The 229,753-nt window shown below is 37.3% G+C and overlaps 3 protein-coding genes and 1 long non-coding RNA gene across 28 annotated transcripts; 3 read left to right on the top strand and 1 right to left on the bottom strand.

Annotated features, from left to right (window-relative positions):
• Positions 1-6,139: 6,139 nt before the first annotated feature.
• Positions 6,140-17,675, top strand: QNG1 (Q-nucleotide N-glycosylase 1). 2 transcript variants are annotated; one of them, XM_008541104.2, is made up of 5 exons: positions 6,140-6,890; positions 7,417-7,676; positions 12,569-12,764; positions 14,755-14,876; positions 16,860-17,675. In XM_008541104.2, the coding sequence occupies exons 1-5, from the start codon at positions 6,554-6,556 to the stop codon at positions 16,956-16,958; spliced, it is 1,014 nt and encodes a 337-aa protein (XP_008539326.2). In that variant the 5' UTR covers positions 6,140-6,553; the 3' UTR covers positions 16,959-17,675. The 2 variants fall into 2 exon arrangements, with proteins under 2 accessions (XP_008539326.2, XP_008539325.2); XM_008541103.2 differs by lacking the exon at positions 14,755-14,876.
• A 12,180-nt stretch (positions 17,676-29,855) lies between these two features.
• Positions 29,856-121,253, top strand: KIF27 (kinesin family member 27). Of its 7 annotated transcripts, XM_070590773.1 has the most exons (18): positions 29,856-30,054; positions 34,632-35,012; positions 49,915-50,115; positions 53,873-54,831; positions 60,119-60,262; positions 66,992-67,198; positions 76,371-76,540; positions 77,029-77,144; positions 78,429-78,584; positions 81,669-81,874; positions 85,215-85,412; positions 93,195-93,308; positions 95,499-95,675; positions 101,555-101,770; positions 105,857-106,063; positions 107,251-107,449; positions 109,291-109,455; positions 117,978-121,253. In XM_070590773.1, exons 2-18 carry the CDS (start codon positions 34,715-34,717, stop codon positions 118,460-118,462), a joined length of 4,218 nt encoding a protein of 1,405 aa, XP_070446874.1. In that variant the 5' UTR covers positions 29,856-30,054; positions 34,632-34,714; the 3' UTR covers positions 118,463-121,253. The 7 variants fall into 7 exon arrangements, with proteins under 7 accessions (XP_070446874.1, XP_070446877.1, XP_070446875.1 ...); XM_070590774.1 differs by lacking the exon at positions 60,119-60,262 and having other exon boundaries at positions 29,861-30,054; XM_070590778.1 differs by lacking the exon at positions 53,873-54,831 and having other exon boundaries at positions 29,865-30,054.
• Positions 91,289-139,940, bottom strand: LOC139078777 (uncharacterized). 8 transcript variants are annotated; one of them, XR_011531885.1, is made up of 7 exons: positions 139,144-139,247; positions 136,429-136,540; positions 122,866-122,898; positions 117,928-118,055; positions 117,620-117,794; positions 101,766-102,065; positions 91,289-92,340 (listed from the first exon to the last, which is right to left on the bottom strand). It is a non-coding gene; the product is annotated as an uncharacterized lncRNA (long non-coding RNA). The 8 variants fall into 8 exon arrangements; XR_011531888.1 differs by lacking the exons at positions 136,429-136,540; positions 139,144-139,247 and adding an exon at positions 124,650-124,807; XR_011531887.1 differs by lacking the exons at positions 91,289-92,340; positions 139,144-139,247 and adding an exon at positions 139,804-139,940 and having other exon boundaries at positions 97,192-102,065.
• GKAP1 (G kinase anchoring protein 1) lies at positions 138,922-227,875 on the top strand. 11 transcript variants are annotated; one of them, XM_070590833.1, is made up of 14 exons: positions 138,922-139,380; positions 139,830-139,856; positions 147,087-147,339; positions 149,756-149,899; positions 160,608-160,685; positions 163,528-163,651; positions 164,141-164,284; positions 166,187-166,209; positions 198,543-198,695; positions 218,005-218,106; positions 221,554-221,617; positions 224,631-224,701; positions 225,222-225,299; positions 227,550-227,875. In XM_070590833.1, the coding sequence occupies exons 3-14, from the start codon at positions 147,130-147,132 to the stop codon at positions 227,595-227,597; spliced, it is 1,239 nt and encodes a 412-aa protein (XP_070446934.1). In that variant the 5' UTR covers positions 138,922-139,380; positions 139,830-139,856; positions 147,087-147,129; the 3' UTR covers positions 227,598-227,875. The 11 variants fall into 11 exon arrangements, with proteins under 11 accessions (XP_070446934.1, XP_070446937.1, XP_070446939.1 ...); XM_070590836.1 differs by lacking the exon at positions 164,141-164,284; XM_070590838.1 differs by lacking the exon at positions 198,543-198,695.
• Positions 227,876-229,753: the final 1,878 nt, after the last annotated feature.

The raw sequence follows: 229,753 nt of genomic DNA, 5'->3' as shown, positions 1-229,753 counted from the left end.
ACATTAGCAACAATTGTGGCTCCCATCCTTCCCATCTTTTTCTTTTCTTTCTTTCTTTCTTTCTTTCTTTCTTTCTTTTTTTTTTTTTTTTGCTGAGGAAGATTCACCCTGAGCTAACATCTGCTGCCAATGTGCCAGACACTACCACAGCATGGCCACTGACAGACAAGTGGTGTAGGTCTGCACCTGGGAACCAAACCCAGGCTGTGGAAGCACAGTGCACCAACTTAACCACTAGGCCACCAGGGCTGGCCCTACTCCCCATCTTTTTAAGCTGCTTCACAAAAGAAGTTCTCTGCTTTACTTTTGCTGTCCTTTCACTGGGTAGAAGAGAAGGTTGGTTGGTTGGTTCTTTATTTTATAGTTATGCCATTTGGAACTAAAAGTCCCTGTTAAACTCCCTTATCCTTTGTTCACTTGACTGTTCTTTTTATAGTGTTTGACCAATGATGCTGTGAGTTCCAGAAGATATTTGCTGAAGAGTCTTTTCCCCTATTGTTTATCCATTGTCAATATTTTATGTTGATTATGTGAAGGACATAAAAATCCTAAAACATCTAAAAAAAGAGAGAGAGAGAGAGATAGGAGAGAGAATCTCCTCCTTCTCCCTCCCACAAACTGCTCCAAGGCACAGTTTCTCCATATGGTTTGTCCAGAGACTTCCCCAATGACTGAACACTCCTACCTGCTGACTAGCTGTGTCTCTTCAAGGCTCACCATGCAGCAGTGACGAGCAGAATACATTACCTCTCCTTGTATTACTTGCCATCTGAAACTTCTCTTTTCCTTTCCCTCACTGAGTTGATGCCCTCAGACTGCACCTCACAGATAAAACATCAGCACTTAATCCCTGCCTCGGGTTCTATTCAAGATAAATATTCCTTTGTATCTGTTTAATTTAGTTTTAAATAAACAGGTTTTTTTAAAGCGGGTTTTTACATTTATTATTGTTATATATCCCCTACTTACCCCCCATTTTTGCACTACAATCTGAGTGATCTATTGCCAACTGGCACCAATTCTCCAAATCAAAGTGTGCAAGAGAAACACACTGGTGTGATCCTCTTTAACAGAAGATACACCAGGCAATCTGTGTACAGAAGGGCTGCTGCTCTTCTTCCATGTATCTGAATTTCAGTTCTGGAAACTTCTTCGGCCTGTCTTTGGGCAGTGCAACAACCCCTTGCTTGATGATTTCCAGGACCCATTCACTGACAGCTTAGCTCCAGCTTGTAGCAACCTTGAGCTAAAGAAGGTGCTTACCAGATCAATATTTTGCATTACCTCCTGGAATGAAGGGTGAGTTTGAAATTGTTCAAAGACATCTCATTTGTAAAGCAGTGCATATACCAAGTTTGGATTGTGGTGAAGAGAATTTGTCAGGCAGGAACTGATGATCCGTAACATCATTCAAATCACTTCTTCAATGACATTTAAGTCTTGTGCGTAATCTGGTAAAGGAACATCGTTGGAACTCAGCAAACCTCTCAAGGTTTGTGTGGCTTGTTCTAGAACTTTGTTGGGTTTTTTAGACAGCAAGGAAAACAAATATATTATCAGTTTATTATAGAAGGATATAACTCAGCCAGAGGGAAGAGATGTATAGGGCAAGGTATGTGGGAAGTGGCACAGAGCATCCACGCTCTCTGAGCATGCCACCCTCCCCAAAACTCTATTTGTTCACTAATGTGGAAGCTCTGTACTATTTTTCATAATACTTAGTTCCTTCTCCTAAGCAGGAAATACTAATTTCACTAGTTAAAAGCAAACTATGGTTCAAAAAATTGTAACTGGTTTTTAACTGTAATTATAATGTTAATGATGTATAATGGAAACAATATATTTATTCCATTATAACTAAATACTTTTCACCGGAAAGAGTCCATTCTGCCCCTAAGCCACAGCCTGTGGATGGGACATTTTACACTCAATAAGAAGAGAGTAGAAAGAGAAAGGGTCTCTAATGGTACTGAGAAAACTAGGATAATATAATGCCCTACGAGCCAAGAGTGAATTTCAAGGAAGTGGTCAATCTTAAACGCTAAATATGGATAAATCAAGGGGAAAAGGAACAGAGAAAAATTATACAGTAGTGAGCCATATCTCTTTTCTGCTAAGCCTTCTTGTGGCTTTGGGAAAATCAGGGGAAATGAAAACAATTGAGATGTCCTACCTTCACAAGATCCATTCTACTTCTCTGCTTATCTCCTGCATATATGAGAAACTACGGCCTCCTCTCTAGCAATGTCTATTGTCCATTCATTGCTCTAGACAACTTGTGCAACTTTTCCTCGAGAATACCTCTTAACCCACTATTCCTTTAAGTATCTGCCATAGCCTATCATGACAGAAAATAGCAGATGTAGCGATGACTGCTGCCAATGCTTGACATTTAATTTAGCTATTTAGAATGATAGTTCTCTTAATGATCAGAATAATCTAACTTAGATGCTGTTCAGGAGGGGGAAAGTGATAAGGACACATCGCTGATCATGTCTCCCTCCTTTGTTAACTTTTACTTTATTTTATTTTTTAAAGATTTTATTTTTTTCCTTTTTCTCCCCAAAGCCCTCCGGTACATAGGTGTATAGTCTTAGTTGTGGGTCCTTCCAGCTGTGGCCTGTGGGACGCTGCCTCAGTGTGGTCTGATGAGCAGTGCCATGTCCGTGCCCAGGATTCGAACCGACGAAACACTGGGCCACCTGCAGCGGAGCGCCCAAACTTAACCACTCGGCCACGGGGCCAGCCCCCAACTTTTATTTGTATTTATTTATTTTCAAAGATTTTATTTTTCCTTTTTTTCACCAAAGCCCCCCAGTACATAGTTGTATATCCTTAGTTGTGAGTGCCTATGTGGGATGCCGCCTCAGCATGGCCTGAGGAGTGGTGCCTTGTCTGCGCCCAGGATCCGAACTGGCAAAACCCTGGGCCATTGAAGCGGAGCGTGCACGAACTCAACCACTCCGCCACAGGGTGGCTGGCCCCTGTTAACTTTTTTATTTTTTTATTTTTTTATTTCTTGAGGAAGATTAGCCCTGAGCTAACTGCTGCCAATCCTCTTTTTGCTGAAGACTGGCCCTGAGCTAACATCTGTGCCCATCTTCCTCTACTTTATATGTGGGATGCCTACCACAGCATGGCTTGCCAAGTGGTGCCATGTCCGCACCTGGGATCTGAACCAGCGAACCCCGGGCCTCCAGAGTGGAACGTGTGCACTTAACCGCTGTGCCACTGGGCCAGCCCCCACTGTTAACTTTTAAAATGCAAACTTAGGGACTATTTAGAGGTCATCTTGATCTTCAAAAGCCTATACCTATAGAGTAGAGCTGGCAAAGGTTTTCAAGAGAAACATACCCAGCTGGCATGTTCCTTTAGCCCTCTGTTCCTTTACTTTCCTTCTCCTTTCTGTGGACAAAATGCCTATAAGGGTAGAGCCATCTTACAACCGTAAAGACAAAAGCCACATGCTAGGGATAGCGAGTCAGAAAGCGAGGAGCCTAGTTCCTTGCTGACATTCTCAAATAGCTGTACCAACCCTGGTGTGCCTACTTCTGGACTTATTATATGAGAAAAACAATCCTCCTTTTGTTTAGTCACTACAGTCTCATTTTCTGTTGCTGGAAGCACAATCCAGACGTTTGATAGCCTTCCCCACTAGACCATAAGATGTCAGACACCATGTCTGTATTTGCTACCTGCATAAGATAGGAAGCTCTCATAGCAAGTAATAGAGAACCCAACTCAAAACTGCTTTCAACTACAAGGAAGTTTATTTTGTTTTCCTTAAGGATTGGCACCTGAGCTAACAACTGTTGCCAATCTTCTTTTTTTTCCTTCTCCCCAAAGCCCCCCAGTACATAGTTGTATATTCCAGTTGTGAGTGCCTCTGGTTGCAGCATGTGGGACGCTGCCTCAGCATGGCCTGATGAGCAGTGCCATGTCTGCGCCTGGGATCCAAACTGGCAAAACTCCATGTCCCCGAAGCAGAGCCCACGAACTTAACCACTTGGCCAGGGGCCAGCGGCCCCCATAAAGTAGTTTACCAGCTCACATAACTAGAGATGAAAAAGTAGGACAGACTTAAGAGTTGATGTAAGCCTGTTACTCCAGCTCCATTTCTCTGCTATTCTTTTGATCCCCCCCATGTGCTGACTTCATGCTCAGGTTGTCATCAACTTCAAGCCTCATATCCAAGCTCAACCATGTCCAGAGGGAGTGTGAATCACTTCTGCAATTTCTCCTGGAAAACCTTATCTGGAAGCATCCTGCAAACGTACTCTTGCAACACACTGAGGTGAACTAGGAAGTATGCGTGATCCTAACAAAGTCCCTGGTAAGAGGGTGATATTACACTTAGGCCAGTCGAGACCACCCTTAAAGCTGAGGATGCTGCGCTATGCCAACTGTGGTTAAGAGGGAGGCATTCCTGAACAAGATCAGGGTTCTGTTTGGAAGGAAGAAGGAAGGGAAGGAAGTTGAATAAGTAAAGAACTCACTTTTTGTATTCCCAGCATCTTGTAGACACACTTAAAAAAAACCAAAAAACCTCCCCCACCCACAGTTTATGCTTTATCTCAAGGTAAGGACCTTGAGAGAAAGAAGCATGTTTTATTCATATGTACTACTTTTTTTTTTTTTAAAGATTGGTACGTGAGCTAACAATTGTTGCCAATCTTTTTTTTTTTTTTTTTTTGCTTTTTCTCCTCAAATCTCCCCAGTACATAGTTGTATGTTGTAGTTGTGGGTCCTTCTAGTTGTGGCATGTGGGATGCCTCCTCAGCACGGCCTGATGAGCAGTGCCATGTCCATGCCCAAGATCCAAACCTGCGAAACCTTGGGCCACCAAAGCAGAGCGCCTGAACTTAACCACTCAGCCACAGGGTCAGCCCTTATATGTACTACTCCTAACGTCTAATTCAGTATCTTGAACATAGTAAGAATTCAGATTGTTGAGTTTTTTTCTGTCAACAAGCCTCAGTGAGAGAGACAATGGCCTAAATTATTTAACCTCCTGGATTCTTTTGAAGATTGTTAGATTTTCTCGCTAATCCATTTCTTTGACTCTCAGGACTTAGAGCTGCTGGGGTAGACAGGGACAATCCCAAAGCAACAGACTTACATTTATTTAATAACTGTATTAATGTACTAATGACTTTTTCTGGAAAAGCAAATCATAGTGGAATCCTTAAAGTTCCTTTTTCTTAACAAAACGAAGAAACTGGAGGGATGAAGATGTTTTGCTTCTCTAGGGTCATAGCTGTCAAAAGTTCCACATCCTCCCAAATTCCAAGATTCTTTATCTCAATAACCAAAGATGACTGATTATTTTCAAGTTGATTTTCAAAGATACGAACGTTTTATATCTATGCAGATTGAAGTCTCGGAAGGAGAAAAAAATACACGCTTCTATACTAAAATTTCATCACCAGGAAAATCTGGATCAACACTAAATTGACTCCTTTATGTTTCTCTTCATCCTATTAAAAAGTTTTTTTTTTTTTAAGTTTGAGGTTGTGATACTTATTTCCTCCATTGATGGCTCCTCAGCAGGCCCACTGATAGAATCACTACTTGACGACCAGAATAGTTGGTATTGGTGAGTTGGCTCGTAGAAAGTGCACTAAACTTGTGGATTGATAAAGTTTCGAGTCTCAGTTCAACTATTGCTGTGACCACGGCGAAACAATGACCCAATCAGCTTCACTTGCAAAACGGGGACTGCAACCGCCGCTTTTCTCATGACCGGGACTAAATAAGATTCGGTACTTAAGCACAATTCCAGGCACACAATGTTAATTTAACAATTTATTACTTTTCTCAACCGTTTCTCCAAACGTTCCAACTAATCGTTAATATCCATTCGGCCTCCAAACGGGCCAGGAATTGAGCAAAAGGAAGAGGCCTGCCTGGGGGATGGGGGTGGGGGACCGCTGCCCCGCGTCGCAGTCTGGGGGTGGCTCGGACCCTTGCACCAACACCGGCGGCCATAATGCTCGTCACGGCCCGGGGACACCGGGGCAAGGCGTTGCCGAGGGCGTCTAGCCCAGTCTTCGCCCCGGGGTAGACGAAAGGGGCGGGAGCCGTGAGGGCAACGCCGTACACCAGCCGGAGTCACGCACGCCAGGCCCCGCGCAGGCCCACTTGCCCGAAAGGAGGGTGGGAACACCAACAAAATGGCGCAGCCGCACGGTTCAGGGTGGACAACTCCCGGCCGCGCGCGCCGCAGCCTTCCAGGCAGTTTCCTGACCTTCGGAACCGGAAACGGGTCCCGGGCGCGCGTGGGTGGGGCCGCCTTCCCGGAAGCGCCTGCGCCTGGGTCCGGCGCGCGGCTCCCGGTCCGCGCCGCTCGCTGTGTGGCGGTGCTGTGGCCGGGGGCCCGGCGTCGGGCCCCGCTCTGGGCTCGCGGTGCCGCCCTGGGAGGCGGGCCCTGTGAGGGCAGCAGTCCCACGGCGGGCAGGGCGGGAGCCGGCCCTTGCCCCGCCTGGAGAGGGAAGAGAGTTTGGCCAGCTCGCGGGCCAAAGCGTCGTTCCCGGTCCCAAAGGGGAGGGGCGGGATGGACGGGCTCCTGACTCCCAGGGAGTCCGCAAAATTCGTTGCGGAAAACAGCCGAGATGTGTTCATTGATGGCGGAGGCGTGCGGAGGGTGGCCGAGCTGCTGCTCGCCAAGGCCTCGGGGCCCGAGCTGCGCGTGGGAGCCTGGAAGGCCCTCCACGAGCTGAACCCCAGGGCGGCCGATGAGGCCGCGGTCAACTGGGTGTTTGTGATAGACACGCTCAACTTCTCCTTCTGGTCGGAGCATGACGAGCACAAATGTCTGGTGGGTTACAGGGGGAGCACGTACAGTGGGTACTGGTCCCTGTGCGCCGCGGTCAACAGAGCCCTCGACGAAGGTTGGTGCTCCTTCTCCGGGTCGGACCCAACAGCCTTTGTGGTTTCAGTTTACTGGGAGGGTGCCGAGGAGCGGGCTGGGAGATGGAACAGTGTGTTAATAAGGTGAACTTGAACTTCTTCGTTGTCAGTCCCTCTGCTTGAGATAAAGATATGAGAAAAGGCTGGTATTAAATCTTTATTCAGTGGGAAATATCCTGATATTTATCATCATCGCAGCTAAGTAGAAAACTCAGTTTTCTAAAGAACGCCACTTTGATGACATCTGAAGAACAAAGGGACAGGTATTATAACACATTTTACACAGGCAAAATACATCGGATGTAGTATGGCAGTTGTTAGAAATGAGTGAATAGGTACAAACAGCAAATAGAAAGTGAGGGGTCTGCTTCTGATTTTTTATTATCCATCCACCTGTAGTGTATTCCTCTAACATTTAGTTGGTTTCATGTTAATTGTATTTACAACAGACAAGGGTCTAATGGATATAAAAGTACGACACTGTTTGCATTTTCTTTTCTCCCTAAGGGATACCAATAACGAGTGCTTCGTACTATGCCACCGTGACCCTCGATCAGGTCCGGCATGTCCTCCGTTCTGACACGGACATTCCCATGCCTTTGATAGAAGAGAGGCATCGGATTCTCAACGAAACCGGGAAAATTCTGCTTGAAAAGTTTGAAGGTTCTTTTCTTAATTGTGTCCGAAAAAGTGACAAAAGTGCACAGAAGTTACTGAACCTGATAGTTGAAAGCTTTCCTTCTTACAGAGATGTGACTCAGTTTGAGGTGAGTTGCTTCTGTCAGAGATTTTAGGATTCTAAAATCCTATGTCTTCTCATAGTTAACTCTTTTCCTTCCAGAACCTCTTTTGAGAATAAAAACTTAAATTTTGAAGTTCGTTCCTTATGGACAATAACAAAATTAAGCAGTGTTTCAAAGACATTGCTTCTCTTATGTTTTGTCGTTTTTCCTTTGTCCTTTAAAAATGTCTCAAACCTAAAGAAACAATGGACCTTCAACGTGATGTTGTCTCTTAGGGATAATGAGGTCCTTTCAGTGCTTCAAAAAATTTACTTCACTGGATGAAAATCAGAATACTGATTATACTAAGTTCTCTCTAACAAAAAGTATTTTTTGCAAAGTTCTAATGTGTATATACTATGTTGTCTTTTTCATGCACAGGGTACTTTAACAGTATTATTTGTTTTATGGTACAGGAAAAATTTAAATAGATGTGCTTTTAAAATGGTGAACATTGTGTATACCCTCCCTGTGTACACTTGGATTTTGTTTTTGTAAAATTCTTTTGGAATCCATTATCACTATGTATTTTAACTGTGAAGTGGAATTGAAAGCAACTTCGCGGGAATGACATGGTATAAATCTATTGAATAAGTTAATACTTATGTCAAATTGAAATTTTAAAGCTACACTTTTATAATCAATTCAACAACTAAAATTACTAATAATATTGTTTAAATTGCTCTTTAAGATTTACAGGATATTTGCACATACACTTTCGTTTGATCCACAGATCAGCTCTATGGGGCCCAAGGACAAGGAGCATTATTGTCCTGTCTACAGACTGGGAACCAAAGTCTAAAAGAAAGGTTAACTAGTTTATCTTAGGTCATTTAGTCAGGAAATAGCTTGCTTTTCCATCCTACCATAAAGTAAGAAATGCCTGATTATGTATGTTAAGAGTCTTTTCATTGCAAGTGACAGACACAAAACTAGAAAAAACTTAAGCAGAAAGAAGAATTTTTGGATGCATATTGGGGGTAGGAACATCCAGGGTCAAGGACTTGGTGCCATCAGGATTCAGTCTCTCCTCTGCTTCTGTTGGCTCCATTTTTGTCCTACTGCCAGACCAACTTTCTCCATGAAGGATAAAAGTTCTGTGAATTTTGCATCTGGTGTACTGCTTCAGACACCAGAGAGAGAGAGAGGGAGACATTCTTTCTCAGTTCCTATTGTAAAACTGGGCAAGGACTGACTGAACTGGCATGGATTATGACCAGTAAGTGTGGCTGCTGCAGGTGTGGATGGGGCTGAGGCAGCTCCTAAAAAAGAGGCCCTAGGCCACTGCTGAACTTCATTCTGTTCTGACTAACCATTTTGCTAATGCAGAGGTTCCTTTGAGATTTATCTTTATCTTCAAAGTATGTCATTTCAGCCTTGTTTCTCAAGAAATTATGGATCAAGTTCCTTGGTCCGTCATTCAGGCCATCTAAATATATTAAATAGTCTGTAAAAGAAATCAAACTGCCATTAATGTGACGAAGAATCCATGTATTCCAGAATCAACACGGTTGAAATTAAATTTAATGTGACTTCAGGATGAAATGAATTCGGGACACCGGGCTCTTTATTTACTTTCAAGTTGTCCTGACTTTTTGTTTTTCTGGAAGAAAGGAGTGCAGTTGTTTTAGATAATAATATTGATTAAGCATTTTATGAACTTCTATTTTATTTACAGCACAGTGCTTTTGATTTGCTTTGCTAAAAATTTCAATTTTTAAAAACTGATACCGGGATATAGATTAATCTTGAGGCTCATGCATTTTAAAATGAAAATTAGTACCCGAACCATTTCCCATCAGTACTGTACTCATTTCTAAAATACATTCTTATGGAAAAAATCTCCAAAATGTAACAAAAATCATACTTAAGAATTTTGACACTTTCTTAAAGGAGTATTACATTTTTTTCATTTATTTCTCCATAAGATTATCATTAGTGTTACCCAAAAGCAGTGTATTTTTGTAACTCCTGTGATTCCTGACATAACACTGAGCATATAGTGGGTGCTCACTTAACACTTTGATTAGTCAATTTACTGTTATGTTTGCATAATTTACTGTTATCTTTGTGTATTCATTTAAAAGATACACAATTAAAGCACTTCATGCAATTCCAAATCTGGAGGATTTCTAAAGAACTTTTGGGACTGCTTTTGAAATTCAGGAAGTGTTAAAATCAAATATATCTTTTTATCCATATTTTAAAATTGTCTTAATTCCAAAAGTAAAACATATTAGTTATATAATTTGGAAAGTACAGAGAAGCAGTCTCTATTGTACCAAGAGGTAACCACTGTTCAGAATTTGGTCTTTTTCTGTATGTGTGAGTGTGTATACCCATGGCCAGGGGAGAATTAGGATCAGGCTATGTAATATGTTTTAAAATTTAACATATTATGAACATCTTTCTATGTCAATAAAAATTCTTTCATAGCACAGTTTCTTTTCACAGTACCATTTTTACTGGCTTTACACTATTCCACTGCATAGATGTACAATCCCATGACTATTTGCCCAAACTATTTTACCACAATAATTGTGTTTGATATGCAGTTTTATTTATTTATTTATTTATTTTTGAGGAAGATTAGCCCTGAGCTAACTGCTGCCAATCCTCCTCTTCTTGCTGAGGAAGACTGGCCCTGAGCTAACATCCATGCCCATCTTCCTCTACTTTATATATGGGACGCCTACCACAGCATAGTGTGCCAAGCAGTGCCCTGTCTGCACCCAGGATCTGAACCGGCGAACCCCAGGCCGCCGAGAAGCAGAACGTGCGCACTTAACCGCTGTGCCACTGGCCCAGCCCCTGTGACTCTGATTTAGAATATATAGTAACTATGTAAAAATCCTGATTAATAAATTAGCTTCCTTAGACTATCATCTTTACTCTGACAGAGTGATAAATATACATGGAAAACAGGAGCTTCTTTGATATTTTAATCACTAACATTTTATGTACTCTTAAGCATTTGTAATTCTTGCCCTTTCTAGTTTGTTCATGATAAATTTGTTGAAGAAAATCAACTCGTGGTCATAGAGTTTTTTCACTGATGATTATTTTTTTAATGGTACTATTTTGAAAATGTTTTACTCATAAAGCAATATTATGGAACATATAGGAAATTGTTATTTTAGGATTTCCTGGTATTTTTGGTGATATCAGTTAATATTTTAGAGACATAGAATTTGATTACTAAAATCATTTGATTACTAACATCATATCAGTTTAAGACAATGTTTTATAGATGATTTGAATTTATTTTTAGATTCCTCACTTAAATCTTACTATTTTTTTTAGTTTTGAGGGTATTATAATCTAATCTTTATGATATACTAGTTGGCTATCATGGAAACAGTGGTCAGGATGTGACAATTTATGTTTTGTTAGATGCTAACATTTTTGTATATCTCTGGTTCCTAGATTTTTCTGTTTATGCCTCTTGTTAAACATGGGAGATAATAGTTTCTATCATAGTAAACATTGTGATGTAATAATTGTGTTTGATATACCGTTTTATTTTGTAAATTAAGATTTATGTCTTGCTGTTGAATAAACTAGACGAATTAGAAACTAGTTATCATATATAAGTTCAGTTTATGTAGAGGAACAGTTGTCAAGTTGTCATATTTTGATAGGTTTGGGAGTATAGGTTATTCCCAAATGATGTAAGGATACTTCTGAATGATTTGTTCCCCCAGCACTTCATTTAATTTACAGACTTAACATCATGTCAAAAAATGAGCATATGTCTTTGCCCTGGAAAACAAGATACTGAATTTCTTAATGGTAGCCTTAGAAAATTTAATTTACTTAGTAAAAGGAGGTCTGGGTTGATTGCAATAGGTATTCCTTAAAGTTAAGCAATATTAGTTTATTTCTTCTTAGGACAGAGTATCTTTGGAGGTTTTTTAGTAAGTAAAGGAATCTATATTATCATCTTAAGGAATTTTTGTATGGAACCTTTCCTTGAAGAATTTAATTTCATTTTTAATTTAATTATTTGTCATTTATCAAAACATTCTCTGAGGTGGTCAAGATAAATTTTGGGAGCCTGTAATGCTGATTATTCTCACTTAGCAAACAGTTACAAGAGATGATTTGAGGTTATTACTGTTGGTTTAGGACTTGGAGTATATTGTAATTGTCTGGTTTTTCTATAGTCTGTGCTGATCTGCGTTTGTAATTTTATAGAGAATTTTTGAGTTAAATTATAACCCACTATCTTATAATGCTTTTTTCCATGCATAAATATAATCCATAGTTTATTTTGTTATATGACTTTGTTATATTGACTTTGACCATTTCTAAAAATGGTAGACTGGATAAATTCTGGCTGTTGATCAATTGTGTGTTCATCTCTGAAGTAAGTTAATCATTACTAAAAGGAAACAGTTAAATGAATATTGTGATTCTCCCTCAGAGATGAGTTTAGGGATGATTATTTTCCTCTTTATACTCTTCTGTATTTTATACAATTAACGTGAGTTATGTTGCAATCAGAAAATATATATTTTTTAAATTAAGAAACTTTCTAAAGAAATACTATCTAGCTATTAAAAATAAGCAGGTAGATTACAGTGACACAGAAATATGTATATGAAGTAATGCCATTGAAAAAGAACACTAAATAGTACCATGATTACGTACATTGTAATTTAGTGCCTTGAAGAATATAGGAAGTAAATTTAGAATGATAGAGATAATTTAATATTTATCAGACTTCCTCCTTTTTTTACTGTAAAAGTTCTATAAATTCTTACCCACAGAGTAAGATTATTCTTGAAAAATGTTTTCAACGTGTGTCTTTTTTAAATAGCATACTTAAAGCTTTCAGATACCTAAGTAACATTTATATTCTCTTCATTCATCAGGGGAAAAGAATTTCCTTTTACAAACGGGCCCAAATCCTTGTAGCAGATACATGGAGCGTATTAGAGGGAAAAGGAGACGGCTGCTTTAAAGACATCTCCAGTATTACTATGTTTGCTGACTATAGATTACCTCAGGTTCTTGTTCACCTGGGAGCCCTGAAATATTCTGATGCGCTACTAGAGAAACTTCTCAAAGGTTTGCCAGCTTTATTAAGACATTCTTTATCATACTGTGACTTGTTGAGTCTCTGTCTAATTTCTTTCACAAAAGCTCCTTTCTTTAAAAGAAAGCCCTGTTTATTGTTAAAAGGACATGTCAAGAAAAATCCAAGGGCAATTAAAATACAGGCAAAATTGCTTTTTGTTGTTTACACTGTAGAATGTGGATATTGTGGGAAATTGCACTATTTGGACATGATAATTTCAGAGCCTCGTAATAAAATGAAACCTAAATTTACGTTACATGAAAGTGTGCAACACTAAGAATTCATCAGGTGTAGTATTGAAGAGCGTTGGTTAAGCTGAAGAGCACACTGCATGGTGAAATAGAAAGTGGGCTGAGAGCTGGGTAAGATGTACTGGATTTTGAGACAGGAGATTCCAAGATCTGCTGCTGGGTTATCTTGCTCAAATTGCTCACTGTTCTAGGTTTATTTATTTACCGTTAATGGATTTGATTATTGACTCTTAAGAGTGGGAGCCTTATTATAATATATGAGTATAGATAATTATGTTTGTGTGAAAATTAGCTTTTTGTTTTTTAAACTTTTCTGTGTATAAGAAAAATAATTGTATAATTTTCATGTTAATATCTCTCTTTGGGTGCAGTATTTTCAGCTACTTTTTTCTTTATAATTTCAAAGAAAGTAGTTTTTATGACTGAATAATTTTCTCTTGTGAAATAGATTTCAATCACCCAAAATAAGAATAACACAATATAAAGGTACCATTATTCCTCTGGTTGCTTCTACTAGGTTTTTATGCTGCCTTGGGCAATCCGTTTTGTCCTTCTGTTTCCTTATTTGAAAAGTAACAAGCTATTTTATGTCATAATGCTCATGTTCTGGGTCATTAATTGTTGGATACCTTTAAATGGAACAACATCTAGCAGTCGGGGCATTGACGCACAGCCGTGCTCAGCTGATTTTTTTTTTGCCGTTGTATACACTGTTCATTCCTGTCTCTAAACATTCCCTTGCCTGGTTTCCCTACCCAAGTTTTCTTTTTTTCAATTCAAATCTTACATATCCACAAAAGCTTAGTTAGCTCTGCCACATAGCTTTTCCCAACTCTTCGTGAGTTATCCATCTCCTTCTCTTGAATTTTTATAGCACCCAACTGTCTCTGCTACTGTGAGAAAAACCCTGGTGAGAAGAGATCATTCAGCATAGTTGAGTCGAGTTGTCTGGATTTTTTTCTGCTATCTGTTTCAACTCCAGAGGCTCTTTCCCAAATGTCCCGCTGCAGCTGTTACTGCCTCCATTATGTTCAGCTTCTGAAAGGATACTCTGCGATCCTTAGCTAGTTTGACATAGGGTGAACAAATTTCTTTGCCCCTTAGTTTATTTAAGCAAAGTTGGATTTTTTTCCCCCAAAAAGTACTTTACTAGCAAACTAGAGGAGAAACAGAAACTATAAATATGAAGGAGCACACACAAGTATAGTACACTGATTTTTAAAAACTACCTTAAGTGAAATCTAGAACCAGGTGGCTTGACTACATGAGGTGGAAGCTTCCTTAACTGGCCTCCAATGACACTTCTTCCAAACCTGAGGATGTGCTGCACTTACATTCCCTTTCCTCTTCCCGTCTTCTGGAATCTCCAGGACAGCTCTTGGAAGGCCTACCCAGACTTCTGTCCATTTTATCTTTAACCCATCTCTTTACCAAAGGCATATTTTTTAGCCAGTTATAAAGACTGACAATGCAATCTGGCTACATTTAGATTCTTCCCTGTGATTCTAGGGCCGGCTTTCAGGCCTCATACATTGACCATGTTACCCTCCCGGACTCTAACCTATGTTTGTCAGTCCTCTCAGATAGTTTCATTCTTTTTCTGTTTCAAAGTCCATGTCCTATCCCATACTGTGAGTTGCTGTATTACTTACTTTATTAGGTTCCTAAGGCCAAGATAACAAGTTACCACAAATGGATGGCTTAAAATAGAAATTTATTCACTTAACAGCTTTCAGAAGTCTGAAATCAAGGTGTTGCAGGGCCATGCTCCCTCTGAAGACTTGGGAAGAAGCCTTCCTTGCCTCTTCTAGTTTCTGGTGGCTCCCAGCAGTCCTTGGCGTTCCTGGGCTTGTAGGTGCATCACTCCAACCATGGGGGCCTTCCCTGTGTGTCTCCTCTGTCTCTTTTTCTTATGAGGACTCCAGTCATGGCATTTAAGGGCCACCCTAATCCAGTATGACCTCATCTTAACTTAATTATATCTGCAAAGACCCTATTTACAAATAAGGCCACATTCACAGGTACCAGAAGTTAGGACTCGAATGTATCTTTTTGGGGGACAGAAGTCACTACAGTTATTTATTGCTCTGTAAAAAATTATGCTAAAATTTAGTAACTTAAAACAACAGACATTTATTATCTCACAGTTTCTGTGAGTTAGGAATCTGGGTGCTGCATAACTGGGTACCTCTGGCTCGAGGTTGCAGTCAAGCTGTCAGCTGGGGCAGTGGTCTCATCTAATGGCTCTACTTGTGTATCTGCCTCCAAGTCACTGTCATGGTTGATTTGGCAGTTCTGGCAAGTTTACAGTCAAGTTTGGAGGAATTGATTAACAAGAGAACTGAAGAGGAAGGGGTGGATTTGTATGCCAGCTCCTGGGCAAAGTAAGGAAATGGAGGGTACAGCTCGTGTCTGTTCTTCTCCCTGCCCCAGCGACCAGTGCCTCAGCCCTGGGGAGACATGGATAGAGGGGACATAAGTAACACTACTCAAGATCTCAGATAACAGAGTGGAACCCAGTGGCGCTGGGCATTTTCCCTATATCTCAATGGATGACAGGGCCTGTTGGGTACTGTGAAGCTCTGTGCAAGGGTACAGATTGGTGGTCAGAGGTCAGATATAGCCTGCACATGTGTTTTGTTTGGCTTGAAGAGTGCTTTAAGCAATTTTTATTTATTGATTGATTGATTTTGAGGAAGATTAGCCCTGAGCTAACATCTGCCGCCAATTCTCCTCTTTTTGCTGAGGAACACTGGCCCTGAGCTAACATCCATGCCCATCTTCCTCTTCGTTATATGTGGGATGCTTACCACAGCATGGCTGCCAAGCAGTGCCATGTCTGCCCCCGGGATCCAAACTGGCAAACCCCGGGCCGCCGAAGTGGAACGTGCACACTTAACTGCTGCACCACCAGGCCAGCCCCAGCAATTTTTAATTAGTTGTCAACAATTGACAATTAAGAGGTTTCACATGAAAATCAAACTTTCTGACTTCTCATGTAAAAATAGAGAAATATTGAAACATTAGGTCTACCTTTAGACAGGGCAGCACATGCTCTCCAGTTCACCACAGTTTGCATCTGGCTGCTGCATTCACTTACTCTGTCTGCCTGATCCTTATAGGCAGTTGAGTTGATGAGCCCAACTCTAGTGTCTGTGGCAAAGCACAGCCAGGGCCCACCCTGCAGGATCAGATATACCCTGGAGATGGACGCTGAATAGACCGCAGGTCCTATGGGAGCTCTCAGCTCCATATTCAGGTAGAACTGACTAAAGGATCCTGAATCTAAAGAATGATCATGGTTTTCCTTGCTCAAGTAAGTAGCTTTGATTTCTCAGGTTCTCTTTGATGCACCTAGGGTTTACCCAAGACAGTGTTCAGTTCTCGATGAGGAAGGGAGGTGGTATTTATTTGGCTCCGTAGGAGTCCTCCAAATTTTGCAATAATTTTTTTTTCCTGGCATCAAACCCAATTTTAAATCTTTTCTGTTCAATAATTTAATAATCTTGCTGTCATGTTTTAAAATTTATGGTTACCCCACATTCATTTAGCATATATTTATTGCAGAGCTAGTATGTGCAAGGTACTATGCTAGGTCCTAGGAATACTGAGACAAAGAAGCCAGACATGGTTCTTATCCTTGTGGAACTTAACTTACAGTTTTGAATTAATGTCTGAGTTTAGAGATGGTTACATTACTGAAAATAAAGTCTGAGGTTTACAGTTTTAAAATGAGCACTATTTAAATACTGTGTTTTGTTCCACAGTAAAGTTCTGAGTAGATTTTATGTTGTTGACTCTTAGTGCTTCTTGCTCTGTTTTTCCCCCTTGCAGGAGAAATGCTCTCATATGGGAATAGGCAAGAAGTGGAGATCAGAGGCTGTTCACTTTGGTGTGTTGAGCTGGTCCGGGATTGTCTTCTGGAGCTTATGAAGAAAAAGGGTGAAAAAACTAGTGGAGAGATCAATTCCATTCTTCTGGATTATTACTTATGGGACTATGCCCGTGATCACAGGGAAGATATGAAAGGAATTCCATTTCATCGCACACGTTGCATATATTATTGACTCAAAGTGTAAACTGATCCAAAGAAAACTCCTTGCATTTTTATATCCCATAATCATTTGTACAATTTTGCTTTGCTATTCAAAGAAGGTGGTAGAGGTTACAGCAATAAGAAAATTGAATACCCAATCTCACTTAAAAAATTTTCCTAACGTATCACTCTGTATACACAACTTTTTCTTTGGTCTGCTTGTTTAATTTTGCCTATATTTTTCTTTTCTGTGGTCACATGACAGAAATAGTGAAGGAACTTTAATGCTTTCTTCAAATCTCAGATTCTTAAAATTAATCATGCCTTATAATGTGATTAATCTTAAGTGGTAATATTTCATCCATTCAATTGATCTCTTTTCTCAAGGTGTAGTAGTTTTCTATATATCTTAATCATTTGATATGGGGGGGTCTTTGCTGTATGAATGCTGCTGCTGTTGTAAAAATGAATCTTGACAGCTTATTTTAAACTTTTTATTGGTAATGACAGTGGATTTTTTTACATATGATTTTCAGTTTAGGATATCTGTCTAGTATTTTTTTTTAGAGTAACTATATTGGAATTGAATAAAGATTTTTAAAACTTTTCTTAAACCTGGAATGGATTATTTCATTAAAATGGAGTTTACCACATATAACTTTTAAAGGTTTACAATGCATTTGATTATTTACTTTATATTGCAGAACTCTCATTTCCCACCTTCACCCCCACCTTCCTTCTAAGGTAATCTTTTTTTCAGACATAGGGACTTTAGTTTTTGTTTTGTGTTTTAGGTATCTACTTTGTCAGCTCACTGTGAATCAGAAAAAGACGTCCTTTCCCCAAGCACTTTACTGCCATCTGCTGGAAATTTGTCGTAATAACCTTACAAATGACAATGACTCTGAATGGGGTCCCCCTGGAATTGTGCCCTGCACAGCTTGTGCCACCATGAGTAGTGGTTCTGTATCTATCCCTCCCCTAGTGATCAGGGGAAGGTGGTCCCGTCCCTAGTTCCAGAGGAGGACTTGAGTTAATATGAATGGTTTCTTATTCATGATAATCCTATCCTCTGCCTCTGATTGCTTTAGTAGTGGGCATAGAGTCTAGTTCTGGCCAGTGACACTGGAGGGGACGTCTGCAGGGAGGCTTCTGGGAAGAGATTTCTTCACTTTTAGGAAAGATAGGAGAAGGTCCGTTGTCTTGCTCTGAGCAGTGTTCTAAAAGTGACGCTGGAAGCTGTAGTAGCCGTTGTGTGGAGCCAGAGCCCGCCACACCTGCCCTGCCTGCGCCAGTCCTAGCTGTGGACTTCACTCCTGAGATGATGAACATGTTACCTTATTGCCATCATTTTGAGTGTTTTCTGTAACTTGTAGTAGAAAGTTTCATAACTAAGAATTTCCAATTTAACTCACTTTCTCAAGGATCCAGGAAGCAGAAGCTAAAACGGTCACCTGGACCTCAGGCTTTGCTGCCTCCTCCTCCTGCCACCCTCCCACTCCTCTCCCTCTCCTCCCTACTCCTGTTCATTTTCTCCCTCTTCCTCTCTTTTCCCTCTTTCCGCCTTTCCCCCCTCCTCTCCTTTCTCCCCTTCCTCCTCTAGGCTCAGCCAGCTCTGGGCTTCCTGCTTCCCCCCAGTTTACTTCTCCATCATGTAAAAGACAGGGAAGGCAGTCCAGAGCTGTATGGTTCTTGTGTCCAAGACCCAGCTGTCTTTTCTCATGCCACTGAGCAGAGCCTGGACTCGTGATTCAAGATGTCCACATTCTTATCTGGGCAGCAGGATTGAAGAAGCGATGCAGTTGAGGAGTGCAAGGTTGACAGGCTCCAGCAGCTACCATATGCATTTTTGCTATCATTTCACTGATAAGGACTTAAGTCATATGACCACAAATAACCACCATAGAGGCCAGGAAAGTAGTCTCTATTCTGGGCATCGGGTACCAGCTAAACTATGGAAGGAGTATGGATGGATATTGGGAAACAGTAAGTTTTCACCACCATGCATGGATTTTATAATTTCATACCTGATACAGACTAAGAATTTAAATAACATTTCACCAGTGGTTTCACCATTGATGATCATTTTCCAGATGTGTTATTTTATTAGGGATTGCAAAATGGTAATATTCTAATTCTAATGTTCTTAGTTTTGTGGCCCTTGTGCAGGAATAATTCTCTCTGTGGATTTCAGGGTAGTCTGGGGAATATAATGAACAGGGAGTCAGCTCCTGAAGTTCCAGATGAGAATGTAGAAATAGGATCTGGAAAGTTTTTTTGGTTATGTTGATTCATTCTGCATACTCTCTTAAAGACAATTAACGAAAACGTGCACAGCTCCTGGAGTCCCTTGATCACAGGCCTCCATCCAGAGAAATCCTTCATTTACTGTCGATAAGCCAGTTCCCTAGCAGAGATTAAACATTAATTCTAATTCCTTGGTGACTCAGTTTCCTTTAATGCATTTTGCTTTGTAACAAACTCAAAAACATTTTGGCTTTTTTTTTTTTTTTACATATTTCATTAATTCTTCTTCAGTGGCCACCTGATGATTTGCCTCCCTCTACAAACTCTAGTAATTTAGCCACAGGACCATGTCAGTATCCTCCAAGCGAAGTAAACAGGTTGGGCTAATTCTTGTTGCAGCATAGGGCATCTCTGCAAGAGGATGATTTAGGGGAGGGTCTGGGGAAGCAGGGTTCTCTCTAGATTGGATGCTGTCAAAAACAGGAGCAATTCTACCGCTGGCTGTCTCATAAATCTTATCTATAAGGAGGGCAGGCTAGAGCAAGTGAAAAGCTGAAATTGGTAAAGAAGCAGCAGTCACTCACTTTGGCCAAGATAGAAGGATATTTGGTACTATGTGTGTGGTACAGTAGCCTTGCTTTTGTCTGTGCTTAGACAAAATTATCAAGTGGCCTTATTTTTTGTCTAGCTTTGCCGTAATCTGTAAGTAACCTTGTCTGATGTTGGTATTCTGTGAGATTATGTTCAACAGGAGAATAACATGGCACAGCTGTGAGTGCCGGGCCAGCTCTTGTCAGGGGCTGATTTTGTTCCTTTCTCAACCTGTAATTCCCCCTAATTAGCACTAAAGAAATTAATAGATTTCATTCAGTTCAATTCAGAAATCATTTATCGAGCTCTTTCAATCTGCCTCCTCCCCTGAAGCTGAATGAGTAATGGCTTAATAACCCAGTTGAGGAGGTACAGGTTTAATGAGCACAGTATGTGATCTAGGATCAGCCCCAAGACAACCACACCTTCCTTTTCCTTATGTCTCTAACCCGTTTCTCTCAGTGTGCTTAGATCACTTTTTCCTTTTTTTTAATTTCAGTTTTTGATTCTCAGCTCTTTGGTGAATGCTCTTGTCAAAGAGAAAACCTGAACAAGTAAGGAAATTGGTCTTATTCAGTCTCTTGCAATATGAAGATCCAGAGGTCCAGAGGTCAGAGTCTCTTGGCAGAGTGGTGTTGCCCCGGTCTCTCATAGGGAGGAGTAGACAAGTTACAGGTGGGGGGATTTACAGGTGGGGTTGTTTTGCCATCAGGAGCAGTCTCAGCCAGCTCACTGAACTAGAAATGTTTATCTCTGTAGCTAGTTTCAGGTGGACAAACAGTTCTAATCTCAGCTAATCATTCACGAGACAGAGAGTGAGGAACAGGAGAGTCTGTATCTGGCCTTGTCAGCAGGTTTAGGCAAAAGAGGAAAGATTTGTGTTTGGCCTTGTCAAGGGTAAACAAGGGAGACATGAGAAAGAGTCAACAGATTAGTCTTATCTAAGTCACATACAGAATGGTGGTCCTTTTGGGTAAACCGTTTCCCAGAACAAAAAAGGGTGGGCAATTTCAGAAAACAAAAGGTTTGAGGAATTTCTTAATGTCACTGTTTTCTAAGAGTACAAGGTCAGGTAGAGTTCAGCAGTGTCACCATCAACCCTTTCTCGTTTGTGCATTGGTTGAGAAAAAAGTAGGCTGCCACGACCCAGGCAACTTTTTTTTTTTTTTTTTTTTTTTTGCTAAGGAAGATTTGCCTTGAGCTAATATCTGTGCCAGTCTTCCTCTATTTTGTATGTGGGTCACTGCCACAGCATGGCCACCAACATGTGGTATAGGCTTGTGCCCAGGAACCAATCCTGAGCACACTGAACTTAACCACTAGGCCACAGGGCTGGCTCCCCAAGCAAAATTTTTACTTGTTTATTCATTTTATTTGTTGCCAAACCATGGGAGGTAATGACCCTCAAAGTAAGGAAGTCCAGAATTGTGAGTTCTCCACAGTGTAAAATGTTCAGTCTCACGATCCAAGGGTCTATGCTCTCCTAGGAGAATCACTACATGCTCACTTGCCTCGGTTCTGTCATTAACATTTGAACAAATCAGTTAGAATTTCTATGCCTGTTTAATTTACATATGTAACGGGATCATCTGACTCTGATTTTCTAGTTCTGATTCCAGTTTTCTTTTTGTATCATTTTACAGGATGTATACATATCTCAAATTATTTATAGGATGAGATTGCAGTAGTTAATCTTATGTGTCAGCCTGGCTAGGCTATGGTGCCCAGTTGTTTCGTCAAACATCAGTCTAGATGTTGCTGTAAAGATATTTTTTGATGCGGGCTCAGCGAGCTGAGGAGTCAAAAGAAAGATTTCAGGGCCGGCCCCGTGGTGCAGCGGTTAAGTTCACACATTCGGCTTCTCGACGGCCCCGGGTTCACTGGTTCGGATCCCGGGTGCAAACATAGCACCACTTGGCTAAAAGCCATGCTGTGGTAGGCGTCCAACATATAAAGTAGAGGAAGATGGGCATGGATGTTAGCTCAGGGCCAGGCTTCCTCAGCAAAAAGAGGAGGATTGGCAGTAGTTAGCTCAGGGATAATCTTCCTCAACAAAAAAGAGAAAGATTTCTTGGACTCTCAAAGTCTGGTAGTAGTGCTCCTTTATTCAGAGAATAGCATGGAGGAGCATGGGGACAGGACCCATGGGCAGTGAAGAGCTGCAAACACAGGTTGAGGGTAGGGCTAAATTTATAAGGCATAGGTATGTGAGTTACCATCTTTACAAGATGAAGGAAAGGTTATGTAAAAAAGTCATTAAAATGGTATCAGTGTAGGTAGGGTCTGGTTATTGGGTGGTTCTACAACTTTAGATAAGAATCAGATGGATCAGGTCGGGACGTCCTGTGCTTCTTGGAGGATGATATAGATCAGTGTGTAGGCCAGGACGCCTTGGGCTTTTCTCCCCCGGGGCAGGTTTGATCCTCATCATTTTTTAGATATGATTAACATTTACAATCAATAGACTTGAGTAAAGCAGTTACACTCCATAACATGAGTGGGCCTCATCCAATCAGCTGAAGGCCTTAAGAGTAAAGATTGAGGTCTGCAGAAGAAGAAACATCCAAGCTTCAAGACTGAAACATAGGGGCTGGCCTGGTGGTGCAGCGGTTAAGTTCACATGTTCTTTGGCAGCCCGGGGTTTGCCGGTTCAGATCCCAGGTGTGGACATGGCACTGCTTGGCCCGCCATGCTGCGGCAGACGTCTCACATATAAAATGGAGGAAGATGGTGTAGGGGAGGAAGACATTTCCTCTACCTGCTCTGGGTCCTTCTGGCCGGAGAATGAATTAAATTCACATGAGACAGAATAGCAGGAGAAAATTAAACAAAGCTTTATAACATGTATACATGGGAGAGGTCAGGCAAGCTGAGCAACTGCCAAAATGGCTGAAGCCCCCACCTTAAGTATGATCTCAGCTAATGACAAAGGAGGATGTTGGGGGTGGGGGGAGTCAGTTACAGGAGGTTACCAGAAACAGGAATAAGATTATTATGCAGATTTAAATCTTTGCCTTTGGCATTGATTAAGAGTTTCTAGAGAGAAGGTCATCCCCTTTCTTCTTCCTGGTACAGAGAGGGAGGCACCTTTACAGATAGAGATTTCCTTTACAATGTAAATGTCTCCTAACAAAGGGCAAGAAAGTTCCACCCCTCAGAGCCTCCTTCCCTGTCCCAGTTTATCAAAAGCAATCAGCCTCAAATAATCCTCATGCCAAAGAGACATATCTTGGAGTGGCCAAGACCAGTCCCCGACAATGGGCACAGATGTGAGCTCAGGGCCAGTCTTCTTCAGCAAAAAGAGGAGGATTGGCAGCAGATGGTAGCTCAGGGCTAATCTTCCTCAAAAAAAAAAAAAAAAAAAAGACTGAAACATAGAAACCCTGCTTGAGTTTCCTACTTGCTGGCCTGACCTGCAGATTTTAGACTCAAAACTATAACATCCACTCTTACCTGAATTTCCAATTTCCTTAAAATAAATCTTTTTCTCTCTCTAGGTGGATGGATGGATAGATAGATATAGATTATAGGTCTATATCTATATTTATATCTCTATATATTCTATTGGTTCTGTTTTCTCTGGAGAACCCTAATGCAGGTATGAATAAATAATATGGCAAAATATCTTTTGCCTAACTCGGGGATATTGAATAAAAAATAAATATATGGTGGGACTAAATAACTTGTAAGATTTCTTTCAGGTATAAAATTAGCTAACTAAGGCAATTGGAAGTTTGGAGAAATAGATTATTGTGGCATTCAGCTAAGTTTCTCTTTTTCCCATATACTACATTCCTTCTTTTCTTTTTCCTTTCTGTTTTGATTTCTCCCATTGTGTCATAGATAGTCTAGTTTTAAGTGAAAGAAACCAGACTGAAACTAGCATAATGAAAAACGAAATGTAATCATCAAAAGAAAAAAAGATAAGTCCAAGGAAAGAGCTGGCCTTAGCCATGCCTAGTTATGGTCCAGGGATTAAAATGCACAAAGACCACATCTTGTATTTCTTTTTGCTCTGTTGGAAGAGACGACTCTAATAGCTAGTGATTCCAGCCAATAGAGTGCAAATCTTTGCCAACAGCCCAAGGAAAAATCTGGGGCTTGGCTGATGAGCCTGGTGAGTCCCAGATCCTGTCCCCCTACCTGTCCCATCCCCGCCTCCTGCCCCCTCCCCGGTGACCTGGGACAAGGGCCAAGTGATTGACTGGCCTACCAGATGGAGCAGGGGCATTCTTGAAGAAATAGAGGAGGTCTGCTTATAGAAAGGAAAAGAAATGGTAGGCAGCCAAAACTACCTTTTCTTCTACACCTATGTGTGGTCAGAATTCTTCAGCAGGTGGAGATCATTTCAAGCTGGGAACTGTTGAAGAAGAGCTGGGAAAAAAGTAAGGCTACATTCGAGTTGGTCCAAGGAAAGAACTAATCCAATTTCCTATCAGGAGATAGGAAAACCTATTAACTCTCTCCCTTCCTTCACCATTCCTATTTCGACATTCTCAGGACGGACTAAGGGTTGGTTTGCATGTGAATTAATCAGTATTCCTTGGGTGCAGGAAAGGAATTCAGTTATTAAGCCTCAATAACTTTGACGAAACCTGAGTTAAAATGAAAAGAAACAATAGGTCACAACGGTATTTAATAAGTCTGGAAATACTTGCTTTGAGGAGTGAAAATGGTATTTGGAAAGCAAGTAAAAAGTTAAAAAATCTATGAGTTCATAATCACACACACACACTCAACTGGAAAAAGAGAAACCGTATTGGTCGACTCTGGAGTTTGGTGGGGACCAATTCAGCATTCTCATAATTGATAAATAAAAGGGGAAAAAATCAAATATGTATCCCACCATTCCTGTACTAAGTGCATTTCAGGATAACCCAATGAGGCAAGGCTCTTTATAGAACAATTCCACCTACTAAATGCAAGAAAGGAATATTAGAATTAGAACTTTATTGTTTTCGAATCCCTAATGATATAATAGATCTGGAAAATGATTATCAATGACTGTTAAAACCATTAGGTAAAATGTTGATGGGGAACTTTTTTAATCGATGGATTATGCTGAGAATATCTGAACTTGCTAATAATCTTAAAATCATGAAAACTGGGATATACAGACATTATGTGCCTCCTCTTGTATTGCAATAGGAAGTATACAGCCCCGTCTGTGAATTATTCTTGGCAGAAAAATTGAACCTAAATCTAATCAAGAATCTAGATCTAACTACTAGTTTACAGGAAATGTAGGAAATAAGAGGAGCAAGTTAAATGACAACACAAAGACGCGACCACCAAATCTAGAATGTGAAACATTCTAAACGACACATGGGACAATTTCTTCAACAAATAAATGATTTAAAAAAAGGGTGGGGAATGGCGTGGATGTGGAAAATTGAAATGCTTGTGCACTGTTGGTGGGAAGGTAAACATGGTGCAGCCACCATGGAAAACAGTATGGTAGTCCCTCACTTAATTAAAAAGAGGATTACCATATGATCTAGCAATTCCACATTTGGGTATATACCCAAAAGAATTGAAAGCAAGATCTTGAAGAGATATTTGCACATCCTTGTTCACAGCAGCATTAATCACAAGAGCCAAAAGTTGGAAGCAACCCAAGTGCCCAATGACATATGAATGGATAAACAAAATGTGGTATATCAATACAATGGAATATTAGTCTTAAAAGGAATGAAATTGTGACACATGTTATAATGTGGGTAAATTTTGAGGACATCATGTTAAGTGAAGTAAGCTACTTATATGAGGTACCCAGAGTAGTCAAATTCATAGAGACAGAAAGTAGAAGGGTGGTTGTCAGGTTCTGGGGAAAGGGACGAATTGGGAACGGTTGTTTAACGGGTATAGAGTTTCAGGTTTGCAAGATAAAAAGAGTTCTGGAGATTGGTTGCACAACAATGTGAATGCACTTAACATGACTGAACTGCATACTTAAAAATGGTTAAGATGATAAATTTTGTGTTATGCATATTTTACCACAGTTTTCAAAAAGGTGAAGGGTTAAAAGATTAAAAAGGATTACGAGGATTAAAAGAGAATGAAGGGACATATTGACCAGAAGCTACATGTGGAGCATGTCTGGATCCTGACTTGAGCAAAAAAAGTGTTAGAGAGAGAGAGAGGTGCATTGTGTAGAAAGCTATAGCTCAGCTCAGCCTCTGGGGAGGCAGTGTTGACTTTGTCATTGACACATACAGGCTTCTGTCTTGCCTCTGTCAGTTAGCAACCATGTAGCCTTGAGCAAATTACTTGTTTTCTGATTGTTTTTTTTTTTCGTTTCCATAAACATTTGCTGAATCTCTGCGATGAGCCTAAAATTTACTGTGTATTAACGAGTGACTATGCTCAACAATGGGGACATGAAAATAAGTAATATATGGTCTCTGCTGATGCGGGAGAATAAAATGTGAGGCAAGAAATAGCAGGGATAAGTCTGGAAATGTAGGCAAAAAGTAGATTATGGAAGGCCTTGTATCCCATGTAAAGATGATGGGACTTTATCATAAAGAGCCTTTTTTTTTTTTTTTTAAAGATTGGCGCCTGAGCTAACAACTGTTGCCAATCTTCTTTTTTTTTTTTTTCTGCTTTATCTTCCCCAACCCGCCCCCCACCGTACATAGCTGTATATCTCAGTTGCAGGTCATTCTAGCTGTGGGATGTGGGATGCCGCCTCAACGTGGCCTCATGAGCAGTGCCATGTTCGCGTCCAGGATCTGAACCCTGGGCTGCCTGCAGCGGACGGAGCATGCGAACTTAACCACTCCGCCACGGAGCCAGCCCATAAAGAGCCATTTTATCTTTATCATAAAGAGCTATGAAGTTCTTTTAAAAATTTGTCTTTCATGTTTATAAAATTAATGTATTTATAAATTAAAAAAATTTAAATACAATCCCAATAAACAAATATCAATGGAACTTTCTTCCAGAAATTGTCAAACTAATTCAAAAGTTCTAGAAGAGAAATGCTGAGAATAGTCAAAAAAAGTTAGAACAATGAGGACTGGCTTGCCCTATCAGCAAAATATCCCAGAAAACTATGGTAATTAAAGCAGTATGGTATTGGTACAGGAATAAATAAATTGATCGATGCAAAAGAGTAGAGGCCCCCTCAACTAAACTCATGAGTATATAGGAGTATGTCCTATTTCATTGATTCTAAGACATATTTTTCTCACATTTCACTTCAAGTTATATGAGCTGAAATATATTTTCTTATTAAAGATAATCTGACTTTGAGTTTCCATTACTTGTAATATGAAGTGCTCTAATGATAAACTTTTCAACATAGTCTTCTTTCCTTTTTTTCTTAAGTAATCTAGAGTTGGTTTCTGTTCCTTGGGACCAAGATCCTAATTGTTTCAACTATGAAAATGACCTTTGGGGCCCACCTGGTGGCACAGTGGTTAAGTGCGCACGTTCTGCTTCGGCAGCCCTGGGTTCGCCAGTCCAGATCCCGGGTGCAGTCATGGCACTGTTCCGCAAGCCATGCTGTGGTAGGCGTCCCACATATAAAGTAGAGGAAGATGGGTACAGATGTGAGCTCAGGGCCAGTCTTCCTCAGCAAAAAGAGGAGGATTGGCAGCAGATGTTAGCTCAGGGCTAATCTTCCTCAAAAAAAAGAGAAAAGAAAAGGACCTTTAATCCGGTGTTGATGGTGGTTATCATTTTGGTGAATTTTGTTGAATGTTTTTACTATCTTGTGTTTTTCTATGTGAGAGAATTGAGAAAATTATCATCATTCTAGCTACCTAATAATTTTTGAATACTTACTGTTCTTTGTGCTTTACAATTATTTCCTTCTTCAAACCTCACAACGATTTCTATGCCAATTCTTCAGGTGAGAAAAATAGATACTATTTTATATCCTTAATTTGTAAGCATTTTCCTATACAAATTTTTGTAAACATGAATTTCAATGAGTACATAATATTCTCTTTTATAAATGTAACAGGTTAATTTATCAGTCCCTTTCATTGAACATATATGTAACTTCCAGGTTTTTGCTATTACAAATAATACCATAATGAACTTCCTTGAACATGATTCTTTATCCATATCCGTATCTTCTTAGGAGAGATGACAAGAGTTGGGATTATGCACAAAATTTTCTGTCTCACTGAATGCTTGCTGGTATTACTTCATGAAAAGTTGTTGCCAACTTGGTAGGTGAAAATGGTTTATTTTAATTTGAATTGCTTGGTTTATTAGTGAAATAAAACATCACTGATGTGCAAGCCAGACTTCAGCTTTCTTCTAATCTTCTGCCTTCTAGGTCCACATGGTCGATCTCTGGTTTTGTCCAGCACCAGATTGGACTTGGGGATGGGCATATCTTTAAGTTTCTACAAACAATCCTCTGTCACAGATGCTTCAGTTAGCAATGTAGACTTTACTGAAGATTTTGCAGGGGAGAGAGAGGAAGGCGTACACACTGCACACCTCCCTACATACATCCTAAAGATCCCCATTACCCAATTCCCTTTTACCTGGAATTCTCATCATATACCCACTCCCTCCTCTCTGATACAGCGTCTTCCCGACACCTTTCCCTTCCTCCATCTTCCTCATTCCTTTTCAAGAGCAGTTAAATAATTCTTCTCTTGGTCTCGTATGAGCAACAATAGCCTCTTCTCTGAAGCCTAGGTACCAACAAAATCAAACCTAGGAGGCTTAGCTTCCACCTGGGTGTTGGCAAGCAATGCATCCTCTCAGCAAAACTGTCTCCCCTATGTGGATTTCTCATTCCAGCTGCTAAGAAGTAATATTCTCCATGATGTTACAGAAACGTTATAGGCAAAGGACAGATTTGTGGTCAGACTTGTGTCCTAGATAGATCATCACAGTAGGTGTGGAGGATGGATTTGTCAGAGCAAGATTGGAGACAAAGGAAAAATCACAGGTTCTTGCCCTGCCAAATGGTGGGAGTGCAGGCTGCTCCTCTCAGCACCCTCTCTGTGCTGTCATTCAATTGCTTTGCTTCAGTCTACAGAAACACAGAAGGAGATCATTCAGCCTCTTGCCCAATCACAAGGCTGGTTTCCCCTTGGTGCTGCTCTCCCAGGCTCTCCAGGTCACTCTTAGAGCCTCGTTTGACTGAGGAGGGAAGCCTCTTACTTGTGAACCCTCTATCCCCGAGTCCGCAAGGCCCAAGACCTCATCTCTCCCTTAGCACCCCTAAGTTCCTTTTATAAACACGTTAAAAGGATACAGGGCTGGAGTTGGAATGGCATTAGCTCTGTTCTGCTGTAAATCCTGGGGGCCAGTGGGAGGGGGCAACAATGACTTGTGTGCTCCTCACAAGTGGGGAACTTAAGTGACCCCTTCTCTTCACCTTTGGATTCAGGACAGCAATTTGGGTGAAACAGGAAATGTCCCATTCCAATCCTGTTATGCATTTGCTGACCTCCTTTGCAAACGTGTGGCCTCCTGAGACCTGCTGCAGAGACTTCCCCGGAATTCTCACACCCAAATTGTTACTGTTATTCATTGAGGTTTCGTCAGCAGGCCAGCCTGACCTACCAATTTACCATCACGCCAGGCAAATTTTTTTTGAGTTCTAAAAATGCAACATAATTAACAAATTCATATCTTTGGGGATTTTTAAAATTAAAAATATTCAATTTAATAACTAAGCAGTTATTAAATTCATCTTCACTCCTAAGTTTCATAAGAGAAGAAACACTTCTTGAAGATGCTTAGATTGTGCTACCCACATGTCCATCAACTGATGAATGGATAAATAAAATGTGGTACGTCCATACAATGTAATATTATTCAGTCATAAAAAAGAATAAATTGTACTGATACATGCTACCGCAGACAGTTACTTTGGCTCGGCACTCTCATAGGGTTCCCTGGGCGTTGGTTTTGTAACGACGCTTAGGGGAGGAGCCCCCGGCGGCGGGCGCCCGGCTCCTCGGCGACGGGGCGGGGCGGGGCGGGGCGTGCCCGGGGGCGGGGCCGGGCCAGCACGTCCAGCCGGGAGGGGGCGCGTCGGTGGCGGGCTTCGCGCGTTGCCGGGAGATCCCGAGACAACAAAAGGCGCGGGCGGCGGCGGCGGCGGCGGCGCGGCTAAGGGAAGCCGAGGAGTCCTGTGCTGCGTTCGCCGCCGGAGGCCGGGGCTTTCTCGAGCCAGTCAGTGAATGGCGGGCGCGTCGGGAGCGGGGCGACACCCACTTGTCCTCCCGCCGGCTGCGACCGTGACCCCGGCCAGCCGTTGGGAGGGGGGCCGTCGGCCGGGGAGTCAGGGTCTCCGCGGTGTGGGTTTGGGGGCGCTTGGGGCGCCGGCCAGGCCGAGGGGGGTGTCTGAGGGGGCCTGGGGTGGGTGCTGGGACCCCCGCCGAGTGGCCGGCGGAGCTCGGGTCTCCCTTGAGGTGGAAGGGCCGGAGGAACAGGAGGCGTGGGACCGCTGGGCTGCATCCCGCTGCCTCGGGTCCTGTGTCCTCCTCGGGTTCCCGCTTCCGGCTGCGGGTTTGAAGGGGGCTGGGAGGGCCGACCCGCGGCGGGGGTTTCGTTTTGTGGCCAGCCTCCTTTTCCCTGGCGGATGTTGAAACTTTGGTACTTTCTAAGCGCTGTGGGAGTCCGAAAGCCGCTCCCTCAGAGGCAGGTGATAATTGAGAAAGAAAGGGTGCCCAGATTATTTTTGAAACACCTTTTAAATAGCACTTCGTCCCCTCCAACTTTTTAAATATTTGTTTACGTCCTATCTTTACTCTCTACTTCCTATCTTCCCTGTCTACTTTATGCATTTAGGGCCTTTTCTGAGCTCCCTACACGATCCACTATTCATTTGCTGGGAAATTTCTTAGGAAAATATTAACAAACCACAATTTTTAGACAAGCAGTACTTCTGAAAAACGAGGGACACAGGATGGCAACGGTATTTGGAGACGCTTGTTTCTGATCAATGACATGGCATCAAGTGATCAAGTATTTCTCTTGTCTTTGCTCAGGTTTCAAAACTCCATTGAGTATACCTCAATATTACCAGCCAATCAGATTTCACTTTTCTTTACATTTATTGGTGACATGATACATAGGCTTCTGTTGACTGTAATTGATCCGAAATCTGAAGAAGTTTAAGTGTTATGGATTTTTCTTAAAACTTAAGTTCTTGTATTAATGTTTTGCAAGCCATATGTTTATGGTCCCTTATCATTCTTCAATGATTAGAATAGGTGATTTCGATTGCCTTTATAGTCAGATTGTTTATAGATATTCCTAGTCTAGAAACCAAGAAAGTGAAAATATCCCAATTACACTTGGCACTTTTTATTAGCGGTTTCATTGAAAGTAGTTAGATTTAACATAAAACATGACTTTTGTTTTAATGTGGTGGCATAAGAAAAGAAAATAAACCAGTTTTTATTGATAAAAACTTCATATGTAGGTGTTCAGAGACATTTGGAAGAACCAACTCTTAACAGCATCTCTGTAGTTTCTTTGGAAAAGTTTCCAGTACCAAATGATTGTAGAGTCCTTTAGGATCCAAGAAAAGATATATCATACTTAAGAGTATTTATTTTTTCAGTGCAGAATTTCCTACAGTGATTGAACTGCCAAGGTTAGGTGCATCTCTTTGTTTTGGCCCCTAAAGATAGTTTGTTGACTCAGTTTTGGGATTTTACAGCCCAAGGGAGCTGATATATTTTTACTCTCAGTGAGCTCTCTGTAGAGTGATGTAAATTTTTTTTGTTACTGTGATCCTTTTCAGACTCCACTCACAAAATTATAAATGCATAGTGCTGCTGTAGGGATTTTTAAAGGCTAGTGAATATTAAATGTCTTCATTAACATTTCCATAGCAAGTAGTGCTGAAAATATTATTTTAGTCCATTGGTCTATAGGTTACTTAATGATGGTGTTCAAGACTAGTCTTCTCCAAAGAGCCCAGCCCCACCCCAAACTGGTTATTTTTCATCATCTGCACTTAAACGTTATCATAAGTTACTTGTTACATTTGTTTTTAGCTTTTATATGGTGTAAGCTTTATCCTACCAAGACTGTGAACATGCATGTACAAATTTTTATGTCAACATACGTTTTCATTTCTCTTGGGTATATACCTAAGAGTGGAGTTGCTAAGTCAAATGATAACTGTGTTTAATTTCTTGAGAAACTGCCAGACTATTTTCCAAAGCAGCTACATCATTTTACATGCCCATCAAGAGTATATGAAGGTTCTGTATTCTCTACAATCTTGCTTACACTTATTATGATCTGTCTTTTTGATTATAGCTATGTTAGTGGGAGTGAGGTGGTATCTTATTGTGGTTTATTTTTTTCTTTTTCGAAGGAAGATTAGCCCTGAGCTAACGTCTGCCACCAGTTCTCCTCTTTTTGCTGAGGAAGACTGGCCCTGAGCTAACATCCGTGCCCACCTTTCTCTACTTTATATGTGGGACGCCTGCCACAGCATGGCTTGACACGCGGTGCCATGTCGGCACCTGGGATCCAAACCAGTGAACCCCAGGCTGCGGAATGTGTGAACTTAACTGCTGCACCACCGGGCTCACCCCTCTATTGTTCCTTTTATTGCTTATTGCTTTTGCTTTGGGTGTCATATCTGAGAAATCATTGCCAAATTCAAGGTTACAAAGAGTTTTACCCCAGTGTTTTTCTTTTAAGGGTTTTATAGTTTCAGCTCATACATTTAGGTCTATGAACGATCTTGAATAGACTTTTGTATATGATGTGAGGTAGGAGTTAAGGTTTGTTCTTTTTCTTTTTTTTAAAGATTTTATTTTTCCTTTTTCTCCCCAAAGCCCCCAGTACATAGTTGTGTATTTTTAGTTGTGGGTCCTTCCAGTTGTGGCATGTGGGATGCCGCCTAAGCATGGCCTAATGAGTGGTGCCATGTACGCGCCCAGGATTCGAACCGGTGAAACCCTGGGCCACCGAAGTGGAGCACTTGAAGTTAACCACTCTGCCATGGGGCCGGCCCCTAAGGTTCATTCTTACGCATGCAGATATCCAGTTGTCCCTTGACCGTTTGTTGAAAAGACTGTTCTTTCCCCCATTGAATTGTCTTGGCCCTCTTGTTGAAATCAATTGCCCATAAATGTGAAGGTTTATTTTTGGATTCTCAGTGCATTTCCATTGATCTTTGTGTCTGTCTTATGCCAGTACCACACTGTCTTGGTTACTGTGGCTTGGTTTTAAAATTGGGGAAATGTGTCTTCCAACTTTGTTTTTCTTCCAATATTGTTTTGGCTATTTTGTGTCCCTTGAATTTCCATTTGAATTTTAGGATTAGCTTATCAGTTTCTGCAAAGAAATAAGCTAGGCTTTTGATAGGTGTTGCATTGAATCTGTGGATCAATTTGGGGAATATTGGCATCTTAACAATGTTGTCTTCCAATCTATGAACATGAGCTGTTTCTCCATTTATTTAGATGATCTTTACTTTCTTTCAACAACATTTTGTGGTTTTCAGAGTATAAGTTTTACACATTTTTTTTTTTTAAAGATTGGCACCTGAGCTAACAATTCTTGCCAATCTTCTTTTTTTTTCCCCTGCTTTTTTTTTCTCCCCAAATCCCCCCAGTACATAGTTGTATATTTTTTTAGTTGTGGGTCCTTCTAGTTGTGGCATGTGGGATGCCGCCTCAACATGGCCTATGAGCAGTGCCACGTCTCCGCCCAGGATCCGAACCCTGGGCCACCGAAGCAGAGTGCGAGACTTAACCACTTGGCCACAGGGCTGGCCCCACACGTCTTTTGTTAAATTTATTCCTAAGTATTTTATTCTTTTTGATGCTATTGTAAATGAAATTATTTTCTTAATTTATTTTTCAGGTTGTTCATTGTGAGTATAGCCACCAGTTTACTTTTAGTGTATTAATTCCACCAGAGACCTTCAGAAATAAGTACAACATAATTTAGGAGTGGCAAACCAGTTTTTCTATTAGTTTTGATGATTTTCTAATAAAAAATTTAGCTTTAAATTTATATTGACTTAGAGAAATTCTTAAACTATTTTCATAGGTTTATTTCTAATATTTGTGCCAAAGAGGAGATGTTATTTTTCAATACATTGCTATAAAATCTAGTACAAAGTTTTCCTTTTAACACATGTGTACAATTGGCCAGTTATTTCCCTGTCTTAATTTCCTTTTTTTTTTTTTCCTTCCATTTTTGGCCCTGAGCTAACATCTGTTGGCAATCTTCCTCTTTTTTTCTCCCCAAAGCCCCAGTACATAGTTGTAATCCTAGTTGTAAGTCCTTCTAGTTCTGTGTGGGATGCTGCCACAGCATGGCTTGATGAGCAGTGTGTAAGTCTGCACTCAGCATCTGAACCAGTGAGCCATGGGTCACCGAAGCGGAGCATGTGAACTTGACCACTACGCCACTGGGCCAGCCCCTCCCTGTCTTAATTTTCTAACTCCCCAATTGTTCAGTATTTAGATTAAAGAGCTGGGAAACATATTGCCACTATAGAAAGAATGGCACACTGGAATCCCATGCACTTATCACTTATCTTTATCATTTGCCAACTCATGGCCCCCACCCCCTAGATTATTTTGCAGCAAATCCAGACATCATATCATTTCATCTATAAATTATAAGTGTACTGTTACAAGACAGATTTACTCTTTGTAATTATCTTATATTGGAACAAAACCTGCTTTGATTGGCTTTGCTTTCGAAGATGGTTAGTTTATTAGGATAGAGGAGTCAATAATTAAATTTTGTTTTTATTTGATACACAGGAGTCCAGATCTTACGTAAAATGGATGTTTCTCACACTACTGAATATTAAATAGAAAATCTATTTAGTAAAATCTAAGCTACCATGGAAGAAATACCAGTAAAAGTTGCTGTAAGAATTAGGCCTCTGCTGTGCAAAGAAGTTCTTCATAATCATCAAGTTTGTGTGAGAGTTATTCCAAACACTCAACAAATTATCATTGGGAGAGATAGAGTCTTTACTTTTGATTTTGTTTTTGGCAAAAATTCCACTCAAGATGAAGTTTATAATACCTGTATAAAGCCACTTGTGTTGTCACTCATTGAGGGCTATAATGCAACTGTTTTTGCCTATGGACAAACTGGATCTGGGAAGACATACACCATTGGAGGAGGCCATGTTGGTAAGATTCTCATACTCTTTGGCTTTATTTGATACATTAGAAAGAAGCTAAAATATGACTGTACCTGACACACAGGTGCTCAGCATTCTGATTGAATGAAATAATGAATAGGATAATCAGATGTATTCATAAAATCATCTTTGAAACATTTGCTTTCAAATGTTGAAGTTTTATCAATTTAATTTATGGTTATATTTGCTTGAGGAGAGAAGTTTGAGTGTTTAGTGTTCAGCCCTTTGCCTTTTTTCCCCAGTTTTATTGAGATGTAATTGACAGATAACATTGTATTAGTCCAAGATGTACTACCTAATATTTGATATATATATTGCAAAATAATCACCACAGTAAGTTTAGTTAACCTCAGTCACCTTACATAGTTACAAAGTGTTTTTCTTGTGATGAGAACTTTTAAGATTTACTCTCTCAGCAACTTTCAAGTATATAGTGCAATACTAACTATAGTCACCATGCTGTACGTTACATCCCCAGAACTTATCTTATAACTGGACGTTTTTACCTGTTGACCACCGTCACCCATCTTCCCCATCCCCCACCCCCGCCTCTGGCAGCACTTTGAACAGAATTTAAAATAGAGGGAAATGAGTTAACACGATCAGATTTTGCATCTTTTAATAGTCCACTTATAAATCTTAGAGTCCTGCAACCAAGACTTAGAGGCAGGAGGAGAAATTTGTTATGTAGTTTAAAGTGTCTTTTAAAGAATTTTCTAACCAGATTTCTATATTTTTTTTAGCTTTATTGAGGTATAATTGACAAAATTGTAAGATATTTAAAGTATACCTTGTGATGATTTGATAGAAGTTTCCAATGTGAAAGGGTTCCTCCCATCTAGTTAACACATCCGTCACCTCACATATATATATATATATATATATACAGATTTCTATTTTAAATATTGAATATTTTGGGACATAATTTCTTCTGCTTTTGATTCTAGTTTGAAAAGTTAGAATCATAGGATTTCCTTTAGAGCTGAAAGGAACCTTGAAAATCATTTCTCTTCATCTGTAAGTGAGGAGCTCTAGCCATGGAGCTATGAAGGGCTTGTTCAGTTAGGTGACTAGTGACAGAGCTGGGATTGAAAGCCAAGTCCTCTGCTGAGATTGTTTACCATATTGGTATTTTTCTACTAAAAGCAAACTTTTGAATGTTGTGCATATGTATCATTGTCTAAAATTATCATTAGTGTTGTCTATATTTATAATGACTCAATATGTTTTCTACTTTCATGCTTTGCAAATATAGAATATATGACTTTCAGAAACATCTCTCATTACATGCAGAGATTCGAGGGGGAGGGTTGGAGGGTGGCACTGGGGTTTGAAGAAGCCCTCATTCCAAAGATTAAATAGAGAGGCCTCAAGTGCCCAGTATCCCTCCTTCCTCATTTTTTAGAATCGCTGTGGTTCAGGATTAGGAGATTAAAGATATTGGATTATTTTAGGGTCTCACAATTCAAAAAAATTCACTATTTTTGACTATAAGTTGTAGTTTTTCTTGAGGACTGTGGCTTTTTTTTGCTTGGCAAATGATTTATGATCTTTAAGACTCAGTATGTGCTTTATACTAATAGGAGTTATAAATGTTCAGAGCTTCGTAACTTAATTATAGCTATGGGTTTTTTTATTAAGAGTCCATGAATACAATTTCACTTCCTTAAAGGAAAAAGTTATTAAAGTTATTTATTGTCCTAAAATATTTTTTTTCTTTTTTGAGGAACGTTAGCCCTGAGCTAACATCTGCTGTCAATCCTCCTCTTTTTGCTGAGGAAGACTGGCCCTGAGCTAACATCCGTGCCCCTCTTCCTCTACTTTATATGTGGGACACCTACCACAGCATGGCTTGCCAAGCAGTGCCATGCCTGCATCCGGAATCTGAACCGGCACACCCTGGGCCACCAAAGTGGAACGTGTGCACTTAACCACTGTGCCACCAGGCCGGCCCCTGTCCTAAAATCTTTTAACTGCTCTAAAATACTTCGTACCAGAAGAAATACACCACCATTAGGAACAGTTTCTGGTGTTTTTTTTCCCCCTTGTTTAAAAAAAAATTAATGTTCATTGTAAGAAGAATTGCAGGTGATCCTTAAGAAATTAAATTAAACAAATGAAAGCTCCTCTCATCTCCCAAAAATAACAGTTTGATGTATACCATTCTGGAGTCCTCAAGACACTTTTCTAGGCATATTACAAATGCGTATGTAGTTTTCCTTTGTTTTTTGTTGTTTCATTTGTTTAATGATATATCTATGGTTTTTTAACTTTCTTTTTGCATTTAACAATATAAAACGTCATTTGATTTCTTCCCATTTGGGTCATAGAATTTCACCTCATTTTTTTGGCTGTATAATATTCCATAGTTTGAAAGGATCATAGTTCATCCATTCCAGTATTAATGAACATTTAGATTGTTTCTGGTTTTTACTATTATAAAAAAGTTGCAGTGTATATCTTTGTACATTTAACTTTGAATCCATGTGTTAGTATTTCTATAGAATAGATTACTAGAAGTGTGTTTGTTGAATCAAAGGGTATGTACGTTTAAAATGTGGATAGTTACTGACAAATTGCCTTCCAAAAAGGCTGTACCAGTTTATATTTCCACCCCAATATATGAAAGCCATTTGCTCATATCCTTACCACTTACTGGATATTATAAATCTGAAGTATATATATTTTTGCCATCTGATAGGTGAAAAATTGTACTTTGTTGTTTGAAGTTACATTTCTTGGTGTATTAGTGAAATTAGTGAGCATTTTCAATTTCCCAAGCTGTCTCTGTAGGACACCAATTCTGGGTCAGTCATCTGCTGTTTGATTACTGACTATGCAAACAGTGTTGGTTTTTTCCCCAGTAAATTATTTATTGAGCATTTACAATGTCTAGGGTATCATGCTAGGCACTGTGGCAGAAGGAAAATCTGTTATTTTTCAATATTATGCTTATTTGAACTAAAATTCATTTTCCTGCTTTTCAGAACCGTGGATTTACTGACTTTACCAGGCTTAATAGTCTCTAAAAACTTTTATTTGTGTACTATTTAAAGAGTAAATAGTTTATAATAGCTAAATGATGTCATTCTTTCTCTGAAGTAGTCTATTTCAGGAATATAAGTGTAACGTAGAAAATGTGATGTTTAGGTTACCAGGATACATATTGAAACTTTATTATAAATATTATTTGAAATTCAGCTTTTTGATAAGTCTTTTGAATTATTCTGTTTTGTTATCTATTGAAGTGGGAAATGAATGAGTTGTTTCTGAACAACCTTATATTTTGGCTATTCTAGAATGCGTATATGTATACTGTATATTTATAGATAGTACTATTGGCTAGTACCTTGAAGCTGTCAGAAAGGAGTCTTCACGTTCTCCCTGGTGTTGGAAAAACCTACAGCTTCTTTTTACCTGCCACACGATGGCAGTCTTACATCTTAAATTAGGTGAAAGGCAGCTCACATTAATAGAGGTTGAGATTTTCAGGATGTTTGTTGCCAAAAATCTAAACATTGGTAATCTTTAACTTGGAAGCAAGTTGTTTTTAAGGTTCATTTGTAAGCCTTTTTGTAGATTGGAATATATTTTCCATGAAACAAGACTGAAAATGTAAGCAGATTTCTAAATTGGCCTGCAGAAATTTATTTAAGTTCCAATTTTTTTTTCATTTTATTTATTTTTTTTGTGAAGAAGATTGGCACTGAGCTAATATCTGTTGCCAGTCTTCCTCTTTTGGCTTGAGGAAGATTGTCCCTGAGCTAATATCTCTGCCAGTCTTCCTCTACTTTGTATGTGGGGTGCTGCCCCAGTATGGCTTGATGAGCAGTGCATAGGTCTGTGCCCGGGACCTGAACCTGTGAACCCCAGGCCATCAAAACAGAGCATGTGAACTTAACCACTATGCCACCAGGCCAGCCCCCCTTAAGTCCCAATTTCTTTCAATTATTTTAAATTTTATCTTGCACTTTTTTTTTTTTTACTATTTTAAAAATTTTGGTTAAATAAGTAAAATTGGCCAGTTAAGCCTTTTTTTTTTTTTGAGGAAGATTAGCCCTGAGCTAACGGCTACCAATCCTCCTCTTTTTGCTGAGGAAGACTGGCCCTGAGCTAACATCCATGCCCATCTTCCTCTGCTTTATATGTGGATGCCTGCCACAGCATGGCTTACGAAGTGGTGCCATGTCTGCACCCGGGATCCAAACTGGTGAACCCCAGGCCACTGAAGTGGAACGTGCGCACTTAACTGCTGCACCACCGGGCCAGCCCCCATTTTAGCCATCTTTAAGAGTATAGTTCTGTGACATTAGGTACATTCACAGTGTTTTGCAACCATCACCGCTATTTCCAAAATTTTACATCACCCCAAATAGAAGCTTTGTACCCATTAAACAATAACTCCCCTCCCTCCATCCCCTGGTAACCTTTAATTTACTTTCTTTTACTGTGAATTTGCCTCTGCTAGGTATTTCATAGAAGTGAATCATACCTTATTTGTCCTCCTGTGTCTGGCTTCTTTCACTTAGCATAATGCTTCCAAGGGTATCCTCCATGTTGTAGCCTGTATCAGAACTTCCTTCCTTTTTATGACTAAATAATATTCCATTATACATATATGCCACATTTTGTTTATTCATTTGTCTATTGGTGGACACTTGAGTTGTTTCCCCCTTTTGGCTATTGTGTATAATGATGCTATGAACTTTGGTGTTCAAGTATTGGACTCCCTTGTGTGCATTTCTGTTCATTTGTAATGTTATTGTGCTGATCTGTGTTCTGGGCTGTGGAAGTGATAGAGGAGAAGCAGCAGTGATGGAGGAAAAGAGATACAGAGATGTTCTCTTCCTCATTCCTGGACTGAAGTCTAGGCAGGGAGCAGAACTGGCCTTTCTGCACACGTGTCTTCTGTTGCCTTTGGACTCTGGCTTGCTCCCCTGTTTGTTTCTTTTTTTTTTTTTTTAAGATTTTATTTTTTTCCTTTTTCTCCCCAAAGCCCCCCGGTACGTAGTTGTATATTCTTCGTTGTGGGTCCTTCTAGTTGTGACATGTGGGACGCCGCCTCAGCATGGCTTGATGAGCAGTGCCATGTCCGCACCCAGGATTCGAACTGACGAAACACTGGGCCGCCTGCAGCGGAGCGCTCGAACTTAACCACTCGGCCACGGGGCCGGCCCCTGACACAAGGATTTTTAAAAAAAGATTCTTGCTGACATAAATCAGTTGTATTCCAGTGACTGGGATTCTATCCGCACCATAATACATGATCTAAAGAGAGAATTTTAATGCAGAGGAGGTGAAATAGGTTGGTCTAATCTGAGTCAGTTTCAACTACCCCTGCCTGCTTTGAACTTCACTCATGCCCCTTATGCCCATTGTATCCCTGGAGCTTTCAGTAATATATATCCTTATTAAATCTTTTATTTTTCCCTTAAATTGTTATATAAATATCATTTAATTTTTTTAGTTGTCCTGTCATTTGATTGTGAGCTTCTTTGTTTTATGCTTCTTCCAATGCTATACAGTATATTTAGCTTATTTATTTTTTTAAAGATTTTATTTTTTCCTTTTTCTCCCCAAAGCCCCCGGTACAAAGTTGTATATTTTTAATTGTGGTTCCTTCTAGTTGTGGCATGTGGGACACTGCCTCAGCGTGTGGCTTGATGAACGGTGCCATGTCTGCACCCAGGATCTGAACCGGTGAAACCCTGGGCCACTGAAGTGGAGCGCTCAAACTCAACCACTTGGCCACGAGGCTGGCCCTATTTAGCTTATTTTTAAGCTATCTGTATTTAAAATTTTTAATTTAGTTTTAGACTACATATTTAAATTATTTCTAATGGTAAAAATTTAAATATTACAACTAAAAGATAAAAGTTTTTCTTTCTTTTTTTCTCCCTATTCTGACTCTGCTCAGGTAACCACTGCTTTTTGTGTACTCTTTCAGAAGTATTTTTTGCATAGATATGTATGTTTTCTTTTACTCAAATGAGATTTACTCTGCAATTGCTTTTTTTTACTTCATAGATTTTAACATTTGTTTAACAGTAGGTATGTTGTAGACCATTGTTGACTAGTCATTCTCCTACCAAGAGATTTATTAGATTGTTTGGAATCTTTTCACAATTACAAGCAATCTTTATACAACATCTTTGAGTATGTACATATGTATTTCTTTTATTTATTTATTTATTTATTTTTTTATTAATGTTATGATAGATTACAACCTTGTGAGATTTCAGTTGTACATTTTTGTTAGTCATGTTGTGGGTACACCACTTCCCCCTCCGTACCCTCCCCCCACCCCCCCTTTTCCCTGGTAACCACCGATCAGATCTCCTTCTCAATATACTAATTTCCACCTATGAGTGGAGTCATATAGAGTTCGTCTTTCTCTGACTGACTTATTTCGCTTAACATAATGCCCTCGAGGTCCATCCACGTTGTTGTGAATGGGCCAATTTCGTCTTTTTTTATGGCTGAGTAGTATTCCATTGTGTATATATACCACATCTTCTTTATCCAATCATCAGTTTCTGGGCATGTAGGCTGGTTCCACGTCTTGGCTATTGTAAATAATGCTGCGATGAACATAGGGGTGCAACGGACTCTTGAGATATCTGATATCAGGTTCTTAGGATAGATACCCAGTAATGGGATGGCTGGGTCATAGGGTATTTCTATTTTTAACTTTTTGAGAAATCTCCATACTGTTTTCCATAGTGGCTGTACCAGTTTGCATTCCCACCAACAGTGTATGAGGGTTCCTCTTTCTCCACAACCTCTCCAACATTTGTCGTTCTTGGTTTTGGATGTTTTTGCCAATCTAACGGGGGTAAGGTGATATCTTAGTGTAGTTTTGATTTGCATTTCCCTGATGATTAGCGATGATGAACATCTTTTCATGTGTCTATTGGCCATATTCATATCTTCTTTTGAGAAATGTCTGTTCATGTCCTCTGCCCATCTTTTGATCGGGTTGTTTGTTTTTTTGTTGTTAAGCAGTGTGAGTTCTTTGTATATTATGGAGATTAACCCTTTGTCGGATAAGTGGCTTGTAAATATTTTTTCCCAATTAGTGAGCTGTTTTTTTGTTTCAATCCTGTTTTCCCTTGCCTTGAAGAAGCTCTTTAGTCTGATGAAGTCCCATTTGTTTATTCTTTCTATTGTTTCCCTCAACTGAGGAGTTACAGTGTCCGAAAAGATTCTTTTGAAACTGATGTCAAAGAGTGTACTGCCTATATTCTCTTCCAAAAGACTTATTGTCTCAGGCCTAATCTTTAGGTCTTTGATCCATTTTGAGTTTATTTTGGTGTGTGGTGAAAAAGAATGGTCAATTTTCAATCTTTTGCATGTGGCTGTCCAGTTTTCCCAGCACCATTTGTTGAAGAGACTTTCTTTTCTCCATTGTAGGCCCTCTGCTCCTTTGTCGAAGATTAGCTGTCCATAGATGTGTGGTTTTATCTCTGGGCTTTCAATTCTGTTCCATTGATCTGTGGACCTGTTTTTGTACTAGTACCATGCTGTTTTGATCACTGTAGCTTTGTAGTATGTTTTGAAATCGGGGATTGTGATTCCGCCGGCTTTGTTTTTCTTGCTCAGGATTGCTTTAGCAATTCGCGGTCTTTTGTTCCCCCATATGAATTTTAGGATTGTTTGTTCAATTTCTGTGAAGAATGTTCTTGGGATTCTGATTGGGATAGCATTGAATCTGTATATTGCTTTAGGTAGTATGGACATTTTAACTATGTTTATTCTTCCAATCCATGTGCAAGGAATGTTTTTCCATCTCTTTATGTCATCGCCTATTTCTTTCAAGAAAGTCTTGTAGTTTTCATTGTATAGATCCTTCACTTCCTTGGTTAAGTTTATCCCAAGGTATTTTATTCTTTTCATTGCGATTGTGAATGGGATAGAGTTCTTGAGTTCTTTTTCTGTTAGTTTATTGTTAGTGTATAGAAATGCTACTGCTTTATGCACGTTAATTTTATACCCTGCTACTTTGCTGTAGTTGTTGATTATTTCTAATAGTTTTTCTGTGGATTCTTTGGGGTTTTCTATGTATAAGATCATGTCGTCTGCAAACAACGAGAGTTTTACTTCTTCGTTACCTGTTTGGATTCCTTTTATTTCTTTTTCCTGCCGAATTGCTCTGGCCAGCACCTCCAGTACTATGTTGAATAGGAGTGGTGAAAGGGGGCACCCTTGTCTTGTTCCTGTCCTCAGAGGGATGGCTTTCAGCTTTTGTCCATTGAGTATGATGTTGGCTGTGGGTCTATCATATATGGCCTTTATTATGTTGAGGTACTTTCCTTCTATACCCATTTTACTGAGGGTTTTTATCATAAATGGGTGTTGGATCTTGTCGAATGCTTTCTCTGCATCTATTGAGATGATCATGTGGTTTTTGTTTTTCATTTTGTTGATGTAGTGTATCACATTGATTGACTTGCGGATGTTAAACCATCCCTGTGTCCCTGGTATAAATCCCACTTGATCATGGTGTATAATCTTTTTGATGTATTGCTGTAATCGGTTTGCCAAAATTTTGTTGAGGATTTTTGCATCTATGTTCATCAGTGATATCGGCCTGTAGTTCTCCTTCTTTGTGTTGTCCTTGTCAGGTTTGGGGATCAGAGTGATGTTGGCTTCATAGAATGTGTTAGGGAGTTCTCCATCTTTCTCAATTTTCTGGAACAGTTTGAGGAGAATAGGTATTAAGTCTTCTTTGAATGTTTGGTAGAATTCTCCAGAGAAGCCGTCTGGTCCTGGACTCTTGTTTTTGGGGAGGTTTTTGATTACCATTTCTATTTCCTTACTTGTGATTGGTCTATTCAGATTCTCCATTTCTTCCTGATTCAGTTTGGTGAGATTGTAGGAGTCTAGGAATTTGTCCATTTCTTCCAGGTTGTTCAATTTGTTGGCATATAGTTTTTCATAGTATTCTCTTATGATCTCTTGTATTTCATTGGTATCTGTTGTGATTTCTCCTCTGTCATTCCTGATTTTATTAATTTGCAATTTCTCTCTTCTTTTCTTGGTGAGTCTGGCTAGGGGTTTGTCAATTCTGTTAATTCTTTCGAAGAATCAACTCTTTGTTTCATTGATCCTTTCTATTGTCTTTTTTGTTTCAATATCGTTTATTTCTGCTCTTATTTTTATTATTTCCCTCCTTCTACTGACTCTGGGCTTTGTTTGTTCTTCTTTTTCTAGTTCTGTTAGGTGTCGTTTGAGGTTGCTTACGTGAGCTTTTTCTTGTTTAGTGAGGTGAGCCTGTATTGCGAGGAATTTCCCTCTTAGGACTGCTTTTGCTGCATCCCAAATGATTTGGTATGTCGTGTTCTCATTTTCATTTGTCTCCAGATAATATTTGATTTCTTCTTTAATTTCTTCAATGAGCCATTGTTTGTTGAGAAGCGTGTTGTTTAGTCTCCACATTTTTGCACCTTTCTCTGCTTTTTTCTTGTAGTTGATTTCTAGTTTAATAGCGTTATGATCAGAAAAGATGCTTGATATTATTTCAACTCTTTTGTATTTATTGATGTTTGCTTTGGTTCACAAAATATGGTCAATCCTTGAGAATGTTCCATGTGCACTTGAGAAGAATGTGTAACCTGCTGTTTTTGGATGAAGTGTTCTATATATATCTATTAAGTCCATCTGGTCTAATTTTTCATTTAATTCTATTATTTCCTTGTTGATTTTCTGTCTGGATGTTCTGTCCATTGGTGTTAATGGTGTGTTGAGGTCCCCTACTATTATTGTATTGTTGTTGATGTCTTCTTTTAGTTCTATTAAGAGTTGCTTTACAAATTTTGGTGCTCCTGTGTTGGGTGCGTATATATTTATAAGTGTTATGTCTTCTTGGTGGAGAGTCCCTTTTATCATTATATACTGTCCCTCTTTATCTTTCTTTATCTGTTTTGCTTTGAAATCTACCTTGTCTGATATTAGTATAGCGACACCTGCTTTCTTTTGTTCATTATTAGCTTGGAGTATTGTTCTCCATCCCTTCACTCTGAGTCTGTGTTTGTCTTTGGGGCTGAGGTGTGTTTCCTGGAGGCAGCATATTGTTGGATCTTGTTCTTTGATCCATCCTGCCACTCTGTGTCTTTTGATTGGGGAGTTCAATCCATTTACATTTAGAGTGATTATTTAGACGTGGGGGCCTACCACTACCATTTTGTGTCTTGTTTTCCGGTTTTCTTCAGTTTCCTTTGTTTCTCGTCCCATGGTTTAATCTGTTCTGATGTAGAGCTGCTACTCTCTGTTGTTGTCCTTCTACTTATCTCCTCTGCTCTTGGTTTTGTAGCCCCTTTCCTTTTTTGGATTTTTCGGGAATGAGGGTTTTCCTGAGGATTTCCTGAAGAGGAGGTTTTGTGGCAATGAACTCCCTTAATTTTTGTTTATCTGGGAAAGTTTTTATTTCTCCATCGTATTTGAAGGATATTTTCGCTGGGTAGAGAATTCTCGGCTGTAGATTTTTGTCCTTCAGATTTTTGAATATATCATTCCACTCTCTTCTAGCCTGTAAAGTTTCTGCTGAGAAATCTGCTGATAGCCTGATGGGGGTTCCTTTGTAGGTTAGTTTCTTTTGCCTGGCTGTCCTTAATATTTTCTCCTTGTCGTTGACTTTTGCTAGCTTCACTACTATATGCCGTGGAGTTGGTCTTCTTGCATTGATGAAGTTTGGAGATCTATTGGCTTCTGTCACCTGAAGATCCATCTCCCTCACCAGATTTGGGAAGTTCTCAGCCATTATTTCTTTGAATAGGCTTTCTGCCCCTTTCTCCTTCTCTTCTCCCTCTGGTATACCTATAATCCTTACATTGCATCTCCTAATTGTGTCTGATAATTCTCGGAGAGTTTCTTCATTTCTTTTTAGTCTTGCTTCTCTCTCCTCCTCTGCCTGCAACAATTCTATATTGCCATCTTCCAAATTGCTAATTCTTTCCTCCATATTATCGGCCCTACTGTTCAGAGCATCTAGATTTTTCTTAATCTCCTCTATTGTGTTCTTCATTTCCAATATTTCTGTTTGGTTCTTCTTTATCGTATCAAACTCTTTTGTGACATAGCTCCTGAACTTGTTGAGTTGTCAGTCAGAATTCTCTCTTAACTCATTGAGAATCTTAATGATGGCTGTTTTGAAGTCATCATCATTTAGGTTATATATCTCATTTTCTTTGGGATTGTTTTCTGTGTATTTGTTACTTTCTTTCTGTTCTGGAGATTTAATGTATTTTTTCATATTGCTTGATGTTGTTGATTTGTGCCTCCGCATGGAGATAGAGTTTAGTTGCTCCTTTCACTTGTTTCAGCTGCTGCGGTGGGGGGAGCAGCTGTTTATACTTCACCAACCAGGAACCCTGTCCGTAGTTGCTAACTGGGCCTGGGCCCCTCTTCGTAGCCACAGTGGCCCTTTGGATTCCCTCCTCTGCCGTGGGGGCCGTCACAGGGGGGCTTCAGGCTGCAGGTGCCTACTGTTGCAGCCCACCTAGATGTGCTCTCTCCTTGGGGTCTGCAACGGTGTTATGGGCTTTTCCAGCGGCCAGGGGTGGGATCACTTATATTTGTCGCTCCGTTGCTGTCGGCACCCACCGAATCTCACTTGTCCTCTATGGGTCGCAGGAGAGCTATTGGCATCTTCTACAGTCTGTGGTTAGTACACCTAGCTATGCTGCTTTTGCCCTGGGGTCTTCCAGCCTTGTGGCTGGCGGCTGGGTGCCTTCTACTGGTGCTGTGCAGAGGCTTTCCCTAAGGCTGCTGTGAGCCTGTAGGGTTTCCCCCTAGGCTACTAAGCTGGGTCTCTGGAACTCTCTCCAGCCCCAGTCCTCTCCGAGATCTCCGGCAATCCCTAGTCTCACGGGGCGGGCAACGGCAGCTGGGGGTCGCCCCGCCCTCTGGGCTTCTCTCCGGGCCTCTCCCGGGAGCCCTGAATGCTGGGAGTGGCCCCTCTGCTAATGGCAGACAGAGAGTTTTGTCTGCTGCCTGGCGGAACTCCGGCGCTTCCCCTCCGGGTCGCAGAACCGGCCTTTGAAAGTTCCCCCCGCCCCGGTCCTCTCCGAGATCTCTGGCAATCCCTAGCCCCACGGGGTGGGCAACGGCAGCTGGGGGTCGCCCCGCCCTCTGGGATTCTCTCCGGGCCTCTCCCGGAGCCGTGAATGCTCAGCGTGGCCCCTCTGCTAACGGCAGACAGAGAGTTTTGTCTGCTGCCCGGGCGGAGCTCCGGCGCTTCCCCTCCGGGTCGCAGAACCGGCCTTTGAAAGTTCCCCCAGCCCCGGTCCTCTCCGAGATCTCCGGCAATCCCTAGTCGCACGGGGCGGGCAGCGGCAGCTGGGAGACCTCCGTACCCTCCGTGACTCTCTCTGGGACCCTCCGGGCGCCCCGGGCACCAGGCTGGGTCTCCCCGCCAATGGCGGGGAGAGACTCTCCCCGCGGGCTCAGGTGTGCAACTCCAAAGTTTCCCTCTGCGTTTAGGAGTAATTGCGGGGGGTTTAGGTAGGGTTCTGGTCACCTGTTTCCACCGTCGCTCCTCTGTTGTGTTCTCGCTCCTGCCCTAGATGTGTGTGGATCCTCTGGGGGCGTCCGTTGGAAGAAAGCCGCTTGCGGGTACTAGGCTGCCCATCGGGGTCGGAGAGTTTTCACCTATTTCCACATCCTCCCGGAGGAAAGTCCGTCCGCCTTCCGATGTATAGTCACGTGGGTGTCTCAGACGTCCTGAGATGCTGTCTGGATATCCTTTGTCAAGCGATAAGTGTCCAAATAATTGTAGACTCGAAGGGCGAGAGACAAAGAGGACTACTCACGGCGCCATCTTGGATCTTCTGTACATATGTATTTCTTTAGGACTATATCTGAGTCAAAGGGTGATCACATTTAAACTTTTGATGTTATTGATACTAATGGTTCTCCAAAAAGGCTGTACCCGTTTACATTCTCATAGTGGATTAGAGGACCAATTTGCTCACCTTGAGGAAACAGTCAATTAGGAAATGGGGAATTATCAAATTTAAAAATCTTTACTCAGATGTTATTTTAAACAATGAATAATCATAAATAGTGATCGGCTCTTTGTGAACATTTTTCATCAAAGTGATGTGATTTTTAATAGTATTTTACTGTTAATTGAGAGAATGCTGGATAAATCGGTTTTACTGTATCTTAAAATAATTTATAAACTTTTCTTTACCCACTTCCCCAATCTGCTATCGCACTTCTCTGCTTCTCTTTGCAATAGAACCCTGAAAGTGTCATCTGTGACTCACTGTCAGTTCTTCTCCTCCCAGTCTTTCTAAAACCCATTCCATTCAGACTTTCATCTTCACAACTATTGAAACTCCATTTGTTAAGATGTCATAAATGACCTTCCCTTTCCTAAATTCAGTGGTCAGTTCTCATTTCTCATCATGCTAGCCTTTCAGCAAATTTGATACACATTCTCCACTTAGTTTCCAGGCCACCACATTCTTGGTTTTCCTCCTACTTAACTGGCTGTTCCTCACACTCTCTTGCTGATACTTTATAAGTGGACCAATAAATTATTAAGTTCCCGGGGCTCAGTCTTTGGTGCTCTTCTCTTCTGATGCTCTACTTTTCCCCTTGATATTGTCCAGCCTGATGACATTAGATACCATCTATATGTAGCTGACTTCCAATTTTTTATCTCCAGTCTAGACTTGAACTCTGGACTTATATATCCAACTGCCTATTCAACTTTCCTAATTGGATGCCTAATAGACATCTCAAACTTAATAGGTCAAAAAATGAACCTCTGCCATTTTTCCCTTAAACCAGCTCAACAACCACTCTTCTCCATATCAGTTGATGGCAACTCCAGTGGCTCATGACAAAACTGTGGAGTCATCCTTGACTCATTGCGTTCTTTCACATTCCACATCGTATCTGTCAGGGAATCTTAATGGCTTTCCCTTCAACATAAATCCAGAATCTGGTCAGTTCTCACCTTTCTCTTCTACCATCCTAGTATGAGCCACTATTACCTACCTCCAACCCCCTTGACTCCTGGATTACTGCACTGTTCTCCTGAGTGGTCTTTCCACTTCTGCCCTTGGCCTTCTATGACAGATGTAAAGCACAGCAGCCAGAGTTGTCTCTTTTAAATCCCAAGTTACTGCTCTGCTTCAGTGGCTCTCATCTCAGAATAAAACCCAAAGCCTGTCCTTTTCTACAAGGACCTACATGGTCTGGCCTCTGTCATCCCTATGACCTCATCCCCTGTCCTTCTCCCCTTGCTTCTTCTGTTCCAGTCGCACTGGCCTCCTTGTTTATGGATCACACCAATTTAGTGCCTTCACACTGGCTGTTCTCTCTGCCTGGGACACTCTTCCTTCAAATACCCACCTGGCTCCTCTGCCACCTCTTTCAAGTCTTTGCTCTGATGTCAGCTTCTCAATGATGCCTATCATGACTTTCCTACTTTAAAGCTGCAAGTACCTCCCACCTAAATACACTCACACTTCCTGTCCCCTGACTCTGCCTTATTTTTTCCTCCACGCATACTTATCACTTTTAACATACCATATAATTCACTTATCAGTTATTCTACCTTGCTATTGTCCGTCTGTCCTCAGTACAGTCCCACAAGGACAGGGATTTTTTTCCTCCGTTTCATTCACAAATGGTTCCCAGGGTCCTAGAATGTTGCCTGGCACATAGTAGGTACTAAATAAATATTTGTTGAATGAATGCATGAATGAATTTTGAGTAAGGACATGCATGTGAAAACTTTTACCTATGAATTTTATGGTTATGGTTTTAAAAAATTTATAGAGAAATGTAAGAAAATAAATTTATTGATTATAAATTTTGGGTTGTAGCTTTTCTTATATTTTAAGTTTCAGATGTGGTTTCTTTTTCTAAATTTTCAGCTTCAGTTGTGGAGGGTCAAAAGGGTATCATTCCTCGAGCTATCCAAGAGATATTTCAAAACATCTCTGAAAACCCTAGCATTGACTTTAATATAAAAGTATCCTATATAGAAGTATACAAGGAAGACCTAAGAGATCTTCTAGAATTGGAGACATCTGTGAAGGATCTTCACATCCGAGAAGATGAAAAAGGAAACACAGGTAAAGTAGCTTACTTAATTGATAGCTTTCATTAGCAAATAGATACGATTTAATTCAATTTCTGGGTATAATCCAAAGAATCTTTAAAAAGAGACAGAAGCAAAATGAATTTGTTTTTACTTTAAAATTGAATAGCTTATTAATTAACAGCATCAGTACCAGGTGAAAAGTAGAATTTCAGACTGATTGTTGGTAAGGCGAAGTTATTAAGATGTAATTCAAGATGCTTATTCCTGTAATTGTCACCCCCACTGGGCTGACCTTAAGTGAGACTGTGAAATAGGTTAAATTAGTTTTTGTAATTTTTTTTTCTCCCAGAGTTACCCCGAGATTGGGGATGGCTTCTCCCTTTGCTGTTCATTCAGGTTGATCCAGAACTCTCCTTTCGTTTTGATTTTTGTCTTAGAACACCTGTAGCTTCTTTTTCTTCTTCTTTTTTTTTAATTTAGAGAGTTAGTGTGTTTGCTTCTCCATATTGACATTTACCTGGCCTTTGTTTTGCTTCTCAAGCTCTGACTTTCTGTGCTACCAACCTGTTAATCTTGATAAATATCCATTTGTTTGGAAATGGGAAAAGGTTAGAATGGGAGGGTCAAAATGCAAATATTTTAAGAAATAATACTGTTCTGCTGTTCTGATTTAAATGGTAATATGTTCAACATAGAACATTTTGAAAACAGAAAAGTATAAGGAAGAAAGTTAAAGATCATCTTTAATCTGAGAACCCAGAAATAGCAACTTTTCTTTTTGGTGTGTTTCCATCCAGATTTCTTTTTCTATGCATATATATATATATATTCTTAATTAACTTATTTTTTTGGTGAGGAAGATTGACCCTGAGTAACATCTCTGCTGAGCTTCCTCTATTTTGTATGTGGGACACCTCCACAGCATGGCTTGATGAGTGGTGTACAGGTCCATGACTGGGATCCAGACCTCTGAACCCTGGGCCACCAAAGTGAAGTGCGTGAGCTTAACCACTATGCCACCGGACCGGCCCTCATGTAATTTTTTTTTTAAATATACTTGCAACCCCACATATAGTATTGCATCTTGTTTTTTCACTTTTTCTTTTTAAGATTTAAAAAATTTTTCCTTTTTCTCCCCAAAGTGCCCCTGATACATAGTTGTATATTTTTAGTTGTGGGTCCTGCTAGTTGTGGCATATGGGATGCCGCCTCAGCATGGCTTGACTAACAGTGCCGTGTCCGCGCCCAGGATCTGAACTGGCAAAACCCTGGGCTGCTGAAGCAGGCAGACTCGACCACTCAGCCATGGGGCTGGCCCCCTTATTTTTTCACTTAATATTTATATTGTGAGCATTTTCCCAGGTCATTTTTTCAAACTTATGATTCTTCTTGGTCATGTAGTTGTTTTCCTGAAGTATTATAATTTATTTAACTAATATTGCATTGTTGGACATTTAGGCTGTTTCCAGATTTTCCATATTATTAATAACAATGACTGTTCTTGAATGTCTTCCTCTCCTAGAAAACACATTTAGTAGAACCATACTGGAGATAAAGGATCTTGCCAGAGTGACTCTGGGGGAACTTCCTAGCAGTTAGCAAAGATGGCAGTCGTCATTCAAACAGCAGCCTGCAGGGGGCAGTAAAGCTTGCCTTCTTATAGGCTCCGTCCTGGCAGCCCTGGCATTCCTGGGTTTGAAGAAAGTAGTTTCTGTTTTATTTTTTAGAAAGAAAGCATGGTAGTTTATGGTCTTATTAGATAACTCAGTATAGTTTTATCTTTTCTGGACAAATTCAGACTGATGTTTTGATCTTCTGTATCTTATGAAATGTAATTATTGAATGCTTTTATCTTTTACTAAAAGTTACAAGAATAATACGTTTATTGTAAAATAGTGAAACAATACAAAAGTATACACTATCACTCTTGATAAACTTAATGATCAAAATATTCCATAGCTGATAATCAATTTTGCAAAAATTTTGGAAGGACATGACAAATTGTCTTAAGACAGGTTGCCATATATCTCATATAGTGTCCCACTCACAACCAAAATGCATTTGTTTGACATATTTATTTAGTTCCTCTGTGTGAAGTGGTGGTTGGTATCCAACCTGGATGCTGCACAATTATTCTCACCTTGGAAGCTTTTTAAGAAATACTGATTTTGGGGCCCTACTTCTTTTTTTTTTTTTTTTTTGAAAAAGATTAGCCCTGAGCTAACTACTGCCAGGCCTCCTCTTTTTGCTGAGGAAGCCTGGCCCTGAGCTAACATCCATGCCCATCTTCCTCTACTTTATACGTGGGATGCCTGCCACAGCACGGCATGCCAAGCGGTTCCATGTCCGCACCCAGGATCTGAACTGGTAAACCCTGGGCGGCCGAGAAGTGGAACATGCGAAGTTAACCGCTGCACCACTGGGCTGGCCCCATGGGCCCTGCTTTTTAGAGATTCTGATGAATTAGTCTGGGATGAGGCCTTGGCATTGGTACTTTTTTTGTATAAACCTACCATGTGATTTGCAGGTGATGTTGAGGACCACAGATAGTGGTCAGCTATAGCCTAACATTAGAGAAACTTTGTAGAAGTTGGTTCTGTGATTTACAGTTACAGTGTCATTTTGGAATTGCTGACATTCTAGCACTCTCTGTAGCACAGGTACTTTAGAACTTTAAGTTAACTAGATTGTTAAGAAAGGTGTCACGATGGAAATAATACAAGCGAAATGATTGTTTTTTCAAAGAAACAGTGACATGAAAGGATCTGATTAAAGAGGAAGCGGAGCACTGTAATTTAAGAAGAGAATAGGAGCTTTGCTGCTCTCATTCAAATCCCAAATCCACCTATTCCTTTTTTGAAATATTTTTGGATATAAACAAATACTGTGGGTGTTAAGCTTAGGTTATTTTTGCTTCTTATTCTGCCATTGAAATAGAAACATTTTTGCTTTTTTTGAATTGCCATCTCATTTGTTTTACTCTGATATTGTATCTACATTTCTGTTTTTAAAATGAATAACCAACTTTACTTATACTACTGAAATTTTCATTTATCATTGGTTATGACCCCACAATACCGAAAATTTTAAACCTAAGGATAGCTTGAATATTAACGAAACTCATAAGAAACTAATTTCTTTTAGCTAATCTAGTACTGATTAATTCTTCTGAGTTATATGTTTAATTACCCTATTACCTTTTAATTAATCTGTTAGACTCTGCAAATCAAAATACTGGTATAAAGAGTTTTTCTTTTGTCAGCCATCTTAAAGAATTGAGCATGATATGTGACTCCAAATAAACCAGATTTTTTTTTTTCCTTCTTCTCCTCAAAGCCCCCCAGTACATAGTTGTATATTCTCGTTGTGAGTGCCTCAGGTTGTGCTGTGTGGGATGCCACCTCAGTATGGTCTGATGAGCGGTGCTAGGTCCACACCCAGGATCCAAACTGGTGAAACCCTGAGCCGCTGAAGCGGAGCGCCCGAACTTAACCACTCGACCATGAGACTGGCCCCCGAATTGTTTAAAATATATATATATTTTATATCTTTTAGAATTTAAACATCAAAATGAGTGTTGTCCATTAAAATAGTTCCTTTGGGAGATTATCTGAAATTATTTAAGGATGATGCTGATGTTACTGTTATTTGAAGTGCTATTGATTTTTTTTTAAAAGGGACTGTTTTACCTGGGCATTTTAGCAAATGGTAAACTGTTCTGTGGTTAATTTAACTATACTAGATTTTGATTAAAACTTGTTTTAAAAACTTGCTATTGCTATTTTAAGTGATTGTTGGGGCCAAGGAGTGCCAGGTGGAGAGTGCTGATGAAGTGATCAGTCTCCTGGAAATGGGGAATGCGGCCAGGCATACCGGTACCACTCAAATGAACGAGCATTCCAGTAGATCACATGCAATTTTTACAATCAGCATTTGTCAAGTGGAGAAAAATGTAGAGGCAACTGAAGATGGATCGTGCTATTCCCGTCGGCATATTGTCTCAAAGTTCCACTTTGTGGATTTGGCTGGATCAGAAAGAGTAACCAAAACAGGGAATACTGGTGAACGGTTCAAAGAATCCATTCAAATCAATAGTGGGTTGCTGGCTTTAGGAAATGTAATAAGTGCTCTTGGGGACCCGCGCAGGAAGAGTTCACATATTCCATATAGGGATGCTAAAATTACCCGGCTTCTGAAAGATTCTCTGGGGGGCAGTGCCAAGACTGTCATGATCGCTTGTGTCAGCCCATCCTCCTCGGATTTTGACGAGTCCTTAAATTCTCTCAAATATGCCAACAGAGCACGCAACATTAGAAACAAACCCACCTTAAACTTCAGCCCAGAGTCAGACCGAATGGACGAAATGGAATTTGAGATTAAGTTGCTTCGAGAAGCTTTGCAAAGCCAGCAGGCTAGTATCAGCCAAAGCAGCCAGATCCCTCGAGAGGAGACTCCTGATAAAAATAGGATCCATTCTCTTGAGGAGCAAGTAGCTCAGCTACAAGGAGAATGTCTGGGGTACCAAAATTATATAGAGGAAGCCTTTACATTCCTAGTGGACTTAAAAGATGCTGTGAGACTAAACCAAAAGCAGCAACACAAACTACAGGAGTGGTTTAACATGACCCAGGACGTCAGGAAGGCAATTCTCACCTCCTTCAGAGGAAACCAAGGCAATGGAAACCTGGAAGAGGAACCACAGCATATTACAATTCTCCAGCTGAAGCGAGAGCTTAAGAAATGCCAGGTACTTACTCACTACTTTTATAAGTAACTTGCTTAAGGACTAAATTTATTTGGGTGAGTGTCATTTTGGAATTTCAGAAGTTTTTTTAAAAGGATTATATGTAAAATCTCATTTGCCTTTGCTCTGCTTCTTTCTCCTTTCTCTTTCTATTGCTTTCTCATAATTTATAACTTTCTTGGCTCCTCCTCCTTTCTCCTTTAGGTAAAATATATTTTAATTTGTTATATTCATTAAATAGAATTTTGTGGACCTTGTCATTAGAGGATGAAAAGAAATGCAATTTCAGAAACAAAACTAAGTTATACTTTAATGAGTTTTTATCCTTCTATGGGTCAGTGGTTCTTGAAAGAAAAAAATACTTCATCCTTTGAGTTTGGAGTATTGATTTTTTAAACAAACAAATCATCATATGTGATAATATTTAAGTGATGTAGATATGTACATGTATACATATTGCATATCTGTATATTGAGTTCAGAATTACATTTCCCCACTTTTCATTCAAAAAATATTTATTGAGTGAAGATTACGTGTCATGGGGGAAATAGTGGAGCATAAGACATACCTAGTTCTGCTTATGTGGAGTTTGCAATCTGGTGGGCAAATGGATGTTCTCCCAGTTTTTTAAAATAGGGAAACATAGTTAAAAAAGAGCTGCCTAGTTAGAAATCTTTCCTCAATACCTTTTAATATGTATTAGAAAGAATCCAGTTGTATTATTCTCTATTACAGCATTTCTCGAACTTTTTGTTCACAAAGTTCCTTTACACTCTTAAAATCAAGGTCCCCCATTGTTTCTATTGATATTTACCATATTAGAATTAAAACAAGAAATCTAAACTATTAATTCATTCAAAACTAACATAATAACTCAATTATATGTTAACATAAAGAACATTTTTTTGTGAAAGAAAAAACATTTTCCACAACAAAAAAAATTACACAAGAGTGGAATTGTTTACATTTTTGCAAATCTCTTTCAATGTTTGGCTTGATAGAACGTAGACAGATTTTCATATCTACTTCAGCATTCAATTTGTTGCAATATGTTGTTTTAGTTGAAGTATATAAAGAAAATCCAGCCTCATATAGATTTGTAGTTGGAAGGGAGGAATATTTTAATGACTTTCAGATAAGTGTAGATATTCTTCCTTGATATTACATCAAAACTCAACAAGCAGGGACTGGCCCTGTGGCCGAGTGGTTAAGTTCGGGCGCTCCGCTGCAGGCGGCCCAGTGTTTCGTTGGTTTGAATCCTGGGCTCGGACATGGCGCTGCTCGTCAAACCACCCTGAGGCAGCGTCCCACATGCCACAACTAGAAGGACCCACAATGAAGAATATACAACTATGTACCGGGGGGCTTTGGGGAGAAAAAGGAAAAAAAAATAAAAATCTTTAAAAAGAAAACTCAACAAGCAGAAATTTCCTAAAGGTTATTTGCAATGTGAGATTTGAAACGATTTTGTTAGATTAAGATCTATACATTAAAATACACTGGTCTTTGTCTTGTACTTTGAATGGATCTCTTATCCACACATGATTTTGAATCATGCACTGGGCATTTGGGAAACATTTGTTTACTAAGTTATGCAGATCTTCCAAATTTTGACACATTTCATTATACAATATAAAAAAATCATTTTCATTAATATCACCACTGATCTCTCCAGCAAAGTCTTTAAGTATTGGAAGCTGTCACGCCCTTAGTAGCAGAAATGTTTTCCAAAATTCCAAAATTTTTGTACAAAACTCAAATTTTATAATTTGCAACAATTACCGTTAATTGTTTTCCTTGAAATGACAATTCTTGTTTTCGAGAAAATGTCTGCCACATACCCAAGTGTGAATAACCATATCTGTCAGTCATTCTTTAGAGTAGAAATAGTGCCCTATGAAAAAAGTGGCTAGTTCAGCTTGCAACCCAAACAATTACACAAGACTTTTCCCCCACAGACAACTATTGCCCTTCAGTATGCAGCAGAACTACTTTATGCATACCTCCCACTTTGTCACATAGAATACTAAAAAAAGTAAAGTGTTGAGATTTAATAAAATAATTTTTATTGCTTTATCAAGATATTCTTTTTTTTTTTGCTGAGAAGATTCACCCTGATCTAACATCTGTTGCCAGTCTTCCTCTTGTTGTATGTGAGCTGCCACCACAGCATGGCCACTGGCACACGAGTGCTGTATGTCCGTGCCCAGAACCCAAACCTGGGCTGCTAAAGTGGAGTGCACCAAACTTAACCACTAGGCCACCAGGGCTGGCCCTATCAAGATAGTCTTAAGTAAAGTTGGCATCTGTTTGCTTTTAATGTGAGTGCACAGCAGTGAAGAGTACAGTGATTACTAGTAGAGTTTGGTGACTCTTCCTGTATTTGTGCTGGGAGCCGGCAGTTTTACCCACTATTGCTTTTGCACCATCAGTGCAAATGTCAACATGGTGAAAAAGGTAAATAGCATCTTAGTATTATTAGGAAAATAGTTTTGACCTCAAGAACACTCTGAAAGGATCTGAGAGACATGCCAAAAGGGTCTCTGTTGAGCACACTATGCTGAGCAGGATGAGAATTCCTGCTCTACTACAAAGTTTTTGATATTTAACTATAGGCATTTAAAGTAATACTTTCTAAATCACGGATTTTTTTTTTAAAGGCTGTAACTCTGCCCTGCTTTCTTCCTAGTCAGCGCAGGCCTGGCCCTTCCTCATTGGTATAAGAAACTGGTGTACGGGTTACTGAAGGGTTGAACTTTGGGACACATGTAGGAGTTGGTGACAGGAAATGTTTTTCCTTCATGCTTCTAAGGTGGCTGAAATTGGAAGCCCACAAAACCCACCGCTTGAGGGTGGGGTGGTTGGTAACTTTTTCTCTCTGTTTGTTGGAAACTCTAAATTTAAACTTGTCCAGATTATGATTTCCCAAAGATATTAGCAGTCTTGATGAGAAGAGGCACTGTGATCAGATTATTTTGGGGAATGCTAGATTGGGAAAAGCATACAGATTTCCTAATCCCAAACCTTCTCAGAACTTTGAAAGTGCTGATGTCTATCACGAATCTCAAAGTGAGAGACATAATATTCAGTGTTTCCCAATTTTAAAAATGGGTTCTCTGTTTTTGATCTGCAGTCTTGCAGGACTAGTCTTTGGATACCACTAAACAGCAAATGGAGAAATGATTGGTGTCATTCCTCACCCTGTATATCTCTTTGAAAAATTGTCTTAAACTTCCTTTTCTGTTCTTTTTTTTCTGTGAGAGACAGAGTAACATAGTAGTTAAGAACATGGATACCAAACTGCTGAGGTTTGAATCCCAGCTCCTCTGCTTACTAGTTCTATGACCTGGGGTGAAGGCTTAACCGCTCAGTGCTTCAATTTCCCCATTTGTAAAATGGAGACAATAATAATAATCACTTTGTAGGGTTGTTGTGAAGATTATTACAGCATTAGTTCCCATAAAGTGATGAGAAGGATGCCTGGCGTGTAGTAAGGCTCAATAAATGTCAACTTGTTGTTATCTCTTCTCATTTATTTTTCACTGGCCTTTGCCTGTGGACTCAGTCATCGTATGTAGGGCCACATGTCAGGGCTTACTGTGAAGGCAGCTTGATAAACTCGTCTGCCTGAGGAGACAGCGGTCTGTTTGGGGAGAGGCACCTTCTCTTTGCTCAGCCCTGCTTCCTTGAGCCTGTTAGGGAAGCAGATAAGTACTTTAAAAAAAATTCCTAGCTAAGATGAGATCGTGGGCATCTCACAGGTAGAAGAGTAGCTGGATTGTTGTTAGGGAAGTAAGTGTCATTTTAAAGTTACCATCTTCTCTTTTTTAGACGCTGTCACATAGTGTTGTAACCTTGATTTTTGCCATTGGTCAATTATTGGAGCACTCCATCCCCTCATCAGTACTTCTTAAGGAAGTTTGTTGCTTTTTTATTCCAAATTTTGAACACAAGAACAGTACATGAACATGAATATATTCAACAGTTAAACACTTTTAAATAATAGTAAACAATAAAAATGTAGTTTATAAAGCGTATGTAAAAATCTTTAAAGGGTGTGGCAAAATCAGGGTTGGCCTCAGTCCATGGGTTACCATTGCAGGGGCCCATCCATCTCCATGCCACTGCCTGAGTTGTCGCACACATACTCTGTTTTTGCAAATTAAATCTTATTTGTAAAGTGAACACTGTGTAAATTACCTACTCTGTCTTGCCTTTTCCTGTGGCTTAGTGGAAAGAGTATAGACTTTGGATCGAGGTAGGCCCTGGGGTTGAATGTCAGAGTTTACTTAATGCCCCATATCATCTTGGGAAGAGGTTTTAATCTCACTGAGCTTTAGTTTCTTCATGAAAAAGGAATCATAGCTATTCAGTGAGATATTTTTAAAATTCCAAGTCACCATCTAGCATAACGTAGACCCTTGACAAATACTAATTTCCTTTTTGTTTATTTAATTTAAAAATTATCTTAAAAGTATTATTTGCATATCCCAAGTCTATTTTAAAACACGAATAATTTACTAGAAACTAAGGAAACTATTTGTTTAACCATACTTTTAGACATCTTCAAAATATCTCTCTTAATAGTAAAAGTGTACAAAAGTAGCAAATGTTCTTTCTTTTTTTGAGGAAGATTAGCCCTGAGCTAACTGCTGCCTAATCCTCCTCTTTTTGCTGAGGAAGCCTGGCCCTGAGCTAACATCGGTGCCCACCTTCTTCTACTTTATATGTGGGACGCCTACTACAGCATGGTGTGCCAAGCGGTGCCACGTCCACACCCGGATCCAAACCGGTGAACCCTGGGCCGCCGAAGCGGAATATGCGCACTTAACTACTGCGCCACTGGGCCAGCCCCGCAAATACTCTTTATTTAAACATCCAAATTCATTCTTATACTCTAAGGTCAGTTTGGAAAATGTAACCTCTTTGATTTTTAAAAACCCACATTAAAATCTTATGGCAATTCTAGCAAACTTGTAAAAATCCTACTGAATGTGCTCTAGAACCTAAATAACTGGACTTCATTTTAAAATGTAGGAAATAAAAATCAAGAAAATCTTCCTGTCTTTATGATAGTTAATTCTTATGTTATAGCAATGATAGGTCCTCTCAAGTGTTTCTGCCTTTCTTATAAAGAAACCAGAAAAAATGGTGAAAAGGAACAGGATAAGAACAATTTTAAGAGACATCGTCAAGCTGTCATTAAATAACTGTTTTTGTGGTATTATGTGGGTTCTCCAGAGTGTTTTCCGTGGTGAATCTCTCCTGTGCTTTCTTTCCCTCCTCCCAGTGTGCTCTCGCTGCTGATGAAGTAGTATTTAATCAGAAGGAGCTGGAGGTGAAGGAACTAAAGAATCAGGTGCAAATGATGGTACAGGAAAACAAAGGACATGTTGTATCTTTGAAAGAAGCGCAAAAAGTGAATAGATTGCAGGTAGAGTTTCTTAATGTATCTAGCTCTGTAGATTTAGTTGAAGTAGTACCTAACTAAACAGAATAGCATTTTAAATGATAAATGGGAATGTTTACAGAAATAAGATTAGTTGAAGAGTTCTGAACACAGGCATCTAAAATTTTGAGTTATTATAGTTTTTCCCCTAAGTCAGTATAAAGGGAAAATGTTGGTATTGTTAGCCTGACTTATATTTCACAAGTATAAAGATAATACCCAGGAACTTAATTTGCAGATCATGTTATGGTTATCTTTTTTTTTCGGTGAGAAAGATTGGCCCTGAGCTAATCTCTCTTGGCAGTCTTCCTCTTTTTGCTTGAGGAAGATTGTCTCTGAGCTAACATCCATGCCAATCTTCCTCCATTTTTGTACGTGGGACACAACCAGAGCCTGGCTTGATGAGCGGTGTGTATGTCTGTGCCCGGGATCTCAACCCATGAGCCCTGGGTCACCAAAGTGGAGCACATGATCTTAACCACTATGCCGTTGCGTTGGCCCCTATGGTTATCTTTTCTCCATACTTTTCCTTCCTCTTGTTTGCCAGGGTAGTAGGCACTGTGATATTGTTGAGTTGGAAGGTAAACATATAATTTAAACATTTTAATTTATTAGTTTATCCTTCTTTACTCCTTCAGTGATTTGCTCTTTAACTTTGATTAAATCTTTCAAATTCTCTATCTTAGCGTTCCTGTTATTAACATGGATATGCCTATGGTGTAACAGGGTATGTCCCTGAATAGTGTACTCCCTGACTATGAAAGCCCCTCACCTCCCGAAACAGTTAATTTCATTGAAAGCCTTTAGCTTCCTATCAGTGAGGAACTAATGCCCTGAGAAATAATTTGATCCAGTACAAATTACATTTTGATTTTCACGTTATTTATTTTTGTTTTCTTTAACTCGTCGAATTCTATAGTAATTTTAACATATAAAACATATGCAAAACAAAATGTATTGTTCAGTGATTCATCACAAAGACAACAGCCGGGTAACCACCACGATGTCAGGAAATAGCAAACTGCCAGCCCCTTGGAAGTCCTTAGTCCCTCCTCAGAGAGAGCTGCTCTCCTTACTGTCACATAATCATTTCCTTGCTTTGCTTTGTGGTTTTACTAATGTGTATCCCTGAACACTACAGTTTAGTTTTTGGAATCTTTATAAGTTTCACCATTCAGTATATATTCTTTAGTTGCTTTTTGTTTGCTTTTATTGAACATTTTGTTTGTTCTGATTCATCCATGTTGTTGTGTGTAACTAGCTTGTTTAGTTTTATAGGTATATAGGATTTCATTGTATGAATATACCACAATTTATTTTTCTGTTCTGTTGATGGACATTTTCTTTTCTATGAATTTTCTGATACATGTCTCTTTGTGCACACATATGCGTGCACACACACACTCAGACATTTCTTTTGGATTTGTGCTTAGTAGTTGAATTGCTAGGTCATAGGGCACGTAAATCTTTAGCTTTAGTAAATAACACCAAACTCTTTTCCAATTTACTCTTACACCAGCACTATATAAGCATTCCCACTGCTTCACGTGCTTGCCAATGCTTGTTAGTGTTAATTTTTAAAACTTAGACAATCTGGTAGGTATGAGTGATATTTTATTGTGATTTTACTTTGCATTTCCCTGATGACTAGTAAAGTTGAACACTTTTTCATGATTTTTGGCTATTTGGATATCTTTTGTGAAAGACTCATTCAAGTCTCTCACTTATTTTTCTATTGGACTGTGTCTTTTGAATTATTTGCAGACGTTTGTTATGTATTCCAGGTATGATCTCTTTGTCAGTGACATGATTCCAAATATTTTTTCCCTTTCTTTGGCTTGCTTTTTACTCTCAATGATGTCTTTTGATGAAAAGATGTATTGTAAATCAAATTCAACTATCTTTTTATTATGGTTAATGATATTTGTGATCTGTTTAACAAGCCTTTCCTTTTCCCAATCGTTTCCTTTGAGGATACTTTCTATATTATTTTCTAGGAGCTTTGTTTTGCCTTTTGACTTTGGCTCTCCAGTTCTCCTGGAATTGATTTTTGTGTATAGAGTAAAGTAAAGGTCAAATTTCATTTTTTTTCCATATAGATAGCATTTGTCCCAGCATAATTTATTGAAAAGACCATCCTTTTACTACTGTTCTGAGTGCTGTCTTTGTCGTAAGTCAGGGTTCATTTGTGCATGAATCTATTGTCTATTTCCGGGACTTCTGTTGTGTCCTATTGTTTTGTCTGTCCTTGAGCCCATATCACATTTCTTATTTATGGTAGGTTTATAATAAGTCTAGACATTTGGTAGAGCAAGGCCTTCTGTTCTCCTCTTCCCCAAGAATATCTTTGTTGTTTCATATAAACTTTAGAATCAGCTTGTCAAGGGCCACAAAAAAAATACTTTTTGTGATTTTGGTTGGGATTCTGTTAAATCTATAATCCATTTGGAAAGAATCAACGTCTTTTGATTATAAGTCTTCTAATCCGTAAATGTGGCATATTTCTCCATTTACTTAGGTTTCCTTTGGTTTTTCTCAATGGTTTTGTGAGTGTGTAGAAGTATTGCACATCTTTTGTTAGGTTCATTCCTAGGTACTTGATTTTTTTGTGTGACTGTAAATGGAATCTTTTTAAAAATTTTGTTTTCTTAATTGTTTGCTGGTATATGTAACTGTACTGATTTTTTTTTCTAAAGATTGGCACCTGAGCTAACAACTGTTGCCAATCTTTTTTTTTTCCTGCTTTTTCTCCCCAAATTCCCCCAGTACATAGTTGTATATTTTTTAGTTGTGGGTCCTTCTAGTTGTTGTGTACTGATTTTTGTATATTGATATCTTATACCCAGCAGCTTGACTAAATTCACTTTTTAATTCTAATATTTTGTGTAAATTCTTTTGGATTTTCATTTACAATTGTGTCATCTGCAAATGATGACAGTTTTATTGCTTCCTTTATAATCCTTGTATCTTCTATTTCTTTTTCTTATCTTTCTTCATTGGCTGGGATCTTCAATAAAATGTTGAATACAGTGGTGATAGCAAGTGTCCTTCTCTTGTGTCCAATCATAGAGGAAAAGCTTTCAACATTTCACTAAGTGTCATGTTTGCTGTAGGTATTTTTTTATTTCCCTTTATCAAACCAAGGAAGATTTCTTTGTTGAGAATTTTTATTATGAATGGTTATTGAATTTTATCAAATGACCTTTCTTTACATCATGTTTCTCTTTTATTCTGTTGATGTTATAAATTATATTGATTTTTCTAATTTTAAACCAATCTTGTATTCCTGGAATAAACCTTTTTTTTGTCATGATGTATTGTGTGTCAGGGGTCCCCAAGACCACCCTCAAGTTGGATGATGCACTAGGAAGATTCAGCATATAGTTGTGCTCATGGCTAAGATTTATTACAGTGAAAGAGCAATGGTCAGCAAAGGGAAGAGGCACATAGAGTGAAATCTGGAGAACTCGGGCGCAAGCTTCCAAGAGTTATTGCCCATTGGAGTTACACAGATGTGCTTAATTCCTCTAGCAATGCTTGTAACAACACAGGTGAAATGTTGTCTACCAAGGAAACTCAGTAAAGACTCAGTGCTTAGAGTTTTTATTGAGGGCTAGTCATAAGGCGCTCTCTGTTCAACATATACCAAAATTCCACACTACCAGAAGGAAAGCAGGTGTTCAGCATAAACCACAATGTCTGCACAGTTTGAGCACAGTGAGCCACTCTTATCAGTTAGGGTGTTGGAACCCTTTCACAATCCAAGTTCCCAGATACCAGCCAATGGACACCTTATAAGCAGTTCTTTCAAAGAATAGGAGTCAGGTCTGCTATGTTAACTCTTTTCTACAAAGGTCCTTGATTTGGTTTGCTATTATTTTGTTTAGGATTTTAGCATCTATATTCACATGTGAGATTGGCCTATATTTTCCTTTCTCAGATAATGTAACAAGTTATGTTAGTCTCATAATACAGGTTAGGTAGTGTTCCCTCTTTTTCTGTACTTTGGAAGAATGTGTGAAAAATTAGTGTTATTTCTTATATGTTTGGTTGAATTCACCTATAAAGTATTTGAGACTGTAATGTTTCTTTGTGAGCACGTTTTGATTATGAATTCAATCATATTTTCTTTTTGCCCTCGTTTTCATAAGGTTTATTTTTCCAAGAATCTGACCACTGTATAGCTAAGTTTTCATATATATTGGCATAAGTTTATGATAGTCTCTTATCTCTTTAATGTCTTTGGATATATAGTGATATCTCCTTTTTCATTCCTGGTCATTTGTGCCTTCTCTTTCTTTCTTTGATCAACTTCACTAGGGGGTTATCAATTTTATTAGTCTCATCAAAGAGGCATTTCTTGACTTTGTTGATCTTCTCTAGAATATGTTTGTATACTATTTCATTAATTTCTGCCCTATTTAATTTTTTTCTGCTTTTTTGGGGAGAGCAATCTTATGCTGTCTTTCTAAGTTCTTTAGATGGATGCTCAGTTCATTGATTTTTAGCCTTTCTTCTTTTAGAATATATGCCTTTAAAATTATGTATTTCCTCGTAAGCTTATCTTTACCTGAATTCTACATTCAGCTCAAAATATTTTCTTTTTTTATTATGACTTTCTTTCTTTGACCTATGGGTTATATAGTTGTTTTATTTCTAACACATGGAGGATTTCTTTTTATCAATTTTTAGCTTAATTGCATTGTGGTCCATAGGATTTCAGTCCTTTGAATGTGTTGAAACTTGCCTTATGGGTCAGCATAAGACCAGTTTTTGTAGATATTACAGATGGGCTTGAAAAGAATATGTATTCTGCATTCATTGGGTGCTGTTAATTCTGTTACTCATATCTTTATTTTTACTCACCTTTTTGAGTCTTTTTTTTTTTTTTTAAAGTTTGGCACCTGAACTAACAACTGTGGCCAATCTCTTTTTTTTGTTTTTCCTGCTTTTTCTCCCCAAATCCCCCCAGTACATAGTTGTATATCCTCGCTGTGCGTCCTTCTACTTGTGGCATGTGGGTTGCTGCCTCAGCATGGCCTGACAAGCGGTGCCATGTCAGCGCCCAGGATCTGAACTGGAGAAACTCTGGGCTGCCAAAGCGGAGTGCACAAACTTAACCACTAGGCCACGGGGCCAGCCCTCTGAGTTTTTTTTCTTATATCAGTAATTTAGAGTGATGTTAAAATTTTGGATTTGTCTTACTTCTCCATGAAGTACGGACAATTTTTGCATTATATATATTGAAACCAATTATTAAGTACATAGAAATGTAGAATTGTTACATCATCCTGGTGAATTGACCTTTTTATCATTTTTACTTTTTTTCGTCTCTTCTAATGTTTTTTGCTTTAAAGTTTACTTTGATATTCATATAGCCATGTCAGCTTTCTTTTGATTAATAATTACATGGTGTCTCTCTTTCCATCTTATTTTTAATCTTTCTGTGTCTATTTTAGTTGTATTTCTTGTAAGCAGCAGGTTAGATAATTTTACAGTCCTCTCTGACAGTCTTATCTTTTTATCTGAATTGCTTCGTTTATTGTTATGAATTATGATTATGAATTTAACATAATTGCTATTATACTTCAGTTATAATCCCACCATTGTGCTTTTTTACTTATCCTATGTGCTCTTATGTTCCTTTTTCTCTCTTTTCTTACCTTCTTTTGGATAATTTTGTATTTTTTCTTTTTCTTTTTTTACGTCATTAGCTTAGAAGTTGTACTTTTGCTCTCCTTTTTAGTGGTTATTTCAGAGAGTATACAATGCCCCCATGACTTAATACAGTCTAATATTAATTGGTATTTTTACTCTTTTCCCAGACAATATAAGGACTTCATTTAACAACCCACCCCCAACTTATATATCATTGGTTTTGTATATTTTAATTATTTGAACACTTTTTAATAAGGTTTTTATAGCTCAGCATTAACACAGTGAAACTTCAGGGTTTGATTTTTTTCCTATTTAAACATTGTAGTACATGTGAGTGTTAAGACGAATGACAATTTCTTGCGTACATAATTTTGTTGTTGTAAAACAAAGATTGATGTTAGAGCTTTCTGAATTAGACATACTTCAAAAATTATCTTTAGAGGATATGTAAAAACCTAAACCACACGTGCACACACACACACTCTCTCTCTCTCTCACTCTCCTGATGTACTATTTGTTCTGCCTTTGATTTCCAGGTTCTCCTTTCTCCCAGGACTATCAGTTGCCTATCTTCTCTCTCTTTGTGTTTTTGGCTTTCTTTTTCACTGAGTAAAGGCTTTCATTTCACTGCACCTGTTACCACTTTCTGTCTCCTTTGTTGCTGCCTCTGCTGTTTGCAGTTCTTTCTCCTCTTTTCAACTTTCCTGTCTCTTGTTGCTTCTTGGATTTCACTCAGAAAGTCCAAACTTTTGTAAAGATCAGCTAATCAGAGTGTTTCAGGTTAGCAAACCAACCAATCACAGTGTGTGGGGCATTTTCTTTGGGTATTTAACTCTTTAGGCTGTGTTTATTGCTGCTTACTATTCAAAAGTTTTTACCAGTCAGAACAATCCTAGATACTTGTGAACACCAGAAGACTAGTCTTTGGATAAATGAGGTTTTACTGTACTGTTAAGGTAGTTGTGATTTTGGTCAAGGTACTATTTATTGTTAATCATTATCTACACATGTACTGAGGTTCTCTATTTTTAAAATTCTCATCTCTCTTCTACAAAGAATGAAAAAATAATAGAACAACAACTTCTTGTGGATCAACTGAGTGAAGAACTAACAAAACTTAACCTATCAATGACTTCTTCGGCTAAGGAAACTTGTGGAGATGGGCCAGATGCCAGGATATGTGAAGAGAGACCATATACTGCACCATTTGATACTCGTTTGGGGCATTGTATTTATATCCCAGCAAGATCAGATTCCAGGAAGGTAAAGTCTAAACATTAACCTCTTTCTTATTTTGAGATTTTAAAAATATGATATATAATATCATAGTTTGTTTGTACAGTCTCAGCAGGATTTTTTCTGTTTGGTTTCATAGACTTTTGTGATTAGTCTTTGTTTTAATTATGTTTCTTTTTTTTGGCTGAGAAAGATTCACCATGAGCTAACACCCATGCCAGTCTTCCTCTATTTTTGAATATTTGGGCCTCCAGAACAGCATGGCTGCTAAGAGAGTGGTGTAGGTCCACACCAGGGAACCGAAGCTGGGCCGCCGAAGTGGAGAGTGCTGAAATTAACCACTAGGCCACTGGGGCTGGCCCTATGTTTCTTTTTAATAAAAAATTCATAAACAGGAAAATGTATAGTTATATTTGGAAGGAATAGTTGAAGATAATGTCTACATTCATCAAGAAGAAAAAGGTATTCTCTGCCATCATATTTTCCAACATGACTAAGATTGATATCTCTATGAATTTTTTTCTTTCTTTAACCATACCAAGTTGAGATGAGGTGGAGAGTATTTATTTCAACTCATTTGGTCTGTCTTGTTATTTTCAAAATTATATTTATGTATTATTCAGTCTTGCCAAGCTGACATAATCAAGACTGTATAAAGATTAGTATGAGGTTTTGTTTTAATATTTATTTATTTATAAATATGTGTGTGTGTATGGGTAAATATATGCACAGAAATTTCTCTTGAAAAATCATCAAGGAATCTCTGCTATGGAAAAGACTAATTATCAGATTTATGAATTTTGGTTTCTGTTTATTAATTTTGTGAAGAGAAACGATTTGTTTGAGATCTTTGTGGTGGTTACAGTCCAAGGGATAAGAAATATGAGAGACATCATAGACTTTGCAATCAGGCAGGCTGGAGTGTGAACACCAGCTCTGTTGTTTAGGCCTGGATGTATGACTAAACCTCTGTGAGCTTCAGGTTCCTTATCTGTCAGAATGGGAGAAACATTGTGGTGTGTAGAGGATTTGCATGAGCCGGTGACTCTGAAATTGCCGGGCACACTGCGTCCTGAACACACGTCTATGGATGCCACGTCCCAGGCTCAGTGCCTCAGAGTGAGATGGATGCTCCCTCCCTCTGTGGTTTTCAATTTTGAGTGGCTGGATTCTAAAATTTAAACCATTGTTATCATTAATTTCAGTTTTACTTTGTAGAATTATTGGCATTTTCTTTAGGTGGTTGAGTACTTAGTAAATTTTCGTAGAACATTTGGGAAGAGAGATAAATTCTTCACAGGATTCAAATTTGGTATCTATTAATTCAACTTAGTAATTATGTTATATATCAAGTCTTCTATATTTAAGGTTTTTTTACTATTGGCTAGTAATGTGAAAGAATTTCCTGTTTCTGTCCATTCTTTTAGTTTAAAAAATAACATTTGGCTTTTTTCCTGATTACGAAAGTTATACATATTTATTCTCTCTCTCAGTCTCTGTTTCTCGTTTTTACTAGGCACTCACACACACACATATATACATACATTCTTTGAGGAGATAGAGCTACGTGGGCTCTTGAGAAGGGTTAGGCCCTTCTGTTCTTATCTCTAGTTGTTTGATTAGACTTGAAACACACGTGACTGGAATAAAGACTTCCATGCTTATTGTTCCAACTTAGCAGATTCTTAGTTTTGTTTCATTCTTAAAATTTTCCTTCTACCCCAAAAGAACCCTGCTAGCCACTAAAAGAAGGGAAAACGGAAGAAGATGCAAAAGTCATATGCTCAGCAGTTTGGAGGGTTCTCTTGCTCCTACTGTGTGTCCAGGAATCCTGGCCACCTCCCTTGCTTGGCCTGGGTACTGCAGCAGACATGAAAAGGCAGGCTTGCATGGGAGGACTCAGCCTGACAAGCTGTGTTTCAGTCCTATTTGCTGTTCCATTGTGCTAAGAGTGAGGGGAAGGTTTCATACTGAATACCAAAACTAGCTAAATTAAGCCAAAGAGGACATCTGCAATACCATTTCATTTTCTCCTGGATTTCTGTCTCCTTGGCAGAAGTCTAGCTAAGGTTTTCCAGCTCTAATATTTTCTTTTAGAGTTTAGCTCTAATATTTTCTTGAGGTAAAAATAGTCTGAGAAGAGAATATTTCCTCAACTTAGAATACTTTCAAAGGAAAAGGGGGGAAAATGGCTTAATCAGTTTTTAAGTTAATTACAGAAAGCGATTTTATTTCTTACATACCGAGGGAAAGAGTGAAAAGATCTTATTTATTTTAAAAGTATTATTTATGTTATATTTATACATACACTTTCATTACTAGCTTTTCTCACTTAATATATCATGAACATTTGATAGTCATCAAATATTCTTCTATAATATGTCATTTTTAATGGCTGAATAGTATTTATAGTAAGGGCATACCATTGTGTACTTTTTTCTGTTGTTGCACATTTGTTTTCAACTATCTTTTAATCTGAAAAGTTAAACACCAAAATGGAATTACAGGACATATCCACTTCTGCAGAAATGCTAAAGAAATCACCCCTCACAGCTAGATAGTGTACAGGTAAATGAAAGGAAAAGTATTAGTATTACTTACCAAATTAATAGGACAAAAGAAGAAATTCATTTGTCTCAATAGATATCAAAAACTCATCTGATAAAATGCAGAATCGAATCTTGATTTAAAGTTAAAGAAAAAAATCTAGCTTTTTTTTTCTGCTTTCTTAACATGGTAAATATCAATATAATTAAAGCCAAGAGTCATGTTATACATACTAAAAAGGCACTTTGGAAAGAAAAAAATTCAAGGTGGTCCCAGTCATCACTTAAGTTTACTATAATACTGTAAATGCTGATGAAAATCTACCATATTTCATTGATTATAAGACTCACTTTTTTTTATGTTTTATCATCTTTAATGGAAGGATACGTTTTACAATTGACAACATGTCATAATTTGACAGCTTTTTTTCTTTCTTGGTGTAAAAATGATGGTGTGTCTTACAGTTGATGGCATTTTAGATTTGATGTAATATGGTATTATGAAAAGGAAATAAAAGCAATAGGTAAATAATGTTACTTTCAGTACTTGACATAATGTGTACTAAGAAAACCAACCAAAATATTCTTCAGAAGATTTTAAAAAATATCCCTTAAGTCTCTGAATTCACAAAAGTGGAAATATTTGTAAAATATTTTTGCTTTTTCCTGAATGAATTACATTTTTGTTGAGTCACAAAATTTCTTTGCATAATCCCACACTGTAGGTTAACAGCTTTTTCCGTTTTCACTAGTTTTTATCTTTCACACAAAGGCCATTTTTTTCTCACAAAAGAATTATTTTTTATTTTTAAGTACCTCTTTGCATGCATAGTTGCTTGTGGTGAAGAGCGAACACAACAGAACACAAGAGTTGTGTCTGCTGAGCTTTGACCAGGTTCCTTTGCTAGCTAGGCAACTCATTCCAGCAGAATGCACCAGCTTCACAGTAGCAAGGTGGCATATTACATCTCATGACCTTTTGCAGAACTCTCAGTTGAAACTACAAAGTTAAATACGTGAAAGCCACAATCTATGGTGAATGAGTTAAGCAAAACTGCAGCACATCTGATGAAACAAAATCAAATGCATCACTAGAGAGAGGAGGTTGTCTTACTGTATGGCGATTTAGAATATTATGTTCAGGTCTGAGTACAACACTTTAAGTCAAATTAGATTATTTTCAGAGAACAACCAAATTGCTGAAGGATCTTGAGGAAAATCTGAAGTAATTCTAGATTTAGTCCGATTCGGTGGGGGGTATGATGACTGTTGTCAGATATTTGAAGGCTTATCATTATCATTAGCCTTTGTCTCTAGAATTAGGACCAATGAGAAGAAGTGCTAAGGGAATATAAAGAAGGGCATATTAGTAAGAACTGCCAAAGATGATATGAGAGGCCCCAGGCCTTGTGAGGGCCCCCATAGTGAATTTGTTTCAACAGAGGTTACATGATAATTTGCAATATTACAGAAGAGGGTCCAACTGGGATGAATAGTTGAACTCAGTAACTTTTTTTTTTTTTTTAAAGATTTTATTTTTTCCTTTTTCTCCCCAAAGCCCCCCAGTACATAGCTGTGTATTCTTCGTTGTGGGTTCTTCTAGTTGTGGCATGTGGGACGCTGCCTCAGCGTGGTCTGACGAGCAGTGCCATGTCCGCGCCCAGGATTCGAACCAACGAAACACTGGGCCGCCTGCAGCGGAGCGCGCGAACTTAACCACTCAGCCACGGGGCCAGCCCCGAACTCAGTAACTTTTAAAGTTCTGTCTAGACTTATGGCTATGTAATTCTAGGAAAAAATGGTTAGATTAAAAAATTAGCTTCTAGTTGAATACACCTCAGTTATTTGAACTATTAATCAGCTTATTTGAGTACTTATATTGTGATCAATACTGTCTGGGGTGTGGTTGAAAATGCTAAAATATCCCTATTGGGAGCTGTGGAATGCAGAAGCAACTGAAGGGAAGCAGGACCCAACACCTAGGTAGGAAGGGGCCAGCTTCCAGGCTTTACAAGCCTGGAAGGGGCAAAGAACCATTGTGTTGGGTGGAATGACTGTTAAAGAATTAATTCGCTAAGTGTTACTCACTGTGGCAGAATTTATTTAGTGTTCATTATTTAGCTGGGACATTTGGTTTTCTCTGTAAAAAAGAAATTTTAAAAGCAAATTACAATCCCAAAGAACGAAGTTTGACTCTGAACAAAAGTTTGATCTGCTCCTGAAATAATTTCCACCCCCCTGACAAAGAGAAACCTTGATGCCTGTCAGTTATGGGGCAAAATGGCCATACTGGGTACATTGTACTTGTTAAATAAATACTTCTTGAGTTGGTTATTCTGTAAATAATTCGCCTCCCCCATAGCTCCTACCTTAGAATTGGGAGCCCACCTAGAGAACTTTGCCCCTCATTCATCATGGTGTTGACATGACAGATGGTCTTATTAAGTGACCAACAGTGGAGGCACAACAATTAGGTATCAAGAAATCTTTAGTACCAGGTAGGCTTTTCGGGGGTGGGGGGTGGGGTACGTGAGGGACCTACATCAATTGAATTTTGAACACCATGTGATATATACATTCTACTGTATGTTATAATTTTAATAGCGTATAATGATTTATGTTAATAAATTGAATGTCCCTCTAAGATTTTATTATTTACCTTTTTTGATAAATTACCCTGAGGTTTGGTTACAGAGAGGTGGTGAAAAAGGAAATATTTGGTAACAAAACTAGAATAAAAGTTTAAAGCCAATTTCTAATTCATTTTTATTGTTTTCCAAGGTCATTTTTTGAGAACTTAAGGTACATTGCCCATAGAAGCATGTTATAATATAGAAAATTCCCAGGCTAGCCCATGAAAATCTATTTATCCTACAATACATATTAAGTATGTCACTTAGAGCATTAATTCAGCCATCCCTAACCACTACATGTAAAGTGTGAGTAGATACATTTGGATTTCCAAATTGGGAGTATTTTGCCTTCGCAGAGGGAGTGGCGATGACTCTGAATTTCTTCATGTGGTGAGATGTGGATTGGAGGGGGATGCAGACCGTTAGCAGCAACACCACAGTTCTCCAAGTGTTCGGAACTGGAAAGATTGGAGTGCTGGGGAACACTTGCCTCCTGTTACATTGTATATTGGCTTCACATTTGTTGGGGAGTGCGTGTGCTCGTTTAAGCACTGTGATGTTTTCACTCATGGGTCTCTTTGGTTTCATTTTTGCATACTATTTTCCGTGAAGCTATAATTGAAGATAGAAGAGCTTTGTAGATTCTGAAGGAAGTGTGTGTCCATGAGGCACAATAGTATTGTGACATGAATTTTGACTTTTTTGGGGGGGGAATGCATACTTTTAGTGGTTGGCTAGTTTAAGAGCACCTATCTAGGGGCCAGCCCTATGCCTGAGTGGTTGAGTTCCTGCACTCTGCTTCGGTGGCCCAGGGTTTTGCTGGTTTGGATCCTGGGTGTGGGCATGGCACTGCTCATCAAGCCATGCTGAGGCAGCATCCCACGTAGTGCAACCAGAAAGACCTACAGCTAGAATATACAGCTATGTACTGGGGTGCTTTGGGGAGAAGAAGAAAAAGAGAAGATTGGCAACAGGTGTTAGCTCAGGTGCCAATCTTTAAAAAAAAGTACCTAATAGCCTCTTTTTTAAAAAAAAATTATTTTATTGAGGTTATATTGGCTTTTAACATTGTGTAAATTTCAGGTATACATTATTATGTATCAGTTTCTGTGTAGACTGCCTCATGCTCACCACCAATAGTCTAATTTTTATCCATCATATGTGCTCCTTTACCCCATTTGCCTACCCTTCCACCCCCTTCCTCTCTGGTAACCACTAATCTTTACTTTTTATCTATGTGTCTATCTTCCACATATAAGTGAAATCATACAGTGTTTGTCTTTCTCTGTCTGGCTTATTTTGCTTAATGTAGTACTCTCAAGGTCCATACATGTTGTTGCAAATGAGACGATTTATCTTTTTTATGGCTGAGTAGTATTCCATTCTCTCTCTCTATATATATACACACCACATCATCTTTATCCATTCATTGGTTGTTGGGCACTTGGGTTGCTTCCAGATCTTGGCTATTGTGAATAATGCTGCAATGAACGTAAGGGTGCATAAATCTCTTTGAGTTTTTGATTTCAAGTTCTTTGGATAAATACCCAGTAGTGGGATAACTGGGTCCTATGGTATTTCTATTTTTAATTTTTTTGAGAAATCTCCATACTGTTTTCCATAATGGCTGCACCAGTTTGCATTCCCACCAGCAGTGTATGAGGGTTCCCTTTTCTCCACATTGTCTCCAACATTTGTTGTTTTTTGTCTTGGTAATTGAAGCCATTCTAATAGGTGTAAGGTGATATATCATTGTAGTTTAGATTTGCATTTCCCTAATGATTAGTGATGTTGAACATCTTTTTCATGTACCTGTCAGCCATCTATGTATCTTCTTTGGAAAAATGTCTGTTCATATCCTCTGCCCATTTTTTGGTAAGGTGGTTTAATTTTTTTGTTGTTGAGTTGTGTGAGTTCTTTATATATTTTGGAGATTAACCACTTATCAAATATATGATTTGCAAATATTTTCTCCCAGGTGGTGGGTTGTCTTTTTTTTTGTTCCTGGTTTCCTTTGCCTTGAAGAAGCTTTTTAGTCTGATGTAGTCCCATTTGTTTATTTTTTCTTTTGTTTCCCTTGCCTGAGTTGACATGGTATTCGAAAAGATGCTGCTAAGACTGATGTCAAAGAGTGTACTGCCTCTGTTTTCTTCTCGGAGTTTTATGGTTTCAGGTCTTACATTCAAGTCTTTAATCTATTTTGAGTAATTTTTTTTTCCTTTGGTGAGGATGATTGGCCCTGAGCTAACATCTGTTGGTAATCTTCCTCATTTTGCTTGAGGAAGATTGTCGCTAGCTAACATCTGTGCCAATCTTCCTCTGTTTTGTATGTGGGACACCACCACAGCATGGCTTGATGAGCACTGTGTAGGTCTGTGCCTGGGACCCAAACCAACGAACCCCAGGCTGCTGTAGCAGAACGCACGAACTTAACCACTACACCACCAAGCCAGCCCCTATTTTGAGTTAATTTTTGAGTGTGGTGTAAGATAATGGTCTACTCTGAATCTTTTGCATGTGCCTATCCAATTTTGCTACACCATTTATTGAAGAGACTTTCCTTTCTCCATTGTATGTTCTTGGCTTCTTTGTCAAAGATTAGCTGTCCATAGATGTGTGGTTTTATTTCTGGGCTTTCAGTTCTGTCCCATTGATCTTTGTGTCTGTTTTTGTGCCAATACCATGCTGTTTGGATTACTATAGCTTTGTAGTATATTTTGAAGTTAGGTAATGTGATGCCTTCAGCTTTATTCCTTTTTCTTGGACTGCTTTGGCTATTTGGGGTCTTTTGTTGTTCCATATAAATTTTAGGATTCTTTGTTCTATTTCTGTGAAGAGTGTCATTGGGATTCTGATTGGGATTGCATTGAATCTTTAGATTACTTTAGATAATATGGACATTTTAACTATGTGTATTCTTCTAAACCATGAGCATGGAATATCTTTCCATTTCTTTATATCTTCTTTGATTTCCTTCAATAATGTCTTATAGTTTTCAGTATATAGGTCTTTCACCTCCTTGATTAAATTTATTCCTAAATATTCTTTTTGTTGCAATTGTAAATGGAATTGTATTCTTAACCTCTCTTTCTGCTAGTTTATTAGTGTATAGAAATGCAACTAATTTTTGTAAGTTGATTTTTTACCCTGCAACTTTGCTGTCGTTGTTGATTATTTATGCTAGTTTTTTTGGTGGATTCTTTAGGATTTTCTATATATAGAATCATGTCATCTGCAAACAACAAGAGTTTTATGTCTTCCTTTCCAATTTGGATATCTTTTCTTTCTTTTTCTTGCTCAATTTCTCTGGCTAAAACTCCAGTACAGTGTTGAATAGGGTTGGCGAGAGTGGGCACCCTTGTCTTGTTCCTGTTCTTGGAGGGATGGCTTTCAGTTTTTCACCATTAAGTGTGACATTGGCTGCGGGTTTGTCATATATGGCCTTTATTATGTTGAGGTACTTTCCTCTATGCCCATTTTATTGAGAGTTTTTATCATAAATGTATGTTGGATCTTCTCAAATACTTTCTCTACATCTATTGAGATGATCATATGATTTTTATTCTGCATTTTGTTAATGTGGTATATACATTGATTGATTTGTGGATGTTGAATCATTCCTGCATCCCTGGCATAAATCCCACTTGATCATGGTGTATGATCCTTTTAATGTATTGCTGTATTCAATTTGCCAATATTTTGTTGAGGATTTTTGCATCTATGTTCATCAGGGATATTGCCTTGTAATTTTCTTTCTTTGTATTTTTCTCTCTGGTTTTGGTATCAGGGTAACATTGGCCTCACAGAATAAGTTAGGAAGCATTCCATCTTCTTCAGTTTTTTTGGAATAGTTTAAGAAGGATAGGTATTAAATCTTCTTTGAATGGTTGGTAGAATTCTCCAGAGAAGCCATTTGAGTACCTATTTAATAGCCTCTTAAAAAACATTTTGAGTAATAGGATAAAAATAGACATTTAAAAATCACTTTTTTTGTTTTTGGGTGGGGGAATCACTTGTAAGGTCTACACGAGTCCTTCTGTGTACTCTCTGGATCGAGTAGTTGCTGGATTTCGAACACGAAGTCAGATGCTGCTGGGTCACATAGAAGAACAAGATGAAGTCCTCCACTGCCAATTTTCTGATAACAGTGATGATGAAGAATCAGAAGGCCAAGAGAAGTCTGAAATTAGGTATGTTAAATATAGACTGATTTAATAAACATAGTTATATGATACAATAAATGTATACAGAAGTAGGTTTTGTTTTTTTCGTTAAAGTGTATCTTTTCCATTTAATATAAGAGCAGGTAGTTTTTGCTAAATGTACTGTCAACTAAAGTGTTACGAAACCAGTATTTGAACACAAGTCATCAGTCTTACAATTGAAAAATAATTTTGCTTTTAGAGCTTTTGTAGTTGTTAGATTTTAATTTTCAGAGAGAACATTTTTGGATTTTCTGATTCTGCTACCACAGTGGCAACAAACAGGATGAATTTTCCACTGGATCCAACATGGGGGCAAGGCATCCTTTTATTTTGAGGAATATTAGTAAAATTCTATTTGTTTTATATAATGCTTTTTTAACATTACTGTCACTTTTTGGGGAAACTTATTTGAGGGCAGATTAGAAAACATTCATAGACAACTTACCTTTGATCTTAATTTTTCTTTTTTTTAGATGTAGAAGTCACCCATGGATTCAAAAGCCATTCAAAAAGCCAGGGTCTGTTTGTTCTCTTGTTGAGTTGAATGATATTCAGGATCAAACACAAAAGTCAAGTTCGGGGAATGAAGGTACACACACTTTCTCAAGTAATTTAGATCTAATATTTGTAAGACACTTCTCTTTTTCTTCGGTCAATAATTTAAGAAGCATTTAGGAATTCTCAAAGATGGGAGCTTGATGGGAGTGTTTTCCTGGTTGATAGAATGTCCTTTATGTTCTCTGTTGTACCTCTAATTTTTCACTCTTTTTTATTCCTTGATAAAAAAAATTTTCCACCAATCAGTTCTGGCTAGAGTTGTAGCTAAATCTTTCGAATGAGGATTTTATATTCAAACCTGAGTTGATATACATTGTACTCTTCACTACTTTAAAATACATCTTAAGTAATTTACTAAGTGTCTATTTTATGCTTCACTGGCACACATGCCTACCATTAGTGATGTATTTGGCATTGGAGCCAAATTAGTATACTGGGTGCTCATAATGTTCTAGTACACAATTGATGAGAATTTTTGTACATTAAATAACAGCATCAAAAATGTTTATGTTGCAAAAACTATAGTAGGAGATTTTAACTCATTTCTCTTGGCCTATGAGTGGTCAAAACAAAAAATAAGAGTATAGAGAAGATAAATAACATGATAAATAAGTCCTACACGTTGATAATAGCATCTTTTTAAGATCCTATGCATGTAATATTAACAAAAAATTGACTATATGTCACAAATAAAACGTGTATAAATAGTGTAGATTGGTGCTCCTCAAGCAGCCATCCTTGAACTGTTTGTTACTGGTCTACAACCAGGTAAGAAACTTAGTCCAGAAGGTAAATCAGCACACTAGTTCCTTCATTGAGGATGTCTTGCTATGAAAAAAGATAGCAGCTGAACTAAAACAGTGACATAGTTGATTTATGTTCTGGTCTAAGATAGTAACAAACAGTGCTGGACCATACTCTGAGTAGTCTGTTCTCTGATTACGATTAAACTACAAGTTAGTAGGAAAAAATTCAACCTTCTACCCACCTGGAGATTTTACACTTTTCTTAAATAACTCAGGTTAAAGAAAAGCTGAAATTGCAGAATATCTAAGGGCGATGAAAAACTGTATATCAGAACCTACAAGACATGACTAAAACATTTATATATTTTAAGGAAAGGAAGACTTGCTGTAAGCTAGAGAACCAGTTTCAACTGCTGTGTATTTTTTTTCTCTCTCTCCCTTTCTGTTTGTCCCTTCCTCTGCTGTCTCTAGACTGCTTCTGTGTCTGCTTTTCTTTTTAACTCTACTTCTGCTGAATATTTTATGAGCAGATAGTTTTATTTCTCAGTTTTGTTTCTTTTATTTTAAAGATTTACAGATTGACTATCTCCAGGAGAGTCAGGAGTTGAATTTGCAAAAATTAAGGAATTCAGAACTCATACTTACTGAAGCTAAACAAAAAATGAGAGAACTTACAATTAATATCAAGATGAAGGAAGATCTGATTAAAGAATTACTAAAAACAGGTAATAGTATGCTATCAACCAGCTTATATGAGAGAGAAAAGCTTCTAATGTTGCATCTAATGTTGTAACATTTACTTTAGTTTTTGATGCTCAGGACTATCCAGTGTAGCTTGTAATTTGGTGTAACAAGCTGTGTTTTAGAGCTAATATGTGAGGTTAGTTATCAAAAGAATTTTCTTATTTTGGAATTTCATCTATGAATTGTTCTAGCCAGTGTGAACTCTGTGTTGTGCTGAAACTCTGGCACTTAATGTTTTTTGCCACTTTTTAAGAAACATTATACTAGGCATCTGGGAATATGTCTGAGATGTTTTTCTAACTCATTTCAACAGTAATTTATTTTAAATTGTTAGAATTCATTTTCTGAATTAGTTCATTTTTAACATTAATTGTAAACTTTGTATTTTAAATATAGATAATTTTTATTTTTCTGAAGCTGTAAGGAGTTGTCTTTGAGAGCTGTTCTCGTAGCCAAGCTTTTAGCTCTTCCCCTTAGTCACAAATTCGGCCAGGTTGGGCGTATGTACCTCATCTCCTCACCTTCAGCTACTTTAGACTTGCCTTAAAAAGCACGTCTCAGGTTTTTTGGATTTTTTTCTCCCCTAATATACTAAAGTGCAAATCTTGACTACTTTGAAGTTCAGTAAAGGATTGAAGGAATAAGAGACACCAGCATTTCTTTTTTTCAACTCCAATGAAAAAGAACTCACTGGTCACATTTAGGGGAACTGAAGAAAATATTGTCTTCCTCTTCTTCAAGCCCAAGGCAATAATCACAATCACACTCAAACTACATGAATTATGAGTCCCAACTCCTCTGCCAGCAAGGGGAAACCTGCCTTCCCACTTCCTTCCTCTTCCCTGCAAGCTTGCTTTCTGGCCTTCGGTCCTCCTTTCTCAACCTCCTCTCCCTAACTGCGGTCCCAAAGTGTTTTCCTTCCTCATTCCTAGTGAGGTATATGCTGTGCATCATCCCAGCTCCAATTATCCCAGGTGTTTAAGTTTGACTATCCTCCTTATAGGCAGGATCAATGCCAGTAAACCTCTCTTATGAGTATCTAGGAACTGATTTATGGGTTTAAATAACTTCTCCATCCTCAAGATTTCAGGGTACTGCCTGTGGAAGTTGAGGATATTTACCGCTCTGGAATAGATGATTTTCTTTCTGGTAGATTATCCCACCATGGGATATCTCACTAAACAAGCACAACTTTGAGGCTGGTCTACCTATCCTGATTGCCTTAAAATGGAGAATACCTCAACTTATGCAGAGAAGGTCCTCTTCTTGCTCATTAGAACCAAGGGCAGTTTGGAGCTTTCTTAAAGATCTTAGAGATGGTGACTAGCAAAAGGGTCAGTGTGTGCTTTTCAAAGCCCTTCCACTGACGACTTCTCCCCAATAGCAGCTGCTTTAATCAACAGTAACAGTGACAAGTATACTGCATTTCATCAATTCTATTACACATTTTTTTCACATTTTAATCTCTGAAATCAAGATGCATCTTACAATCAATAGTATCTTAGCATTTAATCATGGTGTAATTGGCATTGTATTTTTTTTCTTAGTGGTTCATAAAATATTGGTGTGTTGAACAATTTATGGATCTTAGAGTCATTAAAATATAATAGTTGTATGTATTTTAAAGTCAGTCAAAATCATAGAGTTGTAGAGGCAGAAGACAACTCACAGTGCATTTAGTTTGATAACTCCTTTTTATTAAAAAATTAAGAGATTTTCAGTATAGCAGTGTGACAAATTGTCCCCGGCGATTATTCATCCCATGAGCTCTAGAATCTGATTTCCCACTGCCATGAGTTTGCTAGTTTAGTTCAAGAACAGTTGACTATTCAGAACAAATCAAAACCAAGTTTTTAGGCTCATAGCTGGGCTTAGAATGAAAAGATATGGAAATACCTAATCCTATTTTTCTCTATGTTCTAAATATTCATAAGAAAAGCATTTAAAAAGAATTCGTCTTTAACAAGTTCAGTGGAATGAAAAAGGAGGAGGCCAGCTCTAGATTAAAAGATTCTTAAGAGACTCAACAATCAGATGTCTGGTGGACCTTGTTTGGATCGTGATTAAAATAAACCAATTATAAAAGACATTTTGAGACAATTTGGGAAGTCTGAATAGGGACTGATGGGTATTAACATTGTTAGTTAGGTGTGGCAATGACTTTTTGGTTAGGTCCATATTCTGTATAGATGCCTATTGAAGTATGTATAGATGAAATGGTATGACATCTGGGATTAGTTGACAGTTTTTTTTGCTGGGAAAGATTCTCCCTAGCTAATGTCTGTTGCCAATCTTCTTCTTTTATTTTTGTTTTTTTGCCCAAAGCTGCAGTACTTAGTTGTGTATTCTAGTTCTAAGTCCTTCTAGTTCTTCTAAGTGAGCTGCTGCCACAGTATGGCTACTGCTAGACGAGTGGTGTGGTTCTGTGCCCAGGAACTGAGCCCAGGCCACTGAAGCAGAGCACGCTGAAATTTAGCCACTAGGCCATTGGGGCTGGCTCTACAATTTTTAAGGAAATTAAAACAAAAGGAAAAAGGCATAGATGAAGCAACTGTGGCAAAATCTTGATAACTCTTGAATCTGAATGATGAGCATTCATTATATTATTTCCCTACTTTTTATATAGTGAAAATTTTTCATAATAGTTAAAAAAAAAAAAAGAATTCAAAGAGACAGATTATGGGGACCAGGAAGCCAAAGTGTAGTAAGCAAGAGGCCAAAGAATCATCTCAAACATCCTACTTAACTGGAGTTTGATGCCAGCAAAGCTAAACTGCAAATTCAGTAGAAATGTCACACTGAAACACAAAAGATGAACCAATGAGATGATTGAATGGCACCATATGGGGACAGTCATTAAGGAACTCATTATTAAGAGGCCAGGTGGCAAATTGTGTTTGATGGGGATGGGTGGGGACAGTTGGGTTTTTAGTGCTATGCCTTAAATAGTTATACTGCCCAGGTGGATTTTTAAGAGTACAGCATTGTTATGTTTTTGATGTTTTACTTAGTTTTTCTTTTTTGCATAATTTATAATTATTATTACTGTTATTATTATGGTTAAGGTAATGATGCCAAGTCTGTAAGCAAACAGTATTCTCTGAAAGTAACAAAACTTGAGCACGAAGCAGAACAGGCGAAAGTGGAATTAACTGAAACACAAAAGCAGCTACAGGAACTGGAAAACAAAGATCTTTCTGATGCTGCTTTGAAAGTAAAATTACAGAAGGAGTTCCGTAAAAAGATGGATGCTGCAAAGCTAAGAGTCCAGGTAATTTAAAAAATGTATTTGAGAAAACTTATTTAAGGCTTCCTGCTTTTGAGGATTTTTGTACCTGGTTAGGAAAGAAGTAGGATTCTGTTTTTACCAGCAAGAGAAACTGGATGGCAACTTTTCTTTTCCAGTGTGCTGGTAGGTTTATATACCTTCAATCTGGGTAGTATATTTCTTCATTCAAGAAGTTTATTATTTTAATATCTTTATCAAAAAGCATCTACTAAGAAATAAAGATAACCACAGAAATATTTTCCTTTTCTGGAGGACGGAAGATTAACTAGTGATTAAATAATACATATAAAACATCTGGTACGTACATGGCACCTTGTAGACACTCAACAAATGGTAACTATTTCACTTTTCTGAAACCATAACTGCTTGCTTTAATAAAGGTTAATAACTTAACTACATATCATTCTTAATCTCCTAATGCTGGATTTAGCTATAACCTCGGAAATAGCTACAATTAAAAGTTCTATTCTATGAGAAATATTCCATTACAGAGAGATTTTGTGTAATGAAGCCATTTTCAGATGCTTTTGGGATGGTCAGACTGCTTTGTTAGTCTGATGATAATGAATTTGCCAGAATGCCTTCTCCTTTTCTTTTCATCCATAATCTATTGCTTTCATATTGTTTCCACTGTAGGTAGAATGGAATTGTAGTTAACCTGTTCAGAGCATTATTTATTTCTTTTTGAAACTGCCACAGTTATTTTCTTTCAACAAGGTAGCTGTTCACTGCACACCTCCTGTGCACCAGGTCCTTTTCCAGGTGGGAATGCAGAGGTGAACAGACCAAAAAGTCCCTACTCCTAGGGTTTTTAATGCCTCCTCAAACATCTGGACATCTCCACTACAATGTTTTACCTAAGTAGCCTCTCAAGTCAACAAGTTAAAATAATATGACTTTAGTGTTTGAACTGCTTAAAGGAGGACATGTGGTAGTGTATGTCACACTTTCTACTTTCCTTCAGAATACTTATTTTCAGAATACATATTTTCACTTAGCAATTCACAGCAAAGTCTTGGGATTGATTCTTTTTCACTTCTTGACCCTTTAAATTAAGGCTGCGGTGCCTAACAAAGTAGTCATTTTAATAAAACATTAGTAGAAAAGAACAATTAAGATTTTTCCTTTGTGTTTATTATGAAATTTTATTTATAATTTCATAGTTTTATATCCTAGCTTCAGTTCTGATTGTAATTTTTATACATATTAATAAGTAATAACTGGGATTATTGTTTTTCTAAGGAGGTTATTATATTTATCATATACATCTATAGCTTAAGCCTTGTTTGTGGATTTAGCAAAGATTATTTTTGTATGTTCTATATCTCGCACAACTAAAATGGTTGAGATTGAAAGATTAAATGAAAAATTGTAATAGGGTTTGGGAATTATGATGTTCTTTTTGTTTTCCATGTTTCTTGCTGCATATCCTTTTCTGGTAAGGGTACTAATAAGGAAGGGAAAGAAGACATAGAGTTTAATTAAGCTCAAAAAACATCTCATACAACAGAGAACTGAAACAAGGTTCCCATGTAGTTTTAGAAATTTCTGTGCCTTGATGGGGTTGGGAATGATTAAGATGATGAGGATGGTGGTGGGGATGAGGAGATAGACAATAGTTACCAGTTGTTAAGTGTCTACAAAGTGCTATATGCGTACCAGATGTTTTATATATATTATTTAATCGTTATTTAATCCTTTGAAGTGAGTATTTTACCCTATTCTACAAATGAGGAAGCTAAGGTTTAGAAAGGTAAAATAATTCATTCAGAGTCACATAGTTATGATGACAGTAATGCTTGTCAGCACTCTTAACATTTCTTACCATTTTTAAATATTGAAATACTAGTGTTTTTATTGGTATAAAGTTATTTTAGTTTTTAAAACTTAAAATTTTTTTAATTTTTAAAAATCTGAACTCTCTATTCTATATGTCTTTAGATATATAGAGAGAGTAATATGCTCCATTAGTATGCTAATGCTAACAGAGGTGCACTTTTGAGCTTCTAGAATAAGTGCAAAAGACAATGACAACCTATCTCACTTTTAAATAAGATTATCAGTACTCATACTGATGTTTTCAACATTATGTGGAAAAAGACACTAAAATGCTCCAGTGTTGCAGTTACTTTCAAAAGTAAGTGGCAAAGCCAATGTCCAAATCCAGGCATGGAAAAGTGCAGAGGCCTGTGGCCTCCAAGCCAGTGGTCCACAAAGTAGTCCATTTGCACATTGTTCATTGTTGGTCTGTGACAAGATAAAGGTAAATGAGAGCACAGCTTCCTTCAGAACAGTCCTGCATGAAACCAATGTCAGCCGAATCTAATAGTGAGCTTAGTGGTACAGGCTGACAACAAGTCTGTGACTAGTACTGGTCCACAGAGCACACTTTGAGGAGCCCTGCTCTGAGCTATGATAGCTCTGTGAATACTTAGTCTAATTAAAATAAGATGTGTTTATGTCAACAATTTATTGCAAGATGAAGGAAATAATTAATTATAATCTGCATAATTTACAAATAACCTTCCCTTAAATTTTTATGCCACCTAAGAGTTACTTAGTGCAATATTAAAGCACATAATACAAGTCTGATATATGTTTGTTTGTTTGATCAGGATTCAATTGGAACACCCTGATATTTTATATTAGTAGTGTAAACCCTTTAAAAATGTTCACAAATTTTTAATGCTCTCTGTAGATAAGCTTAGCTAGATGAGGAGAAGCTTTATTTAAGGTAGTTAAAATAGTAATTATAATGTTTGGTCACTCTCAGGGAAAATGGTATTGATTCTGATCATCTTAACTCAGGATTAATGATTTAGGCTATAGCTGGATATAAAAGAGGAGCACAGTGGAATACTATGCAGTCACATAGAAGGAACACATCTATGTGAAAGAGTAGCCTATCTGGAATATATATGAAGTTATTTGAATGCATGTAAATTATTTCTGGAATAATATTTAAGAAATAGCAGGACAGGAAGATTAGGGGTCTGAGATAAGAGAGAGTTTTTAAAAATATAAGGTCAGTTTTATGTTTTAATTTTTATCATGTACACATAATATTTTTAAATTGCTCATTAATAAAAAAAGCAGAGACTGATTTTGTTCTGTTTGGTTGTCTGCATCAGGAAGAATGATCATTCTTTATATCTAGTGAAAAGTATGATGGTTGCCTAGTTGTAAAAGTAAAAATGTAGAAAACAAGTGTGAATGTATCAAAAATAAGTTAAAATCGAGGCAAAATGCCTACCCTTGCCATTGAATGAAAAGTTTATGAGAGATGTAGTTTTTCATTTTGAAATATCCCATATGATCCCAGGTCTTACAGAAGAAGCAACAAAATAGTAAGAAATTGGCATCATTGTCGATCCAAAATGAGAAACGTGCTAATGAACTAGAGCAGAATGTAGATCACATGAAATATCAAAAGATACAGCTGCAAAAAAGACTTCGAGAAGAAAATGAAAAAAGGAAGCAACTGGATGCAGAAATTAAGCAGGATCAACAAAAAATCAAAGTAATATTATCCTACTTTCCTGCTAAGCATAATAATGCTTGATTCGGTTGGCGTGTGAGGTATCTAACCTTGGCCTGTCCTGGGCTGCTGTCTTCATTCACTTTAAAGCTTTGTTCATCTACGTAGTAAAACCCATTTATTGAATTCTGAGTACTGTCTTGAAGGCTTTGACTTCACAAAAGACCAAAGCGCAGTGATAATTTCTCTGCTAGCACCTTAACTTTAGTTGAGGCTGTCAAAACTATAAATATATAAAGCTGACTTTCTAAAAGATATCTAACATGTGAATAAGATTTCCCATTTTCAGAGTGCTCTGTCATACATAGTGCAAGGTAAAATGGTACCATCTCATTCATAGTGAGCAGAAGAGTGATGAGACCTGTATGCACAGCAGTTCTATAGACTGGATTAGGCTTGGGAAGAACTGGTGGTGTCAGCCTGGGCCATGGAGCCAGGCTAGCATGGGTTCAAATCCCAGCTCTCTCAGTTCTTGGCTGGATCATTTTTTGAGAAAATCACTTACCCTCTCTGAATCTGTTTATTCTTATCTAAAATGGCCTTAATCATACTTGCCTCACAGGGCTCTTTTGAAGAAGAAGATGATAATGATCACAATAACGACAATAACAAACACTTATCTAGCACTATGTACTAGGCTCCTAGGCTCCGTTCTCTTGAAATGTTAAGCCAAATCCAAGGCTTGGAACATAATTGGAGATTTCCTGGATTTTAAATTTTGGAATATAATCTATTCTCAGAACTTAAGAAAGAAATCACAGAATTTAGTGATGAAAGGGTCTTTAAAGAGCAGTTAAGCCAAGTTACTGATTCTTTTGTTTTTGAAGATTGGCCCTGAGCTAACATCTGTTGCCAATCTTTTTTTTTCTTCTTCTCCCCAAAGCACCCCAGTACATAGTTGTATATTCTAGTTGTAGATCCTTCTAGTTCTACTATGTGGGACGCTGCCTCAGCATGGCTTGATGAACGGTGCTAGGTCCATTCTCAGGATCGGAACTGGTGACACCCTGGGCTGCTGAAGTGGAGTGTGTGAACGTAACCACTTAGCCATGGGGCTGGCCCCTGATTCTTTTTTTTTGTAACAGCTTTATGAGATACACTTCACATACCATACAATTCACTCATGTAAAGTGTACAATTCAGTGGATTTTGGTATATTACATTATTAATTTTTATAAGTTGTGATAAAATATATATAACATGAAATTTACCATTTTAACCATGTTTAAGTGTACAGTTCAGTGACATTAATTACATTCGCAATGTTGTGCAAGGATCACCACTACCTATTTCTAAAACTTTTTCATCACCCTAAACAGACACTCTAACCATTAAGCAATAACTCCCTATTCCCACCTTCCCCCTAGCCCTTGGTAACTTCTAATCTCCTTCTGTCTCTGTGAATTTACCTATTCTAGATACTTCATAAAAGTGGAATCATACAATATTTGTTGTGTCTGGCTTATTTCACTTAGCATAATGTTTTCAAGGTTCATCCGTGTTGTAGCATGTATCAGAATTCCATTCTTTTTTATGGCTGGGTAATATTCCATTGTATGCATGTACCACATTTTGTTTATCCATTCATCTGTTGATAGACATTTGGGTTGTTTCCACCTTTTGGCTATTGTGAATAATATTGTGATAAACATTGGCAGATACAAGTAACTGTTCAAGTCCTTGCTTTCAATTCCTTTAGAATTGAAATACCTAGTAGTGGAATTGCTGGGTCATATGGTAATTCTGTGTTTAGCTTTTTGAGGAACTACTAACTGTTTTCGATAGCAACAGCACCATTTTACATTCCCACCTTCAGTGTACACGGGTTCCAATTTCTCCACATCTTCACGAACACTGATTTTGTTTCCTTCTTCTATGTCATCCAAGTACATGTGCAGTTGTATCTCATTGTGGGTTTGATTTGCATTTCTCTAATGACTAATGATGTCAAGCATCTTTTCGTTTGCTTATTAGTCATTTGTATATATCTTCTTTGGAGAAATGTCTATTCAAGTTCCTTGTCTACTTTTTAATTAGATTGTTTGTCTTTGTTGTTGAGTTATAGGAGTCCTTTATGTATTCAGGACATTAAACTATCAGATATGTGACTTCCAAATGTTTTTTCTGATTCTGTAGGTTGTCTTTAAACTTTCTTGATAATATCTTTTGATGCACCAAAGTTTTTAATTTTTATAAAGTCCAAGTAATCTATTTTTTCTTTTGTTGCTTATGCTTTTGGTGTCATATCAAAGAATCCATTGCCAAATCTAAGGTCATGAAGATTTACCCCTATGTTTTCTCCTAAGAATTTTATAGTTTTAGCTCTTATATTTAGGGCATTGATCCATTTTGAGTTAATTTTTGTATATGGTGTGAGGTAAGGGTCCAACTTCATTCTTTTGCATGTGAAAATCCAGTTGTCTTGGCACCATCTGTTGAAGAGACTGTTCTTTTCCCATTGAATGGACTTGGTACCCTTGTCAAAAATCAATTGACTATAGATTTATGGATTTATTTCTAAACTCGCAATTCTATTCCATTTGTCTATATATCTGTCCTTAAGCCAGTACCACACTGTTTTGATTACTTAGCTTTGTTGTAAGTTTTGAAATTGGGAGGTAAGTCTTCCAATTTTGTTTTTTTTTTTTTTTTTTAAGGATTTAATTTTTCCTTTTTCTCCCAAAGACCCCTGGTACATAGTTGTATATTTTTAGTTGTGGGTTCTTCTAGCTGTGATATGCAGGATGCCGCCCCACATAGCCTGACGAGCAGTGCCATGTCTCTGCCCAGGATTCGAACTGGCAAAACCTTCGGCCACCAAAGCAGAGTGTGTGAACTTAACCACTTGGCCATGGGGCCAGCCCCTTGTTCTTCTTTTTCAGGATTGTTTTGGCTATTTGAGGCCCCTTGCAATTCCATATGAATTTAAGGATCAACTTTTCCATTTCTGCAGAAAAGGCCATTGGAATTTTGATGTGGATTGCGTTGAATCTGTAGAACTCTTAGGATAGTATTGACATCATGACAATATTAAGTTTTCATATCCATGAGCATGGAGTGTCTTTCCATTTACTTAGGTCTTCTCTAATTTCTTTCAGCAATGGTTTACAATTTTCAGTTTTACTAGTCTTTTACCTCCTTGGCTAAATTTATTCCCAGATATTTTATTCTTTTAGATGTTATTGTAAATGGAATTGCTTTCTTAATTTCTTTGAGTTACTCAATTTTAATAATAATGATAATTATTTTCGTAGCAGTAGTTAACATTTATTGAGTATTTGTCTTCAGTCAGTACTATGCTAAGCACTTATGTGCTTTATCTCATTTAATTCTTTTTTCTCCTATATTTTCAACTTTTACTTTTCTCCTAGATTCTTTAAACATCTTAGATTTTTCTCATCCTAAAATTATCTTCCTTCAACTTTATACTACGCTCTCTCTCTTCTCTTTATAACCAAACTTCTTGGAAAAGGTTACTGCATTTCTTTCTCTTTCCTCTGTTTCCATTCATTCTCTTATCCTCTCCAGTCTGGCTTGTGACTCCTGGCTCACTGTCCACTTCAAAGCCCTTGAGAAGTTCACTAGTACTCTCTGTCACTAACGTCCTTATCTTAACCCCTCAGTTGCATCCAGCATAGTTCACCACTTGCTCCATCTTGAAATATTTTCTCCTTTGTGAAGTATTTGCCTTTGTGAAATTATTCTCTCCTTGTTTTTTTCTCTTTCTGATTGCTTATTTTCTGTCTTTGCTAGCTCATCCTACACTATCAGTCCTTTACATACGGGAATTCCTCAAGGCTCTAGCCTCTGCCCTCTGTTGTTTTTTTTTTTTTTTTTAAATTGAGGTTTGGTTTATAACACTGTATAGATTTCAGGTGTTCATTATTGGATTTCAACTTCTGTATACATTACATTGTGTTCACCCCCAAAAGTCTAGTTTCCATCCATCACCATACAAATGTCCTCCTTTTACCTCTTTTGCTCTTCCTCTACCCCTCTTCCCCTCTAATAACCACCAATCTGTTCTCTGTATTTATGTGTTTGTTTGTTTATCTTCCACATGTGAGTGAAATCATGTGGTATTTGTCTTTCTCTTTCTGACTTATTTCTATTAGCGTGATACTCTCAAGGTTTATCCAGTGTTGTTGCAAATGGCAAGATTTCATCTTTTTTATGGCTGAGTAGTATTCCATTGTATGTGTGTATCCCACATCTTCTTTACTCATTCATCTGTCATTGGGCACTTAGGTTGTTTCTATGTCTTGGCTATTGTAAATAATGCTTCAGTGAACGTAGAGGTGCACATGTCTTTTCAGATTAGTGTTTTTGTATTCTTTGGATAGATACTGAGAAGTGGACTAGCTGAATCATATGTTAGTTCTATTCTTAATTTTTGAGGAATCTCCCTACTGTTTTCCATCGTGGCTACACCAGTTTATGCTCTCACCACCAATGTAGGAGGGTTCTCTTTTCTCCACATCCTCTCTAACACTTGTTATTTCTTGTATTTTTGATAATAGCCATTCTGATGGGCATGGGGTGATATCTCATTGTGGTTTTGATTTGCAGTTCCCTAACAATTAGTATCCTCTGCCCTCTTATCTTCTGTACTCTTTCTGGGCGACTTCATCTTTTTCCATAGCTGCAGTTAAATTCTAACAACTTGCAAATTTAATACTTAATCCTAGATTTGTCCTATGAGCTCTGGATTCATATATCTAACCATTGAAATATTCATTAAGTTGTCTTATGGATGTGTTCATGATCTTCCTTATTTATCTCTCCACTATTCCCCCTCCCTGCTCCCTTCATGGAGAAGAAAATATAGTTTTCCAATGTGTCTTCCATGACATTTCAATCTATTCACTTGGGTAAGCTAGAAATTTAGGAGTCATCCTTAACTCTGCTGTCTTCCTCATCACCCAAATCTAATGAACCACTAAGTTCTTTAGATAATATCTTCTAAATATCTTGAGTCTGTTCAATTCTTATTTCTACTGCCAACAACCTAGTCTGTTTGTTACAGTCCTTCTTCCAATGTGAGGATCAAGCCGGCCTGTCAGTCTTGTGGTTTTTGAGTCTCAGCTTCTCATCTCTCATAGACCTTGGCTTAACCCAACAAGATATAGCACTCTCTAAATCTATGCCTAGGGAAAAGGAAAAACTTTTTTTGTCAGAGTGCATAATCTACGGAATACAACTCTGCCTGTAACTTAAACTTTTCATGTTCTTATCTAGGGCAATTTTGTTTCTTCTAGCCATATCTCTCCTTCTAAGGAAGTGACCCATGTAAGGAGGAGAACGAATATTCCAGGAAAAGGAACAGTCTGCCCCAAAGATATATTGAAGTTTCCACTACTTCAGGCAAAAACAGAAAACCTGCTCACAGTTCTAAAGGACATCTTGCCTTTTGTTTGAAGCTAACTTTCTGATACTTCTGTTTGTCCATTTTCCACTTGAGTCAACCATTTCCAGAGAATACTACAACTTCTGCATAGGTTCTCCTTAGAGCAGCGGTTCTTTAACTAAAGTCCCTGTATGATACATAAAGAAAAGGTATGGGAACCCCTGAAGTTGTGGGCTGTAGTGTGATGGGGCTCTTTACTTCTCTAAGCACCAATTTCCTCATCTATAAAGTGGAGTTTATAATAGTCCTTGTCTGAGGATTAAATGGGATAATTAAATAGATTTTAAAAACCTAGCACAGTGCCTGGTAGATGGTTATTTTAATATTATGCAGGATTACAATATGAGATAAAGGCAGTAATGTCTAGAGCAACATGTAGAAGAAGGGATTAGACCTACTGCAGTACACTTTTAAAGGATTTTCAGAAGAATAAAAATAGTAAAGAGTCAGCTTCAAGCATAAGGTGACTTTATTTCAGCATGATAAAGTTGCTGTAACGATGACAGGGGCTAAGTTAAAACTGTGCACTAGAGCCAGGGAAGCATGAAAAATTAGTGGCTAGTAAATATAACAGAGTCCAGATTCACTCATAATACAACTCAGATGGGCATGGGAAATTTCTTTATTTAGCCTATAGCAGAGCTGTCTGCTTTATGAGCTACCATATCCTCTGTCCAATCCATGTCATGGTAATTGCTGGAAATATGGTGGGAACTCAGCAAATGTCCAGTCTGTTCAAACCTTATTCTGATACTTTAAACATTTTCTTTAAATAATTCTCAGCTCTCTCAAATAAAAATATTCAGTCTCTTAGCCTCTTCCCCACTGTGCGTCTCTCCCTAAGATGGGATCTGGTATATGTGGTGATTTGGGTGTGTAGCTTATGTTGCATCCATGGAGTCGAGGAGGATGGGACCTCCTGAGTTTCAGTTGGTCCCTGGATGTGATTGGCTGGAAACTGCTCTCTCTTGTTCACCTTTCCCTGCTGGCCCCCTGATGATGAAGCCCATGGCTGGTATAACTCATAGTATGATCTCGCCTTCAGCTGAGGGCATGGAGGTGTCTTAGCTTCATCTCATCTCCTAACGGCATTATAAACCCCTCTTTAGGCTATAGATCTTCCATGTAGCTTGCTAGCCCAGTGGCCTGTCCTCATCTTCAGTTTTGGGGGTCAATTCCCCACGATAACTAACCCCTGTTGACTTCAACTCAGGATCCATGTCACTGAGGCCAAGGAGTCCAGTCATTCTCTTGCCTGACCGTACTTCTCTGCTCTTTCATAGGGCTAAGCAGCCCCCTGTTGGTGTGGGGCCTCTGCACTGCAGTCTGTGTTCTCTCCCTCTGCTCTCCGTGATACCTTTATCACCCTCTTTCTGGGCCAGAACTCGAGAGGAAAATTGAGACACACATCTTACTGTCTCTTTTCTTCTTTCTGCCATTCCTGGGGCTGTAAAATGGTAGATTTTCCTTTTACTTCCTTCATAGCAGTAATTCTGAAATTAACTGTGGAGAAGGTACAATTTTTATTTTATTACTAATTTGGCACAGCTCGTTACTTTTGTAAAACATGAACTAGTAGAAAAATGAAATAAAAAATTGACATACACTATAAAAATCCATCTTTTAATGATTAGCTTCGACAGACATAAAATTATTCTGTCAAATTGCTATAAAAATTTCTAAACATTTTCTTTCAATTTCTGTATGTATCCATCATGGCACTAGTAAGAGAGAGTAGGCAGACTGGCCCATTTTGATTCATGGCCTCCTTCCTGAATCCTGCTAAGCTTTAGTGGTGACAGTGGCGTTTTCTCTAAACCCAAGGAGAGCACAATGAGGATTGGGCCTCTTGACTTGACTCTTAAGATGTGGATAGAAACTAAAGGAATTTGGAAATACCCTTCATGGGATCACGATCTGTCTTGCAAGCCTGTTTTCATGCTACAAAATCCGAATTTTGAATGCCAGAAATGGAATATTACTTTTCTTTTTACATTTCTACTGTCATAAATTTTAATATCCCTGTGGCAGATGGATGCCTTGGGTGGACTAACTGAAAGTAATGAGCTCAGAAAGGCAGAAAACAAATTTCTAATTTTCAAATTCTTATCCCTGGTATACTAATTTGTAATAGTGGCAAAGAATGAAAAAAAATACTTAGATTTGTTGGTAAACCCTGATTTTTGCTGTGAGAGTCTATTGCTTTAGTGTGGGCTAACATTATTTTCTCCTCAAATAGCTCCAACCTTCATCTACTCATTTTCTTTCTTTTTGCAACTAAGAAAGTGACTGTTAAATATTTAATGATGGCCAGGTAGTAAAAGCAATAAGATGTTTTCAATTTCTGTTTGCTGCAGGAACTAAAGTTAAAAACAGAACAGGAAGAAGGTCTGAAACTGAAAGCTGAGGATCTTGATGCATTGAAGATGAAAAGGAGAAAAGGTTCGTTTGGAAGTATAGACCAACTCCAGGTTTGTCGATTCTACTTAGTGTTTCCTGATTTCTCTTTGATGATTGTCTAAATAGAGGTAAACAGTGCCTGACTCTAAGTAAAATCTTCAAACACTAGACTTTGCCACTAAAGTGCAAAATTTCCAGTGCTTCTTCTGAAACCTTTCTGTTATTAAAAAATTACTTTATTGTCCAGAAATATGCTATATTCTTATTTCAGTAGAAATGGGTTTATCTGAATGTTTGTTGTGGAATGTAAGCATGAAATCCATATTCACTAGACTGTATTTATTCCTCCCAAAAACTTCATGTTTTTTGATGTTGCAAAACAAAAACCCACTTTTCAGAATTTAACTCTAAATAAGGACGAGATTATAAGTTAATCAATATGAGTATCCAAAGAGCTTGTAATAGGACATTGATTTGATATGAAGCTTTTTTATAAGAGGAAAGTACTTAAAATTAGAACTGTGGGGTAGGAACTTTTGTTATGAAAAGAGAAAAGAGGGAGCCAACCCTGTGGCCAAGTGGTTAAAGTTCCCCCTGCTCCAACTTGGCGGCCCAGGTTTGTGGGTTCGGATCCTGGACATGGACATGCTCCACTTGTCAGCCATGCTGTGGAGGCATCCCACATATAAAGTAGAGGAAGATTGGCACAGATGTTAGCTCAGGGCTAATCTTCCTCAAGCAAAAACAAAGATTGGCAACAGATGTTAGTTCAGGGTGAATCTTCCTCAAAAAAAAGAAAAGGAAAAAGTCAAGAAATTTTCAGAAAACCTACTTAGATACAGTGAATCCTACACAAATCATAATCTTTATTATATCAAATGAAGATAAATCCATTCATTTATTATTGGTTTCCCTGGGAAACCCGTATTATGTTAGTAAACTCCTACCCATTCTTCAAAGTACAGATAGAATATTACCTACTCTGTGACATTTCTTCCATTTCCCAGACAGAACCATCCCTCTCTCCATTTTTGCTTACATGGTACCTAGGAATTAGCTGTATATAGCATTTATTATCAACAATCATTTCTTTCAATTTCTCTCTTGTTGGAATGGAGCCTACAAAAGATCTCTCATTCATCTTTCAAACCTCACTCACAGTGAAGGAATGTGTGTAGAATATGTTTAGGTTAATTGCTAGGCTTCATAGGGTCTCCTATATAAGTTCCTAAGGTATAGCTGGATATAACAAAATTAAAGTATTTCTATAGTTGCTCTGGGATATCCTTCCCGTTCTTAATAATTGTAGAGCTACTGTTTTAAGCTTCAATATTATTTGGATGTGATAGTGCTTGTAAGACCATACTGTCTAGGTCTGGATGGAAGACTTCATAGCTGTGGATCTACTTTGCTTTGGCCACTTTGCTCTCTTTCTCATGCATATTCACCATCTCATTGTTTTAGTGTAGATTTCTAGGAACCAGTTTTATCAAGTTTGAGAAGAACTGGGAAATAGTACTATATTGATTTGTTTTCCTATTACTTGTCGTTTAGGGGGCATTGCTTCATTATTATGTCCACAATGCAGATAGGTGGTTGGTAGAATTCATCTTGGACAGTCATAGTCCATTCATATTTTTGTTTGTACTTGTTTCTGGGTATTCTTAATTTAAAATAGTATAAGATGATTGTTTTGGAGATCTTTCCAGCTCAATTCATTTTACTTTATAATTATTTGATGTCAACAGTCTACAATGCAGATTGGATTTCCATGCTCCATCATCTGTGTCTTCACTGTGTGTATTCATTTATTCACTTCATTGATTGATTGATTGATTGAATCAGGTGCTCATTCAGGCATACCAGGCATTGCAGATAGAGAGGTGAACCAGCAGTGTAAGTGCTGTTACGGAGGTATGCTCCTCTACAACAGAGGAAAAGATTCCCAGCATGTTCTCAGAACTAACTCTTATTATATGTAAATAAAATTGTCAGCCCTTTGTCAGCCTAAAAAAATCCCAGACTCAAACATATTTGGGGAGTGAATTTTAATTCCTTATAAAAACAACACAACAAGTTGTTAACTACACCCACGTACTTCTTTATGGTTTTAGATAGGAGCACTATTTTGTTATTCTCGCTGGTAGTTTTTAAATGTTCATTTAAAGTGTTTTCAGCCAATATGAAATTATATTATTACCATATAAATTTTATGGCAGAAGAAAAGCAAATGATAATATTTCTCTGGAATTTTAATGTAGAAATTGGATGAGCAAAAGAAATGGTTAGATGAAGAAGTAGAGAAAGTTCTAAACCAACGCCAAGAATTAGAAGAGCTGAAAGAAGACTTAAAGAAACGGGAGGCCATAGTTTCTAAGAAGGAGGCCCTGTTACAGGAGAAGAGCCACCTGGAAAATAAGAAGTTGAGATCTAGTCAGGTATTCTATTTAATATGCTGTTTGATTCTGGTTGTAAGCCATATAAACTAGGATTTTTTTCTTTAAGATGTAAATCATACCATTGTGAAGTTAAAAATCAAAAGAAAACTATTCTTCTGGTTTTCAATGTATTTTGCTTATTATTGCTTATCTAATAACCATCACTAACCATCACTAAATCTATTGCAACTTTTAAGTAAAATGTTCAGTGTTTTGCCAAGTATGATTTACTTACTGATTTTTGTTTGATGTTTTAAAAATTGTGGTAACATATACGTAACATAAAATTTACCATTTTGACTGTTTATAAGTGTACAATTCACTGGTATTAATGACATTCATAATGTTGTACAACCATTACCGCTATTTCCAAAACTTTTTAATTACCCCAAACAGAAACTCTGTAACCATGAAGCAATAACTCTCCATTTCCTCTGGCAACCTCTGTTATTAACTTTAGTGGATGTTTTTAGAATAAATTGTACTATTTGACGCTGTATATTGAACATTGTTAATTTGGGAAAATAGACTTGAAAATGATTTAGATATTACTACCACCCAAAGTTAGGGGTTTGCAGGGTTCCTATAAAAGAAAGAAGATTTTGTGTACTGAAGATTTGTTTTTCAAATTAGAAAGACTTGGAGACCTTTACAAAAATTTTTGCTGGAGAACTTGGATTTTATGAGCCAGTGAAAGAGGTGGTTTTATGAAGGATTTTGCCTCAATTTCAAGTTTTGAAAAGGGAATGATGGTGGAGGGAGTAGAAGGACCAGGAGATACTTTTCTGGATATATCTATAAATATTTTCAGCAATAGCATCTAAACATGAAGCTGGCTTGTCCCAGACTCAGAGAGGACTTTCTACCCAAACCTTTGCCTGCAGCAGGCCTCGAGTCCGAGATCGGTCCGTACATTGCGTCGTGGAACAGAGAGGATCAGTGACCTGCCTTTTCATTAGACCTGCCTTTCAGCCAGCATCTAGACCAGTAGGATCTGAGTTGATGGTGGTGTTGTCTTAACCTCTCCACCTCAATATGACAAGTAGACAGGCATGTACTTACCTGTGCTCTGTCCTCTGTTCCCCAATCATGTTGAAATAGCTATTGGCACCATGCTGTTGGACACAGGGGTAGGGGCAGCCCTTCCAACCAGCCCAGTTGCTGGTGCTATATTCAGGTAGCTTGCTCACACTGGTTGTCAGGGTCAAATTTTAAAAGCTGCCCCTCAAAACATGACAGCAGAGGAGATTAACAAATTAAAACATCAAGTGAGTAAATAGAAGAAAATAACCTGAGTGCTTTATATGTTCTGTATCACAAAAGAAAAAAGAGGAAAAAATAAAAAGGAATGAGGAGGAAAATCTTTTTCCTGAAATAAGTTTCCTTCATTATACAGAAAAAAAAAAAGAGAAGAAAATAGCTGTTTTCTAGTTTCAACAAGATGCAAGCAAGAACAAGAACATACTGAGATAAGTAGAATGCAAATAAATGAAACCCACAGTAGATCAAAGCAAAATTGATTCTTTGAAGGTTGTTTTAATGAAACAAAAGAGAAACTTGAGACTGTTATACTGCTAGGTTCTTTTCTGAACAAAAGGCATAAAAAGATTACATCTTTTTTCAGTGCTTAAGAAATACTTATAAGACTCAATCATATACATTTCAGACAAGGAACATGATATTAAAAAACCTATATTCATACCATATACCAATTTAACTCAAAATGAGTCAAAGACCTAAATGTAAAAGCTAAAACTATAAAACTCTTAGAAGAAAACATAGGTGTAAATCTTCATTATCTTGGGTTAAGCAATGGTTTCTTGGATATTACACCTAAAGCATAAGCAGTGAAAGAAGCATTAGATAAATTAGACTTCATAAATTTAAAAACATTTGTGATGCAAAGGATACCATCAAGAAAGTGGAAAGACAACCCACAGAGTGGGGGGAAATATTTGCAAATCATATATCTGATCAGGGACTTGTATCTAGCATATATAAAGAACTCTTACAACTTAATCATAAAAAGACAACCCAATTAAAAAATAGACAGGCCAGCCCTGGTGGCCTAGTGGTTAAGTTCAGTGCGCTCTGCTTCAGCAGCCTGGGTTTGGTTCCTGGGCGTGGATGTATACTGCTCTGTTAGTGGCCATGCTGTGCTGGCAGCCCACATACAAAAAATAGAGGAAGATTGGTATGGATGTTAGCTCAGGGTGAATCTTCTTCAGCAAAAAGAAAAAAAAGAAAAATGTGCAAAGGATCTAATAGACATTTCTCCAGAGAAGATATACAGATGGCCAATAAGCACATGAAAAGATGCTCAACATCCTTAGCCATCAGGGAAATGCAAATTAAAACTTAAATGAGATACCATTTCATACCCACTAGCATGGCTATAGTAAGAAAAATAGATAATAAGTGTTGGTGAGGATATGAAGGAATTGGAACTTTCATATACTGCTGGTAGGATTGTAGAATGGTGCAGTTACTTTAGAAAACTATCTTGCAGTTCTTCAAAAGGTTAAACATAGAATTACCACATGACCCAGCAATTCCACTCCTAGGTATATATCCAAGAGAAGTCAAAACACATGTCCACCCAGAGATTTGTACATGAATGTTCATAACAGCACTATTCATAATAGCCAAAAAATGAAAACAACTCACATGTCCAGCAACTGATGAATGGAACAAAATATACTACATCCATACAATGGAGTATTATTCAGCAATAGAAAGGAATAAAGTACTGATACATACTACAACATGGATGAACCCTGAAATATTATGTTAAGTGAAAGAAGCCAGTCACAAAAGAACACGAATGATTCCATTTATATCAATGTTCAGAAGAGGCAATTCCGTAGAGACAGAAAGTAAAATAGTGGTTACTTAGGGCTGGGTGGGGGCTTAGGGAGGAAATGGAATGACTATTAGTGAGTATGGGGGTTTCTTTTTGGGGGGGGGTAACAAAAACGTTCTAAAATTGACTGTGCTGATGGTTGCACAACTCTGTGAATATACTAAAAACCATTGAATTATATACTTTAAATAGGTGAATTGTATGACATATGAATTACAGCTCAATAAAGCTATTACTCAAAAACTGTAAACCCATAAAGGGGAAAAAACAGTGGAGGAGACAACTGAGGAAAAAATATTACAAAAAATGTTTGTAAGATGGAAAGCAAATAGATGACTTAGCAGAACGGAGGAAGCTGAAATCCAAGTGCCTAGAGAGGGACACCAATGACAGCCAAGGCTTTAGCGTTAGTTTTTCTTTTTTTATAAAAGCTTTATGAGATATGATTCACATAGAACATGAAAAAGACTCAGAAATGAAAGGACCAAGATTTTCAGAAGGCAGGAGTGAGGCATAAGGATGAAGACCGTGTATAGTCAAGAAACTATCCTTTTCTTACTCTGGAACTAGATGGTTTATATTCTGAAGATTGAACGAAGCACAGAAGAGGGTCAGGGTGAGTCAAAATAAATCAGGGAATGAATGAAAGTCTACATACAAATCCTGAGACATCCATTTCCTAACCCCTACTTGGATACCAGAAATGCTGGGAGCCAGATTTATACTTTCCCAGCAGGAGATTGGTGGATTTTCTGGAACAGTCTCTGAAAAAAGATGAAAAAACACTTAAATTTGAGGTAGAGCCCAGATATATCCTGTGGTGACAAATCTTACCCACCACACAACTTACCAGCTTTTTAATACCTGACTCTTAAGTGTGCTGGACATTTCAAGAATGCTCTTAACATTAAAGACAGAGACCAAAACAAAAGGAAAAGGAAGCTCAGAGAAATTAGAGATAGAGCAAGGAGCTGAAAAACTTCAAAAAAACCTTAATATCCTCAAGGTGGTAAAAGGTGATTCTCTATAAAACAAGAACTACAGGTTATTAAAAACATGAAAGAACTCTTGGAAATTAAAATGATTGGAAGATAATGTTGAGGAAATATCCCAGGAAGTAAATAAAAAGATAAATTAATAGAAAATAGGAGAAAAAATATTAATTGGCAGACAAATCCAAGAAGCCCAACATCCAAGTAATAGGAATTCCAGAAAATACAACAGAGAAAACAGGAGAGAAGAGTTTATCAAGAACATAATACAAAAAATTTTCCCAACACTGAGGATGTGAGACTTTAGATTTAAATAGCTCATTGAGGGCCCAGCAAAATGAGTGCCGAAAGCATATCATTGTGAAGTTTTGAGTATGCTTAGGAAAAAAATATCCTGAAAGCTTCCAGGTAGAAAAGACTAGTCAGAATGGCATTAGACTTCTTAACCTTCTTCATTAGAAGTTAAAAGACCCGAATGCAATCTTAAAACCCATAAGGAAAATGATTTCCAATCAAGAATTCTTGTTTTAGCCAAACTCTCAATAAAATGTGAAGTTAGAACAAAGACCTTTTCAGGTAAAAAAATTTCTCTCTCACCTAGCCTGTCTCAGGAAACTACTAGAGGATATGCTCCACAAGAATGAAGGCATACACTATGAAAAAAGGAGACTCAGGAACCTGAAAATGTGATCCAACATGGAAATTCCCAGGGTCGTACCAAAGGGCAGTCCCAGAGTAGCTTGTCTAGTTTGGGGCAGGAAGAGGGAGGCTCCAGGCAGAATGTTTCCAGAAAAGACTGGAATGAAAAGATTTCCTGATTTAAGTTTGATCAGATGAAAAAATAGTGTTCAGAGGAATTTCATAGTTCTTTGGGAGAAGAATTAGTTATAAAGTACCCCCCAAAATTGTGGCAGATGGAAGTATAATCATTTTATACAAGATAGTTCAGCTTTGAATAATATTCACAAAGCTGAATATTGATTTAATGAAAAACTGTAGTAAATATTGGGAGAATGGAAGGAGAAGTAGGAAAGAGGAGGCCCAGAATGCTAACTCGTCTTCCACAATAGACAGTCAGTAGACAATATCTAAAGTTGATAATGTTATTTAGAAACATGGACATAAACACCAGAAGCAGTAGCTAAAAAGTTGAAGATGGTTGTTTCTGGGGAGCAGGACTCAGGTGACAGGGTGGGATAGAGAACTGCTTCTTTTAAAATTATAAACCTTATATATGTATAATATATATGCATATAATTACTTTGATGAAAAAAATATTTTAAAAATTATCTTAAATTAGGCCATAAGGAACATCTCCGTAAATCTAACTGGCCATATTTTCTGACCAGAATGAAATAAGAGTAGAAACAAATTATGTGTTTAAACAACAAACCAAATCTCAGCCTCTAGGAAATTTTAACAGAATTAATTCTACTATGTAACCATCCAAAGAAGAAAAGTTCAATTTAGAAAATAATAAAAAAGAAAAATGCTACCTCTCAAAACCTATGTTATATATTCTGGTGTGGCTAAACCATACTTGGTAGTAAATTCATTGAATCTCTGTTTTTTTAAAAAAAGGCATTCAATTTACTTTTTTTTTTTTTTGAGGAAGATTAGCCCTGAGCTAACTGCTGCCAATCCTCCTCTTTTTGCTGAGGAATGCTGGCCCTGAGCTAACATCCATGCCCATCTTCCTCTCCTTTATATGTGGGACGCCTACCACAGCATGGCGTGTCAAGCGGTGCCATGTCCGCACCCAGGATCCGAACCAGAGAACCCCGGGCTGCCGGGAAGCGGAACGTGCGCACTTAACCGCTGTGCCACTGGGCCGGCCCAAGGCATTCAATTTAAGATTTTAGAAAATGAAGCCCCCTCCCACCAAAAAAAATCCATGGGTGAAAACAATGTAGAGGCTAAAAGTATATTCATTTAGTAATTTTTCTATGTTTTTTTCTAATTTATATGCAGTTTGGATTTCTAGTAACTGTTTTTGGGGTGTCTGGTTGATTGTGTCTTTTTAGGCCTTAAACCTAGATAGTTTGAAAATATCAACTCGCCTGAACTTGTTGGACCAAGAGTTGTCTGAAAAGAATGTGCAGCTCCAGAGCAGCACTGCTGAGGAGAAAATAAAGATTTCAGAACAAGTTCAAGTCCTCCAGAAAGAAAAGGATCTGCTGCAGAGACGAAGAAACAGTGTGGATGAGAAACTTAAAAATGGTAGCGTGTTATCACCTGAAGTAAGTCTGTGTTCTCTGGAACTGGAAGTGCTGTACGATGGATCACTTGGATGATGTCCTCCATCTTTGTCACTTAAACATAAAAATGATAAATCTGGTAAACTTTGTTTCCTTGAGACTTCATCAGATGTAATGAGTTTACCTGGCACCTGTTTGGTGCCATAAGCCATGCTTGATTAGAGACTGTGATGTCCTTGCGTAGAGGACCATGAACGTGGCCCCTTCCTGACATTGCCAGGGGTTGCAAGACTAACACTTTCCTTGAGTATGGCCCTTCTCAGCTAAGGTTTCTCATCTGAAATCACAGAACACAGAAAATTATTTGAAAGACTCTTTCTCAGTTCTTCCAAAGAGGGCACCTACCTTCTTCTATGCATCTTTCTTGAATGATCCTAGGTAATTCATTACATACAATGGATGCCTAGAACAATAAGAGTCGATTCTTTCATATTACCTTGGTTGAGAAAGGCCCAGTGTTCCACACTTAAGTCCCAGCCAGGTAGATGCACAAAATTCAAATCCCCGTAAAAATACCTTTGAGTTGGACTTTTAATTTAGGGGGCACATGGCTCCTCTCACCTTTGTTTTTTTAAACTATGTAAAAGATGTTTCATTTACTGCCTATAAAATTGCCCCAGACTTTGTCTTTTTTCAGCATTTTACTTCAGTTGGCAATGGAACCTGTACCTTAACTTTATCAAAGATGAATTTTTGAGCCTGACTTTTCTCTGCAAATATTTATCGTTGATGTTCTGTTGTTGCCAAAGCAAGAGAAAATTGCTAAGAGAAAGTGAATAGCTGAGAATCATGCAAAACATATAAGATTTAAGGAATTCTTGCCTGCCTAGGATGGTTACTGGGCCCATGGAAGAAACAAAAGAAGTGAAAAGCATTATTATGCTCCTCTTGAGAAATTCATACTCCAGGGTAAAAGAGACGTAAATATAAGAAAACTCTAAACCCTGAAGAACATGAAAAAGCAAGTTACAATGTAATAAATCTATACTTATTACATTATTTATACAAAGCAGTACAGTGATCATTTAGGGGAAGATTCATTAAGGCAGGTGGAATCTTGACCTGGATTGTGAAAAACATGATAGGTATGGGTAGATATAAGAAAGAAGGCCATTTTAGATAGAACACCCTTAAATAAGGAATAAAGATGGGAATGAGTAAATGATGTTTGCAGAAAGGTAGAGGGTCCATTATTATCATCAAGAAACATTTAAATTTCTCTTTCAGGTGGAATACTGGAAATGAAAACATCGTTTAGGGTTTTGTGGTGAAAATATAGCACCATGCAGGATACCTATTTAGCAGCCACTCTGGATTGGTTTGAGGGAAAATGGACCTCCTGCAGTTGATAGGGTTCCATTTAGTCATATGATCTTCTATGCAGCCTTCTTCCACATGACATGGTTGGTTTTTCTTAGTGTAGCTCTGAAGTGGGCTCTGCTCTCACCTCTGTTGTAAAGCCAAGATTGATTGGGATCATGGGATTCTGATGTGATACAAGCCATCAATAAAATATAAGTGGAATAGTTTAGTGTTTTGATGTCTTTAAACTAGCTTAGAATTATTTTCTCTTTCCACAAAAACTAAAATATCTTTCCTAATTGTATTACTTTACGGGAAGTGATAGAAAGATCTTAGATCACTATACTAGTACGGGTTTACCCAACTATTTAATTTAGAGAAATCACCTCCTTTCTTTGGTAAAATCCAGAAACTAAAATTAAAAAAAAATACTTGAACTCTTCTTCTAATAATGGAGAGCAGTTGCCTAGTAAGTGGGGTATAGGAAGAAAATACAAGAACTATTATATCTATGTTTATTTCATGTTTTAAACTTTCAATTTCATGTTTTATCATGAGAACATGCATCTAATTTATAGAGAAATATACATATATGTAGTTGCTTGCTCAAGTTTTTTTTTTTTACTGATAGGGATGTGTAGTCTAAAATGTTTGGAGACCACTGCTTTAGATCCTTGTTACTCTCAGTGTGGTTTCTGGACCAGCAGCAACAGCATCACCTGGGAGCCTGTTAGAAATGCAGAGCCTCAGGCCCCATCAGACCTGCTGAATTAGAAATCTGCATTTAAAAAATTTATTTATTTATTTTTTTGGTGAGGAAGATTGGCCCTTAGCTAACATCTGTGCCAATCTTCCTCTATTTTATGTGGGATGCCGCCATAGCCTGGTTTGACAAGTGGTGCTGGGTCTGGTCCAGGATCCAAACCTGTGAACCCCAGGCTGCCTGAAGCTGAGCATGCGAACTTAACCACTACGCCACTGGGGCCAGCCCCCAAATCTGTATTTTAACAAGATCCCTAGTGCACGTTTGAAAAGCAGTGCTCTGTGGTAAAGCATAGTCAACTCTTGATAATCTGAGGTTTGAGTGTGGCAAAGTTTTCATGCTGGGACAGTTTCCCATTGCCTCTCATCTTGTCAGTCTACACCCATTGCTGGGTTAGAAGGAACCATAGATATTTATATGCTGCAGCCTCCCTGGAGTGAGCTGTCCTCAGGGTTCTATAGTCACACTACCTTATATTATCTCAGTGCTTCCTTAACTTAGATCCAAAACTATACAAACTAAATTTGTACCAAATTGTTCTCAGCCATATGTAAGGGCAAACTCTTTCTACATTTGTTTTTGATAAAATGTAATTACAGAATGCATTCAAAAGTCAAGTATGTTCTTTGGATAATTTACTTTTGTTTTCTGGTTCCTCTTATTTATTCACCTAAGTACCTTTGAGGATTTAAGTTTGTTTTCCCTTTTTTTCTTGAAAAGTGAATATTATTTTCTTCCTTATGGAGCAATTATCAAATCATCAAATTCTTGATGGTTAATGATTGCACAGAGAAATAAAATGGGTGTTGAACATTTTTTTCAAAATGCCTCTTTTGGGAGATTTTATAAAATGGCTTTTAAAAATAAGTAGTATTCAACCCCTCACTGTAATAGGTTGTTACATACCTTTTCCCTGAATTCCAGAAAAGAAGTTCGGGAAGTTACTCTAACTATTCTTTAGGTAGGTCAGAAATATTAACATTATTTTCCTTTGAAATTCTGGGAGGCGGAGTGGAGAGAAATATTTGGGTCATATAACCAAGGCATTTCTCCTCTTCCTTCATTAACTCATTTAGCAGACCCTTACTGAGTTTAAACTAGGTGATATGTACTGTGCTAGGCAATAAGGACATTAGTATGCACCAGACAGTCTGCCCTCAGGAACTTACAGTTGAGGAGACCTCTGCCACACATACAGGTATACAGAAACATATCCAAGTCTGACCAAGTCCAAAATAAATTCTTACCAGAGATTTGGATGCCCTCAAATAACATATGCGGATAGTTCAAAGAACTGCTAGGTTTTTTGACAGGGACTCATCAGACTTTTTTTCCTACAAAGGAAATCATCTCTGGCATATCAAGAAAATGTTAGGCCACCACCATTTTTAATGCCTATATTTTCCCTCTAATGACATCTCATAAGAATCTTATGAAATGTTTCATGTTCTTAAATCCTCACTACTCTTTTTAAATGCCATACTGTGTTTTTTCCCTAGAGACTCTCCTCTGATTACTAGTTCTTAATAACTTATTCTAAGTCTATTTCTTGTTTCCCTCCCAGCAATGTACTGTTTTGATAGATCCTTGAAGGGACATCAGGTCTCCAGATTTCACTGACACATAATATGCACTTTAGGAGCAGTGGAGGGAGATATATGACCAATCCTGTGGGCTGAAGTTTGCTCAAGTGTATTCGTTAGTGACCAGCATTTGCTGTATGACCTTGGGACATTTCATAACTCACCTAAGCTTCTGCCTCTTCCATTTTACTACTCATGGTTTATTGCGAGGATTCAACGATTATAGGTTGTATATATGTGTATACACACAGTGCATTGTGTAGCATAGCAAGTACTGAATAAACATTACTTTCTTAAAATTTAGTAGAAGAGTGGTAATGTCCATTAGACTCAAATGGCATAGTAAAATCTTAATATATGACAAAGTCCAAGTTATACCATTTCATTTAAAATGAGTCACTTCTATTGTATTATATCTAGGAAGAACATGTTCTTTTCCAACTTGAAGAAGGAATTGAAGCTTTGGAAGCTGCAATTGAATACAAGAATGAAAGTATCCAGAGTCGCCAGAACTCACTCAGAGCTTCATTACAAAACCTTTCTCATAGTGAAGCAGATGTCTTGGAAAAACTAATTTGCCTGAACCCTATTGAAATTAGAGCTATTCTTTTCAGATATTTCAATAAGGTTTGTTTTTTGAGGGACAGAGTTTTCTTATAAAAAGGGGTCAAGATGCTTATATATCCCACATTTATTTAGAATTTTTAAAGAAATTGAAAGGCCTTAAGGTTTGATGGTTTTACTACAAATTTAAACATCATTTCTCTTTATAGTACTGAATGTTGACATCTGAAACCTTTGTGATCATCTAAATATGTAGGCCTAATGCTGGGTTTCTTAAAATTGAAGGATCATTTGAAAGAAGGGTTTTTTGAAATAGTTGTAAAAATCAAGGATTTAAGTTATATTCGTCAGTCACTATTTCTTGGATATTTTCTAGATTTTGGTATTGCTACTCAGCATTCATGAAAAATCAGGGGCCCTCCAAGTTTGGGTTGCCTTTCTCTCCTTCATTGCTGTAGAGTAGGAGTCCTTGTCCTTGCTCATCGTAACCTGTGGATTGAAATGGAGATGAAGTGGTGCATCAGTGGCAAAGACTACTTTGTAGTAGATTTTAGCATTAACCTGAATGCTTAATGTCAATTAAAATTTGACAGTTTACTGATGCGGAGATGTTTCTTAGCACTGAGAACTATATCTTCTCTCTAATATCTTCTCAAGATACATATTATGAAGTGTTAAACAAGTAGATAACTTTTTTCTCTGAAAAGTATATTAAATTTAAGGGAGTATCAGACAATTACTGAAAAATAAAACACTGAAGTTTTAAAATAAAGTTCTAATTCTGTGAGACAAGTGAAATAAAGATGAAAAAATTAATGGAAATAGTATGCACAGCCCTCCTCTTGGATAATTACTGTCAGTAGTAAGCTACTATTATTGATGAGAGTGCATCCTATTTACTAGGTGTATGGAGGGGAGAAAAATGGTGGAGTACTGTCTGCAGCTTTGATATAGATGACTCTTATGGTGCTCTTAGAGCAAGGGCTCTTAACTTAGAGCACCCAGGCCGACATCAGTGGATTTTCTGATCGTGAGAACCCTTTGTAGAAATGAGTATTTTTCTGGAGAGAAGGTCAACAACAAATTCAAAAGGCTGTTAGGTTATTTTGTAGGTATGTTACAAAGCACTGCCTAATTATACCATGGTGATTAAGGAAGTTCATCTTATATAGTCTAAGAGAAGTAGGTTAATCTATTATATTAAGCTTTTTAAGACACACTTAAAAAGGGTCAAAAAATGTCTTTGCTAGGTGGTTAATTTGAGAGAAGCTGAACGGAAACTACAGTTACAGAATGAAGAAATTAAAATGAAGGTTCTTGAACGGGATGATATGGTTCGTGAGTTGGAATCTGCACTGGAACATCTGAAATTGCAGTGTGACCAGAGACTGACCCTCCAGCAAAAGGAACACGAACAAAAAATGCAGTTGCTTTTACATCATTTCAGAGGTACCTGTCCCTTCTCATTAATTGTGTAAAGGTGATGTGTAGGAGGTTGATTGGAGAAGGAAGATTGGACAGAATTTGATTACTTATAAGCCCAACCTGGATAAACAGTTCCTACTTACGTGTTTTTGTGCTCTATGTGTTTTGGTTGCCACATGTTGGCACAGTTCACTTGGATGTAGGGCTGTTCATGCTTGAAATGCCCTCCCTTCTGCCTGTCCCCAGCACACACATAAGAACTGCTGTAATTCCATTAGTTTGTTGTTGGTCTAGTTTTTGTGTAGAAATGTGGAATGAGGCTGTCAGATTTCTAGTTATATTTCTTGTTATAATTTTCAGTTGATTGTAAATTTTGTGCAGTTAGGTTATATCTTAGGTCAAAATTAGTCTACCATTGATGGGCACAGCACAGTAGTTCAGCTGTCAACTCTGATGTGGAAAGAGCTGTCATATCAGTCGGTCCTCATATTACCGGGCATATGGCCATATATAAATAGTTGCTATGGCAACAAAATCACTGCCAGACAATACTGGTACTGCTTCAGTCCAGGCTGCTTAGCTACTTAGTCTTGATTCTTGTGATTCTCTAGCTGGAAATGGGTTAAACAGAATCTGGAAGAAACAACCTGAGCAAGCAGAAAATTGGAGAATTACCAATTTGGGTGTTGAGGCAATTTGCAACTAAGTTAATCCTATAACCAATTAAATATCAACCAATTTCCTGATGACAGGATTTCCTTGACATGATCCCAGAAGTCATTTCGTTCAAACTTGCTCTCCTTACCTTATTTTAGTTCTGTCTTAAGTCTGTAAAAGTAATATCCTAACAGAGTTTTTAATGTATTTTTCAAGTAATTGGCATTGTACCACAAAAGTTATAGCCAAATGAGAACATTTAAAAAATCATTCATTTCTACAACTATACAAGTTTTTCATAACAAAGTTATAACTGTAGTTAGCAATTTATGAATTTTCTAATTTTGACTGAATATGGGACATAAAATTAAGTTGATTTATAAAATATACTTTATGGAGATTCTAATTTATGTTGTCATTAATTTAAAGTATTTTTTTAAACAAGATGATAGGTTAATTTAAAATATACAAATATACTAAGATCAAAGTTTACAAAATAGCTAATTATAACAAAATTACAAACCATTAGGACCGTTTTATAAATTTACCAATAGGAAAGAGTAGATCTGAAAGTATGTATTTTCTGAAGGCCAGTAAACTAGGTCTTACTGGTTCTAGAGCATAACCTAGACATTTATAAATATTAATTAGAACCTTTAAGTTATATTGTAGCATAAACTAGAACTTTATGCTGTTTCTCCTCTTCTCCTTTTCTTGTGGTGTGTTCCTTTGTAATTTAATCTTTCTAGCCTCTTTTGAGAGGTTTTTGGTTTTTGTGGGGTTTTTTGGTGTGTATTTCTTGGGCCTATAAACCTTAGGCTTATGACTTTTCATATATCCACAGTTCCTGATATAAACTTTAAATAAGATTAATACAGCTGAGGAACTGAGTTCCAAACTCTGTGAACTTTTTATAGAAAACATCTTATTTCTGCTGTTCTAGTTAGTAGCTACTCAAAAAGTGCTTATGAATCATGAAAATGTGTTTGATAGGGGGTAGGGTACTGAAGCAGAGTAATGGCTCAATCCTACTTTGAAAAATTTTACAGGCAGAAGAATCCAAAGTGTAACTGGAAACAACTGTATTCAGGTAATAGATATGTGTAACATACTTTTGAGCCTTTAAATATAGTCTGGGGGCTATGTTAGAACATCATTTTCAATCATTTATTTTAAGCTGATTTTAAAGGTAAATTTCTGTTTTATAGAGCAAGATGGGGAAGGCATTACAGAAACTTTAAAAACATATGAAGATAAAATACAGCAGCTGGAAAAAGATCTTTATTTCTATAAGAAAACCAGCAGAGATCTTAAGAAGAAACTTAAGGAACTGGTAGGAGAAGCAGCTCGACGGCAACTGGTACCATCAGAACGTAAGACATTTAGTGTGATTTGTCATGCTCACACTGCCTGGTTCATAGTGTAGCCTTTCCCAATTGATTAGGTTATTTAGGATTAGATATTTAACTTCTCTTTGTCTTTGTAAACAAAAATAGTTGTCCATTCCATGTGTAAGACAGAAAGAACCACAGGAGGGATGAAGAACAAACATGTATGTATGTGAAGGGAAATGGTCATTTTTCGGGTTGCCTGCCATGTACGAGGGGCTCTTGTATTCCTTAACTCATTAAATCCTTAAAATAACCCTATAATCTAAGATAGCTGTTGTTTTCCTATTTTATAGTAAATTACACCTTCTGACTATCACAAAAATATATAAAATGAATAGAGAATAATAAAAGTAAAGGTAACATATATTGTTTGTATTTCTAAGATCAGTCAGGTCTTTTCAAATCTTGACCTCTGGAAATTCAAAAGTATAATAAAACCCATTGTTGAGACAAAGATATTTTCTTGCATAATTATATGTAGATATGTAGAAGTAGCACCTTCCTCAGTGAAATGATAAAACATGACAAAGCACTTTGCAAAAGTAAAAACTGCCATGAAGGTAATAAATTGCTGTGATTAAAATACATCCTCTTTAAGCCCACCAAATAGAGAGGAATCACTATTTCTAAAATAATATATTCGACATTGTATAAAAGAATTAGCCTTCCTTCAGAGGAGGTATTCTCCTAATAATTTCATTATGGCTTTTGAAAAGTTGACTTTACAACCTTTTAGGAACACACCTATTTTGTACCTGTAAAGAAAACTGCTTAAAGATGGGTACAACAATATGTAAAGAACACACCTGAAACTAATATAATGTTATATGTCAATTATATCTCAATAAAAAAAGAGATAATTAGGTGACGTCAGCAACATGGCAGCATGAGCTCACCTGGGACTCTCTCCCCTCCAAATTACAACCAAAAAGAGCAACTGCTTTCCAACAACAACAAAAAATCCTAATAACAGAAATCTTCGGAGACCCAAAGCAGCCAAACAGCGGAGGGCGGAGAGGCTGGAGCCGCCCTTGGAGGAGCTGGAACCGAGCAGGAGAGAACTTCGCTCCTGCCCCTAGAGACTGGGATTGCTGCTGCGGGTGAGGGAAGCAGCGGGGGAGGGGCCCGCAGGTCCATGGAATAGTCCAGGACTCCCACTGCCTGTGCAGTGGTAACCCTCTAACAGGGGAAAGCTTTCATGTGGGGGAACCCCAGCAAGCCAGGGGCTTGGGAAACCAGAGAGCGAGAGCTGAACGGAATCCAGGTCTGTGCAGGAGAGAAAGTGCCCCTCCTCCCCCAACCCGGGCTGTGCACCACCATCACGGCTGAAGGTGGAGGGCTCAGAACGTGTGGCTCTTAATCCCCATCTAGTGGCTACAGGCTGTAATTGCAACCGAATAATAGCATCATGCACAAAAACCACTCCTCTACCATCCAGCAATTTATAAAAGCTCCAGTCCAAAAGGAAAACAATAAAAATACAGAAGTATGTCCTAAGGACTTGGAAATAGGTAAACTGAGTGAAGATGAGTTCAAAATAGCTATCATCAAAATACTCAGTGAGGTAAAAGGAAATATGGAGAAACAACTCAACGAGTTCTGGAGTTACTTCACAAAAGAGATTGAAACTATAAAGAAGAATCAATTAGAGATACTAGAGATGAAAAATACAATGGATCAGATAAAACAGAATACGGATTCCCTGAATGCCCATGTAGACACCATAGAGGAGAAAATTAGCATAATCGAAGATAGACAGGCTGAATGGCTCCAGACAGAGGAAGAAAGAGAACTAAGAATTAAGAAAACTGAAGAAAATCTCTGAGAAATAGCTGACTCAATGAGAAAATGCAACTTAAGAATAATCAAAATTCCTGAGGGCGTGGAAAAGGAAAATGGAGCAGAAAGTGTGCTCAACGAAATAATAGAAGAGAACTTCCCAAATCTAGGGATTGAGAGAGAAATGTGTGTGGACAAAGGTTTCAGATCTCCTAGGTTTGTCAATGTGAAAAGACCTACTGCAAGGCATATAGTAGTAAAAATGGCAAAAATGAATGACAAAGAAAGAATACTCAGGGCAGCAAGGCAGAAGAAAATAAATTACAAAGGAACCCCTATCAGACTTTCAGTGGATTTCTCTACAGAAACCTTACAAGCTGGGAGCGATTGGAGTGACATATTCAAAACCTTAAAGGATAAAATTCTTCAGGCAAGAATACTCTATCCAGCAAAAATATCCTTCAGATATGAGGGAGAAATTAAATCTTTTCCAGACAAACAAAAGCTAAGGGACTTCATAGTCACAAGACCTCCACTACAAGAAATCCTCAAGAAGGCTCTCATACCTGAAATAAGAAAAAGAAGGAGAAAGGGGTCACAAAACACAGAGTATGGAGACAAATAGATAGAATGGGAATAGGATAGCAAATATTCAACAATAGCATTAGGATAAAGGGAAGTAAATCACCAAAGCAAAGACAATCTTATCACTCTAACTACAAACTCACAACACAAGTTGGAATCAGAGATGAAAATAATAATTTAGGAGGGGAGGAAGAAAGGGTCTGAAATAGTCTAGGCTAAGTAAGTAAGAGACCACTAGAAAATGGACTATGATATACATGAGATTCTGAATACAAACTTCAGGGTAGCCACTAAACTAAAAAACAGAACAGAGACACAAAGCATAAATAAGGACAAATCTAAGAAAGCCAGCATAGGAAATTGCAGAAGTCAATGGGTAGGCTAAAAAACACAGGATGAGAAACAAAGGAAACATAGGAAAACCAAAAAACAAGCAACAGAATGACGGCATTAAGCCCTCATGCATCAATACTCACCCTCAATGTAAATGGATTGAACCCTCCAATAAAAAGACACAGAGTGGCAAAATGGATTAAAGAACAAGATCCAACAATTTGTTGCCTCCAGGAAACACACCTCAGCTCCAAGGACAAACACGGGCTTAGAGTGAAGGGGTGGAAGACAATACTCCAAGCTAATAGCAAACAAAAGAAAGCACGTGTTGCAATACTTATATCAGACAAAACAGACTTAAGATAAGGCAGGTAAAGAGAGACACAGAGGGCCAATACGTAATGATCAAAGGGACACTTCATCAAGAAGAAATAATGCTTATAAATATCTACGCACCCAACACAGGAGCACCAAAGTTCATAAAGCAACTATTAACAAACCTGAAAGAAGATATCAAAAATAACACAATAATAGTAGGGGACCTCAACACCCTACTCACGTCAATGGACAGATCATCCAGACAGAAAATCAGCAAAAAAACCAATGGAGCTAAACGAAAAGCTAAAACAGTTGGACTTCATAGACATATATAGAACACTCCATCCAAAAACAGCAGAATACACGTTCTTCTCAAGCACGCATGGAACATTCTCAAGGATAGACCATATGTTGGGAAACAAGGCAAGCCTCTATAAATTAAAAAAAATTGAAATAATAACAAGCATCTTCTCCGATCATAATGCTATAAAGCTAGAAACTAATTACAAGAAAAAAGCTGAGAAAGGCACAAGGATGTGGAGACTAAACAATATGCTGTTGAACAAGCAATGGATCATTGAAGAAATTAAAGAAGAAATAAAAAAATACCTGGAGACAAATGAAAATGATAACACGCCATACCAACTCATATAGGATACACAAAAGCTGTATTAAGAGGAAATTCATCGCAATACAGGCATATCTTAACAAACAAGAAAAATCCCAAATAAGCAATCTTAAACTACACCTAACTGAATTAGAGAAAGAAGAACAAACAAAACTGAAAGTCACAGAAGGAGAGAAATAATAAAAATCAGAGCAGAAATAAATGCTATTGAAACAAAAAAGACAGTAGAAAGGATCAGTGAAACAAAGAGCTGGTTCTTTGAGAAGATAAATAAAATTGACAAACTCCTAGCCAGAATTACAAAGAAAAAAAGAGATAAAGCTCAAATAAACAAAACCAGAAATGAAAGAGGAGAAATAACAACAGACTCCACAGATATACAACAGATTATAAGAGAATACTACGAAAAACTATATGCCAGCAAAATGGATAACCTAGAGGAAATGGATAAATTCTTGGACTCCTGCAATCTCCCAAAGCTTAGTCAAGAAGAAGTAGACAATTTGAACAGACCAATCACAAGGAAATATATTGAAACAGCAATCAAAAGCATCCCAAAGAATAAAACCCCAGGACCAGATGGCTTTCCTGGGGAATTCTACCACACTTTCAGAGAAGATTTAATACCTATCCTTTTCAAGCTATTCCAAAAAATTAGGGTGGATGGGACACTTCCTAACACATTCTGCGAGGCCAACATCATGCTGATACCAAAGCCTGACAAGGACAGCACGAAAAAGGAGCATAAACAAATGGGACTTCATCAGACTAAAGAGCTTCTTCAAGGCAAAGGAAGACAGGATTGAAACAAAAAAACAACCCAGTAACTGGGAAAAAATATGTGCAAGTAATACATCTGACAAAGGCTTAATATCCATAATATATAAAGATCTCACACAACTCAACAATAAAAAATCAAACAACCCAATCAAAAAATGGGCAGGAAACATGAACAGACATTTCTCCAAAGAAGATATACAGATGACTAATAGGCACATGAAAAGATGTTCATCATCGCTGTGCATCAGGGAAATGCAAATCAAAACTACACTAAGATTATCACCTTACACCCATTAGAATGACAAAAATAACTAAAACAAATAGTAACAAATGTTGGAGAGGTTGTGGAGAAAAAGGAACCCTCATACACTGCTGGTGGGAATGCAAACTGGTGCAGCCACTATGGAAAACAGTATGGAGATTCCTCAAAAAATTAAAAATAGAACTACCATATGATCCAGCTATCCCACTACTGGGTATCTATCCAAAGAACCTGAAATCAGCAATTCCAAAAATCCCATGCACCTCTTTGTTCATTGCAGCATTATTTACAATAGCCAAGACGTGGAAGCAACCTAAGTGCCCATCAACAGATGATTGAATAAAGAAGATGTGGTATATAAATACAACGGAATACTACTCAGCCATAAAAAAGAACAAAATTGTCCCATTTGCAACAACATGAATGGACCTTGAGGGAATTATAAGTGAAATAAGCCAGATAGAGAAGGACAATCTCTGTATGACTCCACTCATATGAGGAATTTAAACCTGTGGACAAAGAGAACAGATTAGTGGCTACCAGAGGAAAGGTGGGGTGGGGTGTGGGCACAAAGGGTGAAGGGGTGCACCTACAACATGACTGACAGACAATAATGTACAACTGAAATTTCACAAGGTTGTAACCTATCATTAACTCAATAAATAAAGAGATAATTATAAAAAGTGAAACCATAAAAAAAGATATAGAGACCAGTGAAAAATTTATGCATGCACAATGAAAAGATATATGATGAAAATATAATCAAAGTAGAATTAACATAGTTTTAAATTTTAAAATTCAGTAATATTTTAGAAAAGTAGTCTGAATGCTACCCTATATTTATGGTATTTATCATGTACAGACATTTTCACAAGTAGTTCCATTTAACCTTCTAACTTAGAGTAGGCCAGTGTCTGCTAACCCCATTTTTAGATCATGGAATTGAAGCTCAGAGAGTTCAAGTGATTCCTGAACAGAACAATCATTAGAACATGGTCTAAGGTCCCTCATCTTCTGACTCCTGGTCCTGTGTTCTAGAATAAAAGTTGTCTTAGGATAGAGGTGTAATACAAACATACAAATCCTGACAAAGAGACTAGACTTTCTGATTTTCAGTGTAGTAATGCAGAGGTATTTACTTATGTAATTAAAACATTTGCGTGAAACACTACCTACAAAAAATTAAAATGTAAACAGGTATTACATAGGAAACAACAATCATCATAAGACCATGTTAGCTTTAAAAAAAATAATCCACTTTCCAATTTGAGATAGCTGAAATTATAGATCTAGTGTTTAAATGGCCCATTTTTATACTACTGAGTCTATTAGACATGTCTTAAAATGACAGTGTGGTATGGTGGCATACAGATTTAATAAACCTGGATCCTCATCTTGCTCTTTAATGAAACACATAGAAAGTTAAATAATCTTGGAGATGTGTAAAGTGAGGGTAACACCCATCTGACCAACTTACCGAGGAAGTCTAATCTTGATAATAATGTTGAAGGTTTTATTTCAGCTAACTTGCTCTTCTACCCAGAAACATCTTAAATACTTTTATTTTTTTGGCTATAAAAAGTAATATATAGTCGTCATAGAAAATTTTGAAAATACAGGAAAAAAGCACCCATAATCCTACCCATAACTATTAACATTTTAGCATGATTCTTTTCAATATTTTCCCCATGCTTAAAAAAAACTACAGTTGAAATCAGTTGGGGATATAGTTTGTACTATATCCTATCTCAAAATGCTGCTCTAATATAATAACAAACAAAATTTGTTTGAATTGTAAAATGTAGCCATTTAAATATATCAAATTCTGAGTTCCTTAAAATATATTGATGCTTAATAATCAGTATCCGAGTTAATACATGACTGTCTTCGTATTCAGTTGATTGGGTTTTGATAGTTCTCTTTTCATTGTCTGCCTACCAGACTTGTATTTATCTTCTTTGAATTTTTTTTTCCTCCTCAAAAGCCACAGTACATACTTGTATGTTCTAGTTGTAGGTCCTTCTAGTTGTTCCATGTGAGCCGCCACCCTAGCATGGCTACTGACAGACAAGGAAACTAACCCGGGCTGCCAAAGTGGAGCGTGGCAAACTTTTTAACCACTAGGCAGTCAGGGCTGGCTCTCTCCTTTGAATATTTTTAGCATTTTTAAGTAGCAGAAAAATTAATCTTTTGACTAAAATATCTTGTTCACTTCTTGGTCAAGCCTCTGTTATAGTCTATCTGTTTTCTAACGTATTTTTTTAGGATAAAATTAGTTTTTATGGACATGCAGTCTATACACTTAAGTATTTAAAACTTTATCCTTGTATCAATTTAAATCACTGTAAAACTCTATGTGAGGATATGAGAGTCAGAAGATCTGGTTTGAATCCTCACTTCTTTTACCAGCTATGTGACCTTGGGTGAATTAGTCTTTCTCTAGTTTGTTCCCTCAATGGTAAAATTCTGAGAGACAGAAACTTTCTTTGTGAAGAATCCAAGTGGGCTTGGGAGTGAGCCTCTCCAGTGAGCCCATCTCTGCTCTTTCAAATACGATCTTTAAAAAATAAGATGCCTGGCTCCTCTCCCCTGACACTGTGACCTGGGCATCAGGATTTTAAAAAGCTTCTGGGTAACTCTAATGTGCAGCCAAGTTTGGGACCCCTGTGACCACTATAGTCAGCTTTGTGAGTATCTGCTAATTCCATGTGAGGTTCTCTGTCATTTGCTAATTCAGGATTTTTGTTTGTGAGAAAAATTTTAAAAACTAGAAAATCAATTATGTTTTAAACCAGGGGTCCCAAACTAAAATGCCTGCAGGAGCCAGGGAAGCCAGAATGAGCAGTGGGAACAGCAGTAGTTGTCTAACTTGGCAGAAGCAACTCTGCTCCAGCTGCCATTGCCAGTTCTTCTCATTTTTCTATAAAAGCTGGAAATCTATATTTTTATTTGAAACTTTCCACTTCTTAAAAGTTGGGTTGTTTATTATTATAGGCTAAGTAAAACTTATCTGTGGGCCAGATTTGGCTTGAGAACTGACAATGCAACTTCTGTTTTTAAACTTGATATTTGCAGGACTAGAAGGGTACTAACTGTGTATCAACATCTGTTAAAGTTGGCATTTTTCATCATATTAGGTCTAGTACCTATATGGACTTCCCTTAACAAGTTTTTGTGTTCAAAATTAGATGGTTCTGTGGTTTGAGGACCTCAAGCTTTGCTCTCTTCACTCTATTACTCATTCCAGTGGGGTGTACCTCACTGAGGGGGTCTTCTCTCATCTTCCTTTTGATGGTGGAAGTTAGGATGCTTACCCCAGAGTACATTCATAGAGCAGAACCTTGCTACCATGCTTGGAGTGCCAACCAAGACTAGCTTTTCACACACATAATGCCAAGTCCCAGAAGATTCCCTGGAGATATGAGGCAAAGCCAGTATTCTCCAATGCTGGCTTCACTTACCTAGGATTTGGAGTGTGATTCCCCAGTGGCAAGCCCAATGGAGGGCAGGCATGGAAGGGTATCAGAGAGGCCCAAAGCACTCCTGTGTTTCCAGGGAGTACCAGAATCATTAGAAGACTATTTCTCAACTTTGTTCCATGAATTAAAAATTCGCAGTTATTCACATGTAAGATGCCTGTAAGTAAAATAAGAATAATTCATATTCACACTTCTATTTGTCTAAAAGAAGTCATTTAACAAAAAAAGCTATAAGGCATAATTTATATTAAGTGATAATGTAGTTATGTTAGGTATCATGATTAACATACCTGTTTTTGAGAAAATCTCTAATTTTTTTTGTTTTGTGGAATATTTTTAGATCATGATGCTGGAGATGGAGTTCTGAACCCAGAAGAAGCAAGCATGGTTTCAGAAGAATTAAAATGGGCATCCAGAACTGAACATATGAAATTAAGTGGAAGAGACAGAGAATTAGACAGTTCAGTAAGCAGCTTAAGAACAAAACCAAATCTTCAGAAGCCCTGGGAAGATGGACCAGAATTACCTCCAATTTATAGCTCTTTAGCACCCACTAGTGGGTATTTGTTTAGCACTGAGGATAAAGCAGAAATAGATGAAAATCAGTTTACAAAATCTCATAGTCGACCATCACCCCAAATTCAGCCAGTGGGAAATGTGGGACAGCTTCATGGTGTCACGCCTGTAAAGTTGTGTCGCAAAGAGTTACGTCAGATTTCTGCCTTAGAACTATCATTACGACGTTCCAGTCTTGGAGTTGGGGTTGGATCTATGACTGCTGATTCCATTGAAGTAGCTAGGAAACCGAGTGACTTAAAAACTTAGGCGTTTAATAATAAAACTTTAAATTTAGTGGATGTGTAAGATTCCTTTCTCTAACCTGTTAAAGCTTAGGCTCACTCGCTCTTCCCTCAGGATAAAGGAAGAAGGAGAGGAAGGAATCGCTAATTGTTTGTATACCATAGATGTGTATATCTTCTATAGTATATTTGGGGAGTTTTAATTTGCATTTCCCTAATAACCAAACAAACACGTTTTCCAATACTATCAAGTAATGGAACATTTAAATATTTCCACTTATAAATTTACTTAAATTTTTTTCCAGGTATATTTGAAGAACAAAACTAAGAGTAGAATAATAAACTAAAAAATCCATAAAATGTACATTATTATATAATATAAAAGTATATTATATTGTAAAAGTATGTTATAATACAATAATATGTTTGTATTATTGTTATTCTCAAATACAAGTATATTTTTGTTATTTTAAAAAGATCCAGTTAAATATTGCTTGTGTCAGAAAGAGTCACTTGCTGCATATGTTTTGGCACAGCTGAAAATTTATGCCAAAGTGCAGTCTGTGGGCTAAGGCAACTGGCTAGGTTTATGGATTAAAGTTAATTTATGGTCCTCAGAACGCACAGAGTTGAGTGATCAGTTTTGACTTTTTAAACATGGTCTCTGCTCTTTGTCTGGAATTATTTTTAGAATAGTATTGGTTTGTTAATATTTGGGATATATGTTTTCATCTCTTTCCTGCCCTGTCTATTCAACATGTCTCTCAATATGCTACTAAAATTGGGAGAAATGGATGCAGTCCCATGGAAGAGGGAAACGATAGAATAGCACTAAAGCATTCTGACATTTCAAGGAAAAGGTGTCTGGTCACATAGAGTACACCTGTACAGCTTAAAGTCTAGCCAGAGGATCTGATGGGCTTAATCTGAGATTTTCCTCTACAATCTGCTTAGTCAGGACTTGCACACAGACCGGCCAGACACTGGGGCTGTAAATATGTAAATAAACATTTTTCTTCAAGATTTTTTTCGTCCAAACCTTATTATATAATATAAACTTCAGTTTGGAATTAAGAACTAAACGTTGATTTGGCCAACAAGTACAGTTTGGACTTTTTCATCATATTTTTCAATCATAGAAAACATCCCATTATAATGACCAGAGGTATTATTTTGTTACTTATGTTATTTTTGTTACTTTTCTAAACTTGCACTTGTAAAATAAAATTGTTTCTTAAACTGATTAATGTTTGTGGGGGGCAGTAGCCAGACCACCCTGACTTATGGATGCCTACTCAATTAGAGTCACCCACTTCCTTGCTGACTCCTTTTTTTCTTATCTGATGCTGTTACTAATTTTTTTCTTTGGTCCTTTTCTTTGTTGCTATTGACCTTGACCATCTTACCTAAGACTCAAACTATCACCTATGCTCAAAGACTTAAGGTTTTGTTTTTCTAGTTTCTAGCCCCTAGGGAGTAGGGTTCCTCGGTCCCATTGCTCAAAACCAGTTCCTATAGAAGAGAACCAAAACAAAACAAACTTCTAAATTGGTGAATAGTTTCTGTCTCTCTTAAACATGGTACTAAAATTCAGTTAAATTATGGCTTAAATACACTTTGTGGACTTACTTGGGAACTGAACCACAATTTATAACAATGAGAAATTGCTTCAAACAACAAATTTACAAACTAACTTAGAAATTTTATTTTTAACGGACTATTTGAAGTCAGATTCTTTTTTTTAAGCTAGTTTCCTCTTTTGCCTTTGGTTTGTATGATATATATCATATATATCATATATAATGTATAGATATATAAAATGGCAAAAGGCCAGTGCCTTAACAAGGCACAGCAATTATATATTTATTAATAAATACATATTTATTAATGAAGGTCTTACTTGTAAATTCCCTATAAGATTAAGTAATAATTTAGAAATAATTCATAAGAGTGTATTCTGACACTGGAACCTTGCTTGCCTACTCAATTGACACATATTTGTTTTACCTGTGGAAATATAAACACATTTTCTAAAAGGCAGCTTAGTAACAAAGCAAGAAAATTTATATCAAACTAACAATGATTAGATTTGATAATGCAAGTGTGAACTGACTTCTAAATAACAAAGGTACAATTTTTTTGTTTTTGGTTAAACATATATCCTTTGTATGCTATGATGGATTTCATATACATACACAAACACATATACATAAATAATGATAATGTCCTGAGTAATATGTTCTGGAAGTGAACCTCTTGTTAATCTAGTTTAGTCAGTGCCCTCACAAAGGAAAGAAAAATTAAGGTAACTCCCCCAAGGCAAATAAAATTAATTTTTTACACATACTAATAATTAATTTTACTCTTCTGTTTCACATGCTTTACTTAGTCTAAACATTTTGTCATTGTGCTTGCCTTTTTGCATGCATTTAAAATATGTTTGTGGTTTTCTTTTTTTGTTCATTATGGGTTTTTTGCCCACCTCTAACAGCATTTGAAAGGAACCATATTTGCCTCCATACATTACTAGTTCCTTCTCTGTCTCCGGTGTGCTGCAGATAGCAGAGTTGGAGAATTCTGTAAGTTTGGGAGCCATGGGTGGCGAGAGCATCAGTGAAGGTGCTTTTGTGCTTCAATGTTGGTTTTCTTTTGCTTATGGTTTTGGATTTTTTTTGTCTTTCAATTCTTCATGTCTTCATGAACTCAGGATCCAAGGAATCAGCAAAAATACACATGATCTTCAAGAATATGGACTTTATTGCCACTAACCATTGGTTGTTTGTATTAGTCCAGGTCAATAAAGTGCTAAATGCTTACTTAAGAATGGGTGTCTTATATTAAAAAAAATAATAAAGGTCTTATACTACGTCTTAGAATGAATTGCTAAGGAGTCAAATCCTTAGTGGGAGTTTGATTCTAGAGTCAACACAAATTCTCATGCGTTACATGTAGGTATGACAAGTTTTGTTCTTTCAGTTATTTCTTGAGGTACCTTCTTGTGGCTTTTTAAAACACTGGAGTATCAATATCTGAAAGCTCAGTGTCCACAATTCCTATCTCAACTTCGCTGGAATTTAAAAAAATATTCATTATGTATATTTTACATTTAAAGTTATAACAGGCTGCAGGTTGCCTTCATTGGTACTGATAACACTTTCTTCTACATTTATATTTCCAAAAATTGAAAATAAAGGTGGGAATGAGATCCTTGTGCAATAAATATCTCAGATGCATTGGGTATGTAGTATTTTTGAGCTCATGGACAGTAGTGTTCAAAGTTTGGGGTAGTGGGAGCATCTGCTCAATGGGGAGGAGTACTTTATCACTGTCATTGTTTACCTTGATGCTGACAACAAAAAGCAGACTGACTTTTCATGAGTTTTATTGTTTTTAAATTCTCTGCAGTGTACCCCTTATTCCTGCACCAGGGGCGACTGCTTCCATTCCTTGCTCATGGAATGCAGTGCATATATGGCACCAAATAGTAGAATGATGTTTGATTTTTATAATGACCTTCATGTTGACCCCAACAATATTCCAACATGGAGGTGATTAGAACAAGAGAAATTATAAAAAGAAAGCTCAGAAAAACTTGATTTTATAATATGGGCTTTTGATATTTTGCATAGTTCTTATTTGTCCCTTTTATATGTTTTTTCTAGGAATTTTTGCAATGAATCAGCAGAATTGCCACTATTTGAAATGCTAGCAGTGTAATTTAATTGAACCCAACTATATTGACTTATGCTTAGGTATTAGGTTCTACTGGTAGGTTATTACACACAGCTCTGCTAACTATCTCTTCAGTACTTTAAAAGAAAAATACAACAGTCTCACAGACTTTGTTATAATGAGCAAGATCCCTTTATACCCAAAGAACAAAATCATTCACAACGGAAGAGCAGAAAATCATTTAAACATTTTAAAAATGTGTACAGTCATGCATCACTTAACGATGGGGATACATTAGGATGCATCGTTAGGGGATTTCATTGTTGTGTGAACATCGTAGAGTGTACTTACACGAATCCAGATGGTATAGCTTACTACACACTTAGGCTCTGTGGTACTAATCTCATGGGACCACTGTTGTATATGCACTCTGTCGTTGACCAAAACATCATTATGCAGTGCATGACTGTGTTTATGATTGTTGGAAATTTAAAACTCCACATAGTAAATTTTTAATTTTAAAATTCTACAAGTTAATACTTATTAAAGTAGAACAAAAAATGTATTTTGAAGCAATATTCATATATTGTGTTTTCAAGCTTATTACAGTATATACAAAGCAAGGTGTAATTTTTCAAGTTCAAAATGCTGAATATTGTTAGAATTTATTTGATCTGAGGGGTCTTATTTTTAAAAGAACTACTTCTTGGACCCTGCCCCCTCCCCATTACCAACAACAAATTATAGCTCACTTACCCCTTGCTCTCCGCAATGTTCCAGGACTCAACTCTGATAAGACAAGAGATAAAGAGGTTTGTTTTAAAGCATTCCATAGACCAGCAAAGAATTTTCAAAAATATTTTGAAAGAATTTGTTTTATTTTTCTGGCAACAACACTGAAACTTCAAACTATTAGTACTGAATTTACCATTTGAAAATTTACATCCAAATTTTTATATTGGTTCTTCTTCCTATGATTACTATTAATTCAGGATTATATGAAAAGAAGCCATCCCAGACAGAATTTGAATGGCAATTGTGGAGCCATTCAATAAAGAATTACCAGAAACAGTAGTTTTGGATCAGTTCCAACAGCCATAACATAAGAAGAAAATAGTATTTAAGTGATTTTACCATTGAAGAACCATGAATAGTATGACAAAACAAACATTGGCAAAATTGACAGGATTTATCTTTATAAAACAATGCTTTACCATTTTGCTTAATTTTCCTCTCTGCTAAAACATCCCTGAATTTTTCTACTGAAAAACCTCTGGATAAAAGACTTCCATTCATGATTACAAACCAGCAGCTATTGGCCTACGTTGAGAGGCTGAATTGTTATTCATTTATGTTTGTGGCCTGTAGTGATATTTCACTATCCACCATGAAAAGGACTGGGCAGTTAATCTGAATTTGACTGACTGATCATTTTGATAATTTATAAGTATTAAAATTGTCAAAGCTTTGTTGTTACTTTCTAGTATGATTATTTCAAAAACAGGCAAGGTGTTTATATACTGAGGAGCCAATCTCCTCTTGAAATTCCCATCATCTGTGGTTGGGCAGCATCTGAATTGTTCCATTTAAAGCCTGGAACTAAGCCTATCTGTTTCACTGGACATTTTCCCAGCTAGCACCAGGTGCCACGGGTTCTAAGACATGACCGGAATGACCCAGGTTATAATCATATTAATGGAGTAAATAACGATATTTTCTAAAACACCAAACAGCCTTCCCCCCCCCCAAAAAAAACCAATTTATGAATCACTCCCTTGCACTTAAAGTCAAAATCTTATTTTTCAAGTGCAACTCAAAGTAATTATTTAATAAATTAATAGGGAGGGGAAACTGCTATTTTTACCATATGGTAAATATTCTGTTACTTTATCAAATAACATGAAAGCACTTTGAAGACTAAAGCATCATATATGTTTATGATGGAACTATAAGTAGTTTTCCCATAGTTGGCTGTCAAAAATTGGAGAACTTTAGCACAAATGTGGTTGCTTATTTTATATATATCATAAAACATTTTTAAAAAATTCTCAGAGTTTTAGTTATATATGTTAGCAACAGCAGAAATAACAGTATTCCTGAGAAGTTTCATGTGACTTCTATTTTCATAGAAAATATTTTAAAGATTTGGCTGAGTCTATTTTTATAGGCAAAGAAGTGCTTCATGACTATTTCATCAATTTATGAATGAGAGAAAATATTTTTACTGGGTTTTTAACTACCAGTTTTTGGCTATTTGTCACTTATTTCTTTAGTAACAATTACATTTCTGAGTTATTGATGAACTCTGGCTGGAAAATAAACTTTTCTTAAAACTGAGAATGGTTTCTATTTACTAATCACAAAGATGTTTTACAAGCTTTTCTTCCCTCAAGGAAACTAAAACAGTAAGTTAATTTTTTGGTACATGTATAGGTATGTAATTAAATTCACAGCAAGTGACTGAGGTCAGTCTTCGTTTGGCATCTGTTGCTCTTAGCTACTATATACAAGAAGCATATTAGAATTAAATATGACATTACCACGGTGGTCTCTCCTTTAGAAACATTCTGAGGGAAGCTCATTCCTCTCAGTTTTCAAGTTTCTGCCAATGTTAAAGAATATTTTGCCTCTATTTAGATCAAAGCACCCATGACCTGCACAGCCAAGTAATCAAAGAGAAGGCCAAGACTTTAAGAGCAATGGAATCTACAATCATAAGTATTCTAGTGGATTGTGAACAAATAAATCAGAGAGGAAGAATACTAACATACGCTTTCCTGGAAGAGATACCTCCAGTGATACTGAGGTCCTCTCAATAGGTTTATTACAAAGTTCACTATCTCCTATAAGAAGGGAAACTAGATGCAAGGACATGATTATGTGAGTTTAACTGGCCAGGCCACAGCAAACCAAAACACCCTTCAGAACTAGGGCCAGTACCCTGGGGTTTAGTTCTCATATGGGGAAGAATCCATGCCTCTTGAAAAGGGTGAGCTGATAACTAAAGTTACTTGTATTCTGAAAACATCACAAAAATGCCATCTATAGACAACAGTGGGAAATTTCTGTAAATATTTAATTTATAGGCATTTTTTTCCTGTTTAATGTTTTCTATTAACCTTTTATTGGGGATAGAACTGAGACCTAAAAGGCCTATCCCTCAAGGAACTTACATTCCAGTGGTAAGTACTAAAGAGAAAATTAAACAGGGTAGGGAACACAGAATCAAGGATGCTTTTTTCGATGGAAATACTTTTCTGAGCTAGACACACACAAAGCTGTAAAAACAAGACGTAAACTTACTGACTTAAAAACTGCTTTTCAACTGACCTAATGTATGCACACTCAAAGGGGCAAGTATCATACACTGTATCTAAACACAGAAATCACATCCCATCAGTTTCTATGGGAAGGGAAGAGTACTCACTAACCTGCTGAGCCACTGTGTACTTCCACAAACAAGAAGCTGCTCTACATCTACTGCTTTCATCTATACCATTGCTTAGGATCATTCCAACCTTAGGATCACATTTCATTTTTAAAATTTTTAAAATCACACAGTGCACATAAAAAAATTTTACCATCTTAAAGTGCACAATTCAGTAGTTTTTAGTATATTTACTATGTTGTGCAATCATACTAATTCCAGAACATTTTCATCACCCCAAAAAGAAGTTCTGTCTCTATTAGCAATCAGTCCCAATTTCCCCTTTCCCTCATCTCCTGGCAACCACTAATCTACTGTCTATGGAATTGCCTATTCTTGATGTTTCATATCAATGATATCATACAGTGTGTATCCTTCAGTGTCTGGCTTTTTTCTCATAGGATAATGTTTTCAAGGTTCATTTATGTAGCATGTAACAGTATTTCATTCCCTTTTATGGTTGAATAATAATCCATTGTATGGATATACCACATTTTGTTTATCTATTCATGAGTTGATGGACATTTGGATTATTTCCACTTTTGGGCTATTATGAATAACTGTGTTATGGAATGCTATGAACATCTGTGTACAAGTTTTTGTGTGAATATGTTTTCAATTCTCTTGAGTATATACCTAAGAGTGGAATTTTCAGGTCATAAGGTAATTCTACGTTTGACTTTTGGAGAGATTGGCAAACTGTTTTCCACAGCAGCTGCACCATTTTACATTCCCACCGGCAGTATGAGGGTTCCAATAGCTCCACATCTGTGTCAGCACTTGTTATTGTCTGCCTTTTCATTATAGCCATCCTATAGATGTGAAGTGGTTTTGAGTTACAGTTCCCTAATGACTAATGATATTGAGTATTTTTTCATATGTTTATTGGCCATTTGTGTATCTTCTTTGGAGAAACATCTCTTCAAATCCTTTGCCCATTTTAAATGGAGTTATTTGCTTTTCAATGTTGATCTGTAAGAATTCTTTACATATTCTAGATACAAGTCCCTTATCAGATATGTGATTTGCAAATATTTTCTCCCAATCTGTGGGTTTTCTTTTCACTTTTTTGATGGTGTCCTTTGCATTGCAAAAGTTTTTACTTTCGATTAAATCCAATTTATTTTTTTCCTTTGGTGGTTTGTGCTTTACTTGTCATATCTAAGAAACCATTGCCTAATCAAAGATCATGCAGAATACACCTATGTTTTCTTCTATGAGTTTTATAATTTCAGCTCTTACATTTATGTCTTGGGTCCATTTTGAATTAATTTTTGTATATGGTCTGAGGTAGGGGTCCAACTTCATTCTTTTGCATGTGGATATCCAGTTGTTCCAGCACCATTTGTTGAAAAAACTATCTTTTCCTTATTGAGTTCTCTTGGCATCACTTTTGAAAACTAATTGATGATACAAGTTTGGGTTTGTTTCTGGATTCTTGATTCTATTCCACTGGCTTATGTCTGTCTTTATGCCAGTACCACATATCTTGATTACTGTAGCTTTGTAGCAAATTTTGAAATTGGAAGGTGTCAGTCTACCAACTTTGCTCTTCTTTTTCAATATTGTTTTGGCTATTTGGGGTCCCTTAAGTTTCTATATGAATTTTAGGAGCAGCTCATCCATTTCTGCAAAAAACCTGCTGGAAGTTTTATAGGAATTATATTGAATCTGTAGTTCCATTTGGGGAGTATTGCCAACTTAACAATATTAATTCTTCCAATGCATAAACATGGGCTGTCTTTCCATTTATTTCAATCTTCTTTAATTTCTTTTAACCATGTTTTGTAGTTTTCAGTGTACAAGTCTTAGGCTTCTTTGGTTAAATTTATTCCTAAATATTTTATTCCTTTTGAGCTGCTGTGAGTGGACTTAATTTCACTTTCAGATTATTCATTGCTAGTGTAAAGAAACACAACCAATTTTTGTATATTGATCACAATTTGGTTTTGGTGGGTAGTAAATTTGGGTTAGAAACATACCATACCATGAATCAAGGAACTTAAGTAATGTTTACCATACATACAGACTTAAATGAGCAGAAACCCCAGCTTTTTTGTTGTTATTGTTGATAAATTTTTAGCTCCTTATTTTAAGATTATTCCTTCAAGATTTTTATTTTTCTTATTTCTAGGTTAAGGGTGGTAAGAGCATAGAGCACAGCTTAATAATTTGGCATTTGTAGTCTGTAGTCTCAGGTCTTTCACGTGTATTTTTCCTATTTAAGTAAAACACAAAGGGAACAATTCTCAGTACCCCGTCTCTCTGTATCACGAGGACACTTTCTGTATGTCCCTCAATGCTCTATGTTTTAAAGATTAATGGTAATGCAGAGAAAGCTAATTTTTTAAACACATTTCTATGTGCTACGTCTTATGCTAAGTGCTAAATGCTAAAAGAAACAAAGTTTAATAAATCGCAAACCCATCCACCAAGGAGCATATAGTCTGTTGAGGAATGAAAATAACATTTTGACCATTTCAATGCACACAATAAGCTGGGCACTGTAGTGACCATACCGGTGAGTGAAACAGGCCAAGATTCTGCTTTAATGGGGCTCACAACGTAAAGGAGATATAATGGCTCTGATAAAAATATAGAAGGTACCACAGGAGGATGGAGAAAGGCTTTTAACTTGTGGGGATAAGGGAAGGCTTCTCCAAGAAGCTGCTCCTTGTGTCTTACTGGACAGGTTGGCTTTCAGAAGATATAGGAATATGGGCTGGCCTGGTGGCGCAGCGGTTAAGTTTGCACGTTCCGCTTTGGCGGCCCAGCGTTCCCTGGTTTGGATCCCGGGTACGGACATGGCACCGCTTGGCAAGCCATGCTGTGGTAGGCGTCCCACTATAAAGTAGAGGAAGATGTGCCTGGATGTTAGCTCAGGGCTAGTCTTCCTCAGCAAAAAGAGGAGGATTGGCAGCAGTTAGCTCAGGGCTAATCTTCCTCAAAGAAAAAAAAAGAAAGATAAAGGAATAAGAAGAATAGAATTTTAGATCAGGAAACCCCATTGCAAAGGCTAAGAAGTGGGAGAAAACATCATATACTTAGGGAACTGCAAGCAGTTTAGTAACAGGCCTAGTACACTGGGGATTGTAAATAAGTATCTGCTGAATGACTGAATTAATGCTGGGTATAAAGGATGCCTGGAGATGATAGGAAGGTGCACTGGATCACAAAGGGGCCACATAAAGAATCCAAAGGCTATGGAGTACCTGCTGTATTTATTCCACACAATTTATACAGCTGTTGGACTGGTTTACTTTTACTGCCCCAAATCCTTTTTCTCTAGACATAGCACAAACAATATACAAAATACCAGAAAAGAGTTAAAAACCCATTAAGTAGAACTAATTATTTGCAAATAATTTATGGGTGATATCTATAGCCATACGTAACGGTTTTAATCACTGCAAGTCTCCTGAGAAAAATACTCCTTTTGGTCTAGTGTGAAGGGGTATTTTTAAAAACAATTATTTTTGAAAGTATAAAATAGCCTTTCATAAAATAATTCCATATTCATGTAGATCATTTTTCAAATTCAAGTTAGTGACATTTGACTTCATATAAATAGTACACTATAAATAACACCACAGTAAGGGCAAGGGAAGGAGGGCGCTGAGTCAAAATACTAGAAAAGCAACATTAACATTTTTATTTTGCAGTGGACAGTGTGAAGGTAGAACGAAAAAGTTTAGCTTTTAGTGCTTCAATTTAGTCAATTTTCTTGAAAAACATATTTTTAAAGTACTAATAAAGAATTAGTCCTACTTACAATCTCAGTATTACTGTGGGGTGATTAATGCTCAGTCTATTAAATTGGCTGAATTAAAAGAACGATACTACAATCTTCCCCACCTCTTACTTACCATTTCTTTTTTAAAGAAACACAATTTTTATTTTTTTCGAAGTGACAATGTATGTGGTTTAAAAGTCAAATAATTACAAGGCTCATAACAATAAACAGAAGGCCCTGGTCCACCTGGCATCATTCTGATACCTGCTTCCCAAAGGAAACTTGTTTTCTGCTATTTAATTTCACATTTCTAAATAGCACATTTCTACTTCCATGTCTTGAGTTTGTCAGTTTTCGCCATTTTATACCATCTTCTAATTTCCCAGTATTTTTATTTCACATTGTTTAGCATTTATTTTTATGCCTATTATATAAGTATTGTCCACAGCATCCCATTTACATTGGCCAGGAGAGGTTAATTACGCTGCATTAACAAGTGACCACAAAAACCTCAATGGCCTACAACAGTTAAGGGTTGCTTCTCACACTGCATGCCCAGTGGCAGGTCGGCTGCACTTCTGCTCTATGGTTGTCTTCACTCAGGACGCAGATGGCCAGAGGTAGCATCTATCCGAACAGCGCCAATCTGTGGCAGGAGCAGAGATGTGGCTCTTAAAACTTCAGCCTGGAAGTAATATATTCACTTGTGCCCCTATTTAATTTGCCTCTGTAATTCACACTGCCAGGTCCAACATCAACGGGGCAGGGAAGTGTAATCTCCTCCAGTGAGGTAACACCAAATATTCTTAAACAATCATACAGTCCACCACAAAGATTCTGTTTTCCTTGGGGTGTATGATACCCACTTTCTTAGGTTGCTTAGTTTTCTCTATACTCATCATCATTTCCTCTCTGTATGTTCCACCAGAGCTGTGAAATTTTGTTCATAAGGTTCAAACACATTAGGCAATCGATCAGTTCCAGTTTTTTTTTTTCTTGGAGACATTCCTCTGGAGCCCTCCATCCTCCTGTTTCAGAATGGACTAGTTGCGCTCCACGCCTGCTACCCAGCTGCCATCCTGGAACTTCCCTTCACCTTCGTCTGGGGAATTTTCTGTTTTCTCCTTTTTGGAGCTCCTGATTACCAGGTCCCATGTGTTTCTGTTTCTTGGTTTACACCCTTTTTAAAAAAATTAATTAACTAATTAAGTTTTATTAAGATTATGATAGTTTACAACTTTGTGAAATTTCAGTTGTACATTATTGTTAGTCATGTTGTAGGTACACCACTTCACCCTTTGTGCCCACCCCCACCCCCCTTTCCCCTGATAACCACCAATCAGTTCTGTTGTCTATATGTTAACTTCCATCTGTGAGTGGAATCATACAGAGTTCGTCTTTCTCTGTCAGGCTTATTTCACTTAACATAAGACCCTCAAGGTCCATCCATGTTGTTGTGAATGGGATGATTTTGGCCTTTTTTATGGCTGAGTAATATTCCATTGTATATATATACACCATATCTTCTTTATCCAATCATCAGGTGATGGGCACTTAGGTTGGTTCCACATCTTGGCTATTGTAAATAATGCTGTGATGAACATAGGGGTGCATGGAACTTTTGGAATTGCTGATTTCAGGTTCTTAGGATAGATACCCAGTAGTGGGATGGCTGGGTCATATGGTATTTCTGTTTTTAACTTTTTGAGAAATCTCCATACTGTTTTCCATAGTGGCTGCACCAGTTTGCATTCCCACCAACAGTGTATGAGGGTTCCCTTTTCTCTACAGTCTCTCCAACATTTGTCACTCTTGGTTTTGGATATTTTTGCCATTCTAACAGGTGTAAGGTGATATCTTAGTGTAGTTTTGATTTGCATTTCCCTGATGATTAGTGATGATGAGCATCTTTTCATGTGTCTATTGGCCATCCGTATATCTTCTTTGGAGAAATGTCTGTTCACATCCCCTGCCCATTTTGTAATTGGGTTGTTTGATTTTTTATTGTTGAGTTGTGTGAGTTCTTTGTATATTATGGAGATTAACTCTTTGTCGGATAAAAAACTTGTGAATATTTTTTCCCAATTAGTGGGCTGTTTTTTTGTTTCAATCCTGTTTTCCCTTGCCTTGAAGAAGCTCTTTAGTCTGATGAAGTCCCATTTGTTTATTCTTTCTATTGTTTCCCTCATGTGAGGGGTTATGGTGTCCGAAAAGATTCTTTTGAAGCTGATGTCAAAGAGTGTACTGTCTATATTCTCTTCTAGAAGACATTGTTTCAGGCCTAATCTTTAGGTCTTTGATCCATTTTGAGTTTATTTTAGTAAATGGTGAAAAAGAATGGCTGATTTTCATTCTTTTACATGTGGCTGTCCAGTTTTCCCAGCACCATTTGTTGAACAGACTTTCTTTCCTCCATTGCAGGCCCTTAGCTCCTTTGTCGAAGATTAGCTGTCCATAGATGTGTGGTTTTATTTCTGGGCTTTCAATTCTGTTCCATTGATCTGTGCACCTGTTTTTGTATCAGTACCATGCTGTTTTGATTACTGTAGCTTTGTAGTATGTTTTGAAGTCAGGGATTGTGATGCCTCCAGCTGTGTTCTTCTTTCTCAGGATTGCTTTAGCAATTCGGGATCTTTTGTTGCCCCATATGAATTTTAGGATTCTTCGTTCAATTTCTGTAAAGAATGTCATTGGGATTCTGATTGGGATAGCATTGAATCTGTAGATTGCTTTAGGTAGTATGTACATTTTAACTATGTTTATTCTTCCAATCCATGTGCATGGAATGTCTTTCCATCTCTTTATGTCATCATCAATTTCTTTCAGGAAAGTCTTGTAGTTTTCATTGTATAGATCTTTCACTTCTTTGGTTAAATTTATCCCAAGGTATTTTATTCTTTTTGTTGTGATTGTGAATGGGATTGAGTTCTTGAGTTCTTTTTCTGTTAGTTCATTGTTAGCGTATAGAAATGCTACTGATTTATGTACATTGATTTTATACCCTGCAACTTTGCTGTAGTTGTTGATTGTTTCTAATAGTTTTCCTATGGATTCTTTGGGGTTTTCTATATATAAGATCACGTCGTCTGCAAACAGCGAGAGTTTTACTTCTTTGTTGCCTATTTGGATTCCTTTTATTTCTTTTTCCTGCTGAATTGCTCTGGCCAGCACCTCCAGTACTATGTTGAATAAGAGTGGTGAAAGTGGGCACTCTTGTCTTGTTCCGTTCTGAGAGGGATGGCTTTCAGTTTTTGTCCATTGAGTATGATGTTGGCTGTGGGTTTGTCATATATGGCCTTTATTATGTTGAGGTACTTTCCTTCTATACCTATTTTATTGAGGGTTTTTTAATCATAAATGGATGTTGGATCTTGTTGAATGCTTTCTCTGCATCTATTGAGATGATCATGTGGTTTTTGTTTCTCATTTTGTTAATGTAGTGTATCACATTGATTGACTTGTGGATGTTGAACCATCCCTGTGTCCCTGGTATAAATCCCACTTGATCATGGTGTATAATCTTTTTGATGTATTGCTGTATTTGGTTTGCCAGAATTTTGTTGAGGATTTTTGCATCTATGTTCATCAGTGATATTGGCCTGTAGTTTTCCTTCTTTGTGTTGTCCTTGTCAGGTTTGGGGATGAGGGTGATGTTGGCTTCATAGAATGTGTTAGGGAGTACTCCATCTTCCTCAATTTTCTGGAATAGTTTGAGAAGGATAGGTATTAAATCTTCTTTGAATGTTTGGTAGAATTCTCCAGAGAAGCCGTCCAGTCCTGGACTGTTATTTTTGGAGTATACCCTTATTTTTAATTTTTATTTTCTTTTGCTTTTTCTCCCCCAAATCCCCCCAGTACATAGTTGTATATTTTAGTTGTGGGTCATTCTAGTTGTGGCATGTGGGACACTGCCTCAACGTGGCCTGATGAGTGGTGCCATGTCTGCGCCCAGGATCTGAACTGGCGAAACCCTGGGCCGCTGAAGCAGAGAGCACAAACTTAACCACCCGGCCACGGCACTGGCCCCTACACCCTTATTCCTACAAGGTACCTTCCCCAGTAGCTTCCTGAGTATATGCAAGTTAAAATTTTTGAGAGTTGTTTTCACTTTGACATCTTTTCCTACTCCTCACATTGGCTCTATTTCCTGTCTCTTTTCTCTTTTTCTCTCCTTCTTTCCTTCCTTCTCTCTCTCTTTCACTTTCTCTCTCTCTTTCTTTTGTTTGTTCATTTGATGTTCTTTCATATAAGAGAGTTTCTTCAGACCCTTGACTATTCACCCACATTTAAGAATGAGATGGCAGGTGCCACCCCTGTGGCCGAGTGGTTGGGTTCCCATGCTCCACTTCCACGGCCCAGGGTTTCGCTGGTTTGGATCCTGGGCGCCGACATGGCACAGCTCATCAGGCCACGCTGAGGTGGCATCCCACATGCCACAACTGGAAGGACCCACAGCTAAAAATACACAACTGTGTACCGGGGAGCTTTGGAGAGAAAAAGTTGATTACAGCCTCTGTTGGTATGGGCAGAGCTTGCTGGGCTTCACTGTAAAGATAGGTGACAAGCTACGTTCTCCATTATAGGACCCCCAAACATCAATATTTGTAGGCATTTTCTCTTGGACCAGCTGCTTTCCCCTCAAGAGGAAGCTTCCAATTTTCAGACGGGATCCCAAAATTCTAGAATCTGAATTTGGGAACAAAGCTGAGGGGATAGGTCTCATAATTCAATATGTACAACTTCATTTAATTCTGCTTTTTTGTGGAGTGGGTCATCCCGGTCCTCAGCTCTGCCTGGTGTCCAAAGGAGCTCTGAGTCAACCTCTCCAGAAAGTAAACCTCCTATCTTCTGCTGAGTTAAGGCAACATGGGATGGGGTTGGGATTAGGAGGAAGGAAGGATCCCACTGTCCTTCATAAAACTTTCGTAATGAGTTCCGGTTTTCAGTCCCACTCTACCTCTGCTTTCAGAGGTACGGCAGCTATAGTTTCAGAGCCCTTCCAGGGTCTGTGAGGTGAACAGGTTCACTCCGGCTGGCTCCACCCCTCCACAAAGCTTAGGTATTAACCTTCCCAGTTTTGGTGAGTCAGTTATCACTCATCCATCTGTTTTCCATGTTCCGAAGTTTTGCTGACACCCTTCTTCAGCAGAGATCTCTTTTCTTGTTTGCTTTGTTTTTATGGGTTTATATCTTATTTATTCCTTCACTGTAATTTTAATGAGGTATCTGGAATGAGTGGAGAAAAACGTGTTCAATGCACCATGTTTAGTCAGAAGTCTCCTTACCATTAGGTCTTAACATGCGTAGATGTAATTAACATATTTTCTAAGTAGGAAAAGTCCAAGTATACTTATAGGCAATTCCATAAGAATTAGATATAAGTGGAGCCGGCCTGGTAGCGCAGCAGTTAAGTGTGCTCATTCCACTTCAGCGGCCTGGGGTTCGCCAGTTCAGATCCCGGGCGCGGACATGGCACCGCTTGGCACGTCACATTGTGGTGGGAGTCCCACATATAAAGTAGAGGAAGATGGGCATGGATGTTAGCTCAGGGCCAGTCTTCCTCAGCAAAAAGAGGAGGATTGGCAGCTGTTAGCTCAGGGCTAATCTTCCTCAAAAAAAAAAAAAGAATTAGACATAAGTACAATAATAGGATAACTATGCCTTTCATTGAGTGCTTATATGTGCTAAGCAGTCTTTTAAATGCTTATACGTATTATATATATTACATATTTATCCTCACAATAACCCCATGAGATGAGTGCTGTGATTCAACTCCTAGCAGTCTGCTTCCAGAGCCCCTGTGCTATATAACATGGTACATCATTTTCTAAGCTACAGGTTCATCTTATTTTCAATTTATCAGGTCTCTAGTCAATCCCTATTTATTATTAACTTCAGTTATATTGGAGGTTTTTCATGTAGATTTTGAACATTTACAGTACATTATCTGAAGTGGCAAAGCCAGCATCACTTTTGATGTATCTCTTTGAGGATACATGTAGGAGGTGGAAGAGAGTAGTCTGACAAATTTGAAAGCATAGTCACTTAAGCTGGGAAGCCTGGCGTGTGTTTGTTTTATAATACAGACAGATGGGCATTTCCTCTTAAAGACAGCAGTTACCACCTGTAATCTGAGAGGTCAAAAAGAAGCAATTAGAAATCTCACATTAGTAACATAAAACTTTAAAGCACCTGTTTACATGAAAGATGATATCTGCAAGAGTTTAACATATTAAATCACTGATGGCCTTGAACACTCTAATTCAGAGAAATCAACCCCTCGTACTTCGAAGATTTTAGGACAAGTTTCATGATCACTCTTTCTAAGGCTACTCACTACTCCCACACTACTATCACTTCTGTGAAAATTCTTTGTGAGATAAATATAAAGATTTTATTATGCTATATATACAATATATATATATATATGCCTCTCAAAGCCTTGCTGCCTCTCAATTCCTTGACCACCTGTCTTCAAACAATCTTGTGCCTTCTGCTGTCTCAGCTCCCCACTCTCATGATCATTCCCTACACCTTGACATTACTGACAATGAGAGCCTCGCTTCTAATTTTAATTTCAAGCTTCCTACTCTCCAACCCATCTCTTATCTTTTCAGGTCATTCTCTACAGTGCCTAAACTCCAACAATTCTTCAGCCTGATCAGAAACACCAGCCTATTTACCCTACCGACTTTTCACCACTCTCCACCTGTCTTGTAGCCTTACTTCTCACCGTGACTGAAATTATATGTCTTCTTTGTTTCTACTCTCAACTACTTTGCCCACCTCTCCCCACCATACTTGCTTGACCAAATCTCAGTCCTGGTTAATCCCAACAGCCTACTCAGTGCTTGCACATGAGCAACTGTATATGGCTGGAGAAAAACGCACAACCATATTGACTAGTCTCACTATAAATTCATGACCACTTCCTCAGGTGGGCCCTTCCTAGTAGCCTGGAAACCTTACTATGTTTCCCTAGTCAATTCCTGCTCCCACACTTACAGACTACTATTCCACCTTTCTTCCTCTCTCCTCCTCCTTCCAAAACTCCGCCCTCATTACTTTCAGTTAATGACTACATTAGCTAGAGTAGGCTAAACAAATAGACCCCTAAATGTTATGGTTCCAACTCACTAGAAATTTATATCTTGCTCACATAATAATCCAGAGTGGGTGTTCCAGGTCAGTGGACAGCTCTCCTTCATCCAGGCATCTTCTTTCTTGCGGCTCTGTCAACTTCAGGGGCTGTGGTTATCTGCATAATCCAGCTGGCAGAAGGGAAAAACGCATGAAGGAGGCACACTGGCTTGGCAGTGCCAGACAGCATTTCTGCTCACATTCCATTAGCAATAACTTAGTACTTGACCATACCTCCCTGAAAGAGAGGCTGAGAAAAATAGTCTCTGTGCCCAGGAAGAAGGGGAGAATAAATTGTGATGGACAATTAGCAGTCTGCCAAAATGATCTTGCTTCTTATTTCAGTAAGAAAATAGAAGGAACTAGAAAAGAACTTCCACTTTGTCCCACTATCAAATCCACAAGCCTACTTCAGTATATCCCATTTACATGGGAACTGGGGGGATTAGATTTCTAGGCTGCTCCTGATCACAAAAGGGCAGTTTCCAAGCTTTCAATTAGAACAACATGGTCATAATGACCACACCACCTTATCACAAAATTCAAGCATACCTTGTTCCCTTGCGCTTTTCATCCTCTGTGGTTTTGGATATTGTTCGTCATCATTCCTTCTGCCCCTGCCTTTGTGAAACTCCAATTTACCTTGCTTTGGTGATTCTGCATTACCCTGGTTCTTCTCCTCCCTCTTTGCTGGCTTCTCTCATCTAGTTTAGATCCATTCTTTATTTGTTGGCGTTTCTCATGTAGGTCAGAGATTCTCAAACTTTAATGTGACACAAACCACTTGGGGGTCTTGTTAAATTGAAGATGCTCATTCAGCAGGTCACGTGTGGGGAGGGCTGAGAGTCCACCTTTCTAACAAACTCCCTGGTGATGCCAGTGCTGCTGGCTCATTGACCACACTTTGAGCAGCAAGGTTCTAAAGAAGACATTCTCCAAGATTCTGCCCTTTGTTTTCTTCTTTTCTCTCACAGGGGTATCACTACGAGGCTGATAACTTCCCATCTATTTTCTAGTTCAATTCTCTTTCCCATACTTCAAAACTCTTATCTCTAACTTCCTAGTGTCCACCTCTATCTGGCTGTTTTGACAACATTTCAAACCCTTAAAAATGCCCAAATCTAAACGGATCTCTCAAAAACCAGTTCCTGCTCCTGTCTCTTATTGTTTCTTTTCCATCTTTTATAATTTCTACCACCTCAAAACCTCCACTATCTTTGCTTTTTCTCTTCCTCCTTCATATATTAACTTTTAAATAGTCTCATGCTATCCCCTCTTGCTGTAAAACCAGTTAATAAACTGCCAAATTCTGTAGATTCTGCTTCCACACCATCTTTCAACTAAGCTTATTTAAATTCCTCCTGCCCTACCTTTAGTTTAGACTCATCATTATCTTTCAGCTGGCCTATTGCTGGTCTCTCTGGCAATTTTCCCACCTCTAATTTCTGTACCCATTCACAGATGGATCAAAAAGTCTTGCTTTTCTTCCCCCAAACTTGTAAACTATGAAACCCAAAGTACTGAAATAAATACACCTTCTTCCACTTGGCCTCCCAGGTCCCATTCTCCTTTGTCGCTCCCATTTCTCAACATGCCCTAGAATCTTACCGTTTGCTTTTTCCTGCACACGACGCTCACTGATTCATCCTCATATACGTTCTCACGCTATTCCTTCTTGCTGTAAAACTATCCCCATCTCCTTCAAGCTCAGTCCCAAATGCCTCGTTCCTCCATGCTCCTTCCTTCCTGGCCCCCAGAGCTGAGTTCTTTCATCTTCTGCAGTACTCTGTATTTTTCACGTGGCACCTATCATGGTTTGTCTTTTATTATAACTGTTTCATCTTTGTTTTATTCCTCACTCTCTGTAGGCAAGGATATCTTCATCTCCCCTCTGTAATCCTGCAGCATCTTACCCATGGGGGTGTGTGTCTCTAATATTAGTTGAATCAAAGTGACTTAGGGAGACAATGTGACGCGGTGGTAAGCAGCACAGAAATTTGAAATCAGTACAGCTGGGTCCCGGCTCTGCCGTTGATTAGCTGTGAGGCTTTGTGTAAGTCACTTAACCTGGCTTGTAAAGTGAGAATGCTACTACCTGATGGAGCATCAAGGGAGATAAGGTCCAAGTGTCCTGTAACTCGACAGAGAACTGAGCGATGTTCGTTCTGTTCCTTAGAGAAGGGTGTGATGTGTAGTCTTGCTATTCAAATCTTGATTTGCAGGACCATCCCTACTTCACTAACAGGAGGCCGAGCCCCGAGTGGCTGGGAACCCGGCCACCAGGTCGCACGGTCCTTTTCCACTCCAGGGCCCTCTAACTGCTCTCCACTATGCGCGTGAAGCCGCTGAACTGCGGGGGAATGGCCAGGAGTCCTATTCTCCCGGGAGGCCTCCCTCCTCCCACTGGCTCTGGAAGAGCCCTTCTCTTCCCGGGAACCCCGAAGACCGCGGCACCGCCGCCTACGTGAGACGTTTGGACCCTGCCCGGCCCCCGTAGCTCCCCTTCTCCAGCAGGTGGTTCTGGTCCTCTCCCCCAACTCGGGGCGCTCACGTCAGCGGCGAACCTCTACCCACGCGCCAGCGCCGCAACCAACCGAGAAAATAAACAAACCCCCGCGCGCGGCGGCCGGCACGCCAGGCCCCGCCCCCGGCCCGCCCCGCGGCTCTCACACCGCCCCCTCCGCCGGGACTTCCCTCCCGCCCTCGGCTCAGCCGCGCTCTCCCCGCCCCTCACCGCAGCCTCGGCCGCGCTCCCCGCCGCGGTCCACCAGCCCGCCCGGCCGCGGCGCCCGGGGCCCGTTAGTGCTCGGCGCCCGCTCGTGACCCCCGCCCGGCGCGAGCCTGTCCCCGCCTCTCGACACTTGACCCAGCCCCCGTCCCTACGCCCAGTGCGGTCGCCCCGGAGCCGCGGGAGCGGCGGCGGCAGGGGGAGGCGGGAGAGGAGGGCCGAGCCGGCGGCCGGGAAGGCCCGGTGAGTACGCGGAGGGCGGGCCGCCTGGCGGGGTCCGCTTCGGCGCCCCCGAGGCGGTCGTGGCGGCTCGGCCGCGCTGCTCCGTGCGCCTCGGGCTCGGCTGTTGGGGACTCGGCCTGAGGCGACGGGCCTCGCTGGCCGGAGCCTCTGGGCAGAGGGCGCGGGAGGGCCGTTCCTTGGAAAGGGCCGCGGCCCCGGCGCGCCGCGCAGGGCTCGGGGGTGGCGGAGAGAGACCGCGCCGGCCCCAGGCCCGGGCGCCCCGGCCGGGGCCACGCCGCCCAGACCCCGCGGGCCCGGGGCCGGGGCCCGGGGCCACCGTGGTTGCGGGGCCGCCGAGTGACAGGTGCCGCCGCCCCCTCCCCGCCGCGGGCATCGCGCTTCCTCCGGGGGTGTCGGGCGCTCGGAAATTTCTGGAGCGACAACCTGACTCGCTGTGTCCTCCCTTCCAGGTTTTCGAAGCCGCTTCTCTGCCCGAGGTAGGTCTCGCCCAGCCCGATTTCTTTCTCTCTGTACTTTGTGCGACTAAGTTTTGGCGCATCGGCTAGGATCCTGTGGGTGAGACTTGGCTCTCACTCACGGACCGGGGATAGTGAGTTACTCTTTGAAGAAAGTGCTCCTCCTCCTCCCTCTGGCTCAGGAAAAGTAAATGAGGAGAGTTTTGAAGTTTGCTTTTTGCTGTTATTTGGAGTCTTTCAGACTTTTTGTCAGATGTCTAGCATTTCGGGTGCTTAGTGGATATTGGATAGTAATGACAAAAGTGGCTTAGTAAATTGCGCTTTATCTCCGGCGTGTCTTACGTTTTCGTTCTTACCTCAGCCAGGTTTTACAGCTGAGTAGGTGCTGCGGCTTTCATTAGGAGCGCTGATGGAATATCTTTCTTTTTTTAACTGAAGAGCCTGTGAAACTTTTTCTAACCATTCAGTATTGCCTATTTCTGTATGTAGTGAATGTGCTTGTGATTGTAACCGGAATCATAAGTTTAATAAATTTGACTTGCCGCTATAAGAATATTAGTGGAACTTTATGGCAAATTAAAATATTAAAAATGTTTAATCTGTGGATATACGGATTTTTTTTTCCTCAACAAGTTCGTAATACTATAGTTGAGATTAGTCAAATTCTAATCAATGGGAGATATTCTTAATTGTCATTAATGGTTTTAACAAACGTATCTGTAAGATACCAATACAGTGGCTTCGCTTGATGGACTAAATGCAAGAACCTAGAAGGAAACCAAAAGAACATTGAGGGGGGCCAAAAATAATGTGCTTTATTCATGGAACAATCCATTAGGTTCTCACTCAGCACCTGCTTATACGTTTCACTTAGATTTTTCAGCCCTTGGAAATTAGGCACTGCAGATTGCAGAGGGGAGGCAGTATTTAACTATGAAGAGACAATGGAATTTGAGGCATATCCATTAGGTTGATGTGGTTCGTTTGCAGTAAGTGTGTTGGGAGCAAAGTTTTGGTATGCACTTGGCACTTCTTGGTTGTGAATCTTAGTTTATAAGAAGCCAAAGTGAAAGATATTGTTTAGTTGTGTTATCTGAGGAACAGAACATAGAATAGAATAGAACATAAAATGGAACAGAACATACATCTAAGTTAAATTTCAAGGAGGCCACACTAATTGTCACCTGCATAGTTTTGCTTTCTTTGTTGATGAGACTAACTGGTTGATAGTGTTAATGGAAGATGACTGTCATTCATTTTATGAAAAGAGATATATTTGATTGTTCTTGACTGAGGAGTTTATACATATATCAGTTTTGAAGTGCCCTACTTGTGGTTCCCAGGACTGAGGTATGGCTTCAGCTACCGTCTTTCTTGACTCTGTAGTCCAGAGAGATGAGGTAATAGAGGCTGTGGTCCTCAGAAGCTTGGTAGACAGGACCAAGAGTACCAGCCATTTAGAAATTCTGCTCTTGCAATTTAGGCTATTCAGTTGTTTACTTAAGCACCTTATGTAGCCTAATTCTTTTTAATCAACACTTTAAAACCAATTATGTTTTCTAAGCAAATGTTTCCTAAACAAAATTAGTTGTGGTGCTGATCACTTGGTATAATGGCATTTAAAATGAAACAACTTTGAACTGCTGATAATCATTGTTAATTCACGTTTGCATTATGGGAATTGGGGATTAGCTACAGTGCACTTTGCATTTTCTTTTGCTGTCCATTCTACTTTTTTTTTTTTTGAGGGACATCAGCCCTGAGCTAACTACTGCCAATCTTCCTCTTTTTGCTGAGGAAGACTAGCCCTGAGCTAACATTTGTGCCCATCTTTCTCTGTTTTATACGTGGGACGCCTACCACAGCATGGCATGCCAAGCGGTGCCATGTCTGCACCCGGGATCCGAACTGGCGAACCCTGGTCTGCCGAGAAGCGGAACATGCGAACTTAACTGCTGCACCACCGGGCCGGCCCTGTCCATTCTACTTTAGAGCATATCTTTCAATGCATAGATAACTGTGTACTTGGGGAATGTAAATATTTTTTAAAAAAGCACAAATGTGGTAAATTTATCTTTTGTATGCCAGGTCCAGTGGTATTTGTTAGGGATAGAAAGAAGAGGCCCTTGCCTTTCAGGATGTTGAAATAGGGATTATATGGGGTTAGGCACAACAGTAAACAGATAATTTTAATGGAATCCATTCAGTAATAAAAGTAAATATAAAGTACAGAAATCTAACAGAGGAAGGAAGGATTAATTTGAGAATCGGGTCAGAGAAAGTTTCATAGAGATGCTAGCACCTGGGCGGGATTTTGAGGGATGAATATAAGTTTTAAGTGGAAGAGACAGAGGGCATTTTAGACAAAGGGAGCAGCATAAAGATATGAACAAACAAAACTAAACATGCATTACGGAAATTTTGAGTAGGTTGTTTTGTTGGAGTACAAATCTAAGGAAGGATAGCTGTTACAGAAAGCCCTAACATACAATGTTTAACGTCAGATAATTGGCATATTCAGTATATCTAAAATGGAGACTTCACTATAATTTGACATTGTGATCTCAAGTATAGAGGAATTAATAGTTTTTACTAATGGTAGTCATTAAGAAATTATAAAATATTACACTTATATGTGGTAGGCTGCCTGCATGTTTATATTTGTGAACTTATTTGTTTCTTGTGCATTTTGACCTGAATCATTTGTTTTTAAATTATCTTGTGAGGAATTGGCCCTATGGCTGAGTGGGTAAGTTTGCACGCTCCGCTTTGGCAGCCCGGGGTTTGCTGGTTCACATCCTGGGTGTGGACCTCCACACCGCTCATCAAGCCACGCTGTGGCGGCATCCCACATAGAAAAACTAGAAAGACCTGCAACTGGTATATACAACTCGGTACTGGGGCTTTGGTTGGGGGGTGAGAGAAGAGGAGGATGGGCAACAGATATTGCTCAGGGCCAATCTTCCTCACACACACACTCACAAAAGCATAAAAAAGTTATCTTGTGAATTTTCTGTTGTCTTCCTTCAACTACTTAAATTAGCTTTTAAATTATTTTTAAAAAGACTCAAAGGGAAGTGAGGAAACATATGAAATAATCATTAGATTTCTGGACTAGAAACCTAATTTGTGTAGTATTTTAGTAATATGTAAATGTCTGTTTAATGTTCAGCACTAGCCACCATGTTCCTAGACTGACCAGTGTGAGTAGGTTAGTGTGGATGTCTATTAAACTTTATTTTTTGCATTGTATACCTTAATTATATTCATATCATTTAAGTGTATATATAAATGTCTGAGATTTTAAAGACCGTGAGAGAGAGCGAAAGGGAAAATAGGAGGGAGAGGGAGAAGAGCTCTGTTTGAATCTGTTTATTCTAATGTCTCTTACATATGACTGTAGATAGAGATGCAGTTTAGGACACAGACTGAAGGAATACTGACCCTAGCCATGCCCTAAAATAGTGTATTTAAAAAGCCTGATGTTTTCATGGTCTACCTATTTATCCCTTTTTCTCCTCAAGGTTTAAAAAAAAAGTTAATGTGAATTCCTGGATTTGTGCAAATTCTGAAAAATTTGTTAATGAAGGTAATGTTCTCTTAAAAACAGGCAACATAGTCTTTGACAGTTTCTCTCTGTCATTTTTCTTCTGCATTACTAGCATAAAGGACCAGAGGCATCATCTCATTGTCCCCAAACTGGGAGGAGATCTACAGTGTCTGTGTAAAGCTGGGTGGAAAAAAATGTGTTACCTCTTTTTTTTCTTTTTACAGTATATGATTAGGACAGGCAAAATGAAATATAAAGTATTAGGAAAGATACTAAATGTTGAATTTGTATAAAACTTCAGAATCTTTTCAGGGTTTCTAATGAGAAAATTGTGCTTGCTTCCATGAACATAAATTTTTAAATAATAGGTTTATCCATGAAGTAAGAATATACAGTTCCTGATCCAGACTTTTAAATGATGCTTTGTTCAATTGAATCTCCACTGAAATTTTGTTTGGATGAGTAGGTAATAAAAACAAACCAACCATTTTTGTTGTATAACTGTTCAATAATTTATAACAGTTGAAATTATTTTTAAAGAATCTAAAAGCTTTTCTTGTCAAAAACGTAATATGAAACTTCTTGTGATAAAATGAAAAGAGTTCATTTTTAATGATGAGGCTCTAATTTGCAGAAAGCATATGCGTTGTTTGAGCAGTCACCTTGCAGCTAGATTTTTAGGCCATTAAAAAGGCAGGTCATTGGCAAATGGGGGAATATAGAGATTTCAGGAGCAGCCACTGCTCCTCCTACTGCGTGCCTTGTGTTTTGGGCACGTAGAACATAAACTCTTTTAGCAGCTCCACAGGCCTACCTACGGTGATGGGCAGCAGTGCATTCTGCAGCTATATGATGAAGTATATTTCCAGGGGCTTGAGACTTCCCTTGTCACAGCTGACAAATAACTGCACAGCAGCATGTACAGGATTTGTCCTCTGGGGAACACCAGATGAGGCTGCTTTCATCTGGTTGTGACTGACCCAGAGTCTCTAAATTCTTCAGGGCTTTCTTGGTTGCTCCAAGAACTAAGGGAAACTTTATCTGAGGATACAATGGTAAGGAAGCTTTGCGCTATACAAAGAAAGATTCTATGAGCTTTGGAGATATGTTTTAGCATAGACATTTGTGAACATTTCACTCATGCAGAACAATCCAAATATGAAATTCACAGCTTTGATATCAGTCCTAGAATAGAAAAGAAATTTATCTGCATAAGATATCAGTCATGATAAGCTTAGGTTATACTGCAATAACAGTCTGAAAATCTTGGCAGCTTAAAGCAGCAAAGTTGCTTTCTTGCTCAAGCTACATATCCGTTGCAGGCTAGTAAGGAGACTTTGTTCATGTTAGTTTCAGACTCCATCAGACCTGATTGATGGAGACTATCTTAATGTGTGCTTCTATAATCACAGAAACAGGGAAAAGAGAACGTGATAAACCATGTTCTGGCTTTTAAAGCTTTTTAAAGCTTGTGTTTCACTAGCCAAAGCAAGTCACGTGGTCATGCCTGCATTCAGCAGGAGAGTGATACATAATTCTCCTTCAGGACGGGGCAGTGAATATTTGTGAACAGCTACCACATGCAATTTATAGTCCCAGCAGTTAAAATTAAATACAATAATGGTTGCTGAACAGCTGTGTAGAATTATTGTACCTAAAGTGCTCAAAGCAACTAAAACTTACAGGCTTTTAACATGGCATGTTGAAGTTGAAGCAGAATTAATGTTTTCATAATAGTTTTGAGTCTGGAATTTCTTTTTCATTGTGTAATAGTTTCTCCCTTGTAATAACTTAAAAAGCTCATGCTTGCAGGAAAGATTTAAGCCTAAAAATATCTCATAATTTTTCAGGGTGATGTCGTCTGTGTATGTCATGGTATTTTATCTTGATTTGCGTATATCTGAGCATAGGAACAATAGGTCTTAACATGGTAGTATAATAAAAATACCTTGACTTTATAACTACTATACATCTACAAATATCAGCTCTCATTTTGGTTTTTCTTCATTGTTTAACAAAAAAATTGAAAGATGTCCAAATAATTTTTTGGATTCTCAGCTTAAGATGGAAGATTGAACACATGCTTCTCATTTTTGTTCTCTCCTGAAAACATACAAACTATGTTGTGTGGTTAGCTTTCAAAATGGACCACAATGATCCTCACCTCCTAGTATTCACTCTTGCATAGTCTCCTCACACACTGAATAGGGTAGACCTATGTAAACAGTTGGGTATTGTGGAAACGACAGTAGCTAGTTCAGATATGAGCACTGTGACTCAAGACAGACGTGATAAAACTACAAGAAAAACAAAGGAATAAGTAACCCCAAAATCAGGCTAATCGTTGACTCTGGGCAGGGGACTTTGGGGGATGCTACTGGGGAGAAGCAGGGGACGAGTTAACGGTCCGTTAATCTTAGTGCTGGATACTTGGAATGTACAGTTATGTTTTTAACTTAATCCTTTCTTCAGTTGTTTTGTACCTGATACATTTCAAAATAAAAATAAACAAATTTCTGAGTTTCACAGTCTATTAAAATCTGTTTCTTTTTGAATTGAAAGAGTGCTTAGTCTTCTAGTAGTTACAAGGCTTCTTACTTTGAACTTGCAGAGTAAGGCTCAGCAAATCTAGGTTTATTTAGGTCCTGATTTTGCCACTTGGAGAGTGATGTTAGGCAAGTCACTTAACCAGTCTAAGCACCAGTTGCCTCATCTTTAAAACTGAATGATTTGGGTTAGATATTACTAGAGAACCTTTAATATCCTGTCTAAGTCTAAAAGGTTCTTTTTTTTTTTTTTTTAAAGATTTTATTTTTCCTTTTTCTCCCCAAAGCCCCCGGTACATAGTTGTATATTTTAGTTATGGGTCCTTCTAGTTGTGGCATGTAGGCCGCTGCCTCAATGTGGCCTGACGAGCAGTGCCATGTCCACGCCCAGGATCCGAACCGGCGAAACCCTGGGCCGCCACAGTGGAGCCCGCGAACTTAACCGTTCGGCCATGGGGCCGGCCCCTAAAAGGTACTTAAAAAGCTGAAAGAAGAAGCATGCACTGAGACGAGTGAACTAAAGATAATATGGAAGGTGATTTTGAAAAGTTTCCTTTGGTTGAGGTAATTTAAGTTCTCTATTTTGCCGTCACTTCTGGAACTTAGTAGCAGTCTGTACAATCAAACTTAAGGCAGCATTTTGTATACTATAAGAGTGTTCTCCTTTTTCTACTCCTTTTTTCCCTGTCTTGTAAGTTGGGGATAAACGTGCAGTTGGTCTTAGGATCTCAGTGTGCAGTGAAAAATGATATTCCTACTTTTCTATTGTAAACCATGTTGATTTAGGATGTTTTCCATAAATATGTATATATTACGGCAGTACATTTAAAAGAGAGAGGAAAATGAGGAAGTTTTGAAAACCATAAATGGAAAAATGAACATAATATATTGGTGGTAGTCTTGCAATAGTTCTCCATGAAATCTCAATATATCATTTTTCTATTTTATATTATACAATTGTGTGTTGTTTGCTTAAGTTAAAAAATTATGTTGTTGCCAATAGGACTGTGAGTATGAATTCAAATTTTACTAAATTCAGTGTGAGGAGAAATGTATGTGTATGTGTATATACACACACATAATTGTTGTTCAAGAATCTAGAACAAATTCTACTGAGCATGTTACTCATCTGCCTCCTCTTCTCCGTCCCCACAGGAATTATTCTTGACAGAAGTATTTTAAGAGAAAAATCATTACAATGGCCTCAGCAGTACTTAATTCTGTTCCTACTACTGCTTCCCGTTTTGCCCTGTTACAAGTGGATAGTGGCAGTGGTTCTGATTCTGAGCCTGGAAAAGGCAAAGGTCGGAATACTGGAAAGTCTCAAACAAGCAAGTCAACTACAAATGAGAAAAAGAGAGAGAAAAGAAGAAAAAAGAAGGAACAGCAACAGAGTGAAGCAAATGAGGTAACAATTATAAATATTGTGTCTGCTTTCCCAGTAGGCTATAAGCATCATGAGGACATTGTTGATCCATGTGTCCATAGTACCTGGGCCATAGGTACTTGGTGAATATGATTTGAATGAATGGATGTAAATTTGTGTGTATTTAAAGTCAAATGTCATGAACATTTTTTAAATGCCTTTATTTTTTTCTGTCTATGGAAGCTTACATGCTCGTTCCCAAAAGTTTCTGAAAAACAAGGATGTCTTAAAAGGAAACAAAGGTCATTTGTAAATATGACTGGAGATATAACCAGTTAATATTTTGGTATGTGTTTTCTGTACATGCATATAAGGTTGTATGAATATAGATATGTATATACACATATATCTATATATTCATATTTTACTTAAAAATGATATTATATAATAGACTTTTATAATTGGCTTTTAAAAAAAATTAGCCATGAGCAGTTTTCCATATGAATAAATAAAGATCTACATTATTTTAAATGACTCCACGTTATTTAATTGTATGGCTGTATCATACTTTACTTAATTGAACCCTTGTGATAAACATTTAGCTTGTTTCCCTATTTTTTTTTTTTACTGTTATAGACAGTGATCCTATGTTTAGCCTTGAACATACATTTTTATGCATTTTGCTGGTCATCTCTTTCTTAAGGGTAATAAGTGTGTGGCAGGCGCTTCTCCCCTGGACATTCTTAGCATGAATTACATGACCAACGCTTGATGTGTCCGTTTGTTTTTCAAAGAAATGCTGAAAAACAACTCTAGCCTGTGTTTGTCTTTTAATAGAAGAATCAGTCAGGTATATAAGGATCTTTCTCAGTATGGTTTAATGAGAGAAGTAGTAAAAGTGCTTTTTTCTGCTTATATTCATTTTATTTCTTAAGACTTAGAAAAAGCCCTTTTAAGTTATTTATTTGTTATGTTTCTATCACCATTGCTTTCAAAATATCTCTTTAAAATGCTGCTACACAGAGTAATTTTAAAAGAAAAGACATTTTCCCCACCATGTAACCTTTCAGAAGTCCAATCTTTCAGAACTTTTGATTGCCCACAGTTTTCTTTTTGGAATTAAAGATGATGTTGGGGAACAGAAAATAACGTAATAGTGGAGTTACCATTAGACAATAAGAAAACATGTAACTGAGAACGAGCCTGAGGATCTTCTTCCCTTTCTGCTTCCATAGCTATAGTTCTATTGGTCTTTACTTTCTGTAAAGTAGAGCAACAGTCTGCCTGCTAGTGCTTTCTCTCCTCCTCTGTGTTCATCCACAGCAGAAACCAGCTACTTAAAGTGGTGTTTGTATCCCATCACTCCCTTTTACAGAACAATCTATTGATTATCAATTAAAATTGTTGATCCGTGACTTAAAGCCTCTTTATTAGTTTCCAAGGGCTACCGTAACAAAGTATCACAAACTAGGTAGCTTATACAACAGAAATTTATTCTCTAACAGTTGTAGAGGCTCGAAGTCCAAACCAAGGTGTCAGCAAGGGCCATGCTCTCTCTGAGACTCCCAGTAGAATCCTTCCTTGCTGCTTCATACTTGTGTGGCCATCAGTCCTTGGCATTCCTTGGCTTGTGGCTGCATCACTCCAATCTTTGTGTCTGTTGTTATATGCGTTCTCTTTGTGTATCTTTGTCTTCAGCTCTTCTTATAAGGATACCAGTCATATTGGATTAGGGTCCACCGTAATTCAGTATGACCTTATCTTAACTTGACTACATCTGCAAAGACCTTATTTCCAAAGAAGGTCACATTCACAGACATCAAAGGTTGTAGGCCTACAACATATCTTTTGGGGGAATGCAATTCAATCCATTACAGCCTCTCAATATTTTTCTCCTTTGTTTCGACTACAGAGTCTCAGATTTGTTGGGAGTGGCTTGGCCAGTACAGTTTTAGTTCATTATATTACTTTGTGGACTAGGCCCTGTATTTTTCAGGACTAGCAAAGTAGTTGCTAGGGTTGCTTAAGCTATCTTCTCTTGCTATTTAAACTTTTAAATTTGTAAGCTGTTAAACTTTAATCTTTTTGAACCCTATTGGTTTGCATTTTAAAAGCACACTTCTTGTTATCCTGTTTTTTTATTCCTATAAACTGCTTCCCTTTAGTAAAGCAGAATCATTAAAATGGTGGGATAATAGAGTATAATCCATTTTCACTTTTTAATCATTTCATCCAGAAATCCACCAACTAGAAATCCAACAACATTATGTCAAATGCTGGTAAAATTAATATTTTACAAAAATTACAAAAAACACAAATAGTGGCTTTGTGAGTTAGCATAATGAATATTTGGAGTAGTATTTAGAAGTATAAAAATATTATTGATTTCTTCCCAAAAAATCATTAGTATCCCAGGATTGGTAAACTGAATTTAATATATTTTTTGTTTATTTCATAGCTCAGGAATCTTGCTTTTAAGAAAATTCCTCAGAAATCCTCCCATGCCATTTGTAATGCTCAACATGAGCTTTCATTACCAAACCCAGTACAGAAGGATTCACGAGAAGAAAACTGGCAAGAGTGGAGACAAAGAGATGAGCAGGTACATCTAAGTAAATCACATTATTTTGCTTTTTTTCCAATGAATTTATGCATTTTTAAGATGGCAGTACATCTGAATCCAGGACACCACTCTTCTAAGGAGCATCGTGGTTGGATTAATTCACATGTATTTGCTGGTTTTAACAAGAGGTCTTTTTTTTTCCTACTAGAAAAGCAGATTGAGACATTTATTATTTTTGTTAGTTTTGGCAATTCAAAGAAGTTATTTTGTGAGTTTTTAATTTGTCTGCCTTTTTACAAATGAAGGAGAGATAAGTAAGGTAGAACAACAGGATTAAATTATTTCAATTAAGAAAATCACATTTTTAGGGCCGGAGATCTCTTGTTAAAAATACCCAGTGACAGTTTTGTTTAAAAAAGAAAGACTTTGAGGGGAAACTGCCTTTTCAACTTTGATGTAAAATAGTTTATGACATTTGTTTGTTTCTTTAACCTATTTACATGATAGTTTGTTCTTCCGTGCCCCTATAAATAAACATTAAATAACCAAATTAAATAGGTAATTTATTAAGATGAGTCATTTTCTTCTTGTGTGTGTGTGTGTGTGTGCTCTCCAGGAAAGTAACACAAAGACTGGAATGTACTCTAGGAGATGCTGAATGTATGGGAAATGAATAGTTATTTATTTGCTTATCTAGTAAGCTGTCATTTGATCTATTGGGAATAGGTATTGTTCTAGCAGATGTTTGCCTTAATGGAGTGGTTATAGCTGTCATGTTTGGGTAACCAGTTTTAGGAGAACTAGATAATACTAAACTATGCTCTTAACATAAACTATGTTAATTATAACATTTTCTTTGGGATTTTGTAGTGCCTCGGTCTCATCATGATTGTCAGTTATGACACTAGAGCTGTGCACAAATGCTGTTCAAAAGATATTTCCAGGCACTGATATACTGGATAAATCATCTTGTATTATTCTGGGGGGGAGTTATTTGATTTTTCTTTTCCTCCTACAGCATTCATTATGACACATTCTTCCGGTTTACTAGTATAAATGTAATGATCTGTTAGTTTAGACAGTAATAGAATTTACCAGTGTCTTCACCAGAGAGAATTTCTCCTGGTGGCCCAAGGGGCACTGGAAAATTAATGAAGGAAAACTACTCAAATTCGCACCAAAATGAATTCTGTGTAATATGGGAACTTGAGCACAGATATTTGATTGCCCTTCTTCTGGCCCCCGTGATTGCTGCCAAAATGACCAGGTAATTATGAAAAGGAAATAGTTGACTTGGCCCTGACCCTATATAAGAATGTCATCTAAGGCTCATGAACTTTCTGCTGGATATCCTGTTGACAGGTCACTTAGGAAAACCTGGTACCTTATTTGGAAGTCTCTTTTATAGGAAAATAGTTAAGGTCGTGGCTAGTAGAGTAGATCCTGGGATAATTACACTGACGAGTGAAGAGGAGATAAGGGCAAACCTTGGAACAGATGGATAGTATACCACCTGGAATCTATTTTACGGTATGGAATAATAGATTTTCAAAGTAGGGACCAGGCCGTAACTATACTAGGCAGAAAGCATACAGTGTGGTGAGTGTTCTTCCTCACATAGTAGGGAAACAACACTATGAGAAACTCCATGTATTGAAGTCGGAGCCAGTCAAAAAGCTGGATATAGAAATCTTGCCTGTTATGTAGCTGCTTATTTTAAACACAAAAGATAAATTATGCTAAGATAAAGTTCCCTACTCCTAAATCACCAAAGTGATAATGTAAATTTACATCAGCTAGGCCTCAGCATGAAATCTGAGAGCTAGCATTATACAGCAACCATCCAGTAAAGAATCATCCACTCCGCCTACTTATGAGCAAACATGGATCTTAGTTGATCTCATGTCAACTGAAGACAAGTTTCTGCTACATAAAAGGAAAAGAACACTGTATTTAGTGTCCGAAGTGAAAGCATACTTTGAAAAAGATTTGCTACAGGGAACAGAAGTTGATTTTAGACAGGACCTATTTTTTGCTTTAATAAAAACCAAGGGGCCAGAACATTTTGTAAAAGTCAAGAGGATAGTAATATTATCTAACAAAGTGAGATAATATACTGAGATGAAAAAGTGGTTAAGAGAAATCGAAAGGGAGATGGGAGAAATAAGAAATTGGGGAAATAAAATATTATCAGAATCAAAAACTTCATTAGAAGGACTAAAGAACAGAGTATACCTTGAAGAAAATTGAGTCAATTGTGTGAAGAAAAATGTGAGATAAGTTTTGCCAGTAAAATGGACATGATAGATTGGAGCACAGAAGTGAAATCCAATAGAGGCATAATTAGTGTCCCTGAAACAGATAGAACAGAGGCAGTCATTAAAGATAATGTTGATAGAAATTTTCGTAAGCTAAAGACTTGAATCTGAGCTTGAAAGAACTGAAGCCTTTTTTAAAGACTTGTTTTGAAGACTTTTAAAAAGTCTTTTTAAAAGATTTTAATTTTAAGAATGAGAAGCAAGGAAATAATAGTATAAATAGATGCATGAGAGAAAACAGGTTACCTAAGGATGAAAAAATCAGGCTGGCTACTTTAAAGGACAGGATTGAAATGTTAAGACCAACAATTCCATATCTAGCCAAGATGTCATTTGTGTGAATGCTAAAGAAATACATTCTCAGACATGAAGGGCTGAGAAAGCATACCACCATTATCTTTTCTGCAAATTTTTCTGAGATGTACTACTGCCAATTAAAAGGCAAATCTAAATAGCACAATAATTGGAAAGCACTGGTGGTGAGAATTGAAGCTAGTTCAATACAGAATTAACTCTAAGTAGTGATTGTAAATGTGGTTATTAAAGAGAACATAACTCACTTGAAGAATTTGCCTAAAATGAAATCCCTATTTATGAATTTAAAAAATTAGGAAGGAAACAGGTCAGAGAAGTCAGTAGGTGTTTCAGATTTTTTCACAGTGATAACAAAAAATAGTTCCAAATGTGTGTTTTTTTAAATTTAAAGAGAACTAATTCCTTTCATTCTGTAAGTTTTAAATCACTTGAAGAAAATAAAATGAAAACATAGTCTGGCAAGTTATAAAGCAAAGGAAATTGTAAGGAAGCCTTTGAAATGAAATATAAAAAAGGATAACAGACAAATACTTTGTTATATAAGTAAATATAAATAGTTGGAATTACTCATTAAAAGACAAAGACCAAATGGGACAAACTAAACTACATTTTGATCTTTTTTTTTTTTTTGAGGAAGATCAGCCGTGAGCTAACATCTGCTGCCAATCCTCCTCTTTTTGCTGAGGAAGATTGGCCCTGAGCTAACATCCGTGCCCATCTTCCTCTACTTTATATGTGGGATGCCTACCACAGCATGGCTTGCCAAGCGGTGCCTTGTCTGCACCCAGGATCCGAACTGGCGAACCCAGGGCTGCCCGAAGCGGAACGTGCGCACTTAACTGCTGTGCCACTGGGCCAGCGCCTACATTTTGATCTTAATTCTAGTCTTTTCTCTAACATTAAAAATTGTGATACATTAACCCTGAAAGGATAGATTCAGCCTTTTCAAGATATTGTATATTTTGCTGAGGTATTCTACCAAAGCTTCTGGAAATTGTAGAAATGATCTTTATTGCATATTAGTGTCTTAAATGTTTTAAAATACTGGCATAAATTAGACTATGTGTTGACAACTATGTACTAATTCTCAGATTCTCAGACAGTTTTGAGCACCCTACAGATGATTGGCCCTGTAACAAAGAGCTTTCTTGAGGATTTTAGAGCCAGTTGTCCATTCATTGGACAGAGCTTTGTGACCTTGGAGCAAATTTCTATAATATGGGATAAGACCCTGCCTAACCAAGGCTTGACTTTCATGTCTGAGGTCTTTCAGATGTCTTTGAGACTTCTGAATGACTGAAGACACCATAAACCAAGGTAAAGACAAACCATGGATAGGGACGAGATATTTGCAACACGTATGATCAACAACCGATTTATATCCAGAATATATTAAAGACTCTAACAAGAGACAACTCTAATGATAACAGTGGACAGAAGAGAAGCTTTAATGGTCAATAAATATCTGAAAAGATGTTCAAACTCTCTAGTAGTAGGAAAATGCAGATTCACACAATGAGATACATGTATGTAGTAAAAGTACAAAACAAGCATGGGATGACACACTCCAACTTCCAGCTTCAGAATAGTGGTTGCTGTGGGAGGGAGAAAGGAAAAAAAGATTAGAATGGGACTTCAGTGTCATGTGTAATGTCTTATTTAGTTCTAAAAATAGAGGAAATATAGGGAAATGTTGAATCTTTTACAGGTGGGCAGTGAATATATGGCATTTATTTCTTGTATATTTAAAATATTTCCTATTTTAGAAGAAAAGAAATGTTTTTATATCATTTTCCATTTCGTAAACTTTTATCTATCCCAGCATACTTCAGTGTGGAAAGATAGTCTTATCTTATATTCCCTATTTCTTTGCAGAGAGGTATACATCAAAAGAAGATATATATTTTACACTTGAAATGGGTGAATTTTGTTGTGAGATGTGATATATGAAATATATGAATTATATCTCAGTAAAGCTATTTAAAAAAAGATGACTAGGCCATGGCTTTGATTTAATTGTACCATAATTTTTACTATTTCTTTTAATATTGAATCAAGATAAAGAGACATATTGTTCACCAACACCTGTTGCCTGGGAATAAATCTCTGTGTAGATGTTGTCCATGAACAACCTCTTGTATTCATGACACATTGTCATTATTGATTCTGGTGTACCCTTTTTTCAGGCTGCATCATGGCTCAAAAATAATTAACTGAATAGAAAAGTCTCTTCTCATGGGCTGTCAGTGATAAACAGATCAAATTCTATTGTGTATTTCTTCTTATTGATTCAGACTCCATTCATCACTGGTTTTGTGCAACTCTAAAGTAAAATATCTTCTAGGATGTGTACTATACCACACTGTATCCTTCAATCCATCAGATAAAAGTATTTACCAGTAGCTTGCTCTCTTTTTTGTTTGCTTGTGAGCATGATATTTGTCATAAACTGTATGGCTGGTATAATAAGTCCCTTGGCAATAGTTTGACTTGCACCTGGTTTCCCTATAAGGAGTGCAAATTGGAATAAATCCTCTGCGTTCTTTTGCTCTTTCTTTAGCAATAAAATGCATCACTTTTGTTCTGGAAAACATTACTTGGTACTTGTTCTGGAAAGACTCATACAGGTCATTGTGCTTTGAAAGTGAAAGAAAAACTGACATGTTTCATACCAGGAAGCTAGGAACAGATTGATGACTCAATAAATCAAAATTTCAAATATTTACTATCTTAATTTTCTATTTAGAAATTTCCTTTTCAGTGATATCACTCTTGTCCTGACACATACAGATTTATGTTCTATATTCACTGTATTAGAATCCTGTTGATTTTTAAATTTATGGTGTTTTTGTAAGTTGCATTATTTACAATTCTGTTTACATTACTTTTAATCCTTCAGTGAATCATTGAACCATTTTTATTACTGGAGATATGATAAAGCATACAACAAAAATGCAGACAATAAATGTAAACAACACTCAAAAGACATGAAGATACATTAGCTGAAATGAACTGAACTTGATAATTAGTATGAGCACATAGAGACAGTTTTTGTAGAACACTGACAGCCTTTAAAATCATGATGTTCAATAAGACTATTAGAAGACTTCTGGAAAATAATTCTACTTTCCAAATTAGTGAAAGACATGTGGTCCACACTTTGAAAATCACTAAGTTAGAGGACCACAGGGCACTACTGCTACTGTGGCTAAACAGTTGGCTGCAAGTGTTAGATGTCTTCAGAATGATTTTCTGTGTTGTTTTACAATAACCCTGTTCTAGGCCACCCCCCGTGGCCGTGGCCGAGTGGTTAAGGTCATGTGCTCTGCATCAGCGGCCTAGGGTTTGCCGGTTGGGATTCTGGGCACGGACTTAGCACCGCTCATCAAGCCATGCTGAGGCAGCGTCCCAATAGAAGAACTAGAAGAACCTATAACTAGAATATACAGCTATGTACTGGGGGGCTTTGGAGAGGAAAAAACAAAAAAGAGGAAGATTGGCAACAGATGTTAGCTCAGGGCCAATCTTAAAAAAAAAGAAGGGAAAAAAACCCCAATAACCCTGTTCCCATGATGCCTATGAGAAATGAAGATTAGCTCTTCATTTGGAGTTTGTTTTGCTTGGATTTAAAATGGGTAAATTTTAAATCTAGTTCCAAAATATTTACTATCTTTCCCATTTTTCATTGGTTCTTCCTATTCTTTAACTGATCATAAACCCTTGAGCTATAGGTTTGTTAAATAGAAAAAAAATGTTTTACTACTAGATGGGAAGTAGGAGGCAATGAAGGAAGCCAAGAGGAAGGGGATCTGAAGTACTCCATCTTGGGCACATGTAAGTATCTTCTTCAATCGTCTAGGCATTTTAATGTCTACTGTTTCCTGTTTCTTCTTTTCCTCCTTCTCCCATATGTACAAAGAAAATGATGAGGAATTCTCAGTTTGCTAACTTAAATATAAGGTTTTTAAAAAAAAATCCTGGTTTTTATTTACATTTTCTTGCCTGGTGCCTGTCTTTTAGGCCCAGCCTTTCTTTTTTTCTTCCGTCTTCTAGCTATACATGTACTGATTATTTAGATTGATGACTATAATTACAGCAGTCTTATAATTAATTCATTCTCTAATTGAGATATGTTTAAAGAATTTGGAATTCTTTACATGTTTTCTTTCTCTTTCCTGATGTTTTAGTCTTGTGCTACCATTCTCCCTGTTATCTAGGGTCAAAAAATCTTATCTTTGATTAATTCTTCTTTGATACCTCATATTCAGTGTTCCAAAACTTGGTTGGTCTTTTCTAAGATCTAGCTTTCTTTATTTTCTGCACTGCTATATTCTGGTCACGGTTCCTATATGTTGAGATTACAGTGGTTTAGCCAGACACATTGATTCTAAGTTCGCATTCTTGGAATATTCCAGTTTATTTCTTTAATATTATTTTTATCAGCATTCCTCTTTCATCTACCCTGAATCCCTAATTTTTAGGGAGTGTCTGGAAGCTAATTCTACCCTACCGGAATAATCTTATTTTCTATTATTCTCCAACATAGAGGATGGGGATTCTGATTTACTGCGTGTAACTCTTGTACCAGGCAAGCACTACGCTAGATACTTTACATATATTATAGCTTTAAGTCGTCAAAACTACCCTGCAAGGTTGATATTTCTATTTCCTTTTTATGTATGAAGAAACCGAGATTCATAGACGATATAGAACTTGCCCAGAGTCACAGCTAGCATGGGTGGAATAGAATATAAATTATCCACCTGTGTGATCTCCCAAAGCCTGTATTTTTTCTGTATCTCTCATATTCTGTAGAATTCACCTTTTATTAGGTATCCCTTTCCTTGGTATCCCATAGTATACTTATTCTTGTTATACCTTTGTTCACGTGACTCTTTCCTCCTGAAATTTTTCTGTTCCTTTTTCTACATATCCAAATTATATCTGTCATTTAAGGACCAACTTAAATTAGTTTCTTTTCCGTATGCTTCTCTGAATTCTATTTGTTGTTTATCTTTTGTCCCCACAATTTTTGGAGCACTTTTAATGTCTTATTCTATTTCCCATACTTTATATGTCTTAGTCTCCTTCTCCACCTGCAGTTGTGATTCTTTGAGGACAAAAATCATATTTATGCTGCTTCTTTAAAACCCTACAGGCAAAGTGCATAGAAGGTTCTCTCTAAATCCTTATTGGCTGATTGATCATGCAGTGACATTTTTGGAAGATTTGTTGTAGTTTTCAAAGATTTAAATTGAAATTTAAATCATTTTTCCTACTTATATTTCCTTGTATACTAGTTTGTGTTAATAATTAAAAGGTAAATTTAAGCTCTAAACTGCTACGTTTAGAACCAAATCTGAGGAGAGCCATGTTTTTCACTTTAAAATTTCCATTTTGGGGCCGGCCCCAAGGCGCAGTGGTTAAGTTCACATGTTCCGCTTGGGTGGCCCGGGGTTCGCTGGTTCGGATCCCGGGTGCAGACATGGCATTGCTTGGCAAGCCATGCTGTGGTAGGCATCCCGTATATAAAACAGAGGAAGATGGGCACGGATGTTAGCTCAGGGCCAATCTTCCTCAGCAAAAAGAGGAGGATTGGCAGCAGTTAGCTCAGGGCTAATCTTCCTCACACACACACAAAAAGTTCCATTTCATTTAGTTTTTATCATGCTGTTAGAATCAGCTACTTTAATATTTATAGTTATATGAGTTAACATGAAAAAGAATAATGACATCTTGCAAGGCTCCAAACTTCTTAACCTATTCTCCTGCCTAGTAACTTATTTTTGGAATATCAGTCAGAATATGAGATATATTGGAAATAATCTTAAATGCCCTTTCCATAAGTGTTAAATGTCATTAATGTGTATTAAAAACTTAGTGGTAAATTGAATCAGCTTTGTTCAGAATAAACTTGAGTAGTTTTGTTACTTTTTCTAAGTTGGAATGACCACTATGCTTTAAATATAGTGAAATAGTTTGTGTTCAGTTTGCTTTGAGTTTAGGTGGAGAAATTAATGTAAACTTCCTTTTTTGCTTACACGAATCCAATTACATTTTTCTAATTTCCCAGGTATCCCTTTGAAACAGATTAGTCCTTTTTGGAGTTGGTTTCTGTTTTAGTTTAGTTTTTTTTTTATCATTAAGCAACAGAAACAATTCTGATTAACTTTGGCAAAAAATAATTCGTTGAAAGGATACTGAGTAATTCACATATTTGAATTAAGAACTAAACAACTAGGTCCTGGGAAGGATGGAGACTGAGGATTTCTGGGGTGCTCAGAGGTTTGAACTAGTCGAACTAGTACTCTCACTTTTAGAGGGCTATAATCGGATGATTAAACCCCACTTGCTTCGTGTTTGTTCTTAAAATTTAATTCCGAGGACAGGAAAAAAAAGAGTTGGATCCCTTGCCCCCACCCTGTTGTAAGTGACTGTAGTGTGGATGTTTGTGTGGGTACGGGGGTGGGTGATATACAGGATTATGTGATTGACTGTCCTGCTAGAATCATAGGACTTTGGAATGAAGAGTAATTATTCAAAGGAATAAAGAAAGGGCTTCTGGACAGATCAAAACAAGAGATGTCCACTAAATTTATGATTTCATTATCTGGTATGGATAGGTCAACACACACTGGTGTACAAATCCAGGATGTTTACTCCTATCATGTTGCAACTTTCCCTATATTCACCTGCAGACATACTTTATCCCCATTGGTGGACAATCCAAAGTCCCATACAAATACTGTAGCAATTCTGTTTGGCATTTAGAAGTAATTCTTGGAGAATAATTTGATTGGAGGGTGGTGGAAGCTAGATTGTAAGAAATTAAGGTGAGTTTGAGTGGTGAGAAGGAGAAACCAAAAGATATAGATCACAAAGAATCATTTTATTATAGTATCAGATAACTTTAAAGGTAGGGCAACCATATAAAAGGGATATAAGGATAGGAGTAAAATGATGTACTATAATTATTCTCTAACATCAGGCATATATGAGGACATTTGGTCACCTTATTTAAAGATTCTATACCTGTGGATTAGTCTATATTAAGAAAATGGTATGTGTTACAATGCTTACTGAGTTCTTTTTCAGTATTCTTATATTTTTGGGTAATAATCACTATTAAATTTTTTGGGTCTTAAACTGGATACTGTCTTTGACATCTATTGCAGTGTCAATTTCTTCGTAAGATTTTTTAATTAAAAAGATTATATGATATACAACAGATAATGGACAATAAAAGGGGAAATAGAAATCTCAAAATTAGAAGCTTTTGCTTTGGTATCATCTGTAAAATACAGAATCCTCTACTTTGGCATGGATAGGTAACTTTGGAGAACCCAGATTGTTTTTTAATATACAGACACGCACTGCATAATGTTTTGTTTAACAATGGCCTGCATATCCAACGGTGGTCCAATAAGATTAGTACCATATAGTCTAGGTGTCTCGTAGACTATACTATCTAGATTTGTGTAAGTACTGAAGGGGAGGAAGAAATTTTCCCCTACCCTTCTAGGCTCTTCTTGCTGGTCTAAGAATTAAATTGATATGAGCTAGATTAAGAAGATAATCAGGCTAAAATAATCCTCATTTTATTTTTTTATTTTTATTTTTTTTAAAGATTTTTTTTTTTTATTTTTCCTTTTTCTCCCAAAGCCCTCTGGTACATAGCTGTGTATTTTTAGTTGTGGGTCCCTCTAGTTGTGGCATGTGGGGTGCCGCCTCAGCATGGCTTGAAGAGCAGTGCCATGTCCGTGCCCAGGATTCGAACTGGCCAAACCCTGGGCCACCGAAGCAGAGCGTGCAAACTTAACCTTACTCGGCCATGGGGCTGGCCCCATAATCCTCATTTTAAAGAGACACATTTTAGGGTAGCAGATTTTGTTCCCCGTCAGTACACTCTATGATGTTTGTACAACACACAATTGCCTAATGATGCATTTCTCAGAATGTATCCCCCTTGTTAAGTGACACATGACGGTATTTGTTTTCTTTTCCTATATATATTGTCATGGCTGTTTTGCTAGTGTGGTAAAATGCTATCATTATACCACATATCATGTATAATGCTATCATCTGTTTATTGTGAAACTTTTTTCTTCTTTTAGCTGACGTCTGAAATGTTTGAAGCAGATCTTGAGAAGGCATTGTTGCTAAGTAAATTAGAATATGAAGAACATAAAAAGGTATTTACACATTTATCAATTTAGATATTTTAGGTCTAAGTGGTCAAAGGTGAGGACCAACCTGTCTGAATTTTGTATAAAAGTTCTTTAAAGTTTGTCCTAAGAATTCATCATTGTAGCAGAATATTATCGCAAAATTTTTATGATAAGCTTCCTCCTCAAGTTTTGAGAGACAACAGAAACATGTGGATTAATCTTTGTCTGGTGATTTGAAATGTTTAGTTAAGAAATTCCTCCACCCAAGATGAAAGGAAGAGAGGAAATGAAACCAACAGCCAGTGATTTACTTTAACTTATTTTAAATGAACATATTTTCTATATAAGTAGATTTAAAAATTTAAGTAAGTATGAGTACAGGGGCATCCATTAAGAGACCCTCTGCTGGAGATACACTACAATTAACTAAAATAAATGAGAGGACAGTTCTGATAATTTGGCCTTGTGAACTCAGCATTTGTCACTAAGCCATGATATTGGGCTGTGTGCTGAAATGCATTCTACAGCTTGTAACTGTGTAGGAACATTTAAATAAAAAGTACTGTTGGTTTCCAGTTTCTGTATTTAAATTGAACATTTGTATTATCTTCATATTATTTAACATTTTAGTCCTTTACGTGTATTGGGAATTTTTTTTGGTCCATAAAAGTCATTCAACTTGTAGTTACTCAGTGGTTGATCATAAATGTCCTCTGGTCATGCTTAAGGGCCTATGTCATTGTACACTAGCTCCTTCACTCAAGATGAAGGGAAGAGAGGAATTAAAATTTACAACAGATGATTTTTCTGTTTATTTATAGTTCAAGGGAAGAGGATGAAAGTTGCCAGTAAAATGACTTTGTACACTGTGTTAGTTTCACTTTTCCATGTCACTATTCCTGTTATCTTGATTAATCAAGAATAAGTAATCCTTATTGTTACCAGTCCATTTAGACATAAAGCTGGCAATGGATACAGCTAGCTTTACTGCGATTTAATCATTTAAATGGACTTTCAGGTTACAATGGAAAAGTCCTCCTGACTTGCTCAATTTGAAGATAAAGTTTATCAAATAGAACATTATCATACAATAATGGTTTGTTGTTATTAGATATATGTCTAGATTCTAAAACTAAAAAGATTGGCTGATCTACAGAGGAGGAGTAGAGTAGATGGTATTGATAAGATACCATGCTCCCAGCCAGTTTTCTTGGCACAGTCATAGGCCTAGTACCAAAAAGCATTGGTTTTATCAGATAATAATGACTCTCAGAGAATGGAGGAACTCCTTTTTTATGCGATGGCTAGTTTGATATGATTACATTGATACAGTCATTGAGTTTTAAGTCAATATTCCAGTAAAATAACTATAGTTATTCTAGCCTAAGAATTTTTATAATAACTAAAGTTTGGGATGGCATTTTCTATTCTGTTCTATCACTCATTCACCAAATATTTTTTTGAATAGTCTAAATGTGCTAGGTACACAATACAAAGATAAAGATATGGTCCCAGCCCTTGAGTTTAGTGGAGGGAGACATACATGTAATTATAATGTATATTATTGAGAGATGTATATTCTCAGTGCAGTGGGAATTCAGAATGTTAGAATTTTCTGTGCCTTTATTGGGGATGGGTTTTAGGAAAGGATTCTTAATGAGTTTTACTAGATTTATTAGAAGTTCACTGGTAGGCATTCTCAGGGAAGGAGTGGCAAGTATACAAGATAATATACATGTGAAAGAGTATAGCATATTTGGAAAACTACAACTTAGGGACCCAGGGTTGCTGGAGATACTGACAAAAGGATAGGATATAGAGAACCTCACGTACCATGCTAAGGAGATTGGGTTTTATACATCTGTTAGCAGAGAGCTATTGAATATTTTTAACTTTTAGATTGATTTAGAGTTTTAGTTTTAGAAACTCATGCTGTAGCACTGTGGAAGATACATTGAGGGGCTAAAATTAGAGGGTGTTGCAGTGTCAAGCAAAAGAAGACAGGAGAAATGACAGAAGGTGTGAAGAAAAGAGGATAGGTTTGAGATCTTTAGCAGAGAAACTCAACAAGATCTAGTGACTAATTTGGATATAAAGTGTGTAGAACAGTAGGCAAGAATGACTCTGAGGTTTCTAGCCTGGATGGTTGTGTAGATGTTAGTGGCATTAAACAAGGTGCTTACTTAGAGGATGATGTAGGGAAGGCAGAGTGAGCATATGTAGTCTGGAGATGCTTATTAAACATTCCAGTTGAGTTGTCTGTACATACAGAAATCATCAGTGTATAGGTAGAACTTTAAACTTAGAATTTGAGGAACGGTGGGTATAAAGCCTAAGAAGAACAGCTTAAGAATGGAATAATGGTGAACAGCAGCTACATTTTTAAGAACAGAGTTGGGAAAAGAGAAGCCAGTGAAGGAGACTTACGAGTAGTCAGAAGTATATTGAAAAACCTAAGACATGCTTGAAACAATAATGTCTTTTGGATTTACCATTGGAGGGGAGGTTGACCTTAATTTTAGTATCAGAAAACGGCAGAAGCCAGATTTCAGGGGAGTGAGAAAGGAAATTGACTGTAGATTATTGTTTTAAGTTTGCTCCTGAAGTGGAGAAGGAGGAGAAGAAAGTGGCAACTAGGAGGGTTTATAGATCAAGGCGTAACTTTTTGCTTTTATTTTAATGTTTAAGAGTCAAGAGATTGAGTGTATAAATTAAAGTGTATCCTTATATATAATTTGGCTAAAGTAAGTTTTTATTTTTTATTTGCTTTTTATCTTAAAAAAATTTTTTAAAGACATATTACCTATTGGTGAGTTGATTTTATTAGTGTAAACCAAGCTTAATTATCATTGGTAATTCTTTTTAGGAGTATGAAAATGCTGAAAATGCTTCATCTCAGTCAAAAGTGATGAATAAAAAAGATAAAAGAAAGAACCATCAGGGAAAAGACAAACCTCTCACGATATCACTAAAAGATTTTCAATCTGAAGGTAATATATGTATGAAATCTGTTATGCTAGAAAAACTATCCTAAGTCTTTGTATACTTAAGTTGTAAGTACTTTTTTAATCTAATTTTTAAAATAAGTAAAGTGGTTTTGTTAATGTGTTATTTAGAATATAAAATGTCAACCTGTTTGGAAATAAACCATTTGGGGGTAGTAGTTTAAAATTAGTCATTCATACCCCATAAAACTAGATTGATATTTCTGAATTTGTCCCTTTTTTAAAGCTCACTGAAAATAAAAATTGACATTTGTAGTTTTTGAGTCATCTTGAAACATATTATTGTCTTTATATATACAGTGATTTGGCTGGCTTTAGACCAGGAAGAGCATCTTCAGGTTTCATCCCATTATTGGTCCACCTCTTCAAGTTGTCTGGAACTACAGCTTAGAAAATTAACATGCAGATTTTTAGAATGAGACTTATGACCAGAAAACTCTTTATAATATCATTTGTATTTTTGTTATCAAACAGAAAATACTGAAGAAAATTATACCATCCACCAAATTTTTGAAGATAAGACCACAAAGCATATTGTTTTTGATATGGGAAATGGTGAAAACCCTAAATCTGTACTGTATGATATAGTAGCCACTATTCATGTATGGCAGCTTAAAGGTAAATTAATAAAGAAAAACTAAAATAAGAAATTCCTTAGTTGCATTAGCTACATTTCACATGCTCAGTAGCCACTTGTGACTAGTAGCTTCCATATTAGACAGCACAGATCTAGAACATTACCATCATCACAGAAAATCGTATTGAACAACACTGTTCTTATACCAATCAAAATAGTTGGTGACCAGATGAACAGCTGTTTGTTCATTTACAGAGCAGTCTATTTGATTAATATGAATTTAGCCTTGACGCTACAGTGGGCATTTGTTCCATGAGGATTAATAATACCCCAGCAATAATCTAAAAAAAAAAAGCCTAAATACTTTACTGTTTTCGGAAACAAGCTTATCTGTGAAATTAAGAGTAAGTTTAGAAGATTATATTGCTTTCCTTTAAGGATCAGGAAAGTTTTTCCTGCAGTCTGCCTCTCTGATTAAGTTGCTTTGTTTTGGGGTTAAGAAAATAGATATATGGGGGCCGGCCCCATGGCATAGTGGTTAAGTTCAGCACTCTCTGCTTTGGAAGCCCAGGTTCACAGGTTCGAATTGTGGGCACAGACCTACACCACTTGTCAGCCATGCTGTGGCAGCGACCTACATGTAAAGTGGAGGAGGATTGGCACGGATGTTAGCTCAGGGCTAATCTTCCTCAGGGGAAGAAAAAAAGATTTATGTTAAAATAAAATTTCTAGTTTAAGAAAGATTTTATGTAAGAAATATATTTCATTAAAAACTAGGCAGAAACATGAAAAGAATGCTTTTTAAAACTCCTAATTTATTTTCCGTATGTTTGATATTTTAAGTGCTATGTAAATTTATTAGATGGATTAAGAAAGATATCAGTGTGTGATATTGTTAAAGGAAGCTACAGAAGTATTACAAGACATGATTAACACAGTCATGATTCTTTCTTGGGTTCTGGCATCACATTGTATGCTAAGTAGAACATGCTAGAAGAATGACTGTACTAGAATTCGGTAGTTTGATCTGAAACTTGTGATTTTCACATTTATTGTGTTTATGGACTCTATTCTGATCGATGGATACTTCAGAGAACTGGACTAGCTTTTAGATCCTCAATTGTAAGAAAGCTATTCTATTAGATGATTTTTAGTCTTTGAGGATGGAAAATTTCTGCTGTGTGCAAGAAGCATTGTTAAATATTAGATATCCTCATCATCTCCAATTTAAATAAGAACGCTTGCTCCCTCTTTGTACTTTAGTTTCAACCTTATATCTGTGTGGATTCCATTATGTCTTCTTTTTCCTCATTCTGTAATCCCTTTCCAGAAATGCTGTGTTGTTACTGATTTGTTTAATCTTGATAAATATGTTACAGCTTCTTTTGGGTGTTCATTCTAGAAATATACATTAATTTTTAGGAGTTTTTTCATAGTATTATCAAATCACTGTAAGGTATATTTTTAAAATTAAAAAACTAGCTAATGGTTTTAAAGGACACAAATTACTACTCTACTTTTTATTTTATTCCACAAAGGCAGTGATCTGTACAGTTTTTGTAGTTATAGTACCCTGTGGTTTGATTTTAAAAAGATTTGTCCCCACTCAAGTCTCCCCCGGCCAAAAAATTACATGAAACCAAAACCTTAAATTATATGGAATTCAAATGTTTAAAATTTAATAATACTGCTTCATATGTGTGGCATTTACTGGGATAATAAGACCTAGTCTCTGACTAGAGCAAATTAGTAATTACAAACTTAATTTTAATATCTTATCCCTGGGAAAGTAAATATGACGAGTCCTAGATAACCCCCAAAAGACTTCTATAACTCTTATTATAATTTTGAAATTCTTTGCAATTACTTTAAGTATTTTTTTACCTATTAAAATACTTTAATTTCTTCAATGAAGTCTCATCATTTTTTTTTTTCCTTTACAGATCACATTAGTAAAAAGACTGAGGTAAGTGTTACTGTGACTATCTGTATTCTGGAAAACACGATGATTTTAAGAATAATACATATATTTTTTAGTTGAGGTCATAATGGTTTATAATGTGTAATTTCAGGTGTACATTATTGTTTATCAGTTTCTGTATAGACTGCATCGTGTTCACCACCAATAGTCTTATTTTTATCTGTCACCATACATATATGCCCCTTTATCCCTTTCACCCTACCCTCCCCGATCCTGTTCCCCTCTGGTAACCACTAATATGTTCTCTTTATCCATGTGTTTGTTTATCTTCCATATATGAGTGAAGTCATGCAGTGTTTGTCTTTCTCTGTCTGGCTTATTTCACTTAACATCATACCCTCAAGATCCTTCCATGTTGTTGCAAATGGGACAATTTTGTCTTTTTTTTTTTTTGGTGAGAAAGCTTGGTCATGAGCTAACATCTGTTGCCATTCTTCCTCTTTTTGCTTGAGGAAGAATGGCCCTGAGCTAACATCTGTGCCAATCTTCCTCTATTTTGTATGTGGGACACCACCACAGCATGGCTTTCATGACTGGTGTGTAGGTCCACCCCGGGATCTGAGCCTGCAAACCCTGAGCTGCCGAAACAGAGTGCACCAACTTAGCCACTACACCCCAAGACCAGCCCCTATTTTGTCTTTTTTAATGGCTGAGTAGTATTCCATTGTATGTAGATAACACATCTTCTCTATCCATTCAGCAGTTGAAGGATACTTGGGTTACTTCCATGCCTTGGCTATTGTGACTAATGTTGCAGTGAACATAGAGATGCATAAATCTCTTTGAATTGTTGATTTAAAATTCTTTGGATAAATACCCAGTAGTGGGATAGCTGGATCATATGCTATGTCTATTTTTAATTTTTTGAGAAATCTTCATTCTGTTTTCCATAGTGGCTGCACCAGTTTGCATTCCCATCGGCAGTGTATGAGGGTTCCCTTTTCTCCATGTCCTCTCTAATATTTGTTACTTTTTGTCTTGGTAATTATAACCATTCTGACAGGTGCATGGTGATATCTCATTGTGGTTTTGATTTGCATTTCCCTGATAATTAGTGATGTTGAACATCTTTTCATGTGCTTGTTGGCCACTTGTATATTTTCTTTGGAAAACTGTCTGTTCATATCCTCTGCCCATTTTTTGATTGGGTTGTTTGTTTTGTTGTTGTTGAGTTGTGTGAGTTATTTATATATTTTGGAAATTAACCCCTTGTCAGATATATGATTTACCAATATTTTCTCCCAGTTGGTGGGTTAGGTTGTCTTTTCATTTTCTTCTTGGTTTCCTTGCTTTGCAGAAGATTTTTAGTCTGATGTAGTCCAATTTGTTTATTTTTTTCTTTTGTTTCCCTTTCCTGGGTAGATGTGGTATTTGAAAAGATACTGCTAAGACCGATGTCAAAGAGTGTGCTGCCTATATGTTCTTCTATGAGTTTTATGGTTTCAGGTCTTACCTTCAAGTCTTTAATCCATTTTGAGTTAATTTTTGTGTATGGTATAAGATACTTGTCTACCTTCATTCTTTTGCATGTGGCTGTCCAGTTTTCCCAACACCATTTATTGAAGAGACTTTCCTTTCTCCACTGTATGTTCTTGGCTCCTTTGTCGAAGATTAGCTGTCCGTAGATGTGTGGTTTTATTTCTGGGCTTTCAGTTCTGTTCCACTCATCTGTGTGTCATTTTTTCTGCCGGTACTGTGCTGTTTTGATTATTTTAGCTTTGTAGTATATTTTGAAATCAGGGATTGTGATGCCTCCAGCTTTGTTCTTTTTTCTCAAGATTACTTTGGCTATTCGGGGTCTTTCTTGTTGCATATAAATTTTAGGATTCTTTGGTCTATTTCCATCAAGAAGGTCATTGGGCTTCTGATTGGGATTGCATTGAATCTGGAGATTGCTTTAGAAATATGGACATTTTAACTATGTTTATTCTTCTAATCCATGAGCCTGGAATATCTTTCCATTTCTTTATATATTCTTCAGTTTCTTTCAATAATGTCTTAGTTTTCAGTGTATAGGTCTCACACCTCTTTGGTTAAATTTATTCCTAGATATTTTATTCTTTTTGTTGCGATTGTAAATGGGATTGTATTTTTCTCTTTCTGCTAGTTCGTTATTAGTGTGTAGAAATGCAACTGATTTTCTAAGTTTTTTTTTTTGTACCCTGCAACTTTGCTGTAGTTTTTGATTATTTATAATAGTTTTATGATGGATTCTTTAGGGTTTTCTATATATAGAATCATGTCATCTGCAAACAGCGAGAGTTTTACTTCTTCCTTTCTAGTTTGGATCTATTTTCTTTCTTTTTCTTGCCTGGTTGCTCTGGCCAAAACCTCCAGTACTATGTTGAATAGGAGTGGTGAGAGTGGGTACCCTTGTCTTGTTCCTGCTGTCAGAGGGATGGCTTTCACTTTTTCACCATTGAGTATGATGTTGGCTGTGGGGTTTGTCATATGTGGTCTTTATCATATTGAGGTACTTTCCTTCTATACTCACTTTATTGAGAGTTTTTATCATAAATAGATGCTGTATCTTGTCAAATGCTTTCTCTGCATCTATTGAGATGATCATGTGATTTTTATTCCTCATTTTGTTAATGTGGTGTATCACTTCGATTGACTTGCGGATGTTGAACTATCCCTGTGTCCCTGGCATAAGTCCCACTTGATCATGGTGTATGATCCTTTTAATGTATTGCTGTATTCGGTTTGCCAGTATTTTGTTGAGGATTTTTGTATCTATTTTTCATCAGCACTATTGGCCTTTAATTTTCCTTCTTTGTGTTGTCCATGTCTGGCTTTGGGATTAGGGTGATGTTGGCCTCATAGGATAAGTTAGGAAGTGTCCCATCTTCTTCAGTTTTTTGGATAGTTTGAGAAGGATAGGTATTAAATCTTTTGTTTTTTTCTTGAGGAAGATTAGCCCTGAGCTAACATCTGTGCCAGTCCTCCTCCACTTTATGTGTGGGTCGCCACCACAGCATGGCATGACAAGTGGTGTAGGTACATCCTGGGATCTGAACCTGTGAATCCGGGCCACTGAAGCAGAGTGTACCTAACTTAACCACTGTGCCATGGAGCTGGCCCTAAATCTTCTTTGAATGTTTGGTAGAATTCTTCAGAGAAGAAATCTGGTCCTGGGCTTTTGTTTTTGGTGAGGTTTTTGATTATTGTCTCAGTCTCTTTACTTGTAATTGGTCTATTCACATGCTCTCTTTCTTCTTAATTCAGTGTTGGGAGGTTATATGAGTCTAAGGATTTATCTATTATAAGTTGGCATATAGTTTTTCATACTATTCTCTTATAATCCTTTGTATTTATGTGGTATCCATTGTAATTTCTCCTCTTTCATTTCTAATTTTATTTATTTGAGCATTCTCTCCTTTTTTCTTAGTGAGTCTGGCCACGGGTTTATCAATTTTGTTTATCTTCTCAAAGAACCAGCTCTTAGTCTCATTAATCCTCTCTATTGTTTTCTTAGTCTCTATTTCATTTATTTCTGCTCTAATTTTTATTATTTCCCTCCTTCTGATGACTTTGGGATTTGTTTGTTTTTCTTTTTCTAGTTATGTTAGGTGTAGTTTAGGATTAGTTATTTGAGATTTTTCTTGTTTGTTGAGGTGGGCCTGTATTGCTATGAATTTCCGTCTTATAACTGCTTTTGTTGCATCCCATAAATGTTGGTATGGAGACATTTTCATTTGTCTCCAGGTATTTTTTGATTTCTCCTTTGATTTCTTCATTGATCCAGTGGTTGTTCAGTAGCATGTTGTTTAGTCTCCAGATATTTGTGACTTTCCCAGCTTTTTTCTTGTAGTGGATTTCCAGTTTCATAGCACTGTGGTTGGAAAAGATGCTTGATATGATTTCCTCTTCTTAAATTTATTGAGGCTTGCCTTGTTTCCCATCATAAGATCTATCTTTGAGAATAGAAGAATGTGTATTCTGCTGTTTTGGATGGAATGTTCTCTGTATATCTGTTAAGTCCATCTGCTCAAGTGTTTCATTTTAATCCACTATTTCCTTGTTGACTTTCTCTCTGGATGATCTGTCCATTGATAAGTGGGTTGTTGAGTCCTGTCAACAACCTTATTGTGTTACTGTTAATTTCTCTTTTTAGATCTGCTAATAGTCGCTTTATATATTTTGGTGCTCCTGTGTTAGGTGCCTGTATATTCATAAGTGTTATGTCCTCTTGGTGGAAAGTCCTTTTATGATTATGTACTGCCCCTCTTTGTTTCTCATTGTCATTTTTATCTTGAATTCTGCTTTGTCTTATATAGTATGGCAACACCAGCTTTCTTTTGTTTACCATTTGCTTTGAGTATTGTCTTCCCTCTGAGCCTGTGTTCGTCTTTAGAGCTGAGCTATGTTTCCTGGAGGCAATATATTGTTGGGTCTTGTTTTTTAATCCATCCAGCCACTCTGTGTGTTTCTATTGGAGAATTTAATCTGTTTACATTTAGAGTGATTATTGATCTATGAGGGCTTAATATTTTCATTTTATCTCTTGTTTTCCAGTTCTGTATTTCTGTTGTTTCTTTTCCCTTATATTTCTGACTGCCATTTGAGTTTGGTGCTTTTCTGTGGTGGTTTTCTCAGTTTTCTCTTTATTTATGAATTGTGGCTCTATTCTGATTTTTGTTTAGTGGTTACCATGATGTTTGTATAAAAGATCTCATAGATGAGATAGGCCATTTTCTGATAGCCTCTTAGCTCCATTAGCCTAAGTAGGTTCCATCCCTTTTATCTTCCCCTTCCGAGTTGTCACAAATTATTCTGTTGTGTGAGTTTGTGCCTAAATTGCAGTGTTTATAGTTATTTTTGATGCTTTCTTTCCTCTATCTTTTATGTTACAATTAACTGTTTGCTAACCTGTTCTGATAGAGAGCTGCAGTCTTTTGATTTTGTCCATTTATCTCCTAGCTCAAGGCATTATAGACCTTTGGCTTCTTGTTTCAGATATGAGGGCTTCCTTTATCATTTCTTGTAAGGGGAGTCTAGTGGCGATGAACTCCCTCAGCTTTTGTTTATCTGGGGAAGCTTGTAGTTTTCCATTTTATCTGAAGGATTTTTGGCTGATAGTTTTTGTCTTTCAGTATTTTGAATATATCATTCACTTCTCTCCTAGCCTGTAAAGTTTCTATTGAGAAATCCGCTGAAAGCGTGATAGGGGTTCCTTTGTATGTTATTTTTTTTTGCCTTGCTGCCTTTAATATTTTTTTCTTTGTCATTAACTTTTGCTAGTTTTACTGTTGTATGCCTTGGAGAAGGTCTTTTGCATTGATGTAATTAGGAGTTCTATTGGCTTCATTAAGTCCAGTTCTTTCTGCAGGTTTCGGAAGTTTCCAGCTATTATTTCTTTTAACAAGCTCTCTGCTCCTTTCTCCCTCACTTCTCCCTCTGGAATACCTGTAATCCTTATGTTGCTTCTCCTAATTGAGGTGGATATTTCTTGAGGAATTCCTTCATTTTTAAAAATGTCTTAGTTCTCTCTCCTCCACCTGAAGCATTTCTCTATTTCTGTCCTCTGAACCACTAATTCTGTCCTCTATAACATCAGCTCTATTTTTTTAAGGATTCCGGGTTATTTTTTATCTCGTTGATTGTGTCTTCATATCCAAATTTCTGGCATTTTGTTTTTTATAATTTCAATCACTTTGGTGAACTGCTCCCTCTACTCATTAATTTTGTTCCTGAGCTCATTGAACTGTCTTTTTGAGTTTTCTTGTAACTTGTTGAGATTCTTTATGGCAGATCTTTTGAATTCTCTGTCATTTATATTGTAAATTTCTGTGACTTCAGGGTTGGTTTCTGGAGACTTGTCATTTTTCTTCTGCTCTGAAGTGTTACTGTAATTTTTCATGGTGTTTGGTGAACTGATCCTTTGCTAGCACATTTGTGGTAGTATCAGGTCACAGATTCCACCTGCTACTGCTGGGAGGAAGCAGGAGCTGTGTTTCTGTTCCCACCCCATCTACTGGAAGTTGTGCAGGTACAGTGGGTGCTCCCATAGGCTGGGGTAGCATTGGTGTGCATTCCAGATTGCCGCTGCCTCTGCTTACAGTGGCACTGGCTGCTGTGCTTGGTGGGTGGGGCTTCTTTGCAAGGTGCAAGCCAGGGCTACTTGTTAGGGCTGTGGCAGCACAGTGGATGCTCTTGCTGGCCAGGAAAGTGTTTGCATGCATGTTCAGGGCTGCCGCTACCTCTTCTTACAGTCATGCCGAGGCACATTCCCCCTTGCAGGGCCATGGTGGCATAGTGGGCACTCCTGGCAGCTGGGAAAGCATTTGTGCTCGTGTGCAGGGCTGTTGCCACCTCTCACAGTCACGCTGAGGCACTTTCCCACTGGCAGGGCTGCGGTGCCACAGTCCACGCTCCTGCTAGCCAGGATAGCATTTGCCCTCAGGCTGGGCTGTCCTTGCCTCCTGTTTGGTAGTGCCGGCCATTGTGTGAAGACCTGTGACCTGGCTCACTGCTGCGGGAAGAGGTAGGGGAGTGCTTGCTTATCTCCACTGCTTCCTGGTGACTCAGTCCATCCACCTTCAGAGGTATAGCTGCATGAGTCTCTCAGACATCCTCTTGTGCTATGTGGGTATCCTCTGTTGGTCAATGGATGTTTGTTTAGTTGTAATTCAAATGGGGAAAGATAAAGGGAACAGCTTTCTCCACTATGTTTCTGACATACTCCGTTTAGATCAAGAATGATACTTTAATGTTTATCAGTAAATCTGGTTTTTTTTGTTGTTGTTGTTGTTGTTTTTTTTCCTGAGGAAGATTCTCCATGAGCTAACATCTGTGCCAGTCTTCCTCTAATTTGTATGTGGGTCTCTGCCACAGCATGGCTACTGACAAGTGATGTAGGTCTGCACCCAGGAACCAAATCCAGGCTGCTAAGTGGAGTGTAGTAAACTTAACAGCTAGGCCGCAGGGCCAGCCCCAGTAAATCTTTTTTGAGACATAGCTATTTAAAGCCATAGGTTTGTCAAGAGTGAACTCAATCATGTTTCTGGCAATTATAAGGATATAAAATATATCATAGTAGAATAAAATTATGATTATTTTCAAGAAGTGTAATATCATTTGGCTTTAGCATCCTAATTTGTGTGTGTGTGAGAAAGCCAAAATGTTGCCACACATAAGCTTAAAATTTTAGGGAAAAGTGGTCTAACGCTCCTGTCTATATTTTAGTCTTTATTAAAAACATCCTGAAACCATGTTTCAAGATATTTTGGAATTAAGGAAACTGTGAGGTAAGCTGTGATTCTATAGTTTATACCCATGGGTGAGATTAACATTATCATAGACTTCACTTACCATTCACCATTAGAGGGTAGAGCAGCCCACACGTAACTTCCTTGTGTTATTAGTTACGTTTTTTTTTAAGACTACAGTATAGCCTCTACAAATCTTTTAAAATTGGAAGATGATACTACTGTAAAATATCTTCTAACTTTGGAGAACAAGATACTAATAAAATGTTAGAGTTCTTTTGGCTTCTTTAGTTAATAATATGAAAGTTTCATTATTCTTCTATTATGTATATATTCTTGTTAGTAATTTCATTGGCTGATTTTTTTATGGTCAGATGTTCCTTGATTTCACTTTAGAATGTGTGTATATATATATAGTTGTTGTTGTTGTTGTTTCAGGCATTTGCTTAATAGGTCAGGGAAATGAAACTCATCTCCGAGAAAACCAAATCTAAATAACTCTGTGACTATGTTAATAACATAGTCCTTAACTATGCATACAAACACAAAATTGATTTGTTGTTAAAACAGATGGTAAAAGTTCTTAAGTTATTTAAAAACCACTGTCACCATTTCTTATACTGAAATTTAAACGACCACAAATATAGATTGGGTATTAATTTTATGTTTGAAAGTAGAAAATGTACTTGTGAACTGATTCCAGTTTTTTCTTTTACCCACTGATTTATCTGGAGGATAGCTTTATGCAAATGAGAAAGCAGGTACAAATGGTACACCCTATTCCTAAGAGACTATCAGCAACTGATAGTGGAGGGAAAAATAATTTTTATAGACTGTTCCATGCTTACTTTTTCTTATTTTCTGATTTGAAAAACAGTGCAGACTGACAGATCTCATCTACTTAATATATTCAATCTGAGTTGTATTTAAAAAAGCATATGTATGTGACATAGCATATATTTTGTTTTTCATGGTAATTTTAGAACTGTGTTCTAATTGTCTTCTGTTATTAAATAATTTGATGTCATAAAATTCACTTTGAATAATCCTAATGATTAAGACCTTTTCTATATTAGTAAACACAGTCTAATTTATTTCTTATGTAACTGCTTTAGGAAATTGGTTAGAAGTATATGTAATCACATTATCTTTTCACACTTGTTAAAAATATGCCATAGTTCCATTCCATTAGAGGTGTTACTTTCTGGGACTTGAATATTTAAATGTTGCAGTGGTTGTTCTATTGCTCTAGGAATTTAGAAAAGCATTTTTTTCAGAGAGTTCAAAAAAGTCTGAAAAAAAAATTCTGATTTCAACTCTAAAATGGGATATGTTTTCTACTCCTAAAAATGTACTAGTCTTGGGGCCATCCCTGTGGCCGAGTGGTTAAGTTCCCGCTCTCTGCTTAGGCAGCCCAGGGTTTCGCCGGTTTGAATCCTGGGTGTGGCCCTAGCACCCACTCATCAAGCTCTGCTGAGGTGGTGTCCCATATGCCGTAACTAGAAGGACCCACAACTAAAAATATATTACTATGTACCGGGGGGCTTTGGGGAGAAGAAGGAAAAAAATTTTTAAAAATCTTAAAAAGAAAAATGTACTAGTCTTTGGTACATTGTGTACTCAATAACTGACTTATTTTTTTCCATCTTTAATATGTTACTTATGCCAAAAGATTTTCATAGATACTCTAGAATTTCTAACATCTGTTACCTCCTCTTAAATCAGATATTTACTGGATAAAGTTCAAAGGGGAAAAGGTTTTTTACTTTATTGCTGGATGATAAGGAGTACTTGAACTGCCTGTATATTCCTCTAACTGCTAGCTAAACTTGTTCTCAGGATAATTTAGGCCCTATTTATCTTTTTTTTTTCTTTTTTGAGGAAGATCAGCCCTGAGCTAACATCTGCTGCCAATCCTCCTCTTTTTGCTGAGGAAGACTGGCCCTGAGCTAACATCCATGCCCATCTTCCTCTACTTTATATGTGGGATGCCTGCCATAGCATGGCTTGATGATGAGTGGTGCCATGTCCGCACCCAAGATCTGAACCGGTGAACCCCGAGCCACCAAAGGGGAACGTGTGAACTTAACTGCTGCGCCACTGGACCGGCCCCAATTAGGCCCTATTTATATTAACTGAAAAGAAAGGGTAGATCTGTTGATTTCTAAAATTATGTTAAAAGATCAGTGTGTGATTGAAATAAATATTACATGCTAAAAAGTTAACCCTATAGGTAATAGTACCAAAACACAGGAGAGTAGTAGTAGGTTAGAGCATTAAATTTTAAAAGCAAGTACATTCTACCTGGCTTTTAAAAATACCACCTAAAATCTGACTTCATCTAAGCAATTCAACTGTTTCCTACTGCTTTCAATGTGTGAAACTCATTTTTGTTCCCGTGCTTTTCCTTTATCTGTATTTATTGTATTTGTTAGCTCTGGTTGGTTGTAAGTAACAGAAGTCTGACTCAGTCCAGAATAAGCAAAAGAGAGATGCTTATTTGCTTCATATAATCAAACCATGGAAGAATAGGGAGAGTGCTGGCCTCATAGTTGACTGGATCCAGGGATTTATGTATCTTTGGGGCTTTTCATTTCTCTCCCAAGTCTCAGTTGCTGTCTATGGCTTCGCCTCATGGCACATCACGTGATTACTGAAGGATCTCAGGGTTACATATTTACAGGATTTCTTGTAAACTGTTAATTAGCTCTTGAGGCTTGATAGCTTCAAGTTCAGTTTTTTTGAGGCGATGAGGAAGGCAAGAATATCTCCTAGATAGTGTGATATGCTTCCTATCATATCACATCAGGGGGCATAGAATGTCTGGTTATTTTTATGATGTTAAAATTAATCAGTGGTTCTATCATTCTCCAATAAAAGGAACCAGGATCCCTTGAAGAAAAGCTGCTTCTAGGGTTGCAACAGGAGATATACAAGATGAGACTGGAGCACCTTGTAGTGCCAAAATGTAAGGAAGTACTAAAAAAACACCCAGGAGGATAGGGGCATGTCAAAGGGACATAGGAACCAACCTGAAATACCTCCAAATTGCCAGAGCTTGGACAATTTGATAAACAAAACAGATAAGACAGTATTGGTTCTCAAAGTATAAAGTATATATATCTGTGAGTCGATACTAATATAAATAAGTGATTGAATAAATAAATAAATAGGAGAGAAGAGACAAATCTCCCATATAGGAAAATTCCAAATAATTTATGTAGATATTCCCCCTCCAGGAGAGGGACCTTAACTCTCTCCACCCACTGTGAGTGTGGGCTGCACTTAGTAACTTGCTTCCAAAGAGTAGAGTACAGAAAGGGAAGGAAAGTAACTTTACACTGGAGAAAGCTGGAAAACATGACCTTGACCAGGTGATCAGTGTTATTATTATTAATGATAAATCGTGTTGATAGCATGTACCCTTGATATGATGTGTTGAGAATGGCCTCTACCTCTGTGATTCCCACCACCACCAAAAAAAACACGTAACCCCAGTCTAACCATAAGAAAAACATCAGATAAACGCAAATCAAGAGACAGTCTATAAAATACCTGACCAGTATGACCAGTATTTCTCAAAACTAGCCAGGTCATCAAAAACAAAGTCTGAGAAACTTTCATGGACCAGGGAAGGTTAAGGAGACATGACAACTAAACATACTATATCCTGGGTAGAATCTTGGAACAGAAAAAGGACGTTAGGGAAAAGCTAGTAAAATACGAGTAACTGTAGAGTCTAGTTATAGTAATGTACCAATGTTGATACCTTAGTTATAAAATATATCATAATAATGTAAGATGTTATCAACAGGGGAAACTGGGTGAGAGATATATGGAAACTGTACTATTTTCAACTTTTCTGTAAATCTAAGACTATTCTGAAATTAAAAATTTATTTAAAACATTAATCAGTGGGTTCAGGTGTTATGAACCATTATAAAGTTTCCCATCAGACTTTCTTTCAATACTTTTAGTAGCTATTAATGATTATTTCCTTGATCCGTTATTTCTTTAGAGCTTGTTTGTCATTAAATTTAAATTTCTACCTAGGAATACCTGCATATAGTAATAATCGAATGGTAGAGGAGAATTTATGAAACTAGTAGTCTCCTAGCCATTGCCCTTCCCTTACTGCTTTTTAAAATCCTTCTCATATTTCATGATTGACTCTGCATAAAGCTGCGCAAAAGTGTTTAGAGTTTTTCTGAACACACTGTATTTTTTTCGTACTACCTTGCCTACCCGTGTGTTCTACCCTTCCATCTTTCTTATGGTGTCTCTTCCATGAATGCTTGTTAGTTGTTGCAAGGGAGAGCAAAGTGAAGAACGACCTATATTGTCACATTAGTGATGTGACTCCCCTTCCGTCAGTTTTTATTTGGCTATGCTCCACAACTTGGCCGAAGAGTCACTTTTTCCTGGAAGCATTCCCTGATCATGGTCTCATTTAGATGCCCGGAACCCCTGTGTATATTTCATAGCACTCAACACCCTGTTTTATCATTGTTTTGCTTCTTCACTAGAATTTGAGTTCTTGGAAATCTGGGACCATATCTTGTTGATTTAGTTTCCCTAGTAGCCCTAATTCCTGTCATTTAGTAGGTAATGTAAATGAATGTTGGCTGATGAATGAATGAATGTTCTGCCTTCTCACTAAAACCTCCTGTAGCCTTTTTTGGTCTACTTCTCTGTATTTTTACAACACTCGTAGTAGGGGCATATAGGTTTTATTTCCTCTGCCAGTTCAAGCACATTGTTAGGGCCTTTATGGAGCACTGCATTAAGAAGAATTCTGAGACTGCAGCCTTGTTCAGCAAGAAAAAGTGCCACTATCAATTAATTATATTTGCCATTTATAAAAGAGGAAGAAGTGGCTGATGCTTTACAGGTATTTGCCATCACTGAAGTGTATAGAAGTATATTTAATTATTGTTTATTATGTCATATGTTACTTTTTGTATTTTTCAGTAGATTGTGAGTTCCATGAGTGTAGCCCATGTATAACATAGTACTAACTTCATGGTAAGAGCTTAATAAATTATTATTTCAAGTCAAGTTCAAGACTTGAGTCCATCAGGGTCTGTCCTCGGGGAGAGAGAGTAGACTTACCCCAAATGTAATGTCGTCCTTAATATGATAGCTCATTTAAAGAACTATTATTTAGATTTCCTCTTGGAATAATTCAGAGTGCTTGTGTGGCAAAAGAGAATTAACACATATAGATGCATTTTTGAGGTTTGTGTGTTACTGTATATTAAGGTATCTTAAAACTGTAAAGTTGGGAGGCTACTCTTCTAGGAGGTGACTTGGAGCCCTTGGAAATGTGAAAGGAATTGTTGATCAAGGCATTCATATTTGTCAGTTTAGTTTGTAAATGATGTGTTCTTCAGTTAGGAACTAGGTACTCAGTGGGAAGTCAGGTTTTTTTTTTAATGAAATATAATTTACACACAATAGAATGCATAGGTCATAAATGTGCATGCAGTTTGATGAGGTTTGACACATTCATATACTTGTATGACCTGCATCCCTATGAAGATAACGTTTCCATCACACCAGCAAGTTCCCTTCTGCCCCATCCCAGTCATTTGCTCACGCCCCCTACAGGCAACCGCTATTGTGATTTCTGTCATCATGGATTAGTTTTGCTTCTTTATTTAAAATAAAGCGTATAGTTTGTTATTCTTTTGTCTGGCTCTTTCCGTCAGCAAAGTGTTTGAAGGCTCATCCATGTTGTTGTGTGTATCAGTAGTTTTTTCCTTTTCATTGCTAAATTGTATTCATGGTGTGAATATATCACAATGTGTTTGTTTATTCATCGTCCTGAGACATTTGGGTTGCTTCTCTTTTTTGACCATTATGAAGAAGACTGATGTAACATTTAAAAAAAACCAGCTTTATTGAGGTGTAATTTACATACTATAAAAGCTATCCATTTTAAGTGTATGATTCAGTGGATTTTAGTGCCTTTACAGAGTTGCGCAGCTATTACCATAATCTAATTTTAGAACGTTTTCGTCATCTGCAAAAGAAGCCTTGTGCCCATTACCAGTCATTCATCATACTTCTTCTGCCCTGCCCTCCCTCAAGCTTAGGCAACCACTAATGTACATTCTACTTAGTTTCACTGATGCTTTCTATTGTTTTTTTGGTCAATATTTTGTTTATTTCTGCTCTGATTTTTATTAGTTCCTTCCTTCTGCTAACTTTGGCCTGTGTTCTTTTTCTAGTTCTTTTAGGTATAGGGTAGGCTTGTTTATCTGAGACTTTTCTTGTTTGTTGAGGTAGGCCTGTACTACTGTAAATTTCCCTTGTAGTACTATTTTTGCCGCATTCCATAAGAGTTGTTATATTGTGTTTTCATTTTCATTTGTCTCTAGGTAGTTTTTAATTTCTCCTTAGATTTATTCGTTGATCCAGTGGTTGTTCAGTAGCATGTTGCTTAGTCTTCACATGTTTATGACTTTCCCAGCTTTCTTCTTGTCATTGATTTCTAGTTCCGTAGTATTGTAGTCAGAAAAGATGCTTGGAATGATTTCAGTCTTCTTAAATTTTCTGAAGCTTGCTTTCTTTCCCAACATATGATCTATCTTTGAGAATGTTGCATGTGCACTTAAGAAGAACATGTATTCTGCTGTTTTTGGATGAAATGTTCTATGTATCTACTAAGTCCACCTAGTACAGTGTTTCATTTAAGGCCATGGTTTTCTTGTGGACTTTCTGTCTGGATGATCTATTCATTGATGTAAATGGGGTGTTAAGGTCCCTTACTATTATTGTGTTGCTGTTGATTTCTCCCTTTAGGTCTGTTAATATTTGCTTCATATACTTTGGTGCTCCTGTGTTAGGTGGATATATATTCATAAGTCTTATGTCTTCTTGGTGGAGAGTCCCTTTTATCATTATATAATACCCACCTTTGTCTTTCATTATCTTTTTCATCTTGAAGTCTGCTTTGTCTGATATAAATATGGCTATACCCAGTTTCTTTTGCTTGCCATTTCCTTGGAATATCATCTTCCATCCCTTTGCTCTCAGCCTATGTTTGTCTTTAAAGCTAAGATGCGTTTCCTAGAGGCAGCATATTGTTGGGTCTTGTTTTTTAATTCATCCAGCCATTCTGTGTCTTTTGATTAGTGAATTCAATCCATTTACATTGAGTGATTATTGATATTTGAGGGCTTAATACTTCCATTTTATCTTTGGTTTTCAAGTTGTTCTATATTTCCATTGTTTCTTTTCCCTTGTATTTCTGTCATGTTAGTTTGGTGGTTTTCTCTTTATCTGTGATTTGTGACTCTGCTCTGATTTTTTGTTTTGTGGTTACCATGAGGTTTGTATAAAAGATTCATAGATGAGATAGTCCATTTTTTGATAGCCTCTTATCTCCATTAACCTAAGCAGGTTCCATCCCTTCTATGTTTTTGTTGTCACAAATCATTTTTTGTGTTGTCAGTTTGTGAGCAAATTGAAGTGTTTATAGTTATTTTTGATGCTTTCTTTCCCTTTTATCTTTTATAATTGTTTGCTAACCTGTTCTGATATAAAGCTGCAGTTTTTTATTTTGTCTATATATTTATCTCCTTGCTCCAAGCTTTGTAAACCTTTGCCTTTTTGTTTCATATAGAAGGGCTTCCTTCCTCATTTTTTGTAAGGCAGGTCTAGTGGTGATGTACTGCCTCAGCTTTTGTTTATCTGGGAAAGCTTTTATTTCTCCATCATATCTGAAGGATAATTTCGCTGGATAGAGTATTCTTGGCTGATAGTTTTTGTCTTTCAATATTTTGAATTTTATCATTCCACTCTGTCCTGACCTGTAAGGTTTCTGCTGAGAAATCTGCTGAAAGCTCAATGGGAGTTCCTTTGTAGGTTATTTTCCTCTCTCTTGCTGCCCTTAATATTTTTTCTTTGTCATTGACTTTATTTTTTAATTTTTTTTATTTTTTATTAAGATTATGGTAGTTTACAACCTTGTGAAATTTCAGTTGTACATTATTGTTAGTCATGTTGTAGGTACACCACTTTACCCTTTGTGCCCTCCCCCATACCCCCTTTCCCGTGGTAACCACTGATCAATTCTCTTTGTCTATATGTTAGCTTCCCCCTATGAGTGGAGTCATACAGAGTTCGTCTTTCTCTGTTGGGCTTATTTCACTCAACATAATACCCTCAAGGTCCATCCATGTTGTTGTGAATGGGATGATTTTGGCCTTTTTTATGGCTGAGTAGTATTCCATTGTACGTATATACCATATCTTCTTTATCCAATCATCAGTTGATGGGCACTTAGGTTGGTTCCACATCTTGGCTATTGTAAATAATGCTGCGATGAACATAGGGGTGCATGGGACTTTTGGAATTGCTGATTTCAGGTTCTTAGGATAGATACTCAGTAGTGGGATGGCTGGGTCATACGGTATTTCTATTTTTAACTTTTTGAGAAATCTCCATACTGTTTTCCATAGTGGCTGCACCAGTTTGCATTCCCACCAACAGTGTATGAGGGTTCCCTTTTCTCCACAACCTCTCCAACATTTGTCACTCTTGGTTTTGGATATTTTTGCCATTCTAACAGGTGTAAGGTGATATCTTAGTGTAGTTTTGATTTGCATTTCCCTTATGACTAGTGATGATGAGCATCTTTCCATGTGTCTATTGGACATCTGTATATCTTCTTTGGAGAAATGTCTGTTCACGTCCCCTGCCCGTTTTTGGATCGGGTTGTTTGATTTTTTGTTGTTGAGCTGTGTGAGTTCTTTATATATTATGGAGATTAAGCCTTTGTCGGATAAAAAACTTGTGAATATTTTTTCCCAATTAGTGGGCTGTTTTTTTGTTTCAATCCTGTTTTCCCTTGCCTTGAAGAAGCTCTTTAGTCTGATGAAGTCCCATTTGTTTATTCTTTCTATTATTTCCCTCATCTGAGGAGTTATGGTGTCTGAAAAGATTCTTTTGAAGCTGATGTCAAAGAGTGTACTGCCTATATTCTCTTCCAGAAGACTTATTGTTTCAGGCCTAATCTTTAGGTCTTTGATCCATTTTGAGTTTATTTTTGTGAATGGTGAAGAAGAATGGTCAATTTTAATTCTTTTACATGTGGCTGTCCAGTTTTCCCAGCACCGTTTGTTGAAGAGACTTTCTTTTCTCCATTATATGCCCTCAGCTCTTTTGTCGAAGATTAGCTGTCCATAGATGTGTGGTTTTATTTCTGGGCTTTCAATTCTGTTCCATTGATCTGTGCACCTGTTTTTGTATCAGTACCATGCTGTTTTGATTACTGTAGCTTTGTAGTATGTTTTGAAGTCAGGGATTGTGATGCCTCCAGCTGTGTTCTTCTTTCTCAGGATTGCTTTAGCAATTCGGGGTCTTTTGTTGCCCCATATGAATTTTAGGTTTCTTTGTTCAATTTCTGTAAAGAATGTCATTGGGATTCTGACTGGGATAGCATTGAATCTGTAGATTGCTTTAGGCGGTATGGACATTTTAACTATGTTTATTCTTCCAATCCATGTGCATGGAATGTCTTTCCATCTCTTTATGTTGTCATCAATTTCTTTCAAAAAAGTCTTGTAGTTTTCATTGTATAGATCTTTCACTTCCTTGGTTAAATTTATCCCAAGGCATTTTATTCGTTTTGTTGCGATTGTGAATGGGATTGAGTTCTTGAGTTCTTTTTCTGTTAGTTCATTGTTAGCCTGTAGAAATGCTACTGATTTATGTATGTTGATTTTATGTCATTGACTTTTGACAGTTTTAATATTATATGCCTTGGAGAAGGTCTTCTTGCATTGATGTAATTAGGAGTTCTGTTAGCTTCATGTACTTGTATGTCCAGTTGCTTCCCCAGGTTTGGGGAGTTCTCAGCTATTATTTCTTTGAATAAGTTCTCTGCTCATTTCTTCTTCTCTTCTCCCTCTGGGATACCTATAATCCTTATGTTATTTTCCCTAATTGAGTCAGATATATCCCAAAGAATTTTTTCATTTCTTCAAAATCTTAGTTCTCTCCTTTTACACCTGGATCATTTCTAGGTTTCTATCTTCGAGTTCACTGATTCTCTCCCCCATAAGGTCTGCTCTGTTTTTTATGCTTTCTACATTATTTTTCATCTCATTAGTTGTGCTCTTCATATCCAGAATTTGTTTGGTTTTTGTTTTAGAGCTTCAGTCTCTTTGGTGAAGTAATCCTTCTGTTCATTAATTTTATTCATAAGCTCATTGAACTGTCCTTCTGAGTTTTCTTGTAACTTGCTGAATTTCTTTATGACAGCTATTTTGAATTCTCTGTCAGTCAGATTGTAATCATCTGTGACTTCAAGTTTGGTTGCTAAAGAGCTCTCATTCTCCTTCTGTTCTGCCGTGTTACTGTAGTTCTTCATGGTATTTGATGAATTGATTCTCTGTCTGTGCATTTGTGATAGTAACCACCTTTCTAATCAGCAACGGCTTTGGTTACTTTGGTTCTGAGCTACTTCTGGTTGTATTTGAGAGCCTGTACTTTCCACCCTCCACTACCTCTGCTAGAGGCATCATTAGTGCCCTCCTTTGGCCACTTATGCCTCTGAGGTTGCTAGTGCCTTGCTGGTTTTGACATTGATGCAGTCTCAGTTGTTGCCACCAAGATCGCCTGGCTGTGAGCACTTCTGCTGCTTCTGAGGTACCTGGGTCTTGTGTTCCCCAACTTGCTCTCCATGGGCTCTCCATGAGCTCAGGTGCTGCTGCTCTGTGAACTACCTGGGCTACTGCTCCTGGGTTATCTGGTGGTGCTAGCAGCACCTAGGTTCACAGGTCTCACTCTTGCTGTTGGGGGCCCAGGTTTTTGTAATCAGCCCCTGCTGTTGGTACAGCCAGTGTTGGGGGTGCTATCACTAAGGTCTGGGTCTCAGATTCTGCTGTGGTTCCTGAAGCCTCAAGTCACAGGTGTCACCTGCGTCTGCTATGGAAGTAGAAGCTAAGCCACAAGTGTTGTTGCTGGCCTTGCAGTCTGTGGTCACTGGCATTCATCCGCTGGTGTGCTTTTTGAGACCTCATGTCCGAGCACCCTACTCCTTCTGGTGAAATCTGCATTTTGGTTGCTGTCCCCACTGCTGGAGAGACCAGTGCCGTGGCCAGGGGAGGAGTAGGGGGCTTGGTCACCGGCACCACTTTGTGTCCTGAAGCCTCAGGACATGTGTGCTACCACTGAGGGTGGGCAGGGGCCTCAGCCTCTGGTTGATGGCACTGGCAATCACACTAGTGGCCTGCTCTAAAATCTCAGATCTGGGCACCCCACCCCTGCTGGGGAAATTTATGCCTCAAATGCAGTCCCCACTGCTGAAAGTTTGGCACCAGTTCTGTGGGATGAGGAAGGCCCTGGTCTCTGTCTGTGCTCTGTTTCCTAGAGCCTCAGGATGTGTGTGCCACTGGAGGTAGGGGCACACGGGCCGAGCCACGGAGTGCCATATTTGCTCTTGTAGCCCATGGTGGTCACTGGCTTGTGTGCTGGTGTGCAGATCCATGTTTTGGATTGCTGCCACTGAGGGAGAGGGAAGGGGCTACTGCGTTAGTTCCGCTGCCTCACGGAGGTCTAGTCCACCCACCTTCAGATGTAGAGGTGCATGGATCACTCAAGTATTTTGGTGTGCTGTGCAGGGAGTCCTTTATTGGTCAATGGTTGTCTGACTGGTTGTAACTTAGAGGGGAGAGACAAAGGTAATGACTCACTCCTCCGTGATGCTGATGTCACTCTCCCTTTTTTCTTTTTTTTATTGTGATAAAATACATGTAACATTAAGTTTACCATCTTAACCATTTTTAAGTATAGAGTTCAGTGGTGTTAAATACATTAACAGTGTTGTGCACCCATCACTACCATTCATCCCCATAACTCTTTTCATCTTGTAAAACTGAAATTCTTTATCTCTGAAACAATAACTCCCTATTCTCCCCTCCCCTCAGTCCCTGGCAACCACTGTTCTACTTTCTCTCTCTAAGATTTTGACTACTGTAAGTATTTCACAAAAGTAAAATCATACAGTGTCTTTTTGTGACTGACTTATTTCATTTAGCATAATGTCCCCAAGTTTCATACATTTTGTAGCATATTTCAGAATTTCTTTCCTTTGTAAGGCTGAATAATATTCCATTCTGTGTATACACCATATTTTGCTTATGCATTCGTCTGTTGAAGTTCACTTGGGTTGCTTCTACCTTTTGGCTATTGTAATTTTACTAATATGTTTTATTAAACCAGTATATCCAAAGTATCATTTCAACATGTAATTGATACCCAAATTGAGATATTTTACATTTTTTTAATGGTAAGTCTTCAAAATCTGCACAAGGGTTCCAGTTTTTCCACATCCTCACCAACATTTGTTTGTGTTTTCTGGTTTTTCGACACTACTTTCCTTGTGGGTGTGAGTTGGTGTCTCATCGTGATTTTGACTTGCATCTCCCTGATGATTAGTGATGTTGAGCATGTTTTCATGTGCTTGTTGGCTATTTGTATATCTTCTTTGGAGAAATGTTTGTTCAAGTCCTTTGCCCATTTTTGAATTGGGTGTTTCTTTGTTACTGAGTTTTAGGAGTTCTCTATATGTTCTGGATATTAATCTCTTATCCAGTGTATGATTTGCAAATATTTTCCCCCATTCTGTGGCTTGACTTGGTCATGTTGTATAATCCTTTAAATTTGAATTCTCTTTGCCAGAATTTTGCTGAGGATTTTGCAGTAATGTTCTTAAAGGGTGTCATCTTCTTTTCTTGTAGTCTTGTAATCTGCTTTTCTTGTAGTGTCTTTGTCTCACTTGAGTATCAGCATTACGTTGGCTTCATAGAATGAGTTAGGAAGAGTTCCATCTTCAATTTTTTGGAAAAGTTTGAGAAGGATTAGTATTAACTCTTCTTTAAATGTTTGGTAGAATTAACCAGTAAAGCCATCAGGTCCATATTTGAGGAAATTTGTGATTACTGATTCCATCTCCTTACTAGTTATGTCTGTTCAGATTTCCTGTTATTTGTGACTTAGTCTTGGTAGGTTTTGTATTTCAAGGGCTCTGTCCATTTCATCTAGGTTCTCCAGTTTTTTTGGCATACAATTATTTATAGTCCTTCTAAGTTCTGTAGAATCATTAGTCTATCCAGCTAATGGTTTGTCAACTTTGTTGATCTTTTCAAAGAACTAACTTTTGGTTTCATAGGTTTTTTTCTGTTCTCTATTTTGTTTATGTCTAATCTTTATTGTTTCCTTCCTTCTGCTAGCATTGGATTTAGTTTGTTCTTCTTTTTCTAGTTCTTAAAAGTTGCAAACTTAAGTTGTTGATTTCCGATCTTTCTTGTTTTTCTAAGGTAAATGTGTAGAACTATTAACTTCCTCCTTTGCACCATTTTTGCTGCGTCTCATAAGTGTTTGGTATGTTTATGTTTTCATTTTCATTTATATCTAGGTATTTTCTAATTTCCCTTGTGATTTCTTCTTTGATCCATTGGTTGTTTACAACTGTTTGTTTAATTTCCACAATTTTGTGAATTTTCCAGTTTTCTTTGTGTTACTGATTTCTAACTTTATCCCATTGTAGTTAGGGAAGATACTTTGTATGATATCTATCTTTTAAAATCTATTGAGACTTTATTTCTCTTTATATGCCTAACATACAGTCTATCCTGGAAAATGTCCTGTGTGCTCTTGAGAAGAATGTGCATGTTGTTATTGTTGAGTAGAGTGTTCTGTATATGTCTGTTAGATCCTGTTTGTTTATTGTGTTATTTAAATCCTCTGTTTCCTTACTTATCTTTGTCTGGTTGTTCTATTCATTATTATGAATAGAGTATTCATTATTCTGCATAGAAGTTTCCAGCTGTTATTGTAGAACTGTCTATTTCTCCCTTCAATTCTGTCAGTTTTTGTTTCATATATTTTTATGGTCTGTCATTAGGTGTGTAAATGTTTATAATTGTTACATTTTCTTGCTGTATTAAACCTTTTCTTAAAATATAATGTCCTTCTTTGTCTTCTTGTTACCTTTTTTGATTTAAAGGGTTTTTTTTCTTTTTTACTGATATTAGTATAGTCACTGTGGCTGTCTTTTTAGTTACTATTTGCATGCAATATCTTTTTCTCTCCCTTCACTTTCAACCTATTTATGTCTTTGGGTCTCACATAAGTCTCTTGTAGGGCATGTAGTTGAATCATGTATTTTTATCCATCCTACCAATCTTTGTCTTTTGATTGGAGAGTTTAATCCATTTATAGTTAAAGTAAATACTGATAAGGAAGGACTTACTCCTGTCATTGTGCTGTTTGTTTTCTGTATGCCTTAGAGCTTTTTTGTGCCTCATTTCCTATAGTACTGTCTTCTTTTGTGTTTAGTTGAGTTTTGTAGTGAAATGTTTAAATTCCTTTCCTTTTGTTTATATTCTATAGCTATTTTCTTTGTGGTTACCATGGGGATTACATTTAACATCCTAAAGTTATGGCACTAATTTGAATTTATAGCAGCTTATCTTCAATAACATACAAAAACTCTGCTCCTTTACAGCTGTCCCCACCCCTTTCAGTTGCTGATGTCACAGAATTACATCTTACTACGCTGTGCCCCCAAACATAAACTAATAATTATTTTAAATACATTAGTCTCTCAAATTATGTAGAAAACAAGGTTTGGAGTTACAAACCAAAGCTTTGTAATACTAGCTTTTATACTAGTAATTTTTGTTTGTTTGTTTAAACATGTTTGTTAAATCATGTATAAACAAAAAGTACAGTTTGTTGCATACCATTGTTACAATAATACTAGCTTTTATAATTGCTCTTGTATTTACTTTTTTGAGATCTTTGTTCCTCCTTATGGCTTTGAGTTACTGTCTAATGTCTTTTCATTTCACCTTGCCAGGACTCCCTTGAGCATTTTTTGGAGGGCAGGTCTAGTGGTCACAAACTCCAGCTTTTGTGTATCTGGGAATGTCTTGATTTCTCCCTCACTTATTTTTTTAAGTGTCGTATAGTTGACATACAATATTGTGTTCATTTCAGATATACAACATAGTGATTCAAGATTTATATACATTACAAAATGATCACCACCATAAGTTTAGTAACCATCTGTCATGATACAAAGTTATTACAATATTATTGACTGTATTCCCTATGCTGTATATTACATCTTTGAGACTTATTTATTTTAAATTTGTTTGTACTTCTTAAGACCCTTTACCTATTTTGCCACAACCCTCACATCACCCCACTGGCAACCACTAATTTGTTCTCTATATCTATGTCTGTTTAGTTTTATTTTGTTTTTTAGATTTCACATATAAATGAAATCATAGGATGTTTGTCTTTGTCTGCCTGACTTATTTCACTTAACGTAATACCCTCCAGGTCCATCTATGTTGTCACAAATGGCTAGATTTCATTCCTTTTTATGGCTGAGTAATATTCCTTTATATATATGTATATATATATACACTACATCTTTATCCATTGATCTACCAGTGGACACTTAGGTTGCTTCCATATCTTGGCTGTTGTAAATAATGCTGCACTTAACATAGGAGTGTGTCTATCTTTTTGAATTGGTGTTTTTGTTTTTTTTCAGGTAAATACTCAGAAGTGGAATTGCTATTGTATGGTAGCTCTATTTTTGATTTTTTGAGGAACCTTCATACTTTTTTCCATAGTGGCTGCAGCAGTTTACATTCCCATCAACAGTACACTGGGGTTACCTTTTCTCCACGTCCTTGCCAATGCTTGTTATATATTGTCTTTTTGATGATAGCCATTCTGACAGGTGTAAGGTGATATCTCACTGTGGTTTTGATTTGCATTTCCCTGGTGATTAGTGATGTTGAACATCTTTTCATGTGTCCATTGACCATCTGTATATCTTCTTCAGAAAAATGTCTGTTCAGGTCCTCCTCCCATCTTTGAATTGGAGTGTTGGGTTTTTTTAAATATTGAATTGTATGAGTTTTTATATATATTTTGAATATTAACCCCTGATGGGATATTTCATTTGCAGATATGTTCTCCCATTCAGTAGGTCGCCTTTTTGTTTTATTGATGGTTTTCTTCTTGTGCAAAAGCTTTTTAGTGTGATATAGTCCTCTTTGTTTATTTTTGCTTTTGTTGCCCTTGCCTGAGGAGACAGATTAAAAAAAATATTGCTAAGACCAATGTCAAAGAGTTTATTCAAAAGGAAACCATCAACAAAATGAAAAGATAATCTACCAATTGGGAAAAGATATTTGCAAATCATACACCAGTAAGGGGTTAATATCCAAAATATATAAAGAACTTATACAACTCAACAATGACAAAAACAAATAACCCAATTAAAAAATGGGCAGAGGACCTGAAGAGACATTTTTCCAAAGAAAATATGCAGGTGGCCAATAGGCACATGAAAAGATGCTCAATATCACTAATCATCAGGGAAATGCAAGTCAAAACCACAATGAGATATCACCTCACACCCATCAGAATGGCTATTACATAAAAAGACAAGAAATAACAAGCATTGGAGGATGTGGAGAAAAGGGAATCCTCATACACTGCTGGTGGGAATGTAAATTGGTGCAGCCACTATGGAAAACAGTATGGAGGTTCCTCAAAAAATTAAAAACAGAACTGACATATGATCCAGCTATTCCGCTTCTGGGTATTTATCCAAGGAATATTAAAACACTAATTTGAAAAGATATGTTCATTGCAGCATTATTTACAAATAGCCAAGATGTGAAAACAGGCTAAGTGCCCATTGACACAAGAGTGAATAAAGAAGATGTGGGATAAATACACAATGAAATACTACTCAGCCATAAAAAAGATGAAATCTTACCATTTGCAACAACATGGATGGACCTTGAGGGTATTATGGTAAGCAAAATAAGGCAAAGACAAATTCTGTATGATTTCACTCATATGTGGAAAATAATAAACTCATAGATACAGAGAATGGATTGGTGGTTCTCAGAGGAAAAAGGGGGCAGGGGGAGGGTGAAAAGAGTAGGGAGGGACATTTGTACAGTAATGCATGGAAAGTAGAATTTTGGTGGTGAACACAGTATAGTGTATACAGAAGTTGAAATATAATGATGTACATCTGAAATCTGTATAATGTTATAAACCACTGTTAGTAAAAAAGAGTTTACTGCTTATGCTTTCTTCTAGGAGTTTTATAGTTTCAGGTCTTACATTTAAGTCTTTAATCCATTTTGAATTTATTTTTGTCTATGGTGTACGAAAGTAGTCCAGTTTCGTTCCTTTGCAGTCCAGTAGCTGTCCAGTTTTCCCAACTCCATTTATTGAAGAGACTGTCTTTTCCTCATTGTGTATTCTTGCCTCTTTTCTCATAGATTAATTGACTGTATAAGCATGGGTTTATTTCTGGGCTCGCTCTATTCTGTTCCATTGATCTGTGTGTCTGTTTTTGTGCCGGTACTATACTGTTTTGATTACTATAGCTTTGTAGTATAGTTTGAAATAGGGAGTGTGATATCTCTAGTTTTGTTCTTTCTACAGATCGATTTGGCTATTCCAGGTCTTTTGTGGTTCCGTACAAATTTTAGGATTATATGTTCTAGTTCTGTTAAAAATGCCATTGGTATTTTGATAGGTATTGCATTGAATCTGTAGATTGCTTTGCATACTCTAGATATTTTAATAATGTTAATTCTTCCAGTCCATGAGCACAATATATCTTTCCATTTATTTATGTTATCTTGAATTTCTTTCATCAATGTCTTAGAGTTTTCAGAGTATAGGTCTTTCAACTCCTTGGTTAAATTTGCTCCTAGGTATTTTTCTTAATTTCTCTTTCTAATGGATCCTTTTTAGTGTATATAAATGCAATAGATTTCTGTATATTAATTTCATATCATATAACTATCAGATTCATTTATTAGTTCTAATAGTTTTTTGGTGAAGTATTCAGGGTTTTCTATATATAGTATCATGTTGTCTGCAAACAGTGACAGTTTTACTTCTTTTTCAATTTGGAGACTTTTTATTTCTTTTTCTTGTCTGATTGCTGTGCCTAGAGCTTCCAGTACTAAGTTAAATAAAAGTGAGAGCGGGCATCTTTGTCTTCTTCCTGATCTTAGAGGAAATGCTTTCAGTTTTTCATGATTGAGTATGATGTTAGCTGTGGGTTTATCATATATGACCTTTATTATATTGAGATGTGTTCCCTCTATACTCACTTTGTTGAGAGTTTTTATCATAAATGGATGTTGAATTCACTTTGAATGTGTCATGCCACTCCCTTCTGGCCTGTAAAGTTTCTGCTGAAAAGTCAGGGGAGTCTTATGAGGGTTCCCTTGTCTATGGCTAGTTGTTTTTCTCTTGCTGGTTTTAAGATTCTCCCTCTATAACTTTTGACATTTTAATTATAATGTGTCTTGGTGTGGGCCTCTTTGGGTTCATCTTGTTTGTTACCCTCTGTGCTTGCTGAACTTGGATGTCTGTTTCCTTCACCAGGATAAGGAAGTTTTCAGCCATTATTTCTTGAAATAGTTTTTCTTTCCCTCTCTCTCTCTTCTTCTGGGACCCCTATAAAGCAAATGTTAGTATGCTTGATGTTGTCCCGTAGGTACCTTAAACTATGCGTTTTTTCTTTTTTGCTGTTCCAGTTGGGTGATTTTCACTACCCTTTCTTCCAGATTGCTGATCCATTCTTCTTCATCATCTAATCTGTTGATTCCCTCTAGTGTATTTTTCATTTCAGTTGTTGTATTCTTAACTGTCATTGGTTCCTTTTTATGTTTTCTGTCTCTTTGTTGAAGTTCTCACTGTGTTCCTCCGTTCTTCTCCTGAGTATCTTTGTGATCACTACTTTGAATTCTTTATCTGTTAGAGTGCTTATCTCTGTTTCATTTGGTTCTTTTTCTGAGGTTTCATCTTGATCTTTTGTTTGGAACATATGTGTCTCCTCATTTTGCCTAACTTTCGGCATTTGTTTCTGTGTAATAAGTAGATCAGCTATGTCTCTGGTCTTGCAGGAGTGGCATTATGTAGAAGACATCCCGTGGGGCCCAGTCGTGTGGTCTGCCCTGGTTACCAGAGTCAGGTGCTTCAGGGTGTCCCCTGTGTGGACTGCATGCGCCCTCCTGTGGTGTCTGGGCTGTGATTGCTGTGGTATGCAGGGCTGGCCCCTGGTGCAGCTGGCTGCAAGGCCTGACTGCAACAGCTGTGGGCACACTGGTGGGCAGAGCAGGCCTCAGGTGTGGCTGGCTGTGAGACCCAGCTGTGACTCTTGTGGATACTCTAATGTGCCGTACCAGACCCTGGGGCAGGGGGCCACTTTGGAGGGGCTCTGTTGCTGGCTGAGGCTGCCTGCTAGGTGTGGTGGGGCAAGGAGCCACTTTGGAGGAGCACTGTCTGGGCAGCTATGTAGAGGAATGCAAGAGTGGGGAAAGTGGTGCTAGTAAGTAGATGGAGAGAGTCAGAAATGACACCCACCAGCACCAGGCCATCGAGGTAGAAGGTGAGCAAAAAAAATGGCACCCATCAGCACCTCTATCCCTGGAGAAAGTTGCAACAGATCCCTGCTCCTCCAGCACATGCCCTAAAATTAGTAATACCCAGTATAACTGAATTCAGTGGGTCCATCTCTTCATGAGTGTGGAGCTGAAAACACAACCAAGGGTGAAGAGGGTGAAGAAGAAGGTTTATTGCTTGCACAAGCAATGGAGAACAACGGGGTTAGCTCCCAAAGCAGTGCCTGTCCCCATTTAGTGCCAGCAGAGATTTAGTACTCCATAGTGCACAGGATGTGTTACAACTTTGTAACAGCTGGGCCTAATCAGGGCACTTGTGTAGGCCATTACATAACGAGTTCAAGGCACTGTTACATAATGAGTTCAATGTAACATGCCATTACATGACATGTCCATGGTAACTTTTGGACACTTAGGGCTGGAGCAATTTGCAGGGGTCCTGCCGCACTGTTACATAATGAGTTCAATGTAACATGCCATTACATGCTATGTCCATGGTAACTTTTGGACACTTAGGGCTGGAGCAATTTGCAGGGGTCCTGCTGCACCTGTGTAAGTTTCACTGTAGGACGGCAACTTCTGCAAGAATGAGGACATCAACTTCTGAAAAAACAGCACATTTAGTTTTCTCCTTGTCTGGAAAACATTTGACGGGCTATGTTGAGTTATGGATCAGATTTTCAGTAACCTTTTCCTTGCCTGGTTTCTGGTCACTTTATCAAAGTGCTGCTTATGTTCTGGGACTCAGAGCAAGTGAATTTTTATGAGCTCCTTTAAAAGCAGAGTCACAGTTCCCTACAGCCCTCTGGCTCTCCTGGACATAATCTTTTCTGGTTTTCAAAACCAAATGTTATGGGGGCTCATCTTCTCAGTACAAGTTCCCTGGGCTAGGGAGCCCAATGTGGGGTTCAGATCCCTTGCTCCTTTGGGAGGACCTCCATGACTGTGATAGCCCTCCCACATGTGGGTCGCTGTGCTGGTGCGTGGGTCCTAACCAGACTGTCTCTCCACTCCTCCTATCCATCTCAATGTGGCTTTTTATTTGTATTTTTAGTTGTGGAAATCTTTTCTGCTAGTCTTCAGATTGTTCTTTGTGATAGTTGTTCTATATAGGTGTAGTTTTGGTGAGTCCATGGGAGGGGGCAAGCCCAGGATCTTCCCACTCCACCATCTTGATCCTGACTCTTCCTCTCCTTCACTTTTGAAGGACATACAGGATTCCGTGTATGGGATTCTCAAAGTTTTTTCTCTTAGCACTTTGAATATATCAGCTCACTGTCTTCTGGCCTACAACGTTTCTGATGAGAAATCTGCTCATAATCTTATTGAAGATCACGTGTATGTGATGATTTGCTTTTTCTTGCTACTTTTTAGGTTCTCTTTTTGTCTTTTGAAAGCTTGGTTATAATGTGTCTTGATGTGGGTCTCTTTGAGTTCATCTTGCTTGGAGTTCATTAAGCTTCTTGGATGTTTATATTCATATCTCTCATCAAATTTGGCAAGTTTTCAGCCATTATTTCTTCGCATATTCTCTCTGCCTCTTTCTCTCTCTCTTCTCCTTCTGGGATTCCCACAATGTGTTTGTTGGTCCTGTTGATGGTATCACACAGGTCCCTTAGATCTTTTTCTCTGTTTGTAGGCCTAGATAATTTCCATTGTCCTATCTTGAATTTCACTTATTCTTTCTTCTGCCTGCTCAAACCTGCCGTTGAATCTCTCTAGGGAACTTTTCAGCCCCAGGATTTCTTTTTGGTTTCTTTGTAGGTTTTCTGTCTATATTGATATTTCCATTTTATTCATGCATCATTTTCTTGATTTTCCCCATGTCGTCTTTTAGTTATTTGAGCATCTTTAAGATAGTTGTTTTAAAGTTTTTGTCTAATATAACTGCCATAAAGTCTTTTTCAGGGATAGTTTCTATTTATTTCCTTTCATTGGGCCATACTTTCTTGCTTCTTTTTATGCCTTGTGATTTTTTTGTTGAACACTAGACATTTGAATCTAATAACATGGTAACTCTGGAAATCAGATTCTCCTTTATTGGAGGTTGCTGTTTTTTATTATTGGTTTCGTGTTTTTGTTATTGTAAGCTGTCTCTGTACTGAAGATCAGCCTGAGGTGTAACCTTAATGTCATCTTAGGTCTTTTCTGAGCCTTTCCTTTGGCATACTCAGTCAGTTTCTAATTTTCCCCTGAAGGCAGTTGTTTTTTAATGTCCTAGTTTTTAATGAGTGGATCCTGAAAGGGGGAAACCAAAAAATGAAGGGGCTGTGGAGAAGGTGCCGGCCCTTTAAATCTGCTGGAAGTCATTTCATTCGTAGAGGGAGGGGCTTGAAACAGTGGGGGGCAGGTGCAAGAACAACAGCTGCCTGCCTCTGTGTCTCTTTGTTTGCACCTCTATGATCAGAAGCAGCAATCAGTGATCAGAGCACAGATCCCCAATATTTGGAGGACAGGGTCCTTTTTACCTGCCGTAGCTCTGGCAAGCTGCTCTAGGAACACGTGCACAGCTGCCTGCTACTTGACTGAGGGTGGGGAATGGGTAGCTACTCCTGTGCTAAGAGCTGAAATTGACTGAAATTAACTGCAATTTATCTTCAAAGTCTTCCCCTGGAAGTTGCAAGCCTCAACAGACTCTAGAGTTCCAAAATAATTACATCAGACAGATCCCACCAGTGCAGTTGTTGTCTAGGTGGGGAGACAGATTCCTGGTGCTTCGTGCTCCACCATCTTCCAAGAATCCTCTCTTTGATCCATTTTTTACTTTTTTTTTTGGTACAGTATGAAGAAAGAGTCAAAATTCACCTTTTGGCGTGTGTGTATCCATTTGTCCCAACACCATTTATTGAAAACAAGCTTTTTTTCCTTAATGAAGTACCTTGACTCCTTTTTAAAAAAATGAATTGACCCTAAATATGAAGGCTTATGTCTAGACTCTCAGTTCTGTTCCATTGATCTATATAGGGGTGTACTTACACAAACACTATACTGTCTTATTCATTATAGGCTTGACACATAATAGGCATTTAAAATTTGAGTTAAATTGAAATTGAATTGGCTAGACTTAGTAAAGAAACTGTGTTCTTACATTTGCCGTATTTTTGTCTTTTTTCTGTTGGTGTGTGTGGCAGGAGTGGTTGTGGTTGATTTATTTTAGCTTCTTTTCCCTGTTGTTTGTTATCAAGGTATCTTTTGAAAAATTCGATCCTTAGATTAAAAATAAATTTTGTGCCTCACTAAAAAATACTCGAGTACAGAGTACCCTTTGGGATAGGTGTGCTGGTAATGGTAGAATTTATCAAAAACAGAGGTCACTGGATGGAACTGCAGTCTTTATTGAAGTTAAATCCAGGGGCAAATTAGTTGTTATCATCACGCTACTCTTGCCATAGAAGCTCAGCAGTGTTTTAAGCATTGTTGTATTTATTGCTTTAAAATGAAATCTTACCAGAATGTACTGGAAGTATTTTATGAAGCAGTAGACTCAGAGTTATATCTGTACCACTTGGCAATAGAATGACTCATGGGAAAGTTAATTTTCCTGAGGCCGTGATTACTTCTGCAGAAATAATTCTTGCTCTGTCAGCCTCTTATGGTGTTAATAAGATTCAAATAAAGCGATGTTTATATAAGGGCTTTTCAAAATATGAAGTGTTGTATGAACATTGTTAATGTCATTTGTGTATTTATTAAGCACTGATATACAATTTTTTTCTTTCAAACACTTTACTTTCTAAGATAATGTGAAAGGGAAAGGATAACAGTCATTGAACTATTGGGTCACTTGCTTACAAATACAATTGAAATGGGTAAAATTGAGAGTATTGTAGTTCAGGAATGTGGGACGTAGGTGAAACCAGTGACAGTGAGAGAAACATTTGCGTCAGTCTCTGTCTTCACAACAGGAAGTTGGAGAGGAAATACTCCTTTTCTTGGAAGACATTAAATACCTAATTTTCGTCATGGAGTGGGTTGTGATAAAAATCTTACCTGTTTATCATTAGTGTGTAGAATTTATGTAAAAATTATTTTTAAATGTAATGTAAAAGATCGAGCAATTCAGAGCTACAGTAATCAAGTTAGTTTGGTACTGGCATAAGGGTAGACATATAGTTTGACAGAATGAGACTAAGAATCCAGAAAGAAGCCCTTAAATTTATGGTCAGTTGATTTTGGACAAGGATGCCAAGACAATTCAATAGAGAAAGAATAATCTCAACAAATGGTGCTGGATATCCACATGCAAAAGAATGAATTTAGAACCCTGTCTTCACACCATATACAAAAAACAACTCAAAATGGATTCCGAACCTGAATGTAAAAGCTAAGCTATAAAACTCTTAGACGACAATGCTGGAGTAAAACTTAATGACCTTGAGTTAGGCCATGCTTTCTTGGATAAATTGGACTTTGTCAAAATTTAAAACTTTTTTGATACAAAGGGTACCATCAAGAATGTGACAAGACCGCCCACAGAATGGGAGAAAATATTTTCAAATCATATATGTGACGAGATTTGTATCTAGAATATATAAAGAACTCTTACAACTCAAAAATTTTAAAAAAAGGAACCCAATGTTAAAAAGTAGGCAAAGGATCCAAGTAGACATTTTTCCAGATAGATACATAAGTGTCCAATAAACACATGAAAAGATGCTCAGCACTATTAACTATCAGGGAAATACAACTCAAAACCACAATGAGATACCACTTCACACCCACTAGGGTGGCTGTAATCAAGAAAGACAAATAATAACAAATGTTGAGAGTATGGAGAAATGAGAACCCTCATACACTGCTGATGGGGTTTAAAATGGTATGACTGTTTTGGAAAACTATCTGGCAATTCTTCAAAAGGTTAAAAATGGAGTGTATCATATATCCCAGCAATTACCCGAGAGAATTGAAAACACGTCCACACAAAGACTTGTGCATGAATGTTTATAACAGCATTACTCATAATAGCCAAAAAGTAGAAACAACTCAAATGTCCATCAACTGATGAATGGAAAAATAAAATGTGGTATATTCATCAATGAGATACTACATGGCAATAGGAATGAAGTACTAAGAAATGCAATAATATGGGTGAACCTTGAAAACGTTTTGCTAAGTGAAAGAAGCCGGTTGTAAAAGACCACCTACTCCATTTATGTCAAATGTCCAGAATAGGCAAATCTATACAGACAGAAAGTAGACTAATGATGTTCAGAGGACCACTGAGGGGAGGTATTAGGAGGAAATGGGGAATGACTGCTAATAGGTTTAGAGCTTATTTTTAGGGTGATGAAAGTGTTATAAAATTGACTGTGGTTATGGTTGTATAAGGTAGTGAATATATTAAAAACCAATGAATTGTGCACATTAAATGGGTTAATTGGTATGTGGATAAATTTTTTTTTTTAAATCAATACCCAACTCAATATGAATAAGTAAGAAAAGAACATTTACAAATGTATCTCTACTGTTTATCTTCTGGAGATAGAGGAGAATCAGATGGTTGATTGTCTCTTAGTTGTCTCTTAGTTATCACTTTTCTTTCATTCTCTATCCTTCTAGTGGCTAAGTGTATTAAATGGATACGCTTTTGTGTTGAATGATAGTAAATCTAATTCATTTTTGACAGGAATTGAGTTCTTCTCAGACTTTATCACATGATGGAGGATTCTTCAATAGACTGGAAGATGATGTTCATAAAATTCTTATTAGAGAAAAAAGAAGAGAACAGCTTACAGAATATAATGGAACAGATAATTGCACAGCTCATGAACACAACCAGGCATGTAAAATAGAAAATTCTCTTAAAATCACAGTGAGATTAAAATGCAGTTTTTCTTTTTTAAGAGACATAAGCAGTGGAATCCAATTGTGACTGCATAAAGTTACAGTTTTAGGATGTTATCTTAGTCATTATCATGCGTAGATGTTTATATTAAGAAGTATGAGGTACTTCATTCATTGATGAATGTTTATTGAGCATGTGCTGTATACTAGATACCATTAGGCACCAGTGTAGGGGAGTGGGACTACCAAGATGGATAAGACCTTAAGGTAGACCCTAAAGAGAATGTCATTCAACACAATGAAGGTTTTAAAAGAAATAGAAATAATAAAAAGAGAGGTTTTAAATAGAAAAGGCAATAGTTCTCTCCTTGGATACATTGTGAAGGGTGTATAAAGAAGGGACATCTGGGATGGATTTTGAATCATTAATAACTGTATAAGCTGAGAAATGGAGAAAGACTTTGTAGTCTAAGGGAACTGCAAGAACAAAGGTCCAGAGCTGTGAAAGGCCTTAGACTGTTTTCAGGAAACTGAGAAATTCTATATCTAAGCAGTGTAGAGTTAAGTGAGTATGGGATGACACGACTAGGGAAATAGATTGGATTTAGATTATAAAGATCTTTTTCTGTGAAACTAAGAAGTTAGAATTTTATCCTATAGACTCAGGTTGCAAACTATAGCCCATGAATCACATCTGGTCAGAGGTCTGTTTTTGTAAGGCCCATGAGCCAAGAATGGTATTCACATTTAAAAAATATTATTAAAAAAAGAAAATATCTCATCATGTAGATACTTGTAAGTCTGCGTTTATTTTTCTTACCACAACCACTAGTCTTCTACCTTATTTCCTCTAAACTATGAACCTGTTCTCCCAGCCCAAAACTTGTAGTAATTTAAGTAATGTCCCCATGAACTCTTTCCCTTTACTTCCTTGATTTTCTTTTATTCCCTTCTTGCCAGTACACAGCATTGACTCTCACAGTATTGTTTACCTTCTCTATTCTAATTTAATTCCTGGGCTGCCAGATATTGCTGGAAAATGTATTTTTTAAGACAGTACTAATATTCTCATCTGAAAACCAGTGCTATGTAACTTTTGCCATGTCCTTATTTTTACTTAGCAATTCTTTGATTCATCTCTTTCTGACTTTGACAAATTCCTAAAATGGCTATTCCAAATTCTAAAAGCCTGTTTCCAATCTTTTTACTCTCCTCAATGGATGTTACCTCTTTGTTTCCTAAGACTGATAAATTGAGTCACTGAACAAGTTAAACATCTACTGTGTGTGTTATATAGGACATGAGAGAAGTCAGACCCTTAAGAACTTTTTACTCCAATGCAGAAATAAGATTGGTTTATAAATAACACTATTCCATGTGAAAATCTGTTTTCAACTTATTAGTCGGAAATCCTTGTGTGCTCTGAAATATTAGTGAGCTTCTTACTTTCTGACATTGAATTAAATTTAATGTTTTTTTGTCTTGCCTTGACTGTCAAATTTGATGTACACTCCAGGAAGCCACGTTAATATTTATGGTTAGTATATTTACTTCCTCTTTTTTCATCGATTATAGTTTTCCCCTTTGTGGTCCGTATCTTCTTCTTTTTTTAAGCCATCTCAGATCATGTTTGGATAGGAAGAAGAATATTAATATACTTCACCAAATAATTAGGGTCTCAAACCCTTTGTAGAACAAAATTGGGTATACGTAAGTTTAGTTAAATGATTAAATAATATTAATGATATAATAAAACTGAAGTGACAGTACAGTATAGTAGAAAGAGAACAGTCTTTGAAATCAAACCTAGTAATACAAAATATAGCTCTGCAGCTTATCAGCTGTGTTACATTGGGATGAAATTATCTGCCTTTCATGAACTGTTACTAGGAAAATTAGCAATTATGATTTAAAATGTTTGGTAGAGTGTGTTGTACACAGTACACATTTAATAGGTAATTATTTTTGTACAGTGTAGAAAGTGGTAAGTCCAAAAAAGGATATACTGATAAAGTGCCATAGTAATTCATAGGAATGGCGATCAGAGATGGCATTCTAAGAAGAAAATAGATTTGGATTATGATTTAAAGGACAGCAGAATTTGAACATACAGAGCTGAGGGGAGAAGAAACTGGAATGCCATGAGTAAAAGAATGGAGGCAGTGAAGTATAAATCAATTTAATTAAGGCAGAAGGTTCATAGAGGAGCATAGTGTAAGTTTGGGAAGGTAGGTTGGAAAGGATTGTGGGGGATTTAAAGGCCTGATTTCTGATTTTGCCAGTGGATAGTAAAGAATTTTTTAAGGTATTTGAACAGAGGACAACGTTCTATATCGTAATATTAATTTCCCTGCAGTGCCTGGGGAAAACTGAAGAAAGGTAAAGACTAGTGATAGGAATCAGACAGACAATACTCAGTATTGGTAAGGATATAGAACAACAGTAACATACTACTAGTGGTAGTATAAATTGATATAACCATTTTGGGAAACAATTTGGCATTAACTTTTAAAGTTGAAGACTGTACTAGAAATTCTACCCTAAACTCTGGAGACATGTTCAAGAAGAATGTTCAAAACTCACTTGTTTGTAATAACAAAATCAACAGGAGAAATGAAGGAACTACAGCTATACATAGCAACATGGATGAACATCAAAAATGTAATGTTTAATGAAAAAAGCAAGTCACGAGATAATAGTTTGATGCCATATATATAAATTTAAAAAAATAGAAAATTTAATATATTGTTCAGGGATATATATATATGTTGTAAAAGACTAACAAAGGAAGAGAATGACAAACACAAAATTCATGATAGTGGATATCCTCAGGAGAGGAGGGAAAGAGATATGATTGGAGAGAGGCACATGGGAGATGCTAGAGTATTGGTAATATTCACATTCTTAATCTGCATATTGGGTTATTTTTCTTTTTACCTTACATGTGTCATTCATATATGTATTCTTTTGCATATGCAAAATTTTTCATAATTAAAAAATAAGGATTTTGTCATGTCATTGAGTGTAGTGGGGATAAAAGAAGATTGAGGCCATTTAAAAAGTACTCTACTTCTCTCTCTTTATCTTGTCCTTCCTCTTCTCATTGCACTCCTTTCTCAGAGAAGGAAAGCTCTTCTTTTTGCCAAGGGTAAAATAAAATTCTCTTTTAACTGTACATTAATATTTCAGGAAGTTTTAAAGGTGAAAAATAAGTCAAATGTAATTCAAGCATTCTTAACACAACATTTGGTTTCATTTTTGAATAGAACTTTTCTAGGAAAATGCCACATGCATAGGTATTTAAAAATAATCATAACAGACAACACTGCTGCAGACCACAAGGAGGGAGCGCGTCTAAGTGGGCTGCAACAGTAGGCACCAGCAGCCTGAGGCCCCCTTGCGATTGCCCCCACAACCAACGAGGGACCCCACAGGACCACTGTGACTACAAGGAGGGGTCCAGGTCCAGTCAGTAACAGCTGACAGGGTTCCTGGTTGGTGCAGTCTAAACAGCTGCCCCCCACACACCAGTCACAGCAAGTGGAAGCAGCGACTAAACTCTATGTCTATGCGGAGGCACAAATCCACGCCATCAAGCAGTATGAAAAAATCTATTAAATCTCCAGAACAGAGAGAAAATGATAAGCACCCAGAAAACAATCCCAAAGACAATGAAATCTATAACCTAAATGACGATGATTTCAAAAATGGCATTATTAAAAAACTCAATGAGTTAAAAGAGAATTCAGATAGACAACTCAATGAGTTCAGGAGCTATGTCACAAAAGAGCTTGACACTATAAAGAACCAATTAGAAATACTGGAGATGAAGAACACAATAGAGGAGATTAAGGAAAACCTGGACTCTCTGAACAGTAGGGTCGATAATATGGAGGACAGAATTAGCAATTTGGAGGATAGGAATATAGAAATGCTGCAGACAGAGGAGGAGAGAGAACTAAGACTAAAAAGAAATGAAGAAACTCTCCGAGAATTATCCGACTCGATTAGGAGATGCAACATAAGGATTATAGGTGTACCAGAGGGAGAAGAGAAGGAGAAGGGGGCAGAAGGCCTGTTCAAAGAAATAATAGCTGAGAACTTTCCAAACCTGGGAAGAGAGATGGAACTTCATGTGACAGAAGCCAATAGATCTCCAAACTTTATTAACACAAGAAGACCAACCCCAAGGCATGTAGTAGTGAAACTAGCAAAAGCCAACAACAAAGAGAAAATACTAAGGGCAGCCAGGCAGAAGAAAATAACTTACAAAGGAAACCCCATAAGGCTATCAGCAGATTTCTCAGGAGAGACCTTACAGGCTAGAAGAGATTGGAATGAAATATTCAAAACTCTGAAGGACAAAAACCTGCAGCCAAGAATACTCTACCCAGTGAAAATATCTTTCAAATACGATGGAGAAATAAAAACTTTCCCAGATAAACAAAAGTTAAGGGAGTTCATCGCCACAAATCCTCCTCTCCAAGAAATGCTCAGGAAGAACCTCATTCCTGAAAAATCAAAAAAAGGAAAGGGGTTACAAAATCCAGAACAAAGGAGATAAGCAGAAGGACAGTAACACAAAGTAACAGCTCTCCATCAGGACAAAATGCAAAATAACTGGAAAACAAGTGATAAAATGGCAACAGTGGGCCCCGAGGTTTCAATAATCACTCTAAACGTGAATGGATTGAAATCTCCAATCAAAAGGCACAGAGTGGCAAGATGGATCAAAGAACAAGATCCAACAATATGCTGCCTCCAGGAAACACACCTCAGCCCCAAAGACAAACACAGACTCAAAGTGAAGGGATGGAAGACAATACTCCAAGCTAATAATGAACAAAAGAAAGCAGGTGTTGCCATACTTATATCAGACAAAGTAGACTTCAAAGCAAAACAGATAAAGAAAGACAAAGAGGAGCAGTATATAATGATAAAAGGGACGTTCCACCAAGATGACATAACACTTATAAATATATATGCACCTAACGCAGGAGCACCAAAATTCGTAAAGAAACTATTAACAAAACTAAAAGGAGACATCAACAGCAATACAATAATAGTAGGGGACCTCAACACCCCATTAACACCAATGGACAGATCATCCAGACAGAAAATCAACAAAGAAATTATAGAATTAAATGAAAAATTAGATTAGATGGACCTAATAGATATATGTAGGACACTTCATCCAAAAACAGCAGGTTACACATTCTTCTCAAGCACTCATGGAACATTCTCAAGGATAGACCATATCTTGGGAAACAAAGCAAGCATCAATAAGTTCAAGAGAGTTGAAATAATATCAAGCATCTTTCCTGATCATAATGCTATGAAACTAGAAATCAACTACAAGAATAAAGCTGGGAAAGGAGCAAAAATGTGGAGACTAAACAACATGCTACTGAACAAACAATGGATTATTGAAGAAATCAAACATTATCTCGAGACAAATGAAAATGAAAACACACCGTACCAAATTATTTGGGATGCAGCAAAGGCACTCCTAAGAGGGAAATTCATTGCAATACAGGCTCACCTCAATAAGCAAGAAAAATCTTACATAAACAACCTCAAATGACACCTAACGGAATTAGAAAAAGAAGAACAAACAAAGCCCAAAGTCACTAGAAGGAGGGAAATAATAAAAATTAGAGCAGAAATAAATGACATTGAAACAAAAAAGACAGTAGAAAGGATCAATGAAACAAAGAGTTGGTTCTTGAAAAAATTAACAAAATTGACAAACCCTTAGCCAGACTCACTAAAAAAAGAGTCTCAAATAAATAAAATTAGAAACAAGAGAGGAGAAATCACAACAGATACTGAACAAATACAAAGGATCATAAGAGAATACTATGAAAAACTGTATGCCAACAAATTGAACAACCTAGAAGAAATGGATAAATTCCTAGACTCTTACAACCTACCCAAACTGAATCAGGAAGAAATAGAGAGTCTGAATAGACCAATCACAAGTAAAGAAATAGAAACAGTAATCAAAAACCTCCCCAAAAATAAGAGTCCAGGACCAGACGGCTTCTCTGGAGAATTCTACCAAACATTCAAAGAAGATTTAATACCTATCCTTCTCAAACTATTCCAGAAAATAGAGGAAGATGGAGCACTCCCTAATACATTCTGTGAAGCCAACATCACCCTCATCCCCAAACCTGACAAGGACAACACAAAGAAGGAAAACTACAGGCCAATATCACTGATGAACATAGATGCAAAAATCCTCAACAAAATTCTGGCAAACTGAATACAGCAATATATCAAAAAGATTATATACTATGATCAAGTGGGATTTATACCAGGGACACAGGGATGGTTCAACATCTGCAAGTCAATCAGTGTGATTCACTACGTTAATAAAATGAGAAACAAAAACCACATGATCATCTCAATAGATGCAGAGAAAGCATTCGACAAGAGCCAAAATCCATTTATGATAAAAACCCTCAATAAAATAGGTATAGAAGGAAATTACCTCAACATAATAAAGGCCATATATGACAAACCCACAGCAAGCATCATACTCAACGGACAAAAAACTGAAACCCATCCCTCTCAGAACGGAACAAGACAAGGGTGCCCACTTTCACCACTCTTATTCAACATAGTACTGGAGGTTTTGGCCAAAGCAATTCAGCAGGAAAAAGCAATAAAAGGAATCCAAATAGGCAATGAAGAAGTAAAACTCTTGCTGTTTGCAGATGACATGATCTTATATATAGAAAACCCCAAAGAATCCATAGGAAAACTATTAGAAATAATCAACAGCTACAGCAAAGTTGCAGGGTATAAAATCACCATACATAAATCAGTAGCGTTTCTATACGCTAACAATGAACTAACAGAAAAAGAACTCAATCCCATTCACAATCACAACAAAAAGAATAAAATACCTTGGGATAAATTTAACCAAAGAAGTGAAAGATCTATACAATGAAAACTACAAGACGTTCTTGAAAGAAATCAACGACAACATAAAGAGATGGAAAGACATTCCATGCACATGGATTGGAAGAATAAACATAGTTAAAATGTCCGTACTACCTAAAGCAATCTACAGATTCAGCGCTATCCCAATCAGAATTCCAATGTCATTCTTTACAGAAATTGAACAAAGAATCCTAAAATTCATATGGGGCAACAAAAGACCCCGAATTGCTAAAGCAATCCTGAGAAAGAAGAACACAGCTGGAGGCATCACAATCCCTGACTTCAAAACATACTACAAAGCTACAGTAATCAAAACAGCATGGTACTGATACAAAAACAGGTGCACAGATCAATGGAACAGAATTGAAAGCCCAGAAATAAAACCACACATCTATGGACAGCTAATCTTCGACAAAGGAGCTGAGGGCCTACAATGGAGGAAAGAAAGTCTCTTCAACAAATGGTGCTGGGAAAACTGGACAGCCACATGTAAAAGAATGAAAATCAGCCATTCTTTTTCACCATTTACTAAAATAAACTCAAAATGGATCAAAGACCTAAAGATTAGGCCTGAAACAATGTCTTCTAGAAGAGATTATAGACAGTACACTCTTTGACATCAGCTTCAAAAGAATCTTTTCAGACACCATAACTCCTCAGATGAGGGAAATAATAGAAAGAATAAACAAATGGGACTTCATCAGACTAAAGAGCTTCTTCAAGGCAAGGGAAAACAGGATTGAAACAAAAAAACAGCCCACTAATTGGGAAAAAATATTCACAAGTTTTTTATCCGACAAAGAGTTAATCTCCATAATATACAAAGAACTCACACAACTCAACAATAAAAAATCAAACAACCCAATTACAAAATGGGCAGGGGATGTGAACAGACATTTCTCCAAAGAAGATATACGGATGGCCAATAGACACATGAAAAGATGCTCATCATCACTAGTCATCAGGGAAATGCAAATCAAAACTACACTAAGATATCACCTTACACCTGTTAGAATGGCAAAAATATCCAAAACCAAGAGTGACAAATGTTGGAGAGGCTGTAGAGAAAAGGGAACCCTCATACACTGTTGGTGGGAATGCAAACTGGTGCAGCCACTATGGAAAACAGTATGGAGATTCCTCAAAAAGTTAAGAATACAAATACCTTATGACCCAGCCATCCCACTACTGGGTATCTATCCTAAGAACCTGAAATCAGCAATTCCAAAAGTCCCATGCACCCCTATGTTCATCGCAGCATTATTGACAATAACCAAGTCATGGAACCATCTTATGTGCCCCACCAGTGATGATTGGATAAAGAAGATGTGGTATATATACACAATGGAATACTACTCAGCCGTAAAAAAGGACAAAGTCGTCCCTTTCACAACAACATGGATAGACCTTGAGGGTATTATGTTGAGTGAAATAAGCCCGACAGAGAAAGATGAACTCTGTATGACTCCTCTCATAGGTGGTAGTTAACGTATAGACAAAGAGAACTGATTGGTGGTTGCCAGGGGAAAGGGGGGTGGGGGGAGTGCACTAGGGCTGAAGTGGTGTACCTACGACATGACTAATGATGTAAACTGTAATTTCACAAGGATGTTAACTTTCATAACCTTAATTAAAAAAAAGGAAAAAAATTAATTTTTCTGTAACTATTTTCTCCAATAGAAGTGAGAGCAGGAGCCTTGGGTGTCTTGTTTATCATTGTGTTCAGTGTCTGGAATATAGAGTAGACAATCAATACATTTGTGCTTGTTGGATTGCTAGTTGTCTGTATTCAGGCTAAGTCTAGCTACTGAATAAAGTATGGTTTTTGGCAAGTTAATTTATAAAATAAAGACTATTTGCATATCCTAAAAAAATAAAAATTATCATAACAATAAGGAATATAGTTTTGTAGCCCCTTTTGTAAACCAAGCATTATAGTCTGTCAAATCAGCATGCTGTAATTCACTTGGTCATTGCCTTATTATGGAACAATTAGGTTGTTTAGAATTGGTCATTTGCTATTCATTGCATATCTTCATATATTTAATTTTCTTACGAATTATTTCCTTGGAATACATCCTTAAAAATAGTAATTGTATCAAAGGATTTAAACGTCTTTGTTGCTTTTGATGTGTGTATCAGCATTGTCTTCTAGCCACAGGATATGAGCTTACTAATTTCTACACAACTTCACTGGTGTTCCCTCTTTTGGCCGTCAGGGCTCTGTTTTATTGCTTGCCTTTGTCGCATATTCCACCTTTTTTTTCTGTGGATACCTTATACTCACTCTGTCCAAAATCAAGCTCATCAGTCACTCTCCGAACCAAGCTTTTGGCTTGACTTCCATCATTTCTGTTTTTAGTTTCATCGTTTTATCCAGACTTTAAACCTCCTTTTTTCACTTTTCTATTCTCATGGTTTGGGAGTTTTTAATCTTTGAAATATTTCTCAAATCTATCTTCTGTTCCATTCTCAGTAATATTTCTCTAATTTAGGCTCGCATTATCTCTTACTGGCATTATTTCAGTAATCTAACAAGTCTTTCTGCCTCCTTCCTTCTAATGTTAGGTAATTTATCATATGCACTGCTAACAGATGACTTTTTAAAAAGCGTGACTTCCACCATGCCACACCATGTCCTTAAATTTCAATGTCTGTTGAATCAAGTACAATGTCCCTGACTTGACATTTAAAGTCCTCAGCCTCTGCTTTTCAAACTGAGAGTCCCAACCAATTTAATTGGTCCTGAAGTCAATTTAGTAGATTGCTACCAGCACTTAGGAAAAAAAAAAAGTATGTCAGAGTATATGACATCTATTCATATTTTATGAAATTTGTTTCCATGTATATATATATATATATATATATATATATATACACACACACATACATAACATAAACACATGTACCTACATACACTGACATGTATGTGCATTCTTTGTTGTGATATAAAACGTTCCTTAATGTGGGTCACTGTCAAATGAGTTTGAAAGCATTGTACTACAGTGTAGCTTCAACGTAATTAACTTCAGCTGTACTCTTTCCCAAATTTTTCTCCTAGCTAAAGCAGAGCGCTCCTATCACAGAATGCTGGATCCTTCCCAGCTTTGCTCAACATGCCATCTTCTCCCTGAACCTTTCTATCACTGCTCCATCCCAACCTGAAACACCAAAAACAGAAAATCTGGATATGATCTTTCCTTGTTTTTCTATACCCTATAGCATTTTGTTTTTTTACTGCACATTTAATAGAGCACTTTTTTTTTTAGGAATATTTGCCCTGAGCTAACATCTGCCGCCAATCCTCCTCTTTTTGCTGAGGAAGACTGCCCCTGAGCTAACATCTGTGCCCATCTTCCTCTACTTTATATGTGGGTCACCTGCCACAGCATGGTTTTGTAAGCAGTACATATGTTCACATCCAGGATCCGAACTGCTGAACCCCTGGACCAGGAAAGTGGAGCAATGAACTTAACCACTACGCCTCCAGGCTGGCCCCTCCCACAGCACATTTTTATTATCATTTTTAATAGATTGCAAGTCCCCTGTGGGCATAGACTTTATCATATATGTCCTTTCATCCTCATTTTAGTATAGTATCTTCTAGTTAGAAGATAATTTTTAAAATTTATTTAATGAAATGAAGACTTTATAAACATGAGTGTGCATTAAAACAATATAATTTCCTGTTTTAAAAAGTGATGTTTGTTGTAGAAATTTTGGAAACTACTGATCAGTAAAATGAAGAAATGATAATGATGGCAAAAATAAATATTTGAGGTCTTATTAAATATTTGCCAGACATTATATTAAGTACTTAAAATGGTTATTTCATTTAATTCCCACAGTTAACTATGAAGTCGGTAGATATCATTATTATCCCCCAATTTGCAGATGCAGTGGCTAGAAATGATCCTGATCTCATTCATCGGGAGAAAATTGCTATTGATATTTTGTTGTGGTCCTCCTTTTCTATGGATATGTATACCTTTTTTCCACAATAATGTAGGAACTGTTATATGGACCACTTCTCAGTTAAATACAGATGGTGAGCATTTCAGATCATTAAGTAATAATTCTTGTACACTAAATCGTTGAGTTTATAGCTAAATTGCTTTTAGTTACCCACACAGAGAAAAAATTTTTAAATGTACCAGTTTGATATAACATTTCCTTGCTTACTACTGAGACTGTACACTTTTTTCATTTTTATTGGTCATATGCCTGTTATATGAGTTGAGACTATTTTTTCCAGTTTTTCATTTACCTTTTGATTTTGTTACAGTATTTTTGGAGATTTTTCTTCATTAAATATATCAATCTTTTCCTTTTTGTTTTCTCCCTTTGGTATCATGTTCAGAAGAGCTTTCCTATTCAAAGATGATTTGTTGTTAGTGCTGTCAAGTTGATTCTGACTCCTAGTGACACCATGTACAGCAGAGTGGAAGTCTGCCCGGTCTTTTTGTGCCATCCTCTCATCTTCCAGGGGGCAGTATATCAGACAGTGCTCTGCTGCTATTCATAGGGTTTTTATGGCCAATTTTTTCTGAAGTGGATGGCCAGGTCCTTCTTCCTAGTCTGTCTTAGTCTGGAAGCTCTGCTGAAACCTGTCCACCATGGGTGACACTGCTGGTATTTGAAATACCAATGGCATAACTTGCAGCATCACAGCAACATGCAGCTGCCACAGGATGACAACCAACAGACACGTGGTGTGGTTCCCTAACTGAGAGCAAACCTGGGCCGTGGTGGTGAGAATGCTGAATCTTAACCACTAGACCACCAGGGCTAGCTCAAAGATGATAGATATTCATATTATCTAGATTTTATTTTAATACTTACATGGTTTCATTTTTTTTTTAAGATTTTACTTTTCCTTTTTCTCCCCGAAGCTCCCAGGTACATAGTTGTGTATTTTTAGTTGTGAGTGCTTCTAGTTGTGGCATGTGGGACGCCGCCTCAGCATGGCTTGATGAGCAGTGCCACATCTGCACCCAGGATCCGAACCTGTGAAACCCTGGGCCACCGAAGCGGAGCACGCAAACTTAACCACTCGGCCACGGGGCCAGCCCCATGCTTTCATTTTTTCAAAATTAAAATAGTATTTTATATTGTTCAATGATTACTCAGTATAAAACATTTTTGATGAAATTTTTTAACAATGAAGTGAAATCTTCCATAACCTCATGTCCGAAGAGTTATTAAAATTTTGGTGTATGTCCTTCCAGGACTTTTTCTTTGCATAGAGTATCACAATTTTGGGATCATACAAATATATTCTATAGTTTTATATCATCATTTTTAGTAATTTCAGAGTTTTCAGTTTATATTTAGCTTATATCCTATTGTTGGACATTTAAATTGATGTTCAGCTTTTTGTTGTCATAAATCTACAGTGAACACTCTCGTGGATACTCAGTCCCTCACTTACCTCTTTAAGATAAATTTCTAGAAGTGAGATTCCTGGGCCTAATAGTAGTATATTTCTAATTGTTTTTAAGTTTTTTTTTATTGAAGTAGCGTTGATTTATAACATTATTTAAATTTCAGATGTACGTCATTATATTTTGATTTCTGTGTAGACTACATCATGTTCACCACCCAAAGACTAATTACCATCTGTCACACCATACACGTTTGCCCTTTTACTCCTTTCCACCTCCCACCCTCCCCCCATCCCCTCTGGTAATCACTAGTCTAATCTCTGTATCTATGTATTTGTTTGCTGCTGTTGTTGCTTTTATCTTGCACATATGAGTGAAATCATGGTATTTGGCCTTCTCCATGTCACTTATTTCGCTTAGCGTAAAACCCTCAAGGTTCATCTATGTTGTCATAAATGACAAGATTTTATCTTTTTATATGGCTGAGTAGAATTCCATTGTGTATATATATATACCACATCATCTTTATCCATTCATCCATCAATGGGCCCTTAGATTTCCAAGTCTTGGCTACTGTGAATAATGCTACAATGAACATATGTCTTTTTGAATTAGTGTTTTCATGTTCTTTCGATAAATACCCACAAGTTGAATAGCTAGATCATACGGTATTTTTATTTTTATTTTTTTGAGGACTCTCCATACTCTTTTCCACAGTAGCTGCACCAGATTACATTCCCACCAGCAGAGTACGAGGGTTCCCTTTTCTCCACATCCTCTCCAACACCTGCTATTTCTTGTCTTGTTAATTATAGCCATTCCGACTGGCATGAGGTAATATCTCATTGTGATTTTGGTTTGCATTTCCCTAGTAATTAGTGATGTTGAAAATCTTTTCATGTATATGTTGGCCATCTGTATATCTTCCTTGTAAGAGTGTCTGTTCACATCCTCTGCCCATTTTTTAATCAGGCTTCTTGTTTTTTTTTGTTTCTAAGCTGTATGAGTTCCTCATATATTTTGTATATTAACCCGTTATTGCATATATGACTTGCAAGTATCTTCTCCCAGTTGGTAGGTTGTCTTTTCATTTTGTGGATGGTTTCCGTTGCTTTGCAGAAGCTTTTTAGTTTGATGCAGCCCCATTTGTTTATTTTTTCTCTTTTTCCCCTTGCCTGAGGAGACATGATATTCAAAAAAGATACTGCTAAGACTGATGTCAGAGAGTGTACTGGCTATGTTTTCTTCTAGGAGTTTCATGCTTTCAGGTCTTACATTCAAGTGTTTAATCCATTTTGAGTTAATTTTTGTGTATGGTGTAAGATAATGGTCTAATTTCATTCTTTTGCATGTGGCTGTCCCGTTTCCCAGCACCGTTTGTTGAAGAGACACTGTTATGTTCTTGGCCCTTTGTCGAAAATTAGCTATCCATAGATGTGTGGGTTTATTTCTGGGCTCTAGATTCTGTTTCACTCATCTGTATGTCTGGTTTTGTGCCAGTACCATGCTGTTTTGATTACTATAGCTTTGTAGTTTATTTTGAAATCAGGGAGTGTGATACCTCAAGCTTTCTTCTTTTTTTCCTCAGGATTCCTTTATTATGTTGAGGTACTTTCCTTCTACATCCATTTTATTCACAGTTTTTACCATAAATGGATGCTGTATCTTGTTGAATGTTTTCTCTGCATCTATTGAGATGATCATGTGATTTTTATTCTTCATTTTGTTAATGGGGTGTATCACATTGATTGATTTCTGGGTGTTGAACCACCCTTGTGTCCCTGGTATGAATCCCGATTGATCATGGTGTATGATTCTTTTAATATATTGTATTCAATTTGCTAGTATTTTGTTGAAGTTTTTTGCATCTATATTCATCAGTGATATTGACGTACTTTGCTTTTTAAATTTTTTTTATGTTTTAGAGATTGGCACCTGAGCTAACAACTATTGCCAATCTTCTTCTTCCTTTTTTTCTTTTGAGTTGCTTTTTCTCCCCAAATCCTCCCAGTACATAGTTGTATATTTTAGTTGTGGGTTCTTCTAGTTGTGGCATGTGGGATGCCGCCTCAGCATGGCCTTATGAGTGGTGCCATGGCCGTGCCCAGGATCCAAACCGGTGAAACCCTGGGCCACCGAAGCAGAGCGCACCAACTTAACCACTTGGCCACGGGGCCAGCCCCTACTTTTCCTTTTTGTGTGTTGTCCTTGTGTAGTTTTGGTATCAGGATAATGATGGCCTTGAATGAGTTAGGAAGTGTCCCATCCTCTTCAATATTTTGGAAGAGTTTGAGAAAGATAGGTATTAAGTCTTCTTTGAATGGTTGGTAGTATTCACTGGGGAACCCCTCTGGTACTGGACTTTTGTATTTTGGAAGGTTTTTGATTGCTGTTTTGATCTCCTTCCTAGTGATTGGTCAATTCAGATTGTCTGTTTCTTCCTGATTGAGTTTTGGAAAGTATATGGGTCTAAGCATTTATCCATTTCTTCTAGATTATTCAATTTGTTGGCGTATAACTTTTCATAGTATCCTCTTATAATCCTTTGTATTTCTGTGGTGTCCATTGTAATTTCTCCTCTCTAATTTCTGATTTTATTTGTTTGAGTCTTCTCTTTTTTTCTTGGTGAGTCCTGCTAAAGGTTTGTCAATTTTGTTTATCTTTTCAAAGATCCAGCTCTTAGTTTCATTGATTTTTTTTCTGTTGTTTTTTTAGGCTCTGTTTCATTTATTTCCACTCTGATTTTCATTATTTCCTCACTTCTACTCATTTGGGGCTTCATTTCTTCTTTTTCTGGTTCCTTTAGGTGTGTTGTCAGATAGTTTATTTGAGAATTTTCTTGCTTCCTCAAGTAGGCTTGTATTACTAAAAACCTCCCTGTTAGTACCACTTTTGCTGTATTCCTTAAATTTTGGCATGTTATATTTTTCATTTTCGCTTGTCTTCAGATAATTTTTTATTTCTCCTTTGATTTCTTCATTGACCCAGTAGTTGTTCAGTAGTGTTTTGTTTAATTGCCACATATTTGTGGCTTCTCCAGTTTTCTTCTTGTAGTTGATTTCTAGTTTCATGTTATTGTAGTCAGAAAAGATGCTTGGTATTATTTCAGTTTTCTTGAATTTATTGAGACTTCTTTTGTGGCCTAATATGTCATCTGTTCTGGTGAATGTTCCATGTGCATTCGAAAAGAATGTGTATTCTGCAATTTTCCGATGGAATGTTCTGTATATATTTACTAAGTCAATCTGGACTAATGAGTCATTTAATGACAGTATTTCCTTGTTGATCTTTTGTTTGAATGATCTGTCCATTTATGTAAGTGGAGTGTTAACGTCTTCTACTAGTATTGTGTTACTGTCGATTTCTCCTTTTATATCTGTTAATAATTGCTTTATGTATTTAGGTGCTCCTGTGTTGGGCACATAGATATTTACAAATGTTATGTCTTCTTGTTGAATTGTTCCGTTTATCATTATGTAATGCCCTTGTCTCTTGTTACAGTTTTTGTTTTAAAGTCTATTTTGTCTGATACAAGAATTGCTACCGCAGCTTTCTTTTAGTTTCTGTTTGTATGGAGTATCTTTTTCCATCCTTTCATTTTCAATTTTTGAGTGTCTTTAGGTATGAAGTGTGTCTCTTGTATGCAGCATATATATAGGTCTTGTTTTTTTATCCGTTCAGCCACCCTGTGTCTTTTGATTGGAGCATTTAGTCCATTTACTTTTAAGGTAGCTATAGATAAGTATGTACTTATTACCATTTTGTTACTTTTTTCTGCATGTTTTTGTACGTCTTCTTGTTCCTTTCTTCTTCTCTTGCTTTCTTCCCTTGTGATTTGATGGCTTTCTTTAGTTATGTTTGAGTTCCTTTCTCTTTATTTTTTGTGTGTTTATTATAAGTTTTTGGTTGGTGATTGCCATGAGGTTCACATATAGTAATCTATGTAAATAGTAATCCATATTAAGTTGATGGTCTTTTTAAGTTTGACCTCTTACTAGAAGCCCTACACTTTTACCTCCCCACTATGTTTTTGGTATCATATTTTACCTCTTCTATTTTTGTGTATCCCTTAACCTCTTATCATGTAAATAGAGAATTTTAGTAATTTTGTTTTTTAACCTTCATATTAGCTTTATAGGTGGTTGATCCACTACTTTTACTGTATATTTGCCTTTACTAGTGATACTGTTTTTGATAATTTTCTTATTCTTGTTTGTGGTCTTGTCTTTTCCACTTACATAAGTCCTTTTAACATTTCTTGTGAGGCTGGTTTAGTGGTGATAAACTCCTTTAGTCTTTTGTTTTTCTGGATAACTTTTTCTCTCTCCTTCCATTCTGAGTGATCACCTTGCCAGGTAGAGTATTCTTAGCTGTAGGTTTTTTCCTTTCAGTGCTTTGAATATATTCTGCCACTCCCTTCTAGACTGTAAAATTTCTGCCGAGAAATCAGCCAATAGCCTTAGAAGGTTTCCTTTGTATGTAACTTGTTGCCCTTCTCTTGCAGCTTTTAGAATTATCTCTTTATTTTTAATTCTTGACATTTTAATTATAATGTAGCTTGGTGTGGACCTCTTTGGGTTCATCTTTTTTCATACTCTCTGTGCTGCTTGTACCTGGATATTTGTTTTCTTCCCCAGTTTAGGTAAGTTTTCAGCTATTATTTCTTCAGATAAATTCTCTGCCCCTTTGTGTCTGTCTTCTCTTTCTGGGATACCTATAATGTGGATGTTAGTATGCTTGATGTTCTCCCAGAGGTCCCTTAGGTTATCCTCATTCTTTTTAATTCTTTTTTCTTTTCAGCTTGGGTGATTTCCTCTACTCTTTCATCCAGATTCTGATCCATTCTTCTGTGTCATCTACTCTGCTGTTGGTTACCTCCAGTGAACTTTTCATTTCCAGTATTGTATTCTTCTGCTCTGATTTGTTCTTTTTTATATTTTCCAATTCTTTGTTGAAGTTCTCACTGTGTTCATCTATTCTTCTCCCAAGATCAGTGAGCACCCTTATGACTATTAGTTTGTACTCTTTATCAGGTAGATTGTTTATCTCTTTTTCATTTAGTTCTTTTTCTGAGCATTTGTCCTATTCCTTTTTTGGAACGTATTCCTTTGTCTCCTCATTTTGCCTACTTCTCTGTGCTTATTTCTATATATTAGGTAGATCAGCTATATCTCCCAATCTTGGAAATGTGGCCTTACGTAAGAGATGTCTTATGGGACCTAGCAACATGCTTCCCTACATCACCCGTGCCACGTGTTCCAGGAGTGTCTCTTGTGTGGACTGCATGTGCCCTTCTGTTGTGGCGGGCTTGCTATTGCTATGTGTGCATGGGTAGGTCAGGCTGGCCCCAGGCTGACGGATTGTAAGTCTAAGCCACATGCAGCAGCTACGATCACTTTATTGGGTGGGGTAAGCCCCAGAATGGCTGCCTGTGAGGTCTAATAACACACAACTACTGCTGTTTTGCTGTGAAGTGAGTCAGGCCCCTAGTGTGGCTGGTTGCTAGGCTCAGGGGCTCACAGTTGCTCCAGGCCTCTGGTGTGGCTCACTGAGGCTGTTGTCAGCTCTCTTTTGGGCAGGGCAGGCCTCTGGCCAGATATGGCTATGCTGCGCTGCAGTACACAGCTGCCTCAGGAGTACTGATGGGTAGAGCTGACCCCAGGCACAGCAGTGCAGGATTGGTTCAGGCACTGGAAGGTGGGGCAGGGTCCATGTGGCTGTTGATGATGGTTTGTGGCACAAGTCAGCTGTGGGCCCACACACCCTGCTGCAGAGGTCCCACAAGCCCTGCCTATGTGGGCCCACAAGTTTGCTTTCCTCTTGCCCCCTCTACCTTCCCCTATCTTTTTCCCTTTGATCCTTAGTCCTGCTAGTAGAAGACTCGTATGTAAAAGCTCATTCAAAACTGTTTCTTGGCAGAAAAGAAACTGTTCATTTAAGTCTTAGACCAAAACAAGTTAGAGTAAGTGTAGTAGACCAATAAGCTTCCTGTTTTTGTCTTCTTGCCCTCCCTAGCCTGGCTGGAGGATAAGATTTGAGAAGGACATTCTGTCTTTTGTGTTATTCTGGTGACTATCCTTAAGCAGTCCTTATTTTATTGATTCCTTCTGAGGCACACAGCACTGGACAGTCTTCCAACCCAGGTTTTAACCACATTTCTGTCACTAAACATGTGATTTTGGCCAAGTCACTTTATCTTTCTGGGTTTCAGGTTCATTGTCTGTAAAAGCAAAAGAAAATATTGGACTTGGTGTCTAAAACCCTCTGCCTATGAGTCAAGTGTCGCTTTCCAGCCAGTGCATATTGACTCCAACCTTACTGTAATAGACTGGGGCTTTGCTGGGGAGGGGGTGAGGGCCATATTTAAAAATAATGCCCCATCTGGAAGAGACATACTTTGTCATCAGCCTGTCTTATTCTTCATTAAAGAAAAATCAAACAAACAAAAACTTGTCATTTCTAGTAAAATAGACATTTGCATTCGTGTTTAGAGGGGAAAAAAGCCATCTCTCTTAGCTAACAAATGTTTTTTCAAAGTATAGCCACTTAAATTAGTGCAGGATGGATTAACATGTGGCCATTATATTTACATTATCAAAAAGTATGTATATATGTATCAGCTCTAAGTTGTTTTTCTCTTTTGGATTTTTAAGATAGAGTAATAACAACAGCTTGTTACAGAGCACTTTTAATAAGTTTATTCCAGGATAGAAATATCATTTCAAAGCCCTGATATTGTTCTAGGTTATGTTTATAGTTTGAGATTAATCATAAATATCTTATTTGCCTGCGCTGTACATAATTATAATTATATAATTGAGTAGAAGTGGAAATATAGTCAACAGTTTAAGGTTGCTTTAGAAAACGAATTAAAATCGGGATTTTTCTTCTTAAACTTTTCACAAAGGATATTGTAAGCCAGAATTGGCAGAACTATATTAGTTCTAAAATAGTGTTTTTCCTCTTCAGGAAGTAGTTCTAAAAGATGGAAGAATTGAAAGACTAAAGTTGGAACTTGAAAGGAAAGATGCCGAAATCCAGAAACTAAAAAATGTGATCATTCAATGGGAGGTTTGTATTTATTTACTGTAAACTAAAATAATTCTATAAATCTGCACATTTTCTGTTTTTCTTATGTGTAAGTGCTTAATATTTGATTCATAGAAATATTGTTTCTGCTATTTAGGTTTTTAAACTCTTTCATTAATTATATCTAATCTAAATGATAGTATATTTTTTATCATGGTAAAACATATATAACATTAAATTTGCCATTTCAAGTTTTTAAGTGTAAAATTCAGTGGCATTAAGTCCTTTCACAGTGTTGTCTAGCCATCACTACTATTTCCAGAACTTTTTCCTCATCCCAAACAAAAACTCTGTACCCATTAAACTTCCTATTTCCCCTTCCTCTGCAGCCCCTGCTAACCTCTAATCTCTATGAATTTGCCTGTTTGAGGTACTTCATTTAAGTAGAACGATATATTTGTCCTTCTGTGTCTGACGTATTTCACTTAGCATAATGTTTTCAGGGTTCATCCATGTTTTAGCATGTATCAAAATTTCATTCCATTTTATGGCTGAATAATATTCCATTGTATGTTTATACCACATATTGTTTTCTGTTGATGGACACTTGTGTTGTTTTCACCTTTTGGCTATTGTGAGTAATGCTGCTATAAACATTGGGGTACAAGTATCTGAGTCCCTGCTTTCAGTTCCTTTGGTACATACCTTATAAGAGGGGAATTGCTGGATCATATGGTAATTCTATGTTTAACTTTTTGAGTGACCACCAAAGTGTTTTCCACAGCAGCTGCACCATTTTACATTTCTACCAGCAATGCATGAGGATTCCAATTTCTCCACATCCTTGCCAGCACTTGTTACTTATACAATTTGTTTTAACCACAAACCTGCCTCTTTCTTCCTTCCTTCAGCTTTTAAAAAAGTCTCTTATTCATCTCAAGTATCATTCTTTTTTGACTAATTTTTGTTTACTCAACAATTATTTATTGAGTGCTTGTAATATGCCAGGTAGTTTTCTTGGCCCTGTGTATGTAATAGTGAAAAAATAAATCAAGTTCCATCCCTGATGGTTCTTACATTTCCCTTCCTATTCTACTCGTGCCTTTAAGAATCATCCCTGCTAAAACCTTTTTGGACTGCACCCACCCATCTCCCATAGCTTTTTCTTTGTCATTTATGTTATCCATTGCTTTTGTTGAGCACTTAGCATGTGCTAGGCACAGGGAATACAAAGATGAGTTAGCGAGAAGCTCATAGTTTAATGGGGAAGATAGACATGTAAATAATTGCAGTACAATGTATAATTTATAGTTTAGATTTGACAGAGTCCTCCAGAAGCACAGAAACAGGAATAAATCAGTTGCTGCTGTTGAAAATTGGTAAGGATTTCACAAAAAACATAGTTTTTCTAAATAGAATAGCATATACAAAGGCATGGGAATGGTAAAAAGTACTTTCTTGCTGACATTTCGAGACATAGGAAGTTGTAGAAGGTGAGATTGGAGATGTTAGTTGGGGTCAGAATTTGAAGACATTTGGATTTTAGCAAAGAAAGGGCAGTAAAGGTTTTTAGAAGGGAAGGGAAGTGGAGTGAAGATAGCCTGGTAACACAATTAACAGGTATTGAGTGTAAGAGGAAGAGCACATTTTGAACTGGTTTGGTGAATGGGAACTAATAGATCCCATTTTGGACATGTTGAGTTTAAATGGCTGTGGATGCATGCATTGATGTTCAGGATGCAGTTGGACACATGGAGTCACAACTATGTGTATTTAACTTAAGTGCTCTCTTTTTCATGAAATTAAAAGTACTAATAAGGGCACTGTATATTTCATTTGTACTCTTTATTATAAATTACATTGTACTAGGATTTTATACATTTAAGTTTTTGTAGATATATTTACTATTCAAGGTTGTATATACAAAGCTATATATGCTGTTTTTATGGGCAATATAAAGAGTTTTCATGGGTAATTTTGCTCGTTTGTAATTTTTGCTTTATGGGCTGACTTTAGCCCCTAAAGGCTAGCATAAGAGGTGCCTCCATGTACATTGATATGGACCTTGGACAAAAGGCTTGAGCTAGGGATAGAGTTTGGTGAGATAGTGACATTGATTGAAGCCCTGAGATTGAGAATTTCATAGTGGATATGGTTTCAGATTCACAGTAGATATATTCATAGTAAATATGGTTGTAGTTCACTGTATATGTTTTTCCCATCATATTTTTATGTTTCCATCTGACTTATCTCCCTCATTCATGTCTAAGCTTCTCAAAACTCCTACTCCCTCATGTTTACTATGGTGCTTACTACTTCCGTTTAGTGTATTGTCTGCACTACTACTCAGTAACGTCATTGATTCATCCTCAGGGATAGTATATTTAGTAAAAGCCATCTTCATTGGACTTCACAAGAAAGATTTTTGAATCTGGCAATTTCTGTACATATCTGTGTACATATTGAGAGGAGAAATGACAAGTTTTTTATACTGATCTGTTTTCTCCCTCTGATCTCTTATTTTTCTGTAATTAGTAAATGTATTATTTTCTCTAATGTATTAATGTATTAAATATTTATAAATAATTCAGAGTGCTTTATGTGTTGAATACGGGTAGCATAAGAGGAAAATTCCCCAGAATATGGACGTTAATGTGGGAACACAATTCCTGTTGTTTATAAATGTAGAATTGTGTCATTTATGTAGTTTGAGAAGAAGCTAAGAGACATAGAAAAAGAAATCGAAAAAGAATTGAAGAATATTTCAATAAATTACTAATTCATGTCAGCCAAAAATTAATTTAGCAATATTTGGTTAATGAAGTAACAAGAGATTAGTAAAGCCTTAACTGAGAAAATACAGAACTGTGCTGTACAGTAACCACTACATGTGGTATAAAATTAATATACCACATGGATTTTAAATAAATAAAATTAAGATTTTTAATTTTTATAAATAAAAATAAGATAAAATTAAAAATTTTATTAAATAAAACTAAATAAAATGTACAATTCATTTTCTCAATCACACTAGCCACATTTCCAGTAGTTAGTACCCACATATGGGACAGTGGCAGATATAGAACAAATACAGAAAGTTCTGCTACAGTACTCGATAATCCTGGTATAGAGCTCTGAATCAATTTTCTTTTTGTTTTCATCTCATTATTTTGAATTGTATAAGGGTTTTATTTAAGGAAGAAAAGAGAAAGACTCTTCAGGAAAACTTAATATTATCCTGAATTTTTTCCACTTTTATCCCTCTCTTCTTTATTTTTCAATCACCGATAATATTAATTTCTACTATTGTACCAGGGATTTAATTTAAGCAGTAGACAGTTCCAAATACATTTTCCTCCATCTAATTTCTTACAGAAGTAATTTATGTCTTTGAGCAAGCTTAGAATTCGTAGCTCCATAAATTGAGAGTAAGTCATTAATTATATCATTTACCTTTTAAAAATTAAATCTTTTTTCCTTGATTATTAGGCAAAGTATAAAGAAGTAAAGGCAAGAAATGCACAGTTATTGAAAATGCTTCAGGAAGGTGAAAGTAAGTGATTTGTGTGTTTTTAGAATTAAAAGTTAATCTTTAAAAAATTTGAAGATAATTTTTCAAGATATATGATTTATCAACTCAACAAAATAAAAAAGTTTCCCAAAGTGATACAAACTGGACTGTTCTTGATAATTTTATTATTACATGTCACTCTTACAGCACCTTAGTATTACACAAGTTTGCAATTATTCAGGTAAGAGAAACTCTTGAAATTTCACTTCTTATAAATTATTGGACTACATTTAGAGGGAAAGCAAGAATAACATTCGCTTACGATTCTGCTTTTTAATTATTAGAGGAGAAGGGCTATCATCATTTTAGGTTTTCCTTTTCCCCTCCCCCACTCTTCATGCTTCTGCTGCCACTCTAAACTTTCGGCAATAGGTCACTAGCAGGAAGACAAAGAAATCAATAAAAAATGATTAGAAATAATAAGATTAGTAAAGATGATGTTATATGAAAACCCCCCAAATCAGTTGTAATCCTGAATATGTATACCTAGTGACTCTTACCTTGAAAGTTCTGTGAAAATGTTTCATTCAGTGCACAAAAGGAATGTGTATTAATTTTGCAAAAGAAGATTATAAACCATAAAAGAGACATAGAGAAAGACATGAATAAATGAGAAAATCTTCTAAATAGACAAAATTAAGTGTAATAAACAATTTTCATTGTTAGTAAATGTTAATGAAATACCAAATGTAGCTCATGTGAGTACTGTATAGCACTTAATAAATTAAGAAACTCACCTTGAAGAATAAGTAAACAGGATACAAAAAATTGTTTCAGATATGAAGATATGGGAGTGGAATTGTCCAACCAAAATTTAAACTATATTATTAAATAAGTTATCAAAACAATATGAGTAAAAACCAGAAATCATGTCCAGTTTAAAAGAATGTATGGTTTTGAAGTAGATTCAAACTTTATGACTTTATTCTTTTTAATAATATAACTATAACTTAACTATTATACAGCTTAACTGATGAAATAGAAGTTAAAGAGTAATGGGGAAATACGTTATTTGGACAATTAGATATCAACATCCTGAGATTAATTTAGATCTCTACATGTTACTGAGCTCCATGTGGATAATTTAATGAATAAAATTATGAAAATAAAATAATTGTTTACAAGATATATTTCTAATTGAAGAAATTAAGGGTATCGTTGGCTATTGGATGTATGATTTTTAAATATGTAAAAAGTAAAAATAAAGTAATATTCCTTACTTAACGAAACATTTGTGAAAAGTGAGAAAGTTAACTAATAAAAGCTTACTCTCAAAAATAGATTAAAAATGGCTACCAGTAAATAACATCAGTGTCCATACTCCATACTATAAATAATCCAAGTAGAAGAATTTTACATAGGACCACTGAAAAGTTGAAAAGTGGTCCTATATAGGACATGAGAAATACAGTACCTTAGAGTACACATCCTCTAGCATTTTAAATATAAATGTAAATACAGTCAGTTCTGTTATAATGCAACATGTAATGTTGCATGTAATGTGTTCCTAAAAATATAATGTGTTCCACATATAATGTGTTCCTAAAAATCACCAATCTCTGCAAAATCACACAGTTAAAACCATAAGGTTTATGGGGAAAATGGAGTTGGGGAGTATACAACACTCAAAAACTTAGTCAGTGGCACATTAAAAAAAGATGGAAACAATAAAAACAGCCACACAGTTTTATACATGTGTAAATGGTTAAACACATAAATGCTATAATAAATATAGCACTTTACCTTGAAGACAACCTAAAATTTCTTGTAGAAGTAGGCTTCACAAGGGTTACAGCTTGTGTGTTACTGTTAAGTGACGGAAGAATGGAAAGTTGGTGTGGTTCTTAACACACAGTGAACTGAGATAGCTTGTAGATATTTGAGGTGTGTGTGCATGGGTGCAGTTTTGTGTTCATGAAATTGTGCTTAAGCAAATGCAAAATTTGTGTTATGTTTAAGTTCTCTAATGTATCAGTTTCGTTGAAACAAATACATATTTTCAAAACAAGCTATAGAAGAACTGACTACAATTGAAATATAATTCTTAAAAATCACTAGTTCTCAGTGAGTGTATTTAATTCTTGGGATGGAGGGTAGAAGGTATAATTTGTAGAAGTTCCCAAGTTGATTCTTGAGACGCTATGATTTGTTTCTTTTCACCTTATTGGATATCATATTAAACTATGAAAAATAAATTTGAATTACAGTGTTATATTGGTAGAGCTGTGGTGATCAGTACTCATATATTTGAACAATTCCTCCTTTACTAATTTTATTACATTTGTACCTCTTCAATATCTCCTAGCTTGTTTCCAAAGTTGAGGATTTAGATTTTCATGAGTTAGCTGTTACTATAGGTTAAGGAAGTTGTCAGCCGTGTAGAGATTTGTAAAGTTTAGGAAACATAGGGGCCAAATATAGATCTCTTGCTTCCCCGAAGAGAGAAAAACCTCCAGACAAATGAATAGTTCTAAGAGACCACAGATGTTATATTATCAGTTATGATCTTATGAGCTACATTTATTTGAATGCTTTATTGGTATGTAAAGTTGGACAAAAATAACTTTTGTGGGCATTATGGTATGTTTGCCCTGACAATTTAACAAAACAAAACAAACAAAAACACTCTACATTTTTTAAAAATCTTGCTTTAAGATTAGTCAGGGTATTTAAAGTTTTTTCCCTGTGTGAAACTTTTAATTTTCTTGTGTCCTTGTCCTAGTGTAGATGGAAAAAACTAATCTTCATTATATTTGTACAATTAATATTTTAACACCACAGATAATGTAAAATTTCAAAAGAAAACTTCTGTAGTGATAATAATGATTAGAATTTACCAGTTAAAAATAAGAGCCATGGGGTCAAGAAATACATTCATTAAGTATGAGGACAATTAATCTTTGTCTGACTGGTCTGCTGTCTTGGTTCACTAAAATACTGTTAAAATATTTGAGTGATTGAAAAGATTATAGTGCTGTTTTTCCCTTTTTGTCAGTGAAAGATAAAGCGGAAATACTTCTACAAGTTGATGAATCGCAAAGTATCAAGAATGAGCTAACTATACAGGTAAGGAAAACCGTATGGGACTGGTTTTCTTAAGCTGTTCTTTAGTCCTGAATTATGAAATTTGACTAAACAAAAATACAGCCCATCAACACACTGCAAGAAAGTGATATAAATTATGCTTCATTATTATTGTGTAATAGAAAATTAATGAAGATTCTATTTACCATGCTAAGGGAGGTAGGTATGTCATGAAGAATAGGGGAAGACGGGGTTGTGTTTTAGTTGATGTAGACTATGAACACAGAGATAGAAAGGGCAGCTAGAACTTACCCTGTTCATGGAATTGATTTCTCCCCTCCGCACACTTATTATGTGGTCTTCTCTAAGAACAGTGAGCTTGTCCTATCTATCTTTAATTTATAGCTGAGTAAAATGACTAATTGAAATCGGGGAGGGGTTCTTCTCTGATGCTCATTCATCTAGTAGTCAGAAATCATCATTGTGAATAAGTCTCAAGAATGAAGAGTATGTGCCTGAAAAGAAAAAAGGAAGTCTTTTTTTATTAAATATTTTGTTATAGGTGACTTCACTTCATGCTGCATTAGAACAAGAAAGATCTAGAGTGAAAGTATTACAAGCAGAATTAGCCAGATATCAGGTATGATTTTATAATTTTGAAGGTGTTTTCATTACGAGTAATACATTTGGGATAGATACTATGTGAGCATAAATGCATTATTTTATTCTTAGGCCAAAATTTATTCACCAAACATTAATAATTTTGTTATTATTGGTCATATAATTTACATTTTAGAAAATGTTCAGGTTATTCTAGATATTGGTATATACAGCAGTAACTTAAGTAATTCAGAAAAATCCTTGGTGTACTATGTAGATGACATGACATACATGCCATTGAATCATATTGAGGGAAGGCACACAGTGACATTTACCCCATTATATAATAAGTTTAGTCACTCAGGTACAGCAGTTATCTTCTAGGTATCTTCATTGTAAAGATATCTTTTCCCCTTTGTAATTAATAAATAATATGTGGAGTGATACTTTGAGATTATGTGATTATCCTTTTCTTTTTACCCAATGGTTTCAGTGTCCATTGATGATATTTGTCAGTTATTATTTTGGTGGTTGCAATATAGTGATTTTTCTGATTCTGTCATTTCTTCTGCGTGTACAAGCTAGAATTCAGCATTTTTTTCTGGGTGAAGCAGTAAAAAGATATCAGTGCTTTGTTTCAGTATATGATATGTATATGTGTGTATGTGAACACACACACATATATATATTTTTGTATATACATATGTATGTGTGTCTAAGTCATGATATAAAATGCATTAATTAATGTGGGATCAGAGTTAAAAAAGTTTGAAAGCCATTGGTGGCCTAGAGAATATAAAAGTTGTTTAGCTCCTACTTTGACATCTCATCAGTCCAGGAAGGAGAATTCCATTTGCCTGGAAGGCTTTGAAAAGGATCCTTGAATTTTTTTTTTTAATCTTGTTGAGAAGCAAGGTAAGAGTTTTAACCTGTATAACATTGGTACCTATGTATAGTGGTTATCTAACTTAGAAAATTTTTTGGTAAATTTATTTTAATTTTCTTGCTATCAGGAAATAAATCTTGTTTTTAATACATGTGATTACATATCTCAGGCCCCATGTAACATCTTAATACTTTTTTTCTCTGAACGAATCTTTGTGAAACTTTTGTCTGTTCAGGAGTGAATAATGGCATTCTTAGACTTGACTTTTTTTTTAAAGAAAGTTGATATAGAAATGTTTTTGACCACCAAGAGGGAAATTACAGGCATAAAAAGGATGAAAGAAACAAAGAGAAGCTGCTAACATAATTTAATGAGTCTGGGTTCCATGTGTCCCTGATAGAACCACCACTTTAAGAAATGCACTTCCCCAGACAAGTAGTTCCCAGGCTTGACTGATCATCAGAATTACTTGGGAACTTTTTGAATTGCAGATTGTTTGGCCCACTCCTGGTAATTGTAAATAAATAGGTCTTGTTCAAAGCCTGGACATCAGAATTTAAAAAATATTACTACTTAGGTGATTCTAATGATGAACTAAGTTTGGGTACCATTGCTATAGTTTATAAAGATGAAGAAAAAACTATAAAATTATTGTAAGATAAATACATCAAACCATTATTTATAAGTTTAAATGAGGGATAGAGTAGTTATGGATGATTTTAATTTTCTTCTTTGTACTTGTACTTTCCATATTCCTATAATGAATATTTGCTTTTTAAATCAGAATAAGGAAAAAAATGTTATGTTAAAAATAACTAATGTAAAATATTTCTTGTCTTTTAAACTGCCTTTCTCTTTCCTTGGCTCAAGTCAAATACCATACATGGAGTTTCATTTGGAGCAAATTAAATACAGATGTGTATATGTCACTGAGCAATATAAAAAGTATAACCTACTTTTCAACCCGGTGATGAACAAAATCAGCTTTCTAATGCTGTCTAATATGAACAAGACTAGATAGAACTTGAATTAGAAATTGAATTACCCAAAAGAGTAATGAATTACCAAATTTTCTCATCATACAGAGCAAATTGTTTATTTTAGTATTGATCAAAAATTTTATTTTTAAATAAGTCTGGGACAGTCCAAATGAGCTCTAAAAAATAAGATATTGGGTAATCTTATTAAGTCAAGACTAATTCAAGTAGAAGTAACTGTTTTCTACAACCTATTTTAATCATTTGTAAAAATAATTTAGTGGTACTCGCATCCAAATTTGCAACAAACTCAGAAAAGAAATTTCTTCCATCTTCTACCCATAATGCCTTTGGTCTCATATAGTCTTAAAATGAAAATGCCCCCAAATGGTATTTCCTAAATAATTTGCCCTATTTTTCTTTACAGGGTGGCAGAAAAGGGAAAAGAAACTCTGAATCCGACCAGTATAGGTGATTCCATTAGCCTTTGGGTCAACACAAAAGTTAAAACTTTCAGGGTTTTGCAAAAATGTATATATTTAATGCTGTGCAACTGCTAAACTATGCAGTTTTTGTTGAAGAAACCTAAAACAATTAGCTCACTAACAGTCTATAGTTTTATGTCCTTTTGGCTTAAAGTGGAAAGAAGAAAACTAGAACTCCAACAGAACTCAATGATTATTGTTTACTATCCATATTTCTTATCACTTTAGTTTTTCATCAGTCAATAAAACTAATTTACTCTTCCATTAATATGTTTGAGTTTTTAAGTTTCAGAAACAATGTGAAAGTATTATTTTTGCTTATAGCACGGTCAGTTTAATTGGATCATCTAAGTTCAGTGAATATTTACTCAGCACTTTCTGCATGCTAAACCCTATGGGACGTACAAGATGAGTGAAAAATAGTAGCTCAAGTAGCTTCTGCTCAGGGGAAATAGAAGGTGGGGGTGGGTAAAGACAACAGCAAAAAATTACCATACAGATTAGACTGTGATATCACATTGTTTAGAAATTGAGAAAATTTGCATGAGATAGTTTTTGGAGGGTAGATACCTTTTCTATAAATTTATTGAGAGGCATTCCAGGCATAAAGAACAAAATCTGGGCTGAGGTATTTGTTTAAAGAACACTCTGGCTTGACAGAAACGTGACACATTGAGCACAGAGAATGTTGATGTGGGGGAGAAATGAATGAGAGACTTTTCACTGCTATAATCAATTACTAGAATAATTAGTAGTTTATAGGGTTAATTTTTTTTTAGTGTACTCAGTGAAATACAAATATGATTCATTAAATTACAGAGGGTTTTTGGTTTTATAACAAAGATGAGCACATAAATACTGGTCTTGGCCTCCAAAACCAGCATTATATGAAAGATTCTACTTCATGACACTCTTTGAAAAAAAATACTTAATGTCATCATTGCTTGTGTGTCTGGCTTCTTCCATGAAGTTACATAATCCTTGCAAAGAACTGTGACTTATTATTCCCTATATTCCCAGCACTTTGTCCTCTATGTGGCATAGAGTAGATTCTGAAGAATTATTTGTTTGATTAATTAATAAAGTGATAATACTTTTTACCTAGTTTTTCTCTAATTTTACCCTTGATTAAGAATAGATACCATCGGAACCTAATTAATTCATTAAATATATATGGTAATATTCCACGATACCATATTTTTCAACCCCATGATGAACAAAATCAAATTTCAAATGCTGTTTCAATTACAGTTGAATTACCCAAGTAGTTAATGAACTGATTTACCAAAGCATGCTATATTATTATCTGCTTTTGACTGTCTACCTGCGCATTATCCATTTGGTACATTATCTAGTATCTAGCACAGTGCCTGGCACATGGTAGACACTCAAAAGATAGGCCATTTTCTACTAGTGTATTGGTTTAAAATCACCTGGGCTCATAGAAAACCTTATTAATCATCTTCTCTTGTGTTGGGTATTCTCTAGATTACTGTATTCATAGCTCTGAATTCTTTTTCTTAGATTGATGTATCCCCTTCTATTGATTAATCTGTTACTTCTAGGCCAATATATCAGTTTCAACTGGGAAAGCTTTATCATGTAAGAGAGAGAAAAGACAATTCAGTCGTCAATTGGAGATTTCTTCCATTCCATTAAGTTGATTTCTCAGGCATTCTCTTTTAATAAATATCATTACTTAGATTATTTTCCATTTCCTGGATGCTCAGTGAAATTATTGACAGCTTATTATGTGCCAGATGTTGTGCTAAGTACTAAAGATGCAAATATGTCCACAACTAATTGGAAGAAAACAGGATGTAAAGAAATCACAAAATATTCCAATAAATAATAATACTGATACATTTAAATTACTATTGGAGTACAGAATAAAGTGAGTTTTATTATTTTACAGGGCTATGTTACACAATTTAATTATTTCAAACTCCATTAATAAAGTTTTACTTAAAAAGTAATTATGGAAATATAGCCAGTCAATTAAATTCAGCAGATATTTTTGACATTTTTTATAGTGTGTTAGTAAAGCTGGAAGAACTAGAGCTATGTTCAAGGCCCAGTTCTTTTATTTACTATTTGTATAACCTTGGCTGATAATGATAAGTATTCAATAAGTGACGGAACAGAG

Source organism: Equus przewalskii, chromosome 22 (genome assembly GCF_037783145.1).
Source record: "Equus przewalskii isolate Varuska chromosome 22, EquPr2, whole genome shotgun sequence".
Classification (NCBI taxonomy): Eukaryota; Metazoa; Chordata; class Mammalia; order Perissodactyla; family Equidae; genus Equus; species Equus przewalskii.
This window is presented reverse-complemented; position numbering and strand designations above follow the sequence as displayed.

Coding starts and splice junctions, on each gene's coding strand:
- QNG1 (XM_008541103.2), top strand. CDS start 6,554: ATGGACGGGCTCCTGACTCCCAGGGAGTCCGCAAAATTCGTTGCGGAA. Junction 6,891..7,416: donor CAACAGAGCCCTCGACGAAG/GTTGGTGCTCCT, acceptor TTTCTCCCTAAG/GGATACCAATAACGAGTGCT. Junction 7,677..12,568: donor GAGATGTGACTCAGTTTGAG/GTGAGTTGCTTC, acceptor TTCATTCATCAG/GGGAAAAGAATTTCCTTTTA.
- KIF27 (XM_070590773.1), top strand. CDS start 34,715: ATGGAAGAAATACCAGTAAAAGTTGCTGTAAGAATTAGGCCTCTGCTG. Junction 85,413..93,194: donor AGGATCAACAAAAAATCAAA/GTAATATTATCC, acceptor TGTTTGCTGCAG/GAACTAAAGTTAAAAACAGA. Junction 109,456..117,977: donor GCAACTGGTACCATCAGAAC/GTAAGACATTTA, acceptor GAATATTTTTAG/ATCATGATGCTGGAGATGGA.
- GKAP1 (XM_070590833.1), top strand. CDS start 147,130: ATGGCCTCAGCAGTACTTAATTCTGTTCCTACTACTGCTTCCCGTTTT. Junction 164,285..166,186: donor TCATGTATGGCAGCTTAAAG/GTAAATTAATAA, acceptor TTTCCTTTACAG/ATCACATTAGTAAAAAGACT. Junction 221,618..224,630: donor AATGCTTCAGGAAGGTGAAA/GTAAGTGATTTG, acceptor CCTTTTTGTCAG/TGAAAGATAAAGCGGAAATA.